General features: G+C 50.5%; 1 protein-coding gene across 4 annotated transcripts; it reads right to left on the bottom strand.

Moving 5' to 3' along the window:
- Positions 1 to 51,906: 51,906 nt before the first annotated feature.
- Positions 51,907 to 231,466, bottom strand: ADARB1 (adenosine deaminase RNA specific B1). Of its 4 annotated transcripts, none has more exons than XM_044001601.1 (11): positions 231,337 to 231,466; positions 171,576 to 171,713; positions 109,633 to 109,703; positions 102,509 to 103,443; positions 94,724 to 94,838; positions 92,875 to 93,043; positions 90,924 to 91,072; positions 90,349 to 90,517; positions 75,955 to 76,136; positions 58,760 to 58,938; positions 51,907 to 58,002 (listed from the first exon to the last, which is right to left on the bottom strand). In XM_044001601.1, the coding sequence occupies exons 3-11, from the start codon at positions 109,658 to 109,660 to the stop codon at positions 57,820 to 57,822; spliced, it is 2,109 nt and encodes a 702-aa protein (XP_043857536.1). In that variant the 5' UTR covers positions 109,661 to 109,703; positions 171,576 to 171,713; positions 231,337 to 231,466; the 3' UTR covers positions 51,907 to 57,819. The 4 variants fall into 4 exon arrangements, with proteins under 4 accessions (XP_043857536.1, XP_043857535.1, XP_043857537.1 ...); XM_044001600.1 differs by having other exon boundaries at positions 109,633 to 109,707; XM_044001602.1 differs by lacking the exon at positions 171,576 to 171,713 and having other exon boundaries at positions 109,633 to 109,707; positions 231,337 to 231,411.
- Positions 231,467 to 286,770: the final 55,304 nt, after the last annotated feature.

The following is a 286,770-nucleotide window of genomic DNA, read 5'->3' on the forward strand; positions in this document are numbered from 1 at the left end:
TATGGATATTGGTTTGAAAAAAGGAAGGAAATAATTTTCTAAAAGTTAAGAACTGGCAATCTGGAGATTGCTTTAAAAAAACACAGTGAAAATATGTGCTTAGAGAGAGCTCCTGGATGGTTAGCCAGTAAAGTGAAAGAGACAACTGTGCATGTAGGAGAGGAGATTGGGGAATCCTGAACTGTGGCAGGCCAGGAATGAATCCCAAATTAGGTGAGACAAGAAAGGACATAAGGAATGATTTACAAAGGTCCCTAAAACCGCTAGTAAAGAGAGCTTTGAGTGAAAAGGATCCTAGATTTCGAGCTGGAAGGAAGCTGAGAGGTCACTAGATCGAATGCCTTCATTTTACATGTGAGGACACTGAAGCTCAGAGAGGTTGTGACGTGCCAGATGTCCCACAGGCCGTGAATCCAGCTCCTGACCTCTGATTCCAAATTCAGTTAGTTTGTTTCTCCTGCTACAACCCTGTGCTTTTCATTAAGGTGTCTGATGGCTGGACAATCACCAAGATGAGGAGATGCTCTTCAGAATGAAAAGGAGACAAGGAAACTCAGTGATTTTCATTAATCTTTATGGAGAAGAATTCTCCCTCTGCCATCATTTTTTCAAGCAGAGCAAGTCAGAAGTCTTAGGTCAAATACACCCAGGAACTTTGTGTACATAGTCCCATATCTAAAGGACAGGCAAGGCAGTGGCAAGCTGGGTTTGGAGCCAGGGCACCTGTGGGGAGGAGGGAGTCAGCAATGTCTGAGGATTTATACTGATTACTTTTGGTCCTGGCAAGCAAATGATGAAACATACAGTTCTCCTTCTGGACAAGTGTTGGGCTATGGGTGCAGATTGTTGCATCCTGGCCTCTGACCCCCAACGCCCCATGGAAATTGCTCAGTTGATCAAGTATGCCTTTCTAGTTTACAAGGGGAAGATTTAATGAGGAGAAGGGGAGTTAATCAGAAAATGACTGACGCCAAGATTTAGTCCCTATAAGGTCCTTGAGAGCAGGATCTGATCTAAATATGTAAATCAACTAAAGCATATGCAAATATCCATAAGTGATCAACTTTCCCCCTATTCCTTGGGAATAACAAAGAGTTAAACAAGAAGGAGAGTGCCTGTAATTGTGCACCCTGAGAGGTGGAGCCAAGATGGTGGAGTAGCAGGAACTAGCCGATTAGCAGTGCAGCGTCCAAAGGCAGGTAGCCTCTAGACTTTTATGTGAAGACGTTTCCAGGGGCTGGAAGAGGCCTTTGGGGGGTTCTTTATGGACCATCTAGATCTTAAAGTGGCATCTTCATCTGGGCCCTAAGCCAGCACACCAGTAAGAGGCCACCTTCAACCTTCTGCTTCCGTTTCTCCGGTTACTGCACTCAGGTCAGTCTCCAGCAGGGGCTCCACTGGGCAGCATAAGAGCTGGACAAATTTTGGATGAGGCCATGGGACTCTGTTTCCATTCATTGAACTATGTCTCGGGCCAAGGACAAAGATTGTAGATTCACCATCTCTTGGATGCTAGGAAGTGATCAGTACCTAAGGCCAGAGAGGCAGCCCTGGGGGCTTGTCTCCACTGCAGGGACAGAGATGCTATGCTAGGAAGGCAAAAGAGGGGATGGGGCAAATCCCAACCCAAACTGGAAAGGTGAGAAATAAGGAGTCATCTTTCTGAGCCTCTGACTGAGAGATTGGCTAGATGTGTAGGAGAAAAAGGTCAGCCTCAAATCTTCAGTCAATGACAAAGCATTTTCCCTCCGGGAAATAAGTGACTGACATTTACCTAAGAAAAATGGAAAGAAGTTTCCTGCTGCCTCATTGGCAGAAGGGAGGGCACATAGATGAGGAAACCAGGCCTGAAGCCAGCAGAGGAGAAAGAAAACAAATTCACAGAAAACTGGGCTAAGTATACAAATGAAAATGAGGGTCATAGGTGGACTCACAGAAATTAGCAAGAGGAGCCCACTGGGGAGGGAGGACCCCTCAGAAAGCAAGGTCAGGAGGAAAGCCTCCTGGGGTGTGAAGTGAAGTTCAGTTAATTAACTTCTCTAAGCCTCAGTGGTCTCATTTATAAGATGGGGCTAATGATCGCAAGAGCTAGCATTTATATAGTGCTTGAGGATTTGTCAGATTCTTCACAAATATTTCTTTTGGTGTTTACAATAAGCCTGTGAAGTAGATGCTGCCCTATCCCCATCTTACAGATGAGAAAACTGAGTCTTACAGAGGTTAAGTGACTTGTCTTTAGTCACACAACTAGCAATCAGGATTTGAACTCAGGTCTTCCTGACTCCAGGCCTGACAGCCCCAAGGGAGTACTGGTATTGTTTACCTTACCAGCTCACTATTCAGCTCTAACAGTCAGTATCTGTCAAGTGCTTTGCAAACCTTCTTTGTAAACCAGCGCCAGTACATGTTTTGTCCTTCTTGACTCCCACAATGCACACAGCTAAGTAAATATCAGGTGAATTGAGCAGAAAAGACCATGGGCACCTGGAGGAATCAGGAAGGCTTCATGGCAAGGGTGGTCCATGAGGATTCTGAGGGGCAGATGTGAGAGAAGCTGCATTCTAGGCACAGGGCAGGGCTTGTGCAAACACTGGAAGATGGAGCTTCAAGTTCAGGGGAATCACTAGTTGGCCTGGGATGTAGAATATGTAACAAAAAGTAATATGCAATTAACCTGGGAAAGAAGGTGGGAGCTGAATTGTGAGGAAGATTAAACTCCAGGCTTAGGGATTTGTGTTTGATCCTAGAGGTAATGGGGAGCCATGGAAGGGTGTGTGTGTGAGAGAGAGGTGGGGGAGGGAGGGAAGGAAGGAGAGACAGAGAGATGCTTAGACCTTAGAGGGTGAGCAGGAGAACCCACCTTAGGATGTGGTGGGGGACCCAGAGAATGGAGGGAATGTAGGCAGGTAGAACAATGAGGCTTTTGAAGGAGAAAAACCAATCAGCACAGGAAGAAAGGACAATTTCTCTGCATTTTTACTCCATTGAAGAGTCATTATTGGATGAGGTGGCATGGACCTCACTCAGCTGTGAACAGTCACTCTCACCAATCCTAAGGCATTTCTACATGAGCCTTGAAGTATCCCCAGCCTCTCTTGGAGATTGCTTGTGCCCGTGACTTCACTGAGGGTCAGATAAAGTGGAGAAAAGGACAGTGAGGCCGCCCAGTGCCACATCCCAGGCTTGGCTCAGGAGGTGGTGGGTTGAAGAAAGAAAGGCCAAGCCCCACAAATAGCAGAGACTTCCCCAGACCTCCCTGGTGGCAGGAGCCCTGCTCACCCTCTCCTGAAGGATCCAAGCTCCTTCTCTGGACAATTGTTCTGAGGCTGAGCCAAACTGGGCTGACAATAATGGCTCAGCTGATGGCACCAGAACTGCTGCATGTCATGTCCTGGCAAAGCAGCCAGAGCCAGGCCACTAGCCTGCAGGGCTGCCAGCTTCCTCAAAAAGCCTGGCCCTTCACTCAGTTTCAGTTTCCTCATCATAAAAGAGCATAAAACAGCACCTACCTGACAGGGTTGTCATGGCAATAAAGGTGATGTGCCTTGCATGTTAAAGTACTGTCTAAATGCAAAATATTCTTCTGTCTTAAAAAATTAAGCCAGTGGCCCCCAAATTCCCTAAAACCCATTCCACAGGCCAGGTGTTTGTGGAGAAAAGAGGGCAAAAGGCACCTCTTTTAGGTAGATGTTAGCTTTCACTGTGCAATGCTCCTGGGCTCCCTTCAATCAGCTGGACTGAGAGTTCTGAGAGACCTGGACTCCAATCCAGGTTCCATCTTACTGCTGTGTGGCCTTTGGCAGGTTATGAGTTCTCTGAGATGCTGGACCCTCCTCTTTAAAATGGAAGTGATTTTGCCTGTACTTTTCCTGCTTAGATCAGGGGTCTGTTGAGAGGAAAGGAAGGGCTTTGTAAACCCTAAAGCTTGGGAGGAAGGGGAGTTAGTAGCACTATTACTCCTGCAAATAATGTTCTAGGACTTGGATCAGAAAAGCACTGACACCATTAGTGGATGCCCCTGAAATGCCTGGATGGTTTGTTCATATGCATTCAAGTCATGCAGTTGCTTCTCCCTCATGTGAGCTGAGTACCCGGGGAAGTGCCCCTGAGTTCAGGGGCTATACCCAGGCTGTCCAGGGCCATGGAGTCAGCTCCAAACCAGATTCTGTCAGTGCCACATTTTCTGTGTCCTTTCCCTTAGCACTCAGCACCACGTGGGACCTTGGCTACAATGAGTAATTGTACTAACAAAAATGGTGTTGAGCTCCCGTGGCCCTTTCCTGTATTTTCTCCCTCCTTCCCTTGGGCAGCAATAGCTCCATAGGTAATTTTTCTTTGAATGATGGAAGCCCACCCTGAAGCCCAACCAAGATGAAAGGCAAATACAAAGTCACTTCATTGCTTATGCTGCCCAAGACATAGCCAGGTGGGCCAAGAGGGGGTGGGGAGAATGGGTGAAACTGATGACCAAGGGGCCACTGGCCCAAAACAGAAGCTGCCATTCATTAACTAGATGTGTCCTGGGGCCTGAAACTCCTCATTTAGGGTCTAAAAATATCCCAAACAAAACCTGGCTGTGTCTTTAATTGTCCTTGTCATTTCTCCTTCCTCCTCCTCCTCTGTTTCTCTAGCTTGACTAGAGTCCATCTGGGAAGATGGACATTTTATACATTCTTGACATTTGGCTCATAAACAAACCAGTTATGACCACCCTCTCAGCACCTCCCCATCCACAGATAATTGCCAGGGAGCTGGGCTGTGGACTAGAGGCGCCTTCAGGCCCTCCCAAACAAAGATTATATCAGTTTGAGCTCTGGTTTTCTTCAGATGTGGATTCCGGTGAAGCAGTTGGGTGGGTCTGGTAGTCTGCTGAGCAAGGAATTTGATGGCTCAAAGCCCCCTGAATCAAAGAGATAGGGAAGTCACTATTTTATAATCCCTTTCCTCTCTGAATTAAAACGCAGGAAGCAAAGCACTCATCCGTGGCCATTGTAGATAGAGGATAACTTTCAATTCAATATTTTCTGCATTTTAGAAGTAGCCAGTTGGCAGCGAATGTCAGAGTCCTTGTGGAAAAGGCCAACGCTGGAGGAAGAGAGTGTAGCCACTTGATAACATTCTCTTCTCCTCTGCCATTTAGAAGGACAGCACCTTTCAGATCTGCCAGTTAATGGGAGTGAAGCTGCAACCCAGGAAGGAAAAGCGCAGCCTGGGCACCTAGGGGTGACCTTACACCAGGCTGGAGAAACTGCTGCCCACACAGCCTGATTTCTGAGGTGCTCGGAAGGTCTTCTGGCCACCCCACCCTCACCCCTACCCTCCCCCGACTAAGGCCTAATTCCCCAGTGAGAGGGAGCCAAAGCTCAAATCCTGCCTGTGTCACAACCTCCGTGGGCCTACATTCACCCACCCATCTGTTAATTGAGAGAGTTGAACTCCCCGGACTTTAAGTCTCCTTCCTACATAGAATTTATGATCCTGGGGGGAAAACCCCCCAATATGCTGGGAAATGCGGCAGAGTGACTACTGCAGGAGAAAAGAGATGCTGTCCACGGTGCTGCACTGAAGGAACCCTTCCTGCCAAGGTCTGAGAATTGCCCATGTTTGTAGAGTGGAAACAAAATGAGGTGACTGGTAGTCACTTAGGAGAGCCCCAACCTTGCCCTGTTGGGAACAGTCAGTGTTGCCATACCCACACCTGTGTCCTCATCTACGGGTGTTCTGGCAGGCTGCTTTCAAGAGTCACTAGGGAGGTTTCTGAGAAGGGACAATGGGATGTTGGCAATGATGGAAGTGGATGTGGGTGTCTGGCCCCGCCCACTCTGAGGTTATTTCTGGTCTCCTGTGCTTAGCATGTGGGGCTCGGTTTTCTGCAGGCGTCTACATGCTTCCTGTGTCCCTCATAGAGGGCACTTTCCTCACAAGGGTCTGAGTGGGTCTCGACAGGGTTCTTTGGGAGGCCATGTTACCATGAGAAGGAAGTGGGTGGGGCAAATTGGCTTCATGTAGGGCATCCCTAGCTCCCCTCCTACACCTCATCATTCTGAGATCTTCACTGAATCCATTTCTAAAAGAAGGAATCCAAACCAGGAGAAGTGATCACCCCAAGGGAGACAGTGTGGTTCAGTGGGAAGAGTCCTGCATTTGTAAGAGGTAGAGAATCTAGTTTCAAATTCTAACTCTTCTGCTTATAATTGGTGAGACCCAGGGTAAGTCTGAGCCTCTGTTTCTTCACCCATAAAATGAGAGGGGGTTAGACTAGGTAACTTCAAGGTCTCTTCAGCCCTAGTTCTAGTCCTCTTCAGGACCTGGCTTGGAGTTCTGGTTTTGCCAGAAAGAGCAGTGTGTCTTTGTGCTAGTCCCTTCCCCTCTCTTGGCCTCAGTTTCTTCATCTGTCAAAAGGAGCACATTGTACCAAACAATCTCTTTCAGCTATAATGTCCAAGAATACTAGTTATACCCAAATTTTCAGAGTCAAATATTTTTGTGTCCCAACTATTGCTCATCAGGCCCCCTTGGATCTGCTTTGGCAGAATAATGATGGGATCTGGGGACAGACTACATTTCATTATTTTAAAAATAATTCAGCACAAGGAATCCCCCTGCTCCAGCTCCTCAAAAAACCCACCCCCTGCCTACTGGTCCTCTCACAACCCTTCATCTGTTCCTTTACTTAAGGTGGCACTTTCCTCACTTAGAAGCACATTTCCTTGGTTCTGACAGGGTGAGAGAAGCAGTGGGTACCTGGACTGTCCAGAGGCTGCCCACAGGTAAGCTCCCTGTAGGCAGAGCCTGACGTTGCCATCACTGTAGTCTGCCAGTACTTAGCATGGTGCTTTGCACAAGGAAGCCATTTAATACATCTTTATGGAATTGGATGCATGAACTTACAGATGTTGAAATCACAGAAGGCATATTCAGGCCCAGTGAACAAACAGTTCGGTTTGTGCCAGAGAAGAAAGGTGATAGAGGGAGAGAGCAGGGAATCGTGCTGGGAGGAAAGCTGGGGGTCAGGCTAAGGATATGGGGCTTTGTCCTGTAGGCTGTCAGGGAGTAGCAGAGATTTTGGAGCTGGGGAGAGAGAGCAATGAACATGGGCATGTGGGAAGATGTGTGCTCTTCTCCCCGGGCTCTTCTTCAGCCTGTTTGGGGTACATCGTCTTTGATAACAACAATGATAATAATGACTAACATTTATAGAATGCAAAACACTTTACACCATTATCTCATCTGAGCCTTACATTGTCCTTGTTTTACAGATAAGGAAACCGAGGCAAGGGGAGGCTAGGTGACTTGGCCAGGGTCTTAAAGCTGGTAAGTAACACAAGCAAGGCTCTAATTCAGGTATTTCTGCCTCCATGTCTTGGGTTCTATCCACTACAACCTGGAGCTGCCTTGAAAGGACCTTCTCTTCTCCTCCCCGCTCTGGCTGCCCCTTCCCAAACTGTGTCTCCTCCCTGGGGCTCTTCCTTCCTCTCCCCTCTCCCAGTCCAGGACACAAAGTGGGTTGGAAGTCAGGCCCTGCCCCCTGCCACAGGTGTGGAATCAGAGCACAATGGTGCTCCTCTATGGCAGGGGACAAGCAGGAAATGGGACATGCCCTCCCCTTGTTCAATCTTGAGGTTTCTTTCTTGCCATGACTGAAAGGCAGAGCTGTCTTTTCTCTCTATTGTCCTGGAATTATTAGTCACCTGCACTTCTGTAGAAATATTTTCACTAGCTAGAGCTAATTTGGGGGCTAATTTGGCCGGAGGACTAATCTAGGGACTTTTGACTGACTGGTTATCTGACTGCAATTAATTTCATGTGGGCCATTTATAAAGTTCCACCATACTGCTCCACTCCCAAAATTGATAAGCAAAAGATTAAGAAGCTTCTTAACTAAATAATCAAAGCAGAGTTTATTTATGAGATACTATTTAAAATTATGAATACAGTGAAATAAAATGTACAACCTGACTGCGTTGCGGCTGAGCCTGGAACATTTTGAATACAATAAGGGCCTTAGCCGCCTCTTGCCTCAGGGTATGTTACACTTTCCCTGCTCAGCTACCTTCTAACTCCGAGCCCCTTTCACTTTGTCTGTCCCCCTGCTTCTAGCTTCTCTCTCCTTACTGCCACCGCTGAACCCCTGGGTTTCTCTGAACCAACCTCTCCTGTTCTCCTAGTGCTCCAGGGTCCTTCTGTTCTCTTAACCTAATGGCCGCTCCCTTGCTCTAGTCCTTTAGTCTTCTCCTGCGTCCTTCTCTGTTCCCTTAAAATCTTGTCAGTCCTCCTCTCTGTTCTTCTAATCTTGTCAGTCCTCCTCTATGTTCTTCTAATCTTGTCAGTCCCCCTTTCTGTTCTTCTAATCTTGCCAGTCCTCCTCTCTGTTCTTCTAATCTTGTCAGTCCTCCTCTCTGTTCTTCTAATCTTGTCAGTCCTCCTCTCTGTTCTTCTAATCTTGTCAGTCCTCCTCTCTGTTCTTCTAATCTTGTCAGTCCCCCTCTCTGTTCTTCTAATCTTGTCAGTCCTCCTCTCTGTTCTTCTAATCTTGTCAGTCCTCCTCTCTGTTCCCTTAAAATCTTGTCAGTCCTCCTCTCTCTGTTCTTCTAATCTTGTCAGTCCTCCTCTCTGTTCCCTTAAAATCTTGTCAGTTCTCCTCTCTGTTCTTCTAATCTTGTCAGTCCCCCTCTCTCTGTTCTTCTAATCTTGTCAGTCCTCCTCTCTGTTCTTCTAATCTTGTCAGTCCCCCTCTCTGTCTAACTCCCAGGTCTATATATATCTTTCTTCTCTCCCTTCAAATCTTGGGGCTTTTTTGCCCCCACAGACCAAGCTAATCCGCCAGCCGGGGCTGTGGCTGGGGCTGGGGGGTCGCTCGAGCATCACATGCCTCAGCACAGGTTATGCCAGAGCCCGGCCTAGAGAAGCCCGAGATCTCTCGGATAGATCCGCTCAGGGTGGAGGGAGCTGGGGGCTCTCTCCCCCAGCTGTCTGACCTGGTGTCTCATACAGCCCTCGGGGCTTTTTGGCTCAGCTGAAGCAGAGGGGGGTGGGGCACCAGCACCTCCCACACAGAAGAGACCCTGAGGGCCTAAGGCTTTCTAATCTCAGCCCAAAGGTAGGGTCCCCAAATCAAAATAAATTTCCACACTTCCTGTCTTGAGAGAATGGCTGTTCATGTATGCATGCATGCATATAAGTGTGCACCTAGCTGGGCAGCTGGATGGCACAGTGGATAGAGCACTGGCCCTGGAGTCAGGAGGACATGAGTTCAAATTTGGCCTCAGAAACTTGACACTTACTAGCTGTGTGACCCTGGGCTAGTCACTTATCCCTGATTGCCTCAAACATCTGGGGCCATCTCCAATCATCCTGCTATACATCTTGCCACTGGACCCAGATGGATCTAGAGAGGAAAGTAGGACTGGTGACCTTGCACAGCTCATCCTCACTTAAATACAATCCCCTGCAAGTCATTACACACCCCGATGGTATGGCCCTCTTCAAGAACAAAGGACTACCACCAACAATAACAATGTGTGCATGTGTGTGCACATGGGCATGTACATGCATGCGGAGGGTGTCATATGTCCATGTGGGCTCCCTTGTGCTTGTACCTGGACAAGGAAGTGGGTGGGGAAGGAGACAGTGCAGTGGTGGTAGAGCCTGGGCACCATCCCAAGAAGGTCACCTCACATTCATGCCAATAAGATTCTGATGTTTCCCATTCGAGGACGTGATGAAATGAGGCACAGAGGAGAGTATCAGATGTGGTGCCTCCCTGCTGATGATCCCTGGGTCTTCACTTTCTGGAGGGACAAATGCTTTCTCTACTCTTTTAAGGAGATGAAGTGACAAGCAGCAGCAAAGGAAAACCCTATCTTTTCATTTGCCTTTTCTATCCCCAGATAGAAGCAGGGTTTGGAGATACTGAGGAGACACAATGAAAGCTGTTCTTCCTAACCGATTCCCCAGGAAGCTAAAGTCTGCCAGCCAGATGGGGCAAGAGACATGACTGTCACACAGAGTGGAGATGGATGTCAATGGAAGGGATGAGGGAAGGTGAGGGAATGTGGCCAGAGGCTCAGGAGAAAAGAAGGTTTCTTGAAGCCGCTGGACATTGGGCTTGTGTGATTAATATCTGTGGTGACGGTCCAGGATGTCCGTGATATTAAGTAGTGGCTTGTTAGTAACACCAAGACATCACTGGTATCCAGTGGACCAGACAGAGGACTCTGAATTCGCTCCCCTCTTTGAGGTGGGAGTGGGCTGGTATCAGTAAAGACTTCCGATCCAAGTGGATAAGAGGCAGAGTCTGGGAGCCAGCACCACTCCTTCTCTCTCCTCCCCCTTCTTCTTGCCTTTACAGATTAGGCAGAATTCTTCCCAAAGGGGCCTCAAAGTCTCCTTCCATCTTCTACTTGGGCTTGTCCCTCAACCTCCCAGCTTTGTCAGGGCCATGGACCACATCCCTCTGACCAATGTCCTCTGCATAGCCTTGTGATTGTTGCCCCATCTTCTGAGCACACATCTTCTCTGCCTCTTCAACCTGTGGCAGATTATTTACTTCTGGCTCCCAGAGCGACACCTTGGGAAAATGGTCCTTGCCTGCAGTCAGACATCCCCCGGTACCCTCCAGAATTGCTGTGACTTGAGGAGAGCATAGAGTCAGGAAAGGTCTGGGCCCAAATCTCAGCTGGACAATTGTGAGCTGCTATGGGCAAAGTCTTCACTGGTCCTCATCTGTAAATTTGAGATCATCATATTTACAGTACACACTTCACCTCACAGGATTTTCCAACACATTTATTAAGTCCCTGAAATTTGAAAGTGTAGTCAAGGCATACAAAGACAAAAGAGAAGCATGATACCCTCACTCAAAGATTTTCTATTCTACTTTGGGGATGCCACTTGGACCCAAATGAGTAAACAGACAATAGCTTCAAGATAAGCTTCACCTTAGCTGAGCTGAGCTGAGCTGGGGGGGGGGGGGGGAGAGGGGGAGGGAGAGGGGGAGAGAGGGGGGAGGGAGAGAAGGAGGGAGAGAGAGAGTCTTCAGAACATGGGGAACAGATTGGACATTTGGGAGGATCTGAGATCCTAGCTCCAGGGCTAGAACAAAAACCAGAAAGCTTGGCCACTTAGGGCAACCTACTCATTCTACAGGGGGAGAAACAGAGGCCTCAGGAGGTTGCCTGACTTGTCAGTGAGCACATAGGACCTTGTGCTGTCCCCTGCATGTTCTCTGGTTTCCAATATCTGACCCTTAGACCCGAGCACAGTACTTGAGGCATGGTGTGGGCAGGGCAGAAGGAAGCAGGATGCCAACTCCTTGTCTCTGCCGCTTGGCTTCTTAGTGCAGACCAGGATTCCACCTGATAGGTTTCTTGGCTACAATGACACGGTGCTGACTCATGGCAAGCCTGAAGTCCACTAAAAATCTCTGGGTCCTTTTTCATGCAAAATGCCATTTAGCCAATTCTCCATCTTTGCACTTCTTTGCTTCTCTACCCCCAATCAGTGCCAGCTTGTGCCCATTCAGAGCCTCAGCATGCCGGACATGATCCTGACAGGCCTGGGCTGTGCTTTGGTTTGGGCCTTGCCCACCCTTTCTTGCTCCCACCTTCTGTAACTACTTTTTTTTTTTTTTTTTTTTTAGTGAGGCAATTGGGGTTAAGTGACTTGCCCAGGGTCACACAGCTAGTAAGTGTTAAGTGTCTGAGGCCGGATTTGAACTCAGGTACTCCTGACTCCAGGGCCAGTGCTCTATCCACTGCACCACCTAGCTGCCCTGTAACTATCTTTAAAATCCAACCTAGTGAGCTGTGAACATCCACACTGCTCTCTTCAGATGACTCCCTTTCCCTCCCTCTTACAGTCCTTTCTCGTGGCATCTTATAAATTCCTATCTTGATAGTTTCCCACCTCTCCTGGACTGACACACCCTCTTCTTCCTCAGAACCCTCTGAAATCTACTCTTGTAGAATCTGTCACAGATGATGCTCAGCTGCCATTTCCCCCAAGGTTCCCATCATTTCTATCAGTTCTTTCTGGTAAGGACCCAATTCAGAATAGTTTCCCCTAGTTGGTTCTTCCACCTTCAAAGGGATAAAATCATCACTAAGACAAATCAAAAAATTACCAACTTCTGCTTTTAACAAAAAAAGAGACAGAGGGACAGAGATAGAGACTGACAGAAAGAGAGATAGGGAGAGAGACAGACAAACAGAAACAGACAGATGGAGACAGAGAAACAGAGACTGACAAAAACAGAGAGAGAGAGAGAGACAGAGATATACAGGGGAGAGAGAGAAACAGAAACAGAGAGAGACCGAGACAGAGAGAGAGGAGAGGGAGAGAGACAGAGATGGAGAGAAACAGAGACAGAGAGAGGAGAGACAGAGAGACAGGGGGAGAGGGAGAGAGAGGAACAGAGACAAAGACAGAGAGAGTAAAGAGAGACAGAGAGGAAATACAGAGAGAAAAGGAGGAGACAGAGAGAGACAGACAGAATAAGAAAGAGAAAAACAGAGGGGAAGGGAGGGAGGGAGAGACAGAGAGACAGAAACAAAGGACAGAGACATAGAGATAGCGACAGGGAAAGGGAGAGACAGAGACAGAGGGAGATCTGGCAGACATCCAGAAGATTGAAATCCCTCATATTTACTGTATCATGTTTAAATGTCATTTCCCAAATTAATTTGTTTCCTTCTGTCTAGATGGTTTATAGTTCTCTGATTCTCACTTTGTAATATCTCAGACACACCCCTTTCTCTCTGTCACTGCTCCAACCTGGTGCAGACCCTCATCTCCTCACACCTGGACTATGGCAGTAGCTTGGGGGGAGGGAAGAGGTCTGTCTGCCTCAGTCTCTCCCCACTCTGGTCCACTCTCTATTCAGCCCAGGTGTGGCCATGTGGCCCCCACTCCACAAACACCTCCAGGATCCAAGCTGCATCCCCATGACTTCTCCCCTGTGCACGCTTGGATCCAGCAATATAGGTCTCCTGGCTTTTCCTCACACTGGACACTCCATCTGCTGCTCCCTGGGATAGCTGTCCTCCACTCGGCCTCCTGGCCTCCTGGCCTCCTTGAAGTCTCAGGTAAAATCTCAGCATCTGCATGAAGCTTTTTCTCCTCCTCTTTGATGCTCATCTTCCTTCTGCACTCATCCCCGGTTTATCCTGCCTTCACGTCGCTGCCCATTTACAGATTGTTGCCCCCATTGCCATGTGAGCCCCTTGAGATCAGGGACCATTTCCTCTGTTCTCTCTTTCCATCCCTGGAGGTGCTTTGGAAAGGATTGCTGACTGGACTTGAGGACAGCATTGCTTCTGGTTTTCCCATTATTAATCTCCCCAGTTCTCTCTACCTTACATCCCTTCTATGGTCTTTAGATTTTCTAACATGGACACTTTTTGTTGATATCCAGAGCTCCTCCTTGATCCTTTGCTCTCTCCTGTTCTGCTTGAATAGGGGTTTCAGATGAGTTTGTGGCTGCAATGCTGGCGCAGATGGAAGCCCTGGCCACTCCCCTCCCTCTTCTGAGCCCCCAGTTCCTAGAGAATGGTCTGGAACACAGGTTCCTGGCAGTTCCTTCAGATCTTTCTGAAGAGACTATTGTGATGCTCCCTTTGAAAAAGGACTTTCTCCCATGGGGGCTTCTCCTGGCCAGAGCCAGGGAGCTCTGATGTTCAGAGCATAATGGGCATCATAGCAGTCATCTCTGGGACCTGGAAAGGCATTAATGCTTCTGCTAACAGGCTTCTTCAGGAAGGCTTGTGGGAAGGGCCTTTTCTAATTGCTTTTCAAGAGATGAGGACTTGGCAGAATCACAGAATGTCGGAGATGGAAAGGACATCAGCTGCTACTGAGGCCAACCATTATAGACAAGGCTTCGACAGCATAACCCCAGCTTCTAGTGCAGACGGGGTGGGGAAGCCCCAGACAGCCCATTGCTCTGGGACAGTTTTCAGGCTTAGAAAGTTCTCCCTGACATCAAGCTGAAATTGTCCTCTCTACAAGTCTGATCCCTCTTCTGATATTCAAGGTTCTGTCAACAAGCAGTCACAGTTCTCCTAGTTTCTTTTCAAAGAAAGAGCAAAATTAAACTGGGACTAGATCAGAGTCCACTGAGCAGGCCAGGATGGGGGCGGGGAGGTGAAGATCGTGGAAGGGCAGAGAATCAAAGTGTGAAGATCACAGGCTGAGGGTGGCAAGGTTTTGTTTCTCTACCATCACCAAGCTGCCATGATTCATTTTAAAAAGATCAGCCCTCGATTATCTGCACAGACTATTTACAATGCAGTTAACCAGTTATTCCTCTTTGACTTGCAAATACACCCTGGGTTTTTGTGGGGAGGGGGCTGGGGCCTGGTCTGCCTTCTCAGTTCGGCTGTGCTCAGTTGGGTTGCTGTTCAAATGACTTTCTGTTTCTTTAGCTCTTGCTGATTTGGTGGCTGCAGGAGGTGGAGATGGGACCCTGCTGGGCAATATGCCAGAGAGAAATGCTTGGCTTCTGATTTTGGAACCTGGGGGACTTTCAGATGGGGTGGAGCTGGTGCAAATGGAAGTGGCTGCCACAGGAAGTAGGCACAGAGAACTTGGATGGCTGTCCGCCGATGAGGTTGTGGAAGTGATTTTGTACTGGGTCGGAGGGGACCTGTAACCTCAGAGGAAGAACCTGAGATTCTGTCAGTTCTCAGGTCCTCTGGCTTTCCCAAGGACATACACCTAGGGTGTGGCAGAGCCTTTTGGCTGCCAGTTTAGCGATGTCTCCAGTACGTGGTCTCCCCATCACCGATTCTTTGGAGTGGGTTCATATTCACCTCCATGTAACCATCACTGTTGTTCCTGGTTCCACCCTCCAGAACAATCCAGAAGTAGGATTTCTCTCCCACATGACAATCCTTTGAGTGTGAGAAAAGGGTGACAATTTCTCCCCTCCTCCCCCGCAAAAGTCTCTTCTCCAGAATAAACATCACTTGTTCTTGAATAAACATCAATCATGAGATTGGACTCCCATTTACCTCCCCAGATGCTCATGTGTCTTATATAGAGTGATCTGATGGATGCAGGGGACTCTCTCCTCTTCTGTGGAAGAAGGAAGCTTCAGAGAAAGCAGGGCTAAACTGGGAGATATGGGATCTGAGTCCAAAACCAAGCCTTGTCACTTAGCCCTTTTGTCATCTTAGGCAAGACATCTGACATCCCTAGGCTATAGATTCTACTATAAAAGGAGAGTGAGGGACTCAATGACCTGAGGTTCCTCTCAGCCTGAAATCTGTGACCCTGTGAACTTGGGAGCCTCAGATTTGTTCAGTAGAAGCTTGTTAGCAGTTCTTTGGAATTTTCTACTCCAATGAGTGGAGGCAAAGCCCCGCTTCTTCTTGATCTGGGGACACACCTCAGGATGACCAGTTTGAGAGGCATGGAGGCTCCTCTCACTGTTTGTGAGCTGTCCTGTTCTCTGGAGGGGACCTTCATCATTTCCCCTCTCGTCACTCCCAGATTGGTACCTCTCACCCCCTGGGCTAGGTATACCCCCTTCCTCTACCAGATCCTAAAGACAAAGGTATTTAGTTCCAATGCCAATCATAGCTTGGCATCTAATTTGTGCAAGCCTGATAATGGCAGGCAGTAAAGCAGAGATTCATTAATGATGGGCAGCAAAGAGGGGGAGGGAATTTTGTCACCAGTAACCTTTTCAATCAGAAGGGAACCCAGGTGTAAAAATTCCATTAGAAATTTTAATTATTGTCATTCTGGGATGGAATTGGCAGGACTGGCAATCCCTGCCTGTGGCATGGAGCTCAGTCATCTAAGCTGCTATTGCTGTCTCCTCCCAAGAAAGAATGCTCCCACTAACCGGCTCGTTCAGAGAGGTCCAGAGCCAGGGCTTCCCTCCCTCCTAGTCAAGAGACAAAGACTCTCTCGGAGCTTTTGATCTCAAAGAATAACACCAAGAATTTAAAGGGGGACAGAGAAGGGGCTGGTACATTTAAAAGTGTTTTTAATCACATGAGGAATCAGTCAGAGATGGTGGGACAAGCACTAGATTTGGAGTCAGAGGGCCTGGATTCAAGGCCTGTGCATCATGCTTCCTCCCTGTGTGGCCTCACCCCTCCAGGCCCCAGTTTCCTCCTCTGTAAAATGAGAGCATTGAACTAGATGGCCTCAGAGGTCCCTTTCATCTCTATGGCCATAATCCTACAATCTCTGTATGGCATTGGACAAGTCCATCCCCTCTGCCTCAGTTTCCTCGTTTGTAAAATGAGAGGATTGGGCTAGAGGGTCTCCGAGATCCCCTCTGCTCCAGGTCTGGTATCCCAGGATCCTCTGGTGGGTCTTCTCAAGTGGAAAAGGCTCTACACTTTGGCTCAGTGGTGATGTCTAGGATGTCTGTTATCCAAGAATCAGCTCAGAGCTTCACAGCATGAATTGAGGGGTTTGGCCACAGCTGCTGTAAATGACAGGGGGCTGTTGGGATCTGGTTTAACAGAGGTTGGCTCATCCCACCTATGTGGCCCTGACCAGATCCTGGAAGGGATGGGCTATGGGCAGGTAGTGTCTTAGCCTCAGGGGGACTGACTCACAGTGGGAGTGAACCAGACAAGACTGGGGAAGGACATGATGCCTCCTTCCAGTCAGAAATCAGAGGGTTTCAAACAGTTTGAGGGAGGATAGAGAAGGAAGGCTAGGAATCATCCCCATGTTGATGTGGTAGGGAGGGCTTTGTTCATGATGTGGGGCAGTGAGCTAGTGGTGATCCACCATCTCCCTCATGCCTTGGCCAAAGTGCATCAGTGACCAGAAACTCTGAGGAAGCTGCCTAGGAAGCTCAGTTTCCTGGGTTCCCTCCCTCTTTCCTTTCCAGACAAGGCTGTAGGGCAGATCAAATGAAAAAAAAGTCAGAAAGATGCTTGGCAAACCTTCAAATAACATCAAAATATCAACAGTAATTCTGCTGCCTATCCACCATCCTGGTGCTTTCCCATTGTCCTTTGGGTGACTTGTAATGATGATCCTTCTAAGATCAGGCTGTCCCATGACTTCCAGTTATATGTTATCACTAGGAAAGAGGCAGTCACCAGATCAGGATGAGGTCATGAAAAGAGGATGGGACTTGGTAGTTTAGAGAAATGTGGGTTTGAACCCTGTCCCTGACACCTAGCTGTGTGACCTCGGGACTTAGGAAAGACTCAACCTCTCTGTGCCTCATTTGGCCATTGCTGATGGTTGGGCTGCTCTCTTTGTCACCACTGTGTAATTCATTGGGGGAGGTCAGGGAAATATCCTAAGCTTTCAGTCTGTTCATATAATGTCATCTGCCAAATGCCAAGGGGTCCTTCTGTGGTTTGGTCCTCTTCCATGATACAGATGATGAAGATGAAGACAAGACTCAGTTTCACTCCTTGCTCAGTGTCAATATTGACTCAGCAGGCACATGACCACCATTATCTTTATGACTATGTCATCATAGAGTTTCAACCATTTTATCATCTGTGGTGGACATCTTGTCTGAACAGTGCAATCAGAGACCATATTTTCTTCTCTTGAGGCTTTTTTAATCAATAAAGAGTAGGAACAGTCAGTTCTCACAGTCTCTAAAACCTTGTGAGAAAGAAGCCATGTGATTCACAGAAAAAGCTGACTTCTGCCCTTCATCAAGAATGCCTGCACTGTGCTTGTAGACCATTCTCATACCTAGCTGCCCCCTCCAGCACAGATTTCTACCTTTTGTGTAGAAATGCTCCAAATGCTCCAAATGCTCAAGCCCCTTCACCTTCTTAGGGGACACTTCTACTTTCTCATACCCCTTTTAGTAACTCTTCTATTTCTGTTGAGAAGGCCACTACTCATGGTTAATACTTGTTAAGTTTGCTTTCTTCCATGAAATTCTGTAAATTCATCTCTCTTCCTTTAAAATCAGTCTTCAGTCTCAGTGGTTTGTTTCTTATCCCAGGCTCCTCCCACAAAATCTCCTTCCCTCCCCCTCTCATTTCCCTGCCAAAGGCTAAATTCTTTGTGCTTCATTTAGTATTAATCTCTGTCTGCCTGATCATTGCCCCCTTCTCCCTCTCTCATCTTTCTTTCTCTGTCTGTGTCTCTCTTCTTCCCTCCATTCTTGCCTCTTTATGCCTTCATCCTTTCTTTCTCCTTTCCTCTTCTCCTTCTCTTTTAACCCTTTCCTAGCCTAGCCTAGATAAGAGTTTAGTGCAAAATTCTTCCTGCACATCCTACCCTCACCAAGCAATATCTGTTTGAATAACATTTATTTGTAGCCCCACCCAACAGTGCTAATTTAATTAGTTCTTTTGTAGGATACCCTAGAATTTTGTATCCTGTTCATGGGTTCAGGTTCTTTATTCTCTCTATAAACTCACAAAAAGTGGGGCTCTTGGGAGACAAAAAAATCTCCATCCTCTGTCTATCTGAATGATTAATGTGGTTACAGTTCTCTTCCATGCCTACCTCCCCAGCTCTTGTTGTTTTTTGAAGACCTTCTGAGCAGCTTTTCCCCCCAGAAATATTCATTCATGGCGGAGGCAGGATGAGAAGGGGAGAAGCTAAGCATCTAGAGTCAATAAGACTAGGTCCATCTTTATGCCTTTTCACTCACTACCTGCCCATCCTAAGGTCAGTGCCACATCCTTCTGAATATGTCCCCTCCATCCATTGCCTTTTGATTTAAACATACACGCCCCAGGGACCCAAACTTCCCCAGTTCCCCAAAGCATGACCCCTGACCGAAAAAGAAGGTCTCTTTACATAGTAAGCTACAATTAATTCATAGCTGAGGTCCTACCTTTAAAAAAGAGTATAAAACAAGTAGATTGGGGACCTTTCACAGCTAAGCCTGGGTGGTGGGGTGGAATTCTTAATAAAACATAGGAGGCAGTTGATTCCAAAAGATAAAGAGACTTTATATTATAGAAATTAAAATACTTTTCCACAAATAAAATTAATACAACTAGGATAAGAAGGGAATCACCTGGGGGGAAGGAATCATTGAATCCAATAACCCTGATAAGGGTGTGATACTCAAGATTTATAGACAACTAATAGAAATATAAATTCATTACCTGATAGATAAGTTGTCAGAGAAAATAAATAGTACTTATAAGAATGAAAAACTATTAATAATTATATGAATGAAATGTAAATTAAAATAGCCCTTCAGTTTCACCATACATCTAGAAAACTGGCAAAGATGACAAGAGAGGAAATAGTCATAGCTGATGGCAAAGGGACTGTGGAAAGATGGACACACTTGTGCATTGTTGGTGGATCTGTGAATCATCCCAACTCTTCTAGGGAGCAATTTGGAATTATGTGAAGAGAGTGACTAACATGTGTGCAGAGACTCCATTGCTAGGCATGTAGCCCAAGGAGGTCAGTGACAGAAAGACCCATATACACCAAAATATTTACAATTCCACTCTTTGTGATAGCAAAGTAAATGCTCATCAATTGAGGAATGATTAAACAAGGTGTAGTATATGACTGTAATGAGAAATAATGAATGTGGGGATCTAGAGAAACATGGAAAGAGGTATGGAGAAGAACCAAAGTGACATGGGCAAAGTAAAAAAAAAACTAATAAAGAAAATGGAATAAATAACAACAATAAAACCACTGAAATTGAGTGCTTAGAATTAAAATGACCAAGCCAGTCACCAAAGAAGAAAGGTGAGAAGGTGTCTCTTCTGTTTCTTTGCAGAGGTGAGGGACTAGGAGTATGGAATATACAACATATAATGTCGGGCTCTCTCAATGTGTTATTTAATTTTACTGAACTATATATTTTAATTTTTCATTATTTTTAGCCTATATTATAAGCCATGGCCTCTGGGAGGGGAGAAGGAAGGGATACATTGGGAAATGTCAATAATATCAGATCATCAATGATATCAGTAAAAAGTTCTTTGCCAAAAAAAAGGCTCCTGAAATGTCAACATGCTATTGGAGGCTGGGCTCAAGGGGAAGGGAAGATCGGTTTGGGTTTTCTGGAAGAACCTACCATGTTGCCATCAAGCCTTCACCTGGAGAGGAGGCAAGAACAAGTGGACAAACCTTTAGGAAGTTCCAGTTTCATATGAGGGTCTCTGACCATGAAGAATCCCCAGCTCTCGGAGTCACAAGATTCACCTTCTGCTCCCCTCACATGGACAATCAGGAGCTTTGAATCACTGGGGGAGACAGGATCATGCGATTCAGGGGCTTGTAGGGCCATGAGCCTCTTCTTGGACTCTGGGCTTCTGCCACACTTCCCACAAGTCGGGTGTATTGTTAATTTGGTTCTCCTGAACTAAGCTGAAGGTCACACCTTCCCAATTCAGAGGAGGTGGCTGGAAAACTTGCTTGGGAGGCAGGAAGACCTGGGTTCAGGTTCCATCTCTTGCACATCCTGGCTGTGGGACCCTGGGCCAGTCACCTAACCCTCAGAACTCTAGGCAACTCTCTGAGACCATAACTGAAGAGCAGGTGCTCTTCTCCTTTTGTGGAGGGGATTTCCACATTGGGAACAACCACAGGACTAGAAAAAAGAAGTCCAGTACCATCTCCTTTAGCCTTAAAAATATGGCACAAGACCCTTCTCCTCCCCACCCCCACCCTCGCCCCACAAAAGATGCCAAAATGTATGACCAGAGAAGCTTTGGAGTTCCATTCTTGTGTCAGGGTGGAAGTTATCACCATTCAACAGGGCGATTTAAAGATCCTGCCCTGCAACTTGAAGTGTCTATGATACTCACAGAGGCTTAATATAATACTCGATCATCTTCAACAGTACTGTGCAGGAGGCTGGCTAGTGGCAGGCAGAGAAGTTCAGAACCTCATTATAAAAGGATTTGCTGAAGGATACAGAGGCAGCAGGTGAATCCGAGTGTGCCTCATGAGAGCCCACCTCTGTGTGCAGCCAGCCCAGGGCTTATCTGCTGGGCTTTTTAAAGCTTGTGAAAACTAATGCACCCACCAGCTTTCTATGGTGCTCCAAGTGCCTCCTATTCACTGAAAGGGAAACCTCTTTCATGTTTTCAATTCCATAAGCATTTATTAAGCACCTGCTGACCCTGTGATCAGAACAGGATAGAAAGGGGCAGCTAGGTGGCACAGTGGATAAAGTGCCCACCCTAGATTAAGGAGGACCTGAGTTCAAATGTGGCCTCAGACACTTGACACTTACTAGCTGTGTGACCCTGGACAAGTCACTTAACCCTCATTGCCCCACCAAAAAAAGAACAGGATAAAAAGGCAGTATGATTCCCCTCCTGCCCTCAAGCAGTTTACATTCTACTGGGAGAGAAGGAGGCGGAACTCTCACAGTACCCTCCCCCCAATTGGTGGGATTCCTTCCAAGTGCCGCTAGTGCTAACATGCAGGAACTCACCCCAAACCAACCCTTCTGAGGTCTCCGATCTTCCCCACAAAGGGCCTGCTTTGGCCCCAACAGGTCGTGGTGGTGTCTCTGATCTATCCCTTCTCTCTGAGCCTACATCAGGTCAGATCTGTGTATGCCTTCGAGGGGTGCTTTTGCACTGATGGAGGCATCAGTTCAAACCTACCTTCCAGCGCCTTCAGTATTGACCAGAGTGAAGGAGGGCCCTAACACAGTCCTTTCCACAGGTGAGGCAGGGCTGGCATGGTGGGTGAAGAACAGCTCAGCATCAGAAATTACACCCTTTGAGTCAGGGATTGGAGCAGACCCCCTGTGAGGTTCCATCCAGCCTAGACTCCATGAATGAACCAAATAGCTGAACATGTTGGCGTTAAAAGGACAGGCAGGTTTCAATTTTAGGGTTTTACAGCAGTGAGGGGCTTGGCTGTCTGCTTAGGAGGTAGCAGCTGCTGCCAGGCTGGGCCTCCACTGCTCTAGCTCACTGGTTCTCCTGCCCCACCATAGGGTGGTTGTAGCTTCATCATTCCAAGGCTTACTAAGAGTATACACTGGGGCTTCTCACCTCACTTCTCAGAGTCTCAACCTCTGTGGGTCGGCATTTCAAATTCCTTAGTAATGCCCCAACGTCACAGAAAAGAATTAGAAATTAGGGGAGGTCAGTTTTCCAGATTTTTCCTAGGTATCTCAGGCCCTTGCCATCTACCTCAAAGTGTGTCATGCGGACCTAGGCAGGGCTCTGGAGGGAAGCTGCATCTCCAGGAAAAGGGGGCCTCAGCAGGAAGGGGGGCCAGCAAGAAGGGGTCCAAGGAAGAATAGATTGCAGCTGGGCTGCTCCAGGCTCTGGTGCAGCTTCATCAGCTCCATCAGCCTCAGAAGGAACCCATTGATTGATCTTCCCACTAGGCACCCACAAGGCCTGGCTCCTTTCCCCTTCGTGGGCCCCTCCCCATCTTACCCTCTTCATCAATTTCCGTGGGCCCCTTAGACCTAACTTTCCTCCTTGCCACAGCACACCTTCTAGAAGGTGCCAAATTAAATTTGCTTTTAAATCAACCTTAAAAATAAATTAGCAAGTGGTCTCTGTGATAGCCGTCCAACACATATTCTGCTGCCAAACAATTATCCCATAATTTCTTAAATGGCAGGCTTATCAGGCTCATAGCAAGCAATGCAAATGTGCACCTGTTCTGGCACCTGCACCCAGAGAGGTCCTTAGAAGCCATGTGGTGGTGGGTCATTGATGTGAGTTCAAAGCTTTCTGTGATGTCTTTATCACTCCACTCAGAACCATGAGGGGCGGCAAAGCTCAATGTCATTCTGGGGAATGGACTTCATCGTAGCTTTGAGTCAACCATGAGTGAGGTCCTGTGAACATGGATATCTCACAATGGGATGGACAGGGGAGGGGAGGGGGCTCTCCTGCCTTGCTGGGCAGTCCCATCTAGAAGCTAGTGGACTGGACATGGAGCAATATTTTGCTCCTCTCCCAGACAGATGAGCTAAAACAGATTCACTCAGTGTCATGATGCTCTTGGAGGAAATGATATCAGCAAGAAAAAGCAAATAGCAAACCAGTCCCTACAGAGATACACAAGTGGCCTCTATTCAAAGGTGCAGAGACTCCATGGATGTGATTAGAACCATGAGGTCTCCATCTTATCCAACCTTTACTCCAGTGATGGAGAACTCACCACCTCCCAAGGCAGCCCAGCCCACTTTGGGAGAATTCTAATTGTTAAGAAGGCTTTCCCCTGACATTGAGCCCAAATTGGTCTCTTGGCACTGTTCGCTCACTGCTCTTATTTCTGCCTTCGAAGACCAAGTAGAACAATCTACATCCCTCTTCAGCACACCAGGTAAAACCATCTAGATCCCCCTTCGGCACACCAGTCATCCCCATGTTAGAAGACGAATTTTTGAGTGAAGCCCATTGTGTTCTCCTTCAGTCTTCTCTGACTGAACATCCTTAGTGATTTTCACTGATTCTTTGCAACAGTTCTTAGCCTGTCAATGAACTTGGTTTAAAATATTTATTTTCTGAGAACAGTGTTTCAACATAGTAGCATTTTTGTGACCCTATGTGTTTTATGCACTTAAAAGCCTTCTTCTAACTGGAAATCAAAGGAATGCCAATCAATTGGGGAATGCCTAAACAAGCTGTGGTATATGGTGATGGAACATTATTGTGCTCTAAGAAATGATAAGCAGGGTGATTTCAGAAAGGCCTGGAAAGACTTGTATGAGCCGATGTCTAATGAAGTGAGCAGAATGAAGAGAACGTTATGCACAGAGACTGCCATATTGTTTGATGAAGAACTGTGAATGACTTAACTATTCTCAGCAATACAATCATTCAAGACAATCCCAAAGGACTATTGATGAAACATAGCATCCACCTCCAAAGAAAGAACTGATATTGCTTGAACACAGACTGAAGTTTGCCATTTTTTACTTTCCTTCATTTTTCCTTTTATTTAAATTTTCTTATACAAAATGACTAATCTGGTAATGTTTTACATAATTGCACATGGATGACCTATAGGTAATTGCTTACTAGGACATAGGAGAGGGAGGGAAGGAGGGATAAAATTTGTAAATCAAAACTTGAAATAAAGGGGTATTTACTGAGGAAAAAAAAACACAAACCAAAACAAAAACCTTCTTCTGAGATGGGATCCATGGGCTGTAAGAAACCCATGACACAGCTGAGGGGAAGGACCCTGCTGGATGACACGGTCATTAGCCCCTTCTCCATCCTGGTAACCCATCTCCACATGCCTCTAGTCTGATTCTGTCCTTCCGGAAATGTGCTGCCCCCAGTGGAGACCCTGCTGATGTGCTCTGCCCTGGGCAGAGGACAGGACAAGCCCCTCACTTTTCTCAGGTATGAAGATGCCTCTCAATGAGGCAGGCCATGATTCCCTTATGTTTTGGTGGGGTTGGGGTGGTGCTGGGGGCTAGGGATCATGTTGTTGACTCATGTTGAGCCTGAAGTCCACTAAGACCCCAGATCGCCCTCACACGGACTGGCAACACCTCTCCCATTTCAGACTCGTGATGCTGATGTTTGTTGGCTTGCATCCTGATAGCCCTTTGGAGCACCAGCCTCCACCCACTTTGTACAATATCTTATAGAAAAGGTTCCTCCAGCTTTAAGGTGTTTTGTAGGTCTGCATACCTCACAAACCTCCACCAATGAGTTCACTTCTCCTAGTCAGCCAGTGAACACAATTGATTCATAGAAATGGTCTTTAATTAAATAGTGTGGTTAAAAAAGAGTGATATAGCATTCCCCCACAGATGTGGCAGGCACTCCCCACAAATATTTATGCCTTTAATAGGAAGGATGGACTCATGTGGGGAACCTGCATGGAGAGGTACACATGTGGACAGGTGTACACATGGAAGGACACATGTGGCATAGGCACATGCTTGGAGGGGCATCTCATGCCTCTGGATGTCTCTGACACCTTCTGATGGTGACCTCATCCCCCTAGTCTGACCTCTGCAGGTCTCTTTCCAGACATATTTCTTTTGTTGGGTGTGTGGTATCCACCAGGCATTGCTCCCTCTTAGTCTTGGGTGGCTGCTGCTCTGGCTGTAGGGAGCAGCTCCCCTTGGCCACACGATGTGGGGAACTTCTGTCACTACCTGATGGAGACCCAGACAAGAATCAACACAAAGGCAGAACCTTTCAGCAGCACAGCTGGGAGGCGAGGTCCACGCTGCTGAGAGCCACAGAAGGGAAAGGCAGGAAGGACTGGCCTTTTAGCTGAGCTGGCTCGTTTCCAGGATAAAAAAAGTGGCTGTGATTAGTCCTAGTCTGGGAGGATGAGAATGTGCCCCCACCCTCAGGAAGCAAGTGCTTGTGGGCTCCATGGGCACCCTAGGGAGAAGGAAAGGGAACCAGGCCTAGGGAACCAGTCATTGCCCAGTTCTCTGTGCTCACCACACTCAAAGTCACCTTCCCAGGTCTAAAAATACAGGAGGAAGTATTTGTGCCCATCCTGCAGCCCCAGGAGCTTCCTAATGCACACTGCTGTCTGTGGTGCTGCTGCTCAGTTAGTTACCATTATGCCCTGCAGCAGCCCTGCATTTCCAGTCCCTCTCGGTGCTCAGCCTTCACCAGCCGGCTGGCGCCAGGTCGGAAAACTCCAGGCTGCTGGCTCTAAGGCCACAGTGGTAAGAAAGGACAGACCAAGTACACTTCCTTTGGCACTTGCTACACAGTTGTGGGACAGAAAGGCAGGGACCTGGATGCCTTCCAAGAGGCAAAAAATCCCAAGCCAAACCTCCTGAGCATGAAAACAGGAACAACAGCAATAACCAGCATTCTTTCTAGGAGAGAATGCTTTAAAGCCCTCCAAGAGAGGGATTTAATCAGCACAGTCACCCTCCAGAGCAGTATTAGACCCATTTTATAGGTCTAATGAGGAGACTGATACTCAGAACTTCAGAAATGTGACTGAACCCCCCTGCTAGGAAAGGGCATGGAAACAAGCAGTATCCATCGCCTGCTGCTGGTGACAGGCTCGTTCCCCTTTGTCTCCCTTGGTGCCGAAACCTTCCTGTAGGCAGAGTGTGCTTGGGAGAAGACCAGTGGCATGAGCAGCAAAGACACCACCAACAAACAGCATTCCATGATGCCACTGGCAGACCGCACATGATTTCTCCCTGGCAAATTTAGCTTCCTAATTATACTTCAATCATGATAATATTAAGATTCTTTATCATTTCTGAGTGCCCATCCACCCACAAAACAGCTGCGAGTTGGGAGGTGGCTGGGAAGCAGACAAATATTAAATGTCTCATGGAAATTGAAAAGCTTCTGCATGAACAAAATCAATGCAACCAGAATAAGAAGGGAAGCTGTCAAATTGGAAAAAAACCTTTGCAACAAATATCTTTAATGAGGGTCTGATAGTCAAGATATTTAGGGAACTAATGCAAAAAGATAAGATTAAAATCCACTCATTCCATAATGGACAAGTGGTCAGAAGATACGAACAGACTATTTTCAAAAGTAAGTTCCGGGGCGGCTAGGTGGCACAGTGGATGAAACACTGGCCCTGGATTCAGGAGTACCTGAGTTCAAATCTGGCCTCAGACACTTGAAACTTACTAGCTGTGTGACCCTGGGCAAGTCACTTAACCCCCATTGCCCCACAAAAAACCAAAACAAAAAAGTAAGTTCCAGGGGCAGCTAGGTGGCGCAGTGGATAAAGCACTGGCCCTGGATTCAGGAGGACCTGAGTTCAAATGTGGCCTCAGATACATGACACTTACTAGCTGTGTGACCTTGGGAAAGTCACTTAACCCTCATTGCCCCACCAAAAACAAAACAAAACAAAACAAGTAAGTTCCTTCACAGGAAATGGCAGCATAGGGTGGAGGCGAGCAGAAAGGTGGGATGATTTAGCCCAAAGCACAACTGAGAGGTTTTCAGCTTTGTTGTCTTGGAGGGTGTCGTTATCCATAGGAATCAAGAAGCTGGGAAGAAGGGCAGGTTTGGGGCAAACACGATGAGGCCCAATGGACACGAATGAAGGAATGAATGAAAGAAACATTTATTAAGCGCTTGTAGTGTGTCTCGCTTTGTGTCGTGGGCACACAAATCAAAAAGCAAAGACACTTCCTGGCCCTCAGGAGCTTATATTTTAGGGAGATATAACACAGAGAGACAGTGGTGGCCTCTGAGGGAATGGCAAGTGGGGAAGGGAAGGAAATCAGCATTTATATAGTGCCAACTATGTGCCAGGCACTGTGACAAGTGCCTTACAAATACCATCCCATTGGAGTGAGGCCAGAGGGAAGTTGATTGACACACTGACATAGAGTAGCAATGGCAGGACTGATTTGAATATTGTTTCAGAAGTAGAAAGTTGAGCAGGAGAGAGGAAATAGAAAGATGCTCGCTTCATAGCTATGAAGTGGAAAGGCGGCTGGTGAGAAGATGAGTAGGGAAGAAGGGGAAGAAGGGCTAAAGTTGGTGTAGACACAGTGGGTCTCTTGTGGCACTCACCAATGAAAATGGGGAGGATGTTCCGGATATGAAAGGGTCAGTTTCTCCATCAATTTAACATGGATTATACACGTGAAGTCATGCAAAGCAAATGTCCATATTAGCCACGATGCAAAATAAAACGCATGCAAAAAAACCCCAAGAAAAATAAAGAAAGTAAAATAGTCTTTTTCAATCTCCATTGAGACTCCATCGGTTCTTCCTCTGGAGGTGGACAGCATTTTCATCATGAGTCCTTCAGAATTGCATTGGATCATTGTATTGTTCAGAATAGCTAAGTCATTTACAGTTGATCATCGTACAATATTGTTGTTACTGATCCAACCATCCTGGAGAACAATTTGCAACTATGCCCAAAGGCTACAAAACTGTGCCTTTAACTCAGCAATACCACTATTAGGTCTGTATCTCAAAGAGATCAAAGAAAAAGGAAAAGAACCTGTTTGTGCAAAAAAGTTTTATAGCAGTTCTTTTAGTAGTGGCAAAGAATTGGAAATTGAGGGGATGCTCACCAAGTGGAAAATGGCTGAACAAGTTGCGGCATATGATTGTGACAGAATACTATTGGGCTATAAGTAATGATGGGGAGGTGGTTCAGAAAAAAACATGGCAAGACCTATATGAAGTGAGGCAAAGTAAAGTGAGTAGAAATGGGAGATCACTGGACACAGTAACAGCCGTGTTATAATGATGATCACTTGGTTACTCTGATCAATACAATGATCCAAGACAATCACAGAGGTTAAAGGGCAGACCTGAATTGAGGAATTTACAGGAAATTGGTACTCAGGAAGCTGGTACAAACAAGATATTCATTATTATGCAACCCAGCAAGCAGGCAAAAACAAAAGAATATACACACATTATTATGGCAATATAGCCAGACAGAGGTTCATACCTATGGATGAAAGAAATCTATCCATGAGTGGGAGGGGCTCATGTTGAAAAGAGAACACCTTCAAACTGGGGGTCCAAGCAGGGAGGTTTTATACCTTAAGAACAGGTTATCAGTGTCAGATGTGGGAGGGAGCATTCGTTTTTTTTGGCGGGGCAATGAGGGTTAAGTGACTTGCCCAGGGTCACACAGCTAGTGTCAGGTGTTCGAGGATGGATTTGAACTCAGGTCCTCCTGAATCCAGGGCCAGTGCTTTATCCACTGCACCACCTAGCTGCCCCCAAGGGAGGGAGCATTCTTAATGTGGTGGAGATGATCTCAGAGCCACTGCTCAAAGACAGCCCAGAGGCTGGTAAAGCTCAGGATGGAGCAATCTCTTTATCAGGACCAGAAACTGGGAGAGGGTTTGAGTTGGCCATCTGAGGCATCAGGAGAAGAGTGACTGAGACTGAAGTTGAACAGGAGTTTTATCCAGCCCGAAGTGATGAGCATTAACTGCTTGACACAGAGTTGACACAGGTCAGAACAGTGGAGATACAACCTGTCTTTGCTTTACGGCACTAGGACCACTTTACCTGAATGACTCTATCATGGAGTCCTCTCACTATAGCATCACAGCTGGATGACATCTGCCCTCCCCTCATCTCCCTAGAGCCAATGGATAGCAGTCTTGTCAATCCTGCCTCCCTGAGGGCTGTGGTGCCGCTCCCTCTCACTTGCAGCTGAAACCCGCCATGTATGTTGTCTCCTCCAGTTAAACAGGCAGTGCCTTATTCTTCCATTTATTTGTCCAGTGCTTCATGCAGGACTTGACACTATTAGGTGCTTTGTCAACACTTCCTTCCTTCATGGTCAGAATCACTACCATGTGATCTTCTCTCTCCACCCACATGGTTGTGCCCTGGTCTAGGCTCTCATCAACCCTTACCTGGACACTGCAGTACCCTCCTCCCCCCGCAAAAAAGGCACCCCTGCCTCAAGGATCTCTCCATTCAGTCAAGCCCATACCCAGTGGCCAAGGTGATCTTCCCCAAACATATCACCGCTCCATAGCCCCAGCACTTCACACACTCACTCAAACATTCCTAAGGACTTGTCTTGGCCTTTGAGGCCCTTAACAATCTGACTCCAGCCTCTTTTTTCACAGCACTCCCTTCGATTGATTTCCGAATCACACTGGCCTTCCCACTGTTCCCCTGGGTGACACTGCAGTCCTCCGTTAGTGCCTTTGCATGAAATGTCTGCTCTTCTCACCTTGAGGTCTTAGAATTGCTGGTTTCTTTGAAGTTCCAGCTCAACTGCTGACTTGTACATGAGACCTTTTTTGATCTCCCCGATTATTAGCACTCTCACCATCTTGAGATTACTTTGTATTTTGAAGCAAGGTACTTTGTAGCCTGCAACTTGGTCTCTCTGACTGTTTCTCCTTGTATCTGACTCTCCTCTTTTTCTCTCTCCCTCCCTTTATCTCCCCCTCCTTTCTCTGTCTTTGTCTTTCCCTCTCTTCCCTCAGTCTCTCTCCTCTGTCTCTCTGTTTCTGTCTCTTTCTGTCTGTCTCTGTCTGTCTCTCTTCTCTCTCTCTCTCTCTCTCTCTCTCTCTCTCTCCTTTTCTCTCTCTCTCTCTCTCCTCTCTCTCTCTCTCTCTCTCTCTCTCCTCTCTCTCTCTCTCTCTCTCTCTCTCTCTCTCTCTCTCTCTCTCTCTCTCTCTCTCTCTCTCTCTCTCTCTCTCCTCCCACTCTCTCCCACCTCAGTCCATCTTTCCCTCTTTCTCTTTGTGTCTCTGGCTCTGGCTCTGGCTCTTTTTCTGGCTCTCTGGCTCTCTCTCCCTCTTTGTGTCTTTGTCATTCCTCTCATTCACTTTGCTGATTGGCAACAGCAGTGAGAGTTAGCCAGTGGTACCAGGCAGGTTGGGCTCTAGCATCCAAGGGGGCTGCAGCTCCCCCTGCCTTGCCTGCTCTTTGGTGCTTCCTCTTCCCACTGTGCTATAACGAGGGTGTGTGTTCTGGAGGAGGCCTTGAGGAGGCAGGGGCAGGAGCAGGGGCAGGGGAAGGGGCAGGAGCAGGGGCAGGATTGGGGGCAGGGGCGGGGGCAGGAGCAGGGGCAGGATCGGGGGCAGGGGCAGGGGCAGGATTGGGGGCAGGGGCAGGAGAAGGGGCAGGGGCTGCTCAGGGCCTCCTGCTCCCTCTGCCTGCCGCTGCTGGGCTGTTTGGCCTTTTCCCTGAGGGGCCCAACTGCTCTGCTCTGTTAAGTTTTGCTTGCTGTTAGTTGGCAAGTTTTAGATGGAACTTAAAAGCTAATGGGCAGAGCAGATTGCTGTCTTCAATCAGTCTGAGATTCCCTGGCAAGACCCTCCCGGGGTTCATGGCTCTCGGTTTGCTGACAGGAACATTTTTCAAACTTCCCACAAAGTCCACAATTTTGGGAGCATGAGCCCCGGCTTTCACACCCCCACCCCGCATCTACCAGCTGCAGAAATGGCCTGGAGCAGAAGAAGGCGCCTCGGACCTTCCTGGTGGTGTGGACAGCCTCCCTTGGCTCCCACACTCCTTTGAGGGAACAAGCCAAGGGCAGGAAATGTCCGAGGGCAGAGGTCCTGGTACTAGCCTGTTCATGGCCAGTCACCTCCAGTCTCCTGCTTGTTCCCCTCCTTCCTTTCCCAACAACCTTCTCCAATGAGTTAGAAGAGGAGCAAAAGGAAATCCTGAGGAGGGGAACAGCCCCATGGCAAAAAGAACAGCCTGGCTGGTATTGGGCAACAGCATTGTGTAAGGCTTTGAATGTCAGGCTAAGGCAACAGGAAGCTAGGGGCATGTGGAGGGAAGTTGCGTTTGAAAGCAACACTTTACAGGACATTTGTCCCAGGACAGTGTGTGAGCTTCCAGATGTTCAAAGTGGGGGGAGGTTTCACATTCCTTCCAGCCCAACCTGGGCTGGATAGTGAAGGGCATTGAATGCCAAGATGAGGTGCTTGCCCCTAGCAACCTTGAGCTTCTGCATGGACTCGGATAGTGAGGGAAACTCACCATCTTGCAAGGCAGCCAGCCCACTGTGACTCCCAACAGTTGTAATAGGAAGTTTCCCCCTGCTCTAAGTAAAGACCTTTCTTACTGAAGTTGAGTTGGGGCAGGGGTGGGCTGGGGGAGTTGAGGATCTGTCCCCTCTTCAAATACTTAAAGACAGGGATGCCCTCCCCCCTCCTCCCCCACCTCTTCTCTTCCCTGGGTCGAACATCCTGCCTACTTCCCTCAGATGATCCTCATTTGGCATGGCTTCTGCCCCAGATAAACCTTTCTATTTCATATTCCAGTCATAAGTCATTCCATCAAGTCACAGCGTGTCCTCTGACCAGGGCAATGTACGAGTGGGGCTTCCATTTCTCTCATTCTAGATGCTAGCACAGTTCCTGGCATATGGTAGATGCTAAAGAGTGTTTGGTGATTAATTGACCAACTGATGTTAAGAAAAACCTTCTCTTCTCACACTGGCTACAAAACTCGGTAGTCCCCAGTGTCAATGAGCTGATTTCTTCTAGTTGCCACATGACAAAGTATGCCGCTATAGATACAACATCCTCGGAGAGTGTCACCCCTTACAGTGACGTGGCAGACCTTGTTTGCACAATGGTTTGAATGATAACCCTTCCTTACGATCCAATGACAAAGTGCAGGATTGCATCTGAGTTTGCTCTGCCAGGACTGAGTGTTAGCGTGGCTCCGGTGAAGCTCAAACTGTCTTCTTGCCACTTTAGACCATAGACCATGAAACTAACCTGGGGTTGGCCTCAGGGGCCACCAAATCCCACCCCTTTATTTTGCAGATGAAGAAACTGAGGCCCACAGGGGTTCAGTGATTGCTCAGGGTCACACAGTTAGTAGGTTTCAGAGCTGGGATTTGGACGTGGGTGCTGTGATTTGAAATTCAGCACTCTACTACGCCAGGCTGCTCCCAAAACTTTCCCTTTGGAAAACTCTAGAGTTTGGGTCTAGCTGTATGCTAAATGCTTCTCTCAAAGCAGCCCTACCTCTCCCCGCAATCGTTCACCTCCATTTTTGTTGCCAAACTGTGCTGTCCTCACTTTCTCTGTGCCCTGTTCCTGACATTCCATCCTTCCTGAGATTCTCCTCTTCAAAATCTCCCCCCCCTTACTCTTTCCCTCTGATCCAAGTCTGCCTGTTCTTTTAGTGCCCTTAGAAATGGCTCCTCCATATCTGGTTGTATCACCCCCTTCTCCTACAGAACTCCTTAGAGCTCAGTCTACATTACCTCCTATCAGGAATAACTATGGCTGCTGCTGTTATTTTGTGGTGCTCATCTAGTTTCTCTGCTTGTACAAATCTTTTCTCTCCCTCTCAAACGAAAGTTCTTAGAGGATGGGGCTTTCTCATCCATCTTTCTGTACCTTCTAAGAATGTCAGCGATGACATTCTGTATGCACTGAGAGTTTGACAAATACTTCCTTGTTTGATATGTTAGCAAGTACCCTAACATCTTCAGTTTCAAGGGGATCCCCCTTCCCATCTACAGTCTTCCTAATAGCTAAGACTCAATGCTGAGCCATAACCTGAGTTGCCATGCTCCATGCCCACTCCAGGCCAATAGAGCAAAGGAGCTGTTTAGCAATGGACTTTGGCAAACTTTTACCATAGAATAGCAGATGGCATCTATTTCCCAAACCTTCTTGTGATTAAGATCTGGAATCCAGATCTCAACATATACACGGCCTCCATAGAAAAGATACAAGCACAGCTCAAACTGCCTCTGTCCCACCCACCCACCCACCCAAGATGCAGTCTTTGTTCCCTTGGAGCCATTCAATGCTTCTTGAATTTCACTAACAAGGGAACAAGTCATTTAAGGGAGAATGGAAGATTTAAAGATGTGCTTCACATTAGAAGATTTCCTGAGATCTGAAGGGTTAGTTGGGCTGGGATGTTCACTTCTGCCAAAAGAAGCTGGGGACTGGACTTGGTTTTGAGTTTTCTTCTCCCCCCCCCCTGCCCCCCGCCATGGAGGCCTCTGCTTCTGTGGCCCAAGGACTGCCTTTCCTAAGCTTATAAGGAGTTATTCCACAAGGAGGTTGAGTGTACTATCTGAACTGTCCACCAGGTGAAGTAGATAAGGAGGTAATAAGTGGTTATTATGCACCTACCGTATGCCAGTCACCATGCTAAACACTGGAGATCCAAATGGAAACAAAAATATAGTCTCTGCTCTCAAAGAACTGCTGTTCTAATGGGAGAAGGCAATGTATCAGTGGGAACTCGAAGGGATGAGGCACAGTGACAAATTCTCAGAGTCATTGGGCAGTGTGAAGGTGGAATTTCTAGGGTGATAGGTCAGCTGAGTCATGGGGCTAAAGCCTCTACTTGAGCCACAGCCCATGTGGTCATGGTGCTGAAGCTGCTTTTATTAACCCCTCCCTGTCCAGGTCCCAGTTTAACTTAAGGGATGAAATGGGATGTTTCTCAAAATTACAAAACATGCAATCTGCTGTCTAGATCTAGCTTTGAGCCCCACCACAATGGAGGTCACTTTATTGGATCACTTTCTAATGCATTTGTGGATCCTGAGACAGTGTATGGTGGTCACATCATCTACTGTACATGGAATAAAAAGAAAAGGCAAAGCAAACACTCCTGTACAGAGACAGTTGCCCCCCCCAACTATTCCCTCCAACTTCCTCCCATTCCCCTCCCAGAAGGTCACATATGGAGGGAAAGAAAGCCTGCCCCTCCCCCACAGATTGCAGAAGGTACTAATGGAAGGTTATGTGCCCTTAACTCAGACTCAGGAACAAACAAGGAAAGTCAAGAGGCTCCTCCTCTCTACCTCAGGCTCACGGACTCCAGCCAAATGGGATTTATAATCACCAGAAGTCTTAGGAACTCGGGTATCTCCTCCTTGAAGTTCTGCTTCAGGATTGAAATCTCTTCTGACTTGGCTGGTTTTCTCCCTCTCATACATCTCATCATAGCACCTGCAAACAGATGGGAGCCAGTGGGCTCTGGTGTCTGCTCCCTCTCCATGTGGTCCCTGCTCATCCTAGCCACTCCTACCTTCCTCCTCTTCTGGAAGTCCAAATGGTAAGCCCAGAGGAAGGAAGGGAAGAAGCAAAAAGAGGATGCAGCAAAGTGCCCCCAAAGAAGAGGAGGAGGGCAGGGGAAGGGGTGGGGAAGTGAACCCCTTCTCTTTCTGGGATTGTCAAAAATGGCTCTGCCAGTCCCTCTGTAAAACAATTCAGAAGCACAATAGGACAAGCCAGGCACTACACTGTACTGATATGAGGTCATTTTAAATGGAAGAAAGGAAGGAAGGAAGGAAGGAAGGAAGGAAGGAAGGAAAGAAGGAAGGAAAGAAGGAAGGGAGGGAGGGAGGGAGGAAGGGAAAGCAGAGAACACCTGCTCTTTTGGCTCAGTTTAAAGAGTGCTACAGAAGTGCCCCCCCCCCATTCACAGGAATAATGTGTAGTTTCCAGTACTCCTGACTGCAGATCCACAGCATCTCTCTCCCTGAGCAATGCCCTTTCACTTTCTCAGCCGCACAGCCCAGGGAAGGCCTTATTGGAGAGGCAGTGGGCAGTGGAGTAATTTGTTCAAGGGGATTTTAAGGAGCTAAGATCAGCTTGAAGGCATTGTGCATCTGGAGTAGAGGAAAGGGCGGAGCTATAGGGGAGTGACACAAGTGGAGGCGGTCAGCAGACTGGTCCAGACAGCAGCCAGCCCGCACATCTCCTCCCCCACTCATGGAGCCCGATGCCCTCATCAACCATGAGGGCTGTCCAGATTAGGGGCCTGAAGGAGGCTGTGCCTCGCAACCTTTGCCAGGGTATCTAAGTGTGCCCAGTCCAGTCTTTGCAGGGGAGCCCCTCCCTTGATCTTTTGCAGAGAAGCCAAGCCAACAAGCAGTTATACAGATCCTACCATGTGCCGGGCACCATGCTAAGTACCAGGGATCAAAAAAAAGCTAAAGCCTGCCCCTGCTCTCAGGAAGCTCCCAGTCTAATGGGGTGAGATAACAATCAAGCCACAGGCAAGATAAACTTGGCCCAATCACCAGAGTGGAGATGGGCATTAAGAGGGGGCAGCATCGAAGGTGGGTGTGAGCCAGAGGAGCTAAGAGGCAGAGATGAGGAGAGAGCCCTTTCAAAGGGCACAGCTTGAGAACTGCCCAAAGTTGGGAGGTGCAGTGCTGTGCATGAGAAGCAGAAGGGAAGCTAGGGCCTCTGGACTTCAGCACGCATGGAGAAGGCCAGGGAGGCTCCTGCCATGTGGCCCCCTCCAGAGCTCTCCCTCTGCTCAGAGCCCTCCCAGCCTTTCCTCAGCAGCCCTCACACAGGGCCGACTCACCTTCCGGGATGGCCAAAGTGGCTGCATTTCTGACCCGGGCCAACAAGTCATAAGACTCTATTCCCACTGAGAATGAGGCGTATACTGCATGATCAACACAGCATCAGGTGGTGCAGTGGTTAGGCAAGAAGACCCGAGTTCAAATGTCATCCCAGACACTTACTAGCTAAGTGAGGAGGGCAAGTCACTTAACCCATGAATGCTTCAGTTTCCTTATCTGTAAAATGAGGGTCCTGACAGCAACCGCTTCCCAGGGTTGTTGGGAGGATCCCAGGAGATAATAAGGGTGAATTGCTTAGCACAGAGCCTGGGGCATAGGAAGCATTCCATAAACATGAGTTATCACAATTAATGGTTAGTTATCATCGTCTGCAGGTGCCAGTGGAAGGCACGAGTCCTGTTTGCCAGGAGTAAGAATAACACTGATGTTCCCAGAGCCTGTGGGGACCCCAAAGGACTGGTCCTCTCAGCCTCCTTCATGTCCTGAGAGCCAGGTTCCCAGGGCAAGGAAGGCCCCAGGATTCCAGCTGCTCGAGCTCCCACCGAGGGGGCCGGAGAGCTCAGCTTTTCTCTTCATCTGCTGACTCTCTCCATCTTCCCTTCAGATGTGCTCCCTTCCCCCAGCCCTCATCTGTCTTCTGATAAGTGCATCCAATCCAGGCCCAGTCATTGCAACGGCCCATCATAAGCCTGTCTCCTGTTACAGCAAATCCCCAGGCTCATCCTCTCATGCCAGCTGACCCCCCTCCTGTCCCCACCACTTCCATTTTCTAAAGAAATTACACTTTAATCCTCTCAGACCCCTTGAATGACAGCTGTCAAAACCCACTCAGCCCAGGCTAAGAAAACACAATTGTGGGAAAAGCCAGAAGCCCAAAGAGCTTGGCTGAAATAAGCTCCCTTGCTCCTGCCTGAGGTCTGGGGAAGGGGTTAACCCCAGGGCACAGCCTGGCAAAGCTGTGGATGCCGAGCTGCTGCCTGGGACTCTCACCATCAGCAGGGGGAGTTGGCTCAGGCTGTGGCAGGTCAGCCCCTGAGAGGATGCTTACAATGGGTACAGGTGACCCTCCTGGGAAATGGGCATGGGAAGCAATATAATCCCCATTTTCCAGAGGAGGAAACAGAGAAGTGAGTCGATGGTGGCACTGAAACCCGGTCGTCCAAGTCTAGCATTCTTTGGCCTCATTGGATTTGGGAGAGACAGCATCTGGATCCCAAAGGACAGTGAGAAACTCAAAAATTGGGCTGGAGATCAGAGGAAATCAAAGAGGGTGAACACAAAGTCTGCGGGGTTCAGAAACTCAACTTGACAGATAGAGAACAAGACCGAGATATTTGACCATTCATCACAAAGAGATCTGTACTCAGCACAATTCCTGGCACATAGTAGGTGCTTAATAAACACGTGATGATTGCCAGGCTTGCCGTGCAGTGCTGTGGGGGCTGCCGAGGGATAGACAAGAGGAAATCAGGTCTCCGAGCCTCTGGAATGCAGAAGGAAAGCCGTTTGTCAGCAGTGGGGGGAGAAGTGAAATCTCAGGCTAACGTCTTCAAGAAGGGGCTCTGTGTACACAGCACCCCAGCTGCAATCCTCACAGCCGAAGAGGAGAAGATGGCCTGAAAGCCCATTTTCAGGAACGGTGCTCATCCCACATTCCTACCAGGGTGTCCAAGCACCATCTGCTTTAACACAGGCTGCCCCATCACTCCTCGCCGCCACATTAGCAGACTAATGAAGGCTGGGTGCCGAGAGAAACTGCCTGTGACAAATTAAATCTCTTGTTTCTATTAAAGGGCCTCTTTCAGGGTGAACTGATGCGGCTTGATGTTCCCAGAGCTCCCTGGGCTGGGCTTGTGGGCAGCAGCTTGGCAGCTGTCCCCACAATCGACTCCAGTTTACATCCCCTCTCCAGAGAGCACAAGAGGGGGCATCCAGGACACCTCAGGTGGAGATGAGTGTGAGCTGAAGGCTCAGGGAGCCAGAGCCAGCTCATTATTTGGGCGATGGATGGATGGTCAAACGTGTGACAGACAGCCTCATTGTCCTCCAAGACGACCCAGTTAGGGCTTCTAAATGGGGCTTCTTGGAAGTAGGCCACTACAGGAGAAATCCAGATGGAAAGCCATATCAACAACAGAGACCGTAGTACTTCAAGGATCAACCAGTCAATCAACAAACATTTATTAGGCACCTACCACTGTGCTAAGTGCTGAGGATATGGGCCCTGCCCTCGAGAAGCTTGCGATCTTTTGGAGGATGACAACTCATGGAAGCAAGCTAAGAAATGGGGGGGAGGGGAGGAACCCAACCTGGGGATAGAGAAACCAGTCTGAGAAGTCCCAAGGAGAGTCTGAACGGGGCTCCCTTCCTCAATGGAGCTTTGGAGCACATGGCCCCATGGTCCAATCAGAAGGGCTGAGGGAATGATGTGGGCGGGGGCAGCCAAGGCCTTGGTGACTGCTGAGCTTAACCAACAATGAGCCTCCCAGGCTGTGGGGGAGAGGCCAGACAGAATCCTCAGAGCCATGCAGCCAGCTAAGAGGAAGACTGTGTGGCCTCCGTTCTGACACAGGAGTGACTCTTTATAACTTTAGTGAATGGTCTTGGGGAACATCTATGGCCAGACCTCTCCACACCTGACTGCGCTGTTTCTCTATCAAGGGTCATCCAGCTGGTCTCAAGTTCGGGGAGTTGTGATCGACAGCCAGAACTTCAGAGAGCCTAGATTCATATCTGCACCGTGCAAAGGTACCAGACGAGGGTGCTATTGGAGGGAATGAACACAAATGAGGCAAATATGAGTGTTTGCCCCTGGCTCAGTAGATCCCAGTAACTTTGGAAATCCACAGATAGCCAGGTGTCTCATGTTCTGGGTCTTGCTGATATCCTCAGTTAGCAATATGATGCTTACTAAAACTGCCTTCATGAATGGCATTCATTAATGTCCTCTGTCTTTTCCAAAGGAGGAGCCTGATTTCAATTCCTACTAGCTGTGTGACCCTGGGCAAGTGACTTAACCTTCAATGCTTCTCAAGCATTTAGAAAAGAAAGCAGTGACCAGTGAGACCCAGAATAAGCTCCTCTGCAATCAGGGTCCTGTTTTGTGCCCCTATCACTCCCAGGTACACTCAGCATGAATAGTGGCCTGCCCCTCCCAAGCTGGAGTCCTGAAGCCTTCCCCTTCCTGTATATATTTCTAGTTAGAGCTCTGTCTCCATTGCATCCATAGCCTCCCTAAACTGTGGTGACCAGAGCTGGGCCCAGGTCTCCAAACAGAGGTCTGACCATGGCTGAATATGGCCAGACTTTAGCTCCCTGAGGGTTCTTCATGCAGCCTGAGATCGCAGGCACCATCATGTGTCCTTGAGGCAGTGGCTCCTCAGCTCTGGGTCATTGCCTGCAATGGGTGAAGGAGGAAGAGGTCTGTGACTCCACTACCAGGGGGCACCAAGTGGTTTTGTGGGCCTGGCTAAAGGCATAGAGAGCCAGCATGGAGGAGGCCAGCCATCACCCAGGCCATCTCCACCAGCTTCCCAGCCAATAGGGAGGTCACCGCTCCTGCCACTCCAAGTGCACCATGGGGTTTGCTCTGGGCACAGCAGCTGAGAACAAGTGCCAAACATGTCATTACATAGGAAGAACAGGAACAGACATTCAGAGCTGTAAGGGGAGTTAATGACCATCAAATCCAGCCCCTCACTTTATTTTGGGGAGATTTAATACTATTTTATTGTTTCCCCCAGTTACATGTGAAGACAACCCCCCCATTTTACAGATGGGAAGACTGAGGCATGGAGCTGTTGGTGACCTCCCCAAAGGCACACACCTAGCAGGCATCTGAGGTAAGATGTAAGCCTGGGGTTTTTCATTTCCAGGTCTATCCACAACAGGACATTTTCATGATCTTTTTACATTTCAAGTTCCAGCTTTCTGACATCCTGGAGTGTGGTCCAGTGGGTGGAGGCTGGCTTCGAATTCTGCCTCATTTCTATAATCTGTAAAGTGGAAACAATACCCTTTGCACTATTGCCTGAGGGTCATCCTGAGGAAAGTGTTCTGAAAACCTTACTGTGCCCTCGAATGCCAGGGGCTATGCTTTTACTACCTCAGCTGCCAACTTTCTGAGAAAAGAGGGGATCTGAAGCATTCCCCCAGTGGACAGAGGCACAGCCATATTGGAGTGGCCCAAATTGGGTATTCGTGTCCCCACAAAGTGTCTTTCCTTAGTAGGTCCCTTAAAAGTTCTGCATTTGAAAGGAGGGAAACTGAGTCCCATGAACCAAATCTGTACCACAGAGAAGCCCAAGAATACGGGTTTCCCAGTCCCATCGTGCCCATATAGGGTGAAGGCATCATAGCATCAGGAAGCAAGCCAAGCTTGAACTCAGGGCTTTGTACAATGGAACAGTCACTGACTCTGGCTCAAGAGGACAAAGGTTCAGATCTTCCTGCCTGGATGACCCTGAGTGGCCACTTGACTTCCTGTGGCCTCAGTTTCCTCACCTGTAAAATGAAAGAGTCAGACTACATCACCTCTGACATCTCCCAGCGATCTCCTCTGTCTCTACTCTATCATGAGTGTAGTTTTACATTTGCCCTGAGGGGAGGGCTCCTTTGCATTCCCAGAGATGATGGGACCCTTGGTCATTATAGGGAGTGTTTCCTTCTAGTTGAACCCCTAAGGGCACTCCTGGGCACTGGTCAGAACCAGGCACCAGGCAGACCTCACTTGCTCAGGCAATTGTTCTCCAGCCAGGGCTGCTTAGAGGGAACACTCAGCTCTTCGTGGTTCTTAGAAAACGTTTGTGCCTTGGCTCTGCCTCATTATGGATGGTGGCACACACTTTGTCAACCTGAAGTAGATGGGCAGCTTGGCTTAGTGGATAAGATGATGGATATGGAGTCTGGAAGCCCTGGGTTCAAGTTCCACCTCAGATGCTCCCAAGCTGTGTGACATGAGGCAGGTCATTTACTTCATCTCTCTTTGCCTTAGTTTCTCTTCTATACAATGAGGGGATTAGATTCAGGGGCCTCTCGAGTCGTTTACAGCTGTAGGTCAATGATCTTATGATTGTGTGAATTTATGCAATTAACCTCTTGGCTCCAGGCCCCACCTCCCTAGGAGATTCATTGCTTCTCCTTCCTTTCCAATGGACCCTAATCATTTGAGCTCCAGAAAGAAGTTGATCCCTGAAGTATGACTTAATCCTATGGAGTCATTATTTGCCTCATGGAACCAAAGGACAAAAATCAAGATAGCTCATATGCTTGTTCATTTGAAAGTAAGAAAAAGAAGTTAATTTCATTCTTTTTGCTCCCAAATCTCCCTCATTCCTCCACTCAGTCTGCATAGATTACAGTCCTCCCAGCAGCCTCCCCCAACCCGAACTGCACCGATGGATTTCTTTTCATTTATCTTGAGTTCTAAAGTGTGGTCTGGGAGAAGCTGTTTGAGAAATGACAAGTGGGCAAGCGGGAGGACAAACAGCGGATGGGGAGGTCACTGGACCCTGGCTTTAGTCAGTCATATCCCTTCTCTAAACACTCCTCCCAGGCCCAGACCTCTCTGAATGGAGAAGTGTGCGGAGGACCAGAAAGCTCTTCCATTTGCAGTTCAGGACCATGGACAGCTTCCACCCCAGAAGCCTCTGTTTGAGCTGGAGTCAGGAAGTTCAAATCTGACCCTACCTATTAGCTGTGTGACCCTGGGCTAGTCTCTTAACCTCTGTTGGTTTGCCTCAGTTTTCTCACCTGTAAAGTTTAGATAATAATAGCACCTGCTTCCCAGGATCGTTGTGAGGACCAAATGAGATCATACCTATAAATCCTTTAGCACAGTGCCTGGCACACAGTGTTATAGAAATGTTAGTTGTTGCTGTTGGTAGTAGGGTTATCTATGTTAGTGGAGGACTTAGGGCTTGTAGAAAACCAGCCAACTCTCCAGGCACGGGCAGGGAGGAGGCTTCCTAAGGAGAAAGGGTCTATTCATGAAGTGTCAGGGAATGTGGGGAGATGGCATTTTACTGAGGAAAGTTTCCCAAGTCTAAGCATGGCTGGCACAGAGCTGTGGACAGGCTCTCAAGGGATGTGGGAAAGGCTCATTGCTCAGAGCCATTTGGAAAGAAATGGCACAAGCACAGTTGTGACGGCCCTTCAGAGGACAATGCTGCTCAGGCAGGGGACGTGAGATGGGCTGTGGGGCTCATGGGCAAGGCTACAGGACTCAGGTCCCAGCGTGGAGGGACTGGAGAATTGGGCTCAGGGAACCAAAGTCAACATGAGGGAATAACCCACCTCTTGGCCTTCTTACAGATTTTTCATGGGGCTCCAAGGGACTTTCCTTCCATTCTTTCAGCTAACTGTCCCAAGCTTGGGGGGGAAGTGTCAGATCTGGCTGTCTCACGGTATCCCCAAATGGTAGAAATGTGAGGGCCCACTACACAATATAGCCCTCCTCTTCATCAGAATGACTGACATCGATCTCAATATTCTCAATATAAGTCAAGGAGTCAACCCTGGGTCCATGAACTTTTTTTTTCAGGGCAGTGAGGGTGAAGTGACTTGCCCAGGGTCACACAGCTAGTAAGTGTCAAGTATCTAATGCCAGATTTGAACTCAGGTCCTCCTGAATCCAGGGCCAGTGCTTTAACCACTATGCCATCTAGATGCCCCCTCCATGAACTTTAAAAAATATTTTAGAACTCTATTTCAATGAAATTGTTTTCCTTTGTAATGCCATTTATTTTCTTTTATTCATTTAAAAATACTATTCTGAGAAGGGAAGCTTCACTGGACTGCCAAAGGGGTCTGACAACAAAAAGGTCAAAAATTGCTGCCATATATTAACCAATAATCAGGGACCCAAGATCTCGAAGAGGACTCACTTAGTGACCATCAAATTTCTCATTTTACATAGAGACCATCTGAAGCCCAGAGAAGGGAAGTGACTTGCCCACAGTTTCACAGACAGGAAGCATTGAAGGCAGGATATGAACCCAGGTCCTCTTACTCCAGAGCCTCCAACCTAGGAAAAATGAAAAATAGGAGAATGTCTCACTGGTTCTCTTTGGAAAGGCAAAGGGAGATGATGGCAGAGTTAGTTTGGCTATTCATTCAAAGACAACAAGAAATGCCATTTTGTGGGATAGTTGGTTATCTTGTAGTGGGATCTCATGACAGCATTTGAAAAAAATATCACCAAGAAAATGAGAACAGCTGTTGTGGCAACATTTATTGCAGAGGATGAGGGGGGTGAAAATCTATGAAGGATGGGATTAGCATCCAAGTGGAATCAACATTGACTGGGATATGTGATGACTTCACTGCAGCCACAGGAAGTTGTGGGGCAGATGGCCAACCACCCAAGAATAAGAAAAGAGAATGCCACTGGCTTTAGGCCATCACAGAGGCCCCATTTTGGACAAATATGTGAGCTCGCTGCCGTTGGTAACTGTTGTCTCTTCCAGTTTACCTAAGGTGATGGGATGGCTTCATTGGGATCTCTGTATCCCCAGCACTGAGCACTGTGCCTGGCACATAGTAAGGGCTCAGTAATGTCTGTGGGTCACTTGATTCCATTCTCATCTTCTGGGCTCCCATCTCTTATCACCAACCAGCTGGTGGACATTTCAAACAGATCATGTAAGACATCTCCACCTCCATGTCCTATAAGCGTCATCAAGTCAATACGTCTAAAACTGGACTCAGCATGGGTCCCCTTCCAAAAACAGATGCTCCTGTCTTCCTAATGCCCTGTTGCCATTAGGCTACCACTGCCCTTCGAGCCACTCAGGTCCACAACCTTAGAATTATTCGCTCCTTGTTGTTCTGCCTCACACCAGCTGCAGCATCTTATCAGGTGTCAAGTCTCGTCAATCTCCTCCAACCAAAAGGGCCCGTGAGAGTTAAGAGGAAAGGAGTGGCATCAGAGAACAGTCTTGCAAGCACAAGATGGCCTCTGCTCCTTTCCTTCTCTTCATATACTTTCCTACAAACACAGCCAGCTAACCCTAGAGAGATTACTTTCTCCACCTAGTGGCTGCAGGGTTGACAGGATACAATGCCCCTGCATTGTCCATGCCAAGTGCTGAGCTCCCTGTGGACGGAGAAGACAACAGTGTGAACAGGTGAACGGGACCTGGCCCGCAAAGGGCTTGAGAGGTGATTGATTATATGCAACTTTTTGTTGACATTGCAGCTCAGAAATATTGGAGGAGGGGCCGTGAGTGTTCAGGTTTTGTTGTTCTGGTTGTTTACTTTTAGGTTTTAGAATGGATTTCGCAGGCTGCCTTGGAGTCTTCAGAACTGACCGAGAACTGAAGGACTATTTAAAAAATGACCAGATGAGCTCCTTCCCTCCCTCCCTGTCTGTCTGTCTCACTCACCCAACCGTGAGCTAAGCTGATTAGTTTCTGGGAAAGCAGGAAGACAAACAGTGCATGGGGAGGTCACTGGGCCCTAGCTTTAGTCAAACAGTCATATCCCTTCTCTAAACACTCCTCCCAGGCCCAGACCCTCAGCAGCCCAGCTCTGCTGACTTCGTTTGGCTGAAAATGAGATTAAGCTTCATGTAAAGTTGAGGTGGGGGCATCAGCTGGGGCCAATCTTTGACCAGGACTGTCCCTCTGGACACCCTCTGTGTACGCCAGGCCATAGATGGATCACTTGAGAGGCCATGGGTCAGGATATTGGGGGATCAAGGTGGAGGAGGGCAACCATCAATTCTTTTGTCTGCAAGGCCAGACAACATGAGTGGCCCTTAAGAATGAGCTTGGATGTGGGGAACAATTTTTACATCCAGTGTTTCTGATAAAGGCCTCATTTCTAAAATATATAAGGAACTAAATCAAATTTATAAGAATGCAAGTCATTCCCCAATTGAGAAATGGTCAAAGGATATGAACAAGCAGTTTCAGATGAAGAAATCAAAGCTATTGCCATATAAAAAAATGATCTAAATCACTATTGATTAGAGAAATGCAAATTAAAACAACTCTGAGGTACCACCTTACACCTATCAAATTGTCTAATATGACAAAAAAGGAAAATAACAAATGTTGGAGAAGCTGTGGAAAAAATGGAACACTAATGCATTGTTGGTGGAGTTGTGAACTGATCCAGCCATTTTGGAAATCAATTTGGAACTATGCCCCAAACCCAGTAATACCACTACTAGGTCTGTACCCCGAAGATATCATAGAAAAGGGAAAAGGACCCACGTGTACAAAAATATTTACAGTAGCTTTCTATGTGGTGTCAAGGAATAGGAAATCGAGGGGATGCCCATCAACTGGGGAATGGCTGAACAAGCTGTGATATATGAATGTAATGGAATACTATTGTGCTGTAAGAAATGATGAGCAGGCAGATTTCAGAGAAACCTGGAAAGATTTAAGTGCACTGATGCTGAGTGAAGTGAGCAGAACCAGGAGAACATTGTACACAGTAAGAGCAACATTGTGTGATGAGCAACTGTGAGAGACTTAGCTCTTCTCAACAGTGCAATGATCCAAGACAATTCCAAAGGATTCATGATGGGAAATGTTCTCCACATCCAGAAGAAAGAACTGTGGATCCTGAATGTAGATTGAACCAGACTGTTTCTCCTTTTGTTTTTGTTTTTACTTTTTTTTTAGGATTTTCCCTTTTGTTCTGATTCTTCTTTCACAATATGACTAATGCAGAAATATGTTTGATGTGATTGTACATATATAACCTACATCAGATTGCTGTCTGTATTGGGGAGGGAGAAAAATTTGGAACTCAAAATCCTATGAAAACAAATGTTGAAAACTATCTTTACATGTAACTGGAAAATAATAAAATACTTTTATGATTAAAAAAAAGAATGAACTTGGGTGGAGAATCAGTGAATGTCTCTGAACTCCATGCATCCTTCCAGAGCATGTCTTTCCCAATGCTAGGATTTCTTCCAAATGTCAGCTGTTGGTTAAGGGCTTCCCAGGTCAGGTTTGCAACAGGATTTTGAATAAAGCTCTGCTCCTAGAACCCAGGGCCCAGTGCCCGGAGTCTAGAGAACAGACCCTGTCATGGGTTGAAGTCTTTTTTCCCCTTGAAAATCTATGCAGACTGACTAATAGGGAAATGTGTATCAAATTTTATATATACACATATGTGTGTATAACATATCTGATTGCGTGCTATCTTAGGAAGGCAAGGGAGGGGGAAAATTCAGATTTCAAAATCTTTTTTTTTTTTTGTGGGGCAATGGGGGTTAAGGGACTTGCCAAAGGTCACACAGCTAGTAAGTATCAAGTGTCTGAGGTCAGATTTGAACTCAAGTCCTTCTGAATCCAGGGCTGGTGCTTTATCCACTGTGCCACCTAGCTGCCCCCCGGATTTCAAAATCTTACAAAAATGAATGTTGAAAACAATATTTACATGTAATTGGAAAATAAAATAAAATAGACAAAAAAAAAGAGAAAGAAACTCTAGGGACAGCTAGGCGGCGCAATGGATAAAGCACCGGCCCTGGATTCAGGAGGACCTGAGTTCAAATCCGGCCTCAGACACTTAACACTTACTAGCTGTGTGTCCCTGGGCAAGTCACTTAACCCTCATTGCCTCACCAAAAAGAAAGAAAGAAAGAAAGAAAGAAAGAAAGAAAGAAAGAAAGAAAGAAAGAAAGAAAGAAAGAAAGAAAGAAAGAAAGAAAGAAAGAAAGAAAGAAAGAAAGAAAGAAAGAAAGAAACTCTAGGCACGCTCCTACAATGCACACACCTCCTTTATGTAGGCAGAGATTCAGGCAGCAAAGCTTCTGACCAAGGTAAAGAGCCAGGAACTGAAAGCTATCCCCTGTAGATGGTCACTTACCCTGAGCAGCCAAATGTCTTCCTTCTGACTACTGCAGGCAGCCCTGGGTACCAGGTTCTGAGGATGGATGACTTCCCTCTCTCATCAGAGCACAGGAAAACCTTCAGCCATGCTCAGTTGGCATCCTTCATCCATAGCCAGTGTCTAAGCAGTGGGTAAAGAATAAATACACTCACCCTGACCCAACCAGCTACTGGAGCTATTGGCTGATGTGTGTATACAAAGGGTGCTCTCCATGTTTGGGCACACAGACAGAAGTGAGCAGAGCCATAACACAGAGGGAAATCTTGAGCCAACTTCTTATTTAGCACTACCTGATAACCGGACCCAGAGAGGTTGGGCGTGTCTGGCTAAAACAAGGGAGAAGGGGCAGCTAAGTGTCGCAGTGGATAGAGCACCGGCCCTGGAGTCAGGAGGACCTGAGTTCAAATCCAGTCTCAGACACTTGACACTTACTAGCTGTGTGCCCCCGGGCAAGTCACTTAACCCAGTTGCCCCACAAAAAATAAAATAAAATAAAACAAGGGAGAGCCAGAAGCCATTTGGTCTTTCCCCAAACCTAACTCCCTTCCAAAGTCGCCTATCTTTATTTTTGTTTGTTTGTTTGTTTTTTGGTTGGGCAATGAGAGTTAAGTGACTTGCCCAAGGTCACACTGCCTATCTTTGTTGATGGCATCACCAGTCTTCCAGTAGCCTGGAGTTGTAACTCACCATAGGCTGGGGTGTCTCTTGCCAGGACACATTAGCTAAATCTGTGTAGCTGATGAAGTTACCAGAGAAGAGAGAAAAGGATCACAGGTAAAGGACAGGATATAGATAACGACTGAGCTGAGACAGGTAGGAGGAGGATCACATAACGGGAACACTAGAAGGGACCAGCAGCCGTCTGGTCCAGCCCCTACTCAAACAGACAAGATGTCATGCAGTCTCTGCTCCAAGGAAAGGGAGTCAACCATTTCTTGAAGCATGTAGACCATTCTACTAGGGGGCAGTTCTATTGGTTACAGTGTTTCTCCTAATGTCAAGATTAAATTTGCCTCAGCCATGATCACCCATTTCTCCTGGCTCCACCTTCTAGAGCCAACAAGGAACCAATGTAGAGCCTCCTGCACATGACAGTCCTTCAGAATGTTGAATTTAGCCTTCTTGTCCCCCTTGAGTCTTTAAGCAAGCCCAGTTCTTTCTTTTTTTGTTTGTTTGGTTTTTGTTTTTGTTTTTGTTTTTTTAAATCATAAATGTAATTTATCATTTTACAGGTTACATGTAAAAATAGTTTTTGACATTTGTTTTCATAAGATTTTTAGTTCCAAATTTTTCTCCCTCCTCTTCCCTCCCCCGCCCCAAGACAGAAAGCAATCCAATATAGGTTATATATGTACAATCACATCAAATATATTTCTGCATTAGTCATGTTGTGAAAGAAGAATCAGAACAAAAGGGAAAATCCTCAAAAAAGTCAAAACAAAAGTAGTAACAGCATGGTTCAATCTGCATTCAAAATCCACAGTTCTTTTTTATTTTATTTTATTTTATTTTTGACAGGGCAATGAGGGTTACGTGACTTGCCCAGGGTCACACAGCTAGTAAGTGTCAAGTGTCTGAGGCCAGATTTGAACTCAGGTCCTCCTGAATCCAAGGCCGGTGCTTTAGCCACTTGGCCACCTAGCTGCCCCCTCACAGTTCTTTTTTTCTGGACGTGGAGAACCTTTTCCATCACGAGTTCTTTGGAGTTGTCTTGGATCACTGCACTGCTGAGAAGAGCCAAGTCTATCCCAGCTGATCATCACACAATATTGCTGTTACTAGTTCTGCTCACTTTACTCAGCATCAGTCCACTTAAGTCTTTCCTGGATTTTCTGAAATCTGCCTGCTCATCATTTCTTACAGCACAATAGTATTCCATTACATTCATATACCACAACTTGTTCAGCCATTCCCTAATGGATGGGCATTCCCTCAATTTCCAATTCTTTGCCACCACAAAGAGAGCCGCTATAAGTATTTTTGTACATGTGGGTCCTTTTCCCTTTTCTATGATCTCTTTGTGATACAGACCTAGTAGTGGTATTACTGGGTCAAAGGGTATGCACAGTCCCATAGCCCTTTGGGTATAGTTCCAAATTGATCTCCAGAATGGCTGGATCAGTTCACAACTCCACCAACAATGCATTAGTGTTCCAACTTTTCCACAGCTTCTCCAAAATTTATTATTTTCCTTTTTTGTCATATTAGCCAATTTGATAGGTATGAGGTGGTACCTCAGAGTTGTTTTAATTGTCATTTCTCTAATCAAGAGTGATTTAGAGGGGGCAGCTAGATGGCACAGTGGTTAAAGCACCGGCCCTGGATTCAGGAGTACCTGAGTTCAAATCCGGCCTCAGACACTTAACACTTACTAGCTGTGTGACCCTGGGCAAGTCACTTAACCCCCACTGCCCTGCAAAAAAAAATTTAAAAAAAAAAGAGTGATTTAGAGCATTTTTATATGGCAATAGATAGCTTTGATTTCATCTGAAAACTGCCTTTGACCGCAAGCCCAGTTCTTTCAACTGAGCCTCATACGACGACCAGGAGAGAGCAGCATCATGAAATGGGGGGACTATGGATTGGGCAAAATGAGGGTCAGCTAAAGTGATCAGGCCTGGAGCAAGGGCTCTTCTAAAGATCTGGGACTGGTCTTGTTCTATTTAATCTGAGATGGGCAGGCTAAAATCAATGGAAAGAAGCTGCAAAGAGAAATGTTGATATTTACTGTCTGTTAAAACTTCCTGGAAGCTAGAATTGCCCTAAGATAGAATGGGTGACCTTGGCTGGGCTGTGAGACCTCCTTTCAGGTCATTTGCCTGGTGTGCTGTAGAGGAAATCTTTCTTTAGGTTTAATTAGTTGCCTCCAAGGTGTTTTCCAGGTCTGACTGTAATTCTCTGCATTGTAGGTGTTTAAGCTTGGTAAGCCCCATTTTAAAAATGCTATTTTTAAAGATAAAGAAATGGAGGTCTAGCATAGGTAAGTGACTTGCCCAAGGTCATGCAGCTAGTAGTATAAATGGTGGAGTCAGGACTGGATCTTTCTTTGGACTCCTTGTTCTTGTCTCTAAGTTAACAGAGGGCAAAGAAAAGGTTGACGTCCCTAAGTCCTCTTTAGTGGGAAGCATAGATTTAGAATGGGAAGTGACCTCAGAAGCCATTTAGTCTGCTGCTCTCATTTTACAGATGAGGAAAGTGTTCCTCTCCCTATTGCCCATTGTTGTTGTGTCTTTGCCAGCCCAGAGTACACACTTCTTAGCATAAAGCTGCTCTTGTTCCCTCTCCTTTGTGGTTACCATCATCCCTCCCACTCCAAGCCATGGCTCTGCCCCTTCTTTAAGTCCCCACCCAGTAGGACTCTCGCTAGCCTCTCTGCCCTCAGCTCATTCTGAGCCTTAGCCCTCCTGACAGCTTGAGTTCTGAATGCACAGTGAGTCCCTTCCCTCTGCAGGGTATCTACAAGAGTGGAGGAGAACCCCACTATCAAGCTCCATGTTCTCTGGGATCTGAGTGACTTTGACCTAACAAGTGCTTCCTGAATTGAGTCAGATCTGGTTCAACAAGTGTAGCAGATGTCTTGGCTGCTCTTCCAAAGCTTGCACTCGAAGTCAGTTGGTGAATCAAAAGAAGTAGCCGGTATGTGGCTCATGAAAGCACATAGTAGGTGCTTTCCTGATCCCCACTCCCTCCCAGGCAGCTGTGGTGCCCCCTTCCAAAATGTCCTTTAGGGCATGGACTGGTACGCTTTTGGTTTTGTATCCCCAAAATGGGTAACTGCTTGTTGATTGACCAATGGATTGAAATGTGGGGTAACTGCATTTCCAAGGGAGCTCATTCAATGAGCATTCATTTAATGCTGGGCACTGGGCCTGGGGCTACAGAGGCAGAAAGGAGACTGCCTCTGCCTTCAGGAAGCTTACATTCTAATGGGAGAGAAAACACATAAGTAAGGAAATGGGCAAAGGAACCACAGAATAACTTTTGGGCTAGAGGAGGCCACCAATCATTGGGGAAACGGAATAAATCTCATGCGGGATGAGGTGTTTGAGCTGAGCATGGAAGGGATCTTGGGATTTGGGGACATGGGGATAAGGAGAGAGTCACTGGTAGGCACCGGGCCCCAGGTTTGGAGAGAGGGATTGGAATGCTGAGGGAGAAGAAAAATACCAAGGCTACTTTGGGGGGGGGGAGAAGAGAGAGAAGTAAGTAATATGCCAGAACTACGTGGGTAGAGCCAGGCTGGGAAGGGCTTCGAATGCCAAAGCAGTTTGCATTGGATCTTAGAACTGACAGGGACCAGCAAAGTGACATGGTCATTCCTGTACTTTAAGACAATTGCTTCAGTGGCTGTGAGGAGGGTAGATCAGAGAAGGGAGGGACTGGAGGCAGAAAGACCAATGCCAATATTCCAGGCGTGACATGATGGGGGGTTGGCCACATCAGAGGAGAGGAGGGGGCCTATTGGAGAGATGTCATGGGGGTAGAAATGACAAGATTTGAATATGGGCCGAGGAGGGAGGGCGAAGTGGAGGACAACTCTGACCTGTGTAAGCAGCCAGTGGAATCTTCACAAGTTTGAAAGAATTGTTTTGGGACACATTGAGGTTCAGATGTCCAGTGGGCAGTTAATTGGTGACAGAGTCTGAATTAGGGAGAGACTAGGGCTGTCTGGTACATCTGACAGTGGAACCAGTGGGACCAGATGACATGGCTGAGTGCAGAGTGAGGACTCCACTCAAGACCTATTCTGGGAAAACACAACTGCTGTTTCAGTGAGGTTCAAAATATAGGGATAAATGCTAAAAACTAAAGTCATGCATTTATGAGCTCAGTTAGGGAAGAGCCTTGCTGTGGGACCCAAACATCCTCTAACAGCTCCAGTGATGGGGTCTGTTTTCCCTCTCTCTCTCCATCATTGAATTCTCCCATCTGTGCCCACGTGGTGTCTCCAAACCTGTGAGTTGTTGAACATGCATTTCTCTGATTTGGGGGTGGGTGTTGACATCCTGTCTTTTCTCAGTTGTCCCTGTCCTATAACCACTTACTTTACCTTACAGATTTCTATCACTTGCCCATGGACTGATTTCCACCTAGTAGAATGTGAGCTCCTTGAAGATATTTCCCCCACTTTTCTTTGAATCCCCAGCACCCAGCACATAGTAGGTGCTTAATAAAAGCATGTTGATAAATACTTGTATGTTGTGGAAGCCAGATGCCCAAATCTGGAGATTGACTGGCTATGGGAGTTGTAGACGAGGGAAGAGGAAAGGCTGACTCCCGGATTCTAAGCCTGGGAAGAAAGGCAAGACCTGATATGACAGTATGGTGCCCCTGCTCTCTGTGGTTCCAATGCCCTGCATGGTGCAGGGTCAGCAGAAAACACCACCCGAAGAGACCGCACAATGTAGTTCAATGTATTTTATTTAGAACACTTGAAATCCCTTTGTCTACATATGACAGTGTCTCATGCTTGTTTCCGGCTAGGTCTCAGTGTGAGAGAAAGCTCATGCAGGCCATAATATTGTCTATCTGTACAGAGAATACTGCGGGCTTAATCTTAGGGACAAGTTTCTCAGCTGGGTTATATTCGTATAAACTGACCAGTTGCTAAAACCACAATCCAAAGAAAACAACCCAAAGTCTGGAAAAGCGAACGACTGTAAGTTACTTGAGGGCTCCCTCCACTGACACCTCACAAACTGTGCTTTTGAGACTGGGCTATCAGCGCCCGACACAGCCCCAGCGGGGCTGCCATGGCAACCAGAGGTGCTCTTTGGAGGGACACTGAATACTGAAGCAGGAGTCCAGGGATTCCTCTGTCGAGGAAGGAAGCTGTCGGCACAAAATAGAGAACAAGACGTGGCCTGCGCCCCCAGAGGGCTTAGGGAGCCTCTTGCTAATCACATCTGAATCACCACCAAGTCTTTGAGCCCACAGCTGCTCACTAAGGTCCCAAGAGATAGCACATAAACAAATAATTCCACTAAGAGAAACCCCACATTCATTACCTGAGTACCAGGCTTCCGAGCTCGAAGCCCCAGCCCAGCCCAGCCCACATTATGTGTAGTGGGGGGGTCGAGCCCCAGCAAGCTGCTTATGCCTTCATCTACCTGTATGGAGCTTGTTCTGTCCCCCACAGAGGCCTGGCTGATGAACAGGTTGAGGAAGGGATAGATTTGCTCCTCTGCCCTCCCTACCTAGTTTGGGTTTGACCTGAAATACCCTCCCCCAATGAGCACTATCATTTCCCAGAATTTAAAAACAACAAAGGCAGACTGTCTTCATTGGCCTTTCCTGTGCAGTGCCTTCATTTTAATACTTGAAAAGGACCCTGCCATGTTTTAGGTGACTGTGAAATATCCCCTAAACACTTCCCCGAGCATATTATAGCAGCTGAAATGATTTGGTGGGGAGAGTGGACTGGGGAGGAAGCAGAGACTGAATGATGCCTTTTGTTGTCCAGCAACCCACCTGGCATCCTGAAAGCACCATCTCCAATGCCAGGCACATTTTGAAAACCCCCTACCTCTAAAGTGCCATTCTGACCAAACCAATGCATTCGAAGCACTGGGAATACAAAGGCAGAATACTTTTCAAATGTTTGTTGGGGCAGCTGTAAGCTACTTTGAGGGGCATCCCTGAAAAATCTAGGACTTGAGCAACGAGGCAAGATAGACACCATCTGGGTAGGGAGTCACATTGGCTCAACTGGTGAGGATGAGTGTCACCTGGGGATTAGTCCTGTGGGCACCAAACTGGGGGGTGGGGTGGGAGATTGTCCAGCATACAACAAAGCTCCCGCATCAAATGGACACCCACTCTCTACTCCTTTGGCAGGGTCACAGCTGAAACTCCAAGGGGCCAGGAAGGAATGGGACTGAGCCATCCACTCCATTGGTAACTAGACCCCTGGGGCCACAACAGCCGATCTATGGGTGGCCAAAGGGTGATGGGAGGGGAAGCTTCCTCCCAGAGCCCAGGAGGGCGGCCTTGGAGCAAACAGCTCTCCATTCTCTCCCATCTTCCAGGGAGACCTCTTCTGGGGCAAAGCCACTTTCTATACAACCCAGATCATTCAAAGAACAGGAAATCAGGGTAGACTCCCATGTTGTTGGGAGGCATTAATCTCCCTTGCCCCATTTGCCACTTAAAGCCATTGGAGGCTTCTTTTTCTTAAACTATTTGAATCTTTGGGTACAGAACTCAGACTTCCAGTGGCCTGGGCTGCAGCATTCCCTTGATAAAGGGAGGTTTCAAATCATGCCCGGGCAACCTAGGAGGCTACCGGCAAAGACAAGAGGTTGTTCTGGCCTAAGGTAGGGAGTCTCTGTGCCCTCCCACCTCCACAAAGTTGCAAGCTGTTGCCCTATTGACCCTAGCATTCATGGTGACCCTCGAAGGGTCATGGGAATCCCACCCGGTGGTGCCTACCCCTGCAGTGATCGATCGAGGGTCTGGGCCATTCAGGGCACCCCGCATGTAGAAGGGAATCCCTTCCTTAAGAGGGAAACCCTTGATCGCAGACTTCGGGCAGCTCCCAAAGCCGGATTTCCAGACGACAGCACCTGTGAGGTCAGCCTCCTCCATCTTGGAAACAAAGGGCTCCCAGTAAGGGGCTGGCAAACGTTGAAGGGTTCTGTCCCCATTCAGAGGACGAGGCCACAGGGCACAGCAGTGCGGGGAGGAGAAGCGGGGTACTGGAACCCTTATCACACAGCCGGGACATGCTGGACAAAGCAGAACGACTCACTCTCCTATATTTCTAGAGCAGCGCTTCAATAGACAATTTCTTAAAAATAGCATGATTTGAATTACAAGCTCTCCCCACCCCCTTAGAAAAAATACAACGTCTTCTCTATGGACAACAATAAAAATGCAACAACATACAAGGTATTCTTCAGTGCAAGAGGTCGCCTCCATCCAAGGCAGTGACACCATTCAGACGCTTGTTAGCTTCTAGGCAGGAAAACCCCTCGAAGCCCTCCAACCTATTGTAACAAGACAACCCAAAGGGGCTCCGTTCTGTTTGCTTGGCGGGTGTGGAGGAGAGTCTTCAAGAGTTGAATCTTTTGTAAAGAAGAGATCCCTTCCTGGTCGTGCTGAACGCGAGTCAAGCCTCCGTCAATGTGCAAATGCCTCTTCTCCGGGGTGGGCTCTGGTGGGTGTGGCAGGGGCGTGCTCTGCTCTCACCCTCCTTCAGGGCTGGCCTCGCACCCATTAGCAGTCACCTAATACGGACAGTGGGGAGTTTTGACACTAGGTATGAGGATGGGTATTGTGTTCATCCTCGCCATGTTCTGATTCTCCAACTCTGAGAGAGATGAAAAATGTCACCTAGGATTACAGCTGGTGGCCCCACCCTGGCAGTGCCACACAGCTGTCATTCGTGAGCCCTACTTGTAAGTGACCGATGCTTGCAGGAGTGGGGTCTTGTGGAGACCCGATTCCCAGCCAGAAAATGTGTGCTTCAGTGGCAAAGGGCAAGACAACTTCACGTAGAGTCCTTCGCTGATCCTGAGTGTAGCACAAGGCAACTACCGCGAGTCTTCTGAGGCTCAGTGTCCACTCGACCTGACCCACGCCTACATCATATTGTCTCGCAGCCTTCCAGGCTGAACCATTTCAATTTGTCAAACGCGTCTTTGATAAAGCTAGAATAGAATCGAAGAAAACCTCGCTCTATTTTTCAAGTATTTACATCTGCTTAATTCATTTTCTTTCCATTTTGTGATGATCCTGAGGCAAACATTCATACTTACTCATTAGAATGAAAATAAGGAGGGGGGTTAGGGAAGAAAGAACGCAGGAGGCCGTCCTGGGAGCTGCCACCACGGCTCAGGATGTTCTGTCCCAATGGCGGCACAAGTGATCCTCAGAAGGACACCTGACCTGGCGAGATGGGGGCCCTACTCTTGTGGCCATCAATGGGCACGTTTCCATCTTTGATTGTTCAAAGTTAAAGCAATTAAAGACTTTCCATGACTGATGCCATCTTGACCCACAAGGGACAGGAAAGAGATGGCAGCAAAGGGAGGAGGTCCCGAGTTGGGTGAACTTGGCATCTGAGCTCTGGACTTGACAAAGCCCCTCTGGGCAAATGGGGAGAACGCGGAGGAGTGCAGAGAGCCAGTCTTTTGGACCAGACCACAGCAGAGCTCTCCGGTGGTCGAGGGAATCCCAGATGACTCTGGGCAGCCTCCCCCACTCGTCCTCCTCCACATACACAGAAGCTTCCTTGATGACCCAACTTACTGCCCGAAGACTGATCAGACACAAAGACAACAAATAGACCCCCTGAAGACGCCGTCCTTCCCCTGGTCCCCTGCCCTTGAACCATAACTGTTCAAGATTTTTGTGCAAAATCGCTCCCATTCTTTTCACCATTTCAGGGACTTCAAAAGGCCCTTTCCCTAAGAGCTCAGATTCTGAAACAGACCTTTTTAAAAAATAAATTCTTAAAAAATAATTTGAGAAACTAATAGAAGTGACCACTCCTCCCTTCAGGGAAAAAAATCCCTTCTAAACACAATGCAGCTTTCTGCTTTCCTCTCACATAAAACCTGGGTTTCTGGGTTAGCCATTTTCCATCTGTTTGAGTGGATGCAGCCTCTTTCCCCCAGCAATCCTCATCCTCGTAATATCTACCTCCGAAGGGCCCTTTAACAAATACGTCCACAGTTGCCAAAGCTCTTTTTTTCCCATTTGAAAATCGATTTTCCTTTCTTTTGCCAAGACCTGATGTGGAAGGGTCCTTGTCACAACCTCATACAGCATTTCTGTAATCACCGGGCTAGGCTGCTTCCTTGCCTTCTTCTCATCCTTTCTGGCCAGGTGTGGGTTAATCCAAAGGGAGCGGCCCAGGCTGAGGTAGTTGCTGCTCCGGGGAGTTGGCAGCAGCAATGGTGTCACCTTCCTTAGCACAGACGCTGGTTCCACGGCTGCCCGAACCATGGGATGCTGCTGCTACATTAGGCAAATGAGACTTCCATGTAAGAGAGAGGCGCCCCCTACCAATGGCCTGGAAAGCCATCCTTGGCAATGGACCCGAGCCCGGAGACACGCACGGTAGCTCCGACCCTTCTACTCAAGGGTCTGATGGGCAGAAACAGCGACCTCTGATGCCTCTGCCCCGATCTCACTCTCCACCGAGGGGCCAGTAGGTTTGCAGATTCAAGTTCCACAGGACCTCGCCTCCCTCCCCACTCCCCACCCCCAAACCCATGGGACTCAGGGTCAAATTAAGGATGAACATGAATCGATCAGGGAAGAACCCTGGAATGAGGGTTCACAAAGCAGAGCCCCCCAAGGGGCCCTCCCCGTCACTCAGGAAGAAGGGGCATCGGGGACTGGCTGGCGTTCAAACATTGTGCTGGCGTTCCAACAAACTTTCCTAACTAATCACGCTGGTTCTTAAAGGTGCCCTAGTAATGCTAAAGCTGTGATTGTACTCTGAATTCCTGGGTACGTGTATATGTGTGTGTGTTTGTGTGTGTACATATGTGTATATATAACTACAGAGAGAGGGAGGACGGGGAGAAATCAGCTACTAAGAGTCAACTTCTACGTTATATAGACCTAACTGCAGAACTTACAAATGACCTCTACTTGGTTTCCAGTTGATAATGGTTAAAAAACAAAATTAAGACTTTACACTGTGTGGAAATGGGAGGTAAAGGACAAGTACTTGGACCTGGGTCACAGACTAGTAAATCCACACAGCGACGACCATTTCTCGGCAGCTGGTTTTTCGAGGACCAGGAGGTAGGGACAAGCAGGCTTTCCGCAGGCACCCTCTGGCTTCGTCGCCTCGTCGCGCACACCCTCTCTCGTTCCCAAAATGCTTACGACGAAGCAGAGATGGATTCGGGAGCTGAGTTCTAGAACAATTCAAACCGCCCCCTAAAAACGCTGTGAAAACCCCAATGCAAGTCTATGCATTGTAGTGCACCTGCCTGTATTGCCTTAAATGGGGGGAGGGAGCTCCGGGGCCAGGGCAAACCCAGGGCGGGGCGACTCAGATGGAGACGTCAAAGGTAGACCCGGTCTACGCGGTAGCCGCTAGGAGACAGATGGATTTGCTAGAGAATGACACCCGAGTTTCCAATAATAAAACAAAACGAGCTAACGATTAGATTTCCAAAACATGAAAAGAGAATGAGAGCAGTTGCTGGTTAATCCTAAAAGGGTGTGTGCGTGTGTGTGCGTGCGTGTGTGCGTGCGCGTGTAGCTGTCTGAACATGTGTATGTACACTCGTGTGACTGTGTGCCGCGAGGGAGGGCTCGTGGGGACGGAGGCTCCAGGTGCCGTCCCGCGAGTCAGGGCGTGCAGTTGAGAGAGAACTGGTCCTGCTCAATGGGCTTTTCCACCCAGGCTCCGAGCCCCGCTTTGAGGAAGGCCCTGAAGAGCGACTCTTTGGCAGACTGGTATTCCACGGCGCCTTGCTTGCATTCGTGGTATAGGTGGGGCTTGCCGATCTGGGTGCGCATGTTGGAGGAGAGCTGAGAAGGAAGGAACGACAGTCAGTCACCACCAAGGGCTGGGCAGAGGCCCGCCCCCAGAGAGGCGAGGCTCCTGGGGCCCCCTGGTGATCTCACCCCCCCCTTAAAGGGAGTGGCCTTTGTCAGCCAAAGGCCCCTTTGAGGGAGTGTGAACAGGGCCTCGAATCAGGCAAAGCCGCTGTGAGAAACCGGGAGCTTCCTCAGGAAATCTGCCCCGAGGGAAGAAGCCCCTGAGAATGGGGAGGAGGAGGAACTCTCAGCACCTGGGTACTGGAGGTGGGAGCAAGCAGGTCAGAGAGGAGCCTTCACTGGCTCCCCAGGAAGGTCGGCTCTTTCACTGCCTCCCACCTTTCCTCGTTACCAAGTACCGGGGTTTGCCCCCACCACGATGGGACTAGGAATGGATGAGGAATCTTCCTGATTGGGGTCTCAGAGTGACTGAGACTAAACTCAGAACGTTTCGTCTTAAAACTAGAGAAGAGGAAACCAAAGAGAGGCTGGGCATCCCTAGATTACGGCCTAGGCTTGCGATGTGCCAGTCATTGCCGCATCTGGGCTTCTGTTTCTCTTCTCTCCTCGCTTATCTCGGAGGCGACAGTGCTTGTTACACATTCACTAGACAGCTTGTTAGTTGGGGGGGGGGCGGCGGGACAAAGCAGGGCAGAGCCTGGGGCCTCGAAGCATCAGCACAGACCGAGTGCCCCTGGGCCTCTGCCCAGAAGGAGCCCATTCAAGCTGTGAGGAGGGTCGGGAGTACCTTGGCATGGATGCGTAGCCAGCGACTATAAAGCGCTTGTTTGCAGAGGCGCGATGCGCGGCCCATTTCATCCTTCCCAGTGGTGGCGTTAATGATCTCCAGGTTGGGGTCCCCGACCGTCCAGTTGACACTGAAGTTTGGGGCTTTCCCTGGTTGTCGAGCTTCGGCATTGCTGATTCCTGGCAAAGAGGGAGAGAAAGCCCTTGTGAGCTGGGACAGAGACTAGTTAATCTGGGCATTGAGGAGCTCATGGTGGAAAACTCCTCCCGACCACACACGCTGTGCACGCACAGAAAGTTATGCACGCAAGCACTTGGGGACCTCCCTTTTCTTTGAGATGCAGCTGGACCAGCCATGCCCCTCGCGTTCCCCAGCTGCCCTCCTCCTGACATGTCCAGATGCACAGCCCAGGAGCAGAATCAGAGAATCTGAAGAATTGAGCATGCATGTTTCTGAGGACAGGCGGGAAGAACACAGGCAGACAGACCACCTGGCACCAGCACCGAGCAGCAGCCTCCACCGAGAGGCCACCACAGCCTGCTCTAGAGTGGCTTGTATGCACACGCTGCCTGGTTTTGTTCTTTCCAGTCTGTTCTAGGCTCATCCACCTTCATTCACCGGGTGGGCCCAGGCGATGAGCCCCTCTCAGGCTCTCCTTCCATGCCCTGACTGCCCACCCTGATCTCAGAGCTTCGGGGCCCTCCCACTATAACACACTGATGAAAGGCTGCACATCTGAGATGTGGGACATCCAAGAGCGGGAAGCTGAGTCAGCAGTCTGGAACAGGGTTTTCCCCTTGGTCAGGAAGCTAGGGGGCAGCGCCTGCACAGAGTGCTGATCTTGGAATTAGGAAGAGCCGAGTTCTAATCCAGTCTCAGACACTTACCAGCTATGGGGCCCTGGGCAGGTCACTTTACACCCCCCCACCCCGTCTGCCTCAGTTTCCTCAATTATAAAAGGAGGATGGTAATAGCGCACACTTCCCAGAGTTGTTGAGGCTCAAATGAGATCATATCCGTAAAGGGCGGAACACAGTGTGAGGCACAAAGCTTGACTGATCCTTCCTTCCTTCCTTCCTCCCTCCTTCCCTCCTTCCCTTCCTTCCTTCCTTCCTTCCTTCCCTCTTCCCTCCCTTCCTTCCTTCCTCCCTCCATCACTTCCTTCCCTCTTCCTTCCCTTCCTTCCCTCCCTCCTTCCTTCCTTCCTCCCTCCATCCCTTCCTTCCCTCTTCCCTCCCTTCCTTCTCTCCTTCCTCCCTCCCCTTCTTTCCTTCCTTCCTTCCTTCCTTCCTTCCTTCCTTCCTTCCTTCCTTCCTTCCTTCCTTCCTTCCTTCCTTCCTTCCTTCCTTCCTTCCAAAGCCTGAGGTACCAATTTAGCAAACTCAGACAGGGTAGCACACCTGTGCCTGAGGCTAGCAGCAAGACAGTCAAACCACTGAGTAAGGTCCCTGGAGGGCTCCAGGCCCTGGGGGCTGTCAGTGAGGCCCCCACCTGGCTCCAGCCAAAGGTGTTGGAGAGGCGGGAAGAAGCCCCAGGGTGAGATCAGATGAGGAGCCCCAAGTGTCACCTCTGCCCCCAAACAGCCATGTAACTTTCTAGCGACACCCTCCCAGATGAGGCTGCATTGGCTTGGATGATGAGGTGACTTGCAGTTCCAAGATTCTCCACTGACCTTGTAGCTGGCCAGAGGAGTCTCCATATCCCTGAAATTCCATCAGTCTTGAAGTAAACTTCGCTCACTGTGACTGGGCCCTGGCCCAGAGCAGGTGGCTCCTCCACACACTTTCATCATTCATTCATAAGCCACCCAGGAACAGAGGTAGATGGTCACAGGACCCTCATTCTGGAGCTGAGAGCACACTTAGAGGCAATCCAGTCTAAGCCACTCATGTGACTGAAGAGGAGACGGTGTACTAGGGAGACCCAAAGAGCCAGGATGACTTCCCCAAGAATGAGCCATGTTGGAGACATCATTTACCTCCATTTTCTTTTCTTTTTTTTTTTCAGGGCAATAGGGGTTAAGTGACTTGCCCAGGGTCACACAGCTAGTAAGTGTCAAGTGTCTGAGGCTGGATTTGAACTCAGGTACTCCTGAATCCAGGGCCGGTGCTTTATCCACTGTGCCACCTAGCCGCCCCTATTTACCTCCATTTTCACCAAACACCTGACAAGTCTCTCAGGTTCGATTCAATTTGACAAACATTCAGTGCCTAATATGGGCAGAGAACTATGAGAGGCACTGGGTACAGCAAGGGCCAAAATGAAGCCATCTCAGCATTCAGAGCCTGCGGTCTCCTGGGGATCTCACGGAGACAGAAGTAATGAGACAAAGCGAGTAGTGTGAGTGATCCCGAGAATGGGGGAGTAGACAGATTCAGGCTTGAAGGCTTGAAGGACACTGCTGGTCTTCCAGAGGAGGCTGGAGGTAATGGGAGGATTCCTTTAGGGGATGGGCTGGACCAACACTCTAATCTTGTGATTCCATGTCAGGGCAGCATGCTTTGGCCAGGTCATAGAATCAAACTCTCCTGAGTCTAGCAGGACAGTCATCATGCAGTATGGACATCTGCAGAGAGCCCACTTATAATGGGGTTGTTCAGGCATTTCACTTCTGTCCAACTCTTCATAACCCCATTGGGGATTTTCTTGGGAAAGAGACTCAAGTGGTTGGCCATTTCCTTCTCTTGTGGATTTTATAGATGAGGAAACGGAGGCAAAGAGGGTTAAATGACTTGCCCAGGGTCACACAGCTAATAAGTGTCTGAGGCTAGATTTGAACTCAGGAAGATGAGGCTTCCTGACTCCAGGCCCTACACTTTATGTGGTATGGCGCCACCTAGCTGCGCATTTCTAATACAGACACTAAAGAAGGGCCTTCACCTTTTTTTTAATCTTAAAAGTATTTTATTATTTTCTAGTTACATGTAGAGATAGTTTTCCACATTTGTTTTCATAAGACTTCTAGTTTCAAATTTTTCTCCCTCCCTCCCCAAGACAGCAAGCAATCTGATATAGATTATATATGCACAATCACATTAAACATATTTCTGCATTAGCCATGCTGTGAAAGGGCCTTCACCTTTAAACAAGCTGTCCCCCTCCTTCTGAGAGTGTCAGGGCTCTCTGTTATAGTCCAGTTCCACCTCACTGTGGGAATCCAGAAGAATGCTGAACCAGGGCCCGTGCAGGGAAAGGGTGAGGAGAATGACAAGACATCCTCCCTCCCAGCAAGGGGCTTACAATCCAGCCCAGTGAGTAGCTAGCACTGCCTCAGGATCAATGAGAGAACAGCGGCCAACAGCTATGGATGACTCCGGGGCATGGAAGCCCTTTTGGAGAAGCCGAGACTTCAGTGAGTCAGGACACAGTTGTCCCAGGGTGTCATGTGTCCACTAGCCTAGGACAGGGATGAGCCAAGGGGACAAGGAAGGAAGAACTTTCTTCCAGAGATGGACTCTCTTTTCCTATGGGTTGCCCATTCTCCCGCCTGGCTTGGTTTGTCAAAATGTTACAGGACAAAGAAGAGTCATCACGTTTAATTTAATTCCAACAAAATTGGGGTAAAGGGGGGAAAATTAGGTGACAGGAGTGACCCCACAGCAGCCCAGGATGTCACTGACTCACTGCGATGTCAGAGCCTGGGACTCCATCTGAATCTACCATAGCTGGGGGGTGGGGGGTGGCATAGTTCATCTCTCCCCATATTTTTTTTTGCAGGACAATGGGGGTTAAGTGACTTGCCCAGGGTCACACAGCTAGTAAGTGTCAAGTGTCTGAGGCCGGATTTGAACTCAGGAACTCCTGAATCCAGGGCCGGAGCTCTATCCACTGCGCCACCTAGCTGCCCCCAAAAAGGGTTTGTATAAATAAAACCAATGTAGCCAAGATTAGAAGGAAAGCAGAAAATTGTGGGGGGAGTAGATTTTATGGACAGCTTCTTGGATAAAGGCCTCATATCTCATATATAGAGAGAACTGTGTCAAATTGATAAGAATATGAGTCATTCTACAATTCATAAATGGTCAAAGGATATGAACAGGCAGTTTCTGGAATAACATGTCAAAGCTATATAGTCCTAGGAAAAAAAGCTCTAAATCATTTTTTTGATTAGAGGAATACAAATTAAAATAACTCTGAGGTACCATCTCATACCTATCATATTGACTAAAATGATAGAAGGGGAAAATGACAATTTTTGGAGGAGATATGGAACAATTGGGACAATAATACACTGTTGGTGGAACTATGAACCGATCCAACCATTGTGGAGGGCAATTTGCCCAGAGTTATAAAATTGTATATTCTTTGACCCAGCAATGCCAATATTAGTTTTGTTTCCCAAGATGATCAGGGAAAAATGAAAAGAACCTATATGTTCTAAATTACTTATCTCAGCTCTCTTTGTGGTATCAAAGAACTGGAAATTGAGGTATGCCCATCCATTGGGGAATAACTGAACAAGTTGTGGTATATGATTGTGATGGACTATTACTGTGCTGTAAGAAATGATGGACAGGTTGATTTTAGGAAAACATGGAAAGACTTTCATGAAATAATGCAGAGTGAAATGAGCAAAACCAAGAGAAAATTGTCTACAATAACATCAATATTGTTTGAAGAGTAATTGTGAATGACTAAGCTATTCTGAGTAATATGATCCTTCAACTATGAAGGGCTTATGAAGGAAGATGTTATCCACATCCAGAGAAAGAACTGATATATGGAAGTATGTTTTTTATAGTTCCACATATATATTTATAACCAATGTTGGCCTTCTCTAGTGCATGGTTGGGAGAGAGAGAGGGAGGGAGACAGCTCAGAATTCAAAATGGAACCAAAAAATAAATATATTTAAAAAAAAAACTCTACACCTTATTCCACCATGTAGAGTCTACCACCCCTTTGCTGAAAGGTGGGAGGAATGCTTCCCCCTCAGTTGTCTGAAGAAATGATTAACCAGTGCAGTATTTGAACTAGAGCTTATTAGATCCCCCCAATACTCTAGCTTATCCAGACCTTTCCAAATCTTGGTTCTGCCATGCAGAGCAGAAGTAATCCATTCCAGGCTTGTGTCATCAGAAAACTGGAGAGGTTTGCCATTAAGCCATGGCTTGGGTCTGTCACTGGTGAAAATGTTCAGCCAAGGACCTCCTTGGAAGCCGACTTGGAGCCATGCTTGATGACCCTTTGGATGCAGCCATTCCTACCCCCATCTTAGTGGACCCAATGGAAGCACTGTCCAGCCCACAATGCTTCCTTTTGTGCCCCCAAAGAGCCTCAGAGACTTTGTTCCATGTCAGCAGACTTCCCCTGAATGGTGCTAGTCTGGCACAAAAGGAAAAAAAAGAAATAGAGCTCATCTGGTACAACTTATCTTTGAGGGTACCATGCTGGCTCTTGGTGATACTTCTTTTTCCATCCCATCTATTCCTCTGTAAAACTAGGCTCTAGAATTCTTCCAGGAATCAAATTCAAGCTCACCGACCTATAGTTGGGCAAGACATGATTTTCCCTTTATCGAGAGGATTGGGACATTTCCCCTTCTTCATTCTTATGGCACCTCAATCATCCTCTTTGAACCTGCAAAGACCATGGCCAGGAGCTCAGCAATAACATTTGCAGTCTTTCAGGAATCATGGATGTTCTTCATCAGAACCTGTTGACTTGAACTCATCAAGGATGGCTTCTTATTATGATCCTATTACTAATCTGGGTTATCAGCTCTCTATTAGTGTATTGGTTTCATCTTTTCCAGTCCAAGGCTCATTCTTTGACAGAGAAAACAGAAACAAAACTAGAGCTAAGCAGCTCACGCTACTCTCCATCCTATTCTCTCATCATCCCATGGATCTCAAGACCTTCGATTCTTCTCCAGAGCCTTGGAAATAAAGTTCCTACCCCATCCCTGGCCAGGAACCTGTTACACTTCTATTTTAAACCACGATTCAAAACTCCAAATCCAATTTAATGGAGACAATTAAACATGTATCCTATAGAAGACAGTCTTATCTCAGTAATAACTGTCTACACAATGGAAGTTGAGAGTACTACCAAGCACATAGTATTCCAAAGGATATTTCTAACCCTTTACAAACATGCCAACCTATTTTTAAAAGAATGGTGCATATTGAAAATAGAAACTATAACAAGAATCCTAAAACATGAGACACACAATTATTGCTGGAAAAGGAAGGTAATAGGTTACTCATCAAGAGATCTTTGTGATTCTTAGCAGGGAGGAGGAAAGAGTAATTTTTCAGTCATTTTTTTTCACTCTTCATGACCTTATTTGGAGGTTTTTTGACAGAGATACTGGAGTGGATCGCCATTTCCTCCTCCAGCTCACTTTACAGATAAGGAAACTGAGGCAAACAGGGTTAAGTAATTTACCGAGGGTCATACAGCTAGATTTGAACTAAGATAAGTCTTCCTAACTCTAGACCTGGCACTCTACTCACTGCACCACTTAGCTGCTCCTAGGGCAGGGGAAGAGAAGAAATGTAAATATAAGAGCAATGTCTCTCTCTCTCGAGCCATGGTACTTTTCTAAATTCCATCCATTAAAAGAGAACAGAATGGGGCAGCTAGGTGGTACAGTGGATAAAGCACCAGCCCTGGATTCAGGAGTTCCTGAGTTCAAATCCAGCCTCAGACACTTAACACTTACTAGCTGTGTGACCCTGGGCAAGTCACTTAACCCCATTGCCCCGTTAAAAAAAATTAAAAGAGAACAGAATGAGGACAGGACTCCACTTCTCTGCTGAACCCCAGGCAAAAGAACAAGGATGGAGCAGAGCCCAAAAACCCCTGTTCCACAGGCCAAGCAGAAGGTGAGTCAGGTAAAGAGAAATGCTCTAGAAGACATAAGTCATTGCTCCTTTGTGTCAAGGCTACTGCTCAGCTGCCTCATGGTGAAGTAGTAGCTGACCTGCGCTCCAAGCTCTGCTAAGAAGACAAGGAGGAGGTATCCCCTTACCAAAGAATGAGTCAGTTCTACAATTAATTGCCAGAGTCCCACCCTGTTAGCAACAGAAAGCCACCACGTTCCGTTAAAGCCCAGCTCAAATGTATGAATTCAACAAATATTCATTCGGTATCTCACGTGATGGCTCCTAGGGGAACATAAGAGGAGGAGATCAGAGAGCCTCTGTGTTCAGGGCGACAGGAGGGAGAGGATGCGGGCTTCTTCTAGGGAGCCTTCGCATGATGCTCTCCCTTACTCCTCTTGTAGCATCTTGACTCGTACCTCTGCCCCCAGCTCTAGAGAGAGGGTTCTGGGAGCAGTTCCAAATTCACAACTTTATGAGAAGGGCTCCCCTTCCTCCCACTCTGCACAACCTCTGGTGCTCTTGCTGTGTTTTCTATGCACTGACATCACAGTGGCAGTGACAGCCGACATCTATAGAGAGATTCATGATTTGAAAAGCGTTTTGGACATGTTCTCTCATCTGACGACTCATGGGCAAGCAGGTGCCTGTGTGTGCATGTGTCCTGCTCCGTTCGATCTTAGGATCCCCAAAGACATGGTATATGCATTAATTATCCTTGTCCTTCCCTTGTGCCAGTGTCAGTGCATACTGCAGGTACTAAATAAATGGTGCAGGAATGATAGAATGGTGGCTGCCTGCAGCCCTGCCTGTTGGAGGGTGTAGAAAGAGCCTGGGGAGGGGGGTAAAGGTGGGAGGAGACTCGGCCTCCATGGGCAGTCTGCTGCCGAGACCCTGGCACAGTCACAGACAAATATCTCTTGTGGGGCCAGAGGCGGCTGAGCCAATAGAAAGAAAGCATTGCCAAGGGAGTCTTGGGGCTAACTCACTGGCTGCCTCCCTGTTCCCTTTCTGGTGAAGATGGCGCTTTCCTCAGCCTCCCCTGGAGCCTTAGCAGCGCTTTCTTCCACATGACGCCAAGGGAGGGACTCAGCTGCAGTGGTACAAATGTGCTGCCCCAAGAGGCAGGCACCAAAATGGGCAGCGCCACCCGGTTGAGACTGTAAACAGAGAACTGGGGTAAGGAGCTAATTCTAGGACAGCCTGCAGAAAGTAGTGATGACTCAGACTCTCAAGTGTCTAAGCAGTTGGAAGGAACAGGTCACCCCAGAGGTTTCATACCAAAGCTCCTACTTAGGCCCATTGGCACAATACTGGGGAGATGGAAACCCCAAGATAGAGCTGGTGGCTCTCCGGTTGAACCTTTCTTCCTGCCCCAAGCTCTGGGCTCATCTCTCCTCTGCTGACCTCAACCCATTTCGTGGCTTCTTCATACAACAACCACCTGGGTTCCCCCTTCTTAACAAACTTCTGCAACTTAAGATGCCAGCCTATTGAAAGACCAGAGAATGCTGTTTGTGGGTGATCTGAAAGCCACCAGGGAGGGAAGGGGGAGGCAGCAGTATGGCCCTAATGCATCTTTTACACAAAAAATGTTGTAAAAGGAGGCACTCCAGAAATGTGTGGAGAAAGAGGACTTAGGAAGGACTGACAGCTTGGTGTTCCACTGGAACCCAGAGAAGGACATCCAGGTGAGGGGCACGTGCAGCCTCAGCAAAGGTTCATGGGGGTGGGGAGGTGCAGAGTCCTGGGGAAGAACTAATAACAAGACAGGATGTCCTCCCATAGAGGCACCATTAGGCCCAGCTGTGCGACTTGGTATTCTTTCCTCCTTCATTCCCTGGCTCTGGAACATTCTCCCACTCCCTCTGGATGGCCCCTCCCTCTGGAAGCTATCTCTAAGTGTCACATAATACACCCCTCAATCTTCCCACCCTGACACACAGCACTCAGGGCCCCTCGGCCGAGGTTAGCGCATCTCCTCTACACCGGAACTCTTTGTTCGAATGCCTCTGTCCTGAGAGATGGCAAGCTCCCTGAGAGAAAGAGCTAGGCCTTCTTCATCCCTCTGACTTTGCCACTGCCCATCAGGGGCTCTTCCAGAGATGGCCTACTCAGCAATCACTAACTACATCGTTCTTCCTGTGTGTGGAGTTTTCTAGGCCATTTCCTTAAATATAGGGCATTAAAAAGAAAGGTTATTCACGAATACTTTGGGGCCAACCCACCATGCCCATCCTGGAGCCCGTCCCTGGCCGCTTCTAATAAACCAAGACAACATGTGCCTGGGAGGGCCGTTCCTTTTCCCCAATGAATCTCTTTTTCTTTTTTTTTTTTGTTGTTTTGCAGGACAATGGGGGTTAAGTGACTTGCCCAGGGTCACACAGCTAGTAAGTGTCAAGTGTCTGAAGCCGGATTTGAACTCAGGTACTCCTGAATCCAGGGCTGGTGCTTTATCCACTGCGCCACCGAGCTGCCCCTGAATCTCTTTTTCAAGGGAAGAAACGTGGCTCATTCCCCAAGAACAAGAACTGTGGAGACTATGGGAGCTAGGTCTTAGACAGCCCAGGCCCAGTTAATCCAGTACAAGGGAGCCCAGAGAGAGCAAAGGAAGGACATCTTGAACAGCCGAGCTGAAAAATAAGGCCTCAGCAGTGCTCAGAGCCCCACTTCCACAGCGCCTATTCTGAGTTTATCTTATTACCTCCTGCTCCTCAGGGCCATGGAAAAGCAGAGAGGTGTGAAGATAAAAACTGTGAAGCAGCCAAACTAATTAAAACTGAGGGGGAAATAGCACCTTCAACTGGCCTTGTTTTGTTTTTAGTTAGGAAAAAACCCTAACAATTTGTGAGCTGACCAGGGAAACAAGTGAGGTAAGTGAGACCGAGTGACATCATCTGCAGGCCTCTACACTTCAGTGAGATGCGGCATGATGTAAGGAGGACAGCCAGGAAGGCCTGGGTTCATCATATCCTACATCTGACACATCCTGGCTATGTGACCTTGGCCAGTTACCTAACCTCCCCACCCCCGCCCCAGGCTTCTCCCCAAGACTAGATGTTGCAGAAGAGCTGCTGAGGCCAGTGAGTGGGTGGCCAGGTTTCCCCCTGGGAGTACTCCCTGCCTAGGAGATCACAGATCTGGCCAACAACTGGAAAACAACATCCTTCACTCCATCAGTGGATGTAGGCCATCACCAATGGGGGCTCCCCTTCCCAGCCTGTCTGTACTGCATTGTTGCCTTGTCCAAGGAGCTCCATCAGGGCAGCACAGCATGAGGGCTCTGGTTCTCAGCAGGACTGGTCTCCTGCCAGTCATACAACTCTTGAAGGGTAACTTGTCCAACTGTCATGGTCAGAATATATTCCCTCTATTCATAGCATGTTTTCCATCAGAGGAGGTTTTAAGGTTTTATAAATTCCTTTCCCTGGGAATGTCACAAGCCTTCACCCCCAGACCTATTCATGGCCTTCCTGTCTGTATCTTGTTTGTAGACCCCTCCCCCATCAGACTGTGAGCTTCATGAGGGCAGGGGCTCTTTTGTTTTGTCCCCAGCTCTCTCTGTACCCCTAGTTTTTAGCGCAGTACCTGGTACACAGTTAGTGCTTAATAAACGCTAGTCAGATGACTGACAGTGCAAATCCATGCCAAGCCTCACATGGCAAGCCGAGCTCGCCAACAAGGATTGATTGGAGGAGGTCATGGAGGAATTCCTGTGTAACTACAGCCAAGTGAACTGTAGAAAGAGCATGCATCTCTAAGTCTGGTCATGGGAAGAAGGAAGAAAGGAGGTGGGAAGGATGCGGAGGTGCAGCGATGTGAAGCTGCCTCCCTTTGCACCACCTGGGAAAATGCCAGCCTTCTTTCTAAGTCCTTTGGGTTCAGATCTTAATCAGGAGTCTTGTTAAAATAGTGGCCCCCCTCAGCCCTGCAGCCAGCCTCCTTATTTCTCTTCCAGTTCTGAGCACCAACTGATGGATGGATGGATGGATGGATGGATGGATGGATGGATGGATGGATGGATGGATGGATGGGTGGATGGATGGATGGGTGGATGGATGGATGGATGGATGGATGGATGGATGGATAGATGGATGGAAGGAAGGAAGGATGGATGGATGGATGGATGGATGGGTGGATGGATGGATGGATGGATAGATGGATGGATGGAAGGATGGATGGATGGAAGGATGGACGGATAGATGGATGGATGGATGGATGGATGGATGGAAGGATGGATGGTTGGATGAATGGATGGATGGAAGGATGGATGGTTGGATGGTTGGATGGATGGATGGAAGGATGGATGAATGGATGGATGGATGGATGGATGGATGGATGGATGGATGGATGGATGGATGGATGGACGGATGGATGGATGGATGGATGGATGGACGGATGGATGGATGGTTGGAAGGATGGATGGACGGACGGACGGATGAATGGATGGATGGATGGATGGAAGGATGGATGGATGGATGGATGGATGGATGGATGGATGGATGGTTGGAAGGATGGATGGATGGACGGACGGATGAATGGATGGATGGATGGATGGTTGGATGGATGGATGGATGGTTGGATGGATGGATGGATGGATGGATGGATGGATGGATGGATGGATGGATGGATGGATGGAAGGAAGGAAGGATGGATGGATGGATGGATGGATGGATGGATGGATGGATGGATGGATGGAGAAGGATTCGAGTTAGGAATTATTCAGGGAGGAGGAAAGCTGAGCTAAATCAGACTTGGTGCCAGGGTCCTCCCGAAAAGCCAATAAGGATCTTTAGATGGATGATCCCCCCCGAAACAGACCCTGCACTGAGGGGACCTTCCTGCATCCCCTCCTACAGACAGAAGCATGGACTTTGCCTGTTTCTAGGTAGAGGAAGCTCACTCTAGCATGAGGTAGTTGTTAACTCCATTCTTTCTTAACCAGCCATAACCTGCCTCCCTTCTCCTTGAATCTGCTCAATGTACTAAACATTGGGTTGATTCCCCTTTTGTAAGAGAGTTGTCCAAATGGTCAAAGATGGCATCCCTGGCCCCTAAGCTTTCTCTTCGCTGGATGAAACACCCTGAGCTCCTTCAGACATCCTTCAGACAAGATGGTTGCCCAACTCCACACTAGTATGGGCCTACTCTGCTGAATCCACGTCCTCCCCTATGGGGGTATGCCCTCCAGCCTCCTTCCCTTTTCAAAGGCACATGACAGTTTTGCCTCAAATGAATATGACTCCATCCAACAAGCCTTTGATAAGCATTTACTACATACCAGACTCTTTAACAGACTCTTGAGATACAAAGACGAAATGGTCCTTGCCTACGAGGGCCTTCTATTCTCTGGGAATGATGACATTGGGAATCAACTAATCACTTCAGTTTTGTCTGACTTGAAGTGTTCCCAAGGCAAACCTCTATAACCTGCATAATTGCTTTTAAAAATTGTTTAACTTGGGAGTAGCTAGGTAGCACAGTGGATAGAGCATTGTCCCTGGATTCAGCAGGACCTGAGTTCAAATCCGACCTCAGACACTTAACATTTACTTGCTGTGTGACCCTGGACAAGTCACTTAACCCCAATTGCCTCACATAAATACAGAGGTAGATAAGCAAATAAATAAATAAATAAGTGAATGAATGAATAACATTGTTTAACTTTTTTTGTTTTTACTTTACCTAGATTTCCCCCTGCATCCCTCCCAACCTCCCAGAAAACCATCTATTATAGCAAATAATTGTTTAAGAAGAGGAGAAAAAGGGACCATCTAGGTGGCACAGTGGATAAAGCACTGGTCCTGGATTCAGGAGGACCTGAGTTCAAATCTGGCCTCAGACACTTGACACTTACTAGCTGTGTGACCTTGGGCAAGTCACTTAACCCTCATTGCCCCACCAAAAATAAAACAAGAAGAAGAGAAAACCCCAGCAAAACCAACCATCATTGGAAAAATCAGATATTATAGACAATCTTCTATAGTGATAGACCCCAACCTCTGCAAAGGGGAGCTGAGGGGAGGTAAGGCTATCTTCTCATCTGTTCTTTGGTGCCAACCTTGGCCATTCAAATGTCACAACATTCACTTTTGATTCTTGTTCTCTAGGTTCCCATTGTGAGGTGACTGCATGGACTGGTTTTCTGACTTTGCATCCCTTAACATGTCTTTTCACATCTCTTTGTATCCATCGTGCTTATGTTCACGTATTCCAGTTGGTTCCACCATGTTTTCTAATCGACAGGCATCCCCTTTTTTCTACTTCTTTGCTACCACAATAAAGTGCTGCTGAAAGTATTTTGGTCTAATAGCTAACGCTCACAATAACATTTCTATATCAGCTACTATGTGCCAAGTACTACACTGAGCACCTTACAACTGTGATCTCGTCTGATCCTCACAACAACCCTGGGGGAAGGAGGTATTACTATCCCTATTTTATAAATAAGGAAAGTGAGGCAGATAGGGTTAAGTAACTTGCCCAGGGTCACCCAGCCAGTAAGTGTCTAAGGCTGGATTTGAACTCAGGTCTTCCTGACTCCAGGCCTAGTGCTCTATCCACTGCACTACCAGATGCCTGTATTTTGAGCCCCTTTTTGTCACTGACCTCCTTAGGGAACATGGTAGAATCTCCAGGTCAATGAATGATTAATTTTAAAATCAATGCTATCTCATCTCATTGGTTTGACAATCTCTTCTGGAAAATTCATTGGAGAGCAACAAGAATTTTGCTGGTCTATAATTTCTGGAATCTACCTTTTTTATTTTTTGAAAATTCAAGTATTTATCCATTTTAGGTTCCTAAAATCTTTCCCATTTTCTGTTTCTAAAAGACTATGAACAATGGTCTTAACATTATACCCGCAAGTTGGTTCAGCACAATGGGATGCCCTAATCTAAAACCTGGAGAGTCCATTCTAAATGCCTCTTTTGAGCATCTGTTGTGTTCCAGTTCATATGCTGGCTCCAAAGATAACCACAAAACACTTCCTGCCCTCAAGGGGATTACATTTTACTGGAGGGAGGAAATCCCAGATGGGTTGGAACTTCTTGGTAACTGCTGGATGCTCACTTATGCACCTATTTAGGCTTCTGTTTGGATGCAAAGAAAGGCAAAAGACAGTATGCTCTAAAGGAGCTCACAGTCTAATGGACAGGGCTAGCCGTCCCTTCTTAGAGCAATTCCATTTATCTCCTAATTCTTTGCTTGGTCTTTACTAAACCAGTAAGGTTTTCTCTCCTTCTTGACTCACAAAGTTCAACATAAATTTCACTCCTCAGAACTCTAATCTACATTTTTGGTTTTCAAACCCATTTTGTTTTTAAAGCCATTGTTCCCCAAAGTCCACATCATGATACCATAGACATGTCAACACTTCAGAATGTGGAGCCTTTTAAAAAGACAAAAAGTGACTTAAAGGGAGGAAATGGTTTTCATTCTTTCAAAAAAACTACTTTAAATATGAAGATACAGTTTACAAGGCTGATTAGGTGACCTGATCCCTAATGAGTGGGTAACACCCACTGGTTGAGCCAACAGCCCAATTCTGTCCTGTCCAATTAGTCTGAGTGTCGTTAGCTTAAAAAAAACACCCAAGTAGTATGGTGTTGGCATTCCTCCTTTATGAAGGGAACTATTTGCACCTTTCATGCAGATGTATCATTTACATGGACTGGATATATCCGTGTACACAAATAGGCACATAGTCCTATGTGTGTGTGTGTGTGTGTGTGTGTGTGTGTGTGTGTGTGTGTGTGTTTATGTATGTATGCACTGGACAAAGCCCCATTTCTCCACTAACTGTTTCCCTTCTGATCCTCAGAGCTCCCTTGCCAGGCATGTCTGCTCTTGAACTGATAAAGTAATGACTAGTCCTTTTAACTCACAACCCCCCTGAAAAGGGGGCTGAGGTCACATTACTCCTCTGTGGTGTTCCCCTCAAACCACAGAATTCCAAAGCTCCTCAAAGTACATCTCTGGCCAATGCAAACAAACCCAGCCAGTTCTTCAGTCAACAGAGAGCTGGTTCATCCAATCTTCTTCAAACCATACTTACAGTAAAGTAGCTACAAAGACTGTCTCCTGGGCTTCTCCATGTCAAAGGCTGGGGCAGAGCACAGCAGAAAGGAACCAAGGAGGTTTCACATCTCTCAAATTGTAGATGGCACTAAAGGGTAGTAGCCCAACTACAGCAAAGGTCGGCTCTCCTCCAATCAGAAGGCCCCCAGACTTTTCTTCAGCCAACCTAGAACATGACTCCCACATTCCAATCAATAGGCTCTAATAACAGCAGTTGAAGCCCTGACTGTTTCTACCAGCATCTTCTCATTCATCTGCTGCCTTCTTGAAATTCTCAACAGCTCAAGTCAGAGTCTCCTGGTAGCTATTGACTCATCTTTCTCTAGGAGTAAAAACTGAAAAAATCCACTTTCCCATCAGCAATTAAATGAATGAATTCTTACTAAATCTTACACTAATAAATTCTTACTTAATCATCCGAACACTTATCTGCTATATCACATCTTGAATATGAAGCTTTCAATAGCTAAAAAGAGCCACATAAAAATGAGCCAAGGGAGTCCAGGGCTGTCATGCCAGACATTTCTCCGTTCTGAACAAGTTTCCTTATTTCTCAGCAAGTCCCCTATGTTTCTGTATTTCTACATTTCCTAAGCATGAATTTTGAGAAAAAGAAATCTTATGCGCAAGAGCGCATTTCTTGCCCCTTTCAAAAACCAAGGGGCAGCAACTTTATATATATATGTGTGTGTGTGTGTGTGTGTGTGCAATATGCATATACATACACACATAAGGAGAATCTTTTACAAGAATAAAGTAGTTTCATGGATAAGAAGCCTTTAAAAAATTCTGGGAATCTTATTTTACCAAAATTAGCACAATTTTGCAAAAATTCTTGACATGCTGGATGTTAGTTATTTCTCAGCAAAAATAATATATTTGCACAATACTAATCATTCAAATACATAGGGTTAAATGTTTAACCACTAGAATGAAATTATATACCCTTCCTTCAAATATAGAAAGTACAGTACAAATGAAGAAAATTATTTTAATTGGCTTCGTTATTATGCAACCCAATCCTAGAGTGTATGCCTTAGACCCAGAGATGGAAATAAGGAGTGCAATTTCAGGCTACCATATTTGGCCTGTTTAAATCCCCTGTATTTTGTTTTTCCTCGCTCCAGCTTTGTTTGCAAAATGCTTGTAATTCATTAAACATGCTGCCAAATAAAATTCCATCTGGCTTTTTTTTTTCTTTAAAGACATGCCAGTAGCCAAGCACAAGAAAATAAAGCAGGGGATGCCCACAAAAGAGAAAACACATTGGGTTGGTAACCAGGGCTTTAGTATTAAGCTTCAAAAAGGAAATATTACAGACAGTGAGCAATAAAGACTTTTAAAAGGTTAAAAATACCTTAACTGTGTCCTTTTAAATAAGGGTGAGCTTAGAAGTTAGGACCCTTGAATTCAATTGCTCTTGTTCACTTTACCGCTAGCCACTGACATTCTAAAAAACAGTAACAAAGGGCTTTAAAAGCAGCTTTGAGAAAGACAAAGCAACACATCTTAGCTAGAGGCTGATGGGAACTTCTCACCCAAACTTAGCTCCAAGACTTAACTGGAGAAGAGATCGGGGTGGGGATGGGGAGTCTATCAAGCAGCCTGAAGAGGAGAATGCCAACCCTTGGGGCACATGCAAGACAAGATCACATTGCACCCAGGCCAGGTGGCCAGTGGAGGGAGACCCAAAGACATCTGTTTCTGGCCCATGGGTGGGTGCCTCCTCTGTGCCCATGAGCATAGCATTTATTTTGGAAAGTCGCTTTGGGAGAGAAACGTCTGTAATAAAAACCAGACCCCAATTTCAGGATAAATACAAAACCTAATACAGTGAGGAGCCACAGAGAAACTGGAATTTAGTAAATGGGGCAGAACGCCTCTAGAGAAAAACAACAGGCAAGTAAAAACAACAGAGGTCCCTCACAGGGCCCAGGGACATACTCCAGCCTCTCACTCCAAACTTGCTAACTCCCTGCTCCCTTCCCAAAGGGTCACTCTCACAAGCCTCTAATGGAAGGACCAGGATCTGGGAGAGCTGCATTCCCTGCTCCCCCACTAGGGGTCGCTCTCCCGCAGCCTCTAATGGAAGGGTCAGGATCTGGGAGAGCTGCATTCCCTGCTCCCTCCCCCAGGGGTCACTCTCGCAAGCCTCTAATGGAAGGACCAGGATTCGGGAGAGCTGCATTCCCTGCTCCCCCACTAGGGGTCGCTCTCCCAAGCCTCTAATGGAAGGCCCAAAGGAAGTCAGCCAGTCAGAAGCATTGAGGTCTGTTAGATACTTGCCGCTCAGTAAAGGTCGGTTGAGCATGTACAGCGGTGGAAGCTCCTCGATGTCTGAGATCCGCTGGTACACGGCTCTGGAAAGGTGGTCCCCGTGGTACAAGCTCCCCAGGATGATGCTAGAGAAGTAAATGGGCTCCACGAAGAGGCTCAGCAAGGATCCCTGGATGCCCAACACGTTCCACCTACAGGGCGGAAGAGGAGAAACACCTTCCTCTTAACCACCTCCCGGACCCTCCCCCGCCAGCTTCCAAGTTCACATTCTCTCCTGTTCTTCGGGCTGTTTCCTGAGCCGCCCCCCCCCCCGAAAGAGTCCCGCTAGAAGAAGAGACGCAGTTGATTTGTTAGGGAAATTCTGAGAAGAAAACACAAATTGCCCGCCATCACCCCCGGCTGGTGGTCCGGGCTCCTCGGTGGGGACAGAGAACACAGCCATCGGGAGCTCCTGCGGGGACTTGTGTAGCTTCAACGTGAAAAGGGAAGGGGCTTTCAAACTCCCCTCTTCCAAAACGGCCTCCTTAGAAGAGGCTTGGCCAAGCTGCTGAGCCGCGATGCCCAGCTCCCTCCTCCACCCCCTGCCTCCAGGTCCCAGGCTAGACCACTCCGTGGCTCCCAAGTGACCTCCCCCCGAGGACGACTCCTCGGAGAAGCAAGCCGACCAACAAGCATTTTTCCATACTGGGCTATTGAAAGATGAGAGTGGTAGAAAGGCTTACCCAGAAGGACTGAGCCCGTTAGCATGGGCATCTGGGCAAGTTTTTATGGGACCCCAAGTCTAAATGTGTGGAATAAGCAACAACTATTTGATGTTTCTGGGCTGCTCCTTTAAGGGGGCCGGGAGGCTGTATGGCTTCCTTGCTGCCTGAAATAGAAAAGAACCAGCTTTGGGCTTGGTGGTGGAGGTTTTCACAGAGTTCCAACTGCCCTGTGGGCACAGATGTCTGATCTAGCATTACCAACTGCCATGGGAAACAAGAGACAGAGAAGAAAATAAAATTCAAATTATATTTGAATCTAATCAGGAAATTTATCCTTTTTTTTTTTTAAGTGAGGCAATTGGAGTTAAATGACTTGCCCAGGGTCACACAGCTAGTAAGTGTTAAGTGTCTGAGGTCGGATTTGAACTCAGGTACTCCTGACTCCAGGGCTGGTGCTCTATCCACTGCACCACCTAGCTGCCCCGAAATTTATCCTTTTTAATCTTAGGAGAAGTAAAGCTGTATTTTGTGGCACTTTGTGGTTCATGTATGTGCTCTAACCTGGAGCTCAAACGACTGGAGTAGCCTGAATTAGACCTGGCACAGAGTAAGCTGGCATGGTTGACAAGGGTTGGCTGTTGAAGTGGTTGAAGTGGGGGAAGGTTAGTGTAAAAGAAACTGAACATTTGGTGCTTGTGCCCAGGCTGTAGGGGTGTATGGGCAATGGGATAAGACAGAGCTCCCACTAGATGCCCTAGGGCCATTCCAATGGATGCCAAGTAAAAACCTAGCAAAATTCTGGGTCCCTTGGCTCTTTCTGAGATTTAGAAAGTTGGATTAGTCACAAGGAAAATGAAGATAACTGCACTTGTGTATTTGGAAGTGAGAGGCCAAGGGTAATAGGCTTTTGATGTTTGAAGGAAGAGAAGGGGCTCGTGGATCTAGTCACAGGCTGAATGAAAAGGGCCCTGCTAGTCGGGGTGAGGGCTGATGGTCTGCCGGAGGATGTGTGAAGCCCTGCTGAAATCAGGGCTATAGGGGAAGACAACCATAGGCAAAATGAAGACCAGACTGCAGATCGAGACTGGTGGGGAGAGAACATTGACCCTCTCTCATCACCACTCTCAGCCCACTGTGTCCTCCATAAGAGAGTCCGAGCCCACCAGTTTACACCACTGAGGACTCTGGGAGGATACAGGAAAAGCATAGTGAGTCATTAAAATGTTAACGAACATACCCAAAGGGCTATGGGACTGTTCATACCCTTTGACCCAGTGGTACCACTGCTAGGTCTGTATCCCAAAGAGATCATAGAGGAGGGAAAAGGACCCACATGTACACAAATATTTATAGCAGCTCTTTGTGGTGGCAAAGAATTGGAAATCTAGGGAATGCTCATCAATAGGGGAATGGGTAAACAAGTTGTGGCATATGAATGTAATGGAATACTATTGTGCGGTAAGAAACAACGCGCAGGAGGAGTTCAGAGAAACCTGGAAGGACTTACATGAACTGATGCTGACTGAGAGGACCAGAACCAGGAGAACACTGTACACAGTAACAGCAACATTGTGTGATGAACAACTGTGATAGATGTGGCTCTTCTCAGCAGTGCAATGATCCAAAACAGTTTCAAAGAACTCATGATAGAAAATGTTCTCAACATCCAGAAAAAAGAATTGTGAATTATGAATGCAGATTGAACCATATTGTTTCTACTTATGGACTGTTTTTTTCCTTCTTTTTTGAGGTTTTTCCCTTGTGCTCTGATTCTTCTTTCACAAGATGACAAATGTAGAAATATGGTTAATGTGATTGTACATATACAACCTATATCAGACTACTTTCCTTCTTAGGGAGGAGGGAGAGAAGGGAGGGTGGGAGAAAAAAATTTGGAACTAAAAATCCTGTGAAAACAAATGTTGAAAACTATCCTTACATGTAACTGGAAAATAATAAAATACTTTAAAAATGATAACGAATAAAAGTATGGTCTAAGGATGCCAAGCCAAGAGTTCTTCAGAGCTCCACAGAGCACCAGGCTTACAAGGGACATGCTTTTATAAAGGTGACTAAGCAGAAAACCAAACGGGGAGCTCTGTACACTCAGAGCCAGAAAGAACGAATCCCCTTTGGAACTAACCGTCCCACAGTAAAGGGGACAGCAAAGGAGGGCTGGCATTTTTAAAGCCCTGTGTTTGATGCACTGGATTTATGTCCCCTGGTCTCCACCCACCACTTGCCAATGTCAGCCTGATTCAGGGGCAATTAGGTCTTGCCTCTTAGGTGGATGGGCCCCACCTGGATGGTGTGAGGCTTTGATGAGAGGCCTTCACACCAGCCTCTTGTTACCTTTACACCAGCTCTGGGAGCTCAAGCGATGTCAGCTGTTGGGTCACTAAGGGGTCCACACAAACGGGCAGTGGGGGGAGGAGAAGAAGACTCTTTCCCATAAGAAGCATTGGGTGTGGCTTTTGAAATATATACAAGAAGATGATTACTATCACCTGCAGGCTTATGGGGGTGTTAGTAAAATTGCATTAGGACATCTGGTCTAGGTCAGGAAAGGTCCTCCGGCCCTGCCCACATTTAGGGCATTTTGGTAACTGCCTTTGCTGCCTAATTGTTCAAAGCCACCCAAGTCTTTGTATCCATATATGAGAGACTACCAAGAGCAGTTCTGCTTGTGTGCAGGTTGTTGAATATCCCCTAGGGTTCAGGCTGTCCTAACTGTAGGATCACAGTTGTACCAGAAGACATATGCAAGTCACTGTGGCACCAAATATATGAGGGACTGCTAGATACTTGCAAGTGCCAGTTGCTTAGTGGATAGAGCACTGGGCCTGGAGTCAAATCCAGCCTGAGTTCAAATCCAGCCCCAGACACTTACTGGCTGTGCGATCCTAGGCAAGTCACTTTACCTCTGTTTGCCTTGATCCACTTGAAAAAGAAATGCCAAACCATTCCAGCATCTTTGCTAAGAAAATCCCATGGACAGTACTGAATTGCAATGGTCCACAGGGTCACAAAGAGTTGAACAGTACTGTACAACAACTATAAGATACTTGCAGCCCAGTATCCCCGGGAGTTTTGGAAGGAAGGCCACCAAGAGAAGAAATATCCTTCTGTGAGTGGCAGTGGCTAGAAGGCCCCCTCTGTGGGTATCACATGTGGGTGCTCACCAGAGGAGTGTCTCATGGGCACGGGTATCACAAGACCTTGTGAGTATCTATATGGACACTTACCACAGCCACTTACTTTGGGGAGAGCCAAATGGAAGCCACTGTCATGGCCAGAACTATCCCACCCACCCATCCGCTCCTAACACACTCTAAGACCTAGTTCTTGTGAAATGTCTTTTTGCCTAGTTCACTAATGGCTCTGCCTATTATGAGGAACACATGCACGATTGGACTTAAATGGCTATTAAATTCAATAATTTGGAATGCCAAATGTTGGGAGACCTATTAAGTCCTCGTAGGGGGCCAAATGGCATGGCTGGCATGTGAGAATGCCTTGAGAGATGGGGCTGACAAGATTTCTATTTATATTGATTCCTGAGCAGTGGCCATGGAGATTTCATGGTTGAGTAGTTTGGGGACTGGAAATAACAAGACTAGCTAATTAAAGGTTCTCTCTGGGGTAAATTTTATTGGATCCTCCCATCACATGTAGTTGTTTGTAGGGCATTTTAGCACCCACCAGAGACATCATACACCCTCTGCTGAACCCAAACAATCAGGTTGATGTCCTTAATAACAATGGCAGAGATTGGGGACTGGACCCATCATCAATGGGAACATGGGGGCTATGATGCCAAGATGTGGCAAGCATAAGACCATATGACCTCCTTAACTTGGACCAGTGTGGCACCTTCTGACCAACAATGGTCTTTGTGTCAGTTGGAGAACCTGCCTTTGAAGAATAAATATTGCCTGATCCACCAAGTACTTCTCAAGCTCCTCCAGACTGGAAGATTGGTTAGATTGGCCACTTAATGTCCTCCACTGACATTAAGAGCTGCGCACTCGAGTTCAACGCCAGTTAAATTTGCTCCAATGGCACACAGAATAAACACTCTGACAAAACATCCATCTTCCTTATGGGCCTCTGGTACCATTGCTTCTCATCTATGCTCCCATTTTACCACTAAGAAGGTGTAAGATTAGTCCCATCAAAAGCATATTTCCATCATTGTTACTATCCTTGGCAACAGAAAAACTGCCTTCTCTCCCTCCTGCCTCCACTGCTGCCACCCCCTCCAACAACTGAAATAGAAAGAAAAACAAAACCTTTGTTACAGATATTTGTGGTTAAGTAAAACTAGTTCCTGCATTAGCCCCGTCCAAAGAAAATGTGTCTCCATCTGCCTCCCTGTCAGGTGGATCGAGCACTTCATCATGAGTCTTCTGGCATTGGGGTTGGTCATTATGCTGAACAGCTCCTAAGTCTTTCTTTCTTTCTTTTTTTTTTTTGGTGAGGCATTTGGGGTTAAGTGACTTGCCCAGGGTCACACAGCTAGTAAGTGTCAAGTGTCTGAGGCCGGATTTGAACTCAGGTCCTTCCGACTCCAGGGCCGGTGCTCTACCCACTGCGCCACCTAGCTGCCCCTTCCTAAGTATTTTAAAGTAGTTTGTCTTTTAAAATGCTGTTGTTGTGTGAATTGTGCTGGTTCTGATCATTTTCCTCTGCAGCAGTTCATATGAGTTTCCCTAGGCTTCTCTGAAACTGTGCCCTTCATCATTCCTTATGGCATAATAGCATCCCAGCCCATTCATATGCAATGATTTGTTCAGTCGTTCCTCCTCAACCTTCCATCCTTTTCTACTGCAAATATTTGTGTATCCTTAGAAACCGCTTTGCTTAAGGTTTTCACTTTTCTCTTATTATTCCTCTTATCCCTTTTTCTTCCTGTTTCTCTGTTGAGTGAAATGTATTTCTGTATCCAACTGTGTGTGTTTTCTTCCCTCCTCTGCCAACTCTAAAGAGTGAGATTCAAGTGGTGCCCATTCCCCATATTTTTTCTTCCTTGTTTGTATAGATTTCTTGCCCACCTTGATTATGTGAGATAATTTCCCCATTCTTCCTTTCTCTTTCACCATCTTTCTATTCTTCTTTTAAGATCAAATCATGTGACCCTGGGCAAGTCGCTTAACCCCAATTGACTCACCAAACAAACAAACAAACAAAACAAAACAAAGATCAAAGCATAGCAGAACCACTCCCAGGGCCTCTGTCTAATTAGGCTCCCTTTTTGGCATGCTCAGTGATGACAGAGTTCTGAGAAAACACATGTGTTATCTCTCTCTATTAAAATGTAAACAGCTTATCCTTGTTTATTCTCTTATGATTGTTCATCTATGTTCCTTGCTCAACCTCTGTCTTTGCATCCCAAAGTTTCTATACAGTTCTAATCTTTTTTTTTTTTTTTTTTTGGTGAGGCAATAAGGGTTAAGTGACTTGCCCAGGGACACACAGCTAGTGTCAAGTGTCTGAGGCCGGATTTGAACACAGGTCCTCCTGAATCCACTGTACAACCTAGCTGCTCCTCAGTTGTAGTCTTCTTATCAGAAATGTGTGGGAGTCCTGTATTTCGCTAATGACTGTTTTTCCTTGTAGGTTTATACTAATATTTTCTGAGTAAATTATTCTTGGTTCTAAGCCTATATCCTTTGCCTTCTAGAATATTCTAAGATGTCTGCTCCTTTATAGTGGGAGGAGGGGGCTAAATAATGTATAATCCTTACAGTGGCTTATTAAATTGACTTATTAATTTCTGGCTGTTTGTAATATTTTTTCTTTGACCCAGAAACTCTTGATGTGGACTACAATGTTCCTGGAAATTTCCATTTTCAAGTTTCTTTCAGGAAATTACCAATGGATTCTGTCTCCACTTTACTGACTGTTTCCAAAATATCTAGGCAGTTTTCTTTCAGGATTTCTTAAACTACAATATCTTCTCTCTCTCTCTCTCTCTCTCTCTCTCTCTCTCTCTCTCTCTCTCTCTCTCTCTCTCTCTCTCTCTCTCTTTCTTTCTCTCTCCCTCCCTCCCTCCCTCCCTCCCTCCCTCCCTTTTATTCAGAGATTTCAGGCAGTCCAATGATTCTTAAATATCTCTTCTTGATCTGTTTTCCAGATCAGTTGTTTTTGTTATGAGATACCTTACTTTTTTCACTATTTTTTAAAAATCTTGTTGACTTTGCTTTAATATTTCTCACCTCATGGAGTCATTGAATTCTCTTTGGTCCATTCTAATTTTCAGGGAGTTTTTTGATTGGACAGTTTTGTACCTGTTGCACCAAGTTCTTAATTCCTTTTCCAATTCTTTCTTCCATAGTTCTCATTTCTTTTCTAATCATTTCCTCTGATGCTCTCATTTCATTTGTAAAAACATTTAAAACCTTTTTTAAAAACTCTCATTTCATCACTTCTAGGAATTCCGGTTGAACTTGTGCCCAAGCTGTGTCTTTCTTTGAGATTTGCTTATAGCTTTTGTGGAGTCATTGTTTTTTTCTGGGTTTGTGTCTTGAGTGTCCGTACCACCAAAATAGCTTTTTAGTGGCATCTTTTTTTTTGTTTGTTCACTCTTGTAGCTTATTTCCTGACTCCAGACTTTGCATTAGGGACAACCTTGGGAGGTGGGTGCTATTATTGTCCCCATTCTACAGATGAGGAAACTGAGGCAAACAGAGGCTAAGGAACTTGCCCGTGCTCACACAGCTAGGAAGTGTCTAAGGCCAGACTTGAACTTGGGTCTTCCTGACTCCAAGCTTGGTGCTCTATCCGCTGTGCCATTTAGCTGCTCCTCGTTAATTTTATCTTTTAGAGAAGAAGACAAAGAAATATTTATCACAATATAAGTACTAGGTCAGAAGAAGCACTGTGGGTTCATGGAAGAGGGACAGACTTCAGATCTGAGCTGGAATCTGACTTCTGACATGAACTCTCCATCGTGGCACTAGGCCTGGAACCAGGAAGACCAAGCTACCTGAGTTCAAATCTGGCTTCAGACGATTCCTAACTGGGTGATCCTGGGCAAGTCACTTTACCCTGCCTGTCTTAGTTTCCTCATCTGTAAAATGAGCTGGAGAAGGACATGGCAAACCCCTCTAGTATCTCTGCCAAGAAAACCCTAAATGGGGTCATGAGGAGTTGGACACGATTGAAAAACGACTGCACGACATCTCTCTCATGAAGACATTTTAAGAAGCATCCAAATGCCGGGGAGAGGGGGGAGAAGGGAAGGACCTCCTTGGGCCTCAGTTTTTTAATCCAAAAGTGCGCATAGTACTGTGTGTCCTTCCAACCTTAACAAATGCTTTGGAGCTCTTTAAGGACCATGGAAATGTGAGTGGTTATTTCAGAAGTGAAGCAGCTGAAATAATAAATTTAATTCAATTCCTCACTTGTTGGGGATTTACTATTAGCTGCTGGGACATCTTCCCTGTCCCTATACACTGATGTTGTGTCTGCTGGCAAGGTCTGGGGGGTGGCAGGAAGTGCTCACAGCTGCTGCTGCCCAGTGGGCCCACCTGAAGCTGCCAAACCACCAAGAGACAGAGATGGTAGAATAAGGGCTGGTTCTTATGGGAGAGCACCTGGGTTTGGATCCTGGTTAGGACACCAGCACCCTGCATGCTGTGGGACAAGCCCCTGGCCCTCTCTGGCCCTTCCAGCAGCCCTCAGCACACATCTCCAACTCTCCTGAGTCCTTCTGTGATCCTGGGACAACCTGCTCCTGTCTCTGCCGCAGTGGTAGCCACCCCCATTGTCTGTGACGTGGGAAAACCACTGAAAGCTGCCATAAGGGATGCGGGCCACCGGGCATATCCCCTGGGCTTTCAACATGGATCCAGGTAATTTTCCATTTATCATGATTTCATCTGAGTGAAGCCTAATGCATGGCCAGGATTATGTTTGCACCACAATCACTGTTTGATCAGGCACCAGGGCTCCTGACCCTCCGTAATCTCAGAGTGACAACAGACAAGGTGCTAAACCAGAGAAATTCAAAGCTCAAACCCTAAGTTTGATTACAGACTCTAAACCTCCGGAAAAGCCTGTATGGAGCTGTCCCCAGAGACTGTCCTCTGTCTTCTCTTCTCTCAGAGTCCAGCAGACACCACCACAGGTACCCTCAACAGTGTGGTCTGTTCTCTCCTTTGCTTCTGTCTCTGATGAAGATCTACTCCTTGCCAAGGTCAGACCATCTACGCTCCTTATTTTCACACACCCCAGCACCCCTTCCCGCCCCCTTCAGGAGCTTTCTCCTCCAATTATCCCTCTTCTCTCCTAATTTTCAGTCTTTCTAGTTGCTGGTTCCTTCCCTAAAGCCTCTGAAAGCACCCTAATCTCATCCATCCTTGCTGTGGCCCTCCACACCTTCAGGCTCTCAGCCTATGTCTCTCTTCCTTTCCACAGGCAAACTACTAGACAAGGTTGTCTCACCCAGGGCTTCTTAAACATCTCCTACTTGCAAGCCCTCTTCGCCCAGAAAGCTTTTACACGACACCAGGCACACAGATGCACAAAGCAGGGAAACAGAACCTTCCACTGCCACCAAGCTCTCCACGACCCCCACAGTCACTTACGCTGGTGACCCATGGATGAAGGAGCTTTGGCCTACACTCATCGGTTCTGCTTCCTCTTCTCTCACTTTTAATCTCTCTTATACGAACATCTCTCTTCCAGTTTATCAAGATTTCATCTCAACGGCTAACCCGGATGGTCTGATCTCTGGACACATGCTTCTTGGACTCTCTGTAGCGGCTGATGGCTCTTGACTGGCCCCTCTCCTTCTCCTCCTCAGGCTCCTGTTGGGACTGTCTTCCACATCCCAACACATACCTGGTGGACCTCAAGGCTCTGTCCTGGGCCCTATTCTCTCTACATGTTCTCTCTTGGTGATTCCATCTACCCCATGCATTCAAATATTACCTTGATACAAATGGCCCCCAAACAGGCATCTCTTACCCTGAGCTTCCTCCACCCCAGACAGCTCCTCTTGGATGCCTCATTGGTTCCTTGAACTCAGCACATCCAAAAGAAAGCATGTGCTCTTCCCCATAAATACATTTCTCATGGGCACCATCATGGTTTCATTCACCAACGTTGACTATCCACAGTCACCATTGACTCTCCATCCTCCTTTACTCATGTCCAACCAACACCAGATAGGGTGCATTCTCACACCTGTCCCCTTCAATCTACTTGCGTGGCCACTGCCTTAGTGCAGCCCCTCATCACTTAGTCTGTTCTCCCCAGTCTGTTGAAATAGCCCAATCATTGTTCTTCCTGCCCATGTTCCTCCTCTCTCCAACCCATCCCTCCAAAAACTGCCAAACTGGCATTTCCAAAGAACAGATCCACGGCTCCATATTGCCCCCAGGATTAGAGGAAAATGCTTCTGTTTGGCATTTAAAGCCAGGTCCGTCTTTCCAGGCTGGTTTCCCATCACTCGTGCATTCCCACTCACACTTTCTCTATTCCAGCCATTCTGGTCTATTTCTTGCTGCTTCTCTTGCTTCCAGGAAAAGGAAGATGTCATCCCAGAGAGCCAAAAATGGGTCGTACCCGACCACCTGCATTTCCTTTTCTGAAAAGGTCGCTAGTTTGATAGATTAAGACATGTGGGTCTGGATTTAGCATTTGACAAAGCCCCTTGTGCTATTCTCATAGCAAGGATGGAGACACGGGCCAGAAAATCTCGCAGTGTTTGTGCTTTCAGAATCAGCTAAATGGCTTCCTCCTAAGGGCTCCAGCACCACTGGCCAACTATCAGTGACTGAGAGGTGACAGGTCTAAGTTCCAGCTCAGGACCAGCCACTCCACGGCCCCAACAATTCATACCAACATGACGGCAGCGTGAGTCCTGAAGGAGATCCAATCTTCCCATCGGATGCTGAAGCGGAGAAGAAATGAAGCAAACCTAGGCTCCCAGCAATTCCCATCTAAGAACACATAAGTGGGCATTGCCCACAGGGCATGGGAGTGGGCAGCCAGCTGTGGCTGAGGAGCATGAGGACCTTTGGTCTAAGGTCTGCTGTGGATTTCAGTCATCTGCTCCCAGGCCAAAATCTGACTTGGCCTGATTTCCTGGAGCTTTGGTCTCTGGCGCCCAGGGGAAGGAGGGTCCATGTGGCATTTGAGGAGCGGGGCTCAGCCTGTGCTGGCTGGGATCTCTCCTGCCAGCCAGGAAGGACAGGATGAAAGTAGGCTCGGGAAAGGTGACAGCTCCCCTGTTGCTCATCATTACGGATCATCTTTAGTGAAGGAGACTCTGAGTCAGAGATTTCATCGGCCGTCTTCCATGAAGTCTCAGGGAGGGCTCATGGACAGGAGGCTGACAAACATGAGAGCAATCTCAGCAGCCCTCTCATAGCTGCTGAGTCCCACCATTCATTGGCACCATAAGAGAGCTTGCCGAGTCTAGCAGCTGCGATCCTCAAAGGAAAAAACAAATCTTTTGCTTTTTGAAATGAAAATCATCTCAAATGAAAGAGAAAAGAATTTCTCCAATTCTTCCCAAATGTGATTGTCTACCTTTTAAAGGTAGAAATGAATAAACAAGTTTCAAATTTTCAAAGTCAGATGATTTAAAACCATTCTCTATAGATAAGAGATGATACCATATTGAGGCCCCCAATCCCTAGGAATAAATGGGTCAGTCATCCACAGGATGGCTTCCAGCTTCTGATGGGAAAACCAGAGGAAAGACTGCAAATGTGGCACTGGGATAAATCTAAATTCATTGTGAGATGCTGGCTTCCCACCCCAAGGAGGTCCACACTCCTGAACTTCCTGTTACAGGTTTTCTCACAGTAAAATGGCGAAGACAACACCCACCTGTGTCACAGAGGAAGGGGGCAAACTGGCAAGTGCAATCATGGGAGGAGCAAGCCCAATCCTGTACCACGTCCGCACCAATCTGGGGTGGAAGGAGGAGGCGACTCCTTTAACTGATGTGCTATGGCTCCAGCGTGCCTCTCACAGATGCTCACCAAGGCTCAGACAAGGGCATTCTGTATGGGCGGGTTGTCCATCTAGGCACGCCACCCTGGTAGCGTGCAGACAGGCTGCAACCAAGGACCACCCTCTCCTGACCCCCAGGAGCTGCCATATCCCATCCAGCAGATGCCCGGAACAATGAATGGACTTCTGAAAGGCCAAGCCCTTCCCCAGGGAGAGGTGGAAGCACTGAGGAGATCAATGAGCCCACCCCCTTTATTTTATAGGTGAGGAGGCGGGCGAGGCTTGTGCACTGATAAATGAGTGTGGACGACCCTGGGTGAGTCACACCAAGCAGATCCCGAAGCTGCTAACTGCACTTTCTAACCAACCAGCTTCTGCTTTGGGAAACCAAACTCTCTTAATGACACACTTGGAGGGAAGGGCCCTGGCAGCCTGCACAGTTGGAAAGGGATGGCTTTCTAGAAATAAAAATGGCAGTCCCAACCACTTCTGCAAAAACCAGCAGTGTAGACTTCATGGTGTGGGTGAAGACAGTGGTTGCAGACTTCCTGACTCCACAGGATGAGGCTGGGACAGGTGGCCTCATGGGTCCCTCCGCATCTAAGCAGCCACAAAGACCTGCCCTGTTGTCACCCACCTGATGCTGTGAGGCCCCATCTGTGGAGCTGCTGGAGCCTTCAGGCTCCTCGAGAGGCCCAGCCTCTCACCACAATATGGAGAGAAGAATGAACTGTACTCCTCTTCCTCCTCTTGTTGTAGATGAAAGGGCAGGTAGGAACCCAGAGCTGAAGAATTACAAGACGGAGCAAAGTGTGGAGAGAGAAGGGGACGCATGGCAGAGGGCCATGGCGCAGGGTTCACACAGTGGGAGCCCAGAGGAGAGAGGCTGGCAGCAAGGGCAGCCCAGGAAAGAAGGCCTGCTCTGCAGCCAATGGTCATGGCCCTGGCCCTGGGTGCAGACACACAGACCGTGCAGAAAGGCCTCTTGGTGCTTCCTAAGGCTATACTCGGAGCAGCACCGAGAAAAGTGAGGCCAGAGCTTTGGGAAGGAATGAATAAGAACAGCAGATGTGAGGAGGGGAGAAGGTTCGGAAGCCAAATGTTAGACAGTTTCTAAGAAAGGGGAGTGTCCGCTACTCTGGATAAGCCAGCGAAGAGAAGCCCATGAGGTGATTCTCACTGACAGGAAGGAACAGGCTCCTGGCCTGCAAACAGTGGGAGTGACCTTCCCGCTGGGCCCTCCTGAGAAAGGAGGGAAGCCAGCCTGGGTCAGATGGGCACTGAGGCTGGAGAGAGCAGATCTTAACAGGGGTAGAGAGAGCGGGCAGGGTCCAGGGGCTCCGGTTGGCGGGTCAACCTGGGAGAGGCAGGAAGGGCTTAGAAGGAAGATCTGGACCAACGCCCTTATGGGGAGGGCACCAGAAGGGAACCATCTCATGCAAGGGAGAAGTGACCAGGGGGAGCTGAAGAGGGCAGGGAGGACCGAGGGTGTTCTGGCGGCCCTGAGGTGGGCAAACATCCTGGCTCTCAAGAAAGGAAAGACAATGGATTGTGCTAAGGTAGGCCATAAACATGGCTGCCATTTCGGGCAAACTTTGAGGCGACGTTCATTATTCAAAGGGTGGTGAAGGAAGAGATCATCACAAAAAGAGTTAGCCAGTCTTCAGCCACCCCAAGTTCTGACAGACTTGTAAGAGTGAACCTTTAATCACTGCTCACTCGCTCTCTCTCTCTCTCTCCTTGTTCTATCTCTCCCTCTCTTCCTCCTTTCTCTGTCTCTCTCCCTCCCACTTTTATTTCTGTCTCTGTCTCTCTCCCGCTATTTCTGTCTCCTAGGGGAGCACCTGGGAAGCCAGCCCAGTTAAGGAGAGACTCTCCCCACCTCCAGTCTTCCTTGTTGCCAATTCTCCAAAATGTCTTAGTAAGTGAGACATAGTATGTACAAATCCAAGTGATGGCTGCCCATGGTCACCATCCTCTCTCAACAAAGAGAGGCAGGTATGGTAGGATGTGAGAGCCCAAGAAACAGAGACCTTACACCTCAGCAGCAGTGAAAAGCAATCCTTCAATTTAGACACTGAAACCAAAAATGAAAAACAATCCCTGTTTCCCACCTCCATATCTAGAGACATTTCTAGCTCTGATGTAAACAATGATAGACAAGGAACAGAGATGATATGTGAGTTCCATACTTGCACATCAGTAAGACGTGTCCATCACCCGACCCCCAAATGTTCACCAACACCCCCTGCTTGGTAGTTTTTGCCATCTCATTACTCTTGGCATGTAGCCTTCTTTGTCTGAAACTCTCCTTCCATTCAGAGAGACACTCTTCATCATGACTCTCTCCCAATTGTGTCTTCCTCTCTCCTAATAAATCTCTCTATTTTACAAGTTTGTCTGTGAGCCTGCCCCCCACCTCAGCTCCCATATCAGAGGGGATAGATTGAGAGCCAGCTGTGTCCTGGGACAATCGAGGTCTTCCCAGGGCCTCCAGGACAGTCCCTGAATGTTGCTGCTTGTGGCTCAGGCCAGCTGCCCTAAGACCCACAAAGACAACCAGAGAAATATGGCTGCTGTCTTGTGTGGAGGGGGTGGCTGTGGGGACAGGGCCATGTGGAATGCCTCGAGCCCAGTGGGGACCTGGCATCTTCTGGTTCTCCTGGGCCCAGGGGTGAGCCCTCTGGCTCCTGGATTTCCGGCTCTTAGCCAATTAAGCCTGTCTCACCTGGCAATCTTGTCACTGCAGGACATGGTGAGCAGCCGCTCCCCCTGCAGCACTCCATCCCAGGTCTGGATGGTCGTGGTTGACCTCACAGGAATGGTCCCCTCCCCAGACTCGATCTTGGTCCGCAGCTGTCCTCTTGCTTTCCGGTTTGGGTGTCTATCTGCCTGATCTAAAAGAGACAAAAACACAGGTGTCCTGAGAATGTCGGAGGAGCCCCACCCTGCTTCCTGCAGGGACACGCCCTGATCTGGCCAGGGGAGAGAGTCTGAAAGAAAGACCACCAAGTATTTCCATCTGTCCTTCTCCTCATCAAAAGGCGGGGGTACTCCCTCGAGTCAGTGTTTCTTTTGGAAATACCACCTTGTGGTCCACCATCCTGAGACCATCTGCCATCGCTCATTCATTGGTGCGTACAGCAGCCCACCGGAGCAAGCTTCAGAAAGGGTGCCCAACTCCAAGGGGGCGCTTGTTTTGTCCAGCAACTGGTCTCAAATTGATTTAGACCACAACCGGCTGTTGGGGCCTTTACAGCCCGGCTCTGGCCACTGCGGCCATCCCTAAGGGGAGGCGCCTACCATCTTGTGCGGCCTCGTGGGGTGAGAAGATCCTGGCGTCTCCACAAGGAGAGGTGCTGATATAGAGATGGAACTGGACGGTCTCCTTCAGCTTGAAGCCTCCACGCTGGGACTTCATGAAAATTGATCTCTGCTGGTCCTCTCGTGTGCTGAAACAAAGCCGAGCTGAAGTCAAGAGGAAGCCCTGGGCCTTCCAGGGTGGGGGGTGGCTTTGAAAGAGGGGAGAATCCTCTGGGGGAGGGATGTGGGCACATGTCCTCCCAATGGAAGGAACATTTCCTGCTGTTATCTAAGCTTCTTTATTTAAATGAAATTAAAATGCTTTTCATTAACAAGCATTTGTTTTTTCTCTCTCTCCCTGCAGCTCCCTGGGCACCCTCTGGCAGGAGGTGAGGAGTGCACTCTAGCCTGGTTCCTCGGAGTTGTGGTTGGCCCTGGTGCTGAGCCTCTGAGCCCTTAGGTTTTTCAGAGTGCTTTGTCTCTACAATCCTGACTTTATTGTGTAAACCATTCTCCTGGTTCTGCTCAGCTCAGTCCGCATCTGTTCCTGCACATCTTCCTGGGCTTTTCTCAGACCATCCCTTTCATTATCTCATGTGGCGCACCACTATTGCGCTGCGTGATCATATGGTATGATTTATGGAGCTGCGCCCAACTGAGGAGCACTCCCTTGGTTTCTAATTTTTTGCCAGCACAAAGAAGAGCTGCTGTTCATATTCTTGTCCATAAGGCCCCTTTCCCCTTTCTTTCCTCTCTTTGGAGCTACAGGCCTAGTGGCACCACTGGGTCAAAGGTCTGTACAGCTTATTAACCCTACGGCCACGCCTCCAAACGGCTTTCCAGAATGGCCAGAATCCAAAGCTTTGCCAACAGAATGTGTACCTGGTTCCCCACAGCCCCCCAGCACTTGCCATTTCCTTTTTTGCCAACTTTGCTAATCTAAAGGGTATGAGATGGACCCTCAGAGTTGCTTCAACTTGTATTTCTCTAATTATTAGTGATTTGGATAATTCTTTCATATGACCATTGATAGCTTGGGTTTCTTCCCTTGAGAACTACCCATTCATATCCTCCGACCATTAATCCATTGTAAAGCAGCTCTTATTCTCATAAATTTTATTCCATTCTGTATATATCTTGGATATGAAGGCTTTAATCATAGAATCTTGATGCATTTTCTAATTTCTGCATTAGTTTGTGCAAAAAAAATTTAATTTTATAAAATCAAAATTATCCATTTTCTTTTGTGATCTTCTCTCTGCCCTGTTTGGTCATGAATTGTCTACTATCCATAGATCTGAAAAGTAATTTCTTCCTTACTCCTCTAATTGTTTATGTCAACCTTTATGTCTAAGTCAAGTTCCATTTGGAACTTATCTTGCTGTATGGTATGAGATACTGGTCTATGCCTAGTTTCTGCCAGACTGCTTTCCAGTTTTCTCACGCTTTTGGCCACGTGGTGAGTTCTTAACCAAGAACTGGGGTCTTTGGGTTCATCAAACACTGAGTTCATTAGCTTCTGTCTGCCCTGTCGCTAATCTTTTCCACTGACTTCTACAACTAACTCTTCATTTTGTAACCAGTACCAAATTGGATGACAGAAGCTAAATTTAAACAATTGTTATGGAAGTAAAACTGGCTAGAAACGGACATGATGGATTATTTCCGGACACAGTAACTGGGCCGAAGGTGACTATCTTCAATGTGAACGTATGATGTCTCTTAAGACAATCCATTCACGTCAACACTGCAGAAAACAGCAGAGTATGGCCCAGGACAGTGAGCAGGCATTTAGCACCATGGCCCCTTCTTCTGTAGCTGCATTTGGTAGGTCTGGCCCACACCTTGAGTTTGTGTTGCTGCTTCCATTGCTGCTACTCTGGGCTACTCCTGGGGCAGGGGACAGTCTCCCAAAGGTCAAGTGCCTCGAGATCTACTGGCCTGGACTTACCTCAAGAAGAGTTCCAGCTGTGTGTACAGGAACCGAATCAGGGAGCGCCGAGATACGATTTCCGCATGGCAGTCATTTAGCGCTAGGCCACGGTCACTCATGTACTCCCCATTGATGCACTTGGTCCCTGTGGAGACGCTTATCACCTGCGCATCTTTGACATCGGTGCCTGGGGACCAAAGATATTTTCTGTTAGGTTGCACATGTGCAGACTCTGGGCCCATGCTCGGATGCCTGACCACCTCTAGGGGATGACTTGTCATCTTGGAGACTGACTCCACGAGCTGAGCCACAGCTCTCTGGGCTGGATCAGGCTCCAGTGAAAGATAAGTTTTGGTTTTACAGAACCACTGGCCAATGCAGGACGAGGCCCATCAAGTCCCAGAAGGCCCAGTGCCAGAGGCAGTTTTCACAGAAACGAATGGCTCCCGGTACTCAGAGATACTCTCTGGGGAGCATAGGAATGGTTTCTGCCAGGACGAACCAAACACCCTTCTCTACACACAGAGCAAACCATCATAAAGACCAGTCAGTCACATGGTTTGGGGCTTCCGCTGGCTTTGTGACCAGTCTCAGGGTCAAACACTAATATGTTAAATGAGGTCAGCAATGGTGTCAGCCACATGGAAAACAATGGAAGAAACCATTTCAAAGCATCTCACCCGCTGGTCAGGTAGGTCTTTGGTGAATTATGCTGAGTCAAAATACAAGACAACAGAACTCATGTTTAAAGTTAAGTCATGCCTTTGAGTGTTTGACTCAATCCCTCTGGTACTTGACCATATTCTCTCAGCTCTAGCCATTTGAAAAAGCTGAGCATCATTTCTGCTGAAGCCCCATGGATGGCCCGGGGGGTCCTGCAAGGGCAGCTGTCTGTCCGGGGGAACCTGTGAAAAGCTCCCAGCCTGGAAACCCCCCCCCACCACACACACACCCTGGCACAACAGCTCTGCATCAGGACACAGAAAGCCTTGATTCCTAAGGAAATCCAGCCTTCCCCCACCAAAGGAGACAAGACACTGAAGCTTCTCTGAGCTTTAGTGGCCAACACAAGAGCTCTAAGTGCAAGGAAGGATGGGAGTCCTTTAGCCAGTGCCAAGAAAGCCATCCTCAGCATGGGCTATTTCTGCTCCCCAAATCCCAGAAGCTCAGGAAATGATGTTTGTAATATGAAGAGTGTGGGGGTGTCATGGGAACCAGTGGACGCAGGCCCCTGGAACCCAGACGCCTCTACCCTGTGGGCTTTGAGGCCTTGCTCTGGGCCCAAGTTTGGCCACATGGAGACAATCACTGTGAGTGGTTTCAAGCTCACATCCTACTGGGGGGAGTGGGGGAGGGCAGTAGCCATCACTTGTGACCCCTTTGTAGATATGAAGAGCAGCAAATATGGAGAGAGGATGTTCTTAAAACCACCCTGTCTGTTTTCTTTTGGCTGTGCCCCTTTTTCAGTATTGGCCACAAAAACAAAATGGCGGTCCTGGACACTGAGGTGCTGGCCAAGCTGTGTCTGTGGCCTTCTGCCAAATCCACTGGGCCTGTCCAGGAGGCTGCTCTGGCAGAACCACTTAGTGGTTCTGTTGCTACCTAGAATCAGCCCTAATTCTCTCCTCCCTTCTTCCCTCACTCTCTTCCCTCCCTCTTATCAGTCTCTCCTCCCTCTCTCTCTTTCCTCCTTCTCTTGCCTCCCTTGCCCCCATCTGAGAGTCTTTTAGACTTTAGCCCGTCCTTTCCCTCCCTCCCCCCACCCAGCTCCTGCATTCACCAGACAAATCCGGTTCTTTTCCCCTCACTCCTCCCTCCCCAGAAGAGAGCACGCTGATCTCCTCTAGCAGCCCAACGATGGGGTTACCTGTCGTCATGACAACTCCAGAGAGGACTTTCCTCCGAGCATGGGGGGATGTGAAGTTGTCCGTTAAGTCACTGAACTTATCCACGATCAGGCGGGCCACAGAATCGGCTAGAACCTGGAGACCACAGAAGAGCCACTTAGCCACAGCCAGCAAGGCAGCATCTCTGCTCATCCTGTGCTGTGCTCATGGCCAGCCGGGGAGGGCAGAGCAGGCACTCCCCGCAATGGGCTCCTCGTGGTCCTGGGATGACCCTAACCTGTCTGTCAGCAGCGATCCTCACCCCAAGAGCAGGATGGGAGGCCACCATCTGATGAGAATTATCCAGGCACATTCATTTGCCTGAAGAATCCACCAGTTATGTCGGCATCCTCTCTCTGTGAGCCCCCATGGAAGGGGCCCTCCCACCTGCCCACCATGGAGCCCTGCCACTCCTGCTCTGCCCCAGGCTGGGAGAATCCCTGAGGCAGCTGGGTAAAGACCCAATGACGTCAGAGCCTGCACGGTTCTCTTGGCCCCAAAGAGGAGAATCATGATAATGAAAAGGAGCATTTTTAGCTTCAAGAAAGGCTAAATGATATAAAGAACTAATGGAGGGCAGCTAGATGGCACAGTGGAAAGAGCACTGGCCCTGGAGTCAAGAGTACCTGAGTTCAAATCCGACCTCAGACACTTAACACTTACTAGCTGTGTGACCCTGGGCAAGCCACTTAACCCCAATTGCCTCACCCCCCCCAAAAAATAAAGAACTAATGGAGAAGCAGCTATGGGGCACCATGGAGAGAGTCAGCTGGTAGAGTCAAGAAGATCTGAATTCAAATCCAGCCTCAGACACGTACTAGCTGTGTGACCTTGGGCAAGTTACTTCACCTGGGTTTGCCTCAGTTTCCTTACCTGTAAAATGGAGATGATGACAGCCCCCATCTTGCAAGGTTGTATGAGAGTCAAATGAGATCATATTGGCAAAGTGCTTTGCACAATGCCTGGCACATGGTGGGGGCTACGGAAATGAGTGTTTCCTTCCTTCAACCAAGGAGTGTCAAACTGAGAAACGTGACTTTGACCCAATGCACTCTGCAGAAATTTGTCCACCGGGATTGGTCAGATCACAAACACCGTCAGAAATGAATGGGACGGAAAGAAATCCATCAGGCTGCATATTCATTTTCTCTCTATGCAATTACATGTGTGAGAAGAAATCGTTTTTCCTTCTTCATCTAGACCTACAATTTCCATGGAGTGGGGAACTCCTGGCAGGGAAAACCTATCCACCACCGCAGCTCAGAAATGCACCTGACTTGGAGTCTGAATGGGGCCTGGGTCCCTGACAGGCCCGTGGCCTCCATGGCCCAGCCCTTCTCCTGAGCTGGACTCTGAATGGAGCAAAAGAAAATGCCTTGATGGCAACCAGAAGAGGAAACCGTGCCAACTAAGAACAGAGCGAGCTGGGTGGAAAAGCCGTCGAGTGGGAGCCCTTTCTCACTAGGTAACAAACCAGGAGGGCTCTAGACACTTCGCAGCTCACCTTTGTCCGAGGAAGAAGGTCCTGGGGGTCCCAGGTCTGTCTGATGAGGAGGGCAATGGGGATGTGGAGGTTGACTTGTGAGGCTCTGCCCCTGCGGCTGGCAGCGGTGTCTGAGGGGCTCAGCACCAAGCGGGAGCGCCAGCCGTGCCAGCTCTGCAGCTTCCGGACATAAACGCTACTCCAAACTTCAGCGATTTAAAGCCTCGCCTCATCGTGCACATTCCGAGCTGAGGCTGGCCTAGGCCAATGACTGATGAAGGGATCCAGGAGGGAGGACTCACTGTCCTCACCACAGGGCACGAGAGGGCACGGCATCTTCGTTCTAAGTCATCGAGCACATCCTTGATTTCAGAGAGACTACCAGGCCAATCAAATCCTTCCTCTTACTATTACAAAAGATATCTTCGTGCCGCTTTAAGCTACTAACACTTAACACCTTCATTGCTGTGGAGGTTGGACAAGATGAGCTCCAAGCTCTTCCTTCCAGGAGTGACCACCATTTTACAAGTCCCTCCTTGGCCAGGGTCCTCACCAAGGAAGCAATGCACTTTGGGGTAATGGTGAGCTGTAAACCTTAGGCCGACTGCACAATGGGTACTTTAGTCTGTGTGAGTCCCCCAGTTATCCAGGTAACCAGGACAACTGTCTTCATTGCTAACACACTAATAATCCTTTGCATGCCCAAGAGCAAACCTAGCTGGACAGGCAGGAATCAGTAACCCTGAAGCCCGTCAAAGACTTCTCTGACCACGGGATATGGGACTATGGATACGGACCTTATCTTCAGCTATTCCCCAACCATGGAACAATCCTTTTTCTTTTGGAAGAGATCACCTCATGGAGACCTTGAATGAAGCTGCCAATCACCAAGAAAGTGTATCAAAGGGCACGTGCTCCACCTCTGGAATTACACCCCCCTTCCTAAGCCCGCCTTTCCTCCAAAGTCCGTACCTGTCTTTGTTTAAGCCATACATAAACCCTTGTAATCTACTGCACTGGGTCCTGTCAGTAATAAGCTGGATGGTGCCATGACCACGCTAGATTGTCTTCCCTGCTTAATGAAACCCGCCTTTCCTTTTTACAGGCATCGTTTTGCTTTCCTTCCCTTTTAGGAAGAAGGACATTTAAGTCTTGAGAACTGTCCTTTGCGTTCTTTGGTTTTCCATTAAGAGAGTGTTTGCCTCAGTTTACACAACTGTCGCTTCCAGGCCTTGTGTGTTCAGGAGTGTCTTTGCTTGACTTCATCTGGGGTATTCTCTGGCCCCTCAGGGCTGAAGAACTTTTCTCGTGATCAGGTCAGTGTGTGCACTACACACTGAGGACTATAGTCAAGGGCAGAGGCGGGGTGGGCTCAAAGAGTAACAAGGGGAAGGCTATTGCTAAGAGCCACAGGAAGCCCTCAGAGCTCCTAGTGTCCGGTCAACAGCAGGACAGGGGCCTTCTCCACAGCTCTGGTGGAAAGACGCTTTCTGAGGGGGGCGAAGTCATTGCTGCAGCCGTCCCCTCCATTGTAGAAGCCTCAATCCCATAGTGCATCTCCCTCAAGCAGACCCACGATTTCTGTTTCAGTCTCTTTGGCTCCAAATGAGGACCTTTCAAACCCTTGACGGCCGCTAGCATGCGTTCTTCCCCATCGCTACCCTCACCCCCTCCCGAGTTTTCCCTCTCCCGGATGAACGCCCCCATTCCTGCTGCCTGGTTGGGCATGCTCAGCCTCCTTGGAACTCAACACAAACCCACAGACGGGCTCTGAGCAGGGCCCGGGCCAGTGTGATGAAGAGCTCGCTGAGCCCGGATGCTGTCCTTCCCTTAAGGCGGTCTGGGATGCTGCTCTTGGCGGGCACGCAGCTGCAGGTAAATAGCGAGTGCTTGCTACTGGCTTGCCTGGCTGCCGGGGATTCCTAGGGAGGGAGGAAGCTTGCAGCCCACGACCATCTCCAGAGCTCTGTCACTCACACGCTGCCCAGGCACTCACACACCATCTTGTACTCTGGACGTTTTAGCCAAGGGCAGAGGGATGGAGAGGTGCAACTCTTTGTGAAAGAACTGGGGAAAACAAAACCCGCCCAGGGAGTCAATGATAGGGGGAGGAAAGCAGCAAATGGGGAAGGGCTGATGGCAAAAAGCTGAATGGGAAAGTCATTAAAGGACAGTCTTGGGTTTGTGCAGAAGGGAACCAGCTGGCGGGAAGAGAGAGAAGGCAGAGGGAATGAAAACTGGCATCCCACTCTAGGCGGAAGAGAAGCTTCAAACGGAAAGGTGGGCACCCAAGGTGTGCATGGCCCCAGAGCTGCCCTAATGTCTTCTAAGAAAAGGCACTGCATGGCTCTGTTCTTGCTTGGAGATCAGCTTCAGCATCTGACACATCAACGGACAGTCTTTGTAGGGCAGGAATGGGGTCTGTACTGAGTGAGTGCACTAGGAAATGCCCAGGAAACGCCCCTTCCTGAGGCAGACCAGCCCCTGCCCTGCCCCTCCTGGACTTAAGTAAGAATCTAGACTCCATCTCTGGGGGGCCCCTCAGGCCTGGAGCTTCCTTCAAGTCCCACCCCAAATCTCGACTTCCCCAACTCCTCTAGGGGCAGAGAGAGGGTACAGTGGATAGAGCTCTGTATCTGGAATCAGAAAAACTCATTGTTCAAATCCAGTCTCAGACATTAGTTGTGCTACCCTGAGCAAGTCACTTAACTCTGCCTCAGTTCCTCATCTATAAAATCAGCTGCATAAGGAAATGGCAAACTACACCAGGATCTTTGCCAAGAAAACCCTGAAAAGTAGGTGCTCTTATTATTTCCATTTTAGAATTGAGGAAACTGAGGCAGGTGGTGATTAAGTGACTTGCCCAGGGTCACACAGTCAGTAAGTGTGTGAGGATGGATTTGAACTCAGGTCTTCCTGCCTCCAGGCCTAGCACTTTGAGAACTATGGAGCCATCAGCTACCTCTCTGAAGTGACCAAGCTTGGTCCTGAAGAAGACTCCTGTCTCTCTTTGCATGGGAATGGAAGGCTGCTTACAATGTTGGGCTTGGTGTACTATTATCTCTTTTTTACTCAGGACTCTAGCTCTAAAAACAAAAGCTGACCATTAAAAAGAGAGAGGAGGTGGCAGAAAAAAAAGCCCTGAACACGGAGCCCTGGCCTATGGGGCAGGCAGGGACTACAGGGAAGCGGCTGTCACAAAGGTGTCTGCTTGGATGACAGATGGCTGGCTGGCAGTCTGCTCAGGCCCTCCCTCCATGCCCCCCCAGGGTCCTGGGCTGTACAGGGGTGAGCCAGGCTTTCTGCCCGCTAGCTCAGGAGGAAAAGGGGCTTCTTCCTTGAGCAGAGAGCTCAGGAAGGGGTTTCCCAAAGCTCTGGTTTCTGAGTTTTTGCTGTGGAGGAGACAATTAGCATCTCCCAACCCACCCAGGCCTGCAGCTGCAGCTGCAGCAGGGACAGGGGCAGGTGGACACAAGGCCACACCCCACAGTGACAGCTGTCACCTCCTTCCTAGTGGCTGACTCTCCAGAATATGACCTCAGGGAATAATGTACACACTCCATTGGGTGGAGTGATCTCTTTAACCCGGCAGGAAAATAGGAGGGGAAGGGGATAAAGAGAGAGGGGCAAAAGAAGGAAGGGCAGAGTGGGGGAGGGGACAGACAGAAGCAAATCCCTTTTGAAGAGGGATAGGATGAAAGAAGAGGGATAATAGAATAAATATCATGTGGAAGGGAATAGGATGGAAGGGAAACAGTTAACAATAGTAATCATGAAAAAGAGAAAAGGGGGGAAATGTGCAAAAAATATTTATAGCAACTCTTTGTGGAAGCTAAGAATTGAGAATCAAGGGAATGTCCATCAATTGAGGAATGATGGAAAAGGCTATGCTATATGATTGTAGTGGAATGGTTATGTGCTATAGGAAATGACAAACAGGATGATCCCCCCAAAACCTGGAAAGACTAATGAACATCTATGTATAGTGAAGTGAGCAGAGCTGAGAGGACATTGTACATAGTGACAGCAGTATTGTTCAATGAGCAATTGTGAATGACAACTCCTCTCAGCAGTGCAATGATCCAAGACAATCCCAAGGAACTAATGAGGAAGCTTACTGTGCACCCCTATAGAAAGAACTGATAAAAAGAACACTTGTGGATTGTACATATATAACCTGGTTGTGATCTTCTGGAGGGGGGGGAGGAAAGAGAGGGAGAAAAATCTGGAATTCTACATCTTATGAAAATGAATGCTGAAAACTACCCTTACATGTAACTGGAAAATAAAATAAATGCTTGTTGCCGAAAAAAAAAAACCCAAAAACCAGAATGTGACCTCAGCCTTCCTAAAGGAAATCTGAGGCACCTCCTGGGGCTTCTGGATGTGAGACCCAAGACGCTGTTTTCTTCCGCGATAGCAAGGGCTGAGTAGTCCCCAGAACGTTTCCAACTCCATTCACGCTCAAGACTTCACAGTCCCAAAGGTGCTGGCTCTAGAGCTAGACGGAACCTTAAGGGTCATCGGGGCCAGCATGATTGAGGGAAGCTGAGGCCTAGAGATGTGACAGGTCTTGCTCAGGAGTCACACAGGATTCAAACCCAGGCCTTCCTGACTCCCAGCCTCATGTCCCACTCACTACACCACACTGCCTCGGGAAATATTGCATTGACAAAGTGCAGAACTGCCACAGAGCCAGACAGTTTCCCAACTTTATGGCTGGAGAGACCCACCGAGAAAGGAAAGGATCTTTGTTTTATGCCAACATTGCCTCCTTTGGGTGTTATTTGACATTGAAATGACATTTCTTGAGCCACCTTTGGCAAAATGACATCATTTCTGCCCCTTTTACTGGGGACTATTTGACAATTCTGGAAGCAGCCTCACAGAGACTGTCCCTGTGAGTCCAAAGTCGGCTCTCATAGATTTTCATTTTTCCAAGAGTCGTGCATGCTGTCTCACCAGCCAACCTCGAGCTTCACAGAGAAGAAATCTTATCAGGAAATTGGAACAGAGATTTTGACAAGAGGCCCTCCAAAAAGGAAATCATTAGGCAGCTGGCTTCTCTGCCTAAAACATCACGTTCCCCTCAGACCCAAAGGACATGGGCAAGCCTAGAGAAGGGGCACTGAGAACGAAGACTACAGGTGCACAGGTCAGAAGGACAGGGTTCTGCCCCTTGGAAGCCCCTCTCCACGCACCCCCAGCTTCCCCCTCTCCTTCCCTGGGGTACAAGTTCAAAGTCCAGCCGTGCTCCTGACCACCTGTCAGGCCTTGCGCAAGTCACACAACTGCTTGGGCCCCACATTGCTCATCTATAAAAAGAGGGGGTTGGACCAGGTCTCCACTGTCCCTTCTTGGACAGGAAGGGCAGCAAAGTCACTCTTATCTCCAGGGCTAGCAGGGAAGACAAGGAAAAAGAGGAAGGGGTGTCGCAGAGGGGCCTTCAGTGCCTGGGAACCTAAATGAAAGCCAAGTCCTCCAAAGACAGACATGGCGCACCCAGCTCCCCCTGCCCCTCAGCTCTGGGGACCTGCTTCTGAGGGACACTGGCTTTCAGAAGTAGTAATGCTTAAGGAAAAGGGAAAGGAGAGTTGGTAACCCCTCTAAAGCCCAGCTTTTCTGCAGGTGTAAAATGGAAAGGAGACAGACCCTGTGAGGGGCAGAGGAGCAGGGCAGAGCTCAGGGGAGAGGCAGCAGCTATTACTCAAGGGTGGGGGGACTTTCAGCCTGAACAGCCCCCTGAGGGACCCCCTTCGAGAAGGCCCAGCCATCCTGGGTGCTGGAGAATCACTGCTGTGAGGTGTGGCCCGGACAGCCTTTGGGAAACAACGCAATCAGGGAGGACCCAGCAGCCAGGAGGAGGGCTGGGTCCCACCCATGGCAGAGTGACTGTGACCCAAGGAGCCCCCCCCCCAGTCTCCACTCTGCAGTCCCTCTGAAAGAGGCCGAGGACCCAAAGGGACCGCAGCACCTCGAATGGCTCAGGGCTGACTTGTCTAGGCAGGATTCTGGCTCCGGGCAGTAGCCAACCAATGAATGTGAGGGGGCACCGGCCCGACCCCCACTCACCTCTTGTGCCAATGGTTCCAGGCCTCGTCTCTGGCTGCGGCTCACCTAGCAGGGACATGGCCCACTTTTCTAACCAAGTAAATACACCAGGGCAGCTCAGCAGCCAACACTCCTGGTGAAGCCAGGCTAGCAGGCTTAGGCTACGAGGAAGAGGCACCTGGAAGCCCACGGATTCCCTTGCAAGGCCCGCCCCACAAGAGCAGGTCCTCACCTGTGGCAGATGCAACTGGAGACCCTCCTTGGGGATGGGCTGCCGAGAGGGCGTCTGGTCCAGCTGCATGTGGAAGAGGCAGGCGAGAGCGGACTGCGCAGCCCGGGCTTTGGCCAGCTTCTTGTTCCGCCCAGACCCCTCGAAGCTGTGGCCGTCCACAGCCACCGACATGACAAAATTCTTGGCGTGGCTCTCGCCGCTCTCCGAGAGAAACTCATACTTGAGGCCCGGCCGCAGCTCGTTCAGGATCATCACGGGGTTCTTGCCACTCGCTGACGGGTAGGGGATGGGCAGGGGGAGGGGCGACTGTATCAGGGCACTGGGGACAGCAGACACCGACACGCCGTAGTCGGCACTGGGGCTGAAGCCGCCGTCTCCATTGGAACCCAGATAAAAGGGAGCGTCGGACTGAATGGGAGTCTCGAACCCATTGAAAAGGGTGTCGGGGAAGTCGGCTTGATCCGAGGTGAAGTCGGTGTTGACCGAGAGGGTCCTGCCCATGGCCAGGTGGGCCTCCGAAGCATTGGGGAACTGGACAAAGGAACGCAAGGCCTTCTCGGCCGCGTGCAGTTTGGCCTTCTTCTTGGTGGGGCCGGAGCCCTCAAAGGCCTGTCCGTTCACCTCGACGGCCATGACGAAGACAGGCGCGTGCACCGGACCCGTCTGGGAGAGGAGCTTGTACTGCAAGCCAGGCTTAATCTCATTGAGCTGCATCAGAGCGTTCTTGGGCAAAATGGGCCCTGGGATTTTCTTCCTCCTCTTCAGGCGGAACTTGGGGTGGCCGTTGGTGCCATCCTCCAGGGGTCTCTTCCTGCCGGCACCGGCGCCTCCGCCATTGGTGAGCTGAGCTGCCTCCCCCGCACTCTGGGCGCCGCTGTCTTTGGGCGGGACGTTGTCCAGGTTGCGGTTTTCCTTGACGTCGGCACTGCTGGAACCTGCGGTGCCCAAAAGAGTAACTTACAACGCCTTCGTTGTAGGACCTTGTAAATGCAAAATTTATAGATCCCTTCATCTCTCTTTGTAACTGGTTCAGTGATGTGTGCTCCCCAGGCCTCCCCTTCCAGGCCGCCCCAACCCCAACCCACCTTGGCCTCAAGCACCAGCTGGGAATCAGGCTGGGCGCAGCAGGTGCCACTCAGAGTGGTGGTCCTGCTTCTGGGGCTGAAAGGGCCTCAGGCTATGCCACCCCCAGAGAGACCTGGGGCAGGCGGCCCAAGAAAAACCAGGAACACCACTAACTGGTTGGCGATGGGCTCTTGGCACCGGGAAAGGTGCCTTTGCTTTAGGTGCACGCTTTTCTGCTTTCTTTGACCAGAATCTCGTCTGTAGGGTTGAAGTTTGGCACCATTTTGAGGAGCTACAAGGCCTAGAAATAGGTCCTCAGAGGCCAATTGGCTTTGCAGGTATAACTATCCAATTATTGCGCTTCTGCCATTTGGCTCCCATGTTCACTCCCTAAGCATGAAACATCGTTTATGTTGTTGGTGCCTGTTATTGGGGGGAAGCTTTGACTGGGGAAGAGGAGGCTGGAGCCCTGCTGTGCAGCCTCATTCTACCCAATAAGCACCATTGAGCTCTGACTCCCTAGGGTGCTTCATCAGAGAGTTCCATCTGCCAATGGGGAACGTAGGGTCCCAACAGCCAAGCCCCCAAAGGGACCCCCCAAAAGTGTCACTTTGCCTCTTCCTTCCTGGTTTTTAATATAGTCCCAAAGAAAAACCTCAGAGGGGAGCCTGATTGTGGGTCATGATGGAGAGCTGGCATTCAGCCCCCCAACAAATCCCTAAACTCATGGCAAAGGGAGGGTTATCTTGGCTTCAAAAAGGAAACAAAAATCACAAATCCCCCTAAGTTTATTCCAGGTTTATTTTAAAAGACGGGGGAAATGATTCACTTTTCTAGTTCTGATGAAATTTGACAGTCAGGATTTACCATGAAGCATGTGGGTAAATGCTTAGAGAGATTTAAGATAGGTGTGTCTGACTCTTAAGTTCATTTTTCTCCATGTTATGAAAACCTACCATAACATCCTGTAGGTAATCAAAAGAAGCAGCCACTTCAGACCCACTTCTCCTTCCTAAGGGTTAGGGTTAGGGACCAGTTAAAAAGCCAACCCTTCCTCCAACTGCTTGGCCCATCTCAAGAGCTCTCATTTCCAGCGGCAGAGTCCTTCCATTTGCTGGGAGGGTTTCTAAAAACTCCCTGTTAAACCAAGCCAAGCGGAAGGCTGTTTGCCGGTGGGAGAGTCCTAGCAGCCGCCACAAGTGCCCTGAAGGGCCTTCCTTTTGGTGCCCGGGCACACACACACCACTTCTCCCAGTTGACAAAGCTGATGGAATGGTTATTAAATTTTCATTTATAACATCCTCCAGCAAAAGCTGATAGGTTACTCCTTTCGGTGCTCGAAAAACAAAGGAGAGAAACAGAGCCAAAATGGAGATTTAGAGATCGACACAGGACAAAGAACATCACACGCGCAAATAGAAAGGGTGGCTATGGGGGGCGTGGCCTTTGGGGGACCCCTAGTTTCTAGGGCTTCCCTGCAGCCCCAGGCGGCTTCTGGAAACCCTGCGGGAATCACAGCAGTCCTTTCCGTCTGATCCCCCCCCCCCCCGGGGGAAGATGCGCCCATGGGAACCAGCCAACCTGAGTCAGGGATGGTGGAGGACTCCACCCTACTGAGGGTGTCACCACAAGGTGGATCCCGCCCACTTTGGAACTGAGAGGGGAGGGGGGGAGTGGAGAGGGAGGGGGAGGGGCGGGCCAGCCATTCCCACAACACTGTTTCCACTGAGAAGAAACATTTCAATCATTCCTGCGATTTATGACCTGGCCCCCAAGGGGTCAGTTACTCTGATAGGTCCAGCCTTCGGTGCCCTGTGAAAGTGATGCTCCCTGACAGATAAGCCAAGTCAAAGCCTTCCAGGGGCGCGAGTGATTCAGGCACATTCCCAACAGGCGCCATTTGGAGCAAACCTTGTTGTCAAATGGCGTTCTCTCGTCCATTAAGGAGCCATTTTCATCCCTGTAATTCACAGCCAGCCGCCCCCTCCCTCTCTGCGTTCAAGGCTGCGCTCGACTCCTCTGTCCGCAGACCTTGGGCGGGGGCTTCTCTGTTCTTGGGGCCTTAGGGAAAGCCCCTTCCAGGGCAGCTGAGGGGGGAGGGTGATGGCGACGACCCTAGAGCAGGGGAGATTCACTTAAAGCTGCCTCTGTCCCAGGAGCTGGTCAGCCCTCTTCCATCTGCGTCCCAACCAAAGCTTAGAGGGACCAAGGTGGGCACAGACTTCCCTGAGAGCCCAAACCCCATGCCATGCCCAGGGGACCCTAGCCATTCTGACCCTTTGCTGGACTTTGGGCAGTGAATATGGAGCAAAGGGAAGTGTCTGGGTGGGCAAGGTCCTGAGTGGGGCCAGATTAGTGAGAGGCTTCACGGGGACCCTCGCATGAAGATCCAGCTGTCTCGGGGAGCTTCCCCTGATTTCCTCAGGGGGAGAAAATGCTCCGGAAAGAGCATGAGCAATAGAGTCAGGAGTGAGTGCAAGCTGGCCGGTGGGGTTCAGCCAGAGGGAAGCAGCTTTAGCGGTGGAGAAATCATAATGGAAAGGAACAAGAATGGCATCTGCACCAAGAATCTGCCCCAGCTGCTTCTGGGGAGCCCCAGCTAACACCAGCTCTGTATCTAGAGGACTGTCATTCGGTTGGGAATGACTGAGGGCACCTGAACGAAGCTCAAGGCAACAATGGTGTGTGGCCCCTGAGCAGGTAGGGGGCGCCAAGGTGCCCAGAGCGCCTGGCCTGGAGTCACAAAGCCAGCCTCAGCCACTTCCAGGCTGTGTGAGCCTGGGCAGTCACCTGACCTCCGTTTGCTTCAGTTTCCCCAGCTGTAAAACAGGAATCATAGCAGCACCTACCTCGAAGGGCTGTGGTGAGGATAAAGTTAGAACATAACTGTCAAGGGCTTAGCACAGTGCCTAGCACATAGTAGGTGCTTTAAGAATGCTTGTTTCCTTGTCGACTTCCCTGAGGATAAGACGACTCAGGCAGGCCTGCTTCCAGGTGATCAGACTGCTGGGAGAATCCCCCTCCCAGATCAGCCACAGAATTGAAGCACTGTCACATAGAAGTCGGGGGTCCCCAACCTGGTCCTCTGCACGGATGGCCCAAAGAATGCCCACCAGCACCAAGAGCCATGCTCCCTTTGGGAAAGCACCCATCAGCCACCAGGGAATCCCCTGGAACATCTCAGGGAAGATTTCTTGGGGGAGGTAGGAGTGCCGTGGAGCCCAGAGCTATCTCAGAAGACAGCAAAGACCGCCATGTCTTCTATCCCAATCTCTGGCCAACAGGAGTGGAGTGGAGTGTCATTGTTTTGTGCCCTGTCTGCCCCGCTAAACAGCTGGCCCCTTGGGGATGAGTGCTGTGCAACAGGCATCCTTGTATGCCACATGTCTTGCATACCAAAGGTGTTCAATAAATGTTGATTGATTTTCAGGAAGAACTGGGAAGGATATTATGCATAGATGGCTTTTCTGTAAATCATGCCAAGACAAGCAGCTTCCCTGGAAATAGAAATAAAGAAGGATGCCGGATCCCAGCCTTGGAGGTGGGATCCTGTGCCCACAAAAGGGCCAGTCAGTTTTGTCTGATGCTTGACTGGAAATGTGTGACAACCAGCAGTGAACCAAGGCTGAGAGTGGCTTCTTTGGGGCACTAAGCACAGGGACTGGCTCAGGGTGAGCCCTGGGAGAATGGGCTTCCCACAGAGCCTGCGAAGATTAGAAATCCCCTGGAGTCTGAGCGAACCATTCCCCAGCACAGGTATCATCACCCTCGGCCTTTTCCTAGCTCCTCCGGTGTCTCCTCAGGGACTCACTGGACCTGCCTGTGAGCTCCAAACCAAAAAGGAACTACCTGCAGGGGGAAGCCCAGAGAAGTCTGCCTGCCTTTAAAGAGGAGTGTCTAGGATAGAGCACCAGCCCTGGAGTCAGGAGGACCTGAATTCAAATCCGGCCTCAGGCACTTAACACTCACTAGCTGTGTGACCCTGGGCAAGTCATTAACCCCAACTGCCTCCCTAAAAAACTAAACTAAACTAAACTAAAGAGGAGAGTCCAGCTGTGGTGGGCACTCCTGTTCCTTCACCTGGGTCGAAAGGCACCTGCCGTGCTCATTTCCTGGGACATGGGGCCCTTCCAGGGGAAGGACCTTGTTTCGTCTTTGCCCAGGGAAATTCTCAAAGTGGGATCTTTACTTCCCTAGATTCTCAAAGGACAACAGCTAAGCTTAGGCTTCTTTGCTTAAAAAAATGACTGACTCCTCTTCTGTCCCCAGCTCATAGCTCAGTGACATTATTTTACAAGTGGCTTTTCTTGCTGTTTCCCCAGGTAAAGCTGCCCAATGGAGCTCATTAAAGGTTTGTGACATTGGCCTGAGTGAGCTGACTTCCTGCTCCTCTTGGCTCTGGTACTTGATTGAGTGACATGTTAAATATAGAGTCATAGACCCCAGACCTCGGAGGCCAGAAAGGTCACCCTGCCCAGTTCCTACTGACAGTGACAGACAAGCAAAGCTACAGTGGGAGATAGAAGCTCTCCCATGGGCCAGGAGCAGTGTTAGTCCAAAGTGAGACGAGACCAGGGACTGCTCATGCTCACACATTAGCCAGCTAGGCAAGCCTCCGGGTACAGCTTCCTAAAGGGAAGAGTAGCACCCCTGGCCCTGATGGGTGTGACTTTAAACTATTTTAGACCAGGCTAGAAAGCTCAGGGTCTTGGTAGAAACCACCCTGGGATGATGACCCCATCATCAAAGAAAGTCAGAAGGACACTGAAGCCTGTAGCTCCCAGGGGGCCACTCCCGAAGGTACGAGAGGAACGTGCTTCCCAGGTCTGACCAAGACCACAGACAGGATGCACAGCTCCCCCAGCCTAGGGTGGGGCTGGGAGCGAGTCCCCTTTGTCCTGGCAAAGAAAACACAGTGATTACATCAGTTCATAGAAGGCATGTCATCAGTAACAAAAGCTGCTCAAGGATCTCCAGATGGCTTTTCAGGGACTCCCTGAAACCTGCAGTGGGGTGACCCATCTACGGGGGCAGGGCACCTTTGATTCAACAAACAGCAAAACAATCTTTTCTCAGCTCATTTTATTAAGACGTATGTAGTCAGTCTGGGGAAGAAGTATGAGTACATTGATAGCTAAAACAGGTCTCATCCCTGTGACTCAGCTGCTGCTCCCACAAACCTACTTGCACACATGCATGCGCATATGTACGTAAACTCACATGTGTTCACCCACATGCACACACAACATATGCACACATTCACACACAATGCACTCGCACATTCACACTTGACACAAACTCTCAACATATACGCACACGCACATGCACACACACACACACCCCCTGGAGTCTCCTACTGATGGCTGACGCAGAAAGGAGAGTAAAGTAATGGTGGTCAGGAAGTCTGATGTGTTCAGGTAAAGGTCATTTCCAGGCCAGCCCAGCCCCAGGGGTGTTGGTATGAGCTAGGGTTGGCCCTCAGGGCCCATTCCAGAGCCTAAGAGCCTCAGGTGTGTCCAGTCTCTTTGGGTGTGCTGGATGGCCCTCTATTCTATCATTTATTAGCGAGTCAGAATTTAAGCCAAGAGCTACATCATGGACTATGAATCTAATTCCAGCAGGATAGAATGGGCATCTTAAACGTGGATAAAATTAAAAAGAGGACCATAAACACAAGCAATGTTTTTTGTGACTTTGGTTAGGACCCTGCTCCCCAAACAGAAGGGCTGCCCCACCAGGCAAGGCGCCAAAGCATTGCTTGCAACCCCAAAGTAGTAGCTGCGGGTGGGGTGGCAGGGTTGCACATATGTATGTGTCATTCTGTATTGGTTGACATACAATGGCAGCCGGTGAATTCTACCATGCTCAAACTTGGATTGGAAGGCTTTGAGGGAAATTGTTATGATTCTTTCATTAGCAGGAAGCCATCAAAATCAAAGGAAGCGTGCTGTTCCTGGTTAGAAGCTGACTGGCTGAGCCCCTGCTCTATAAGCTTACAAAGACCAAAGGATCCTCTAAGAAAAGGAACTACTCATACAGTATAGAGACCTAGATCTTACTCATGGTTTCTTCATCATCTAGATCCATGGTGAAAGACTTTGGCTGGTTTCTTGACTGGCGGAGATCACTTCTGTCTGAAAGACAGCAAGAAAATTGAGCTTAGGTTATCTGTTGTATGAGCTCTCTTTCCAAGGAAGCACTTTCTGCATCACTATGACCCTGAGAGAAAAGCAATTTGGAAAATAATTGTAGGTGTTGAAATCTACCCCCAGAGCTGCTCTCCCTGTTGCGCGGCTTGCCCCATACCACCTCTTCCTGTCTACTTCCTATTCTCTTCATCCTGTTTCTTACTTCAATCTGGGGCCCTGACCACATGATGGATCTCTTAACCTGGTCCAGGAAGAAAGGGAGAGGGGAGGGGAGGGGATGGAGTGTGGAGGGCAGCGGGGAAACGACCCTTTAATTTTCCCCACCCTTTGGTTTCCTTTTTAATCTTCAGTACCATGTTTTCTGCATTTAAAAACATGGTGCTGAGGGGGGCTCCATGGGCCGACTGAGGGGAGCCAACTAGATCCAGTTGCCCCAGACCTGGCCCCAGGCTTGGCCCCAGATTGGCCCCAAACTTGGCCCCAGACTTGGCCCCAGACCTGGCCCCAGGCTTGGCCCCAGACTTGGCCCCAGACCTGGCCCCAAGCTTGGCCCCAGATCTGACCCCAGGCCTGGTCCCAGACTGGTCCCAGACTTGGCCGGGCTTCCTCAGGGCCACCCTTCCACCCAGGTCCTTCCCAGCTCCAAATGCAGGATCCTCCAGGCCACATCCACAGCAGCAGTTCCTCCATTCCTTTTGCCCTTTGCACATTGCCTGTCCCACCTGCCTCACCCCACTCCTCTTCTCACCTCTGCTTTCTTTCTATGAAGGTGGTGGAAGGCTCAGGCACGGCCCTCTACATGAAGCCTTCCCTGACACCCTGCCCGCCTCATATCTCACTCCTTTGGCTCTGCATCTGTTCACTTTCTATTGATTACAGACAATGTTCATTTCCATAGTTTTCTCCTCATCGAACACCAGCTCCTTGTGAGTAGGGATGGTCTCACTCTTTGTGCCCGTAGCCATGGTCCTTAGCACAGTGCTGGGCACACAGAAAGCACCTCATCCTTGGTGACTGATTGACTGATATTCCCCAAATTCTTACAAGTCTGTGTTCTAGAGTGATGCAGTGAAGAATGAGAATCAGTCCAATGAGCACAGAACTGGATTTGGGAAGCAATTCTTTTGAATGAAGTCATTTTCTTCCAAAGTCTAGAATAAAACCAAGTCTTACCAAAAGTCTGTATCGACCATAACCAAACTAGAGTCACCATCAGAACCAACAGCGTCAAAAAAATGACAGGCAATCATGAAACATATCCCATGATTCTCCATTCTAAAACACCCTTAAGAAAAAAAATGCTCTGAATCACTAGTGATCAGAGAAATGCTAATTAAAACAACTCTCACCTATCACCTCACACCTATCAGAGTGGGAAATACAACAAAAAGGGAAAATAGTGAATGTTGGAGGGGATGTGGGAAAACTGGGACGCTAATCTACTGTTGGTGGAGTTGTGAACTGATCCAGCCATTCTGGAGAGCAATTTGGAACTATGCACAAGGGCCACAGAACTGTGCATACCCTTTGATCCAGCAATACCACTTCTAGGTTTACATCCCAAAGACATCCCCCCAAAAGAGAATAAGAACTATTTGTACAAAAATATTTGTAGCAGCTTTTTCGTGGTGGCTAAGAACTGGACATCAAAGGAATGCCCATCATCGGGGAATGGCTAAACAAGCTGTTGTATATGATGGTGGTGGAATAGTAACCAGCAGGATGGTTTCAGAAAGGCCTGGAAAGACTTGTATGAACTGATGTACAGTGAAGTGAGCAGAACCAGGAGAACCTTGTGCACAGAGACAGCAGTGTTGTTGGATGAAGAACTGGGAATGACTTAACTGTTCTCAGCAACACAATGATCCAAGATGATCCCAAAGGACTAATGAAGCAGACTGTCCATCTCCACAGAAAGAACTGATATTAATGGCACACAGACTGAAGCAGGCTGTTTTTCCCTTTTTTCCATTGTTTTTCTTCTACAAGATTTCCTATACAAAATGACTAATATGGTAATGCTGTACATAATCATACATGTATAGCCTATATCTGATTGCTTACCGCCTCAGGGAGGGGGGAGGGGAGGGAAGGAAGGGGGGATAAAAATTTGAGCCCCAAACTATAAATAAAAATGTTTATCACTTTAAAAAACACCATCCTTAAGTCTCACACATGAGGCTTTCACAGACATTTGGGGCGGGGGGGACAATGAAGGTTAAAAGTAACTTGCCCAAGGTCACACAGCTAGTAAGTGTCAAGTGTCTGACGCTAGATTTGAACTCAGGTCCTCTTGAATCCAGGGCTGGTGCCTTATCCACTGCGCCACCTAGCTGCCCCACCACAGACATTTTCTTAAGACAACAAATGGATGCTATCCAAAGGAACCCTTTATCCCATACAACCAATTACCAAGACTCATGCTGTGGTTACTGAAGAAAAAATGCAATATGACGACGAGGGGAAGATGCCTCAAATGCTATGGGTCCACCATTTCAGAACCAACATTTCACTATTGCCCAGACTATAAGCATTTGCAGGGTTGAATTTCTCCTATTATTTCTATGACAATGACATTCGTGTAAAGGGAAGACAAAACCACGCTGTGTGTGGTCAGGAAGAACCTAATTGCTCTCTGTTTGGCTAAAGATGTTGGGAACAATCCAGACCCAGACTGGTCCCAGATTTGGCCGGGCTTCCTCAGGGCTACCCTGAGTCAGTGTCCTGATGATCTCCGGGACCCCCACCCAATTCCAGAAATAGCCAAATTGGGATGAAGGCACAGTGATCCTAGTCAAGACCCAGCCCAAGCTGGGCCACCTGCAGAAGCCCGCAGGGCTTCATGGTCTCTTCCCACTGTGGTTGGTTCAGCCCTACAAGGAGATGCCTAAGTAAAAGCCCCTTTAAGAACTTGGTGAGTCCCCACCCTTACCCTTCCTTCCCAGGGCCCAACATCTCCATCTCCTTAACCCTATTCTTCTACTCAGGCGCGACCCTGAGGCCGCACACCAAGTGGGCCTCCTTCCCCTGGATGCTCCTAGCTCATCCACATCCTCTCCTGTAATATCCTGGCCCTGGGACCCAATGGAACCCAGTATTCCCAGTCTAGTCTGAACAGGGCAGGGAAGAGTGGCCTCTACCCTCCCAGCAAAAACATTCTCCCTCCTAATCCCCCTACACCAGCATTAGCCTTGTGCTGGACCACCCCATTACATGGACCTACAAACAGATGCCAGATGCCTCTTCTAAGGGGACTTGGGATTAAAAGAACAAATACCCCAAGAACTTCATCTTAGGTTGGCTCAGAGTTCTAGCCCCAATCCTGCCACCCTTTCCCAGCTGTGTCTCATCTGCTCCTGATGATTTAGCCAAGTCACTGGTAAAAAATGGGAAAGAGGACCCAGCCAAGCACAGGGAAGTTAGTCAGCAGACACATGGTGAGCACCTACTGTGTGCCACGCACTGAGGATACCCATGGAGAGAAGAGGGAAGGGCATGAGCATCGATATGGTACCTACTATGTACCTATGTGCCGGGAACATTTTTTTTACAATTCTGTCTCACTGGATCTTCACAACCACCCTGGCAGGGAGGTGCTCTTATTATTATCCCCATTTAACAGATGAGGAAATGGAGGCCAACAGAGCTAAAGTAACTTGGCCAGGGTCACACAGCCAGTAAAAATGCAAGGCTGGATTTGAACTAGTCCTTCCTGCCTCTGGGCCCAGTACTCTGTGCTCTCTGGCGTCCCCTAGCGGCCTCCAGATAATCAAATGACCTGGATACCACAGGGAGGCATATAAACTGCTATGTAAAAAAGAGAATTGATACGAAGTAGCTGGGGGGGGGGCGGGGGGGGGGAGTCAAGAGCAGCCTGAAATATGCTGGTGTGTTTGTCTATGGATGAGCCCTCCTGGCCTCGGGTTCTAGCTCCTTTCTGGCCCAAAGATCTTTTGGGGTAGAAAAGGCAGAATGGAAAGGGGACGCGGGCAGCTCCAACCTTCTCTTTTCCAGATTACCCAATTTTACACCCAAGGCCACCGCGTCATCGCGTCACAGGCTGTTGACAGGATGCCCCCCCCCCCCGCCCCACGCAACACTCCTCTCTGGCCTCTTGTCCAGCTGCTCTTTTGGGCTGCCACTTTCTAATCTAGGCTGGCCACTGGCCAGACCACTCCCCTTTTTCCTCTCGTCAGGATCCTGCTCCCCAGGGCTTCCCAGACCTCTGGGCTACCCGGACTTGGAGACACTTGTAGGCTCCAGGGCCTGACCTCTGACTGAGCATGGGGAGATGGGGGTCCTCCTCTCGGCCTTCCCACAAATCCTGAACCGGACGCCCGTCTGTAGGGATTTCAAGGGTGGCGGCCCCACCCTTGAGATCCCTCCAGCTAAGGAAGTGGAGGAATTCCACCTGGGCCACCCCATCCTGCTGCAGGCCGCCTCTGCGCCAGGACTGGGTCCTGTCCCATTGGTTGTCAATGGGTCTGTGCAGCGGCTCTGGGGTGTGCTTTAGTGACAAAGCTGCTTCTGCTCCTACTTCTGCTCCTCCTCAGGCACACTGCCGGCCATGGCTCCCCACAGCCGGTGAGAGAGAGACAGAGACAGAGGAAGAGGGAGGGAGGGAGGAGAGAGACAGAGACAGAGACACAGAGAGAACAAGAGAGAGGAGACAAAGACAGAGGGAGGGGACAGAGACAGAGACACAGAGAGAACAAGAGAGAGGAGACAAAGACAGAGGGAGGGGACAGAGACAGAGACAGAGAGAACAAGAGAGAGGAGACAAAGACAGAGGGAGGGGACAGAGACTGAGACAGAGACACAAAGAGAACAAGAGAGAGGAGACAAAGACAGAGGGAGGGGACAGAGACAGAGACACAGAGAGAACAAGAGAGAGGAGACAAAGACAGAGGGAGGGGACAGAGACTGAGACAGAGACACAAAGAGAACAAGAGAGAGGAGAGGAAGACAGAGGGAGGGGACAGAGACTGAGACAGAGACACAAAGAGAAAAAGAGAGAGGAGACAGAGACAGAGGGAGGGGACAGAGACTGAGACAGAGACAGAGAGAACAAGAGAGAGGAGACAAAGACAGAGGGAGGGGACAGAGACAGAGACAGAGAGAACAAGAGAGAGGAGACAAAGACAGAGGGAGGGGACAGAGACTGAGACAGAGACAGAGACACAAAGAGAACAAGAGAGAGGAGACAAAGACAGAGGGAGGGACGGAGGAGAGAGACAGAGACGGAGGGAGGGGACAGAGAGAGAGAGAGAGAGAGCGGAAACAAAGAGAGAAGCAGAGGGAGGAGAGACAGAGACAGACACAGAGGAAGAAGGAGGGAGGACAGAAACAAAGAAAAACAGAGAGAGAGAGAGGAAGAGAGGAGAGAGAGAAACAGAGAAAAAGGGAAGAGAAACAGAGAGAGACAGCCAGAGGGAGAGGGAGGGAGGACAGGCTTTCCTGCCTGCTTTCTGTTTGTTCTCAGGACATCCCAGGGCATGAAGAGCGGTGAAATGTCACTGTCCCCATTTTGTAGATGAAGCAAGTGAGGCTTGGAGAAAGAGTTCCTGAGGGGCAAAGCAGGGACACTTGGCAGGCCCCGCTTCTGGCCCTTCTCACTCGCTCCCCTCTCTCTCATTTGTGGATTAACATGTAGATTAAGCCTCGAGCTGCTCGCCATCCTGGACTCTGCATCTGCCTGCGGTGAGGAAGGTGAGGAAGGCAGGCCGACCACTGCCTCACTGTCGCCCTGGCCCACCTGCCCCCACTTTTCTGTGCTGTCTCCCCATTAGAGTGCACGCTTCTGAGGACATGGGCTGTTTCTTCCTGCTTAGATTTGCTTTCCCAGTCTTCGGCACCGAGCCAGGCACACGGCAGGCCCTTCTTCAGAGTTTGATGACTGACTAACCTGGAGAGGGCAGGGCCTGGAATGGCAACTGCTAAGGTGCCTTACAGCTCACATAGTCTAGTTCTGGGTGGGACCAGCTCCCCTCTCAGATGGGAAGTGACTTGCCCAGGGTCCTACAGCTTGTGGGAGCAGACATCCCAGGACTGGATGTTTACCTTGACCCTCCTGCTCACGCTTCCGGTAAGGAATCCCTTGGACAATCTGGGAGTTTAATAGGAGTGGAGCTGCATTCCCAGGACTCCTAGATATCTGTTCCTCCTACAGTCCCATCAGGTTAGCCCGGCCCTGACCTCGAGACCTCCTCAGCTCTGCTCCCTGGGCCCCCTCACCCCTGCCCTGGAGAGGGTTCTCACTTAGGCCACGACTGCTAGTCTCTCTCCCCTCTCTCCACCTAAGCCCTTTCCTGGGAGAGAAATCTTAGAAGGGAGAACCTATTTCTTACCCCCTGAGGCCAATTCAGCCAAGGCTGGCCAGAGAGCCCCAAGCTGCTCCCCAGGCTGTTGAGAGGGCTCCAGCCTCCTCTGAGGGTGTGAGAGCCAGCTGGCCTTGGCCTTCAGGCCCTGAGAAGTTGGTCAAAGATGCTTGGGCATGGGACCAGCTGGGCTATAGGTGGGTGGCCCTCAATGCGATGCCTTGGCTACATTTCATAAAGGGAAGCACCCCCCGCCCCCGACTTCCTCTCCTCTCCCACCACACAAAATGGCCAAATCCATCTGCACTAATGGTGATGTCGCTGCCTGGTGGCATCATCTCTGGATTTCCGATCAATCACCAGGTATCTGTTGTCTTGGGGCCAGCTCCAGCCCTCTCTGGGCTCAGGCTTCCTAGAACGGGCCTGGGGACAGAAGCTCTGGAAGCAGCCCACAATGGGAGGGGGGCCCAAAGGGTAAAATCAGCCTTTGGCCAGCCAAGCAGCAGTGCATCATGTCACAGACTGTCAGAGCTGACCCTGAGCTGGGAGAGATGCAGGGAGAGATGCTGGGAGAGATACTGGGAGAGATGCAGGGAGAGATGCAGGGAGAGATACTGGGAGAGATGCAGGGAGAGATACTGGGAGAGATGCAGGGAGAGATGCTGGGAGAGATGCTGGGAGAGATGCTGGTAGAGATGCAGGGAGAGATGCTGGGAAAGATGCAGGGAGAGATGCAGGCAGCTCCTTCCTTTTCACTGAGAATGGGCAGACAGTGGAGAAGTGCTCAGGAGGTGCCAAGTACCATGTATACAAATAGAAAAGCACTCAGGGGGTCCCTGCCTTCAAAGAACTTACATTCTAGTTGTGGAGATGATGTTCCTTCCCCTCCCCCACAGGGTATATGGTCTGCGATCCTGCCACTGAAGGGTGGAGCTCAGGGAACCTAGAGCCCTTGAGGGCTGCCTCCTACGCACACCCCCAGATCTTGGACCAATGCTCTTTCTAACATTTCCCCCCTTAAGAGGCTGCCCCGAGTACTTGGCCAAATGCTCAAACCCGATAAGAAGACAAAGGCAAAGCTAACAGGACACCAGTAGGAAGAGCTCTAAACAGAGTAAAACAGCAAAAGAAAACTACCCTCTGGTGCAGACAGTGTTCCCATCTGTGGCTGCTTGTACCCTAAAAGGCCATTCCCTTCTTTAGACAGAAGAAGCCTCTACCATAGTCTATATGGCCATGTTTGTAGCATCCCCCTGTGATAAAATAATGGAATTTGGCAGATGTCCAGAGGTCCCACCTGATTGATCTAGTATTGTTTGAGAAGCCAACTAAGTACCTACTTGGGATGGTTAGATATAGGCCACATCTGGCCTGCCCTGAGTGACATATACTGCTGACATCAGCAGGGGGACCACTCTCTCAGCCATCCAGCTTGAAGGACCTCCCTTTTGGGGGAGGGAGGGAAAAGGCAGAAAAGAGAACGCTCAGGCTGGGAGCATCTCTTTCCTGTTGGTGAGCTTCCAAGAGCAGACTGGAGAAGGACTGCACAGCTGACCCCCATAGAAACTACGGACCCCAGGTGGTGAGTTAATGGAAACAAGGCCAGCTCTTTGAATTAGCTGAGCTGGAAGCAAGTTTGGGGATTGAGTCAGTCTTTGCTAGAGCCAGGGAGCTTGTCCACTTTTCTCTTCCCTTGTCCCTGGCTTTATTAACTTCATCTTTGTTATATATTTTATTCCCATTGATAAACCCTGATTTGTTTGTGGAAGAGAGGCTGTTAATCTCCTTTCTTATTGGCCTGCGAGAAATAACTAAAAAAGGCAGTTTGGAAGGAAGGAAACTTTGGACCTAGAGGTCCCTCATTATTTTCTGAACCCCAATATTATGGCGAGCCACCCAATTAACTTTCCCCATATTAAATTTGGCCTCTACACTGCTCAACTCCCTTCCAAAGGAAAGCCAGTGGAGGGTTGTTGGCAGTGAGGGGCACAGGGTCTCTAATTCTTAGGGATCTGTGTGAAGATTGCTAATCTTCAAAGCTTTGACAAGTGTGAGCAGCCTAGAGCCTGCCCTTCCTAACTGAGAAGACAGCAAAGAGTTTAAAAGAAGACCCCCCCCCCCAAACCAGGCACACCCCAAAGGAGCACAAGTTCATGGTCTTACAAGGCAGCTCCTCTTCGTTCCTTGCACATTGAATGACTGATGTTTTGCCAACACTACAGGGTTCACAACATAGAAGAAAAGTTTGGGAAAATTAAGGCAGCTGAGAGAGGCCATCCGGTCATCCCCATCTGTCCAGTTGTGGCTCAGGGACCCTTCTAGGGGGTTCAACCAGGATCAGCACCATTTCCTCTAAAGATGTAGCTGATAGAAGCCAGCTGTCAATATGTGGAGCCAAAGAGGCTCCAAAGCCACCTTTACCAACAGACAAAGGCAGGAGCCAGCAAGCGGAGGCAGCCCAAGTGAGGGCACACTGCCCTGAGCGGCAGGTTCAGGTCCTTGAAGTTACTATGATGGGGTGGGAGCCCAAGAGAGGCTCGAACAGGGCAGCCAAGCTCATACACTTGGGGAAGCCAAGAAGGAAGGAACGTGGCTAGGGAAGTCAGAGGGGCTTCAGGCATCAGACTATGGGGGGACAAGGTCTCAGGCTAACATTGGCACCATGAGGTGGGGGCTGATGAGTCTCAACTGACTCTTTTCTATTTTGGTTCTGCCGAAACAGAGCCAAAGTCAGCCTGTCCATACCAGACAAGTATTTACTAAGCACTTGCTAGGGTGCAGATGCCAGGCCCTACGCTAAGTGGGAGAGGCTCAAGGACCAAAATGAATCAGTCTCTCAGCTGAGAAGGGTACACATACCCAGAGGGATAGAGATATTCTTACAAAATGAGTACCATGCAGTCTGGGAAGGCAGGCCACTTTATTCCTATTTATAGTGGGAACATTTTTAGTGTTTTTCCATTTCAAACAATGCTAGCTCTTGGCCTGACCCTCATGCCTTTTTCAAAGGAACAAAACATTCCTCCTGTTCACTTCTCGGGATGTGCGTCTAAGCGAACATGGGCAGCTTGTGATATGAGACTTAGCAAACTTTCAAGCAAAGCTTTCAGAAAAGCTTTTCCTACTTGTTACATCGAGGCCAATACTCCCCGTGATTGCTATGTTTCCCATATGATCCACAGAGGTAAATGATCTGTCTATTCCCCTGGATCATAATGCTTCAAGATCAAGCCCTCCTCTGGTACTAAGTTCTTTGAAAAGCCATTTATAAAGAGGTCTTTGGCATGTGTTTGGACCACTGTCTGGCCTGTGAATTCTTCCCTACTGGAATCTCTATATTTAGCCAATATTATGAGGCACACAATTGGTTAGCTTGTCACTTGGAGTATAATAAAAAGCATTGTGCAGAATATTTCCATTCTCCCTTGAAAAAGGAAAACTGCTCCATAAAATGCATTTGCCAAGTGTTAGATCTGGTTCTGAAATGACTCTTCCCATTGGAAATCCACTGTCTCTTGCCTTCAGTTGCAGGTGACCCAACTGACTGTTTTTGTTCCAACTGGATTCCCTTTTATCCTCGGCAGCTGCAAGGATGGCTCTGCCGCTACTCCGGCCTTTCCTTCACATCCAGCAGCGCCAAATGAGCCAAGATGCAGGGGACGAAGGAGAAAAAAGCAGCAGATCATAGACAGCCTGCTATCTGCTTGCAGTCCTTGAAGCGCTTCCTGCCAGTCTGGTCTCCAGGGGCACACGGCTCTCTGCAGACCGTTCACTGCCGTCCCCACCTAGCCACAGAGCTGAGGCGACTTGGCCCAGTACTTCCAGGATGACATCAGTGCTGACATATGGCAGCTATCACCGCGCTAGAGCTGCACATTCTGCTCACCCACTGACAACATTGTCCCCATGGCACCTTGGGTAGGGCCTCTCCTAGGCCAGGCTTGCTGCCTGCTTCCCAAATCCCCTGGTGCATAAGGGGAATCTCCATTGTGTTCTCTTCTCTGCCGGGCCTCAAGCCAGCCATAATCCTGGAGGCCTAGCATCATGGTGGTCACTGAGACCAAACCACCCAGCTAGAGGAGAGAAGACCAGACTGGGCCACTTTAAAGGCCTTGAACACCAGCGTCTTCTGCCCACATTGGCTTTCTAATTCTCCTTGGATGACAGTTCTCAAAGCAACTGCTCCAATCAGGACGTTGGCCCTCCCTGTTTCCTATCTGATTTCCTGATTTTGCCCAAAGTTGGAAGAAGATATTAAACAGTCACTACCACAAAACCCCCTCACAAGCAACAGGCAGGCCACAGCTGCCACAGGACCCCGGATTCATCTGTACCATCGCTAGGCCAAAACTCTGTGAATAGTGAGGGTCATGCATCAAGGAACGCCAAGGGTAGGAAACATCACTGAGGTACCATGGTGCTTGGAAGAAGGCAGATTCCAAAGGCCGGGTGGTCAGAACTGCCACATCAAAGAGGACTTAGAAACAACACGTACACATCAGCCCCCGGAATAAGGAGAAATGAAGGCAAGACAGAAATCACTTCTTCCACTGGGTCTGTATTTTGAGTCTCAAATCTGAATGAACGAATGTCTAAATGTGGTCTGATTAGCCTAGTTCATCTCAGTGTTCTAAGCACCAGGAAATATCTGGAAGCAGATCCTTAGCCATGGGTTTTATTGTGGTGCCTGTTGGAGAAATAGCAGCCAAAAGAGAGAGAAAAAAAAGAGTATTTGCCTAATTTATTCCACATTCACGATGAGCAAAGAGAAAGAAAATGCCTGTGGATGATGCTGTCTTTCCTGGAAGAGGGGACCAGGAAATAGAGGAAATATCAGAGGAGCTGACAGATCACCCGCCACAGGAGTACCCAGCCCCACCTTCACTCCAAGGGACCAGCAGGGGCTGATCTTTGAGCTGTGCCCAAACCAACAAGGACTTGAACATGAGGATTCCTCCTTTGAAAACCCCTTCAGATGTAAAGGGATGCAGAGCTGGGCCACGGTCCTAGGAGCAAAGGTGCCAAGTATGGAGCTGCTGAATACTCCAGCACATACATCCTTTGGAATGATCTGAGTATTACGAAGAACACAACAGACTTGAGGAAAGAGCATTATTGTCTTCCCAACAAGCAGCCTTTGAGGAGAGACCTCCCCTTACACTAGGCTTGAGAGCCGCCTTTTGGACAAAGGCCTTTATAGTTCCTGGTGCCAGCGCGAGCACGCGCACGCACACATACACACACACACACACACACACACACACACACACACACACACACACCCTCGGGCAGCCTCAGGAAGCCCAAGGGATCCTTCCCAAAATAATGGGGTTTTGCCTACCTTCATATTTGAAGGCAATGCTGAATTTCAGTTAGAGGTGAGTGCAAAAAGTCACTTTTCCCCATCTAAGTTGATGGACCTCTTGAAATCTGGCCCAGGGGCACAGATGAAGACCCTTAGCCCAAAGCACACAACTTCCAGCTGCCCTTCCCTCATTTTAGCCAAGCTGCTGGCCCCAGGACGGTCTCCAATGTTATTCCCCAGAGTTGGCTCTGAACGACTTTTCTGTTTCCAAGAATTGAGTCCTCTCTCCCACAGCAGAAAGATCTATCACGACCAGAAGCCTCCAAAGAATGGGCAGCAAACAACACTGGGCATTCCAAAGGCTTCTGGATCCTTCACTGGCCCTGGAATGACTGGATAACTAAGCCAGCACTTTGGGCCAGAAGCTTGGGTGCCCTGCTGTATGCTCTGGGCTTTTGTTTGCTTTTTAAAAGTCCTATTACTCTACACTTTGAGCCAGAATGATAAAAATGCTCCTAAAGTCATCTGGGAAGCTTGAGTTCCTCATGAGCCAAGTGGGTGAGGGGCTCCCAGCTTCCCCTGCACAGCTCTCAGGGGCCTTCCTCAGCCCTCATCCTCCTCCACCTCTCCGCAGGTCAATGGGCCTCCTTTTCTCTCTAGATGCCATGACACCGCTGCGTCATCTTCTGACTCTCCAACCGCTCCTTCTCAGTCTCTCTGCCGAGTCTCTGGCCAGGTCACACCCATCAGGCCCAGCCTCCTCTGAGCCTGTGTCCCAGCCCTCGATCTTCTCCTTCTGGACTCTGGTGTGCCTTACCAGCCCCTACTTCTCATCTCCAGGCAGATGATTCTCAGATGTGAGTGTCCAGCCCTAACATCCCTGCTGAGGGCTAGTCTTTTGGCTCCAACTGCCTACTGGGCACCTCAGAGCACATGTTCTATGCACATCTTAAACTCAACACGTCTAAAACAGAACTCATCATTGCCTCTCCCCTTTTTTGCTTCCCTAACATCCTCAAGGGCACAGTAATTCTCCCAGCTACCAGGATGTACACCCTGGGTGTTACCTTGACCCCTCACTCTCTCTCACCTGTTACCTTCATGACCAAATATAAAACCCTTGGTTTGGCTTTTAATGCCCTGAACAATCTGATTTCCTCCTACCTTTCTGGTCTCCTTACGCCTTCATCCCACCCCATTCCTCTCCCTGTCCTCCCCAACTCTTCACTTCAGGAACAATGGCTTCCTGGCTTATTCCTCCCACAAGACCCTCCATCTCCTCATTGAAGGTATTTTCACTGGCTGTATGCCCTGCCTGGAACTCTCTCCCTCCCATCTCCCCTCAGCCCCTGCTAAAATCTTCCCTGCTCCAGGAAACCTTTGCCCACCCCCCTTCACTGATAACTTCCAATTTCCCCTGTATGCTGATTGTACATCCTTGTTGGCATACTAAATCCCCCATTAGATTGTGAGGTCCTTGAGAACAGGGACTGTCTTTTGCCTTCTTTGTATGCCTAGCTCTTATCATTTCTTGGCACACAGTAGGTATTTAATCAATACTCGTTAATGACTTGACTTGAGTTTCCATATAAAAATCACTTTTCTGGTCAATGGATCCCAGCACATCTCAAACTATGTATATCTGACTTAGAAAACTCCCATCCTCCAAGACTTCCTCACTAATTTTTAGCATCTTCTGGATGCTTCCCAAAGCATCTAAATAATAGAATTTAATCCATAGTCTTCTTTTTATTTAAAATTTTTATTTTTATTATTTTAAAAATCTTTTCTTTTCTAATTGCATTTAAAAACAACTTTTAATATTCATTTAATTTTTTGGAGTTCCAAATCATCTCCCTCCCCCTTTCCTCTGTTCTCTCCCCCTTCCCTGAAACAGGAAGCAATTTGATAGAGGGCATAGACGTGCCATCACGCAAAGCATTTCCGAACTGGTCCTTAGCCAAGGGTGGCTGGGAGGGGCGGACCATAAGGAAAGCTGAGAGGTGCAGAATCCATGCTTTGGAATCACGGTGCTGGGGAAGGCTTCTAAGAGTCCCTCGGACAGCTAGATCACATGGATCAGCCGATACTTAAAGAAATGAATTCAGCCCATTCACCGGAAGGTCAGACCCAGAAGATGAGGCTTAAATGCTTTGGTCACGTAATGAGACGATGGGGCTCACAGGAAAAGCCCCAGATGTGGAGACCGATAGAAGGCAAAAGGGGAGAGGGATGGTGGGACGTCAGAGTCGGGACAGCTCCTGTCCAGGCCCACAAGGACCCCACCGAACAGCTCCCGAGCCGTCCCGCCAAGGAACCTCCCTTCCCGAAGGATAGGCTGGGGGCGGGGGGGGGGGGGGCCGCTAACGGCCTCCTCCGTGGCCTTGGCCACTGCTCCCCTGGTCCTGGGCCGAGCTCATTATGGGAGGCGCATTTACCATCACCAACACTGCAGAACTCGAGAGCGCCCTCCTAGTGCCCGCGATCCAGTGACGGTTTAGCAAACCCATGCTTCCCTTCAACAGGAAAAGAAGCGCCCCCTTGTCTCCCCCAAGACTTTCTTTGCACGTTATTAAAGTCTGAAATCCACATCAACGAGTCAGAATGGTCTCGTTTGCACCTGAGGCAGCTGCCGAGGCAGGACCCGGACCCACACACAGTCTCAGGTCCCTAAATAGTCTGAACAATTCTTCAGAGGGATTGTGAAGTGAGTTCTGGCTTCTAGAAAGACAAGCACGCATTCTGGAAACCTAGAGGGAAGGGGAGGAGAAGGGGAAAAGGAGGGGAGGAGAGAGGAGAGGGGAAGGGGAAGAGGAGGGGAGGGGAAGGAGAGGGAGGGAGAGGGGAAGGAGAGGAGGGGGAGGGGAAGCATAAGAGAGGAGGAGGGGAAAGAGTAGAAAGGGAAAGGGGAAGGGAGGGGAAGGAGAGGAGAGGGGGAGGGGAAAGAAGAGAAAGGGAGAGGGGGAAGAGGAGGCACAGGGGAGGAGAAGGGAAAGAGGAAAGGGAAGGGAAGAGGAGGAGGGGGAAGGGAGGGGACAGGGAAGAGAAAGGGAAGAAAAAAGATGGAAAGGCCAAAGGGTAAGGGAAAGTGAGACGCTTCTATGTAGGTCATTGTTCAGGGAGCTGCTCCAATAATCCGACTCCTTTCTTCCAATACTCAAGGACACTGAGTGTCTGTTCCTCCGGCTTACTTTCTGTAGCCCTTAGAAACTGCCTGGGACAGCCCCCATCTGGTCTCTCCAGGGGCGAGCACAGGCCTTCTGGGCTCCATACAGAAGGGAGTGCTCAGTTGGGCACCCTCTCTTCAGGCACACCTAAGACATTGCTTCACTGACCATAAAAAAGCAGCCTGGCCTGTAAAACCTAGGGCAGAATACATCCCCTGGAGTTCAGGGGACCAAGCATTCCCTCTCAACCCTCAGAGAAATCTGAGACTAGCAAGATCTTTGGACTGAAAGGGAGATGCAGAAGGCGCCTGGGAGTTTGTAAAGAGACACACACACGTCCTCCTAATTCTGTAGCAGACATAGGTGGGCCTTGAGGTGCCAAGGTGGGAGGAGCCTGAGGCACAGGGGCAGCAAGTAAAAGGCAGGAGGAGTTCAAGGTGGGCCACGACTCCCTGCGAGCCAGCGGGGCTCAGGACTCTCTGAGCTGAGGGAAGACCCCCCCCCAATAGTCTGTTCCTTCCCAGCCATCACCAGGGCTGATTTTTGTCACTGAACTTCAGTGCCTCTGAGAGACGGAGAGAGGCCAACGACCGAAATCCACTTCATGTTCAAATCAAGACGTGTGATGTCACTGGCCCTCTTCAACAATGAAGGGTGAACAACCGCCGTGTGCCCATGAAAGAGGCCTTACAGGGTTATCGGAATAGTGATTGGAACAGTATAATTGCTAAAATGGGTTGCTAGCGAGTGGCCACCCCTTATCAGAGAACCAAATGCTGAACAAAAGCAGCCGTGGACACCCCCTGGCTTCCCACTTTACCAACTCGAAGTCGTCTTCCCACAGGAGGATCCTTTAGTGACAGCAAAGACCTTCTCCCCTATTTTGTACCACGTTGGAAATTGAGTCCTACTAAAGAAACAAACAAAAATCCCGTGTGCTCTTTTCTGTGGGGCGAATAAGCTTGCAGCCTCCAAAAATCTTGGGAGAGACAGAAAATGGGATTAAGTGTGGCCCCCACAATGCCAATCAAAGGCATGCTTATGAATCCAGCCAAGTTCTTTCCAAAACAAACCTGACAAATGATCTAAATAAAAAGCCTTGGCCACCAGCCCAAGGAGCAGTAGAGTGAATCCTGGAGAAATGCTTTTTTCCTAGTGATAAGTGCTTATTCCACACTGGCCAACATTCAAGGCACAAACCTGGGGTGAGTGGTGGCCATGACCACAGTCTGAGCACCTCAGGAACCAGGAGAATGAATATGACCAGCAAGGCTTGACTTGCAGACACTAACAATAGAGAAGACAGAGAGGGCAGAGGACCAAGCACAGCTCCTCCTGGTGGATTATTTCCATAACCAAATGACTCAGCTCTAAATAAAAAGCTCTGTCCTGTAGAGTGAAAACCTAGTGCGTTAGAGACCTATTTATAGCTTCCTCCAGATGAGGTAAGCTCTAAAAAACAGTTGCAATCCCATAGAGCAAATGGGCTTTTATCTATGCCTGGGAAGAAGCAAAGCCTTCAACATTAAACACCCAAACATTCAGCTCTTATTCAAGTCACTTCTTTTCTCCTTAATTAACCACATTTGACGACCAGCAAATCAAGGGGAATGAAACTAATGAGGATAAAAAGCGCCTGGCCAGGAGGAGCAAAAGTGGAGAGCCTGACCTTGTACCTGGTCCTCTGTCAAAAGAAAACGCCACCACGCTGGCCACTTCTTAGGCTTAATGAAATTCCTGCTCGTCACTGTTCTTTCATAGACAGCCTGGAGTGGTGCCATTTCTCCCAAACTTGCTGCAGTAAGCTCCTCCCTGTGCCCATGTCCGGTCCTGCGCCCAAAGCTCTGTCTGCCCGTGCAGACAGGCGTGGATTCTGCAGCTGGGTCTTGGTGTCCCCTGGACCCATACAGGCTAACTGGCTTGGCCCGAGTGCCTGGAAACCTGCTGACTCTGAAGCGGTGCAAAGGGGCCTCTCCTAGCTTGCCCCAACCTTGGGGCAAATGGGTAAGAATAATGGCTAATATTCCTACAATGCACTAAGGTTTGCACAACACTTGTCATGCACTGTTTCATGTCATCCTCACAACTGCCCTTCGAGGTAGGTGCTGCCACCATCCCCATTTTGCAGTCAAAGAGACTGAGGCACAGAGAAGGGACTTGCCTAAGCTCGGAAGTGCCAGAAGCAGGATCTGACCTCATGTCTCCCTGACTCCAAGCTCAGCATTCTATCTACAAGGACACTGAGCTACCCATTTTTTCTTGTGAATTTAAGGAGTTTATTAGCTAGGTGGCACCGCAGTGCAGAGAGTGCCAGGCCTGGAGTCAGAAAGGCCTAAGTTCAAATCTGGCCTTGGCAAGTCACTTTATCTCTATCTGCCTCAGTTTCCTCAACTGCAAAATGAGGGTCATAATAGAACCTACCTTAGAGGGTTTTTGTGAGGGTCAAATAGCAAGCACTCTATAAGTGCGATCATTCTCATCTTACAGGCTAAACATTCTAGCTCCTTCAAACGCACCCTTATAAGGCATGAACACAGGTCCATGAACACATGCTGGGGTGCTGTTTAGCTCATCCATCACCTTCTGCGACCCTGGTCTTCAGAACTAAGTCCAGTCATGGGGATGGGGGAAGCCGATGGGCCTGGACTCTGTGCCTGTCCTAATGCCCAAGGTCTCAGAAGCTGGTTTGGCCGCCCCATCCCACTGCTGACTTATCCTGAGCCTGCAGTACCCAGAAGTGTTCAGATGCCTATCTCCTGTTTTCTAACCTTGGCTCTCATCCCGTGCTTAAGAAATTACTTCCCTGACCCCAAGTGTCAGGCTTCCATCCCTCCTGTTCAGACCCGACCCTGTGGTCCAGAGTGTTTGTGTGGTCTTTGAGTCTGCTGAGCTTGCCCCCTCTGCCTTTAGCCATGCCAGTGCTAGGAATGGAGAAGGGAGACAGGCGTAGGTGCTTTGAGCCGATTCTGAATCCATTGTGTTGTACCGTGACCTCGGCCGCCTCTTTCCATCTTCTCGATGAGAAGAGCAGCAGGTGCTTCCTTCACTGCAGTTCCACCCAACTGTGCCAACAGAACCTCCCAACCATTCAAAAAGGAGATGAGGTCAGCCTGGCATGACCGGCTGCTGGCTCTTTGTGCCTGTTTCTTTCTCTACAAGTTTATTCCCCCAAGAACCCTGAACTTAGAGAGGTGGGACCCAAACCCAAGCCCTGGCTTGGCTACCTACTCCCTGGGTGACCCTGGGCAGGTCACTTCACTCTGGGCCTCAGTTTCTTCATCTGCAAAGTGAAGAGATGACCTCTAGCTCCATGATTCCTACAACTCCAGATTCTTTCATGATCTGTCTGGAGTTTTCAAGAACTAAAGTTCACCTGAGCACCATGTCTGTCTGTCTGTCTGTCTGTCTGTCTGTCTGTCTGTCTGTCTGTCTGTCTGTCTGTCTATCTGTCTGTCTGTCTCACACACACACACACACACACCATTCTCTACAACAACTCCTTATTGGCTCTAGGAGCCAATGTTCCTTCATCTTATCTCAGCCCTTTCAAACTCTATGTATGGGTGTGTTTGCTGAGGTCCACAGTCACAAGGACAGCCATCTATGCCTGTCGCATCCATATTGGGAGCGTGTGCTCCAATCACTGAGCTCCTCAGGGCGCTGAGTCACCAAAGCACCCATCTACGAGTGGCCCCAGACCCCCATCCTTCACCCATCTGTCATCCCTCAGGTTCATGGTGCCACATCTTCTAGATATGCCATGCCATGTCCCCAGGGTGTGCTCCCCATCCTCGGGACTCCCCAGAACAGAGCTGTTCCTCTCTGAGCTGTCCTCTTCTCACAGATGACACGAGGGGGGCGTTCCCTCCAGATCCTACCTGCTGGGGTTGTCAGGAGACTACAGATGGACAAGAGGCTGGGCCCAGAGCAGAAACAGTCTGGAAATGACCAGCTTTCAGTGACCCCCATTTTCTCATGACAGCAAAAGCTCATCTTTTCAATACTAACATCTTATCAACAGCAGTGAAGCCTAGGAGGCCTCAACCAACAGACCATCAAAGACAAGCTAGCATCATAAGGGGAGAACGGTGGGGAGGTAGGCACGTGGTGACTGTGGGAGGAAAAGAATCAGCCCCCAAATGACAAGGAACACTAAGAGAACAGAGAACATCGAGCCACTTGTCTGGGAGCCCAGGCACAGGCCTAACCTCTGAAGCCTGGTGTGTTTGGGGGGGGCATCAGGAGGGATTCCCTGGGCCACAAGCCAGTCTGCACCCTGTCCTTGTCACTCCCCTATGACCAGCTTAGCTTAACTACCAAGGCATCAGTTGGAATCTGTGATGCTAATAGACTTTCAGAAGATGGGAATTTTCAAATTAATGTGTCAACAGGCAGCTAAGATTACACTCATAACCAAATTAGCTACAAATCAGATCCCATTAACTCTGAACTTGGCTAAACCATTTAAAAAATGAAGTCACTCTAAGAAGTGAAGGGTTATCACAGGTAGAATGACCATCCAATCCAACCTACCCCTATCTGAGGGGGAGGGGAAGGGATGCTGGTGAAAGCTGGACAGTAGGGAGCCCAGCTGGGAGGGCCGAGTGGGGAGCTAGTTGAAGGACGCTGGACTCCCACAGGTGACAAAGATCCCACTGAGGTTCCTGCATTTCTACTATAAAAAACAAAAGCCACTGTTTTTAGAAGCCCCCCTGCAACATGCCTCATGCCTCAGTCAGAATTGAACAAGATGCCTTGAACGATGTGATAAGATGAATGAAAGACCCTCTCGTTCATATTAGAGGCCGCACAGGGGAGGGAGAGGTGCTGGCATGCCTCTGGAAGCCTCTGAGTCCTCCCCTGGGAAGCGGAGCCACCCAGAACTGCAGCTCATGGGTGTTTGATGGGCAGGCTGGGCGTGTGTCAGGGATCTGTCTGACTGAAGACTGGCTCAGGTGTTGCCATCTTCAGGGGATGCCCTCCACTGGGCCCAGATGGGGTAAGGACACTGAGGGGGCAGTGAGGCCCTCCCTTATGAGACCAAAACCCCACAGGGCACAGGGGGAAGGAGAAGGAAAGACCCTCTGCCAATACAGGCTGGCATCCTCATCTATGCCACTTTCTTACAGTCTGAAAAAGCTGCCGAGAGCATTGAGAAGTGATGTGATTTGTGTGTGTCAAAGACAGGACTCAAACCCGGGGCCAGTGCTCTTTAGCACCATCTCCCCCTGCCAGGGGCTTCAGTGAGGCTGAGCACTCACCCAGAGGTCACAGGAGAGCTGGTGGGCCACATCAGGGTGGAGGCACCATCAGAGATGCACAACCAGAAAAAGGACCAGAAGAGCCGGGCATCCCCAACCACAGGTCCTCCTGCACCCTCTCTGAGCCTCACCACTATCTCCGCTACCCACCTCAAGCCTCCAGTCAGCTACCAAGGTTCTCTTCCTACAGCCAGGGTCTCAGCATATCATGCCCCTCGAAATCACCTCCAGGATCAAGAAGAAAGCCTTCTTACCTTGGCTCCCCACCTTTGCCCAGTGCTGCTTACTTCTCTCTGTATCAGTTCATACAAATCTTCCTGAGTCTCTGAAACCAGCCCTTCTTCATGTCTTGTAGCATGACTAGGATGGCATTCCATGACACTCATAAACCATCCCCCACCTGTGGGCTCTCCTGCAGGGGCCAGGTCTTTGGCACCATCAAAAAGAGCTGCTCTCGATGCACTGTGCACACGGACTCACATCCTTGTGAGGATGACCCTGGGTCCACATACAAAACACGACATTTCACCTGTCATGCGGTTTTCCAGTTGTAAAAGAATTTCCATCAGGTTAGAATTTAAATCTTCCCATGGCATGGAAGTTAAAGTGGAAGAGGGGGCAGCGATGCTGGAAACCAGGCCAGCCGTCCCATTTTAAAGAGGAGTGAGTCGAGGCACCACGGGATTAGCTTACGGGAGCACAGGGTTCAGAGAAGTCATCAGATCCAAACTTCCCATGGGACAATTGAGTAAATGGACCATGAAAGAACAGACGGCGTGTCCATCTTCCTGGACTTCCTGCATGTGAGGGCAGGGGCCCAAGTCTGGTGTCTGCTCCCAGGCCCGGGGCCTAGATCAATGCACCTCCGAGCCAATGTCTGTTCTGCAAACAGAGAAGCCTGTTCAAGGTCAGAGACCCTCCCCATGCTTGGGGCAAGCCCCTCCCAGCCTCTGACCTCACCTCCACACACAGGAAGCAGTTAAACGTGCACTGCATTGAACGTTCAGGTGGTGGCTTCCCTGAAAGTGGTGACCAGTAAGCACATAGCAGTGGCTGTGATTACATCAGACTTCATGACTCAGGAGGCTCTTCCAATAGGGATGTGGATGGAAGCATCTCTCCAGCACAGAGGGCCTGTCCAGGTCTCACAGACCCCTGATTCTCCAATGGCCTGGAAGGCTGAGCTATAGATATTTTTGACATTCCACAAATGAGGAAACAGGCTTAGGAGGGAGCCAGGCTAAAGGCTGGTCTGGTATGCAGGAGTTTGCTGCTGTCTCCTTCACAACATGGCTAAGATTTCATCCAAATGGGCATCCCCACAGCCCACCTCTAGCTTCATGTGGCCAGGTCCCAGGGAGGGTATCATCGGAGGCTCAGAGAGGTCGCACGCAGTGGCTCAGATCTCCAGCACTGGGATAGGGGCTGGGTCTCCCTGTCTCTGAGGGGCCATGGCCAACCTGAGCACCCATCCTTTCACTACTTGCATCAGCTGCCTCACAGTCAATGCAAATGGAAACTTCATTAGTGGAGGTTGATAGGAGAACAGCAAGGGGACACTGGGATAATTATGGGGGCTGAGAAGCCAGGTGCTGAAGGAGGAGCTGCCATGGCTTATTGATAGGGCAGCCAGCCAGTCCCTGGGGTGCTTCCACTGCCCCCAAGTCCGAGCTGGAAAGCACAGACTTCTGGACCTACAGGGGTGGAGAGAAGCCATTGGCTCTGATCCCCGAATTCTACAGAGGAGGCCTTGGGCAAGGGGGGTGCTATGACTTTTCTAAGACCCCTTGGATGGGGCAGGACGAGTTCAGAAAGCCAGGTCAGTGGGCAATGGAAGTGGCTTCTACACCCACACTGGCCTCCAAACCCAGTGCAAAGTCCAACTTAAGGTATCATGCCAGGGAGTGTGGCAAGTGGAGAGCTAGCCTCGGTCCATGGCCAGGAGACCTCTGGCACATACTGGCTGTGTGACCCTGGGAGAGTCACCTGAACTCTCACTCAGATGTAAGTTACAGGGTGTGGAATATTGCATATAGTGTTAGATGGAGTTGGGTCCGTTAATTTTCCTTTTATTTTTCATTTTTAAACTTTGTTAAAAGGGATGTCTTGATGTGTAAGGGAAGGGGATAAGTAGATAGATGATAGATTAGATAGATAGATAGATAGATAGATAGATAGATAGATAGATGGATAGATGGATAGATATGGAAAGGAATGTTATGCAAAAACAAAAAAGTATCAATAAAAGTAAGATACAATATATTAATGTCTTTAAATTATTTAAAACATTCTAATTATAGAGGCGGTTAGGTGGCACAGTGGATAGAGCACTGGCAGGAGGACCAGAGTTCAAATCTGACCTCAGACACTTAACACTTACTAGCTGTGTGACCCTGGGCAAGTCACTTAACCCCAATTGCCTCACCAAAAAAAAAAACCCTTTATAAAACATTCTAATTGAATTTTAAAGGAAAATGATCTATTTATTCTTGACTTTCCTCTTTTTTCAGTTCACAAAGGCTGTCAGTGTTTTTGTGCCCAGAAATAAACTTTTCTCTGTTTTTTATAGAATGATAATATCATAGATTTGCAGCTGGGGGCCATCAAGACCAATCCTCTCATTTTATATATGAGGAAACTGAGGCATAGAGAGGTTAAGTCGCTTGCCAAGGTCCCTTAGCTAGTAAGTATCTAAGGGAAGATTTGAACCGAGGTCTCCTGTCTCCAAGTCCTCTCTACCACCGAAGGGCTGCTATCTCTGAATAAGCAGAGAAGTGGGTCTACGTGCAAATGAGCCAGTTTCCACATTTGCATCCACAGATGGTCATTCCACTGAAAACTAAAGACAGCTGACATCCCCAAGTGAACCATCGGCAGAGGCAGGCCTGATACTGGACAGGTAGCCAGCATAGCTGTGCTCTTCTTTATGGACTTAGAGAAAGGACATTTCTAATACATCTGCTTCAGAAGCCGTGGGAAATGGTCATCACTGAAGGGAGACAGATCTGTCTGCAGACACATGCATGCGGCCATTGGCTATTCGAAGTGCACAATGCCCAGCTTAGTATCTGAGCACTCTTCATAGAACCACAGGCTCTCAGCCTTGGAAGGGTCTGTTGACGCATCCAGCCCAACACGAACTGAGCTGGAACCCCCTCCAGCCTCTGCCTGAACATCTATAATGAGGGTGTCACCACTCCTGGGGTAGCCCACCCTGCATGTATACAGTTGCCTAAATGGGCCCGTTTTTCCCTTCTTCTCCCGGGCTGCCCCCTGGGGTGCTCCCCAGCTTATCGCCCTCCTTCCTAAGATGTGGTGTTGGGTGCTGATGTGACAGAGCCAGAAGGGAGCAGGGGGCCGTGGGGCTGCCACCTCCCCATGCTGGACATCTGCCTGTCCTCCAGCCTCCTCGGGCTCCGTCCCCAGGCAGGTGGCCCACTTTTCTGTAAGCAGAGATGGGTTCCTCCCTGCTTTGGATCAAAAGGGCCCCTCACAGGAGTGAGCAATAACTGACCTCTATAAGAGCCAGGATTAGCAGCACTTGGAATTTTTATAAGAAGGACACAAGAGAAAATATATGAAGACTTCATCTGGAAATTATGACCAGTCTGCCAAGGCAGTTAATTTTGTCCCCCCAATTAAAGTGTTAATTAGACAAACTCCTAGTGCAAATAACATGATGGAGGAGGAGGAAGAAGAAGAGAAGGAAGAGGAGGAGAGGAAAGAGGGGGAGGAGGAAAAGGAAGAATAAGAGGAGAGGAAGAAGGAGGAGGAGGAGGAGGAGGAAGAGGGATACTGCACCAACAAACAGGTTTTTCTCTCACTGAGATATAGCCATATTTTGTATAGATAAGATACTGATTAAAACCATCTGACCATGTTATCCCCGTGCTGTGAATGAGCAGCATGTGAAAATGGGACCATGTCTTTGAAATTACTCTACACCTTGGACTTGTCCCTCAACATGTCACCCCTTTCCTCTGGCATACTTTGTTTCCACCTGCCGACCTCGAGATTCTCATCCCACCCGTGCATGCACCCAGGTCATTTTGCCCTTTGCTGCAGGTGTCTGTCTTGCCACTCCTCCGGAATCTTTCCTCTTTAACTTGCCCCATCCCTTTGTTCCAGGGGAGTTAATCCACTAAATTGGGAAGCTCTCTCCCTGGGGCAAACAGCCTTCCTAGGTGACTGACAGCTTACGGATCCCACTCTGCCTGGTCAGCCACAGACCAGACCAGATCACGCTTCGCATCCCATGCACCTGACTCCCCAGGCCACCTTAGGGTCTACTTCACCTCCACCTTCATCTGTGGCTCTGGGAACGCTAACCCTACCAATGAACCCACTACTTCTGGAAGAGGGTCAGACAACTGGCTTGGGTCATTTTTCCCTTCATTCTGTGACTTAGCAGACCTAAGCATCCTTTTCTGGGAGGGCACCACTGGCCTATGAGAGTTGTCCCCCCATCAGACTGTCACTTTTTGTATTCGCATCCCTAATGCTTAGCTCAGGGCCCAGCATACAGTAAGTGATTAACAAATGCTTGTTTATTCATTCATCCATCTATCCATTATCCATTTGTTGGCTTGTTCATGCAAGTGTCCACCTTGAAGCTAATACAAGCTGTAAGGGAGGAGGGCCCAGCCAGGGGCTTTTCCCCTTGTTAAGAACCAGGAAAACAATGTAAATGATGACAACAACTTAGTGGTGTGAGATTTAAGCACTCTGACCTATGCAAAGGCCCCCCTGATTGCAGATGCCCCCGTAATTCCCGAGGGCCTGATGGAGCCAGCTCCCAACTCCTTGGAGAGGGGAGAGGGCGCAGACTCAGGGGCCAGACCAAGGTGTGCATTTTCTGAGAGAGGCAGCCAGGGCTCCAATGAATTTGCTTGACTACTCATATTTGTTACAGCTGCTTTTTTTTTCTTTCTTTCTTTAAGGCGGAAGGAGGTGGGAGGGAAAGAAAACCAATCCCTGCTTACTGAAAGATCATTTAGATTGGAAGAAAGAAGCCCAGTCTGTGCTGGGGGGCTCTCTGGCCCTCATGGGCTGCCCCCGCCCCCCGGTGGCTTGCTGACCTGGACTTGGAGCCAGACAAGAAGCTCTCTCAGCCGAAGGTCTAGAGCCGGCTGGTGCTCACAGCCACACTTTACAATCCTGGCAGACCTGAGCTGGGGGGCCCTGCACCACGACATCTAGTGATGTGTTCACTCGGCATCAACAGGGCTAGCTGGGGCTCCATGAGCAGCACACACACTTGTGCGCACATGCACACAAACATGCGCAAGCCCTGATGTCTCCTCGGGTGTGTTGGCAGTGAGCAGTGGCAGACACAGTCCTGTTCCCCTGGGCTCTCCTTTGTGATTCCTAGCACACCTTTACAGACCCCACAGACACCAGTCTGCTCCAGATGCCCAGTGAGGAATACCCGGGGGCCTGCCTCCCCTGCCCTCCTGTCCCGTCCAACCCCAAAGAGCTCCTGGGCCTGAGCTAAGTCTCTCCAGGCCAGTGGACAGGCCACCAGGGCAGGGCAGTTCCATCAGCACTGGGAAGGCTTCAGGCCAGAGCTCAGCACCCTAAGCGCACTTGTTTATTTGGTGAGGAGAAGGAAAGAGAGAGCCTGTTTTTATAATGTAAGGGCCTCCCTTTCCCCCCACCCTTTCTGCACCTGGTCCCATAGGAACAGTCACAAAGCACCTCTTTACCCCTCCCCCAACCCCTCCGGCTCCTCAGGGATGCCCTTCAACCACCTATGGTTCCGGGCACCTGGAATTCCAGCAGGAATGGCTAAGGAGCCAAAGGGATCTTCCAGGAGCCTGAGAGGAGCCAAGAGGAAGGTCTCAGCTGAGCCAGCATCCTCCCCTGGCTCAGAAGCCCCAGGCGGCAGCCCATGTTCCATCAGGCTTGGGACGAGGGGCTCTTCCTTTTCCTTATGGGAAGCTGGGGAAATGGCCTTAGAGTCAAGACACGTCACCTGTGGTTTCCAAGAAGTCCTTAGAAAACTAGAAATAACTATGAGAAAAGGCTCAGTCACGGAAAAGGTAAAAGAGTCTAAAGTTTAAAAAAACCAGCAATCGGAAATAATGGAAGGAGAGCCTGTTTTAACAGTATTTACATAATTACGGATTCTAGAGGTGTGATTTTATTCATTTCAAATACAACTGATATTAGAAACTAACTTACTCATGGATCAAGATAAGCTGAGGCAAACACTGCTTGCTCCCAGAGTTGCCTGCCACCAACCTGTCCCAGAAGACTAGAAATCCTTTACACAGAGAGATAAGGGACTAGCCAGGTGGGGGAATTAAGAGTAAGGGCAAGGAAGCCTTCCTTTCTTCAGCTTTTAGTGTGAGAAAATGGATGGCCCAGGTCTCTAATCCTTCAGGAAGAAGAAAGAAGCTGCTCAGATCTACGAGTACAAGAAGGTTCCTTTCTGTACTTGCTGAGACTCAGATTTCTAATTGTCAGACCCACGATGCCAAGAATTCAGGAAGCCTGAAACCAGCTTCTCACACATTGTCTCCTACTTATGTGGTGTGGAGGAAAGGGGAGGGGGCACCTAAGGTTCTTTCTTTCAACTAGTTCACTGATTAGAAACGAATTCTCCATAGCTTGTCTGGATCTACTGGCTGATAGGTTTGGTTTAGCTATGATTAAGCATCCTGCCTTCAATAATCTTCAGAAATACTGATGATTCTTTCTGGTTCTCAGGAAGACAGACTGTGAGAGAAAAAAATAAAGGTGCTTCCCCCTGAGGAATTTGTAAATGCAATATAAATGCCAAAGTTAGTGAAGTAAAAATGACTTGAACACAAATAAAAGCAAACCTCTCATCCTAACAACCCACACAATGAAGTACTCTCTTCTCTGCATCTTTTCCTATTTGCTTAAGATTACATTTAGTCCATATCGCTTAGGTTATTTTTATTAAAGACTAATTAGATGACATGGGACTCTACAATCCGATTCTAATTCACAAATGATCGTTTCTGTTCGCCTTTGATTCAGTCTTTGCATCACACACACCCCCATCTGACCTAAAAACATCTCAACATTTATTAGTGGTGTGAAAGAAGGACCTAAAAACATCCTTATTTTCCAACCTAAGACCAAGGACAAAGGAGATGTGCCACCTTCACGGAGGTTCGGAATGAGCCCAAGAAGCAGCCTTCCTCTCTGGGGATCTGACTGTGAGGCTGCCTGGATGCCTGCCTGCTTCTCTCTGGGGAAAGGCTTTGGGGCACAACTTTTTTCTCAGTCACTCTTGGTAGCCCAAAGCACAAGAGATTCCATATCAGTGAACCATCTAGTGTTTGGGAGCATGTGACTTCAAGGATTTTAATGTCCTCCTAACGTTTGCTATACTGAGTGAGATGTTTCCATGACCCCTAGGACAGTTGAAGGCAGAAGGACCTTCAGGAAGGATAGCTGCTGGACAGCGACTCGCGGGCCTTTTGTCAGTTACAATCCCCTGGGCCTGAGTTCTCTTGGATGGTCCCTACAACCCAGCAAAGGAAGCACCAGCCCCGGGACAGTAAAACTGGAGGAAAAAAAGGGGGTAGGCAGCAAGAGTGCCAGCCTCAAGGGGCCACAGACAGTATGAGAAAATGGGGACACCTTTCTATGGGGCCCAAGTCCTTTCTGCACAGCTGTGCTGTCGCTGGCAGAACCACCTCGCTGGGCAAAGGCATGCCCGTGAATGAGCACACATTGCAAGGAGACAGTCGACAATCGGCAGCATAGGGAGCCGTTAGGTCTCGATAAGGGGTCCCGGCACGGGCTTGAAGAGTCCGTGAAAATCCACTAAAGGCCTGCCCGGCTAGATAAGCTCAGAAGAGAAGCAGGGGGTGAAGACTTGTCTCACAACTCTGCAAAAATCGGATGGGGGGGGGGGAGGGTCTGACTGTGGCCACTGTTCCATACAGAAGACACTGGACAAGTTAGAAACCTGGCTTATGAGCAAGAAAGAGCAGATGCAGCCAGGGCCGCTGGCCAGGCCAGTATGGGGGTCACAATACACCCCCAAAATACACATCCATTCAAACACACATGCACACAAACTCACCCACGCTCACACTCACATATTCACACACACACACCTTCTTCTAAACAGTTACAAAGCCACTAACTTCTAGAGCTCGGAAACGGATTTCCTAGACATAAACGCCAACGCTTCGAGGCTGGGGGGGGGGGGGGGTAGGAGACGATCCAGGCAGTCATGGTGGCCCCCAGAGGCTGTCTGGCCCCTTTTCTGAGATGCTAATAGGAAAGTAGGGCTCGGCAAAGAGCAAGCCGCCAGGTGCCCGATAACCTCAGGCTACTCTTGGGGATACCACACACACAGCTCAGCGGGTAAGCTGGGGGAGTTGGGGAGGAGCGGGCACCCCTAGCACTCTGGACAGGCAGGCATGCACCCCCGCAGGCACCCTCACTACCTCTCCTCTCTGAACGTTTCCTGCGCCTCCGCTTGCAACGCCGCTTGGCAATGCTGGACAGGGTCCTCATGGTCAAAGTCCCAGACAGTAGGGAGGCCATGGCCACGAGAGGCTGCCAGGAGCAGCTGGGCATCCCTCCCGCTAGGCTCCGGAGCTCCGGGCAGTGTCCGGCTGCATGCTAGGCTGACAAGCAGAGTGAAGCCGCGCCGGCCTCCCGGGCTCCCCACAGTGGCTGCGGTTGCTCGGCTCTGCTCAAGGTTCATTCATCAAACCGCAGGACTGAAGACAAACCCAGCAGCCCCCGAGAGGCAGCCTGCGCCCCTGCAGCCTGCGCCCCGGCCCCAGAGGCGGGCGGGCGGGCGGGCGGGAGGGCGACCGGCGCATGTGATCGTTAACCCTTCCCCACACTCGCTGCCTGGGACAGGCACTTCAAACTGCAGGATGCCAAAGCGTTCTCTGGCAGTCCCGCCCAGCGCCTCTGGCCATCAGAGCCCCCCTGAAAAGTGCCCTTGAGAAAGGGAAGGGTTAAAGTAAAGAGACAGAGGGGGCAGCTAGGTGGCGTAGTGGATAAAGCACCGGCCCTGGATTCAGGAGGACCTGAGTTCAAATCCGACCTCAAACACTTGACACGAACTGGCTGTGTGACCCTGGGCAAGTCACTTAACCCTCATTGCCCCGCAAAAAAAAAAAAAAGTAAAGCGACAGAAAGAAATCCCAGGCACAGGATGGTGAGCCTGGCGGGGGCGGGGAGGAAGAGTAAAAGTCACACTGTTTACCGTAGGAAGGAAAGGAGCGAGCTGGCTTATTTCCCACTTAGGACGAGGCAGATGGGTCCATGGACACACCGCAAGGAGGGTTGGCAGGCCAGCTCCCCAGGGCAGGAAGGTCTGCTCTTGTCTTAGCACCCAACCACACCCACCATAGCACCTGCCAAACAGCTGGTGCTCAATAAATGCCTACCACTGGATGGCAATGGGAAATGTGTATGCTTCACACAATTTCTTGTCATGTTCACCAGGACTTCTTGTGGGGTGTGTGGCTTTAAAAAGGTGATTCCTATTCCAAGAGGCTCCAGCTCTCCTGGCTCCAACCCCAGCCCATCCAGGTGGGAGGGGCCGGGGGCTCTGGCTGGAGTCAATGGTGATCACCACTGGGTGAAGTCTCCTCCTCACTGATCAGCTTCAGGGGCTACCCCTTCCTTCTAATAGGACAGCTTACAGGCTGGGATGGAAAACGGCCAAGAGAGCATGTGGCCAGCTTCAGAGACAGGAGGACCTGAGTTCAAGTCTCACCCCCAACACCTAGTGGCCATGAGACTAGGCAAGTCCAGGCAGAAGCTGCAGAGCAGGTGCAGGCCACCTGCAGCCTGGGAAGAAGCTTCCACACTCCACAGACTCACACATGGGTCCAGCCTCTCTCGACCTCCTGCCTGCTACCCCAGAGCAGCTGATTTGCAGCTCCTCCCTCCTGCAGAGCAAGTCCAAACTTCTTTGCATAGCATAAGAATTGTCTTGTGTCCTGAGTGTCCAAACTAACTGTGAAAACTCCCTGGCACTCCTGGCATCACTGAGTCTCCTCTTGGAGGTTATGGGAGTACTGACCCACACACTGTCCCAGCACCTCCCCTTCTCCTCCCATCACTGTACCTGAGAGGGCAGAGGGCCCCTCAGCCTATGCCCTCCCCAAACCAGACCAGCCTCCATTTTAACCCAAGTATTGCCACCTACTAAAAACAGCAGGAGTTTTACTAGAAATCCAATAAAAAAGAGACTCTTACTGTCATTTAGCAGACCATTCTTTCTTGGTCTGAGGTAACAGGACTGCTTGGGTGCTGTGGAGTGGCTGCTGGCACAGCTTAGAAGACCACAGGAGGTAGTGATAATAACGGACACCCACCTGCACTCTGGGGTGGGGCGGTCTGAGGTAACAGGACCCCTCTGGTGGTGTGGGAATGGAGAGACCACAATCTGCACCCCTGTGTGGGCCAAGGGCCATGCTGCAGCTCAGGAGATGTTCTTAGCCCCTTTCCACCACGGGCAGTCTGGTTCCAAATAGGCTCCAATTCCCCCACATCTCCTTGGTAGCTCATTGGCCTTGGCTGCCATGTGCCTCCTAACCTACCAGTCAGCCTCCATCTCAGCTAGAGTCTCCAAGTGGCCTTGACCAGGTGCAGGAGGGGCCCCCTGCCCATCTGGGCTGGGCACTGAACCTCCTCTGGTATAGCAGGTTCTTCTGTGTAGACCAAACTCAAACAGAAAGTCCTCTGGGTCCCTAGGGCGGTAGCCATAGGGAATCTGTGGCTCTTGTTGCCCCAGATCATGCTCTTCCCAGACTTTTGGACACATTACCCAGACCTCCTGCTTCCATACCCTTTTCCTCCCCTCCTTCCAGGGTCACTAGGCCAGCCTATTATCCACTATAACAATGTTCCCCAGCATATCCTTGCTCTCCACCATACTGAGCTGGCCAGCTGATGGTTTGGGCCACCTCTTTTACTTGACAAAGCTCTGGTTTTTCTGGGGTGGAGTCTTCTCCCAAGAAAAGCCTCTGCCCCTGGGCCCCATCGCTGACCCAAGGTCAAGTACAAGAACATTAAGGTGGGCAGGCAATGGGAGGACCTCCAGGTCAGAGATCTCTGGCACCATCCAAAGCATTGGCCAATCCCAAGGTCTTTGAAGTAAGAGAGGAGCAGAGGATGGGCAGGAGAAATCGGAGACTTAGTCTTCAGCCTCCTCCCAATCTCCAGATTCACCAACTGTCCTCCTAGTGCCAGATCAGAACACAGACCCTGGGCACGCTTTATTCCCTCACAGTCATGACCTGACCATCAACCAGGTCAACTCGAAAAGCCATGCATGCCCTGCCCCTGCATCCTGCCTTCCCTCTCCGATCACCCAGACCAAAGCCTAGAGGATCCTAACAGCCAGCTCCTCTGAACACCCCTTCCCCATTCCAACACAGGCCGGGCAATCCGCTCTCAGCTGGACTCACCATTGCCTTTTCCCTTCTCTATCCCACACCGCTCTTACTCCCAGGTCCTGTCCTCTGAAGTCAGGCACACCACCTCTGTCACCTCCTCCTCGCCTAATACTTGGCCAAGAACACTTAGAATACAAACAAGCTAATAATGGCAAAAGGTACAGAAGAAGATTGTGAAAATTAAAAAGACAAACTAAACTGATGAATAGATCATTTGATAATAGGAATGAAGTGTACATCCAAGTACAAAATCAAACTGGAAAAATCCAAAGTGAAAAGGGAATTCATAACAAATAGGAGGAAAGAAAGAAAAATGATCAGGAACTCTTGCCCTAAATTACATGGCAAAATATGCCCAAACCAAAATGAATGGGCAGATATGTACAAAGGATAGAATACTAAGGGGCAGCTGAGCACTACAGAGAAAAGAGTGACAGGTCTAGAGTCAGGAAGACCCTTCTTCATGAGTGAAAATCTGGCCTCAGGCACTTACTAGCTGTGGGACCCTGGGCAAGTCACTTCACCCTTTTTGCCTGAGTTTTCTCATCTGCAAAATGAGCTAGAGAAGGAAATGGCGAACCACCCTAGTTATTTTGCTGAGAAAACCCCAAATGGGGCCACAAGGAGTTGGAAACAACTCGACAACAACAACATGTAAAACCAAAATCTACAAACAGGAACTAGATAACTTAAACAAAAGCAAGTCAGAAAGAGAAACTTGGCCAACCACAAATGAACTACCATAAAAACAAACCCAGGCACAGATAAATTTACAAATGGTTTCCATCAAGCATCAGAAAAAAAGAACTTGTTTCCAGGAAGAGAAAAGGAAGATAAACCACCAAACTCTTTCACAGACCAATGGCCCTGATTTTCAAATCAGGGAGGAACAAAGCAGAAAAAGACAATTGATACTCCTCATAAACGTTGATAGAAAATACAAATGAAAATATTGACAAAGAGTGCAGCAATGTAAGGTATTCGTTACAATCATATTGGATTAAAAGTAGTAATGCAATGGTATTTCAACGTTAGGAAAACAATGAGCATAATAAGCTATGTTAATGATGAAATAAAAATATGGTTAGAATAATAGATGTACCAAAAATATTTGACAAAAATAAAGCACTAATTTCTATTAAAACACTGTAATGGTATATGAATGAAAGGGCCTTTCCTTCATATGATTTGTAAAAAAAAAAAAAGCGATATCAATAAAGCCAAGAGTTAGCATAATTTGTAATAGAGAAAAGTTTCTCCACTAAATTCAGGAGGGAAGCAAAGGACACCAACTGTCGTGATTATTTAACTCCTACCAGAAATGTTAGCCATATCAACAAAAAAAAAGAAATTAGGATAATCAGTAAAAAGAAAAAGGCAACATTCCCTCTACTGATCCACCAACAAGCATGAAGCCAGCTCCAGCTCTGTGCCAAGACCGTGCTAGGTACTGGAAGCGCTGTGTGATTTAACATTCGATAATCAGCTTGGGGAATTCGTCGGAATAATGGCTCCAGCAAAATTGCACGCACCACCCAAAGTGGCCTTTCCTTCGCACCCCCTCCCGCCAGAGCTCCGCCTGCCCCGACACGCTGAGCTGGGCTCAGCTCTCTCCTTACTTTGCCCCTCCCAGCTCTCTTTACGAGGGGGTCTTCCGCCACTAGGGTACAATCTCCTTGAGGACAAGGCCCATCTTGCATTTGGATGCTCAGCATCCAGCACAGTGCCTGGCACAGAGGCCAACACCCTAGTACACCTAGGCTGAACTGAGCTGAATTTCCTGTCAGTGATGGAGTCTGTGCCACTACCGTCCCATGGGCATAGATCTGCCCACAGAAGGAGTCCTCCACCTGGAAATGCTTGAGAATCCCCAGCCTAACCCCAAAGGGCTCAGGAACAACCCATCCATTGGTCAATTGACTATCCCTCATCCTCCCCTTGGTCCTCTCTTAGCAGGTCCCTTATCTGGACAGCTGGCGCTCCAAAAGCGGCTCCTCCAACCCCTCCTCACTCTCTGGAGTTCTACTGCATTTCTAAGGTCATCAGCCAGACCTGCACACAGGCCCAGGTGGGGTCTGCTGTCCCTTCATTGACAGTGTCTGATGCCCTGTTGGCCTCTGAGCTGCAGCATCACCAGGGAGGGACCAATGGCTAGACCCAGAGAGCTGTGGCCCCAGGCCAACCACCACGGATGGATCACCTGCCATGGGACAGGGAAGGGGACAAGAAATGAAAAAGAGACCCTTCCTCTGGGCTCCATGAGCTCCTGCCCTAAGAGGAGGCATGAGACTCATTTGCTGAACAAGATTCTTTTGCTCAGAAAGTCTGGGTGGGATCAGGTGTAGCCTGGCCAGAGGAGTCAGGACCTAAGGACACGCACAGGTCCCTCCCAAAGAAGGGCAGATAATCCAAAAGTTCCTCAAGAGAAACACAGAAAAACCTCACTTCCCCGGGTGGGGCCTCCCCGCCCCCCCCCCGAAAATGGGACGAAGGAGGAAGAGGACGAATGTCCATGCTGGAGGGGACAGGCCCGCAGAGATGAGAGCGTCCGTGGCCACACCTGGGAATTGGTCCAATCATGCTGGAAAGTAAGAGACCGGCCGATCTGCCTGCATCCTTGGGCCCGGAGAGCCTGCTGCCGAGCAAACCTGCCCCAAGAGGCCACAGACCGAAATATTCATGGCAGGACTTTTTGTAGAACTGAAGAGCAGGGAAGAAAGTAGACGTCACCACATGCGGACTTTGACTAAACGGGCTCTGGCTTCGGGGTCTGGCGGCTCTGAGAAGGGTCAAATATGAAGAATCTGGAGAGGGCCAAGGAGGACCGAGGGAAGCAGAGCTGGGAAAACACTGTATACAGTCAAGGACCACGGATGGAACAAACACTGTGTCAATGAATGGCCTCTTGACCCTAGGGAAGAGCTGAGAAAGGGTCCCTCTTTGGGGTGCAGAATACTGCCCCCTCTGCCACATGCCAGACCCGGACCTCCTTGCCCGAGAGTTTAGAGTTAAGTGAGGGGAGGCTGCACAGCATGTCCACACGCACGCACACAGACACAAGGTCACTGAGGGATGGGCCCTGTGATCTGAGGCAATTGGGAAAGTGGGACCTGAGCGGAGCCTGAGGGAAACAAGGGGTTCTATGGGGCAGAGATGAGGAGGGAGGAGCATGCAGGCACCCGGAGGAGCTCAAAGATCTGGAGACAGGAGATGGACGACATGTGTAAGGAAGGTCCAAAGGCCAATTCAGCGGGTCCTCAGTGTGATGGGCTCCAAGTGGGAAAGGCCAAAAAGATGAGTCTACATTCACTCCTCAGTGTAATGGGGAATCACAGCAATTCATTGTAGGAGGGAAGAGGACAGAGGGCGGTTATGATTGGATGGAGACCCCCCCCGCTCCAATCATCAGCTGACTCACAGCCTTGTCGGCATGCACAAGTCGTCTAAAAGGCACCAAAATGCTGTATTTTATCCAGTTACCAAAAAAATGCAAAACTGGTTGTTCCCATAATTCTGGACATGATTCATTTGACATGGATGTATTGGGGACTGTACTTGGGAGAAGCCAACCTAGGGGAATAAGAGGTTTTTCTGCCTTCTACTGTAGGACAGAGATAACTCTGGTCCATCATCCATCGGGCAGGAGGCAGATAGCTGACAGCTGACCAGCAAGCAGCACCAGGCAGATCCTCCATGGGGAGGCTGGAGGGGGCAGAAATGGGAAAATACAGATAAGTCACAGAGAATAAGAAGGAACAGAGAGAGGGGGCTCCCCCTCCCCACCAAGAAATCTCCCCAGCCAAAATCTAAGTAGCCCTGCTCTTCTCCAGTTCAACAATGCAGGGTCAATTCTAAAATACTGAACCAAATAAATGTGTGTATCTATGTGTGTGTATCTATATATGTATATGTACATATATACATGTAGGTAGGTAGATAGATAAACAGACAGATCCAAACAAGAGATAGAAATAGGGCAAAGGTATGAGCTTGGGGGCATATCACTTAATTCTGTTTTCACATCGAAAAATGCTTTTAAAGGGGACAAAAGAAGCCAACCCTCAGAGGAATAGAGAAAGGTGGGTGATCCTGTCAAGAAGACCCAATGGGGGCGCCGGGCAGCACTGTCCACTTCCTCTTGCATTCCCAGCTCCACTCGATCTATTCTGAAGTCTGTGGTGTTGTCTTTACCTCACAGAAACAAACACTAATCTGGTCTTTAAGCCACAAGCTAAAAAGTTGTTTTTCCATATGAAATGATTCCATCCAAAGCCCAGTAAATCTTCCTAATATATATATTCTTTTTCTTTTCTTTTTCTTCCTTCCTTCCTTCCTTCCTTCCTTCCTTCCTTCCTTCCTTCCTTCCTTCCTTCCTTCCTTCCTTCCTTCCTTCCTTCCTTCCTTCCTTCCTTTCTTTCTTTCTTCTTTTTTTTTTGCGGGGCTCAGTGATCTTCAGTGACTCTTTGGTCTCTCTAGCCCAGGGTCACACAGCTAGTGTCAAGCGTCTGATTCTGGATTTGAACTCAGGTCCTCCTGAATTGAGGGCCAGTGCTCTATCCACTGCGCCACCTAGCTGCCCCCAATATTTTTTTCTTTATTGAAAGTCAGAGTCATTTAAGAATCTTTCAGGGGCAGCTAGGTGGCGCAGTGGATAGAGCACTGGCCCTGGATTCAGGAGGACCTGAGTTCAAATCTGGCCTCAGACACTTTACACACTTACTAGCTGTGTGACCCTGGGGAAGTCACTCAACCCCAATTGCCTCACCAAAAAAAAAAAAAAAAGAATCTTTCAGCATGATGAGGTTAAGGTTCCCTAATTATGGTAGATGTGTGCACTGTGAACTAGAGATCACACCGATGGGGTGCCAGCTCTTTTCACTGCATGTTAATATACTGGAGTCTCATCCCTGGGAGGGCAGCCGGGGGGCAGCCTCCTCCCCTCAGCCCATCCAGATCATGTAAGGACAGAACAGCCTCAGGGGAGCCCCTCCCAAAGAGCAAGCCAAGTGCTGCTGGGTTTAGTCTGAAGAAACCTTTTCCCCTTCTCTGCTCTGACCTGACCAGTATGTACATCAAGGCTCTGCCTCCAGTTGCCATTGATTTGCAAGTTAATAAATGTATAATTCTGAGAGAAGGTCATAAATAATCATATGTCATTCAGCCTCTGACATTCCTAGTATTCAATTAATGTTATTTTTGCCTGTGCCCTTAAAGTCACCAATTTTTAATTAGAAGGTTCTCAGAATGTTCTTTTGAAAAAAGATCCTAGCAAAGCACTCCTTCATAACAAAAAGAAAGAAAACCTGCCCCCTTCAGAGTTTTTAACTTCTTCAAGTGAGTCCTTTATATATACGTTCTCTACCACATCCTGGGGCAAACTTTTTCTGCATCGAAGGTGACCTAGAACTGTGTTTTAAAGGTCTTTACACTCAAAACATTATGTTCAGAAATTGTCCTGAAAGACACCAGCTGGAGACCGCTCCCCCTTCCCCCAGCCCTCTCCTCCTCTGAGCTCCTTCCCAGCCCTCTCAGTCCATGTCTCAGCCTCAGCATGTCAGCCTGATGCCTCTCATCCCACATGCCTGCTTCACTGCCAGAGCACCCCAGGCCAGGCCTTTCGGCCCCTCTTGCCCTCATTATTGCCTTTGAATTGGTCTCCCTGACTCAGACTGCTGAAGTGACCTTCCTAAAAACACCCCAGGGCTCAGTGATCTTCAGTGGCTCTCTGGTCTCTCTAGCATCAGATAGAAACCTCTCTGGGCCCTTCCGAGCCCCCCAGTCTTCTGACACTGGAATGTCCCACCCATTCTCTCTCTCTCTCTCACACATACACACACACACACACACACACACACACACATACACTCTATGACCAGCCATGTTGGCCTCTCAGCAGTTCCACACTCAGGAAGGACCCTCCATCCCCCTCTCCAGGTCCTCTCCCAGGCCTGACATGCTCCAGCACCCCCAGCCTTTCAGCTCTTTGGGCTTCCTTCCAGCCTGAGCTCTGCAGCCATGTGGCCTCTGCAGAGGGTCCGAGTAGTTCGGGGAGCCAATTCCGGCTCCCAGCAGCACATTCCCAGGAATCACCTAGATCTGGCACAGCCACATGGGCTTCCTCCAATGTTTCTACGGAGGCCAACACCTTGTCCCAGTCATCCGCCTGGGTCACACTCGCTTGGCTCCCATTCACCCTGGGGCTTCCCACCTCCCACAGTGTGCTCCTCCCCTCTCCATCACCCATCGCCACCCCCCATGGTCCAAAGTACTGGCATCTTTCTGAGTGCCCACAAGCTGCTAGTGTTCCTCCTCTCTCCCCATCTCTCTCTCCCCTCCCCATCTATCCTTCATCCTCCTCCTGTCTGTGCTCTGTCCTGGGTTCCCACTGCTCCCAGCACAGTCCTGTCACCATGAATGAGCAGCTCCACCCCACTGTCAGTCACACCAGGGTTCAGCTTCCTGCTCTCCTGCATGGAGCTCCCACAAACCTAGCCCCCCCCCCACTAGGCTCCCACTCTGGTTCGGCCAAAGAATCCTTTCATTCTTCCCTGACTGCTATTCCCGGCACAGCACGCACCCCTCCTTTACTCCCCTCCCCTCCACGCCTCCCACTTTCCTGAGGAAAGATAGGCTTTCTTCCTGCCAGGAGGCCCCCACTTCGGGCCCCTCCCCCTCAGAACCTCCGCTCACCACCTCTCATTCCTCCAAGAGACAGCCCTTCAGTGGTCACGGCTAACTCCTCTCAGGAGGACCTTCCCCTTCAGAATGTCCTTACTTCCTCTCAAGCTTAATCTCTTCTTGCCCCTGGGTCCTCCCTCACCCGAAACTACAAACACCCTCAGCCTTTAAAACATCTGCATTGGACCCTGCCCTTCATTTTCTCAAGCCTCCATCGCAGACACCTTCTGCCTGCAGCCTTCCCTGCCCGCCTGCAGCCTTCCCTGCCCGCCAGCGACCTTCCCTGCCACTCACCTTCGAGGCCCTGACAGCCGGCTCCCATCACACCATTCTAGGGAAATGATCTCTCTATGTCTGTCAACCATCGACCTCTTCCTGGTCTTCATCCTCCTTGACCTCTCTGACCTCGGACACTGGCAACCTCTCCCCTCCCTGGACATGAAAGACACCGTCCTCTCAGGCTCCTGTGGCTCTGACTGGCTGGGGGGCTCGGGCTGGGCCCTGGCTTCTCTCCCTACCCTCTGTCTCAGTAATCTTGCTGGCATCTGTGGCTTCAGTGATCAGGTCTGGGTTCCCTGACTAACCCTCACCTAACTCTGCCAACTGTCTGCCTGGCATAGTGTTTGGCACATAGTAGGCATTTAATAAATGCCAGTGGAAAGAATGAACACTAGACATTTCTACCTGCGCATCCCAGGGTTGACCCCAAATCCCCACCTCTGAATGTCCTTGTTTCTGCAGAGGGCACATCACCCTTCCTACCACCCAGGCTGGCAAACTCAGAAGTGCCCTGGATCCTCCCCTCTTCTTCACACACCCTGCCCCAAGCTGTCAGGGGCCAAGTCTGGCCAAATTCGTCTCTGCATCTCTCACTCGGGTCTCCTCTCCATTCCTATAGCCGGCTCCCTGATCCAGGCCCTGGCTCCCAACCTGCACTGTCCTGGCAGGGTCTTCGTTGCAGCCTCCCTGGCCCGGTCGTCCTCTACCCGGTTGCCAGGCTGACTTGCTGCCCACTCAGAGAACTTCAAGAGCTCCTCTCCAGGCCAAAAATGTCCTTCCATGAGGCGGCCTTAGTGGGCTCATGCCCCGTCATTCCTCCTCACCTGCCGGGCGTGCCTGCCAGACGAGCCTTCTCGCTGGTCCCCAAACAGAGCATCTCCTGCCTCATGCCTGAAGCCTCCCCTCTCCTCGTCACCTCTGGGAATCCCCCACTGCCCTCCAGGCTGAGGTCAAGGACCTCTGGCTGACCCCCAGGAAAGAGCCAACAGGGCCACCCATGGCTTTCCAGGCTCAGGAACCGTGACCCTGAAGCCACTGCCTGGGACAATCCAGGGCCTTGGGCCTGCCAAGCATACCTAGACAGGCCATGGCAAGCAGCACAATGAGGGGGAGCAAAGTCTTTGCCCTTTTGCGAATGAGGTTGTTCTGGTCAAGAATGTGCCACATCCGGCCTCAGACACTTACTAGTTGTGTGACCCTGGGCAAGTCACTTAACCCCAATTGCCTCACTAAAAAAAAAGAAAAAGAAAAAAGAATGTGCCACATCCGGTAGCCCAGAAAGCAAGCCTCCCTCAGGCCCCAAGGTTTGATGCTCTCAGCACAGGACGTAGGGTGGGCAGAAGTACCCTGAGTGAAGAGACAGCTCTTCAGGAATGGCAGGGGCCTTGGACTGGGAATCTCGGGGTCTGGGTTCAAATTCTGCCTCCTACACTTCATAGTTGTGTGACCACTGGTGACTGACTTAACCTTGATGAGCCTCAGTATCTTCACTTGTAAAGTGGGAACAAAGATCTTCACAGAGCCGTTGTTTGGGGGGAAGGAGTGCTAGATCAGCCCCACCTCCTGTTCTATTGCTCACAGGGATGCAGCAGGAAGAAACGAGTGAAGACACATGTACGTGAATCTGTAAGTGGACGTTGGTAGAAAGTGATGTGGGGGACCGGGGGAGCATGCATTCCCCCCCTCTGGAGGATGTGGGCACAAAGAAAGAAGCCTTCTCAGGGCAGCCCCTGCTGGGCATGTGGGCCTGAAGCTCACATCACCTCCCTCCCAGAGCTGGGCAGGGTACGTAAAACGCTTCCACGATGCTGCTCTGAAAGGGGCTTCCTTGATTACAGCTTAAAATGCAGCTCAGCGCTCAGGCAGGCAGGCAGCCACCCATCTGCCCTGGAAACAGCTCTGCTTCTTTGAAGCACATGGATTGGAGGCCCACCTTTCTGGGGAGCCAAGGTTCTGTGTAAATTTCAAAACCATCGCCACCACCGCTTCATTTAAAACACAGGGGTTTGAGTCTGTCCCCTCAGTGTGACCTCTGCCCTTGGTTTGGCCATTGACCGTCAGTCAGTCAGTCAGTCAGTCAGTCAGTCAGTCAGTCAGTCAATAAACATTCAGAAGGCACCTACTATCCGCCAAGCACTGCGCTGAGCACTTGGACTCCAGGTAAGCAAATGCCTTTCTCTGGGCCTCCATTTCCTCCCCAGCTCTTAGCATCCATAAGCTACAAGAAGCCACAGCTGAGGCCGACCCAGTACCACCAATTCTGGGAGGGACTGCTGTCCTATCCTGCCTCAGGCGTCTCTTGGGGATGGAAGGGTGTCACCAGGGTCCCCCACAGAGCCTCTCCTGTTCCGCAGTGAAGCTTCCAAAGCAAGGTGTTGGGGCAGGCCGGTCCATGCAGCTGTGAATCCCAGGAAGCACCAGCCTAACAGGGGGCAGTGGTGCCCGCTGGTGCCCTAGGCCCGGTGCCTTCCAAACTGTTAGTGCCTTAAGTCTCCAATCAACAGTTTTTTTGGGGGGGGGCTGTGGAACAGCCCAAGGCAGTTGTGGCCCAGTGGGGATCTGGGTTCTAATCTTGACTCTGTCACTCCCTGTGTGACCTTGGGAAATCACAATCACTCTGGGCCCAATCTCCTCCTCTGTAAAATGAGAAAGGGCCAGGTGGATGGCCTCTGAGAGACCACATAGTACAGAGATCACATAGAGGATCTTTGGAGACCTGAGTTCAAATCCCACCCTTGATGCTCACTCCCCATGTGACCTTGGGAAATCACAACCTCTCTGGGCCCAGTGCAGTCCTCTGTAGAATGAGAGATTGGATTGTACGACCTTTGAGGTCAGGATCCTGTGGTCAGCATGAAGGCTGCACAGCACAGCGAGCAGAACGCTGGATCTGGAGTTAGGAACACGGCTTGTGCGGCCACCCAGGCCTCGCTCTCCTAGCCTCTGAAAAGAGGCTGCAGACTAAGTATTCTGTCCCTTCCCAGTCTGGAACCCTCCGGGCCCAACCTGGTGGCATCCCTGGGCCTGCCCAGAGGTCAGCCAGCCGCAGCCTGAGGGTCAAACCCTTTGGGATGTTCGCAAACTAGGAATAGTCTTCACAGCTTAGAATAAACTCGGCGCTTTGAATTGTACAGGCTTTTCTCAGCTGGGAGGCCAGGCCGTACCAAAACACGGCTGCAGCTTGATTCACGAAGTTCACTGAACCCCAGCTGACCATGGGAGGGGCTGTCAAGCCCAGAGGGAGAGAAGGAGGGAGGCCAGAGGAGAGACGGTGAAAGTGCCTGAGGACCCCAAGAGGCTGCAGAGATGTCAGCAGCGCCAACCTCAATGGCCTTTGCCTACTCGGAGCACCGACCTCATCACTGGACCCCGTGACGGCAGGCGGAGAGTCTCCCGTGGTGTCCCCACTCTTCCTCTGCCACTAAGCACTGCACTGATCCTGTGCAGGGTGCCCAGTGCACCCAGGACGTTCACCTGAAAAATCACTGGCTCCATCAGTACAAAGGAGGGTGGTCAGGGGAATGGGTCCGGAGCAGACACAGGCCTTCTGGGCCTGTGGAAGCAGAGAAGGGACCCTCCCTCCTCAAGATTCTGCTCGGCTCCATCAAAGAGAAGAAGGCGTGTGAGCCTCGGCATCCAGCCCCGCCCCAAGGTCTCGACCTGGGAGAGGGGGGCACCATCGCCTGACCCGAGGCTGTTCTTATAGACATACTGACAGCACAGACACACAGAGCCCGGGGCTCCTCCAATGCCGTCCAACAGCACCATCTGCTGGCCAGCCACCAAGATCTGGCATCAGAAAGAGGACTTCAGCCAACAAACAGCCAAATGTTTACAAGACCTCAACCTATTCAGGCCAAAGGAAGGGACTGTGTAAAGTGCTTAATTGGCACATCCATCAGGCAGGCGGCACTGAACAGCTGAAGGCCAGTGACCAGGAGCCGAGAGCAGCTAACAGAGACAGAGTCTAGCAGAGAGAGAGCAGCGCAGCATCCTGGGCTGGCCGGTCCCTCGGCCTCATGGGGGCAGCTTCCCAGGCTTCATCTGTCCTGGCAGGTGAGGGCTCCAAGCAGCGTCCACCCTCTGGTCCTGCATGGGGCCCTGCATGGGGCCCTGCATGGGGCCCTGCATGGGGCCCTGCATGGGGCCCTGCATGGGGCCCTGCAGGCCAATGGTGGTGGACCTTGCTAGAGTCCTTGCAAGTCTGAAAAACAGACTGCACATGTGGCCTCTGGCCATTATCATGTATGTAAAGACAGGATTCTGTTACCATATGTGCTGTTTTATAGTATCAGCACATGTGTATATATAACTCGGTTTATTGGCTAGCACCAGAGGTAATAAAGTTTTATATATTACACATATGTGAATGGCAGGTAACACACACGTGTGTCTGGAGTGATATATGCATGTGTGTATGTGTGGGACAATATGTATGTGTATTGTGCATGGGGGGGCAATACTCATGCATACATATGTGTGTAGATGAGTAATACATATCCGTATATCCACATGTAGGTGGGTAACACGTGTGTAGGTGAGTAATAAATATCTGTGCATACGTGTGTGGGTGGGTAATAAATGAGTGCGCACACATGAGTAATACATATGTATACATGTGTGTATGTGGGTAATGTATGTATTGTGGGTTTGGTGATGCATATATGTATGTGCATGTGTAGATGGGTAATACATATGTGTATATACATGTGGGGTAATGCATGTGTGTGTTGCATGTGTAGGTGGGTAATGCATGTATATACATGCATGCAGGATAATGCATATGTATACTGCATGTGTAGGTGGGTAATACATATATGTATATACGTCTGTAGGTGGGTAACACAGGTCAGTATATGTGTGCATAGGTGAGTAATACATATGTGTGTGTATGTGTGTGTGTGCGTGTGTAGCTGGGGTGATACATATACCTATATCATGCTGTGTATACATAGGGTAATGCCTATAGGTGTGTGTGAACATGTTGCCTCTGCTGCTAGTTCACAAGTCGAGTCAACAAGTATTTGTTAGGCACCTACTGTATGCCGGACCATGTGCTGAGAGGGTGCCTGGGTACAAGGGAGGGTCAAACAAACAATCCCGGAGGAGCTCAGGTGTGATGGGGAGACATCGGGCAGCCGCCTATGTGCAAACAACACATGCACGCCATATGCTGGAGCCCACCCCAGAGGAGGCGTCCTGTACAGGGGCTGTTAACAGGTACTGGGAGGCACAAGGAAGCTGGCAGGCCGCTCTGCCGCTGATCCCCTGCCCCATGTCCTCTTGGGGAGCTCTCAGAGGCAGCTGCGGTGTTGTGGGAGCAGTGCTGGATGTGGAGAGTGGACCTGGGTTCGAATCCCAAATGGGTCATTTCTTTCCCCAGGACCTTAGGCACAACCCATCAGCCCTCCCTTCCAGCCCCCTCTCTGGGACCCCCGACTCTCCCTCCCAGGGCTGCAGTAGCCCCGGGGCAGCACGTTTGGGGAAGCATGTGCATATGAAGGGGATTCTCCATGCCCCCCTTCTTGGCTCCACATTGTTCTGTTCTTCTGGGTTGAGCAGGCCCCTCTCTGCTGGGTGAAAGTAGGGACCCCGGGCCAGGGAGAAAGCTCTGGTCTGAGTGGATAGTGACCCAGGGACCGGGGGCCCCATGGGCCTGCCAGCATGCACGCCTGCTTTCCAGAGGCACCATCGGGCATGGTGTCTCAGGTCCACAGGACAGCCGCTGGGCAGGCTGGGGTGGGAGCCAAAAGGAGGTGCCCAGGGTGGCCCAGGGAGCTTGTGTGTGCCCTGTGCTTCCGTTACAGTATTGGAAAGTGTTTCTAAAGGAGATCTCAAGAATGATGACCACAGAAATACTTTGATGGGAAACCAGAGGCATTCTAAGCAAGGAGAATGGCCAAAGGCCCTGAGGCAGGAACTGGCAAAATGCACCATGCTGTAGAAGGCGCAGACTAGAGACACAGAAGACACCACCCAGTAAACGTACGGTGTACAGGGAAAGGCACCTCCTCTTCCAGCATGTCAGGGACTCAAGCCAGATCTCCAAGCCCGGCTCAGCTTCCAGGGCAGCGCCCAGGCTGGCCCTTGCCTTCCTGGGTCTCACCACACCATCAAGCCCTTCACCTGACTCAGAGCGATGACGGGTACTCACTGTCTTTGGGCTTTAAATGCTCCCTGACCCCACCCCCTTCCCCCCAGCCAGCCTGCCACACCTGTCATGCTCTTTGGCCAACAGAAGAGCCAGTGGTTGTGCTTAGGACGGGGCTCTTCCACAAAGCGACTGCGCGTGAGACAAGGCCTACAAACCGCTGGGGGGCCTTGCCGAGGCCTGCCAAGCTCCCCCCACCACCACTTTACACAGCAGCCTGGCTGCTTCCAGGCCAGCATGGAGCGAGCACTGGGTGCTCCCTGCACGGGGGCTCTTCTGACCTTCCTCCATGGGCTCAGCCTGTCTCAGGGCACCAAACGTGCTGTGATAAAGGTTGGGCTGCACTTCCCAAAGTCGGGGAGGTCTAAACCAGCCCTGGTGAGGGCCTGGCCAAGGCTGGCTATGGGAAGACTTTGTTCATTTGGAGGGAATATGCCCACATACTTAAGGGTCCTTCAAAGTCCATGTATTTCAGTGGCATTCAAGGGATGGTGGCTAAACAAATGTCCATATTTCTAAAATGATTTGGGTATGAGGCCCTTGATAAAAGTTTTTCAGTCACATGGAGAAGGCTTGCCACCTGAGTTTCTTCGTGTTTTGCTCAATGGGTGTTAAAGGCGTCATTCTCAGATATTTTTTAAATGAGCACATGACACCCCCAGTTTCTTGAAGCGGGACACCTCCAGGGCCTGCATTAGCCTCAACCAGGCAGGCACTAGGAGCTCAGAGCCAGGATGCCAAGAAAGTCATGCCAACGTGTGTGAATGAATAGCCGTAGGCCACTGCTGTCCTGGACATCTCTCTAGGAGGGCCAGAGGAAAAGGGCCTGGGGCTAGCAAACCTTTCCTTTTACCTCTGCAGGAAATATGAGCAGAAGGTGTGGTTTCCATGGAAACAGGGAACTGGCAAGATCCTGCCACATCTGCTGCCAGCTGAGCAGCCTGGGCCCGGGCCAGCCTGGTGGGGCCATAGCGCTGTCCATCATATTACTAGGTCTGCCACCCCATGGGCTCCCCAGATGTGGAACTGCCAGCTGTCCAGAGGCCCTGAGACAAGAGGGTTCACTCTCAGAGCATCCAAGAGATGACCTACAAGTGAGCTCTTTCCTGAGGGGGCATCAATGGGCAAAGCGCCAGGTACCATCTGACCCTAGCAGACCTGGCTGCACAGCCAGACTCTGGGCCAGCCCTCCTCAATCAGCTCCCTGATGCTCTTCAGGGGACAGCTGGAAATCATACTGGGGCTTTAAAAATGTCTTCATACCATAATGCAGCACATGAACATTCTGGTCTTACCTGACAAGCAATTTTAGAAGGAAAGTCTTGAGCCCCACAACACAGAAACAAACAGAGACAGAATTGGCAGTGCTCATCCCCGTGGTTAGGGCAGACCACAGAGTAAAGTGACGAGACTTCCCAAAGTCAAGGAGAGACTGGGCAATGCGAGCAGTAAACTTCTGCGGGTTACACGAGAGGGCATGAAAAATGCCCCCAAAATTTCATCAGGAAGAACAGGTTAAGACTCTCAAGAGAAATGATGGAGGGAAAATGGAAAAGGAGGAGGCCCAAAGTCAAGCGGCTCTTGTTCTGGCCCATGAAACAAATTGTTAGCTGACCTTTGATCCTGAGCTCTTCACCATATCTTATCATATTGTACAATTTTGTCTCTTGTCCCAGAATACGATAACTCTGATTCTAACATGGAGAGGGGAAAGAGAGGAGAGAGAGGGGAGAGGGAAGAAGGGAGAGAGAAGGAAAGGAAGAAGGGGAGGGGAGGGAGAGGGAGACAGGCCATTTGGTCCACCACCACCACCACTACATGGGGTGTTTCCCTCTCACCAGAATAATCACCAGTTCTAGTAAGGAGTGCCAACACCGGGGCAGCCAGGAGCGTGATGTGCACAGTGTCCCTGGGATATCATCTGGTGGGGGGAAGGGGGAGGCATTAGCACTGAGGGGCTGGGAAAAGCTTCTTGCAGAAGGGGATTTGGTTTGAGTCTTGAGGAGAGGGAAGGAGACTCCGAGGGGGCAGGGAAGTGTCAGAGCACTCCAGGCAGGGGGCGCAACCAGTGCAAAGGCTCTCAGATGGGGACCCAGAGCTGTGTCTGTGGGAATACAAGGAGAACAGCACAGGCAGACTGTAGAGCCCGGAGGAGAGTGGGATGTAAGGAGGCAGGAGAGAGCCGGCTTGTGAAGAACACCCAAACCACCCTGACTTCAGCTCGCACCCATCAGCTTGGCAAAGACAACCATGAAGTTGAGAATAGTTTCTGTGAGAAGCCAGGCACACTAATGCAGTGTGGGTTAGTGCCAGTCGGCCTGAAGTTTGGGAAAGTCACTCCAACGGACAGCCCAGACGTCTCTGCTCAGACCCGATGCTACCTCTGCAAGGTGTCTTTCCCAAGGTAGTCAGGCAAGGAAAGGTCCCTTAAAGTGCACATACACACACACACACACACACACACACACACACTGCTTATCACAGCCCCTTCTGTGATAGTGAAGCACTGGATGGGAAGTGGGTGCCCAGCCACAGGGCAGTGATCAAACAAACCACAGCTTGGGAACGGGACAGGACAGCAATACATCCTGAGACTCTGACTGAGGAGTGGCCCACCCATCTTCCCTCCCTCGGGCTGTGGGAGGTGACAGTCACACTGCACTGAGGCCTCCAAGTGCGAGGATAGAAGTTTGGGTCAGGAGGAAGGAAGTATATAAGCAGATGGGTACCTTCCCCAGAGGCTGGCAAACCACTGTGCCCAGGCCCTCCAGAGGGTAATGGAGATGGAAAGAGGGAGCCTCAGAAGTAGCTAGGGGTGGCAGTGGGTGCTTCTCCCCACTCTGCTTCAAGACTACTTTCTCTCTCTCTCTCTCTCTCTCTCTCTCTCTCTCTCTCTCTCTCTCTCTCTCTCTCTCTCTCTCTCTCTCTTTTGGTGAGGCAATCAGGGTTAAGTGACTTGCCCAGGGTCACACAGCTACTAAGTGTCCAATCCCAGGTCTGGCCCCAGGACCACTTTCTCTCCAGAAGAATGAGTATCCTGGAGTGGAGAACTGGGTTTCTATGGAAAGAATGGAAGATCGAGAGGTCTAAACTGAAGAGAATATTCTTGCCCCTTTACTAGGGGACCCAGGGAACAGTGGGGAAGGGTAACTGGACAGGGTGGGGCTAGGGAAGGTCACGGTGGGTGAGGAGGAATGTGCAGAAGCGAGAAAATCCTCTTTCCTGACGTGTTCCCGAAGACGCTTCCTGAACGCAGATGATCCAGAAATAGTGAATGTGTGTTTCCACCACATCTGCACCCCCAAGAGCCCAGGGGCATGTTCTCTGAGACGCTGTAGGGAACAGAGAAGGCCAAAGCTCCATTTGGCTGCACTTCCTCGATCTTGCCCCCACCAGCAGCCACCTTCCTAAATGCTGAAACAGCAGGAACAGTGCCAGGTCCTAGGGTGGGTGACAAGAGACAGCCAATCTGCAGTAAGGCCTTTGCTGGTGCTAGCCCTGCCGTGGCCCAGAGCCAACTCACCTCCTGCCTAAAGTCAAACCTGTAGAAGCTTTGTCCTCTCAGTTCCGGGAGTGCCCACCCCCAGGGGGCTTTCTTGTGGACTCAGTAAACCCTTCTGGGTTCCCCAATTTATGGTAAAGGTTGGTTTGGAGATTTGGGTCCTGCTTCTGGTGTGTGGCAGCACTGGCTGGGCGGACGTGGGCAGCTGTAGCCATTCCCACAGGCTCCACGGCTGGAGCAGGGAGTGTGGTTTGCTCACTGCTAGAATCACTTGTCCCTGGAGCATCAGTTAATGTGTCCACAGGGTGGGGCCAGGTGTGATGGGAGAAATGACCAAAATAGAGATGGGGATGACACTGAACACAGGAAGGCTCTGTCTGTAGGGGCAAGGAGCGCCTGGTGGGAGGGCCTAAAGCTTAGTGGGGTTAACAGCTTGCCCAGGGTCACACAGCAATTAAGGATCATAGAGGGCTGAACCCAGGTCTTCCTCATAGCAAGCACAGCCTTCTCTCCACCACAAAACTGCCTCTACCCAGAGAGCCAGGGACTGAATGCATGAGAAGTTCTAAGGGAGGGAACTCCCTCCACCCATGCTGGTGGGCAACTTAGGGAGATGGCTGGGGCTCGGAGGGGCTGAGCTCCAGGGCCAGGAGCGTCCCAGATCAGGGGTCAGCTCTCTGTGCCCCCCAATATTGCCTCCCCCTTCTGTAGGGCACTTCAGGTCAGCAAACTCACTTGTCTTTGTCATTTGTGATCCCAGAGAGCACCAGAGCGTGCAGAGTGTTGGCCTCAGGAAGAATACCCCCCACATGCACACACACATACACACATGTACACACAGTACACACATGCACGTACACACATGCGCACATGCACACAGGTGCACACACATGTGCACACGGGTATTCTGGAGGAACGACCACGTTCAGCTGAATCACTTGAGTGAGTTCATCCATCACACCAGTGCCCGGCTTTGGGGAGGGGAGGCCTAAGGGGCCCTTCAGGAACCTCTGGGCAGATCTCGAGTGACCTTGAGGAAAGCAGATTCCCCGTAGGCTGTGCCCATGTGTATGTATATGTATGGGGGCGGGGCTTGTGAATCACTGTCTGCGTTACTGCGCCTGATGACGAGAAGTGACCAGAGCCAGCCAGAGCGCCCACTTCCAGGTCAGCTTGGAGCCTCAGCCCTGGATAACTCGGGATCTAACCCAAAGGGACCGATTTCTACTTGGCCACTGGGTGTCACACTCTCCTAATAACACTCAGGCGTCCCTTGGGATGTTACAAGGCAGTCCGCTGTGCCCTCTAAGACCTTTGTCACTGCCCCCCCTCCTGAACTGGGGACTTCTGCCCCCACCCTCCAAGGCGCTCCTCCCACCTCCAGCCCCACCCCCACCCCCACTGCTTCAGAGCTCTACCCTAAGTCCTGGAGAGCCGCACCAGGAAGCATGTGGAGAGGAGGCACTCTCCATGGTGCTGCCGTCCCTGTCAGCGTCATCATGCAGGGGAAGATGCGGTTCAAGCCTCCTCTTCTGCAGGAAGTCTTTCCCAATCCTGCCACATTCCAGGCAGTGCCCACCCTCCCGAATGCCCTTGGATTTAGCTGCCTCATATGCATAAACATGTGCATGCACACGTGTGTGTCCGTATGCACACGTGTATACATTTGTATCGATCATGTATGGTCACTTTATACTGCAGACATTTTTATAGGTGCTTCTTGCCCTCCCCCATTAGAGTGTAAGCCCCTTGTGAGCAGGCGCTGTTTCATTCTCTGTCCTCTATCTCCAGAGTCAAGCCCCCGACTGGCCCAGGGCAGGCTCTTAATCAATGTTATTTGGTTAATTCACGGCAGGGTTATTGATCATTGTGAACAAAGCAAAGCTGGTGGCCCCTGACAGCCCATCACCGGAATGTGCTTAGTGGGACTGGGGTCTATCAATGGCATGGGATCCAATCAACAAGAAAAACCAAGAAATCAGGCAGACCACAGTGAGAACAGTGAGAGGCTGAGTCTGCCCACTGGTGAGTGAAGAAGTACCAATGGGATCTTTACATGTAACGGAAAAAATAAAATACCTTATATGTTAAAAAATAAAATAAAATAAAATAACAAAAAAAAGAAGTACCAATGGGGACTTGGAGGCAGTGACTGAGACCTACTATGTGCTAAAGTGAATTAAATCTTAGTTAGCAAGGGCAGTGCAGGGGAAGATGAGCTCTTCTATAGCACCTACTGTGGGTCAGGCACGCACTGAGTGCTTTACAAATATTGTCTCATGGATCCTCACAAGCCTGAGAAGTAGGTGCTATCATTATAGCATTTTACAAAGGAGGAAAACAGGTTGAATGATGTGCCCAGGGTCACAAAGCTGGTAGATGTGTGAGGCTTCATGTGAATTCAGGTCTTCCCGATTCTAGGCCCAGAACTCTGCGCATGGTGGCACCACCAGCTGCCTTGGTTGGTCTATTAATGCTCACTGGTTTACTCTCTAGTCAAAGATGCCTTTGTTTATCTAGTTGGCTTTTAAAAAGTTGGGATGCTCAGCAGCCCAGGGAACACTAAAAGGCCTGGAGGAAAGACTCAGAAGTCATGGGAGGGAATGAGGCCCTCAGAGTATCCCAGAGGACCTCAGGAAGTGCTCCCCCCTCTCCTCAAGCTCCCTGGTATGGAGAACTGCTTTGTCTTCATTCACTGTGTTGTCTGACTCAAAGCCCGTCTCCATGCTGTTGGCCTTTCTCTGGACACCCTTCAGTTAGAAAACATCCTTCCTAAATGTGGTGCCCCACAATGAACTACAGGCCTCCAGAACCCAGGTCTGACGAGGGCAGAGTACACATCCCTTCCAAAGCCTTACAAGAGATGACGTCCTCAGTGGAGTCCAACATGGTAGTGACTGGTCTGGCTCCCACCTCCAACAGCCGACACACAAGCGTGGAGCTTTAAAGTCTAATGAGAACCCCAGATCTTTCTCAGACAAGCTGCCGTCTAACCAGCCTCTATCATCTTGGAGCCGTGAAGTTGATCTTTTGACTTGACGTGCACCCCAACACAATCGAATCTTATTTGGTTTAGCCCAGTGCTCTGTCCTATCAAGACCTGATGCTTGACTGTGTCATCCAGAAGGGCAGGGATCCCTCCAAGCATCGGGCCATCTATACACTTGATAATCAGGCCTTCGAAGCCTTTATAGAAGACATCCATAAGAATGTTAAACCACACAGGACCAAACAGAGATCCTCGCGGTCCTGCCCTGGAGACCCCATTTCGAACGGATACCAAACCATTAGTGACTCCTCTTTGGGTCCAGCCACTCACCTAGTTCTAAGTCCATTTGCCTGTGGCATTACTTGGTCCACATGTGTTCATCCTTTCCATAAGAATATCATGAGATACATGATTAAAGGCTCTGATAATGCCTAGGGGAAGTGTATTTGGGACATGCCCCTCGCCTGCCCATCTAATAGCCCTGTCAGATCAGATGGGCGTGGCCCGACCTGCTCTTGACCAAGCCTGGCTGACTGTACTCACTGCTTCCTCTTCTGGGTGTCACTGAACCCTCCCTTGACTGATGCCAGGAATCAAGTCAAGATCACTGACCTGTAGTTTCCCGGTGCTATTCTCCTTCCTTTCAGGAGCCCTTCCCCAGCCCCCTCATCATCTGAGACCTTTCAGTCACTGACTGTTGTCCCAGATTTCTCTGTCTTTCTCTCTGTTTCTTGAAGCACCAAAGTATTCCATTCCATCCATGCACCACAGCACCACTCCAGAGGATCCGTGAGGAGGAGGCCGCCCCACACACGCACCACAGAGACACACTTTGGATGTGGCCAACGCGGGAGCTGGCCGTGCCCAACCATGCTCATAGGATGCTGAGCTGTTCTCTCTTTCCCTTTCTCCATCTCACACTCTCTCTTTTCTTTCCAGTGGGTGGAGGGAGGTGGGAGGGAGGGAAAAAAAGAAACAGATCCTTGACTGTTGCTTAGCACTGGTAGCTGCTAGTTCTCTCAGGCCCAGAGGGTGCAGCACACCTGGGCCAGGGAAGGGCAGTGACTCAGGGCGGGCAGGCAGCATTCTCAATCATCTGTCTCCTCACTGATTTTGCCAATTGAGTCCCTGCTGGTTATCGTTAAGCAGCACAAACGTCATCCCCCTTGGTCAAGAAGATGGAAGGTAAGGGGTGAGTGGCATAGCCTCCTCTCTGCAGCCCTCCATGTGCTGTGAGGGGAGACCATCTCTGATCCTCAATTCTCCCACTATGCCTATGATACAAAATGTTTAGTCCTCTTACACGTTCTGACAGCCCAAGCTTGTCCTGGGCATTACCAAGATTGGCACTGCTGTTATATTCAAGTCCTGCCACTCCTGTTCTCTGCCAGCCCCAGCCCCCTCTTCTCAGCTCAGCCAGCTCCTCTGTCTCTAGGGATGGCCCCCAGACTCTGCTGAGCTCCCAGGATTCTGTCTTCTTCCTTCTCCTCCTCTCCCATGGGAGACTTGTCCATTCTCCAACATCCTGAGCCACACACATGGCATATTTAACCTTTAGCTTTTGCATGAATAGCTAGATCCTCCATGCTACCAGAATGGCTTCTTATTGTCCTCCAACAATCTAACAAGCATTTATTAAGCACCCACTATATGCAAGTTACTCAGCTAGGTACTGGGAATGTAAAAATTAACCTTTAAAGAGCCCTGCCTTCAAGGAGAAGGGCTCCTTTCTATCTCCCAAAGATGCATGGACAGTAACCAGCCCACTTGTGGTCTTCTCTGTCCTGGCCACACATGGCCTTCTCTCTGTGGCTCCCTTGTAGTCTTCCCTGTCTGGCCACACATGGCCTCCTCTCTGTGGCTCCCTTGTGGCCTTCCCTCTTCTGGCCATGTGGCTCATTCATGGCCCCCTCTCTGTGCCTTCCTCATAGCATTTCTTCTTCAGTTCCCATACCCCCATCCCTACAATGCAGGGTCCCTTGCTCTCTCCAAGATGTGGCCCAGGCACCACCTTGGGTATGGAGCCTTCCTCGATTCTCTCCCAAGGACCCTGTATCTAACTACATTGTGTATGTCTGCATTTATTCATTCTCTCTGCATTTTACATAGACTTGCCATCTCCCTCTCATTGGGAGAAAGGATACTTTCATTCTTTGTTCTTCTATTCCCACTCTCTGGCACAGGGCCTGACACATGATAGGCCCTTGTTGAACTTTGCACTGACCACACAGGACTCCAGGGGACCGTGATGAAAGCTGCTCCCCACCTCTTAACAGAAGCGAAGGACTCAGGGTACAGACCGATACATTTTTGGATATGGCCAATGAATGGATCTGCTTTGCTTGATTCTGCATATTTGTTACAAAAATTCTGGTTTTCTTTCCTTTTTTCAATAGAGGAGATAAGAAGGAGAAAAATAGGTTTCTATTTGTTCAAAGAAAACAAAACTTACATTTTGAGCTGATACTATTTCATCCCTTGAATAGAAGGTCTGGAGTCTAGAGTTGTGATTTCCCTTGTACAAGGAACTCCAAGGGAGGAAACTGCCTCCACCAGTGCAGGCTGGCACTCTCCCTGCACCTGGGAGTCTTGGCATTGCCTAGAGAAGTAGCAGCTGAAATGATTTACCCAGAATCACCCAGCCAGGACAGTCAGAGTCAGGCACATTCCTAGCCCCAAGGCCTCTCTCTAGCAATGAATACATCCACCCAGAAGGCCTTCCCAAGGACACCTGCTCACAAGAAGTTAAATCAATAAGAGGGAAAGTCGTGTTGTTAACCAGAGTGAGAGTAGATGCATCTCCTAGTTCATCAGTGACCAAATCAAGGGAGAAGGTGGCCCTCCACAACACCATCGACCCAACAGAAAGTGGAAACTCCCTTAGGTTTTTTGGGCAAATGGATCTTTGCCAAGGTTGTGTGCCAACACAAATATTGATCTCTGTGTTTGGGAATTCTGAAAACCCTAACAGAAGGGAAGTGTTTGCATTCCAGTAGGACTGCAAACTATAAAAAGGGAATTGGAGACGGCTTGAAGAGGAAAGACTTGCTCGGTTTACCAGGAGGAATTCTGTGGGTAAGATCTCTCTGTCTCTGTTTCCCTCCCTTTACATCTCCCTCTTCTTCCCCTGTCTCTGTCTCTCTCTGTCTGCCTTTCTCTCTCTCTCTCTCTCTCTTCCCCTCTCTCCATCTCCCCCCCTTTATCTCTCTCTCCCTCCCTCCCTCCTTCCCTCTCTCCCTCTTCTCTCTCTCCCTCCCTCCCTCTCTCCATGTATCTCTCTCCCTCCCTCTCTCTCTCTGTCTCTCTCTCTCCCTCCCTCCCTCTCTCTCTATGTCTCTCTCTCTCTCTCTCTCTCTCTCTCTCTCTCTCTCTCTCTCTCCCTCCCTCCCTCCCTCCCTCTTCTCTCTCTCTCCCTCCCCCTTCTCTCTCTCTCCCTCCCCCTCCCTCCTTCCCTTCCTCTCTCCCTCTCCCTCTCCCTGCCCCCACCCCAAAGAGGAATGTTAGTCTATCAGTAGAAAGGCCTCTCGGATAGGTCTGGCTAACAAGCAGGGCAGAGAGAATGGGACAAGATGCCTTGGATGTTCCTTCCAGCTCTGAAATTCTGGGGCAGAGTCCCTCGGGGGAAGCCCCTCATAGGCAGGGATAGCCTTTACCTCACCTTTCCCAGGGCTCAGTCCAGGGGCTGGCAAAAAGCAGGCACTTCAGGAATGCTTGTGGTTGGCTGTGGCCATGGTCATCCCACTGGATCACTAACTGGGCAGAGCCCACTGTCCATCTCCCCGGGGCAGCTGGCGGGCAAAAGCAAGAGCAGCCCGGCAGGGCATGACCAGAGCATCTCTGGGTGTAGGCACAGGAAGATGGCAAAGAGGAGTCCCTCGACCTAACACATCCCAACTCCCAGGGATTCAAATGGATGTATGAGAGGAGGGAACCTTGTCCTAGATGAGCTCCCAATGTCCTGGGAAATGTCTCCGACGCGATGGCATCTGTGTTATTCATTCATGGTCCAAAGTGTGTGGCCCACGTGGGCAGAAGGCACCACTGAGCACAGGATCCCAGGATTCAAGCACGACTGGGAGCCACAACACAGAGCCGCGATGGCTCCGGCCCCGGCTCCAGAAGGCACCCGTCCTCTTCATGAAGTCTGGTGACAGACTTGTAGCCCAGTGCCAGGCCCCATCCGGCCAACAGAACAGCAGCAGCCAAGGAAAACATCCCTCACTCAGACCAAGACTCAGGGAGGTCTTAGCCTCCCAGCCCCAGGTATTAAGTACTGATGGTTCATTCCCAGGGCTCAGCAGGGAGACAAAGGGAACAGCCCCCACCCTCAGCAAACTTCTATTCTCCTGAGGGGATACGGCCTGTAAGAAAAGAGGAGGAGAGAAAGACTAACCAGGGTCAGGCTTCCCGGGGCACTTGGGCCCTGAGAGGGGCCCTGAAAGGGGAGATAAGGAAGAAGTGTGTCCAGAACCAGGGAGGCCAGAGATGAAGAAGCACATCTGGGGAATGGCTCAAACACATAGCTCATGAAGAGTGAGAAAGGTAGGGGAGAACCAGAGGCCCAGAGGTGCCAAGCTTAAGTGTGTGCATGTTATCAGAGGCCCAGGTGCCAAGCTAAAGCATGTGCATGTTACCAGAGGCCCAGAGGTGCCAAGCTAAAGCGCGTGTGTGTTACCAGAGGCCCACAAGTACCAAGCTAAGGTGCATGTGTGTTCTCTCGAGGCAATGGGAAAACACAGATGGCTTGGAGCCCCAGATACAGGAGGATAACTTTGTCAGCCATAACGAGGAGGGGCTGGAGAGGGCAGAAAATCAGAGGCAGAGAGACCAATTGAAGGCTGTTGCAGCAGTCCAGGTAAGAGGCTCAGGTGGGCCTGAGCTAGGCTGTAGGCTGGGGAAGGAAACAGAAGGGGATGGACACAAGAGATGGCATGATGTAGCATCAACAGGGCTCAGTGAGTGTTGGCTGCGAGTGCAAAGGCCTCAAGGATGAGCCTGAAGTTATAAATGTTGGTAACCAGAAGGGCATGAGGAAATCTGGAAGAGAGACAAGGCTAGCCCAATGATAAGCAGGTCTGCTATTTCGGACACGTGCGAGGCATGGAGGGGCACAGAGGGTGAGTCCTGGACACAGAGTCAAGAGCACTTGGCCACTTGTGGCCCTGGGCACACCACCTCACCTCTCTGTGCCTCAGTTTCCTTATATGTAAAATGAGATAATAATTGCACGCACTTCTCAGGGTTACCGTGAGGACCAAATGAGAGAGCTGGCTCTGCCCATGCCCCAGGTTCCCTGGCCAGCCCCTTCCCCACTGGCTGCACTTTCATTCACCCTTCTGGGCCACTGGTCAGGGTTGGGCAGTTGGAAAACTCCTTGCTCCCCATGGCCTTCCTGCATCCCTCAGTAACTGCTTTATCTGGCCTCTCACAGCTCAGGTGAAAGCAAAAGCCAGGGTGGGATTTCTAGAAAATTGGTACTGGGTGAATGACACAATCACCAGCTTGATTGTTACCTGAAGCAGCAAGCTGGCAAACCAAGCATCTGCATCCACTGCTGCAATATGACAAGTCAGAGGGGGAGGGAGCCAGGAGGCTCAGTTCAGAAGGAGTCCTCAGTGCCAGATATAGGAGGGGGCAGATATAGGAGGCCCTAATCAGACCCAGATGTGGTGGGAAAAGTCTCGGGTCCCTTCTCGGAACCTGATGAAGCAAAGCTCAGGGAGGGGTTCCTTGGGACCAAGGCATCACAAGGAGAGTGGCCCAAGGTCCCTCCCGCCGGTGCAGAGCCCATTCCCTCCAAAGAAGCTGGCTTCCTGTGCCCATCACGGAGCTAAGGGTGGGAAAGAACAAATGTCTGTTGGGCTGACAGCTCCTCTGGGCATTAAGCCCACTTGGCCGAAGGGACGCCATATTGGAGTCCTTGCCTCCTCCCAGGACATCGAGCTGTAACCACACAATATGCAGTGGGTTGTCATCCTAGAAAGCTCTTCTTCTTGGAGGTTCATACCCTGGGAGCTATGGCAGAGAGGCCCAGGAGTCTCTTCCTCCAGGAGCTCCATCCTCTCCCCAACTCCATACTGACTCACCACTCAGCTCCTCAACGTACTATCCTCCCATGACCTGCTCCTCCACCCCACCCTTGATCACCCACCAATGAACCACCTCCATGTTCAAGAATTTTGAAACCCCCTGACCTGCCTCTCATCGGCTGAATCTTCCCCTCTCCCTCTCCCTTTTCTGACATCACCCTACTCAGCAGCCTCACTGCAACCTTCAGCCACTCGACCCCTCAGTTCTCTCCAGGCCATCTCTCCCACCCTAGTAGCTCTCTCCTGTTTTCCCATCTTGGCCCCTTGAAGAACCAATTCAACTCTACTCTGTCTTCTTTCCACTGGGCTAAGGGGTTTGCAGGAAGCGGGTGAGTCTGGCAGTGGGAGCTTCTGCCTGCAGGAGCCTGGCGATGGGAGCTTCTGCCTGCAGGCGCCCGGCGGTGGGAGCTTCAGCCTACCATGGCCATGAGGGGGAGGGATAAGGAGGAAGGGTGTTCTGGGAGTGGCAGCCTTGATCACCTGGTGCTGCAGAGGCTCTGTGTTAGCTGGTGTTAGCCTGTGTTCTGAGAATGTCTGGTTCAAATGAGTAATACAGATGTTCCAACAGAGGACACTTGTTCTGTTGTGGCTGGGCCGTTTTTCAGGCATGTCCGACTCTCAGGGACCCCATTTGGGGTTTCCTTGGCAGAGATGCTGGCCTGGTTTGCCATTTCCTTCTTCAGCTCATTTTACAGATGAAGACATGGAGGCCAACAGGGTGAAATGACTTGTCCAGGGTTGTATAGCTAGTGAGTGTCTGAAGAAGATTTGAACTCAGGTCTTCCTGCCTCCAGGCCTGGCACCACCTAGCTATCCCCATCAAAGCAGAACAATGCCCAAATGTACCACAGAACACTTCCATGACAAAGGTGACTTTGCCAGCCTTGTCAACCAGCAGATGAGCAGCATGAACTCCCCAAGTTGACCACAAGGTGGGAGTGTTTGGCCACAAAAGGGGGCATTGGGCTGACTAAAACGAAGCACGGGGTGGGGGGGTATGGGGGGGGGTGTTCTGTCTTTTTTAAATGTCCCCATCACAGACAACTGTGAACAATGAGAAGGCTTTCAGGGAGGAAGCCCTGCATGGGTAAGCCCAGGTCAGAGCGCCCTTCCCTCTCAAGGTGAGTGTCCACCCTGTGAATCTTTAAACATTCCTGCCCTCCCCCAAGTGTGAATCTGCCCAAAACAAAGAGCTGATGCTGGGAAAGCGCTTAGCACAAGGTGGCACACAGTAGGGCCTTAATCAACTCTCGCTCCCCTTCCCTTTTCCCTAGTGACCAGATACCCAACCAGTGCAGGAAACAGAGACACAAATAGTGCGGGAGGCCCACAGGCTCCAGGTGTCCTCTGGGACAGCCCACAATCCCTGGGAAGGGGGGCATCTCCAAAGCCTGGTGAGGCCTCACCCAAAGAAACACATTCACACATTCACATCTTCATAGGCTGCCTCAGGTGTTCCAAGACCACTGGGAGCGGGGAGGAAAAAGCCCCTTGGTGGGGACCCCAATGACCAATCAATCAGACAAGAAAGAGCCAGAGGACACTGAGCCACAGATCCAAGAGGCAGCGTATGGAGGGGCCTGGGAGACCTAGACCAGCGAGAGGCAAAGGTAAGGAGGGGACGCTCAGACATGGGGAGAGAAGGGGCACCGCAGGGCAAAAGCTTAGCCCGGAGAGCAATGAAGAGGCACTGCCCAAAAGGCAGGCTGGGCCAGGCCCTCAAGCGCTACAGAAAAGCCGAGCCCTGACGCTTCTGGGGAGGGGGGGCAATCAGGCTTGTGTCTGGGGAGATAGCTGGGAGCTCCTGGAGAATGGCAGGGAGGCTGAGCTCAGTAAGAGGCCTCAGGAAGAATGCAGACCGAGCCAGCCACCATCTGAGAGCCGCCATGCTCAGAGCCCGTGGCTTCCAGTGTGGCAGAGCTGGTGGAAGTGGGGCAAGGCAGGAGCAGGGAGGTGTAAATGGAGCTAGGGATGATGAGGAGAAAAAGCCCAGCCGAGCACTGAGGGGCATGCAGGCCAATGCCAATGCCCGCGGGGCAGGTTTGAGGACCTCCCTGCCCCCCCCCCCCCCGCTCACCACTGGACACCTTCATGCAGGTGCCCCTGAGCATTCTGGGTAGGAAGGGCCCCTCTCTTCTGGCCCCTTTTGAGAAGTCCCCCAGAAAGGTGGAAATTTTGAGGTTTGTTCCCCCACATCAGCCTCAGGAAAAAGGGGAACGGGGTCTGACACAAGTGTTCTGGCCCTTTAAAAGTTCAAGAGGCCTTGTTTCTGGGTAATTTCATGATTTTGCTGAGCTGGCTGGCATGTTGGGGCACTCCCGAATGCCAAAGACCCCTCACAGCAGGAGGCTCACAGCCTCTATGCCCTTAGAAGAGCAGGCGTTCCTGAGGGCAGCAACCAATTGAGTGGCTGACGATGGCCGAGAGAATGAGTGTCTTGATGAGGGTCCCCCCAAGTCCTGCTCAGAGACTTCTCCATATGCACAGCACACTCCCAAAGTCAATGAGCAGGAAGGTGTACAGCCAGCCTGGCTGGGGAGGAGAAGTAGAAAAGGGGAAACACCTTAGTCCCAATCCCATGATTAGTTACTTCAGCACGACCTGAACTGTCACTGTGAGAACGAGCTGATGAGGCAGACAGATGAGATGGAGCCTTTAGAGCCTCTGCGAGGCTCCCTCTGGTCTCCCTCCACCAAGAGATCATACACAGACTGATGAGGGGATGCCCAAGGGCTCTCAGAGAGCATCCACTCTAATGGGAGGGCAGAAAATACACACCCAGGATCCAGCCGGACCATCTCGGACAGGAATAGTGCTGGCAACTGAGGGATGAGGCTGAAGAACGGCTTCTGGGGAGGGGGCTCCCTGCCTGGGGCTAAAGGAAGCAGCCAGGGTCAAGCCAGAATGGGAAGGTGGAGGAAGTGGAAGCCGACCAGACTGGCTGGACTGGGATGGAGGCCGGAGCCGGACTGGGGAAGGCTTTCTTACCCAGCCGAGGACTCTGTCTTTGACCTTAGAGGCAGCAGGGAGGCACCAGTCAGACTTAACGCTGCATAAAGGATGGCTACAACACCCATCCTCTCCAGTGGAAGCCAACAACACACAACTACAGAAGGACAAACAACAACAAGAACAGGCTGAAGCACCAATGCAGAGAACTGTAATACGGCGCAGAATCTGGGAGGGATGGTTTTACCTAACCTGGTGCCTGGCACACTACGTGGCCTTCAGAACTGCTCACTGATGGAAGAGAAACATGTCTTGATTCAAGAGGCACCAAACAGAGGGACACCAATGCCTGGAAGGGCAAAGTTCAAGTTGCTGGAGCTGCAGGAGGAAGAAGAGGGCATGCTCATCAGAGGGCACAGTTTGAGCAAAGGTCTGGAGGTGTGAGAGCATAGGGTGTGCAGTGGGGATCCCAGTCACCTGTTCAGGTAGCATGCCGAGTTCCCGAAGGAAACCAGTACCAGGTTAAGGGCCCTTTCAAAGGCTGAAATTCTGGAATATCACAAAGGCCTGAAAGTAGGGTCTTGCAGGCAAGCCAGTAAGCAAGGTTATCTTGGTCATGGGATCAGTGATGGATGGGTCAGGCCAGAAGACCTGGAAAAGGCAGGAGGCAGTTAATGAGGGGATGCACAAGGAATGAGATGGAAGAGGAGCCTCAGACATCGGGAGATGACCTTGGCCCAGGCCAGACGACCAGCAGCTCCTTCCTGCTGGCTTAGGGTAGGACAAACAGGCCCCATGGTATGCAAACCTTGGTTCTGAATTGCTTCACTCTACTCTGCTCCCTCCAGCCCCAGGACACACACAGACTATCAGGATGAAGTGCTGGAGGACCACGTAAGGGGATGGGTCAGGACCACTGGGAGCTTGGCTCAGTCTCCTGTCTAAGGGCCCAGGAAGCCACTGAACCTGAGAAGGGAGGTACCATTTTCCTCTGACCGTTCTGCTGACCTGTTCTGTGACCTCCAAGTGTCCAGCGGGGTAAACTTGCTAGCATGCCTGTTCCAATGATAACCATCTGCCCCTCCCCAGTAAAGTCAAGTTCTAACAGGGTGAGAAAGTGATTGGTTTTCAGGAGAGACTCCGGTGACAAAGAAGCAGAGCCAAGGAAGGCTCTCATCATGTGACTACACTTCCAAAATGAGGCCCGCGCTGCCTCTAGAAACTCTCGGCTCCGCACACGATAAAATCTGGGAAACACGAATTCTCCAAACTGCTCCCTAAGGTTCCAAACAATAAGCTTCCATGGGCTTTAAAGCCATCCAGCATTTCCTGACTGGCTGACATCGGGGAATATGGATGCCGAAGTTCAGGCAAGTGGGATAGAAAAGGGATCGTAGTGATTGCATCATCCCAGCCCCAAACGCACGGCTTCTATTGGATGCTGCAGGCTTTGGGGGCCCCTCAAAACCAAGTGAGCTCTGGACTTCCTGCCGTAGTGGACAGATATCATTTGTGAATGAGCATACGATTATAGACACACACATATTTGTGTGTGCTCAAAAATGGATGACTGACGATTTGGCCCACGACCAAATACATCTGGGCACAGAGTAGTTGGGGACTTGCATGGTGGCCCCCCAGGTGGGAGGGTCAAGACTGTGAGAACTGTCCCTGCTCACTCTTCTCTTGATTTAAGCTTCTTACCCCAAACAAAAGCGATTTCACAGTTTGTTTTAAATTAAGTTCCCTTACCTGAAAGATTGCTTGGACCTCCAGTTCCAAGGAGGTGGCCCCCTGCGCTAGGAGGGGACTCAGAAGGAGAGATGGGCCACTCCTTTGGGCCGCTCCCCTCAGTCAGTCACCTCAGAACCAAACGTGGAAAGCTTTACTCTGTGGAACCAAAGAAAGAGATGACCTTTAATAACTTAATAATATCCATTTAACGTTGAGACCATTTTCACACCTGTTGATGTCAAGTTCATTTCCTAAGAATTGGCTATGGCCAGAGAGGCCTCAGAGAAGACACTCTCCCCTTGGAAGTGGTTCCTGACAAAAGGTAGGTACACACCCATAACCAGCATCCCAAGGTCTCCAAGTTTTAGGTGTTTGCTTCCAAACCTGGGACCATAAATAAACAGTGACACACCCAACAGAGAAGGGCATCTGCCCAGAGGGAGCGGGGTGCTGGTCACCACTGCTGCCCTTACAGTATTCTGACAGCAGCTGCCACAGGTCCTGTGCCAACCCCACGCTTCTATTGGCACGGCTGCATCTCTGCTCCTGAGGATGCCAGAGACACCCCCAGATCCAACACATCCAACAAGGAGGACCGATGCCTGGCCACCTCCCAACAGCCCTGTTCCTGGCCAGGGCACCGCCATCATTCCAGGCACCCGGGGTTCACAGCCTCTGTTCCTCCTCGCCTGTGCCCTCTCTGGACAGCCCCCCTCCCAACAACTGGCGGCCTGCTCTGGCCGACCTGCTTAAAGGCCCTTCCTGTCTTTCCGTATCGATCTCACATTCCTCCCACTCTCTCACAACCAGGCCTCCTTCAAGGCCTAGGTCAAGTGCCCTGCCCAATGTCAGAGGGCTCTTGAGTCGGTGGCCAGATCACCCTCTCTTTACACTGACTGTATCTTGTCTTGGCTTCTCTGGGGACAGGGTTGCCCTGCCCTGCCCCTAAGGCTAGAATTCCTCAAGGACATCCACCCTGTGCCACGGGCTGGCAGAGGAGGCACTGGGGGGGGGGGCAGGGTGCTCAGACTCTGCCGCAGGACGTGCCTTCCACAAACTTTCTTCACTGCAGCAACATACCAACTCTAGTCACCCAACACCAAGATCCTGAGCCTGGTGACCAACTATCTAAGAATGGGGAAAATGCTGGATGGGCCTCGCAGGAGGCAAAGAAGGAGGCAGCGAAGGGGAGGACACATAAGCACCCACCAGAGACTACAAGGGGTGAAGGCAAAGGAAGCTCCCCATGGGCCTAAATAAGGGCCACTGGACAGTGGCCCTGGACAAACACCCCCCGCCAATTGACAGAGCCCAGGGAAATGAGCACTCGGAGGCTCCTGGTGCAGTGAAGGAGGCTAGCCTCAAGGCCCAATGGAAGCTGTGCGGATCTCTACCATATATTTCACATGAATGGAGTCACAACTGGCATAAATTGTGAAGAAGGCAAACTTCATGGTCTAAGGTGGTGCAGTTCATAGAGTGCTCGGCCCGGAATCAGGAAGACTCTTTTCCTGAGTTCCAATCTGACCTCAGACATATCCTAGTTGTGTGACCCTGGGCAAGTCTCTTCACCCTTTTGGCCTCCATTTCTTCATCTGTAAAACAAGCCGAAGAAGGAAATGGCAAACCAGGCCAGCATCTCTGCCAAGAAAACCCCAAATGGGGTCCCCGAGAGTCAGACGCGACTGAAAAAGGACTCGACACCCCTTGACTCAGCCCTCCTCCTCATCATGGTCTCGCAATGCTCCCTTCCCCTCATGGCCATGGGAGGCAGAAGCTTCTGCTGCCAGGCTCCTGCAGGCAGAAGCTCCCATCACCAGGCTTACCTGCTTCCTGCAAACACCTCAGCCCAGCAGAAAGGAGCAATGTCAACATTCTCTTGAATGGTTCAGACCCCTGGGATTAGGGGTCTCATGGGAGTAAGACCAGTGGCGTCCCACCTCCTTTCAAAGTGGTAAGAGGAGCAGCCAGTGTGAGGGTCCAGCTGGCATAGCCCCCTCTGACACTGAGGGAGGGGAGTTCTGGGGGTCCCTTCTCAGAATTCTGCTCTGAAATGCATAAGATGAAATTCACCGAGGCAGAAAGGAAGCCAACTCTATTGACACAGAGCTACCCAAATGGAACTTTTCAAAGGCCACGAGCCGCAAGGAAGACGCCCGGAGGATCATCTCCATGCTCCAACCTGGACACACTTCCTCTGTCCCTTCTACTGGAGTCATCTCCAGCTGTGACTCCAGCTGTGAAAGGCGGCCTGGCACAGAGGCAAGAGGACGTGGGCAACCGCTCAGACAGGAGCTGGGCAGTGGGAAGGAGAGAGGGGGCCGGTCTGAGGGGCCACAGAGGCAGCATCCATTGGCACCAGACAGAGCAAAGAGCTGGGAAAATGGGAGTGTTTTCCTGGAAATCAGCTGGAAAGGTTAGTCAAGCTTGGCGGGGGTGGGAGGGACCACAGCAGAAAGATTCCATAATCTTTAAAAAGCCTGCCCAGCCACCAGCCTCTGACTGCACAAAAGAAGCAGTCACTTCCATTTCACAATGTAGAAGTCAATGGCGCAGACAAATGGATAACTGCAGATGAAAGGGCTGAGCAGCGAGCGGAGGCCTTGCCTCTTTTCTGGGCACTCACTTCTAGTCCTCCCATGCCTACAGGGCACATGGGAGAAGACAAGACAAAAGAGGAACTAGGAAGGGTCATTGACTGCCTGCATGTGTCCCAGGGCCTAAAGACGTCCTGCCCTGGCTGCCTTTCAAGGGCGCAGTGGTCAGCACACAAGGAGCGACCTTTTTAAAACCACTGCTGTCTTGACAAAATGTAAAATCGATGTCTACTGGACTAATGCCATCTATTTTCTAAATAGAGGGGATCTTTAGATCCCTGTCTAATTAGCATGGGCAAGCCTTGATGATCCGACAAATTCTGCTTCCCGGGCCCGTACTCCAAATGTCCTTGAGCCTCCGGCTAGTCTGGCTGTGGCTGGCCAGATTACCTCACTGACTGCTTCCTGAAACCTGCCCAAAATGGTCTAAAATGTGTTGGAAAACTTGGCAATAAACGAGACAGAGAATTGTATATGTGGAAAACTCTGTTCCCCACAAGAGCTAGAAAACAAGAGCATGCTTCCCTGCCACACACCCGCAGCCACAGATGAGTAACCACCAGAGGACCTGCAGGAACCACTATCAAAGGAAAAATCACAAACTGCTTAAAAGAAATGCAAGACAAAACAACGCTACAGTCCCCAAGGACTCTTGGGCCTCTCCAGCTGCCCTGCTGCAACCTCCTGAAGCCCAGTGGGCCTTTCCATTGGCCCTGCTGCAGACCCACTTCTGTGTGTTACCAGAGAGAGAGAGAGAGAGAGCCCCCTGAAAGCAGGGACTCCCCTGCCTTTGTATGTATACCCACGATACTTTGAACAGTGTTTGGTTCAAAATGAGGACTTGATACATGCCTTTTGATTTCATTTACACCCAACGATTTGTCAAAGATGATAAAAAGGCTGGAAAGGCTGGACAGGCTGTAGAAAGGACACACTGATGCACACTGTTGGTCCAACCTGTGAAGAGGTCCAACCATTTGATAAAGCAGCTTGGGATGATGCTAAGAAAATGACAAAAATATCAGTAGATGACCAAAGAGGTCAGAGACAGAAAGACAGGCCCTAGTTATACCCAAGTAGTTATAGCAGCATTTTGGAAAGAGAGGAGATGCCCGTAGCTAGCAGAGTTATGAAACTCTCTGTGAGGGAATATCAAGTATGCTATAACATATGAAGAATATTTGCTTCAGTAAATGTATTTAATATATACATATATGTGTGTTGATATAAATATGTATGCATATATACATACGCATATATACATATATACATACGCATATATACATATATACATACATACATACATACATACATACATACATACATACATATATATATATATACAACTTGCCCAGGGTTATGTTAATTATATCTATACATATAACATTTTATGTTGTTGTTCAATCATTTCAGTTATGTCTGATTCTTTGCTACCCCATTTGGGTTGGTTTGTTTTGTTTTGTTTTGTTTTACAAAGATAACTAGAGTGGTTGGCCATTTCCTTCTCCAGCCCATTTTATAAATGAGGAGACTAAGGCAAATAGGACTAAGTGACTTACTCAGGGTTACACAGCTGGTAAGTGTCTGAGGCCAGATTTGAATTCAGAAAGATAGGTCTTTGAGTCAGCCAGTGGCTCAATAGATATAGTACTGGGCCTGGAGTCAAGCAGACCTAACAACACAAAGGGGTAAAAGTAGCTACAGCCACAACAAGTACCACCGTGTCTTCTCTGCTTTCCAGAGAAGCTGCTAAGCATCCCCCTATTTCAAGGGTACAGGGCAATGAGAAATGTCCCCCCACTCTCTAGCTGCTTCCTGGGCAGCCCATGTGCAAACTTCTATCAGTGTCACAAGACTGTGAGCTCCCAGAGAGCAAGCCAAGGTGGTTCTATTTGGTTTTGTCTTCTTGCTTTTCTTGGGATCCCTAGTACTTAACATAGTGCCTGGCACAAACTAGATTCTCATAAATGCTTAGTGACTTGAGTTGACTTGAGAAGAGCAACCACCCATCAAGCACATGCTGTCACCTCAAACCCTGAAAGATACAGGAAGAGGGAGGGGGGAGAGAGGGAAGAGGGGAGAAGAGAGAGACAGAGATAGAGACTGACTTTCTCCTGGTTCTCCTCCTCCCTCTCTGACTACTCCTTCTCTGTCTCCTTTGCTAGATCCTCCTCCAAACCCTCTGACCCTAGTGTCCCCCAGGGCTCTGTCCTGGGCTCTCTTTTCCCTCTATCCTGCTGCACTTGGGGATCTCCTCAGCTCCTGTGTTGTTTAAAATCTAAATGTGGATTCTAATCTGTCCCCCCAGTTTTGGGGGGAAACTGGCTAAAATCACTGATAAATTCAGCAAGAGTTTAGGCTTTTAAGGGTTTATTAAAAGATATGATAGTGAAGAGAGAAAAAGATTGAGAACAGATTCCTTATAGCATGGAAATCCTAGACTTCCTAACAGGCCATGCGAAGCCCTGCCACCAGCCGATGTCTCTAACCAAAAAGAGCCAGATCCTGTCCGTCAGCCTCCACTTCCTACTTCCTGTCCTCCCCAAAATGAGAGGTTCTTCAAGTTGATTGGTCGAGAGCAGTCTCCTGTTGATGTCGCAGTCCACAGCCTCTGAGAACACACCCCACTCAGGGTTGGCCACATGTGGTCTCAATTTAATCAACTTTAACTAGGTTCAACTTCTGAGAACAATGCCCTACTTAGGGCCGGCCAGGTGTGGACCTGATTTAATCATCCTTAAGTAGGTTCTCAGTCTCTCAGTCTCACCCAATTCAATCAATTCCAAATCAAACTTCAGGTGGGGGCTCCTGGGCGTCTGCCAAGTCCCATTATTTTCTCACACTCCCATGGAGTTAATGACCATCTCTACTCAGATGATTCCCAGATCTACCTTTCCTGCCCCAAACTCTCTGCTGACCTCCAATCTCACCTCTCCCACTGCCTTGAAATGGATATCCAGTAGACACCTTAAATTCAATATGTTCAAAACAGAAGTCATTATCTTTCCACCAAACCCCTCCCCCGCCTACCTTCCCTTTTCTATGGCAGAGGGGAGCACCCTCCTCCCAGTCCCTGAGGCTCCCAACCTAGAAGTCACCCTGGACTCCTCACTCTCTCTCACACTGGTCCCTATCCAGTAGGGTGCCAAGGCCTGTCAGTTTCACCTCTGACCCTGCCCCTCCCCTGGAGCAGGCCCTTATCTCCTCTCACTTGGACTATGGCGAAAGCTGCTGGGCCATCAGCTGGTCTTGAATTTCTCCCCAATTCATCCCATCCTCCATTGAGCCACCAAAGAGATTTTCCTAAAGTCCAGATACAACCATGTCAACACCACACCACGCCATACCACTCCACCATTCAGTAAGCTCCAGTGGCTCCCTATTGCTTCCAGGATCAAGTACAAAAGACTCTGTGTGGCATTCAAAGCCCTTCATCACCCAACCCCCGCCTGCCTTTGCAGTCTCCTCCTGCCTTGGTCCCCAACATGTACTCTTGGATCCAGCGACCTTGGCCTCCTGGTCGTCCCCTGAACAAAACCCTGCATCTCTCAGTTCTGGCCATTCTCTCTGACTATCCCCCAGGTCTGGAATGTTCTTCAGCTGTTGTTCTAACTACTGATCTCCTGACTTCCTTTAAGTCTCAGCTACACTCCTACCTCCTGCAGGAAGCCTTCTCCAACTTCTCTTCACTCCAGTGCCTTCCCTCTGTTAATCATTTCCCATTTATTCGGTATGGAGCCTGCTTTGTATGGATTTATTGGCTTGCTGAATCCCCCACTGGCTTGTGAGCTCCAGGAGAGCAGGGACTATCTTTTGCCTCTCATTTGTATCCCCAGTGATTAGCATAGGGCCCAGCACACAGTAGGTATTTGATAAATGCTCCTACTGACTGAGATCCCCATCCAATCAGAGTCTATGAAAACAGCCCAGGCCAACAATTGGCCGTCAGATGGATGATGACTGCCACAGATTGCGTCAGTATGAGGTGAAGAGAGATGGTTGGGGAAAATGCTGTAGAAATAACGAAAGTGTTGCCTTCCTCTTCATGGGTGATGGGGTTTTCTCCAGGAAAACAAGCAGAGTCCTCCAGGATGCTCCAGTTCACTCAGGCTTTGTCTGCCGTTGTCCTGGGGCTCCCCCATGACCATCGATCATCCTGACTCCCTGCAGGCAGCTCCTTCCAACATGGGGATGGGGCTGAATTAGTGCTGATCCAGGAACCTGGAACTGGTGCCAACAAAGTGCCTGTGAGCTGAGGACAGAACAAAGCCTGGAGCTTGGGGGGTTTTCTTTCCTTCGTGTCTTTCTTTGGAAAACGGAGCTAGGGGGTGGGAAACATCTCAAGCTCTCTGAGGGTCCCAGTGGGCCCACTTCTGCTTAAGGATCTCGGCCTAGGGCAATCGTTGGCAAACTAACTTGGGGACTCAAAGGATGATGGAAGAACCCAACAGATGCTGGGGTGGGGAGGAGGACTGAGCCCTGAAGGCCCACAGGTCAAAGGCAAAGCCCTGAAGACCACTGAGACCCCTTTCAGGAATGGTTGAGACCAGGTCACTGAACGTCCTTCCAACTTTGTGATTCAGAAATTTCAGTGACTTGGAAGAAATGACGCCAATTCCCAGGCTGAAAAATTGCCAGACGCTGAGTATTTCTGATACGTCTGACACGGTTTCATACTTGATATTTTAGAGGGGAAACAGCCCCACATCAGAAGTTCTCCCAGAAGCCCTGCGCCCGCCGAGAAGGGCCGAATGCAAACACCCGGAGCTGGGGATGGGAGCCAGTGATTGTCAGTCAAAAAACGCAAGCACGTTGGCAGTCAAATGACCACTCAGACCATTCACAATGAAATCTTCACAGTTCCCACACGGCTGAGGTTTTGCTTCAGGAAAACTGACGGGGGGGGGGGCTATAACCCACCTGTCCTGGTAGGGGTTGTAACCCCTCCTTGTCTACTGTCCCTGGTCACTATCCCTGGGCCGAGGTGCCATAACCCCTCCTTGTTTACCGTCCCTGGTCGCTATCCCTGGGCCGCGGTGCCATGGGGTTCTGATGTTTTCAGTTCAGAGTCGTCTTGCTCATTGGGGTGCTTCGTTTCTTCCCTGTACTTCCTCCCTAAATGAGTTTATTCTGAGGCCCAGGTAAGAATCAGTTACTGAGTAACTCAGTGATTCAAAAGAGCCAGAATTTTATCTGTGTGGGTAATTGTGGCTATTTGGGAAGAAAAAGGTCTGGAAAGTGGTAAGGAAAGGTGGCTATTCATATAAACATATATGCATGTGTATATTAGGAATCTGTATATATGTACATATGCGTACATAAATATAAATATATATTCTTGGTTATTTTTGCTGATGGCTACCGAATTTAGAAGGAAAGGAGGAAGGGGAAGGGAAAAGGCAACTCACTATTTTCCACTCTGCTCATCCTCTGCTTCCCGTCTGCCTCAATAAAACACAGATTCAGAAAGACCTGAATCTGAATCCTGCCTTTACACGTCTGTGTGGCATGGCCTCAGTGTCCTCATCTGTAGAATGGGGCTCAAATCAGACAAGCCTTAAAGCGCCAAAGAAGCCGAAGCACATTTCATCAAGGTCTCTGTTCTGTGCCGGGTGTCAGATAGGAATGGGTATTAATTGCCGTTTAAGTGAAAGACAAAAGGGCAGAGGAGAGCTCAGGAACAGGGCCAGGTGACACCTGGGGGCGGGGGGGGGGGGAGGGGGGAGTGGAGGGAGGGGGGAGGGGGCAGTCAGGCTCTGCGTGAAGACCTCGGGGTGGGGGGCGTGGAGCCCATCCTCCTTCATCCTCCCTCGAGGATGACCATCCCACGCTGGAATGACTCTCCTCATGAGGAAGGCCTTCCTGACCTCGGGCCTAAGGCAGCTGTTTTGTAACTTCCCCTCATTTCTGAGGTTCTGCCCGGAGCCATCAAAGCCAGTCTATGTGGCAACCCTCCCGATACCTAAAGAAAGTTCCACTGGCTCTGCCTTCCCCAGACATTCCCGCTTCCTCCGAGCAGCCTTCCGGGCATGGACTCCAAACCCTTCCCACCTTTTGCTTGCCCCCCTCTACACTCTGCAGCTCATCACGGCCCCTTCCAAAGGGTGCCCAGGGCTGAATGGAACACTACAGACGGGGCCTAAGCAGGGTGGAGGACAGGGGCCAATCACTTCCTCCTTCTTGACAGCCCTGTCTCTTCCAAGGACTCCAGACTGGTCTTCCATGACTGAGGACCCCGTCGGACTTCTGACTCAGACTGGCCCTGCAGTCCCTGGACACTCCCCAGATTCCCATCCAAAGTCTGTCTTTCCTTCTTACGCCCCCTTGGCTCAGATGGAGAGCAGAGAGAGCAGGCACTGCTCTGCCCAGGGCCTCCTTGGGGGCCCCCAGATTCTGGAATGATGCCTGAAGCAAGGAGCGGCCGCTGGCAGCTGCTCTCAAGCCATTTCTCTTCTGGGCACATGTGGCTGATGGTTTCCATCCATCTTCTGGAAGAGCGAGAATCACAGAGAACCAGCCCTGGAGGTTAGGAGGTGTGGCCCATCCCTGAGCAAGAGTCCTCTCTGGGACTTGTCCTGGCTTCTAGGGAGCCCACTTGCTCCCACCCTCAATAGTCCATCCGCTTGTATGTAGGCGGTCTGATCTCAACTTGCCTGCAATGTCCGCCCCCAGACCCCATAAAACCAAGCCTCACTGTGTCCATCCACATCCGTCTCAATCATCTAGAGCTAGGAAAGAGCCCTGCGACCTTGAGACAATTCCTTCTCCTCTCTGGGCCTGTTGGCTTCCCAGCCAGGGGACTTGGGAAGCATCTATGAGCCCTTGGCTGCTTGGAATGGAGATTCCAAGGGACCCGTGATCTCACAACTGTATTGAAGAGCAGATGGCGCAGAGAAGTGGTTGCTATGGAAACGACTGAAGGTAAATGGGATCTTCCTGCATCCCAGCTAAGCAACTACAGCTCAAACAGAGCCGTCGCTGGCTCTGGGAAGGGCTTTGCACGGAAGAAGCGGAGCCCATCGGGGGGCCTCCACGAGCTTCCATGGGGATAGTGAGGAGAAGGCCACAGGCCAGCGGGAGGAGGGGGACAACAGGCTGCCACCCATCTCCCCAATCACATCTGCATGGAAGGAGTGGCAAAGGCCCCCAGAGCCCTGTAGGTTGTGTCTCGTTTAGTCTACCACGTAATTCACATAAGTTAAATGTGTGTACAACCAAATTCATCTGCAAGTCCCTTGCCAGAGCAGTCCATAGACCCCTCCTGTGCCCCCAAGGCACAACTGTGTCTGCATACCTTTGCTGTATGCTATGTATGGGGCACAGTGGACAGAGCGCCAGGCCTGGAGGCAGGAAGACTCTTCTTCCTGAGTTCAAATCTAGCTGTGGGATCCTGGGCAAGGCCCTTCATCCTGTTTGCCTCAGTTGCTTCATCATTAAAATTAACTGGAGAAGGAAATGGCAAAGCACTCCAATATCTTTGCCAAGAAAACCACATATGGGGTCGAGAAGAGTCAGACGCAATTGAACAACAACTGAATAAGAACAAGCACCACATTATTTATAACACAGAATTTGATTCAGTGTTTTCATAGATGAGACCCATATACCCTCTTACTAAAAAATCTCAAAATACTCAGCTAAAGGTGGAACAAACAAACAAGCCCCAAGAGGCCAAATAAAAGGGCCACGTGGCTTTATAAATTAATGGGAGCATCATCGATTAATGTTGCCTACAATACAATTAAACATACAAAACAACTGCCTTTGTAATCAGTGACCCCTGTCATGAACTTGAAACCTGAAGGGGCTCATGAAATGAAAGGACAAAGTCATTCAAAGACAGAGAAAGTATAAAGCTTCTGAAAGCTTGAAGCGGCAGTCATGAGGACTAAAGCCCAAAGCAGGTTCCTCCTCCTGACCCTGAGCGCCCACTCTCCCTGGCGGGGGACCCCGTGCATCTCAGGAGCACCTCCTATGTGAGAGGCAAGAAGCCAACGAGGGCAAGACGTGGGTTGTTCCGATTCCAAGGTTGGCCCCTGCCTCTGTCACCGCACGCGCTCGTGACACACAGCTACAAAGAGCTGAGCCAGCAGGAGAGGCGACATCCCTCAAGGCGCCACAGCAGCCCCTGCCCACACGGAAGAACTCCCCCCGGGGAGCCTCCCCCTGGACTAACAGCTCCTGGGCAGAAGAGTCGGCAGGTTCCATTGTGGGAAGCAGGGCTCTTGGCACTGTGGGGCCTTTCAGGGACAATAACAAGGCCATTTATAACTCGCAAGCCACTGCACTTCCCGGTTGATGTGACAGTCCCACTGTCATTTAATTATCCCCAAATCAGAATTCTGCTATACTAAAAATGTCATCACCTCCTCTCTTAAGGAAATGAAGAGCCCCCTGACATTCTGACAGACCATTTAGAAGCACCAAGAAGCAAAACCAGAGACCACATGGATCCGTCCCGGCCTTGGAGGGTCAGCCCTGGTGGCCATGCCTGGAGGCCTGCAAAGCCCCAGGCCTTGTCTCATTTGATCCACATGATGAGGGAGATGCTGGATGGCTCCATGGGGCTGCCGCCGCCACCACTACCATCCCACATTTGTCGTCAAGCCAAGAAGGAAGGGGAGTCGGCCCAGCACCCGGACCATCCCCCTAGCGAGAGGAAGGCCTTGCCACCTCGCTGATCTCCTCATGCCCTGTGGCACCAGAAGGGCAGCTTCAAGATCTCTGCCCTGGAGCAGTTCTGGGGGCCTCCAGCAGATGATTCCGCAGTCCCCTGGGGGACCTTGGCTTCCTCTTCCATGAGCTCAACTAATGAAAACTCTGGTTCAGCAACACACATACACGCTCAGTTATGTAGGTCGCCACGTCCCATGCAGCCACACCTCAGATGTAACCCTGGTTGTTCTAAAGCGGGGAGGGCTGGCCCCGAGTCACAGACCATCAGCAAACATTGATTAAGTGCCTAATGTGTGTGCTAGACTGGGTGCTAAGCCCCGGGGCTACAAGAAGAAGCAAAGGACAAGATGCAAACAAATGTCTACAAAGCAAGCTCTAGACAGATGAACAGGAGGGAAATTGAGGGAAAGACCCCAAATTAACAGCTTCTGGGAAAGGCTTCCTGTGGAAGGTGGGACTTAAAGGAGTCAGAGCAGAGGAGGGAGAACAGGCCAGGCCTGGGGGCAGCCAGAGAAGAGGCCAGGAGCCCAGAGATGGACGCCCCCAGGGTCAGGGTTGCTGGATCCAAGAGGGCAGGTCGGGGAGTGTGCTGTGCTGTGAGAAGACTGGAAAGGGAGGTGAGAGCTGGCTCGGGAAGGGCTTTGAATGCCAAGCAGGGCATTTTGTATTGGCTCCCAGAGGTGACAGGAACCCTGGGGTTTCTTGGGTGGGCAGTGACAAGGTCAGACCTGGGCTTTAGGAAAATCACATCAGCTGCTGATGGAAGATGGATGACAGTGAGGAGAGCACTTGGCACAGTGCTGGGCACAAAGTCAGTGCTTCATAAATGTTTATCAATTGACTGGTTGCAGGACCCGAGGCAGGGAGACAAATCAACGGCTTGTGCCCTAGAACAAGTCCCTAATCTTCTCTGGCCTGTGTCCTCATCCCCAACAAGGCCTATAAAAGGGGGCTGCACTGATGCCCCCACAGTGCCTTGCAGCACAAGGTCCGATGCTAAGTTTCTTGTTGTAAAAGTTCAGATCTAATTAATGGTGAAAGGAAAAGTGTCGTAGCTGGATGCTCAGATACTAGAGGGAAAGTCGCTTCACGTGTGTCAGCCTCAGTGTCTTCCTCACTTGCAATGGGGATAAGAACAGCACCGACCTCAAGGGCTGCAGCTGGGAGGATCAAGGAGAGGACGTGCACAAAGGAAGCATCTTCACACTTCACCACTACTAGTGTAAGCTCAGCAGAAGGCAGGGAGCACACTCTCTTGGAGCAGAGTATAATGTAGGAAGCCTCTGGACCCCTGAAGGACAACTCAGTGAGGGAGGAGGACTCAAGCCAGAGAGCTCACTCTACAGCATCCCAGCCGGAGGACGACTGGCACCAGGGGAAATGTGTTTACATCGAGTAGAGGTGAGTCATCCCCAGCCAGGACCACTTGGCTTAACTCCTGGCTTAGAAAGACGCTACACATTCATTTTTGCTCTCAGGAAAGCAGCTTCCGTCTTGCCGGATCCCACTCTCCCTGCACTGTGTGCTCAGGAGCAGCAACTTCTTTGGGGCCTCCCAGATGAATGTTCTGCCTCTACGGTCATCACTGGAGGGTCCAGCTGGAAGACAGAGGGCATGGTAACCCTGGAGAGCCAGCCCAAGGCATGGGCAATGAGCCCTGCAGGACATCTGAGGAGGAATCAGCACTGGCAGAAGTGATGGCAAGAAAGGCGGGCTGGATGGAGGCTGGCTCTTAAAGGAATGGAGTGAAGAGGGCATGTCTGGCAGAGAGATGCTGCAGGCCCAGATGTAAAGGGCTATGCATGCCAGCTTGAGAGTGATGAGCAGCCTCGAGGCTGGGAAAACGAAATGGGGCTGCACTAAGTAAAACAAGGCCATGGGAGGGGAATGAGCCTTAAATGTTTGAGAAATTGGGGCAGAATAGCTCTAGGCCCTTCCAGTAGGTGGGTCCTAATTCAGAACTGTGCTAAAGCAGGGCCTCTGGAGTGGAGGACAGACTGGGGGAGTCCACAAACTCGGGTGGGAAAAAGGGCCCCCTTATCATGACAAACTTCTAAGCAAAATGCAGCATTTCCTGCAATTATCTGGAAGCCCGGTTCTAAGCAGGGGCTCCGAGGCCTCTGAAGCCTGCTGCAGAGCTCTTGGGCTCAAACGAGGTGAAGAGCTCCCGTTCTGAAGGAAGATAAGGACATGAGGTTGGCCACAACCATCTGCTCCTGAGGAGAGGCCACGGGCACTGACACCCCGGCTCAGCCCTTGCCAGCTTTGTGATCCCAGCGCGACCGTGTTCCCTTCTGTTGGTCCATTCCCTCATCTCAAGATGGCCACGATGATGTTGACCCTTCTCCCCCTTGCCAACCCTGAAGTGGGTGTGATTATGGGCCATTCTTATCCCTTGAATCAGCAGAAGGAAAGCACATGGTGGTGAGAGGAGAGAGAAGCGTGGAGGACAAGAAGGAACCATTCAGGGAACGGAAATAGGAGAGAACGGGGGATTCCAACCAAAATGGCGGCTTAGCCATCTTTATTCAACTAGAAATCAGGTCCAAGGTAGCGAAACGTTCGCTCTAAAAGCCTCATCAATGCGAGCGAGAACAAGAGGGCGGCTGGAGCGCGCAGGAGGGAGAAACAGAAGGAAAGGTTCTGGGGTACCCGACACCCCCCCAACATTCACAGTGCCAACAATGGGCAGACTTGGACCCTGTAATGCTTCTCAATCACAGTCTACAGAACGAACGGGGACGACTGCTTTGAGACCCTAGATCTCCCCGAATGGGAGAAAGGCCTTGTGACAGAGCGTCAGCCCAACCATCCTGCACCTCGCGGAGGAGAGGGAGTGCCACAAAGAATGGCCTTTCACGGGAGAGTGCCACAATTCCCTGCCTCTCCAACAGAGAGATAGTGCCACCTCACCTACAGTTGCTGAGGGAGGGGCCCTCCACATACCCCTCAAGGGAGGTCATGGCCACAGAATTGATGAAATTCTCCCTGGCTGATGGGCTCCAGCACAGGTCACAGCCCAAGATGGAAAACATGACCTCAGGCCTGGGAACATCCTTTCTGGAGGATACCTCGAGGCCACAGATTTGGGGTTGAGCTAGGAGAACACTGGGGGTCACTAGATGGTGCCATAGATAGGGAGCTGAGGCTAGAGTCAGGCACTTCCTGGCTGTGTGACCCTCAGCAAGTCACTTTACCCTGTTTACTTCTGTTTCCTCATCCATTTAATGAGATGGAGAAGGAAATGGCAAACCCCTCCGCCTATGACAGACTGGAATAAGACATTCCCTTACCAAAACAACACCCCAGCCTCCAGCCTAGTAGCAGCTTCCCCTCCCATCCATACCTGCCACAGTTGGGGCACCTGTACAATACACAAGGACCTGGCTGAGAAGGAGATGGAAGGCAGCCGTCGCGCCCTCTGTGAGGTCTCTTCTGAGCCAGATGACCCCAAACAGTGATGCTCATCCCCTCCTGAAAATGCCCCACACTGTTTTGGGGTGTCCCTTGTCTTTCTTTGTTTGGACCCATGTGGTACCCTGTAAGGCCCTGGTTTTTGTCTCTGTAAACCCAGGCTTAGCCCAGGGCCTGGCACACAAAGTCGACAAAAAAGAGATTCAATAATGAGGTATGCTAACCTCTCCTGACAGAGAGGTGACGGACACAAGTTGCAAAATGAGACATAGATTTTGATCATAGCCAATTTAGGGTGTTTGTTTTTGGTTTTGTTTGGTTGGGGTTTTTTTTTGCTTGACTATGCACAGCTGTTACAAGGATTTTCTTTTTCATTTTCAGTTTGCAATGGGAATAAAGTAGGAGGGAGAATGGGGCTAGGGATAGTATCCCCCCGCAAGAAGAAAAACAATAAAAAACAATAAAAAAGGAAGGCCAGAAGGGATTTCAGACAAGCAGGACAGCCCTGAAAGTTACATGAGGAATGTATTACCTACTTCAAAAGGAAGGCATGCACAAGTCGCTTATTCTATTCTTCATTGGACATGGAAATGTTCATTTTATTTGGTGTTTTTTAGGTTAAAAAGAAAAACAAAATGAAAAAAAGACTCTGAAATGTTCAACATGTGGGCCTGGTGCCTCTGAGGCCTCTCTAATAGACTAGGGCTCTACAGTCTGGTGCAGAGGGTCCAGCATCCCCAGAGTGGGCCCCACAGAGAAGAGACACAAATCTGAGCAGTACAGTGGGGTCACACGTGCTTGAACTCTCACTGCTCACAGTTACAACTCTGTGAAATACGCCATTGGAAATATGCAGAGAATTTGAGTGATGCCCCGACTTTCCTGGGCAATTCCTAATTAGCACTAATCAGGAGCTGGCTGCCTTTGCTTGTTTTCTTGTATGGGTATGGTGTCGGGGTATGCAGAGCTCCATCACAGAGGCCAGGTCAAGAAACATATATTAAGCACCAACGCTTTGCAAAGGACAAAATTAAACTGTCCCTATCTTTGGGGACCTCAGTTTCTACAAGGAGCCCAGTCCTAGGTTGGCAAATCCAAGGTAAGTGGTAAGATAAGTCACAGTTGGGGTGGTAATCAGGGCAGGCTGCCTGGAGGAGAGGGCTCCTGGGCAGAGTCTTGGAGGAAGGAAACAGACTCCAAGATGGAAAGATGAGGAGGGAGCTCAGGCCGGAATGAACAGGCCAGGCTGTGTCCCAGGGCAGTCAGAGGAGTCAATTGGCACCAGACTGTGGAGGGTAACTGCACGCTGAGGCCCCCAGAGCTCTGTGAGCAGGGCCTGGGCCTGGGATGACGGGCTTGGCAGCAGGCTGGGGGATGGCTTAGCGAGAGCACATGACAACAAGGAAACCAACTAAGAAGCTGCAGCAATGATTCAGGCTGAGGGGGGCCTGAGCTGCCATGGAGAAGGCCTGGGGAGGACTCTGGGGGCCTGCCTGGAAGGTGGCAGAGGAGAGACAAGAGAAACGGTGGACTCCAGGAAGATGAGAACAGCCTCCGCTGTGCATCTGCAGGGGACAGAGCCCAGAGCACTGGGCCCGGAGTCAGCAAGCCCTCAGCTCAGCCCCGTGCTAGCTGTGTGACCTTAGGTTAGTCACTGGACAAGTCTAACTCCCTCATCTGGAAAATGGGGATGATAACTACACCTCCTTCACCAGACACTTGTGAAGATCGATAGAGACGAGCACAGCGCATGTGCTCACAAAAAGGCCAGCTCTTGTTCTGTTGTATCGCGATGACTCCTCTTCTCTTGTCATGATCTGGGGGTGCCATTTGACCCTCCCCAGAGAAATGCCCTTTCGGCTGCTGACAATATAGGGAGTTGCCACCGCATTGTTTTCATCCCCCCAAGACTGAAATAAAGGAAGGAGACAGGGGCAGGACAGAGATTTGGGAGCAGGCTGGCTAATCCAAGGCAGAGAATAGGAAGAACAGAGAAGAAGCCCCAGGGCCAGCCGGGAGCCTCCTGCTTCGAGGGAGGGTGATCTGGGAAGGTCGGCCAACAAGATGGCGGCGAAAGAGCCGAGGGGAGACTTCCCGACGATGAGGGCCTGGTCAGCAGGCTGAAGGCTGAAGAGGGTCCGGGAGGGCACAGACGGGCAAAAGCTCCAGGGTTTCCCGATCAGGGCTGTTAGGAGCCAGGAGGCAGAAAGCATGGAGCCGGCCATTTCATCTACCTAACGCTTGGCACCTCCTCATCTCAGAGAGCAGCCCAGGGCCTGAGAACTCACACCGCTAGACTTCCCGACCCCCAAGTCAGCTCACAGACTGTAGAGGCGGGGACAGACACTTGCTTCCCTGTGACTCAGTGGCCCCAGAGGGTCTCTTCCTGCTGAGACCAACAACAGTACCCAGACTTGCCAGGAAAGACAGGTAGCACAGAGAAGGCCTCAGGACTGGTGTGGATCTCAAGGAGAGAAGAAGGGCAGAAATTGCCATCAGACCAACTGGCTGATTTAACTGTAAGCACATTCGATCCTTAACCCCAACAGACACATCATAAGATCTTAGACGTGGATCTGGAAGAGACTTTGGAGATCACTGGATCCAAACCCCTCCTTTTACTGGGAGGAAACTGAGGCAGGAAGAGGGCAGGTGACTTGGCCAGGGTCACATGGATAGTAAGCGTCAGAAGTAGGACTGGACCCAGGCTCCGGATTCCCTCTGGTCGAGTTCAGCACATGTTCACCTATCATTTTTCTCACTGTACAACATGACCATATTAGTCATTTTGTACAAGAAAACTCGAATAAAAGAAAAAATGAAAGAAAGTGACAAACAGCCTGCTTCAGTCTGAGTTCCGTCCATGTCAGTTCTTTCTTTGGCGGTGGATAGTCTGCTTCATCATCAGTCCTTTGGGATTGTCTTGGATCATTGTACATATTGTTGAGAATAGTTAAGTCATTCACAGTTCTTCATCCAGCAATATGGCTGTCTCTGTGCACAAGGTTCTCCTGGTTCTGCTCACTTCACACTACATCAGTTCATACAAGTCTTTCCAGGCCTTTCTGAAACCATCCTCCTTGTCATTTTTTTTGTTTGTTTTTTGGGGGGGTTGCGGGGCAATGGGGGTTAAGTGACTTGCCCAGAGTCACACAGCTGGTAAGTGTCAAGTGTTTGAGGTTGGATTTGAACTCAGGTCCTCCTGAATCCAGAGCCGGTGCTTTATCCACTGTGCCACCTAGCTACCCCCCACCTCGTCATTTCTTATAGCACAATAATTGTCCATAACCATCATATACTACAGCTTGTTTAGCCATTCTCCAATGGATGGGTAATCCTTTCATTTCCCATTTTTAGCCACCACGAAAAGAGCTGCTATCAATATTGTTGTACAAATAGGTTTTTTTCTCTTTTGGGGGATGTCTTTGGGCTATAAACCTAGGAGTGGTATTGCTGGATCAAAGGGTATGCACAGTTCTACAGCTTTTGGGGCATAGTTTCAGATTGTTCTCCAGAATGGCTGGATCAGTTCACAACTCCACCAACAGTGGATTAGTGTTCCAAGCTTTCCCACATCCCCTCCAACATCCACCATTTTCCATTTTTGCTACATTTACCACTCTCATGGGCGTGAGGTGATACCTTAGAACAACTATCATTTCAAGACCTACTCTGATGCCTAATCGGGGCCTGGGAGCAACCCTTGGATGTCGAAAGCTAGTCCCATGTGACCTAAGCCTGGGCAAGTCTGCCCTGGGCGGTCCCCAACCCTCATTTGGATCCCACAACAAGATGATCATGTCACTACACAGCATTTTAAAGACCATTTACTGAGCGGCTAATTAGTAAGCAGCTGCCCCGCAGATCCTAACAGTCCTGAAATAAAGACTGAACCAAGAATACCTAAGCCGGGGGAGGTGAAGGCAGCTTTCACCTCAGACCTGTCATCACCAGCATAAGAGAATTCCAGAGCGGGCAGCTAGATGGCGCAGTGGATAGAGCACTGGCCCTGGAGTCAGGAGGACCTGAGTTCAAATCCGGCCTCAGACACTTAACACTTACTAGCTGTGTGACCCTGGGCAAGTCACTTAACCTCAATTGCCTCACTTAAAAAAAAAAAAAAGAATTCCAGAAAGACAGAAACTCGAGGTTACACCTGACCTCCTGAGGTCAGGAGTCCTCACTACCCCCAGCAAGTGGGCACTGAGCCTCTGCTCACAAATGTCCAGGAAAAGAAATGCCAGACAAGGGGGAGAAAGTCCTCAGGGCCACTGGGGAGTGAGGGAAGGGCCAGAAAGGACACAAGGTGCAGGATGCTATCAGAAAAACCTGGAAAGATCTACATGAGCTGATGCAAAGTGAAATGTACTGTATACAAAATAACAGCAATAGTGTAGGATGATCTGCTGTGAATGATTTGGTTATTTTCAGCAATGCAATGATCCAGGACAGAGGTCTTATGAAAAATGCAATCCACCTACAGAGAGAGAACTGATGGTATCTGAATACAGATTGAAGCATAATTTTTTGTTAGTTGCTGTGTCTGAAGTTTTGTTTTTGTCTGTTTTCTTTCACAACCTGGCTAACGTGGAAATGTTTTGCACGACTGTATATGTATAGCTTATATTGAATTGCTTGAGTTCTTGTTGGGGGGAAAGAAAAAATTGATGTCAAAATTTGTATTTTACATGTAATTTGGGGAAAAATTCTAAATGTTGAAAAAAAAAAAAGAAAGGGCCCAAGGCCAGAGCTGGGGCCAGCTGGTCACCTTTCTTTAGAAAGCAGTGACCCAGTGCCAGGCTGCCTGGGCAAGTACCCCTCCCCACCCCTTCCTCCTCACCCATCTCAGGCCGACCTAGTCATTCACAGTGCCAGTGCTTGGAGGAGCAGCAGAACCAGTGGTGAGAGTGCGGACTACGGTGCTTGGGAGAAGTGGGCTCTAACTCCAACCCTGGCAGCTCTTCAGTGTGGGACCTGGGAGGACAAGGGCCTTCCCCCTCTGACCGCCAGCCCGAAGCTCAATGCGGTGCCTTCCTCAGAGGGCCACTAGGAGATTCTGAAGCAGGCGGGCACAGAGATTCCTTTGCAAAGAGAAGGCCCTCAATCAATGGTATTGTTCTCCTCTGTTCTCCTCTCGCTTTGTCCCAACAGGACGTCCAGCCCAGAATGGGACTCTTGGCGGCTTCTGTCCTCTGCTGGTGGTCCACTGAGCCAAACCACACCAGCCTCCTCCCCAGGTACCTGAATCCAGCTAGCTTGTGCCGCCCCCCCCCCCCAGTCTTCTCCTCTCTATAATGAACATGCCCAGCTCCTTCAACGAATGCAGAGATACCCTTCGCCACCCTGGGTTCCTTCTTAAGGGTCACCACGTGACTCCGTGGAGAGACCTGGGTTTGATCCTGACCCAGACACTTATGAGCTGCGTGGCCCTGGGGAAATCCAACCTCTCCTACCTCTGATAGCTCATCAGTAAAGTGGGGGTGATAGCAGCACCTCCTGCCCAGGGTCGTGAGGATCCAAGTGCTATGAAGACCTTCAGATGCTTGGGAGGGTGCTCCTGCTCCAGCCACAGCACCAGGACTGACCAGAAGCCTCCAGGGTCCCCCCTCACTCCCTCTGGCTTCTCGCAAGGCTGGTGTCACACCATCCTGAGTCCTGGCGATGATGCCCCAACATTCAAGTTCCCTCTGGCAGGTGCAGAGTAACAGCCACATCGGTGCAGACCACAAACTCGACAAAATTTGGGAAAAAAACTTTCCACAGCTTCTCTGGCCCCTCACATACAAGGAGGAGGTCTCTGAAGCCACGTTTTAAGCCCACTTTGTGAGCAGCTCTGAGGCTGATGTCAATGAGGAGAACAGCAGAAGTTTCAAACTATTTCCCCCCAAGCCACGGATGCAGGTGAGCTCTCAGGAACCTTGAGTATTCCTTGAATGTGTGCACAATCCAAGTCTGAGGATAATCCTTGGAAAGCCACCAGATCTTAGATACATGATACGTGGAATAAAGAAAACTATGGGGTTGGAAGGATCTAAAAATTACTTGCGCTGCCTCACTTCATGGTGAATCAGAATCAGGATGCATGTGAGTGTGCATGTATGTATGTATTATGGGGGGGTGAGTGGGTATGTGTCATATGCAGTTTGTGTATGTGTGTGTGTGTGTGGAATGTGTATTGTGTATTTGTGTGGTATATGCCAGTTCACTATGTATGTATGCTGTGTGTGGTATGTAAGGGGATGTGTATGTCGGTGTGTGGTACGTGTGTGGTATGTGTCCATGTGTGGTATGTAGGTGTACATGCATGTGAATTGTGGTGTTTTCATGTGTTCATGTGTGTTGTGTGGGTGAGCATGTGTGGGGGTTGTGCCATTTGCCTGTGTTCATGTGTGGTATATGTGTGTGCATGTGTGTGGGTATGTGGCATGTGTGTTGTGTGGCATGTGGGGGGGGCGGTATAGAATGCCTTGGCTGCTGAAGCAAACCACAAGGGATGGTCATTTCAGTGCATCCTGAGGCCCAGCTCACCAGAGGGAGTGGCCCATGGCCCATGATGGGGGCCAACATGACCCCTCTAAGGTCCAGAACCCTATGGAGTGACAAGGCTACAGAGAACAGGCCAAAGAAGTGTCCAGGGATAAGTAAAAGGCCCAGTGCCCCCCTTCCTCTGCCTTTCTCCCTCTGACACCCTACAAGGGAAAGGGCAAATCCAAAAATGGGCAGGCAGGAGCTGGTGTGCCCATGGACCCACCCTAACCCCTGGGGGCACCTTTAAGGCCTCTGCCTAAATTGCAACACCCTGAACAGGAAAGGCCTCCAGGTATCCAAGGGGATGTCCAAACACGCCTGTGTTTGATGCTGAACAACTGGCAGCCGGGCTTAGGGAGAGAGGCCTGTGCTCAGGCCTATTTTAGGCGCCACAGAGCTGCTGTCTGATTTCTGATTCATACTTAAGCATAAATTACAGCGGTCCTAAATGCAGCCATACTTAGAAAAACCTACTAAAAATAAAGCTTAAGCCCCCACCTGACAGTAGCAGTTGCTAGAAAGGAAGACCAGCCCACAGTTGGAGGGCTTTGCTGACAAACCCTCCGGCAGTCAGTTGTGAGGGATTGCCTCCCAGAGTGGTTTTTTTTTCCTACTACACCCTCAGAAGCCAAGACAGCCCTCATTGTGGCTCGGACCCTGTCCCTTCTGGGCTTTGAGGGCCTGCCCATGACTGCAACAACATGGATGTTCAAGACCACCCAGTCCACCCCTCATTTTACAGAGGAGAGAAGCGAGACCCGGAGAAGAGATCTGCCCAAGGTCACACACAAGTCACAAAGGGAAACTTCAAACACCTCCTCTGGCTGCAGACGTGCAGGCCGAGATTCTGGCCTCAGGAACTGACTAGACGTGGACAATGCCCAACCTCCTGCTTCTGTGCCCTTATTTCAATCGTCTTTTTACAAAATTAAACAACCACAGACAAAGAAACACACAGAGAGAGATTGCTACAGACTCTCTGTGCTCTACCTTCAATGACTAAGAAAGAAATCATTCCACTAAACTTTATGAGAAAAACATGGGCCTAGTACGGCTACCACAAAGACCCAGTGACACACCAATAGCACTAAGGACTCTTGAGGACAAAATGTTCAATATAATCACAGCAAAAAGACCACAGAACATTGTTCCCGATGGCCTACTTGGACTTGGAGCAGAAATGCAAGGATGATTCAATATTAGGAAAGAAATTAATCAAAATAAACACGTTAAAAGCAGAAATGCCCCACAAAACCCCATGAGCATAGCAACAGATAGGCTAAGAGCCTCCCACAAGATAGAAGGTTCATTAATGCTTTTTTAAAAGCTGTCACTAGAATAGCTGGATAGGGGAAAATTTTAATATGATGAAACGCTTCTGTGAAACCAAAAGATGGCATGATACACGGAGACACAAAGGGTAAAAGCAAAGATGACGCCCTTGACCACTGTTATTTGGCCCCTTTCTAGAGATGCTGGAGACAACAGGGAGACAAGAGAAACGAATACAACAAACAAACGACAGCAAAGCGAAGGCCCAAGTGTCTAAAATCCCAAAGAATCAGCCAAGAAACTCAATGAGAGAACCAGACCCTCACGAGCCTTCCAGAAAAGTCCATGGCTTTTCTTTAGAACAATAACCAAAACCTGCAGGAAGGGCCAGAGAGGGAAATCCACTCACGATAATGCCCAAATCTGTCCATTCACTAGAAGGCTCCTTTGGACAGAACTATGGCTGACATGCATGCATCTCTCAAAGGTTTGCAAGGTGCTCTACAGAGAGTACCTCACACTGATTTTACAGATAAGGAAACTGAGGCTGAGAGGGGTTCAATTGAGAGAGAGCTGGTGGAATGGATAGAATGCTGGACCAGAATTTAAATCCAACCCAAAACATTTACTAGTTGTGTGACCCTGGGCAAGTCATTTAACCTGTCTGCCTCAGTTTCTTCAACTGTTGTTTATCCTTCATTTGCAAAAGAGGACCGACGACATCATGGGGTGATATCTTGACTTGTGGCTGAATTGGATTTAAGTGAGGCAGAGCTGCACAAAGTCGTCAGCCTCACTCTCTCCTCCAGAGTCATCAAAGTCCTGTGACTGGACAAAAGTCAGGACAACTGGCAGGGGCCCAGGATGCAGCAGATGACCGTGGCACCTTCGATGTCTGCCTGCTTCATCCAGGCTGCTGGAACAAACTGTTCTCATCTACCCATTCTGCTGGGGAAACTCTGAGGCCCCTTGGTCACCCTCGACCTGGTTTTGCCCTATTGGTGGAGCTGTGAATTGGAGCAGCCATTCTAGAAAGCAATTTGGAATTCTATCTAAAAAGGTCCAGGCCCATACCCCTAAGAGATCAAAGCACGAGGAAGAGGACCCACTCATTTTTATGGAAGCTGTTTTGTAGTAGTAAAGAACGGGCCACAAAGGGGTTTCGCATCAATCAGAATGGCTGAGCAAACTATGACATATGAATAGAATAACATGCTATTGTGCCCTAAGAAATGATGAAAGGGATGGCTTCAGAGAAATGGGAAGATGTGTATGAACTGATGCAGAGTGAAGTCAGCAGAACCACAAGAGCATGTGATGCCATGACAACCACACTGCAAAAAGAAATGGCTTTGAAAGGCACGAGAATGCCAACCAGCACAGTGACTGATCATGACTCCAGAGCTCCAGTGTGGGAACATCGCACCCTCCCCCCGAATGAGAGGGGGTGGGCTTGAGCTGCACATGAAGACACACATGCTCTTTGCACGTGGCCGGCATAGGAGTTTGGTTTCTTCGCTTGACTATTGGTTACATATTGAGGGTTTGAGTTGCTGTGTATTTGTTATAAGGGCTTTGTTTTACCTTTTTTCCCCCAGGGGAGATAGTGGTGGGAAGGAGAAAAAATAGGCTTTTACTCATTGAAAGCCCAGAGAACTTGGATGGTTTCCCCATAGCCAATGGTCACAAAGGGGGTAAGTGGCCAAGGTGTAAGTTGGACACAAAATCACCAGATGTTCATACAGACACCACATTCTACTTTCGGAATCCCAGGAGGAATCGATTTCCTGCATAATTAAGGGACCAAATGTAAAATCTCCAAGAGCAGCAAACCCTTATCTCATAGTATTGTGTAAGTGTAGTCTATAGTTAACTTTGCCCTCCCAGGTATCTGCGAAGGCGCTGGGGTGCCTGCCCCTCCAGGATGCTCCTGAGAAGAGGCCATCTGCTCTCCGCCAGAGCATCTCAAGTGCAGCTTTGCCCACTCTCTCTTCTCTCCACACACTCTCAATCGGTGACCTCTCCAGCTCCCAGGACCCCAGAGATGCTCTCTCAGAGTGATTTCCTGACCCAGGCCTTTACCACCCCTCATCGTCATCACATCTGGAGTGAGATACACACATTCTAAACTGAGCTCATCATTTTTGTCCCCCTCCCAAACAGCCTGTTCCTCCCTGTCCAGCCCAGATCACAAGCGAGCATCGCCTTCAATCCCCCACTGGCACTGACCCCACCTACCCCACCCATCGTCGGGTCTCCCATTGATTCCCCTTCCTCTCCCATGGCACGGCCACCACCCCAGCCTAGGCCTCCAACACCTCCTAGCCAGACCCTCCCTTTTGGATTCTCTCTCTCCATGGCGGTCAGAGGTGTGCTAGTCAATGTTTAACAACTGTACTTTAGGGAAAAAATGGTATGGGGGGCAGCTAGGTGGCGCAGTGGATAAAACACTGTCCCTGGATTCAGGAGGACCTGAGTTCAAATCCAACCTCAGACACTTGACACTTACTAGCTATGTGACCCTGGGCAAGTCACTTAACTCCCACTGCCCTGCCAAAAAAAAAAGAAAAAGAAAAAAAGGCACATAAGCCCTGCATGATCTCTATCCTTTTCACGATTCCAGACAGCCCATGAACATGAGACTGATCTGTAGCATTTACAGGTTTCTCATTCTGAAAATGTTTCCGTTAGAAGGCTCCTAAGAGCTGGTCGGGCCCAGCTGCAGACCCATCGTGCCACTCTCATCTGAACACGTCACTGGTGAATCCCAGAGGCTGGCTCTCTCCTCCAAGTTCAAACACAAACCCCTCAGTTTAACATTTAAAGCCCTTCCTAACCTGGTCCCTTCCTCTGCCCCTCCCCCATAATCACTGGGACGGAGCAGTACTGTCCCTGCCGTTTCTAACGCCATCTTCCATCTCTCAGTTTGGGCTCTTCGCACAGCCTCTCCCCCATAGCGGGCGCGTCTTCCCTGCTCAACTCTGCCTCCTGGATTCCCTGGCTTTCTTCAAGACTTGGCTCGAGGGAATTGAGGGGACCAGGACAGCAAGAGGTTAATTGGGGGAATTGAGTGAACCGCACTGATTTCATCTTCTGACTCAATTCTGGAGCTAGCTCAGTTTCCTTTATATTCAATTATGGGTCTAGTCTAAATTGTCCTGTAAGAAAACTGCACTCAATTGTGCGAGTTGGCAGAAAACCTCACTGCATTGTCTGAAGCTAGCCCTGCGTGGCTGGGGAGCTCTACAACATCTTCTTAGAGACCCTAACCGAGGACCCCGGCTGTGCAGACCGGAAACCAGGCCAGGTCCCGAGACTGATGCAAGGAGCCTTCCCGCCACTGTACATCTCAAGAAACCGCTGGGTCTTCTCAGAAAACCGCTGGATCCATCAGTTACTGCTTCCTGTTCGGTGACAGTTCACAGGCACCCTCAGGAAGGGGACACCTCCGCTTCTGATTTCAGGAAACTGGACCTATTCCTCCCCCCGCCCCTGAATTCGGAAAGTCCTCATCTTTCCTCCAGTCAGAAAGCAGACTACCTAATGTAGCATTGTTTCCTCTTAATTATTCAGTCTCATTTGACTTTTCGATGTATAAAAGTCTGTTTCCCCTGTAGTTGAGGTCCAGGCCTCATCAATCAGAAGAAGGGGCCCGGTCCTAGCTCGTAGGGCAATTGGCAGCATTGCTTAATAAATCGATATGCTCACAAGACAGAACCTCTGTGCCCTCAGTCATTTCCTTTCATCTTTCACCCACCACAAGCTCAGATCCCACCTTCTCCTCTCCAGGCCCCTACTAAGTCTGCATTCATCTTCGTGTCACAACCTTGGCCCATGCTGAGCTTGAAGTCCACTGAGGCCCCCAAATCTTCCTTAGATGAGATGGTGAAGTGGACTTTGGACCTCAAGTGTAAGCCTTCAAATTGATGCCCATCGACTTCATTTTGTTAGCTTCAGCACAGCCTTCTGGCCTGGCAGGATCTTTCTGGGTCTGCTTTGGTCATCCCAGGGTTTTAGCTTTTCCTCCCAGCTGGACCTCAAGCTGGACACTCGTGCCACCCATGCTTTTATCCAAGTCAGTTACAAAAATGAGAGACATCGTAGATCCCTGGAGCACTAAAGACATCAAGCCACAACTGGCTGACCATTCAGCTGGGTCCAGAGTCCCCTGGTCACATTGTTGTCTATCTTCCCTCTGGTCATGGTTTCTCCCACAAGAAGAGCATATGAGGGATTGTCCACAACTTTGTTAAAATTTAGGTAAATGGGGGCAGCTAGGTGGCAAAGTGGATAAAGCACCTGCCTTGGATTCAGGAGGACCTGAGTTCAAATCCAGCCTCAGACACTTGACACTTACTAGCTGTGTGACCCTGGGCAAGTCACTTAACCCTCACTGCCCTGCAAAAAAAAATTAGGTAAATGCATCCACCTCCTTTCTCTCCTCTCTCAGGACACTAACCTTATAAAAAAGGCTGTCTCTCTCTATGATTGTTGCCTCCTTTTCTAGATGTTCAATATTCATTCCTTTAATCTACATGCATTTGAGAATTTCGCCAAGAATCGAAATGACGCTGGTGGCTCTATCACGGAAGGACTCACTCAATTGTTCTCCCTCCCTCAGAGAGCAGAGCATCTTCCCTCCCCTGCCCCTGCAGCATCCTTCAATAGTCACTGGCAGAAGCTCAGCAGAAGCGCCCAGCAGCATTGCTTTAGTACTTGAGAAAACACTTCCTCTGGGTCAGGAGGCTTGAACTCACCAAGAGCACAGTGGGCATCCTTGGCTGTCTCCCCACCTAGTTTGGGTGGTAGCTCCCAGTTAGAGAAAGAGAAGCAAAAGAATTCAAGGTCGGCTGCTGGCTCTCCCAGTCCCAAATGGCCCAAGGGCAGTTCTTGACCTCTGACCCTCGTTTTTTGTTGGTCTGAACCCTCCTCAAGGGTGTCAGCGTGCTCAGGGCTCCAGCTCCCCTGTCTTTTATTCCTAAAGGACTTCTGCCATGCCTCTTGTCTCCAACTTTGGGCTCCATGTCTTTTCCCCCTAATCTAGGCTGATCGGAGTTTTTTCTGTATCCACATTAGAGGCTGAGGCAACTACCCACTTCTTTCCTCCTGGTTTTTTTCCTTGCATCTTCAGATTTTGCTCTTGAAACATAAGATTCCCTTCCTGGGCTGACTTCACAAGCAGAATGTTAATCCATGGGATCTTAGCTATACTTTCTCTGAGCTCCCCAGAATCTGTTCTTCCCAACCTCCGGGGCCCATCAGTCTCTGGATGGCTTTCCTCTCCTCCATCCCAAATTCCCTATTAAAGATGGAGCCAGTCAATCATCTCCACTTGAGCAAGAAGTTCCTGCTAATTGGTAAGAACCAAAGCCAGACTAAAAGCTCCCTCATTTAGCATCCTCTACCTTTTAAAAGGCCAAACTATCATTTTTTTCAAGTAAGGAAGTGATTGGTCACTGGACCAGAAGGATTTCTAGCACTTTAATTTTCCAAAGTACTTCCTTCACAACTACCCTATTTTCCTCATCTTTACCAGTAAAGACACTAAGGCTCTAAAACAGTTACTTCACCTAAGGACCCCTCCTTCTCCGAACCAGGGCTTTAAATGCATAAAATGAGACACAAGGGATCATCAAGGAAACCAGTTACACTGAATCCCAGTGATTCCAATACTTTTAAAAATTTTTTTTAAAGCTACATTGCCTCTTATTGTGATTATGATTATTTTTGTGGGGCAATGAGGGATAAGTGACTTGCCCAGGGTCACACAGCTGGCAAGCGTCAAGTGTCTGAGGCCAGATTTGAACTCAGGTCCTCCCGAATCCAAGGCTGGTGCTTTATCCACTGCACCACCTAGCAGCCCTACACCAATACTTCTTTTTTAAAAGGCAAGGCCCCAGGTCCCAGGTGAGGAGCACCCACTCTAAGATGCTCACCAGCTCACTGCTGACTTCACTGGTACAACTCACTTATCCATGACTTCTCGTTCTGGATAAAGTCTGTCCACTCCCTTTCACAAATCTGCTGGAGGGCCTTGACTTTGTTTTTTCATACAGTTTTCCAAAGTGCCACTGCAGCACCTGCCTGATGCCCCTCCTTTGCCATTCAGAAGTATCCCTGATGTTTTGTGCCCCTTCCCATTGGGTCACCTATAATTCTGATTCTTCTGAGATTGTTCAGAATATCGGTGTGAAAAGGGGGTATTTTAGAGCAAGGCCCAGAGCCTGGGGTCAGTCAAAGCACTGCTCAGCTTGTCCAGTAGAGACTCAGGCTCAAATGTCCATCTGAAGAACTTGCCCAGGATATATGTATTACTGACTCGCTCACTGGGGCTAACCACAATGGCTAACAGTAATAAGTGGCATTTACAAAGAGCTCAATGAGTGCTGGATACTGTTCTGAGCACTTGGCAAATATGATCTCATTGGATTCTCACAACAACCCTGAAAGGTATCAGGAAACTAAGGCAAACAGAGGTTAGTTAAGTGACTTGCCCAGGGTCACACGACTTGTAAGTGGCTGAGATCCACTCTGTCCACTCTGCCAAGTAGCTGTTAGCCGTCCAAAGGCACTGCTTGATCTGGGCGTTATGTACTCTTCACCCACTTGGTTTTTCCCAGCATAGGTTGCTAGAATGATCTCAAGTAGACACGATCCTTCATAAGTTCAGGGCTCATTGAAATGACTACATCTTGCAAACCCATCTATTCTTAAAGCCCCAGGCAGAGCAGCCTGCGTGACAGTGCCAAGCCCCTTTGGTGGCCCATGCCTCCCAGTTTCCCTTGATACTGACCATCAAAGGAACGTCAGCCACCACTGGGTGTGTCTAACAAGGAATCGGATATGATCTTTGCTGACGACTGGGAAACACCTGGTTGGCAGTGAGCCTTTACACTGAATTTTGTTCTGCTGAGCAACAGGTCTCTCATGTGTTTGTTTTGGTAACCGACAGACAGACACCCATCGTACCATCCTATGTTCCTTTGACCTTTCAGTTAATTGAATGAAAACCAAAATTGTCCTTTCTGGAAAATAGCTTTGAAAAGCCTGCCTGTTCCTTTTCCTATTCTTCATGGAAACCCTTGTCATGTGCATAAACCACTCTTAAAGTTTCAAAGAGACAGGAAGAAGGAATAAGGGTGAGGAAGATGATGCAGAGAAAAGTATACGTGTGTTTTTCCTCTTCCAGACTTGGAGTGCAGAAAGTGAGAGGAAAGAATTCAAGCAAAAACAAGCAAGAGAATTGACTAGTGTGATTCACCTTCTTGCCCCCGACTTCTTTTGGGGGGGGGGAGTGGCAGGGCAATGTCAAGTGTCTGAGGCTGGATTTGAACTCGGGTCCTCCTGAATCCAGGCCGGTGCTCCATCCACTGAGTCACCTAGCTGCCCCCTGCCTTCTTTTCAAAGAAAATCAGTGAAAAGGGAAATAATTAACCCCACGAAAAGAATAACCCACAAATAACTGTAACTGTGTTCTACCTTCAGTGTTTATTTCTGACTAGACAAGGAACTAGAGAAGTGGAAGGAGGAGATGCTGAGCTAAAATGGCAAGAGAGCCTCTGGCCTCTACATGGCCCCTGGCAGCTTTTCCTTCTTTTTGAAAAAAGGTGCCTAGGCTTCTGGGATGCAGTTTGCGAGATGGGGGCGGGGGAGGGGGGTGTAAATTCTGGAGGTGGGGAAGACAGAAAATTAAGCCATTCAAATGATGGCTGTCCAGACCCAACCCCTGTAGAATCCTTCCAAGCCAAAGGGTCAGTTGGGAACTGTGGTCAGAGACTGAAGATGACACTGTTCTGTGAGTCCAGGGGCAGGGGGCACTTAGCTGCCAATTATCCCCAAGGCAAATTGAGGTAAGAAAGAGCCTTAGAACTGGGGCAGGAGATCAGAAATGGGCTGGGGTTGTGAGAGAAGAAAAAGCATGCTGACCAAGTGTGCCACCATCAGAGGCGCGGAGCTCAAGGACATGGCCAAGTTGGGTAGGAATAAACTGGATAAGACAAGCTGCATATGGTCAGCAGACATGGGTTGATTTTGCCATCTGGCCTCAACCACTTTTCACCTCTTGCTCCAACCAGTATCAGCATCCTCACTGGAAAGGGCCAAGCCTCTATTCAAAATCTCCTGGGACTAACCCTAAATTCACTTCCCCAGCCATGTCCCCGTATCCCTTCAGAACAGTACACCTCGAACTTTGTAATCTCAGGACCCCTTCATATTCTTCAGAGTTATTGAGGACTCCCAAGAACTTGTATTTATATACGTTATATCTGTTGATAGTTACCATATTAGAAATGAAAACTAATGAATTTTAAAATATTAATTCATTTCAGACTAATTATTACATATTAACATAAATAACATTTTATGGAAAGTTTATTTTCCTTTAAAATTAATGAAAAGAGAGCATTTCTAACATATTTTTGCAAATCTTTTTAATGTCTGACTTAATTGAAAACAGCTGGATTCTCTTATCGGCTTCTGAATTCAATCTGTTGTGATATATTGTTTTTGTAAAATTATATAAGAGAAGTCCGGGGACTTCTCTCTTGGTTTCCTTTCCCGGGCACCCAAATAAAATAAAATACAGTTATGTACTTGGACAAGGGAGAAGTAATAGACAAGTAAGATCTCAGTTTTACTTTGAAAACAGTTTTGACCTCAAAGCCCCCCAGAGGTGCTCTGGCCACACTCTGAGAACCACTAAATGAGGAGAGAGTGGGTTCCTTGGGAGGAAAGCCTGTCCCATCATCCCCAGTGGGGCGGGGTAGGCGCTGCAGCACCTTTTGTTGGTTAATTTCATCCATGGCAGGAACACCATCCAGAGGGATGGGATGGCTGATGCATTGAAGTATCTGGTTTAAATATGTGTCATCTACAGGGGAAGGAGGCTAGGCTGGACGAGGTCCCTAAGGAGGAAGGCCTAAGGAAACTTTATGAAAGTATACATTGGGATGGATTCTCCCAATTGGTGAGTCCCCCGGCTCGACTAACTACGACACTGTCGGGAGCTGCTCATGTCACACAGGACATTTTCCCAACATTGCCGTCCCTTCCTGGGGCTCCCCAGCAGTTAACAGGGACAAATCTTTACAATGTCCTCCCTCCTCCTCCTCCTTCTCCCACCCCACCCCCATCTCCTGCCAATTCTTAGAGGCACAAGAAAAGGCCAGTTCTGTTTTTCCATTGTTGAAGGGCTGGGGTTAACACAGGCATCTCAATATTTATTAATAATATAGCCTATTAAAAGTCAGGCATGATGTGGCTCCTTCGTACAAACCGCCTCCTCTGCCAGCTGCCCCATCAATCATCCCAGCTAGCTAATTTCCCATCTCTCTCTCTCTGCTGGCTCCGGCCCTACTGCCTGCAAACATGCCTTTAAAAAACAAAAAGCCAAGCCCTCCAGCTACCCCCATTCATTTCTCAGGCAAACTAGAATAATCTGTCTGCACTCCCTGCCTCCTCTTCCTCTCCTTCCACTCACTTGTCAGACCCTCGCAATTAAGTTTAAAGCCTTACTTTTTTTTTTTTTTTAGGGAGGCAATTGGGGTTAAGTGATTTGCCCAGGGTCACACAGCTAGTAATTGTTAAGTGTCTGAGGCCGAATTTGAACTCAGGTCCTCCTGACTCCAGGGCCAATGCTCTATCCACTTTGCCACCTAGCTGCCCCAAAAGCCTTATTCTTAATGATTTCTTAACTGCTAATCACAGGAATATATCCTGAGGGCCAAGGGGGCCCTTTCAGGCCCTCATCCCCCAAATCCTTCATTTTTAAATTTTTTTTGCTAATCCTTCATTTTACAAATTAGGAAACTGAGGCCCAGCAAGCCATGACTTGCCCCCTCCAGTGGCTCTTTCTCCATTTTTCTCCTCCCATCGTGACTCCTCCAGACTCTCTCCTGGGCTGGGCCATCATCCTCTCCTGGTCCCCCAACCCACCCCGCCCGTGTAACTGCTTCTCCTCTGTCTCCTCATCCATAACAGAGCTGCCAACCGTGGGTACCCCTGCCCAGGCTCTGCTCTTCTTCCTCTCAGTGACTTAGAGAGGTCTAATGCTGGGGGCACCCTTGAGCTGACCTCTGAGGAAACCAGGAATTTTGAGAGGCAAAGAGGGCTGAATGTCATGGGTGAGGTGCAGGGAGCAAAGGCCAGGGCACATAAGTGCGAGAAGGGTGCCCCAAAAGGGAGGTGGTGAAAGGTAGGACGGTCACGCGGTTACTTTGTGCTCCAGAGGCCGTGAGGAGCGGGGGTCGGGCAAGGCCGGAGCCCAGATGGGAGGCTCTCGCAGGCAAGAAGAGGCAGCCATGGAGGTCCTGGCTGGGGGCCACGGACCTCTGGATTCCTCACTGTAGAGGCAGCTAAGTCCAGACTCAGAGACAGTGCACAACAGGCAATGGCCGGGCAGACTTAGGTCTGATGCAAGATGTTTTCCCATTTAAAAAATGCTAACTTAACAAATAGCACCTAAAATGAGTGTGCCCATTTTCACGGTAGAAGAAAACAGGGCTGCATGTGAAACCATTCATCCCTCTTGTGCACAATCTGCTTTTCTTCCTTGTAGAAAATAAATTCAGCCCGTCCTGCTTGTCCGTGATTCCTTCCAGCCTCCCTTGTGTACAGAGCACAGGTCTGACCGTGTCACTGCCACTCTTCAACATGGCCTCCACAGTTCAGCCCCTTCCTCCCTGGAGAAAGAATTGTTAATAACCAATATCTCAGGGAGATTCAGAGCCTCCCCTTCTTCCTAAGCCTTGGCTTTGAGGATTGCGTGGAATCTCTTCATCTCGGTCAGATCCACCCCAAGCTCACAAGGAATCTGGGTGGGTGGGGGGTGCTTTGGGGCTTCTATTCAAGCTTGGGTGGAGACAGGTCCATTTATCTAGAAGAAGGCTTCTCCATCCAGCAAAGAGGGGGCATCATTGATAAAGGGACATTCTTTGAGTTGATAGCCCAAGGCTGGAGATAATCTCTCTGTGCAGGGCTCAGTTATTGGCCCCTTGACCACTTACTATTTCAAGGATGTTTAAGCCCTGGGCCCCACCCCCACAGGGTCTTTGGTATGAGAGCCTGCCAATGACCATGCTTCTAATAATAACCTTCGGCCTTATTAATAAAATGATTAAATTACCCAGAAACCACATCTCTCCAATTGTTCATCATCACATCCCTTTCCAGTCTTCTGACACTTTTCTCCCAGACCCATACTCTTCTATCCAGTGACAATAGCCCCCAGCTGTTTCAATGAATAAGACCCTCTCCCCCCTCCTCTCCCTCTCTCCCCCTCCCCCTCTCCCCTTTCCCCCCCTCCCTTCCTCTCCCCCCCCTCAGCCCCAGGCATTCTCAGTGGCCTCCCCCAGGTCGAGAAGGCTCTCCCTCTGCTCTAACTGCTGGCCTCCCTGGCTTCCTTCAAGTCCCAGATAAAACCCTGCCCCCCACAGGAAGGCTACCCCAACCCCGCTTAATTCCAGCACCTTCCCCTGTTCCATTTTCCCCAGTGTGGAGCTTCTGGGTAAATATGTTTGCACATTGTGTATCTTGCCTCTCCCCATTAGCTTCTGAGCTCCTTGGGAGCCAACTATAGTAGGCACTTAATAAATGCTTATTGATGGACTGACTCTTCTGGGCATTTCAAAAACATTGGGTCCTTCCTTTTTTCTTTTGCAACCCTTTGGACCCCTCTCTGTGAGCAGAGAGAGAGAGAGAGAGAGAGAGAGAGAGAGAGAGAGAGAGAGAGAGAGAGAGAGAGAGAGAGAGGAAGAGGGGAGGGGAGGGGAGGGGAGGGGAGGGGAGGGGAGGGGAGGGGAGGGGAGGGGAGGGGAGGGGAGAAGAAAGGAGAGGAGAGGAGGAGGAGGAGGAGGAGGGGAGGGAGAAGCATAGTCAAGCCAAACTAACTCCTGCACTGAAAATGAATGTCTCATTCTGCAATGTCATTGTCCATCAGGATGAAGGTGAGACCCTCACCATCATTCCTCTGAAACAGTGATTAGTCATTGCTTTAATCAGTTCTCAAGTCTTTACAATGTGGTTGTTATAGAAGTTGTTCTCTATTCTCATTTCATTCTCCATCAGTTCATACAAGTCTTCTAAGGTTTCTTGGAAATCTTCCCTTCTACAATTTCCCATAGTGATGTGATTCCAGGATATTTGATGCACACCGTTAGAGTATCCAATTCTTTGCCACTAGAAATAGAGCTGTCAAACATTTTTGTACAAATGGGTGCTTTCTTCCTTCTTTGATATGTTTGGAGCAGAAGGTCCAAGTAGAAGCACAGCTAGGTCAAAGGGTCTATTCAGTTTCCAGACTAGTCAGGCCAATCCACAGCTCCACTAATACTGTATTCGGTGTGCCTATTTTCCCACAACTTTTCCAACATTTATCATTTTCCCTTTTTTGTTAACTTTGCCAAGCTGATGTGATATGGAACCCCAGAGTTTCTTTCATTTGTATTTCTCTAATTACTAGTGATTTAGAGCATTTTTTCCATATATTTGTTGCTAGCTTAGATGTTTCTTTGAAATCAATTTGTGTGGTTCATCCTTTGACGATTTATCTACTGGGGGAATGGTTCTTAAATTTTATGTCTGAATTAGTTTCTTATATATCTTGGAAATGAACTTTTTTCAATTTTTTAAAAGATTTTTCCCTCCTTGGTAGTGATTTTCCTTCTAATTTTAGTGGCTTTGGTTTTGTTTATTCAAAAACTTTTAAAATTTTATATAATCAGAACTGTCCATTTTATCTTTTGTGATGCTCCCTAGATTTTGTTTGGTCAGGAACTCTTTTTCTATTCATAGATATGAAAAGTAATTTCTTCCTTCTTTATTTATGATGTTACATTTTATGTCTAGATAATGTATCTACTTGGAACTTATAATATGGTATGAGATGTTGATCAAAATCCAAATTCTCCCACACTGCTTTCCAGTTTTCCCAGGATTTTTGGTCAAATAATGAGTTTTCACAGCAGTAGAAACATGGTAGAGAAAAGAGGGCTCGGTGTGCTGGTCCTTGGGGTCACAAAGAAGCAGACAGAATATCACCAGTACTGGGCAATCTTTGGGTTTGTTAGACTGCACTGGTGTGATCATTTCTTTCTATGTGTTGTGTGTCTGAGTTGTTCCACTGGTAGACCTCTTTATTTCTTAACTAGTGTCAAATGATTTGGTTGGTTTTTAGAAAAGTTTAAGGTCTGGAACCACTAAGTACCCTTTTCATTCTTACTTTTTCCCCCCATAATTTATCTCCTGATTCTTGATCCTTTGTTCCTCCAGATGAGTTTCATTACTATTTTTTCTAGGTCTGTAAAATAAACTTGATAGTTTGGTAAAGGCATTGAATGAGTAATTTTGATAGTATTATTGTTTTAAATATATTAGCACATATAGAAATGTTTTGCATGACTTAACACATAATTGTTATTGTATTGTTTGTCTTCTCAGTAGGTGAGAGAGGAACTGGAGGGAGGGAATTTAGAACTGAAAATATTTTTTTTAATTATTAGCATAGGGGCAGCTAGGTGGTGCAGTGGATAGAGCACCAATCCTGGATTGAGAAGGACCTGAGTTCAAATCAGAGGCTGTGTCATCCTGGGCAAGTCACTTAACCCCAATTGCCTCACTTTTTAAAAAAATCATTAGCATAGCCTACCCATGAGCAATTAATATTTCTTCTATTAGTTAGGTTTGTATTTCTGTAAAAAGTATTTTGTGATGCATTCATATAGTTTCTGTGAGTTTGAGGAGATAGAATCCTGAGTATTTTATATGTTCTATAGTAATTTTGAATGGAATTGTTCTTTCTATCTCTTCCCACTGAGTTTTGTTGGCAAGAAATAAAAATGTTGATGGTATGTGTGAATTAGCTTTGTGTCTCACAACTTTTCTGAAATTGCTGTTTCAATTAATTTTTTGTTGATTCTTTATAGTTCACTGCTAAAATATCTATCATCTGCAACAAATATTGATGTTATTTCCTGTTTTTTCTTCACCTGTGCTTATTCTCAATATCTTTTACTTGTCTTGTTGCCATAGCTAGCAACTCTAGAAGCATAACAAATAATAGTGGTGATAAAACCCCCTTGCTCTACTCTTTGTCTTTTTGGAAAGACTGGTAGCTTTTTTACTCACATATAATGTTGACTCTTGGTTTTAGATATTATTTATCATATTACATAAAGGTGCATCTATCCCTATTTTTTCTAATTTTTTAAAACAAAAACGTGTTGAATTTTGTCAAAAACTTTGCCAGCATCTACTGATATTTTCATATAGTTTTTATTCTTTTTGTTATTAACGTGGCCCTTTATATTTTTCTTTATGTTGAATCACACCTACATTCCTGGTATAAAAACTGGATCATGGTGTCTTAACTTTAATGTGCTGTTGGGAGTTTCTTAGATATTTAATATTTCTGCATCACTTTGTCAGCAATATTAGTCTACATTTTCTTTGCTCTCTCCTTGGTTTGGGTTAACCATATTTGTGTGGTAGAATTTGGAAATATCCCTTCTTTTTTCCACTTTTTGCAGTTCATATTTTATTGTAATTGTTATGTGAATGTTTGATGGAATTCACTGGTAGATCCATGGGGTTTTTTTTAATTTAGGAGTTCATTTATAGCTTAATTCCTTTATCTCAGATTGGGTTCTTTAAATGACAGAGTTTTTCTCTGTTAATCTGGGTATTTTATAGTTTTATAAATATTCATTTCATATAAGTGTTCAGCATTATTGCCATATACTTAAGCAAAATAAGTGACTCCTTTATTTCAGCTTCAATTATTGTGAATTATTTTTCTTTTTTATTACAAATATATTGGTTTTCTTTTTTCCATTTTTTGTCAGAGAAGCTAAATGCTTATCTATTTTATTCATTTGTTTTTAAACAGCCTTGAATTTTATTTATCAAGTCAATAGGGCTTGGTTTTTTTGTTTTGGATTTTGTTTTTGTTTTTTGCTTTCTACTTTGTTCATCTCTTCTCAGATTTGTAGGATTTCTATTTTGGTGTTCAGTTGGGGGGGGGGGGTTGTTGCTTCTCTAGTTTTGTTGTTGTGGTAATTGTAGTACCAACTCACTGACCTCTCATTAATGAATGCTTTTAGAGATATAAATTTTTCCCCTAAAGATTGCTTTAGCTGCATCCCAAAAGTTTTGGCATGTATCACTGTTGTCATTTTCTTTAATGAACTTTTCTATTGTTTTTATGAATGTTTTTTTTTTGATTCACCAATTCTTTAGGATTAGGTTAGTCTCCCATTAATTTTTAATTCTTTCCTTATAAGCCCTTTATTGAATACAACTTTTATTACATTGTTATCAGTAAGGATTTTAAAAGAACATTTGCTTTTCTGCATGTCTTTGTGGGGATTTTATGCCCTAATGAATGGTCAGTATTTGTAAAAGTGTGATAACAGCTGAGAAATATGCAAACTCTTTTATGTTCCCATTTAATAATTACTAGAGGTCTATCATATCTAGCTTTCCTAAAGTTTTGTTCAGGTACTTAATTTCTTTCTTGTGCATATTTTCCTTTGATTTGTCTAGATCTGGAAGGGATATATTAAGGTCCCCTACTATTATAGATTTACTATTTCTTCCTGAATTTTGTTTGACTTTTCAGTATTTAGATGTCATGCCATCAGGTATATAATTTATATATAAAGTACTAATATTGGTTCACAATCTATGGTACCTTTAATCCTATTACAGTTTTCCTGCTTGTCTCTTTCTGTCACGTCTATTTTTACTTTTTGTCTTGTTTACAATCATAATTGCTAACCAATAATGTTCACCTGAAGCATAATAGGGTTTCCTGTTTGGAACTCAAACATGAAGAGTTAGTATTTCCATGTGAGAATTCTTTCCTGATATTTCTTGGGAAATGTCTATGCCTTTCCAAATCCCAAATCTTAAGGAAAAATTAGTCAGGAAGTCAGAAAAAAATGACTATAATTCTATCAGGTTTAAAGGTTAGAAATAACTATAGAGATATTACTGGTTTGAAGGAATCCATTGATACCAAGTTGAAAGCAAGAGCAAGAAAAGCTGATGGATACATAATAAAAGTTTAAGTTCAACATTTCTGAGACTCAGAAAGGGAACATGGGAGAGAGGAGATGGTATGATCTAATTGGTCAATCTTGCTTGTAACTGTTGACATATTAATATGTTCGTGGTGTGCTAATAACAGTCATTCTTCAAATATAATAAGTATTCATAAGTTTACATGCATAGTATATTTATACTAGTCTCATGAGCAGTATTCCAGGAAATAATGAGTTTTCAAACTGTCTTTAAATTGACAATTTCAACGGGTGATTCTATGTAGTGGTGTTAATCTTGCTAAGAACTCTGAATGTTACGTTATTTGAATACTACCCAATAATGTTTGCTGACATTTTCCAATATTTGAATATTCACTGTAGACTATAATTCTCTGTAAATACTACTAAACACATTTATTAAATAAAAATTTTACATATGTATAACAATGAGCAAAGAAGACTGTTGGAAGTAATTTAAGAAAGATAAAAGGCATCAGTTGACTTGTTAGCAGATGTGTTACAAATCACCCACAATATATTGGTTCATAATAATAACATACCATGCATTTATCATTATATTTGTATAGAAAATCTCTGAAATGTTTAGTGTAACATCACAGAAAATAGTATTCATTGTTTATTATTATGGTCACTTGTTGTTTTAAACATTTAAATAAAATGTTAAGAAAATACAGAATTGCATGCTTTGGAAAATTCTATTTCTCATTCTTAATTCTCAAAAATTGACATCTGTCAGGAATTTGGAAACACTGGTGAGGGGATTTAAATGTTGATCTGAGGAGATCACGGTTTATCCTGGAGACAAAAGGAAGCCATGGGCATTTCTTGTGTATAGTAGTGTCGCAGTCAGACCTCTGCATTAGGAAGATTATTTCGGCATCTGTGAGGAAGCTGGATTAGAAATTGGATGTGGAGGATGCGAGAGGGGGAAATGTCCAGGATGGCTCAGGGGTCCCAAATCTGGGAGACTGGAAGGAAGAACTGGAGGTAGGGAAAACAATGAGAATCAGACCCGGGGAGAGTGAAGTCATCTGGAGAGGGATCCTTCAGTCAGCAAGCACTTACCCTGTGCCAAATACAGGCAGAGAATAAAACAGCCTGCTCGCAAGGAGCTGACATTCCACCAGAGAGATAACAGAGGAGCACAAACAGAAAGACAACATACACAAAGGAAGGGAAGCATTGGGAAGGGCTTCGTGCCTGAGCCAGCTGCTGTAAGGAAGAGAGGAAGAGGTAAGGAAGGAGGGAGTTCCAGGCAGGAAACAGCCAGTGCAAAGGCATGGAGGTGGGAGATGGGGGTCCTGAGTGAGGAGCAGAGAGAAGGTTCGTTTGGCAGGAAGGGAGGAGGGCCAATGAGGCTGGAAAAATTGGGCTCTGGAGCGTATCTGTTATCATAGAGGTAACAAGAGACGCTGGTGCTCGCCAAGCTAGTAACTGAAGCAGCAGAGGCTGATAGGGTCACCAAAAGTTTAGAGAACGAGTTAAAGAGGCCCTGGCCAGAGGCCACACAAGCAGATGGGAAGGTGGGAGAAGAGCCTGGAGAGCCGTCCCAGGGGCAAAGAATGGCAAAGGGACCCCCCGGCAGTCAGAAAGCACCTACTATGTGCTAGGCACCCAGATACACTAAGAAAGTCAAAAGCCAGGCCCTGCCCTCAAGGAGCTCCCAGACCTATAGAAACGAACAGCTTGCCAAATAAACTGGAACTGAGGGGGAGTGGGAAGGCTTCCTGGAGGAGGTATGATTCTCATTGGGACTTAAAGGAAGCCAGGGAGGTCAGCAGTTGGAGTGGCGGAGGGAAGGCGGTCCAGGCCTGGCGGATGGGGGCCCAAGACAACACCCAGAGCCTGGAGATGGAGGAGATTGTCCGGGGAACAGGCGGGAGGTCCGAGTCACTGAGTCACAGCGGATGTGACTGGAGGTAAAGGCGACTGGAAAGGTGGGGGACGGTCTCTGCACCCCAAGTGGAGGCTTTATGTCAGAGTCTGGCAGAGGCAGGGCCCTGGGGGGGGGGCGGTGTCAGGGGAGAGAAGGGGCACGTTGGAGAGATGGGCAAGGTCATGGTAACGGGCTTTGACAACGACGGCAGGAGGGGCGGGACGCGGTGAGGAGCCGAGGATCACGTACAGGAGCGTGGGGGCGATCACAACAAGACTAAGGAGGGTTGTCAGAGGGGAGGACTTCGGGGGAAGATGTTGGATAGTTTGGGACGTGTTGAGTTTAAGGAGTCCGCCTGCAAGATGCCCGCAAGGCGGCTGGACATGGGAGGGTGGAGCTCAGCGGAGAGAGGAGCCATGGGAGCTGATGCCCCCCCACCCCGTGAAGTGGAGGGGGCAGAGGGCCTCGGACAGGGGCCTGGGGGACCCCTCTGATTCAAGAGTGTGGCCTGGAGGTGGATCCAGCCCATGAGACAGAGGAGGAGCCATCAGAGAGGGGGAGAAGCCCCGTCCTGGAGGCCCAGAGAGAAGAGGGTAAGAGGAGGACGAGGAGGGAGCCAAAGCCTTCGATGGGGCCCTGGGAGGAAGGGCCCGAGGGGCGATGGCCTCAGGCAGGGGCTGAGCTGCCCGAGGAAGGGGAGATGGGGGACAGGGCAGGCACAGGGAGGGGGCGTCTTTGTGGGCAGTGGGATTGAGGCGGGGCTCCCTGGGGGCGGGGCCGGACAGAGGGCTGACCCCCAAGGGAGAGAAGGGGATGAGGGAGGGGGCGATCTGCCTCAGGAGGGGGTGAATGGCCAAGAAACCCTCCCTGCTGGGAGGACTCCGAACAGACCCCTGCGGCTCCTCCTCCCTCTCAGACGGCTCCTCCTCTGTCTCCTTGGTAACTTCAGGGAGCCCCCGCCTTTGGGAAGCGGGGTGCGGACGGCAAGCACAGGGGGCTTTCTCTAGGAGCAGAGACAGGCAGCTTGAGGGGTGTAGGCGCTCAGGGAGCAAGCTTGTAAGTGTGGGGAGATCTGCGCATGTTCATTCGGCAAGCAAGAAGCCAGCTGATAAAGAAGAGAGGGAGGGATTATGAAGAAAGCCGCCTCCTCCAGGGAGCCTGTCCGGATTGCCTCCACCCCAGCTGCTCCCAGCAAGTACTTTGCGCCTCGAGGGTGGGAGCTGTTCTTCTGTCTCTCCCCCAGCACCTCTGCCAAGGGCTGGCCCCCCCAGAGGTGGCAGAGATGCAGACTGGAGGACTGAAGGGAAGCGACCCAGGGCAAACAGAGGAGAAAGGTGAGCAGGCACTCACTGGCCTCACACAGCAGCAGAATCTCAGACTCTGGGGCTCCTCCCCCACACTGCCGTGGCGCCAAGAGAAAGCTCCCCTGGTCCCCCCAGTGCCAGCGCCCCAACCCTGCCACCCGGCAGCCATTCCTTGGTGTATGTGCTGGTGGCTATCCCCCTGCCATTGCTTTTCCCTGTACAGGGCAGGGACGGACGGATACATCCCCACACACGTCCGCGTATCCTACGTCCTGCTTGTCGCCCATTAGTCCGTCAGCTCCTCATGAGCAGGGACGGTGCCACTCTTGGTACACAGATCCCCAGCACAAGCATAATGCCTGGCACAAAGCGGGTCCTTAAAAATGCTTGTTGACTGACCAACTGATTGATTGATTGATCCACCAACTGACTGACCAACAGACTGACTGACAGACCTACGGGCTGCTGACTGACTGACTGAAGGGGCGCTATTGCCTCCCCAGACAACCTGTCCCTTGGGGAGTGCTAGGCAATGTCCCCTACATTAACCCCAAGCCATCCTCTCTCACTACTACTAATTCTGCCTTCAAGGACCCAGCAAAACAAAATCAGCTTGGTTTTTTAAAGGCAGCCATGCCGTCCTGGCTTGGAGATCCCCCTCCTCTTTACACTGAAAAGGCAGAAGGCTACCCTGCACAGCCAGTGCCCCAAAGATCCCTGACATCTCAGCTGTCTGGTGCCCCAGCACAGTCAGGTGGGTCCTGAAAGCGAATTCAGCACTCACAGAGGTGGACTGGCGGAATCTGTGACTCTGAGGGCCTTCCATCTTTTGAAATCATGACACACTTCTTTATGCTCTCTCTAAGCCCAAGCCACCAGGCGAAGCAGAAGTGAGTCTTGCTCAGACGTCATCTGCCTTCCCCATCTTCCCCTTCTATTAAGAAAGGGATCCAAGGGCACATGGGACAGACCTTCCCGCCCCGGACAAAGGCTGTCCTGGAGATGGAGGCAAGGCAGAGCCTAAAGGAGCCCCAGACCCTGCCCCCAAATAACCCAAAGGACAAAATGGTGCGTTTGGTCTTGGAGAGGCCAGGTAGGTGCAGGGCAGAGTGCCAGCCTTGGCATCCCCAAGACCTGGGCTTAAGGACACCTCTGCCCCAAGACGGCCACTCGCTTCCACCCCTCGGGGCTCTTGGCAACCATGTTGAGACTTCACGTGACAGAGGTGCTGCCAACCACCCTGGTAGAGGGAATGATCTCTCCCTGAAGTTCCCTAGCCCAGGCCTGTCCTTGCTCCTTAGGCCTCAGGGTGTCACAGACACAAAGGGCTGCTCCACAAGACCCGAGGAGGTCAGGCTCACAGCACCCAATGAACGCCAATAGTCATCTCTCCAACCCCTTCGGTTTGAGCATTGAGCAAACCAAAGACCAGAGAAGTGAAACCCCAGTCACACAGCCGGTAAGTGGGGAGGCAGGTCTTGAATCCAGGACTTTCTGCTGCCAAGACCAGTGCCCGCTGACATATTTAAAGGACAGGTTACTTAACAGAAGCTTTTCTTGCTCCCTCTCTTGAGGTGAGCCCCATTCCACAAAGAGCCAGGCCGGGAGAAAGTCCAACGTAAGAACAACATAAATCAGGCTGCGGTTTTACTTCATGTGGGACAATCCCTTCACTTGAAAACTCCCCAAGTCCTGTCCGGGGCTCGGGCACCAGGAGCCTCGGCCAGGCTATTCTCTGACATCTGATACTTCATTACCAGCATCCAAGCAGCCCAGGGGATGGAGAACTCAAGGTGGAGTCAGGAAGACCCGAGTTCAAATCTTGCCCCAGACACTTCCTAGCTGTGTGACCTTGAGCAAGTCACTTCACTTCTGTAACTCAGCTTCCTCAACTGTAAAATGGAGAGAACAACCACCCATACTTCCCATGGTGATGTTTATCAAGTGTCTTCAAACCTTAAAGCGCCATACGATTATTCACCACCACCATCACCCCCAATGCAGGGCATTAGGGGCAGCGACATGCAGCAATACTTGTAGCCAGGAAGGACGGAAGGTGAGGGAGAGAAGCAGACTGCTTCCCAGACAAAAGGGGCCGCTGTTGTGAGCACTGTCTCTGCCATCTTCCTGCCACATCAAGGGGACTGAACCCAAAGCCCCAGGGGAATCCTCCATCATAGCCCCATTCCCTGGGAGCAGTGACAAAGGGAAGGGATGGCATCTGAATGTAGGTTGGAGCAGACCACTGCTCCCTCTCCTTATCTGGTGTGTGTGCTCTTTCACAACATGACTAGGACGGCTGCATATGTGTGACCTGTATAAGGAAGGTGAGAGGGGAAGGAAGGAGGAAGAGAATTTTGAACTCCAAATTTTAAAAAATAGGAATATTAGGGATTGCTTTTACATAACAATTATCATCCCCCCCAAAAAAGACTAACTCAAAACAAAAGCCAGAGACCAAGTGGCAGCAAGAAGGCCCCCGATCCCCCACATCTGGGCATATGTGCCATGCACACAGCTCCATCTGGAGTGACTGGCACAACTGACCTGCATTCTTGAGTTGAACAAGCAGGAGGCCAAAATGACTACTCCCAAAGACTATATTCTAGAGCAGCCCTAGCCCCCTTGCCTGTGTCTTGGAGGAGGAGGGGTGCCCCCCACCCCTGCCCCCAATCTCCTGCCATTGGGCCCAGGAGTGGATCTTCCACATGGGAAATTGTTCATTTAGGAATCGCTGGAGAACTCAAGATCGCCTGACTTGGAACTCTCTCTGGCACCTGGTAAGAACAGGAGCCTGCAGTGGCCCCAGAGGATGATCCACCAAGTGGTCTTTGGGGAGTGCATGTGCTCCTGCACCCTCTCTATTAACGATACCCCACAGTTGGGATGAAAAGCAGAGAGGCCCCTGCTCTAAGGGCTCCAGAGACGGGAAGCGAGCCCAGAGGAGAGCAGAGATCGGCTCCAGGGAGATTGCCCTGGAATGCAATCACATGGTGATTGGTGGGAACCGTTGTAGTCACGGTGCAGACCCCACTGATAAGACTTCAGGGTCCAACAACAAGCACACACTGACCTCAAACACAAATCGACAGGCGGGCAGCTCCAACGGGACACGGCAGGGACAGCCCTAGTGCAGCTGGGCACCTCAACCCAGGGGATGCTCGGGAGCTCATCCACCTCCCCCACTTGGGCAGGATTGGAGATGGTGCCTCTCCCAGAAGCTGAACTCTCAGAGTAAGAGTCATCTTTACTGAGTGTAAAAATACAGATTTCCAACAGACTGAGGCCCCTCACATGCACAGGTGGTCCTTGGGCCTTGTTGGGGTCTCTTCCAGAAAGGAGAGAAGGGTGGGAAAACTACAGTGACCCCCACACAAGAACAGTGAGAAGGCCAGAGGAAAAGCACAGCCAATGGCTCCCCCCAAAAGGTGAGGGAAATGAAAGAAAGCGGCTGAGAATAATGGGTAGGCTCCCTGAGGAGGCATCAAAAGAACGCTCTGTGACACTCTCTGCCTGAGGACAGTGGTGCCATGGCCTGGGGGGCTCCTCCCCTGGGGAGCAATGTGGACGATCTCTCTGGGATGTTGGGTGGCAGATTTCCTAAATTAAATCTTGCCAACTGATTATCATTCCAGTGATCTCCTGGGGCAGACAGACTTCAGGAGCCATCCCTCTGGGAGGGGGAGGGGGCCACAATTCCTCTAGCATGAGGGGATTGGGCAGGGGGGAGAACCTCCCTGGTTAGTCATCAGGCCCAGTCGGGTCCTGGCCCCCAGCTGTGCTAAACCTGAAAGCCCCTTCCCACCACATCCCAGCTCCTTGGTGATTATTTCCAGCCAACCAACCACTCCTCCCCCTCCCCCTCCCCTTCACCCCGCCGCTCCTCCTCCTCCTCTTCCAAAGCTCCTCCCCAGCCTCAAGCTATGGGGGGGGGGGATCTGAAAAGCTCACTTCCATCCAGAAACACCCACGGTACCTTTCCCTGGGCTCCATGGCCTTCTCTGAGGAGCCTCCAGCCCCCTCCTGCTGCCCAACCTCGTGATAACCATTCCTGGTACACCGCATCACTCAGAGCAGGGGATTCCTGGGCACTCTGCTTTATCCCACCAGGTTGGCACGAGACTGTGTGGCAGCTTCGGACTGCTCCAGCCCCTACCACTAGCTTTGGAAAAGCCCTAGGGCTGGGGCTCTCAAGCCAGGGTACCCAGACTCCCATGAGAAGTATGGGCAGATGTCAGGGAGTTTGGATGGGAATAAAATGACACCTTTATCTTCACTAGCCTCTCATTGAAATTCAGCATTTCCTTCAATTATGGATGTGGGCAGCAAGATATGAGCATGAGAAGGGATGAGGAAACTGAGACAAACAGGGTTCAGTGACTTGCCTAGGCTCACACAGCTAGTGAGTGTCTGAGGTGAGCCTAGCCCGGAGCTCAGGCGTTCTACACACTGTGGCATGCCCTACAGGTCTCCTATCTACTTTAACCAACTGATTAATTGATTTCTGACAACTGCGGGATTGGCCAAAGGGCATCTTTCCACTCTCTGCCCACCTGAAGATAAATTGGAAATTCTAGGGCTCCTCTCAGAGCCCCTGCCACACCCCAAACCCAAGGCAAAGGGACAATATGAGAAGCTGGCTCTTCGTGGGAGGGAAATGAGGCAGGTCCCCAAGTGAGTAGGGGGTCAATAACGCATGTCCATCTTTAGCTGCAGAGCAACAAGGAGGAAGGGGCAGTTTGGTCACAGAGGGAGCTGAGGGGAAAGGACCGTGGGATGACTCCACAGGGCACATGCACAGCCTGAGTATTATCTATAAGGACAGCAGGGATCATGGCCAGAAGATTCTCAGAAACCGTCGTGTGTGTAACAGATGCCAGAGACCCAGGGCGAAGCCTCGGTCTGGACCTCTAAGGCAGTTACCAGGAGCACAGACGCTACTGCTCAGAGGCTAATGAGGAAGCCTATGGAAAAGACCCAAAAAGGGACGTAGAAGAATGGAACGGCCCCTACTAGGAGCAGACAGAAGGACGCCCACCAGGCATGGAGAAAAGGCTGAGCTGCCCGCCTTCTCTCCTTCTTGGGCCAGATGTGCAATTTCACACATCTAGGGCTCTCCCAATGTGAACAAACACTTCTCCACACAAGCAGACTAGCAAATGCTCAGAAACTTCAAGTCAACAGGGTTCCACAGTGCACTAGAGTCAGGAAGACCTGAGTTCAGATCTAGCCTCATACACCCAATAGCTAAGTGACTCCAGGAAGACACCTACCCTCTCTAAGCCTCAGTTTCCTCATCTGTAAAATGGAGGTGACAATCAATAAGCATCAGGCACCTGATGGGTGGCAAGGCACAGAGCCGCCAAACAGCTCCAGGGCTGACTTTGACACGAAGCTGCTACCGTTCCTGACCCCCCAAGGGATGGTGCCAACCCCACCACACACAGAAAAAGCCATCTTGTCTTTAACTCCCCTGTATTTACTGACGTTATTAACCTCCCAGGGAAGCATGCCAATGCCCTCCATGGAAAGCAGAGACGTTCCTGTTTCCCCTGCACCATCTCTCTGCCAGGCTTCACCTCTCTGAGGTTTACTGACATCGGATTCGTTTCCCAATTTTAGAAGCAAGACCGGCGTGTAGGGATCACCTAGTGAAACCACCCCAAACTCTCCTCTGAGTACTTCTCAAGAAACGCTTCCCAGGGGGTCCAAGAGGGGCTGATGATGCCTGGGGTATCACTAGTGCCCATCCCAAATGCTCATCTGCTGCCTACTCTACTAAGTCCATTGGTCCATACAGGGCTCCAAATTCCATGTTAGACACTATTTTAAACACCGCTGCTCATGAAGCAGGAAGAATGATTTTAGATGTTTGTGCACATAATTCGATACATGCTTTTCTATACCTCTCTAAGCACCGAAAATTCAAGTGAGCCATCTAAGTCACAGAACACTGTTTTAGCATTGAATAAAAACAATAGGGAATAATAGCACTAGAAAGATTCACATCACTATGTACAAAGAATCAGAACAGCCTGTCTTTGCCAATGAAGACAGCACAAGGAGACAGTCACAAGAACAATTCACCAGAATAAGAATCTACCAAGGGCCCTGGGAAGTCATGTGATCTCTCTTCTCCATAATTCACTTGTGTGTAAGAAGAAATTGGACCAGACAACATCCAAAGTCCTTTCCATGGCTAAATTCAGAGGTCTTCACTCTAAGGATCTTTTAATAAATGCATCCTCCAAGAAGAGTTTTTCAGTTTTTCAAAAACTTTACTAACAACTCTTCTAGTTTTGAGGGCGAGCGCACTTGTTTGAGCTTTTCAAAAGTTACTTGACAGGGAAAAGTGGTACAGGGAAACAGACGGTGGGTTCTTCTCCCAGCACTTCCATTAAACAGCAATAAGATCTCTGGTAGGTTGCTGAAATTTGCCAGACATGCACCTTAGACATCATCTACCAGGAAAGTGAGCAGCCATAAGGCAAGGTGTGGAATGTGGATGAAGTCACACAAATGAAGCTGGCAAAGATGTTATAAGATGGAAGGAATGCATGCTCATGACATGGGATAGCCTCGGGAGTTGGGAGCAGACTCCTACGCAATCTGGGGCAGACAGGCAGGGAGCTCAGAGTGAGCTAAAGTCAGACAGAAAACAAGCAGGGAAAGCAATGCTTATTCACAGAGGGGAAGATTCAAAGCAGGCAAACACAAGGAGCCAGAGAGAGGGCTTTGGCCCCTGGGTCAGAAAGAATTTCAGTCTGTAGCAGTTCAGAACCCTGGACAGCTCTGAGGAAGCAAAGTTCCTCAGGAAGGAGACAGTTTTCAGCTTTCTTTACCTACTCTCCAGAATTCTCTGTCCTTAGCCTCTTGCTGTACCATCCACCACCAACCTCCCAGAGCCTTGCAAGGCAGAACCACATCCAATGGCCTGGACATCTGGTGGCCTGACTAGAGTCCAGGAAGCAGGGGTGTGTGTGTGTGTGTGTGTGTGTGTGTGTGTGTGTGTGTGTGTGTGTGTTGGGGAGATGGGGAGGTCCCTGGGGTGAAGAGAAGAGGGCAGGGACCTCATTCCTAGGTGCCCTCTCTACATTAACTTGTGCTTCTAGAGCTAAAAACCTGTGAGTTTATGAAAATAGAAACTGCTACTTCTCAAAGTGAATCATTTACTGCTAAATTAAAAGCCCATGATGTTTGCAAGTGATTAAAAAAACAAGCCTATCTGGAGGCCCAATACTGATGCAGAATTTCTTTAAATGCCCATAAAATAGTGCTCAGATCCCCATGAGCACTCCCACATCACAGTAAGAGCTACTAACAATAACTAACATTTACTATGACTATGTGCTACACTGTGCTAAGCACTTTACACAACAACCCTGTGTGGTAGGTGCTGGTATTATCCTCATTTGACAGATGATGAAACTGAGGTAAACAGAGGTTAAGTGACTTTCTCAAAGCCACACTGCTAGTAAGTATTTGAGGTCAGATTTGAACTCGTCTTTCTGGTGCTCTTATCCACTGAATCACCTTGGTACATGCAAGTCACCTTTAGAAAGCCAGGAAGAAACCTCAAAGTCATCTCTGACCCTGACCCCTCTTCTATCTATGACCTCCTTCCCAATACCCCTTGTGATGAGGGTCATGTGATCTAGCAATCCAACCAGCTGCTTCATCTGGGAAGGATCTTTTCTCCTTGAGTAAATTATACTCTCCCCTAGAGAAAGAGCCATGACTGCTCCCCATTCTTTATTTGCCAGAATACCTCCCTGAATGCTGCACACACAAGAAGCCTGCAATCAACACTGGACCAGATAGATTACCTACACTGGTTGTTTGTCTCTTCCCATTCTTACCCGAGCCCCCTTTAGCAATTCTGTGCTTAGCACATTGGTGGACACAACACCCGTAAGCCCTTGATAAAAGATTGTTGACTGCCTCATATCAGCAACCAGCCCCAACAAGACAATGTGCCAAAGAGTCCAGTGCTTGCAAGCTATTTCTCACCTTGCTAAAATACAAACACTCAATTCTGCCGGTTCAGGTTTCGACATTAGAATTGACAATGTGGGTAAGATGATTGATTTGGGGCACAGGTGTTCTTTATAGAAAGGGCTCTCCCAGTAAGAGGCTAAAGAAACCAGAAAGGGAAATCACACACATTAACAACAGCCTGGGGGGCAGCTAGGTGGTGCAGTAGATAAAGCACTGGCCCTGGATTTGGGAGGACCTGAGCTCAAATCCAGTCTCAGATACTTGACACTTACTAGCTGTGTGACCCTGGGCAAGTCACTTAACCCTCATTGCTCCACAAAAAAATAACAAACAAAAAAACCCCAGCCTGTTTCTGACAATCAGTGGGATATCCAGAATAGACAAGAACCATCACAAATGGGTAAGATGGGAGCAGCTAGGTGGCGCAGTGGATAAAGCACTGGCTCTGGATTTAGGAGGACCTAAGTTCAAATCCAGCCTCAGACACTTGACACTTACTAGCTGTGTGACCCTGGGCAAGTCACTTAACCCCAATTGCCTCAGAAAAAAATAAAATAAAATAATGTGTTCCAGGACTCTGCCAGGAATCCAAGGTGAACTCCTTGGCCTATGACTTGTACTCCAGGCATTTACTTCTTTTCAAAGTTAAGCCTCTCCCCAGCCCTGCCGCACCTCTTCTCCTCTACCACCTTACAACACCACTGACCCACCTAGCACACAGAGGAGCGGGTGCCTCATAAGGGCTCTGTCTTGGTACAATCCAAGTGAACTGGATACCTGGGCTTTCTCGAACAACTCCCACATTTCCCTCCTCATCAAAACTGATTCTCACAGTGTCATTATCATTTGAAAGTCTCCCATCCCTACAGAATTCTCCTTTGAGAACATTGTACACAGTAGCATCAACATTATGTGTCGCTCAATTGTGATAGACTTGATTCTTCTCAGCAATACAACGGTCCAAGATAGTTCCAAAGGACTCATCATGGAAAAGACTCTCCAAATCCAGGAAAAAAGGAACTGTGGAATATGGATACAGATTGAACCCTACTATTTCTTTTGCTTTTGGTGCTGTTGTTTTTCCTTTTTGAGGTTTTCCCCTTTTGCTCTGATTCTTCTTTCACAGCATGTCTAATGCAGAAATATGTTTAATGTGATTGTGCATATATAACCTATATCAGATTACTTGGGGAGGGGAGAGGGAAGGGAGGAAGGGAGAAAAATTTGAAACTAGAAATCTTATAAAAACAAATGTTGGAAACTATCTCTCCATGTAACTGGAAAATAATAAAATACTTTTATAATTAAAAAAAAGAATTCTCCTTTGGCCATGAGCTACTATGTCAGACTATCCCTGGCTTTCTTCTGCGTCTCTAGCACATACTCAGAAATAGAGTAGTCATTTCTCACAAAGTTCCCCATCATTCCAGCCCAATAACCAGATCCTTCCAGCTGGTGAGACTCCATTGCAGGAGACAATTACCCTTCATTGACTGAAGGATGAAATCCCCACCGAGACAAGAGAAGAGTTATTAGCTACAAACTGAGCCCCCTCCCAGCCTCTTTGCCATTCCTACGTCAGGTCTCTGGCCCAGGCTTTGGATTTTTCTCCAATTCCCCACCTTATTTCCTCCTTCTGCCCATGGGGTCTGAGTAGAGTCTCATGATGGTATCACTTTTCTGCCACCCACAGTCTCCACCCATCATACCCCTGCCTCCAGGCCCTGGATTTCATTGCATGACCCTCCAAAGAGACCCTTCCCAATCCCTTCTTCCCCAGCCATTTTCCAATCAAGAATCTCATTCCATCAAACTCGGGAAGAACACTGAGGCGAAATCTGTCCACTTACTCAAGGACCTCAAATTCTTATTGCTTGGTGCTTCGGCATGGACCCTGGAGGCTCTGGGCTTCATCTCAACCACCATTCTTCCTAAATGGTAGCTACTTTCTACAACAGCCTCCAGCTTGGTGATGGCTTTTCAAGAAGTGACAGATTCAAAGAGATGGGGAAGACAAATGACATGATGCGGAAGGAGGAACGTAGAAAAACCGATGACTAAAAGAAATCACAGCAGCCACAAATCTGGAAAACACAGGACAAATGAAAAAGGGGGAGAGGAAGCAAAAAGCATATTTGGCTTAAGTTGAACTGAGACCTGCTCAGAATTTATGGTTTCTGTGTAATCACTTTTACTTCTATTTAAAGGTTTTGTTTAGCTCAGACTAAAAATAAAGCCAGTGTTGTGAACACCAGGTAGTCCATCCACTGGTCACATGCCAGCTACCAGTCACCTGACACAATCTGTGATGATGAAGGTATTAGGCCAGCCTGGGGCTCCTCAAAAATCTGACCTAACCCTACATTTCCTGACTACATTTCCCGCCATGGTCACCTGCTCCCTGTGTTGGCCCAGGTCTGGGGCGCCATCTCCAAGGTCGCACTGGGTCTGGGATCTGGCTTGGATCTGGCCAGGCATTGCAGCCTTCTGGGAGACCAACCGTGGGGAGCGCTCTTCACCGATCGCTGTGTCTCTCCAGTGCCTCGCAGAGGGTCTGGGTCTAATACGTGTCTGCAGAATTGAACGGAATTGCTTTAAGAGGCAGCGTGCGGGCGGAACCATCAGCCGACCTGGCTTGAGTTCCTCCCTGGCTGGGTGACATCTTCTCAGTACTTCCATGCGCTCGTATGCAAATGGGGAGGGGGGTTCAGGACTGGATGAGCTCAGGAGCTCAGACCCAAGATGCTGCTCCTCCAGCTCCCCTACAGACTGCCAGTGCCCAGGGGATGGACAGTGTAAGTCTCCCATCAGTGCCAGGGAGGCAGCAGGAAGGACAGCGATGCTATGTGGACAGTAACGAGCTGAGGCATTGGGACAGCCCTCGGGGCGGGCATGAAGGCCATCGTCTGGAGCAGGTTCACCACAGAGACCATTCAAGGAAGAGGAAGTGATCGCTGTGCAGGGGCGACTCCCCCCGCTCCACGCAGGGAGGGGGGCCGGGGAGGGGAGCTGTGGACGTTTTGTTAGGATTTGGGAGCCCGAAGGGAGGAAGGTCTGGCTGCCAGGGCTGCCCTGGAAGAACGGCTGCTCCGCACCTCCATTTTTCTCATCCATAAACAGGCTTTGGGACTAGCTGTTCTCCAGGTGGCGCCACAGTGCAGAGTGCTGGGCCTGGAGTCGGGAAGACCTGAGTTCAAATCCTGCCTGATCCGGCTTACTACCTGTGGTACTCTGGGCTTCTCTAACCCCTGTGTGCCTCAATCTCCTCGCCTGTGAAATGGAGACAATACAGCACCTACACTTTACAATCCTTAAAGCTGCTATTGTCAAATGGCTGTCCTGGTTCAGGTGTTCACTACAGGGTGCATTGGGCAGGGAGCGGCCTCCTAGCCAAACCAAGCCAACCCAAGGCAGTGGGGCTCCCTTAGCCCAGGGCGCCAGCCGTGGGAGAGCCACAGGGCACCAGCTCCAGGACCGCTCACTGGCCAGAGTCATGGGAAGGTCTCTGAGCTCCCTGGAGGAGGGGCCCTGAAGGGAGGGAGGAGGAGTCAGCCACCCCCACCAATGGGAATCAGACTTTGTACACAAGCCTCTCTCTGGCAGCAGCTGAAGGCAAGGCCGGGAGGGCCCTAGAACCGGAGTGCCCGGCAAATGGGGAGCCTCCATCAACGCCTACCAAACATCTGCGATGGCTCCTTGTACGCCTCCTCGTTTATAGGCAGCTCAGGTCTCCCCTCCTCCTGCCCAGGGCTCCCTTTGCTCAGGACTCAACTCCAAATGCATCAGCCTTCCTTCCTTCCTTCCTGCCCCATCCTCTGAGTGACTCTTCTCTGAAGCTTCCAAGTTCTCTAGAAACCTCAGAGTGGAAAACACAATGGAACACACACACAACTCCTCATCCACAGATGTAGGGAGAGGAGAGACATGGAGCAGCTCTGTTAAACAGGAGGACAACAATGCACCTGGAAGCCTCCTAGCAGGTGCTAGCCCATCCCACTGTGGACAGGGCAAGTGACAATCCCCAGAAACCCAGATCAGTCTTTCTTTCTTTCTTTCTTTCTTTTTGGGGGGGGGCAAGGCAATGAGGGTTAAAGTGACTTGCCCAGGGTCACACAGCTTGTAAGTATCAAGTGTTTGAGGTTGGATTTGAACTCAGGTCTTCCTGAATCCAGGGCCGGTGCTTTATCCACTGCACCACCTAGCAGCCCTGACCCAGATCAGTCTTAACAGCCCCCTAGCCTAGGCTAGGAGCCAATGGTGCTGCCAATCCCAGGGCACCCAACTGCACTTAGTTCTGTAAAGGAGTTCTCGATGCAATTCAACAAATAATTATTAAAGAGCTACTACATGCAAAACCCTGTGGTGGGCAAAAAAAATAGGAATATCTACCAAAGTAGTGATATTCTCTTTTGCTTTGATGCTTTTTGATGTTAATTGAAATATTACCAAACCACTATCAGTGCAAGTCAGTATTATTTTGGCTTTCTTAAAACACTATTTTTACCCTGAGGGCCATGACTCCCTTAGCATTTTCTAGAACCAGCCTCTGCCACTCCCTTCAATAAGCCTCAAGATTCCTCAAAATCACACAGGTGTGCTGTACCTGTAGGATCACACCCAAATATGAGATAGCCCTATCCAACTGTCATTAAATAACTGCCCCCTTCCCATTATTTGCCCCATCACATTGCAAAGAAAGCATTCTGCAGCACCCCATAAACATCACATAATCTAGACTGTCACCCTTCCCTTGGGAGTGCTCATCCGGCTCAGTACGAAGCCAAAGGCCCTGTCCGTTCTGTCTTCCGGGGCAGTGCTCACCCGACTTTGGGACCAACTGGAAAATGTTCACTAGCAAAGGAAGGCATTGAGAGGCAGCCCATCCATCCTGACCTGAGAAGCAGAGTATCCACCTCCAGCTTGGCCCAGCTTGGCCACAGTCTCCTGGTGTCTTCTCCCTCAGCTCACCAGCAGCTCTAGACCTCACTCCTACAGTGATTTGAAGGCTATCTCCCCAAGTGGAGGCTGCAAGGGGTGTCATAGGGCCTGGAGCCAGAAAGAGCCAAATTCAGATCCAGAGCTCAGGCACTTACTAGGTGGGTAACCCTAAGGGAGTCCCTTCACTGCTGCCTGTCTCAGTTTCCCCAATTGTAAAATGGGAATAAGAATAGCACCTCACTCACACCCAGATACAATTTGTGGAGCACAGGGCCTGCCATAGGGTGGGCAGTAAATGAACGCTTGGTTCCTTCTTTTAATGAGCTCGTAAGCTCTTCAAGGGCAAGACTATGTTGTTGCTTCTCCGTGTATCCCTGGGGGCTAGTGCCTGGCACATAGGAAGAGGAATGATGCTTGACGACAGGACTTGCCATGTCATGCCTGTGGGACTGGGAAAGTCCCCTAAGCACTCAGAACCATCATCTGTCAAATAAGAGGGTTGGTCCCTTCAAGCCCTAAATCCGCCATTCCCCACATCCTTCTTGAAAAGTGACTGGAGACAGGAGGAGCTCCATTCATGTCCCATCTCTTACACTTCCTCCCCGTGTGACCTTAGGAGACTCACTTAACCTCTCTGAGCTCAGACAACTCTCAAAGGTTGGGGGGAGAACTCCCCAAGTTTTCACACCTAAATCATGATTCCTTAATTCAACAAGAGAAAATTGGGGAATTGTGCTGAGACAACACAGAAGAAAGAGGGCAGGTCAAAACTGAGGTTTTCCTCAAACTCTCAGCTGGGGCTGCTCAGGTAGCCCTCCCTCCTTCAAGATCACCGCAGATGCACAGTTCAGGTGCAGGCCAAGGCCAAGTCCAGATCCTGAAGTCTGACAACAGCAACTTTTATTTGACAATGATTTTGTCTGAGTATGTTTTCCCTTAAAAGGTAAAAAGGAAAAGATCAAAGTAGGAGTTCCTCTGCCAGAACAAGGGTCGAGGAGGTAAATGGCAGATGTCAGCGTCAAACGACTGAAAACAAGGCCCCCTGCACCCCTGAGCCCCCAGGGCCCTCAGCCTTCAGTGGCCCAGGCAGGCTCATGCCCCCAGCCTTCAGGAGGCAGCTTCCCAGAGCAGCTTCATGGAGCCCAGGGCCCTGAAGTCCTGGGGCCCAAACGCACAGACCAGATGGCAAAGCTAAGCTGGAGAAAATCAATGTGGCCCATCTGTGCCAATCAGAGGGGCTCAAACAAGCTGCCAGGTCTCCTCACACAGCCGCAGTCAGCAGCAGCACCAGGAAGCCCAAGAGCGGCTCTCCTGGGTCTGGTCATTCCCTGATGGCACAAATCACCAAGACTTCAGAATCACTGGAAATGCCCAGGTGACGGAGCAGCACGCCGCAGCTCTGGGAGAGTCAGAAGCTGAGGGCTCCACCGTCCTGGTCAATAGCCGAAAAGTGACTTCCACCAAAGAGCTGTTTGAGAACTCATATCAAGGTCACACTGTTCCTATTCTCAGTCACGTCCAGAGGTTGTCACAAGTGATCACTGCATGGATGATTGCCCCCCCCCAGGGATGACAGCTCTCTGTGGGAGCCAACCCCTGCACTGACTGGCTTCAGGCACTGTCTACAGCTGGTTATGTCGGCCCAGCTACCAACAATCCCAGCTCTGCAGCCTTCAGAGATCATCTATTCCAACTGTCCTAGTTTACACCCGAGGAAACTGAGGCACACCGTGAGGAACCGCCTTGCAGCCAGCAGCAGCAGCAGAATTTGAACCCCCGGTCCTCTGCCCACTCCCCAAGCTGCCCCAGGCTCAGTGAAAAGGGTCTCTCCTCCTAGTAACCCAGTGAAGAATCCAGATTCCCCCACCCAAAGCCTGAGTCCCATCTATTCAGAAACACAACATTGGCAAAGAATGGTGGGGCTGAGCAACCCCTGAGCAGAACCCTAACCTTTGGGAGGGGATCTGAGCGGGCAAGCACAGCTGAGGGCAGAAGTCATCAGGAGCAACAGGCTTGGGGAATTTGGCCGCAAGCTTGGAGAGAGCTGGGGGGCTCTGGGGGACAGGGTTGTCCCTAGCCTAAGGCTATATAGATCACGAAGCCCACCTCCTTACAATCAGCCCCCTGGGGACACAGCCAGCCCCGCAGGAAGGAAGAGTAAGCAGCCCCGTCCAAAGAGAGCCCTTGTATTGGTCAGCTCCATCCCTGAGATGTTGCTCAGGCCAGAAAGCAAGTCTCTGCATGGGTGCCTGGGACATGGGGTGGCAGAGACACACAGGGCACAGGGGCTAGGCCTACCAGTGAGACACTGCACAGCTACATGTGCAGAACTGGACCAGGATAAAAGACCATTCAAAGGGGCCCCGGGAGAAGAGCCAAGTTTTTGAATGGAATAAAAACCTAATTTTTGCTATTAAGAGTAAATAGGGAGGGGCAGCTAGGTGGCACAGTGGATAGAGCACCGGCCCTGGAGTCAGGAGTACCTGAGTTCAAATCCGGCCTCAGACACTTAACACTTACTAGCTGTGTGACCCTGGGCAAGTCACTTAACCCCAATTGCCTCACCAAAAAAGAAAGAAAGAAAGGAAGGAAGGAAGGAAGGAAGGAAGGAAGGAAGGAAGGAAGGAAGGAAGGAAGGAAGGAAGGAAGGAAGGAAGGAAGGAAGGAAGGAAGGAAGGAAGGAAGGAAAAAAAAGAGTAAATAGCAAAAAGCACATCAGAGGTAACTTTCCTTATTTTAAAACAATTTTGTCAGTCTCTGAACCATAACTGAGACTGGCCACCACTGACCCATGAATGATCCCATATGAACGCTCCATCTGGAGGGTTCTCTGGCTACTAAGAACAAGCCCAATCCTGTGTCTGCGTGACTTTGGGCAAGTCCACTGACCTCTGGGAACGAAGGAACTGGGGCTCAGCAGCCGGTGGGTCCTGTCAGCTCTCCCTCAGTTTCTTCTTGTATAAAATGAAGTGTTGGCCTGGATGGCCTTTGAGGTCCCTGCTCTAGGGCTGGGGCCCTGGCACACCCTCTCAGATGCTGCTCAGATGAGGCTATTACTCAAAAGACCTTTTTCCAATGTGTTTCTTACATTCCTTGCCAACCTAACCACATTTTTTCCCATCATAAAAACCCAGCCGAACATGACATTGAAAAAGCGCATATAACTCACATCTTAAGCAAACCCAGCTTCAGGCCGAGGGCAGTGGGAGGGGAGGGGCAGAGTTCTCTACTTTTGTGCTGCCCCCTCCCAGGCACCAAGACTCACCTCTGCCGAGCCAAAGGACAACACACACTGCTAGACGTTTCGCTTTTTCCCTGCCCAAACCACACAGAGGAGCAGACAGAGATAGCCATCTAAGACGCTCTAAGGGCCCAGCTAATTAAGTGTTGGGCAAAAGAACCATATTTTCCTCTTTGGCTTGGGTAAACTGCCCGGGGAGGGGGGGGGGAAGGGGAGGGGGGGAGAGACACATCTCAGTTTCCTTGCAATGTGAAGAAGACAGAAGCCATATGAGAAGATAACAGCATCTGTTTGACTCCAAATAGGTCGGCAGCCTCTCGCTAAACCCACAGGCAGTCCCCCTTTCTGTCCCCAAACAGTTAAGTCTCTGGCTGTCCCTGGAATGACTTCATCAGCACCGCTGCTGCCCACCAGGCCCGGGTGTCATCAGTTTCCCAGGGCCAGGCCGCTGTCCTTCTCAGCACTGCCCCCTCGCTGCACAGGCCTCTCTGCTCCCAGGCGCTGGTCCACTTCACCTGGGTCTGACAGCCCGGAGCCAGCAGACCCAGGTAGCTCCCTTCTGACCCCGGCTCTGTGGCTGTGCTGGCCAAGCACACCTTAGCTTCCTGATTCCAGCCTGAGCCCCCTCCTCTGGCTTTCCAAGCTCCCAAACCCAACCTTGGAAAGACTGATACCCAGCCCAGCTCCTTCAAGCAGCAACCCTCTGCTCTCGCCTCCACTCTCTAGCTGGGTGTACACCTGTCTGCTGGCATCCTAAAACAGGTCCTCTTCTGGTGCCTGGGGAGGGAGGAAGGAAGGAAGGAAGGAAGGAAGGAAGGAAGGAAGGAAGGAAGGAAGGAAGGAAGGAAGGAAGGAAGGAAGGAAGGAAGGAAGGAAGGAAGGAAGGAAGGAAGGAAGGAAGGAGAAAAGGAGTAAAGGGAGGAAGGAAGGAGAAAAGAAGAAAAGGAAGGAAGGAAGAAGGGAGAAAAGGAAGGAGGAAAGGAGGAAAGAAGGAGGAAGGGAAGGAGGGAAGGGAGGGAGGAAGGGAGGGGGTAGGTCGGGCGTCCACATCACAGCCTCCCTCCAGGCTCCCGATGCCCAGGCTCCCAGTGCCCAGGCTAGGAGGGGGGATGCGCTCGTCCTCCCGCCCCGAGCTGTCAAAATGCAGCATCGAGGTGGGGGCAGGGAGGGTCTTTGTAAGCCTGGCGATCGAAGAGCCAACGAGACAAGTTGTGGGGACCCCCTCCCGGGGGCGCTGGGGGGAGAACAGTAGGGACAGCCTCGGAGCCCGGCGGGGGGCCTGAGCTCCCTCGCCAGGTGGGTCTGCGGCGAGCTTCCGTGCCCAACCTTGGCGGTGCCCGGGGCACCTTTGCGAGTTGGGGTCCTGCGGGGCCGGGGCCCCCACGGGAGCCTAAGAGAGCCTCCACTGAGGGGCTGGGGCCGGGGCTGGGGGACGCTCCCTGTGCCCGAGCAGGTGGTCGCCCGCTCTGCCCCAGGGCGTCCCCGAGCGCTGCCCGGCCCTGGGGGCGGCCGAGGCCAGGCTCGAACCCGGGTGTCCGCGGATCGCCCCGCTCCCACGCGTGCACACCCCGATGCAGACGTGCACACACATCCCTGTCCAGCAGGCAGCACGCACGCGGGGCCGCCTGGGGCTACGGGCACCGAGCGATGCATGGGGCGGGTGAGGGGGGGGGTGCCTCCAAGGAGCCCACGCGTGGACAGCCCACGGGCCAGACCCTCGGCCCCCTCCAGGAGGCCGGAGTGGGGTGAGGCTGGGCCCCCCGCGGAGGGCGGAAGGGGGGGTGAGGCCGCCCACCTCCCCGGCCCCTCCGCCTCCCCCCAGCCCCCTTCCCCGAGCCCGCGCCCGTGAGCGCGCGTGGGCTCCCGTCACTCACCGTCCCCGGAGGCCGCGCGGCGCGGCCGCCATGAGCGCCGTCCCTCCCTCGCTCCGTCCGCGCGGAACCCCGCGCCCCGAGCAGCAGCCGCCGCCGCCACCACTGCCGCCGCCGCCCGACTGGCCCCGGCCGGCCCCGCGCCCGCGCCCGCGCCCTCCGCCTGGCCGTGCCCGCGCCGCCGCCACCGCCCCCGCCCCGCCCCCGGGGGGCGTGTCCCTGACGTCACGGACGCGAGGACGCACCCCCGGGCTCCGCGCGCGCACGCGTACACACCGCCTTCTCTCCCTCGGACAATTCCAGGCCGCAGCACCCGCCCGCTGCAGCGGCGGTGCGCTAGAGCCAAGAGTCCAGGGGGCCGGGCTTGGGGGCTGGAGGCGGATCCGAGGCGGGGAGCCAGGCTCCTATTGGACCGAGGCTGGCGCGGCCTCTGAGGGAGGGTCTGTGGGCGGGGCTTCCCGAAACCATCAGCCCTGCGGCAGCCCAGGCCACAGCGGCCGGAGGCGGGTCCTAGGGGCCAGGAGGCGGGTCCTGGGCGGAGCAGGGGCGGGATTCTGCGCTCCTATTGGACCAGGACTAGCCACTGAGCCCTTGAGGGATGGGTCTATGGGCGGGGCTTCCCGAAACCCTCAGCCCTGCGGCAGCCCGGGCCACAGCGGCCGGAGGCGGGGCCAGGAGCTGAGGGGTGGTTCAGGAGGAGGCCACTGCGCTCCTATTGGGCCGGAGCTGGCCGCCGAGGCTTCTGAGGGGAGGACTTGTGGGCGGACCTTCCCCGAAGCCATCCACCCTGAGGCAGCCCAGCCCTAGCGGCCTGAGGCGGGGCCGAGCGCCTAGGGGGCGTGGCCAAGTGCCCAAGAGATGTGGGCGGAGCTTCTCCGGAAAGCCGCTAACTGCGGTGACGGACGCGAGCACAGGAGCCCAGCGCGGGGGCGCGCATCAGTGTTTGGGCGGAGAAGGGGGCTGGCCTTTTACAAAGGGGGAAACTGAGGCTCGGGAGGGGATCCCCTTTCCCAGGGGCGCTTAGGGAGTGAGGAAAAGATGTTCTATGGGAACCCAGGCGTCAAAGGATGCAGAGTTGGAAGGGTCTCTAGGTGCCAACTAGCCCCACCCCCTTATTTTAACAGGTGGGGAAACTGAGACTGGGAAATGGGAGATGATCCTGCGATCCTAACCCAAAGCCTGGGTCTCATCCAGCAGCTGGGGATTTGGGGGGGGGGAGTCGGGGGCTGCTCAGCAACACCCTCCCCCCACCCCACACACACACACAATTGGGGAAGCAAAGACTCCCCCCCCCCAGCCACATGATTGAAAAAGGTGGGTTGGACCCTTGGATGGTGGGTGGGTTTAGGAGGAGAGGAGAAGGTGGTCTATGCACGCATGCCTTCATGCATGCATGCATTCATGAATTCATTCACAGAGGCATTCATTCATTCATTCCCCCAGTTCCTATTAAGAGTCTGATAGATGGCTAAGCTGGAGGGATACAAACACACACACACACATTCTCTCCCTTCCTTTTCAGGGAGCTGGCTGACATTGCCTTTTAGGGCAGGCATCAGTGGGACCCCATGAACCTGGAGAAGAGAGCACAGGGTGTCCTGAAAATCCAAAGCCCAGAGAGTGGCTATGGAATGGCTGGCTGGATGGAGTGCACAGAAGGCAGAGACTGAGACCGGCCATTGGGCGGGGTGAAGCTGTGAGTGAGGCCAAGAGCCCAGCTGTGGTGGGGCTGGGCCAGGGCGAGGCCTCTCCACAAGGCGCCCCAGCTGGGGAGTCCATTCAGCCAAGCCAGCCTCCGGTAGAATGAGTGACCAGCACTGACCATACTGAGCTCCCAGAAACCTGTCAACCAACACGGCGGGGGCTGAGCCAGGTCCATCTTGGGTGTAAAGCACCTTCTGAAGATCTAACATCACTCCTGGTGTTGCCAAAGGGTCATCAGCGAAGCAGAGGACACACCCTCCTGGCCAGCTGCCTTTGGCCCCTCTGGTCACATTCTACCCTCCCCCATTAGAATGAGAGCTCCTAAGTGCTGCCCCTGCCCCCACCCTGCCCCTCCCCAGCCTCACCACATGACTGGAGGGGCCGGGCAGAGCCAGCTGGGGGAGTTAGGCCCATTTCCTCTCAAATATCCCCCAGCACCAGCTCTAGGGCAAGGGGAGTGGGAGGAGGGGACAAGACAGAGAGTCATGCCTCCCTTCCAGTGACCAAAATCCCTGAGCTGCTGGTGGATAGAGCACTGAGCCTAATACTAGGCGTGTGACCCTGGGCAAGTCACTTCACCTCTGTTTGTTTCCTCAACTGTAAAAGGGGACAATGATAGGGGCAGCTAGGTGGCGCAGTGGATAGAGCACCAGCCCTGGATTCAGGAGGACCTGAGTTCAAATCTGGCCTCAGACACTTCACACTTACTAGCTGTGTGACCCTGGGCAAGTCACTCAACCCCAATTGCCTCACCAAAAAAAAAAGGGGGGGGGCGGACAATGATAGCTACCTTACAAGATGGTTGTGAGGGTCAGATGAGACACTGGCACACAGTGCCTGGCACATAATAGGGCCGGTCCCCTTGCCTTTCCCCTGGGGACAAGCCCCTCAGAGCCGTTGCAGCCTCTGCCCACAGCACCGTGCCCGGCTCTCCTCTCTTCCTGCCTCTGTCTCCTCCTTCTGGCTCTGGGTCTGTGGCCAAGTTGCCGCTGCTGCCTCTGATTGTCCAGAGCACTAGGGGCCAGATCCCTCAGCCCCTCTGGCCCGAAAGCCTGAACTGCTCTTCCATCCTGGCTGCCCTGGCTTCCTTCTGCTAAAATCCCTCCGCCCCCTCCAGGAAGCTTTTCCTGTTTGCCCTCAGTGCCAGCACCTTCCCCCACGGATCATCTTCACTCTATTTGCCTCCTGGGAGCTCCCTGAGGGCAGGTTGTATGGCCAGTGCTTAGCGTAGTGCCTGGCACGTAGTAGGTGCTCAATAAATGTTTGTGGAGAGAGTTGATAGTTGCTGAGCTCCCCCTGCCTCTGGCTCTGGGATCCCTCCCTTCTGCCCTGAGATGCCCTCCCGCCCTCCAGTCAGCGCAGGGGCACCCAGGAAGCAGGAGAACCCAGGCGGTGGCACCCTGGGTGAGGGGGCGGGTACCCCGTGAGGCAGGCATGGCCTGTCGTTGGGCTGCTTGGGAGAAGCTTGGAAGCCACCCAGCTTGGAAGCCGGGCCTTCCTCTAAGCAGGAGCGTGTCCCACTCTCAGTGCGTTTGTGCTCCACAGAGAGCGTGTAAACACTCCCTAGCACAGCAGAGACTAGAGCCGCCGCCTGAAAGGCAGCAAAAGAATTCCCAGTGCTGTCCGCGAGGACATTGGCCAGGCAGAGCTGCCAGTTTGTCCGTCCTTTACCATCAACTTGACAAGTTTATCTTATAAGCCAAACCCCACTAGGACACAGGGAGGGGAACTGGGGGTAGAACTGAAGGGGCTGAGGCACTGACCCCGGGGCTTCTGCGCTCCACCCTTGCTTGTGCAGGGGGAGTGAGCAAGCGTCCTGTGGGGGGCTCTGAGCACTGCCCCCCCAGCCCAGGTCTCCACGTGCCGGGCTGCAGAGGGTGTGCAGGGATAGAGAGAAAAGCAGGTGGATAAACCGAAGACATGAGGGCTCTAGACAAGCTCCAGACAGACACAGTCTGGACAAGTGGGTGCCCAGAATCTCTTGGAGGGGTGTAAAGGCCCCCAGACCTCTGAGTTGTTCTAGTTTGGGTTATCCAGGGCCCTCCCTTCAACTCTTAGCAAGCTGGTGGCCACCTAGGGCTGAATCACCTCTCCTGGGCCCGGCAGGGCCAGACAGACAGGAAGGGGGGAAGGCCAAAGTCAGCCATTGCCAAGGAGCTCACTGACAAGTCCAACTCCTTGGCACAGCCGTGTGACCTTCCCACTCTCTCTTCTCTGGTCATTAGCACCCTCCCCAGTGTCAGCCAGCATCTAAAGGACATGTCCTTCTGGCAGGGATGCCCACAGATTGTTGGTGTGAGAGGAGACAGCCAGAGACCCTGTTAGCCCCAGGATCACCGAGCTGACCTTCCAGGCTTGCCAAACCCTTCCAGGCAGTGGCTTCTTCCCTTCTTCCTCGGTTTCAAGGCCTGGCTGTGGTGGTGACAAGAGTCACGAAGGACAGTGTCTTCCTTGGCCCTAGACACAATGCAGACCCCATTTCTGTCCCCAGGACCCCCAGGTAAAGGGGGACCAGACTCAGCGTCTGACAGAAGCCCCCACCCCAAGAGCTTCCAGAGAGTGTGCCCCCCACCTGCTGTCAATCAAGGGGCCAGCTAATTAAAGCACCCCTTCCTAGAGCACAGGCCTCTGGACCACGGCCCCCAGGCATCCTTTCTGACACCCCAGTGAGACACTGATGTGCTACTGCCTCCTGTGCAGGGACCCTGATGTTGGCCTCCTTCACCGGGGAAAGGTCCACCTATCCCTCTGGCGCTTCTGCCCGATTTCTGGAACTAAATCAATCTACTCCCATACACTCCATGGAGCAGGCCCCCACCACCTGTACCGAGGGAGGCCTCCCGCGGCACACAAGGCTCCGAGAAAGGTCCGCCTCTCACTCCGTGCAGGTGTTAGGGCTAGGGTTAGGCCTCTGCCGCCCCCTCCAAAGGGCAGGATGTCTGGTGGGGAGGGCTCCATCAGAGAGCAGGCAGCAATTCCCGGGGTTCTGAAGGCCAGTCACTCATTCAGTCTGTGCTGGGCATGGTGCTCAGCTCAGGCAAAGACTAGGTTCCTGCCCTCAAAGGGCTCACACTCTCGGGGCAGCTAGGTGGCACAGTGGAAAGAGCACCGGCCCTGGAGTCAGGAGTACCTGAGTTCAAATCTGGCCTCAGACACTTAACACTTACTAGCTGTGTGACCCCGGGCAAGTCACTTAACCCCAATTGCCTCACAAAACAAAAAAGGGCTCACACTCTCAAGGGGAGCACACCAACAGCCACCTGAGCAAAAGAGCGAGTCTGCTCCTTTTGTTTTTGCTCTAGGTGGCCCCACAGCCTTCCCAGGGACCTGGGGCCTGGGGCCTGGGATCTGGGGCCTGGGGCCAGAGACCAGGGACCAGGGACCAGGGACCTGGGGCCTGGGGCCTGGGGCCAGGGGTCAGAGGCCTGGGGCCAGGGGTCAGGAGTCAGAGGCCTGGGGTCAGGGGCCTGGGGTCAGAGGCCTGGGGCCAGGGGCCAGGGGTCAGGGGCCTGGGGCCAGGGGTCATGGGTCAGGGGCCTGGGGCCTGCCCTATCCAGGTACCCCTCACAGCCCATTGCTCCTGGCATCTGTCTAGCTTTGTTCTTAGAAATGACAAAAAGCCCCTAGGAAACGGAGATGAGGAGAAGGGCCACCCATGGGAGTCTGCTCTCCTGGCTCAGCCACGGCCCACAACAGCAGAGTCTCTCTGGGTACAATTTATGCATGTTTTAAAAATTCCTTGGCACAGAAATGCAAACAGAGTGGAGCCACGTGGCAGCCGATTGTGATGGATCTTGGAACGCTTCGAGTCCTAAAGCCTCCCGGTGGTGGGGAAGCCAAGGGGTGAGAGAGGGACTACCATGTCGCCCCACCCTGGAGATCTTGGTTAGGATGAGCTCAGAAAGCAGGCAGACCAGGCCTGCAGCAAGAAGGGAGGGCAGGTGCCCAAACCCAGGCCGAGGGCCCGCCTGTGTCCCAGACGGAGGAAGGCCCAGGCAGGCAAGGGGCCCCTCCAGAGAGGAGCTGAATGGGGCAAGAAGAGATGGCTGGAGAGATGCTGCAGCTTCCTGGACCACCATAATGGGCAGAACCAAAATGAGAAGTGAGAAAACTAGTGCTCCAAGCTAAGAGTGATGGACCAACAGGCCCCCTGGGACGCTGCTTGTCATCTGTGCCTTGCACACGGTAGGTGCTTGGAGGTGGGGGGGGGGCTCAGGGAGGCCTTCTAATAACTTAGCATTAACAAGACCCTGGGGCTGCATTCAGAGCTGCCAGGGTCATCCCACACCAACAGGCCTGAAGGCCACTGAGCAAGGCCGGCCTGCCCACAGAAGGGACCTGGGCTTCCCCATCACCTCCTCACCCCACGGCTGGAGCTTGAGCCGGGTGTCCGGCCCTCAAGACACCGGCCTGCCAAGTGCTTGACACTAGCACAGTGAAGAGGGCTTGGGAAAAGAATGGGACGGGCCTGTGTCCGGCCAGAGGGCCTAGGGATGAGGAGAGAGGAAGGCCCTCTCCCAGAACCCCACGGTCTGCTCCTGGGCAGTGCCAGGCCCCTCAGCCATGGGACAACAGCGACTGAGCTTCCTGGGTCTGCTCTGCTCAGCCAACCAGCATTTCTGAATCCGGATGCCCTGCCCCCAGTGAGCCTGCAGGCTCCAGGGCCAGACAAGAGCAATAGAGGGCTCATGGAAGGCTTGGTGTTGCTGGTCCTTCATTCTCCAAGAGCACTGGGACATCAAGCTGATGTCAGGACTTGCAGGGCATTGGATTGAAGGGAGGCAGGGCTGGGCAAGGCCACCAGCCTTACTCTCTCCCCCGCAACCATCTGGGGCCAGCAGCAAGATCGACATCAGGATGACTGGGGATGGCCCGGGATGTTTAAGGCAATTAGGGTTAAGTGACTTGCCCAGGGTCACACAGCTAGGAAGTGTCTGAGGTGAGATTTGAACTCAGGTCCTCCTGACTCCAGGGCCCGTGCTCTAACCACTGGGCAACCTAGGCTGCCCCTGAATGTAAGGCTGAGAAGGGAAGCCACTAGTGACGGAGACACAGTGGGAACTCCCCCGCACAGGTCCTCACAACAAGGGCACGTGCTGGAGGCACCCAGATCCCTGTGTCCAGGGGGCCGGCTCACTTTAAAGTGGGCTGGGCTCTCCTGGGAGGTTGTGGGTTCCTCCACACATGGATCAGGCCACCCCTGGAGATTTCAGCAGAGCCCAGAGGACTGGTTGTCGTCCTTGCAGAGGGGCCCCTCCCTCAGGTCTGGGCCAGCTGAGGGGCCTCCCAGAGGCGCTGGGAGGGTAAGGAAACAGCCTCTGGGCCACAGGGCTCCCCAGATCAGCCCCACAGGCTTCGGGCCCCCACAACAGGAGCTTTTCTTTCCAGGCTGCTCAGGGCATCCACAGGGGCCCAGCAGCCGCTTCTGCCAATGCCGAGTGGAACGAAACGGGGAGCATGGGCCCCCTGGCCTGCTGAGCCCTCTGCATATCTGCATCCTCACTCCGGGTCAGTGGACTTCCATCTGCTTGGGCCCAGCTGTGAGGATCCCCAAAGATTCAGTCAGACAAGACCGGAGAGCCCTGTCCTGGGCATGAGGCAGGGAGATCTGCAGGCCTCATGGGCCAGGGCATCCCCGGTCCATGAGTGTGGGGTCCCCTCTTTGCAGTACTTGTCTGCCAAAGGAGGAGGTGTCCTCGAAGGGGCAGCCTTGCCCCCCTCGGAAGGCCGGTCTGCAAGGCCGCCTGGCAGCGTCAATAAGTGATGATGAGACAGAAGGACAGTCACTGCCTAGTTCAGCCTCCTCACATCACTTTTAAAAGAGGGTCTCCTGGGAGGCCAGCTTGAGCTCATTAAAGCAGCAGAGTGTGCCAGGAGACTTCCCCTCGGCTCTGGTGCTCTCACAGGCCGAGTGGAGATGAAGAAAACATGGGTAATGGTCGGGAAAGACGCAGTGGCCTCACGCAGGGGACACAGGGCTGGCTAGAGAAGACCCGGATGCAAGTCCTACTTGAGACGCGCACGGGCGTGTGTCCGTGGCCAGGGTTGTCCTGAGCTGCCACCCTGGCCCTCTCTGCCCCACGCCACCTCCCCGGAGGGAGTCACACACTGGCCCTTCCCCGCATGGATGAAATCACAGATCTGGCCCCAAAATCAAATATGTTGGTGATTCACAGGCTCATACATTTGGAGCTGGGAGGGACTCGGAAGGTATCTCTTCCAGCTTCCTTATTTTATAGAGGAGGCTCAGAGAGAGGCCAAGTGACTTGCCCAAGGCACCACCACCACCTCTGACTTCAAGTCCATTACACTTCCCGACTTAACAACACTTGGTCGATTGAGACCCACAAACCTCCTCTGGACACCCAGGGTGTGCCTGCTCTGTGCTGGGCCCTGGAGACAGACAGACAAGATGGAGACAGACAGGCCTTGCCCTCAGGAAGGAGGAGGAGAGGAGGCTGTCCAAGAGGAGGCTGTGAGGAGCCACTGGACTCCAGGCGGGTGGGAGATGAGGCCTGTCGAGGAGAGAGTGTGTGTGCAGTGGGGGAGGTCGTGGAATAAAGCGGGGAAGGGAAGTGGGAGCAGCCAGGCTGGCAAAGCCCAAAGGCCCCAGGGAGCCACTGAAGACTTGGGAGTCAGGGTGGCATGGGCAGGGCCATAGTTTAGCAGCGTTGCTGAGGTGGCCCTTTGAGGACCCACTAGAGACGGAGGCAAGGAGACCAACATAAGAGCAATTCCCATCCTTGACAGTTCCTTGAGGAGTCGGCCGAGGACCCAGAGGAAGGAGCACATGTCCCCCTTCAGGTTTCCAGGGAGTTCTGTAGACTGTTGCTCACGAGTCCCCCCCAATGCACTGGTTGCCAGCCAGAGCTTTAGAGACAGGTACTTCCTAAGGCGATGCCGTAGGAATTGGAACAAAGCAGGGGCATGCTCTGCCACAGGTGCCCACAGGCTCCCATGGAAAGTGGGCTCGAGCTTTGAGATCACACGTGGCAGCTCATGGTTATTGGGAGCCTTCTCCTGCCTTCCCAGAGTCTTCAGGAAATTCCCTGAGGGTTAGCTCTGAAGTTCAGTGTCTTCTCATTCCAGTGGGGTCAGACTTGCCAAAGCTGCTTGTCTTCCCTCCCACTACGCCTCCTGGGATGCTCTGATAGGAAGTGCAGATCTTCTGACCACTCAGAACTGACAACACCCCCCCCCCACCGGCTTTGGTCAGGAGCAGAGCTAGAGACACCCCCCAGGGTCACACAAGGGCAGTCGCAGGATTCCAGTGCAGGTCTCTCCCATTGCCATGAGCCATGCCCTCTCTGCTATACACTGCACCAAACATGAGTCTATGGTGTAGGAACAACTCACACCCTCTAGGATCCCAGATCTATCTAGAGCTAGAAGGGACCTCAGAAGCCATGGAGCTACAGATGGGGAAACTGAGGCCCAAGGAGTTGAAGTCCCTTCTGTAGAGTCACATGTAACTGAATGGCAGAAATACAGTCTGAAGCAAGGTCCTCGAACACCAAGTCCAGTCTGCTTTTCCCTGCACAAGGAGGCCTCCAAAAAGAGCCTTCCAAAGGGCTTTCCAAGTTGATTGGTCCCACTGAAAACCGACTTTGGCAACAAGAGCCCTCCAGAGTTTTTCCAGGCTTTCTGTGCCACCAGCTTCTCTCCGAGGTGGCTGGTCTTCAGCTTTCATTGGCTCTGCTCCCATATTCCAGGGCCGCTATCTTGGCCTCCAATCCATCTCCACCAACTTTGTTTCCATTAATTGAGGGGAACAGAACCCCAGAACGGTGCCTGCCTCCTGCAGGCAGTTCCCCCAGCACCGCAGTTGCTTGCTGTGCAGATGGCGCACTCCATTGGATCCCAGTACCTGAATCTCATAAGTGTTGCTCGTTCATTTTTAGGGCCTGGGCACAAGGCCAGTTCTTACTTCCACGGCTGAACATTGACCCATACTGTTCCCTTTGGGGCCAGGAGCAGAGGCTAGCCATGGACTGGAGCCAGAGAGCACTGGCTGAGGTCTGGCAGGCCCAATGCCAGCTGGGGGAGGTTGGCTGGGGTGGGAAAGTCGGCCTCAGGAAAGTCTCAGCTTGCAAGGGTCCAAAACAAAAGGCTGGTTGTATGGGGCAACATGGACAGTAGTTACCAGAGGGGCAGGGCAGTGTGGGAAGAGAGAGAGAGAGAGAGAGAGAGAGAGAGAGAGAGAGAGAGAGAGAGAGAGAGAGAGAGAGAGAGAGAGAGAGAGAGAGAGAGACGAGCTGGGCAGGACCACAGACACAGCATATCCAGGACTCAGACAGAAAAATGTGTCTGGAGTCTAGGATGGAGGTGAGAGGGACCATGTGTCCAGCCAGGTCTGAACAGGAGCCAAAGGAAGCTCATTCTGGATTTTAGCCTTTCTCTGATCTGCACCCAGTCTTGGAAGGCCATAGGCAGATGCCTGCTCTGTGGCCAGGGGGAACATCACAAGGCCAGGAGAAGCCCACGGCTAAAGACCACAGAGAGTCTTAGAGAGTAAGAGATGTGGAGAGGAGGGCTAGTTGGCATCAAAGGCCACACGAGTTCAAAAAATCAGCTTCAAAAGCAAAAGGTGGGAGAGGTATGGCTAAAGAGAAGTCTGTCTGAAAAGGATCCTGGGGTGTTAGTGGACCAAAAATTCAGTACGAGTTGACAGTGTGCCATGGTCGACAAATCAAGGTAATGGGACCTTGAGTTCAATTCTAAGGACACTGATAAGCTGGTTAATGGAAGTATAAGGTGTGGATCGAGGCTGGAGAAGAGAAGGCTTTGGGCAGCTTATATACAGACTGAGGTGGGGAAGAGGGGTTAGCCCCATGGTTAGGACTATGAACAATGGACCAAAGCAGTAGAGGATCGGCTCCGGACTTGATGTCAGGGAGAGAGCCCCAGAACAATTTGAGTTAGGCAGGATGAGGATGGGGGCCAAGCGGGGGAAGGCAGAAGTTCTGGCTCTGATCTCCCCGCAGGATGAGGGTACCCGGGTTTATCCTGTGCGGTTGGGTCTCCCTCCAGCAATCAGCATGGTTCGGCTCACCAGCCTTTCCCAGCCCTTGTAGACACGTGTAAGTAAAGGTAGGAATGTGCCAGGGGTTCACAAGATGGTGCCAATGCTTCTCACCCAGCCCCAGCCCAGAGCCAGGCCCACTGGCTGCTGGCTGGGGCAGAGCCTCCTCATGGGTGTGGTCACTTCCCCCCCAAGCTGGAAGATGCCTCATCTTTCCTGGCCCTGCAGCTGTTATCCGAGTCTAGGCTGAGTATGCCAGGAGAACCTGGGCTCAGCAGCTCCAGCTGCTGGGGGCTGGCAGGCCTTCCCCAGGAGTCTGTCCCCAGCCTGCCCCGTCTGGGTGTGAGAAGTGGGCAAGCAGGCCAGCAGGGAGTGAGAAACCCGTGTGTCCAGGAACAAACACTTCAGCACCTCACCTGGCACCAGAAACAAAAGCCAACCCTTGGGGCGGTCATCCCACAAGGTCTTTCCAGTTTAGTTATTTGTCAGGTCCAGACTCCAAGCCAATGCCCATGGTCTCCCACGTCGTCCTCCTTATCCTCCTCCTCCAAGCTGCCTCTCCACTCAGCTTCTGAGACCGTGCCCTCACCCATGTGGAAATTTATTTTGATTTGGGGACCCTACCTTTGGGCTGAGATTAGAAAGCCTTGGGCCCTCAAAGTTTTTTCTGTGTGAGAGGGGCCAGTGCCCCTCTCCCTCTACTTCAGCTGAGCCAAAAAAAAAGCCCCATGGGCTTTATGCCAGGTCAGATGGCTGGGGGGGAAAGCCCCAGCTCCCCCCGCCCTGAGGGGATCTATCCCAGAGATCCTGGGCTCATCCAGGCTGGGCTCTGGCATAGCCCGTGCTGAGGTCCCAGGCATGTAGCGGGTGGGTGGGTGGGGGCATGGGCCCCTGGAGCCCTGGGTGTGGTACACACGGGACAGCCCTAGGGCAGCCGGCGGATTAGTTTGGCGTGTCTGGGGGCGCAGGGAGCCGAGATTTGAGGGGTTAGAAGGAAGATATATACAGGGGAGAAGACAGTAAAGGGAAGAGAAAAAGCTAAGAGGAAGGGGGTACGCTGGAGGACGCAGAGGAGGCCGGGAGGGACACTGGGGCACTAGGAGAATGCTAGAAGAAGGTCCGTTGGTACGCAGGAAGAGGCTAAAAAGTTCCAGGTGCAGCGGGTGGAAAGAGAAGCACCAGAAAGCAGTCAGGTTGTACATTTTATTTCCCTGTATTTTTATGTTTAAATTGTATCTTGTAAATAAAATCTGCTTTGATTATTTAGTTAAGAGGCTTCTTAATCTTTTGCTTATCGATTTGGGAGCAGTGTGGAGAAACTTTTAAATGGCCCTTATTAAGTTAATAGCAGTCAGATAGCCAGTGAGTCAAGAGGCCACAGATTAGGCCCTTAGATTAGTCCCCCCAAATTAGGCCTAAATTAGCTCAAATATTTTATCACCCAGCTGCTCTTCTACCTGGATGCTCCTGCCCCCACACTGAGCTCCCCCAAGCCTCAGTCCTCAGCCTTTGGCTTCTTGCTCTTTTCCATTCATTTCCCCAGTGACAGGAAGCTCACCAGTTGTGAAGCAGCCCGCTCCTTTGTCAGACAGTCATTAGAGCGACCTTCCTCTACCTGTGGGGAATCTGCCTCTCTGTCACCCCGACTCCAACTCCAACCTTCAAGCCACCTCCTCCACAGGGTCTCTGTCTGGCCAGAGATCACCCAGCGTTGACTTGAAAACCTCCACTGAGGAATGGGCTCCTCAGTAAGTCAGTGAGTCAACATGCATTTGGTAAGCGCCTCCAATGCTTGCTACTGTGCTAAACAACAACAGGTGAAAATCTGCCCCCTGGTCTCCAGGAGCTTCCAGTCCAGCTGGGGAGACCAATTCAATGTGAATGACCAGGTGCAGACAAGACATGCACATATGGGGAGAAGGCTCCATCAACAAATGAATGAATGAATGGCTTCATCTGTCCATCCCTTTCCTTGTAGGAGCCGCCTGCCACGGCACCAGCTGGGAGGCAGCTGACAATGCATGGTGGACTATGCGTGTAATGTGGCTGGTCAGGTGGTCAGCAGCCCACTCCTGGGGTGGGCCTGAGTTAGGCCCTCAACACAGCAGCATGTAGCCCAGCTGGTTCCAAATCCTCCATCAGAAGGAAGATGGAATGAAGCAGGTAGGATGGAGTGTCCATGGTCAGACTGGGTCACCATTCCCGGTGACTTTGCAGAAATGTTCCTCTTTGTTCTGAGGAAGGAAGGGCTCAGGTGTGGGAGGGGGAAATAGAGAAGGAGACAGTATTAGGGGGAATCACTGCAGGATGAAGATGAAAGGCGACCATTCAACCAAACAAAAACCCAGGTTTTTGGACTTTTGCACATTTGACAAGACCGACCACCCTGTGACCCTCAAACCTCTCCTGGTTTTTGTGACCCTGCCCCCTCCTGGGTCTCCTCCCACTTCTCAGTCTCCTTTGACAGTGCATCATTCCCATTCACCCCAAAATGTTGCTTTAGACCTCTCTCTCTCTCTCCTCTGTCTCTGTCTCTGTCTCTCCTCTCTCTCTCTCTCTCTCTCTGTCTCTCTCTCCTCTCTCTCTCTCTGTCTCTCTCTCTCTCTCTGTCTCTCTCTCTCTCTGTCTCTCTCTCTCTGTCTCTCCTCTCTCTCTCTCTGTCTCTCTCTCTGTCTCTCTCTCTGTCTGTCTCTCTCTCTCTCTGTCTCTCTCTCTGTCTCTCTCTCTCTGTCTCTCTCTCTGTCTCTCTCTCTGTCTCTCTCTCTGTCTCTCTCTCTCTGTCTCTCTGTCTCTCTCTGTCTCTCTCTGTCTCTCTCTGTCTCTCTCTCTCTCTCTCTCTGTGTGTGTGTGTGTGTGTGTGTGTGTGTCTCTCTCTGTCTCTCTCTCTCTCTCTCTGAGCAACCACAGAGACTCCCATGTAATTTCCCATTTCTAGGTAGACAACTCATAGATCAACAGCCCCAGGCTCTCACCTGAGACTCCATTCATCACGACCAACAACCCAAGGTGCTGAACATGCCAGAGATGTTTCAGACTCAAATTTATCATCTTTCCCTACAAACCCAACCCTTTACCAAACGTCCTTGGCCTGGAGAAGGCGCCACAGCCCTTCTGGCCTCCTGGGTATGTGACCTTGGCATCCTACCTCTCTTTCTGTTTTTTAATTATAAAAGTATTTTACTATGTTCCAGTTACATGGAGAGATAGTTTGCAACATTTGTTTTTATAAAATGTCTTGTTTCAGATTTTTCTCCCTCCCTCCCTTCCCTCCCCCCTCCCCAAGACAGCAAGCAATCTGATATAGGTTATCACATGATATAGGTACAATCACATTACACATATTTCTGCATTAGACGTGCTGTGAAAGAAGAATCAGAGCAAAAAGGAAAAGCCTCAAAAAAGAAAAACAATCAAAAACAAAGGAAATAGTAGGGTTCAATCTGCATCCAGATTCCACGGTTCTTTTTTTCTGGATCTGGAGAGTCTTTTCCATCATGAGTCCTTTGGAACTATCTTGGACCACTGTATTGCTGAGAAGAATCAAGTCCATCACAGTGGATCAACACACAATGTTGTTGATACTGTGTACAATGTTCTCCTGGTTCTGCTCATCTCACTCATCATCAGTTCATGTGAGTCCTTCCAGGTTTCTCTGAAATCTGCCTGCTCATCGTTTCTTACAGCACAATAGAATTCCATCACATTCATATACCACAACTTGTTCAGCCTTTCTCCAATCAATGGGCAGCCCCTCGATTTCCAATTCCTTGCCACCACAAAAAGAGCAGCTATAAATAGTTTTGTACATGTGGGTCCTTTTCCCTTTTTTATGATCTCTTTGGGGAAGAGACCCAATAGTGGTATTTCTGGGTCAAAGGGTATGCACAGCTTTATAGCCCTTTGGACATAATTCCAAATTGCTCTCCAGAATGGTTGGATCAGTTCACAGTTCCACCAACAATGCATTAGGGGGCAGCTAGGTGGCACAGTGGATAGAGCACCGGCCCTGGATTCAGGAGGATCTGAGTTCAAATCAGACCTCAGACACTTAAAACTTACTATCTGTGTGACCCTGGACAAGTCACTTAACCCGCAATTGCTTCACTAATGAAATAAAAAAAAATTTTTTTAAACAATGAATTAGTGTTCCAATTTTTCCACAGCTTCTCCAACATTTGTTATTTTCTTTTTTTGTCATTTTAGCCAATCTGACAGGTGTCAGTCCCACCTCTCTTTCACCCCGCATTCCCACTTCCCAGACCTTGCCATTTCTACCTCCTCTGGTCATGAGCCACTGCCTTCATTCAAGCCCCTGTCACTCACCTCTCTCCTAGATCATATTCCCTCTGCTTGCCTCAAGTCTCTCTCAGCCAATCAATCAATCAACATTGATTAAGCACCTTCTATGTGCCAGGGACTGTGCCAAGTGCTGGCAGAGGCAGTCCCTGCCCCCAGGAGCTTCCGGTCTAATGCCCGAAACAATGGGCAAGTATAAACAAAGTGGGCTACAGGATAAGTAGGAAATAACTAACAGAGAAGGTGCTTGGGGGGGCAGCTAGGTGGCACAGTGGATAGAGCACTGGCCCTGGAGTCAGGAGGACCTACCTGGGTTCAAATCTGGCCTCAGACACTTAACACTCTCTAGCTGTGTGACCCTGGGAAAGTCACTTAAACCCAATTGCCTCACTTAAAAAAAAAGAGGGGTTGGGAAGGCGTGGCCTGCCACTTCAGGGTGTATGCAGGTGTCCTCCTGCCTAGGGACAGGGCTCTGGCCCTGCAGCTGGCCCAGGCCCCCTCCAGCTCTGCAGAAATACCTTTTCATGGTCCCTGCCTCCTTTTTTGCTGCCACTGTCCAATGGAGCATGAGAAAATGGAGTCTGTGCCCATCTGCAGTCCCTAAAGGGTGCCCTAAGCAAGGAGGCTCCTCAGGCAGGCCCCAGGAAGGCAGGGCCTGCTAATGGGGCCCCTGAGTGGCCGGCTGCCATGGCAACCAACCTGGGAGTTGGGCAGGTGCTGGGCTTTAGAGGGAGAGCAGTCTGGGAGCATTTCTGGCCTGCTCTTTGGCCCAGAAGTCTCTGCTAAAAGAGTTCTCATGGGGCTACAGGGCGGGGGTGGGGGGGTCGGAGGAAAGTCGGGAGGTGGGAACAAAGGGCTCCAGCGGCCCCTTCTATAGTGGTCTCCCCTCCCCCCACCCCAGCCATCTCGCCAAACTGTCTTCAGCACCTACTATGCGCCGGGCCCTGTCCTAGGTGTTGGGGATACAAAGAAAAGCAAAACAAAACCCCCCAACTCTCAAGGAGCTCACAGTCTAAGGGGAGACCCCTGCAAACCCCGGCACAGAACAAGCTGCAGATGGGGTGAATCAGGGGCAACCTGCAGAGGGAAGGCACCAGCACAAAAGGGGGTTGGGAAGAGCTTCCAGGAGAGGGGGGTTGGAGGGGAGGAGGAGGAGGAGGAGGGAGGTAGACCCACCCAGGTGGCCATGGAGGGGCGGGAGGAGGGGGCCTGGGCTTTTGAAAACAAAGGGAGGGTCTGCTCGAGGTTGGTAGCACCCCGGGCGCACCCGAGAGCTGCTGATAGTGCTGGGTGGCCAGGCCCGCCTGCCAGCCTCTGCAGTCAGGCGAAAGAAGGGAGGGGGTTGCCCGGGCCCTTTGACCCCATAATCCCCGACAACAGAAACAAAGGTCAGAGAAAAGCTGGGACGTTGAAAGCCGTTCTGTCTCTGGTGGCCATGAGCTGGAAAGGAGGGAGAGCAGGGGAAAAAGGTGGCGTGAGAATTTACTGGAATGTGCAGCAAGAAGAGAGGGGTTCAGAGAGATATGGGAAGACAGATGTCACAGACAGCAGCCCACGGGCCACAAAGATGGCGGCAGCATGAGGAAGAGATGGCAAAGAGGGCGGTGAGCCCTAAGCAAGTAAAACCTCAGGGAGAGGGAGAGCGGAACAGACATCCTTCCTCACTTCAGAGAGGCGGAGGACTGCTGGGATGGAGGAGGGCATGCCTTCTCAAGCAGCTTTCCCTATCAATTCTTTTTAAAAGAATGTAGGCGAGAGGCTCGCGGGACTTGGTCAGGTTCCAGGAGAGCTGCAGAGACGACCATCATGGTGGGAGACCGGGAGGTACCCCAGGAGAACACTGAGGTCATAGATTTAGGATGGGAAGAGACCTCACATATCAACTTGTCTCATCCCCTGTTTTGGAGCCCATTGAATGACCTGGCCAAGGTTACACAGCAGGTCATTGAAGAGTTAGGGTTTGACCCCCACTTCTGGGACTGCAGGGGCCCCACCGTCTGCCCTCAATACCTCCTTAGCCTCAGCCTCAGCAACTGCAAAGCGGGTGATGCTGGGGACCGTAGGTCATGGGACCCAGAGCGGGGCTGGAGAGGTAGAAAGCCTTGTCTGTGACCCTCCGCAAGCTCCTCTGCAAAGTGGGAGGTTGGGTTCCTTCCTGCTCTAGAACTAGAACCTGACCAAGGCTAGAAACCTGTCCAAGGCAGAGTACATTAGATCTGGCAGCTGATTGGACAGTGGCGGGAAGGGGAGCCAGGAAGCTTTCTGAGCCCCAGCTCCACTGGGTGCCCTGACCCATGATGGAAGGGGAGAACCTCTACCGGGGGCTGATGGCAGCACCCCCACGGCCCACCATGCCAGGGCGTCCTCAGAACTAGTGGCTCCCTTCGGCAGGGCAAGGCTGGGGGCTAGGTGAAGGGAGGGGACAGAGAGCTCCAAGCCCACCCAGCCCAGGGAGACAGGAGACCAAGGGGTGGGACCTGGCTCCCCTTGGGCCCCTTGGTGCACGTGCATGCATGTGCGCTAGCATGCACACACACTCACACGTGCACACACTCAGTCACACACAGCACACACAACACATGTGTGCACACATACACCACCAACACTCACACAGCACACACTCACGCATGCACACACAACACATGTGTGCACACACACTCACACATGTGTGCACACATACAGCACACATGTGCACATGCCACACACAACGCATGTGTGCACACATATACCACACACTCGCTCACACATGCACACACAACACATGTGCACACATACACCACACACACACACACACACTCTTATAGGGCACATAGTTGGGAAGGACCTGAGAGGTCTAACTCCTTCTTGAGGCTCACTTGCCCAGGCCCTGGTGAGCCCCTGGGCCCTCCCACTCCAGACTCAAGGCTCCTTGATACACTTAACCCAAGGAATTTCCTGGCTCCTCATAATCTCCAGTCCAAGAGCCAGGGAAGCCCTTCCGGGCTGGTTGGAAGCTGGGAATGGCAATCCCCCACCCCCCACGCTTTGATGTGGGAAGGGAGCGAGGGTGGGCTCAGGTCTCCAGGGGACTCTTTGGACTTCGGGGGGTCAGGCCTCTCTGCCTGCCCAAGGCCCGCCAGTGGCCCCAGGGGCTTCAGCACAGCTACTGGTGCAGCCTGCTGGGGGCTCTGCTCAGAGGAGCAGGGTGGGCTGCCCAGGGGCCTCTGTCTGCTCTGGCCGGCTGGCCGGCATTTCCCTTCTTCCTGTTCTATCTTTATTCTTGACTTCCAGCAATAGACAAGTCCAAAAGGGAGGCAGGCTAGACAGCTGTGGCAGGGCAGCCAGCTGGGCAAAGGCTGCCGGGACAGCGAGTGACTGACAGGGTGACATTTCCTGACAGGATGCCTAGCCATCTGTGGGGCAGCCAAGAGAGAGATGGACAGAGTCAGGCGCAGGGGCTCCGGAGTCAGGGGACCTGCATTCAAATCCTCCATTAGACCTCATGACTTTGGGCAAGGCCCAAAGATCCCAGATGGTGAGGGAATTACAGTGGGATCATGTATGCCCGGGGGTACTGAGGCCGCCCCCCTCTCCCCTAACAGGCACCCCCTTGTCCAGCCCACAGTCCCCAGAAGGCCTGGACATGTGCTGTTCACCACTGAGCAGCCAGGCAGTCAGAGGAAAGGGTGGGCAGGGAGCCGGAGGTGCCATGGGACAGCGTGGGCCCAGCTCAGGGGGGAGGGCTGCCTTGGTCTCTCTCCCCCTGCCCTGCTGGGAGACTGGGCCTTTCATGTCCTTCCCAACTCTACAAATACCCTGGGGCGGTGCCCGGAGTCAGCCGGCCTCCACCCGCTGCCAAGGGTTCCTTCCATCCCTTTCTGCCAAGGCCGACCACTCTTGCTGACCGGTCAGCAGGAAGTGGGCGGTGCTGGTTCTCTGTCTCCATGCTCTGGGAGAGTTATCAAGACACCCAGAAATAGGAGCAGAGAAAGCTGGCCTCCCGCTGCCGAGTCAAGGCTGCTTCTGAGGGAAAACCTCTCATTAAAGATCTGAGGACTGTGAGGAGGCTGGGGCAGGCCAGAGGCCCCAGGTCTGGGACCCTGGGAGCCCAGAAGCCCAGAGTTCTCCACTTGTTTTCCCAATGATTGTCTCCCAGGGTCTGAGAACATTCACTTTTGATGCAGATCCCAAATTGTTTCCTTTCCAAAGGGCAGATCCCACTGTCAGGGAATTGCTATTTTAGTTCTGGTTAGACAGCTAGCTAGGGCAGGAAGCCCTGAGTTCAAATCCAGACTCAGATATTTACTGGCTGTGTGACCCTGGACAAGTCCCTTGACCTGTTTCCTCATCCGGAAAATGGGGATCATAACGGGCCTGCCAGGGCTGCTCGTGAGGATCCAGTGGGATCCTATTTGTGAAGCTCTTGATAAAGGTTTGTTCCTTCCCCTGTTCTCCCCCATCCTCCCCAAGGTCACCAGTGACCTTCCGTGGGCAGGCCGATGGCCTCTTCTCAGCCTCAGCCCCTTTCCTTCTGCTCCTTCTGGGCTGACTGTGGGTCGGGCGATGCTGTGACCCTGCCCCCCAGCTGCAGGAGCCCAAAGCACCGGGACAGGCAGGCCCCAGGGAAGGGCCCTGGGGGGGGGGAGGGAGGGGCTCCTGCTCCCTGCTGAACCCTCCCCATTTGCCCTCAGTCCACAGGACCAGACGGTCAGGGCTGGCTCAGTACCTTCTAGTCCAAGAGCTAACCCTCATCTTGTACCTGAGGAGTCAGATGACCAGCCCACAGACACACTGGGAGTCAGCACCAGGCGGTGGACAGAAGCCTGTTTGGCCTCAGAGCTGCAACCTGGGCCTGGCCGCTGTTGGGGAGCCTCCTCCTTTCCTTGCTGGGCAGTGATGCTGGGGGGCTGGGAGGCTGGGGCCTGCCGAGCCCTGCAAGAAGGGAGAGAAGGGAGAGCCGCCTCTTCAAGGCCTTCCACCCAGGGCAGCCTTGGGCCCTCTCCTCCCGACAGACATTCGAACGGGCGTCCTCTTCAATCTTTAGCTGCCGAGAACAAATCCTGTCCTCGTGTCCCCCTCCCTCCCCTGCTCCCCCTTCTCCCCTGCCCCGTCCCTGCTCCACCTTCTCACCCCCTCTGCTCCCCCTACCTCCTCCCTCCCCTCCCCCTCCCCTTCCTCTCCTTCCTCCCCCTCCTCTTCCTCCTCCCCTTCCTCCTCCCCCTCCCCCTCCTTGCTCCCCCCTTCCTCTCCTTCCTCCCCTTCCTCTACCTCCTCCTCCCCCTCCCCCTCCCCTCCCCCCCCCCTCAGCTGGCATGTGGATGGCCACTCCTGTGCTTTTGGTGGCTTCTTGGATCCCGGTGCTTGAGAGGCCACAGTGGGTCCTTCTGGGGCTGGGGCCCTGAGATCGGGCAGAGGCACGAGGAAGGCGCTGAAGAACAACCCCCCCCTCCACCCCCACCCCCACCCCACCGCCCAAAGGCTCTAGAACAAGCCCCGTGTTCCAGATGCCGATCCCTGAAGAAGAACATCGGGGGCTTTTCAAGCTGGGTTCTGGTGCTCTTTTGTAGTCCGGCTTTTCCTTTTAGTCCCTTCACAATTCACTGACTTTCCTCAATTCTTTTGTAACCAAATTCCAAGCAGGCCACGTGGCTTTCAGCTCCCACCAAAGTGACTCCCAGTGATTAGCTCCACTGAGGAGGCCCTGCAGGGTCAGGAAGCTCAGTGTCTGTCTGTCTGACCTGTCCAGAACCACTGCAGAAACACACCCTGGCCCCACAGCACGTCCTGCTGTTGCTTAAAATCAGGTGGGAAAATGGACTCAAGGGAAGGATGAGGGGAAGAAAGACACTGCAGCCCAAGGCCAGGCGTTTCCTGGGCCCCCACAGCACCCAACCTGAGTCCCCCCAGAGGAGGAAGGAAAGGGGCCCCTACTTACCCATGATCCTCTGCTCTCTGCTGCCTCCTGCAAACCTCCCTCCCAGTGACAGGGACTCAGCGCCTGGTGGGGTCTTGTTTAACAGGAGTAACAAGTGGGCTGAATCTCCTGCTTGGGGAGGCTCCCCATCTTGCCATCTGGCAGACCGTTAATCTAGAGGGCTTCTGGTAAGTGCACAGAGCCACGGCATCATCTGCAGAGTTTTCATGGCAAATTTGTTCGCTGCAAATTACTCTGTGGACCACGGATGCCCATCTCATGCAGGTTTCCTTGTCTAGAGACATCACTGGGCTGAGCCTCAGCACGGCCTTCAAAGCCTGGAAGAGCCAATGTTGTGGTCATGATCCCGGAGAGGCCAGTGCTGACATGAGCTCTGCAGAGAAATCCCAAAGTGGACCACAAACTCCACTCTGGCCCAAGGAACACAACTTTGAGAGAAGCGATAAAGGCAATTTGAGGCACTGATTGCAGGGGGCTCCCCCAAAGCTGAGCAGGAGTTTGCTGCAGCTCACTGGGCCACCAGGGCAGTCTTCTCAGCTCGGGGCTTAGAACAAGCAAGATCAGCCTGAAAGGCACAGGCCGGGTCCACAGGATCAGCAGGGCCAAGGCTTGCCCCTCCCGCTCACAGGCCTCCAGCTCACGGGCCACCAGCTCACAGGCCACCAGCTCAAGGACCTCCCGCTCACAGGCCTCCAGCTCACAGACCACCAGCTCACAGGCCTCCCGCTCACAGGCCTCCAGCTCAAAGGCCTCCAGCTCAAGGGCCTCCCGCTCACAGGCCACCAGTTCACGGGCCACCAGCTCAAAGGCCTCCAGCTCACGAGCCACCAGCTCAAAGGCCTCCAGCTCATGGGCCACCAGCTCACGGGCCACCAGCTCACAGGCCACCAGCTCACAGGCCTCCAGCTCACCGGCCACCAGCTCACAGGCCTCCAGCTCACAGGCCTCCAGCTCATGGGCCACCAGCTCACAGGCCACCAGCTCACGGGCCACTAGTTCACGGGCCTCCAGCTCAAAGGCCTCCAGCTCAAAGGCCTCCAGCTCAAAGACCTCCAGCTCATGGGCCTCCAGCTCACCAGCCACCAGCTCACAGGCCTCCAGCTCATGGGCCTCCAGCTCACTGGCAGTGAGCACCGGCTCACTCGTGTCATTCTCAAACCCTGCTGAGATCGATTCCGAGGAAGCTTCTTTTGGATCCCCTGAGTTTTAAAGGCCAAGTCATAGGAAGCTCTGGGTGGGGAGTAAGCCTTCCTCTGGCCAGTGTACCAGACAGGGTCCTCTGCCAGGCCTTCCTTCTCTCCTGTGTTTTAAAATTATTGCTACTACTGTACCTCGTAAATGAATTGACTGCTATTATATATTAATGGCCACTACACCAGTTTTGGCAGTAAGCATTTATTATTAATTAATCTTGGATATCAGTAAAGTATTGACCATGTGTCTCCCTGACTTCTCGTAGTCTCAAACCTTCAGACCTACATTGTCCTAAGAGGAAGGGCTCGCACCAAGAGAAAGCCTTCTGAGCCAAAGGAGCAGGTAAAGAGAGAGCCAAGAGGGCAAAGAGCCGACCTCTTTAGATACAGGTAGGTCCTTATACATTGATCAAAGCTCATTGGTTAGCATCATTCAGTTCCATTGGCTGACTTGACTTGAGGGTGGTCTGAATTAAAATGAATTCTACTGGTGACATAAAGGAAGTGCGTGCAAAAGACCCTCCCTGAAGGACAAAGGCATGTGCTGTGATCCCATCAGCCCTTCAATGAGCTGGACAAAAGAATCAGTTTCCATTCCTTTTGTTCCCTTGAGTTTGTCCCAGACAAGAGCTGAACTTTGGGGGGGCGGGGGGTTGGAAAGGACCGAAACTGATCTCCGAGTCCCCCCAAGAAATTCATTATTAATTATTTTCTCACACTCCCCAGTAGGAGGATGGCCATGGATTCAGAATTATAACAGGACTGTAGGAAGCCAGCCTGAGAGCTGGAGGGGAGACTGAGGCCTTCCGAGAGGGAGCAGCGCCTTCTCCCCCAATGAAGATGAAATTGTATTCAATACCATTGTAGACTGAGCGTGCTTGGCCATCTTTTGGTGGTTTGAAAACCGATGTTACCCTAGAGCTGGGAACGACTGGGGGGATCACCCATCTTGCACGCAGCAGACTGGAGGCCCAGAGCGGAAGGAATGGGTAGAAGCTACAGAGGTGATCCAGGATCAGGCCTCTGGGGCTGGAAGGGACCCCACTTACCCATGATCCTCTGCTCTCTGCTGCCTCCCAATGAGAGGGGGCTGAATGACCCCTTCTCTTGGGTCAAGGTGAATCCTGGTCAGGTAGGGCTGGACTGGGCAGCTCCTGAGGCATCCCCCCACCTCTGAAAGTCTATGACAGATGTTCTCCAATTATTCAAATTGATCAGCAGACCTAGATTAGGCAGCTGCTGTGTGCTGGGGACACAGACCAAAGGGAAGGAGTCTTGGCTCTCAGGGAGGACAGCTGCCTCAGTCCCCAGTTCTTCCATCTTCTCGTGGTCTGACTATGTGCATAGCTTTCCCCTGGCCCCACTTCAGATCTAGAGATATCCTTCCTAAAGTGTGGCAGCCAGAGGTGGAGCTTCACAGGCCCCTCAGTCTCTGCTCATCAGTCTGACCCCTGCCTGAATTCAGGCAGTCAGTGCCGTGTCCCCCACACATCTACTCCCCTCGTTCAGTGCCTCTCCCTCAAAGTCACATCCCACTCAGGGACATCTGGGAAAGGGGAACCCGCCTTCTCTGGCTCTGCCCACAGGCCTCCCTCTCTTCTGAAATCACTCATCAGACGGAGAACAGGTGTCGTTTGATCTGACCAAAAAGCCAACATTGAAAGGGCTCCCCCCTGAGTCCCTGTGCAGATGCCCCTGATCTCCCCATCTGGGCAGAGTTGCCTCAGGACAGGGCCATGCAGTGCTTGCACTCTCCATCAATGTCTCCCTCAGTACTTTGGACCGGTGTCCAGGGCTCTGTCTCTAAGAGGGTTCTCTGCCTGGGGTGAGCTCTCCTTGGTCCCCTGTGGCTCACCACCATTCTTTCTTGAGGCCCATGTGCTGGGGTCAGCTCTCTTCCTGCCAGGCTGCCCAGGAATCTCCTACATACACAAAAAGTGGGTCTTGGGTGTACCCCTAGACTCCATAAGATCAGAAGCTGCCATTAGCCACCACCATCTCAGAGACCATCAGAGAGGTGTGACTCTTGCCTAGCCCTACTGCTCCCATTCTCTCCCAGAGCCCTTGATTCTTTGGAGCACCAGGGTAGGACTTTACATTGATTTGTTATGGGCCTAGCATAGCCCAGAAGTTCTCTGGGGGTAAATCAAAGAACCTTCTCCTTAGAAACTAAACCAAAAGACAGACACACCTAACCAGTCTCCCCCACCCCTCGGGGAGATGAGATTACGTATGGCTGCTGCCTCTGTGGCAAGAGAGGGAAAGAAATGGCTTGAGAGATCCGGAGCCGCCCTTCACCCAACTTCCCTCAGCCACCACCAGTGGGGGATGGTCTACCCCCAATAAGGGAACTTTCCACAGTCAGACGATCACCTCATCAGACCACCATCGATCCTCTATAAAGTATCTGCCTGTCTCCTGCTGGAGGACATAGATATCTCAGAGCCGCACCTCCGTGCCATGCCTTCTCCCCATGAGAAGTCCAAGGATTTCTCTCTTGGTTTCCTTTCCCTAGCCCCTAAATAAACTATTATTTTATTCTAATTGGATTTGTGTGCAAGAGGGTGGAATTCTTTAAAGAGGAATTCTAAGAACCCCAAACCCCCACCTATTTCCCCATAACATAATCATGGGAAATTTCATGTCCATGATTCTGGCTATTTGAGATCTTTGGGGAGGAGCTTTGCGAGACCTCCCAGCTGGGGCGTCACCTGCACAGTCAGTCATGTGGTTCATTGAGGGAGGCCCCAAAGCCCCTCCTTTAGGCAACCAAGTGAAGGCTCAGCAGGTCCCTGAACCTGGAGGGGAGAAAGCCGCTGCCCCCAAATAAAATGTGGTTTGTTGGGACCCTTGTAGACTAACTGGTCCCTGCTGGCCTGACGTGTTCATCTTCCTGGGAAAAGGGGAGCTCACTCCCTGGCGGGATCCAGCCATCTGTTGGTGGGGCGGCAGCAGTGGAGTCACGGTTTCAGTCCTGATGGAGCCTTTTGGAAGTCAAGCCACTGCAGAGGCACCTGACCAGGGGTCACCGGTTCCACATTTACTCCTGGGCTCACTGCAGGGACAGTTTTCTCTCTGTGTGTCTCTCTGTCTGTGTTTCTGTGTCTCTGTCTCTCTCTTCTCCCTCCCTTCCTTTCTCTTCCTTTCTCTCCCCTCCTCCCTCCCTTCCTTTCTCTTTCTTTTTCCTTTCTCTTCTCCTTCCTTCTTCTCCTTAACAGGCACGGACAGAGAGAGGGATCATGGCTTGTGAGGGTGAGGGAAGACCAACCATCGCTCCCCAGTTGGGCTTAAGATCACCTCCACCATTGCTTGCTCCGATGTCGCAGCTCCCAGAACCAGAGCCACCACAGGGAGACGTTCTGAGCTCTCCACGCTTAAGCGCTTTTTCAATTACCTATAATTTTGTTCTTTTTCCTTTTCTTCCCAGAATGACCCAAGGGACGCTGCATGAGGATGAGACATATGGAAAGTTTCAGCTTTGAAAGGTTCAGATGCTTTCAATTTCTTTTGCATAATATCACCAAACTTCTCGAGTTGCTTTAAGCTTGTCCTTCCTCACCTCACACAGACTGAAGAATGAACCAAAGGTGTTTATTCAATGAACGTGGTCCTGAGAAGCCCTCAACTTGGTAGGTTTCTGCATGGCATCTCTTTCCACCTGAATCATTTCATTCTTGCCTCCAAACTTGCCCAGTGGCCATCACCACCACTATCACTGCCACTGCCACCGCCACTGCCACCACTGATGTGGGATGCAATTTAGGGTCAAATTGATCATGAGTCATCCCAAAAGAATTACAAAATTCAGTGACTCAGTTTCCCAAGTTTATTGCAGTACTGTAAGTGAACACAGAGAGAGAACCAGAAAAGTGGAAAGGTATCTCTCAAATAGGAAAAGACGGTTATATTTATAGTATGGATAAATTGATTATCAGTCTCATTAAAATAATCTCCACCTTAGGGAGATACAGGGGAGGGCCTGTCCTAATTTGGAGTTCCTGGGGGCTTGAGCCAACCCCTGAGGTGGGTGTCTTTTTCCATGGAGGTGTGTTTGGGGGGTTTACATGTCATAAGGTGAATCTGGAGACAAACTTGGTCTTTTCTGAGCATGTCACTTTTTCATTCCCATGTCTAGTTTCAAAATATTTTCATTTATCAGTTTGAATTTCTATGCCCTGTCAGTGTATCTATGACCTGCCTCTTTATGTTCTCATTATGAGTACTGATTAATGTGGGTAAGAAGAACCCAGTCCCTGACTTGTATTAGTGAAGACTCAAGTCTTAAGTGATCCATTAACTGGGTCTGAATCCCGCTTAGAGCTCAGGTCTAAATTCGAGCTCGGGTCTTGGGTTTTTCTGTTAACCCCTTTTTTGCCTCCTACATCACCACCACCATGGCCATCATCCTGGGGCAGGAGCATTAAAGCCATGGGGGCTGCTCCTGCTGGCTCCTCTCTTTGCTGGGGATCTCGAGGCCTCCCAGGCCAGTGTCCCCATTCTCTCTGATCTATCAGAACAGACCATAGCTGCTAGTCCTCAGCTCTCCTCTCTAGCACACCAGAGAGATACACGAAGCCCTGTTTTGCTTCCCTGCCAGCCCCTTTCTCAGAGCCTCCCCCACTCCCAGCCCCTGCACTGCCTCCAGCTCCCTTCGAGGTCCTGGGGGCCCTTCCAAAGGGCCTTTCTCTCCTAGCTAGTGACAAAAGCTAAAGGGTCACCTTTCCCCAGAGCACTCGCATTTTAATGACAATGCTTGAAAACCAAAAACCTTCTCCACTCAAAGGAATCAATCCCTAATGGTGGAATTTGAGACTTTGGGGCCAGATGAATGGAAGCTGCGGGGAAGGGGATAATACTGGGGCTTTAAGTGCTTTTGGTCCTCACAACAACCCTGTGTTATTTTGATGTCCACTTTACAGACAGGGAAACTGAGGCATTCAGCAGTTTTTAAGTGGCTTGCCCTGCTCACATAGATAGTAAATGTCTGAGGGAGGGTTTGAACTCGGGTCCTTCTCTCCAGTCCAGGTCCAGCATCGTCTATCCACTGGGCTACCCAGCTTCCTCAAAGTGAGAGAGCCCTGCCCAGTGCCCCTGACTCAGCACACTGCTGGGCCTATTGACAAAGTGATCTTGCCCTTTGGTAACACCTCGGTCCCAAGGATCTTCCAGTTACCTACCGACCACCAGGTGCAGTCAGTACTAACCAAGCCCACTCTCAGGTGTGAAGCTGGGACGGGTTCCTTTCTGACCAGGTGATATTGAGCTGCAGGCCCCAGTGCTTCCTCCCCAAAGGGCTAGGCTGCAGAATGAGGCAGCACCTCTCTTTGCACTGAGTCCCAGGATAACTACGTGGGACACCTCAGGCAGGACTTTGGCCAACATTCTCCATGACCTTAAGGCTCATGGAAGGGGTTAAGGACCCCCCCACACACACACACACACAGGGTGGACGACCACCAATGTGGCACAAATGGGGCAGTATAAAGAGCACTGGGCCTGGAGTCAGGAAAACTCATCTTCCTGAGCTCAAATGTGGCCTCAGACACTTTCTAGCCGTGTCACCCTGGACAGGTCTCCCTTTTTGCCTCTGTTTCTCATCTGTCAAATGAGCTGGAGAAGCCGCAGCAGCAAACCAGTGTCTCTGCCAAGAAGCCTTCCATAGGTCCCGAAGAGCAGAACGTGACTGAACAACCGCAGTGTGCCAGGTCCCTGCCTTCTGGAAGCTTACATTCCATCTGCACAGAAATCCCCCAGACCCTGGTTCAGCCAACCCAGCAAACACTTATGAGGCACCTACTGGGCACCAGACACTTCCTCGGGCACTGAAAACACAAGCAAAGCCCTCCCTGCTCATATGGAAACACAGACCGAACTGATGCAACAATGAATCCACAGTAGCTCCAGGTGAGAGTGTTCTGGGACTCAGAAGGTGCCCCCACAGAAGCAGCAGGAGGCATTCTGGCTGCCATCTGAGGGAACCCCCAAGGCAGAGGGACCTGCCAGGGCACGCTCCCGACAATGGCAGAGGGTGTGCCCAAGGTGCAGCCAGGAGATCCGTGTGTGGCGACCACTGTGGATGCCCATGAAGCTTTGGGTGCCAAGAATATTTTCATGGGCAGCAACTAACTCAGGAGAATGATGAGGGGAGGGGCCAGCAGGTTGGGTTGATGCCTTACCCACACAGCCACCTGTAGCCCACAAGGCTGGCAGGGCCATAGGCCTTTTCTCTGCTCCTCCTGGGTTACTGGTCCACGCCCAAACCCTTTGTTGTTTAGGAGGGGCCATGGGACCATCATCACCAGAGCCATTGGGGGTTTCTGCTCAGCCCCCTCCCTTTCCTGCTGTAGAGTCAGGGCTGGGGGTTGGCCCACACAAGGCTGAGAGACACTCACGAGTGCACCTGAGGCAAAGACATCCCCAAAATAAAAGTGTTTTCACAGGATAACCCCCACACACACACAAGAGCTGCTCACCAACACTATAATTACACTTTCAGATTTATTCCAACACAAAAAAACAAGAGGGGAAAGCATGGGGACTTGGGGGGCTTCTCCCCATTTACCTCACCCCCAAGACTTCTGGTAAGTTAGGCCTCCCAGGCAGGTGGCACAGAGATGCCCAAGATAGAGGGCAGCCACCAGGGTAATGGGGTGGGATCCACCTGGTGGAGACAGGAGAGCCTCCAGGAGGCATGGTGGGTGGCCTGGGCACCTAGTTCTAGATGGTCACTGTGGCAAAAAGCCCAGAGCTTTGGGGGATAGGGCCAGACTAGACAAAATACAGGCTCCCTGGGCCTCTGCACCTCTGGCTTTGCGAGCTCCCATCTAACCAACAAACAGGCCCCAGCTCAAGGGTGATTAGGCACTTTGCCTGCTTGGCCACCCTGGGAACAAAGTGCTCTGAGAATCCCCATTTTACAGATGAGAAAACTGAGGCTGACAGTGGTCACAGGACTGTCCAGCGCTGCCCCAAGTGTCTGAGGCAGGATTCAAATGCTGGCAAGTCCCAACATCCTCCCCTTGTTCCATCAGTGCCAAGGAATCAGCCCCAGGACAGAGCCCAGAGGCCCGGGTTCTCATCCAGGCCCTGTCATCATCTCGGTCCAGGAGACCTCAGGAAGGACTTGCCTCTTCTCTGGCCTCAGTTTCTTCTTCTGTCCAATGGAGGGGCTGGAGTGGGTGATCCCCTCCTCCTCTCCTCGTTATGGATTTCCTCTATTGCATCTGTTGCATAATGGCCTTGAAAAGATTTAGCCCAATGGAGGAACCTCAGTAGATGCAAGGAGCTTGTGTTATTTCTAGAAGGGTGCAGGAGGAAGAGGAAGAAGAGGAGGAGGAGTGGGAGGAAGGGGGGAGGAGGAAGAGGAAGAAGAAGAGGGGGAGGAGATGGGGAAGGAGGAAGAAGGGGAGGAGGAGGGGGAAGAAGAGGAAGAGGAGGGGGAGGAGGGGGAAGAGGAAAAAGGAAGGGAGGAGGGGGAGGAGAAGAAAAGGAGGAGGAGGAGGAGCTCAGGGCTTTGCCCCACAGCTGGCTAAGTAATCGGCACCTGCCTTGCCTTGCAGAGCTTGGAGACTAAATGTGGGAACCAGCTGAGCAGGTGAAAGACTTCCCTGTTCAATTCACTTCCCCCTCTCCAAGGTCTCCCTGCCCACAGCTGTGAGAGCGAGAAGCTGGGCCATGGGCAAGAACAATCACCATTCCATTGGAACAGGTACCCTTGGGAACCTCTGCCCACAGGTTACTACACTGCCCTAGGAGGCAGTGGGTACCCAGTAGGCAAAGGGCCTCCGAGGCTGGAGGGGCATGAAAGGTGCCCACCGGCTCTGTTTCCATACAGAAGGAGATAACAGAGCTATATCACCTGGGGCTAACCTGCATCCTCAGTCAAGGCCCCAGAAGAACAGTGACCCAAGTGTGGGGCCTGCTAGTGAGAGTCACAGTGGGGGTGGCGGGGCTGGCCATCCCCACCCTCTCTCAGCCTGAGTCTCAGGGGCTACATTCCCAGACAGGACAGTGATGGAGGGCCCCAAAGATGTCATCCTGCCGGTCAGTCACATGGACAACCTGGAGTGGGGGTGGCAGATGGGTCCTTTCTCGGCAGTCACTGGGCCTGAAACACTCTTTCCCTCATTCACTGCCTAGTGCATTCCGAAGGCCGAAACCTTGGGACAGCTGAAGCGATCTCCTCAGGGCAGTGAGCAGGACTCCAGGGGACCCATGAGGTGAGGCGTGCTACCCACTTCCTGACAGAGGGAAGGCTCGAGATTGGAACAAGAAGCACATGTGGGGTATGGCCAGAGGAGGAACCTGTGTTTACTTGACTCTGCATATTTCTTTTTTCTTTCAAATTGGTGAGTGGGGAAGAGAAAAGAGAAAAAAAGAGAAAATAAATAACAAAAGAAAAAAATAAAATAAATAACAACAAGCCTGTCACACAGAAATTCATTCTCATGAACCATTTTATAGGGACAGAAATTGAAACCAAGAGAGTTCAGGTGAGCAACTTGTCCAGGGTGGCAGCTCGTTAAGTATCTGAGACAAGACTTAAAGCCCAAGCCTTCCTGACTGCAAGGCCAACACTCGACTCACTGAGCCACCCAGAAGCCTCTTTGGGAAACTGCCCCAGGGATACACCCTGACTTTTCTCTTTGAGCGCCATTGGGAGTCCTATCTCCCCACCCCTGCCGCGGCCTGAGAGCAGAGTGAATCCTTTTTGATGTCACGGAGCACGGGGTCCAGCCCACCACTCACTGCATTGTTCCTGGAAGGCACGCAGGACAAACTCCACCTGGGGAACATTAAACATGGCACCAAGGTGCGTGCACTTAATTCAATTCAATAAACACTTATTAAGCACCTCCTGTATGCCCAGCACTGTGCTAAGTGCTGGAGATGCCCACAAGAAAAAGAAAGCCAGACCCTGCCTGCAAGACGCTTCTGATCTAAGGAGGAGGGAGGATGCTCCGGGTGGAGCCACTGCTGAGAAATGAAGAGTGGCCTGCACAGTTGGGGAAGGGCAGCCTCAGGGCTTCCTGCAGAGGGAGAAGGGGCTGAGTACCCTGGCTTATCCTGGAGGGGCGGAGCCTGAGCCCAGCAGAGCACCTGCCCATTGGGCTCCAACTGGGCCAACCTCAGCCCAGCCATCTCTACCAAGACAGAAGAAGATGTTCTCAAGCCAGTGCCAGGGGCTTCAAGACCATGCCCAGTGGCCTGATATGCCCATGCCTGTTTCCAGAGCTGAAAGACCACTCCCCATCAAGGAAGGTCACCACTACAAACAGCATCCACTTGGTACAGGCATGGGCATATCCTGTGAAAGGCAGAAAGGGTGCTTGACTTTGGAACTCTGCCCAAAGGCTATGGGACTGTGCATGCCCTTGGATCCAGCAATACCACTGCGAGGTCTGTATCCCAAAGACATCCCCAGAAAGAGAAAAAACCCATTTGTACCAAAATGTTTCTAGCAGCTTTTTGTGGTGGCTAAGAACTGGAAATCAAAGGAATGCCCATTCATTGGGGAATGGCTAAAGAGGCCGTGGTATATGATGGTGATGGAATAGTCTTGTGCTATAAGAAATGACAAGCAGGATGACTTCATAAAGGCCTGGAGAGATTTGTATGAGCTGACATATAGTGAAGTGAGCAGAACCAAGAGAACGTTGTGCACAGAAACAGCCATATTGTTTGGTGAAAGACTTAACTATTCTCAACAATACAATGATCCAAGACAACCGCAATGTACTAATGCTGAAACATACAACCCTCCTCCAAAGAAAGAACTGATCTTGATGATATTGACTGAAGCAGGCTTTTTGTCACTTTCTTTCTTATACAAAATGACTAACATGGTCATGTTTTACATAATTGTACATGTATAACTTCTATCTGATTGCTTACCACCTTGGGGAGGGGGGAGGGAAGGGAAGAAAGGAAGGACAGAATTTGGAACCCAAAATTATAAATAAAAATGCTTATTACCTTAAAAATGAATGAATGAATGACTAAACAGATGGACAGACAGACAGATAGATGAAAGGGGGCTTGATTGGGAGTTGAAAGCTCTGGGTTCAGATCTCACCTCAGACAGTAGCTGACCCTAAGTAAGTCATTTCACCTCTACGAATCTTAGTTTGCTCATCTATAAAATGCTCCATCTTCCTCACAGAGCCATGGTGAAGTATGTGTTTTGCAAACCTTGAAAGTGTTCTAGAAACAGGAGTTAAGATAGTTTCATCTAGTAAGATTATGGTTGAAATGTGGGCAACATCTTTCATTAGAGTGGCCAGCAAATAATCTGCAAATTTCAATCCTTATTTGAAAAAATAACAGTGACAGAAGACGGTTTTAGGTGTGGCTATCGACCACAGATGCTGTGAAATGGCCATTTGGATGTGGTGCCAAGAATGGCTTCTCTCACAGCACAGGAACATTCCGTCACGTGCACGGACCACGACTTGTTTAACCTTTCCCAGATGGGTGGGCATCCCCTTTGCTTCCAGAGCTTTGCCATTACAGAAAAAAGAAAAAAATGCTGCTCCGAATCTTCTGGAGCATATGGGGCTCCTTTTCTCTCTCTCATGGGGCATGTGACTAGCAGCAGGATCTTGGGGTCAAAACACAGGAATATTTCTTAGCATTGTTCCAAATGACTCTTCCAGAATGGTTGGACCAACTCTCACTTGCACTGATGGTGCCAGCCTTTCCACAGCCCCTCCAGCATTGCCTATGCCCCTCTCTTGTCATATTTGCCATTTTTCTGGGTGAAGCCAAGATGGGCATCTCTAAGGTCCCCTGAGATGGGGGTCTCTTGCTTAGTTTTCAGTCTCTTCTCCGGTAAGTACAGGGGTTTGGCATTCCCAGATTCCCCTGTGATAGTCGATCATCCAGGCTCTCCGCCAACATTGTTGGAAAGTGTTGTCAGTTCTTGAGATTCTTGGGAGGACTGAAGCCAAATTCCAACCAATTGTTTTTCACCCTGATTGTGGTCTATTTTTTTTACTAGGCTTGTATATTGAAAGCTGCTTTAAGGTTGGTTCCTCTCTCTTCGAGTTCTTGAGATTCCTGCGGACGATCCCTTGTCTTCAAAGACAGAATGCTTAGACTTGCAGCAAAACAGAAGTCCTCTGTTTCTTAGTTTGGGTATAGCACATTTTGTCTCCTACCTGGGGCCTCCCTCCTCCTTCTCAGCTCCCAGTGGCACAGGCAGCCTCTGTCCCGAGGGGAGGGAGCTGAATAATTCTTGCTTTAGGGCTCTAAGGGTAACTCTGAGGGTGCACACGAGCCCCCGTCTGACGTGCTCTTCATGTCAATTAGCCAGCCAGTTAATTAGCTTTTTGAAAGGGATTATTTATTGAGATGGTATACTAAGAATAGTCAATATTAAATCATCCTCCCCAAAATCTGGGACATATTCCCACAAAAGTACATATAAAGTCCATGAAAAAGTTAGCTCAAATTTATGGCAAAAAGCAAAGTCTTTTTCTCCCTTCTTGGAGACCTCACATTCCATTGATGTGTGTGTATATGTATATGTGTGCATGTGCATGTGTGTATGTATTTGTGCATGCATGTGTATGTGTGCGTGAATGTGTTTGTGTGTATATGTGCACATGTGTGTGCATTGCATGTGCATGTGTGTGCATGTGCATGTGTGCATGTATGTGTGTGTACACATATGTGTATGTGTGTATATGTATATGTGATTGATTCCCTGCTGGGGAATCAAAGGTCAGGGCCCGTAGAGAGCTTCAAAGACATGTTTCTGTCCACCCTGAGGAGGGCACATGTCTTAAAAGCCCCCTTTCCTCAGCAGACCTTGTTTGTTACTGGTCCGGCCTCTCTGGGAGGCCCCCTCACGGGAGGGGGAAGAAGATGACTGTGACATTCCTTCCTTCTTGGTCAGTTCCCCCCTATTTTGCTGACCGCTGGCTACAAGAGAAAAGGCTTGGCTCATCCAGCTGCTTTCAGAGTTTCACAACTTTCCTGTGCCAAACCTCTCTGCTCTCCCTCAGCTCAGGGATCCTTCAAATTCTTTCCACTAGCCCCAGTACATTGGATCATCTGACTTCTCCCCCAAGGGATCAAGCTCTTTACTCTTCCAATGCTGGTCATTCCTCTAAGTGATTGATTCTCTTCCTCAACAGGTATTTGCACCTGTTCAAAAGATCAGAGCATGGCGCCTTCCTTCTTTGTGTCTTTTCTCACTCTTGTGGAAAAGCTCACTTAATCTGAACTGAGACTTTCTCTGTATGTTGCTTTTCTCTTGGTGCTCAGAAAAATCACCTCCATGTCATTGTGGTTTGAAGCTTGGCAATGAGTTGTCTAGGGGAGTAGGATTGGAGGTTCCTCCTTGTTGGCATCCCAGGAATTCTATCAAATAGGCAGAATGGGGACAGTCTGTCCTTATTACTCAATAGTGCTGGAAAAGAGTCTGGATGCTTTCATGAAACTCAGCAGTCTTTTCTTTCCTGAAGTTTTGGGGAACTCTGCTCCTTCTCCAACCACCACTCCCATCACTTTCATCTGTGTAGTGTGATGTTTAAAATCTAAATATAATGTCTAAAAAAATCTAATGTGTGGTCACCTTAAATTAGAAGCTTTAGCACCAATCTTTGGGAATTAAGCATTTATTAAAGCATATTAGGTATTAGAAAGAAGAGAACATGTAGAATTAAGAAAAAGCCTATCTAGCCTAGAGTTCCAGCCTGGTCTGGTTTGGGTTCACTTTTTCTACTTTTTTTTCTCCCTCCCCCAAAAGGGCAGGTCCTTCAAGTTGTGTGGCTGAGACTGGACCTCTGTTGATGATGCAGTCCACAGCCTCAGAGGACACTCCTTCTCAGGGTTGGCCAAGTTAGACTAGGTTTCACAGGAGAGGCCAGGTGAGGTTCAAGATCTAATCATTGTAAGTGGGTACTTAGTAGTTTCTCATTCACACCCAATTGAAACACTACTAGATCAATCAAGTCGGACCCCTGGGTGTCTGCCAAGTTCCATTATTTTACCACCTTCCCCCCTTTGTTTCTTCAAGGAGGACCGGGAGTGTTTCCTTGATGAAACAGTAGATCCAAGTTATTTAGCTGGGAAAATGGCTTCATGGTTTGTTTTTGTTTTCTGTGCTGGTTCCGCAGTGGAAAAAGATAGTCTTCCACTGAGTCTGTTGCTTCGTTTACATTTCCAGCTGATATTTCCAAACTCTTGAGCTTCATCACGCTCTCATCAGAAGGCTCCTTTGTGACCCTAGATCCCTTTCTTCTCCCATCTTGTGATAGCTTTGTGAGTTTCATTTCTCTCCTCAGTTTCTTTCATGGTCCCCTCACCCATGTGGCCACAGCCTGAGGAAATCTGAGTTTCATTTCTGGGGCCCCTGTCATTTTGTCCGAGGATGTCCCTCATCCTTCTGCCTTGGCTGCTTCAATCCGTAGTGTTCAATGCATCTTGGTCCAGATCTCTGGACACTTTTTCTAAAACCTTTCCACTTTTGAGGGTTTAGGTTTTGCTGCTTTGAGGGACTAATGGAGGCCTGATTTTATCCTTGATTTGCTTGTTTGTTTGAAGGGGGGACCCCTGTTAGCATGATCCTTTGTCCAAACAGCTCCAGGAGTTAGGATGCCGGAGGTTGCTCCTGTACAGCACAATGGAGAGGAAAAGACTAGCCTGGACATTGGCCACCTGGCCTCTAGTTTAGGCTTGAGCACAGACTTGCTGTGTGGCCTCAGCACATGTTAAAAGTGAGAAGCCCGGCCTCAGATCCAAGTGCCCTCAAAGGTCCAGATCTCAGGCTTCATCCCTGGGGCTGAGAGGACTCCTCTGGCCCATAATTCAGCTCCTTTCCCTCTCTCTTACTACACCCACACAATAAGGGGACTCCCTTCATCCAAGCAGAGGGACAATGGACAGTCAGGAGTGGCGCAAGTGTCCAGGCCAGGCCAGAGGGGCAGCCGCACCTCCTTACCCAGAAGCCAGTTCTGTTCTGTCAGGCCCCACTGCCTCAGAACCCATGAAATAGGAATAGGTTTGGTATTCTCTGACCAGAGCCTCACCATGGCCCCCAGAAATTCTACACATATCCTTATCCCCACTTTATAGATGGGGCCTCCGAGGCTCAGAGGGCCCCCACAGCCGGTAAAAGGTCAGGGGCAGGCCCTGAGCCACCTCCCTCCTGCCCTCAGGGCCAACCTCTCTCCACTCTAGCCTGGCTCTCTGGGAGCCCAGAAGAAGCACTCCTTTGCCCTCTTTGTCAGGAGACAGAGAGGAAGGTCCCCATGTTCTAGTAGGACCCCTGGTCCATGACCCCCTTCAGGACCTCAGAAGTGAGGACAACTGCTGGCTAAGAGTTGGGGGGAGGGGACTGTGCCTGACCATGGGGAGGGTCTGTGGCTCCCTCCAGCAGCCCCAAGCCTACTGGCAGCACAGGAAAAGTCAGGGCCCATGGCAACAGCTCAGACTGGGCCCTTTCCTAAAGTGAGTGGGGAGCAGGGTCTACACCTCAGGGCAGTAGCTCTTTGGTCCCTGCTTGTTGAATGGGGCAGAAGGGCTCTTCTGGATGTGGCCTACCTATGCCTCATACCCAAGCCAGCTCCAACCTTCTTCTTTTGGGGGGGGGGCGGCAATGAGGGTTAAGTGACTTGCCCAGGGTCACACAACTAGTAAGCATCAAGTGTCTGAGGCTGGATTTGAACTCAGGTCCTCCTGAATCCAGGGCTGGTGCTCTATCCACTGAACAACCTAGTTTCCCTCTCTGACCTTCTTGCAAAGCCTGGCCTGCTGGGAAGTTTCCTGAGGAAAGCGGCCCTGTCTGGGCCTCAGGTCACTGCCCATCAATGTGCTGGGGTGCTGGTCACCCCCCAGGTGAGAAGAAGGGAGCAGGAGGCCAGGGGCCCCAACGGGGATGCTGCCTGCAAGGAGTGGCCCTGAAACACACCCTCTTCTAGAGAACCTCTTGTCCTTTCTGTGGCTTCCATCTGTCATCCTGAGAGGCATCAGGTCTCCTCAGGCCTCACTGACAGGTCTTCTCCAGAGCCTGAGATCCAGCCCCAGGGAAAAAACAGCCCCTGGAAACACCTTGGTCTAGCCAGGCAACAGGGAGTCCTGCCATGTGCCTCCATGGGTCCCACTGAGACCTAAAAAGGCCCCAGAGGCCCCCCAACCAATGGATCAACAAGCACTGATTAGGCACCTACTGTGCACGAGGTTTCCTGCTTCCGGGGGAGCCAACCTGTGCACAGAGAAAGCCAAACCCTGGGAAGGGAAGGGACTTACCCAAGGTCATACAGAGAGTGATCAGGGATTGGAACCCAGGGCCAGCCCTCCCCCATTTCACCAGCTCCGACTTCTCTGCCTCTATCTGGGTAGTATTGGGGCCTGGAGGAGAGCACAGACCACCTCAGTAGGGGAAGGAAAGGGGGCAGGGCTAAAGGAATTGGAGCTATTTAAATTCCAAGGAGGCAAAGCTCCAGAGAGGCCCAGGAGGGCTTTGTCCAGAGTTATCTCAGAGAATGAGGATGGAGGATTAGCTCCCAGGGAGCCCAGAAAAGGAGTTTGAGTTGCAACCTGGGGATTTAGGATGGACTTATGGGGGAGGGGGTGTTGCCGGGCTGAACCAGAATACCTGGGTCCTAGGACCGGGGTCTTACTCCCTGTTTAGCTACTGATTGCTCTCCTTGGGCTCCTCTGTAAACTGAGGGGCTTGGTCTGGAGGACCCCTGGGGGTTCCACGTCTCTCTGTGGGAGTAATAAGGGGAACATATGCACAAGACATCTGTGCCAGATCCAATGGGCGCTGGGCTGTTGGGCGCTGCCTTCACCTCTGCCCCATTCTGCCCATTGGCACCCCTCCTTCCCACCCTCCCCCCTGCAAGGGTATTTGGAATGTCTCCATCCTGGGCAGACCTGTTTCTCTGCCCACATAAAGTATGAAATGACTTAGTTTGTTACTTTGTTGGAAAAACTCCACAGGGAAAATGGCTGCCCATCCAAAATCAACATTTCAGCCCAGGAAGGCAGCTCTGATGCCAGGCACTTCTTCTTGAGGGCCAATGGCCATGGATGCTATGCTGCTGCTGGGCTGGGTGATGAGAAGCGAGTCCTTGGTTCATTCCTGAAGCCCCTGGTACCCCTGCCAGCCTTGGGTTGGCACTCAGAGGTTAGCCTAATGAAAACAAGGCTGGAGGAGCCTTCCTGAGATCCTGCCCCAGGGCAAGGGCACAGCCCAAGATAGATGCCATTGATGTGCACCCTTGCATCTGCAGTCCCAGAAAGCAAGTCATCCAAGGCCCTTCCTTCACTGCCTCCACAGCCTCTGGTCACTGCCCTGACTGGCCACGGCTCCAGAGGCACCTGGGGCTCTAAGGACCCCAGGAGTGGACAAGAGCATACCAGCTGGAGGGAGGGGGCAAGGGGACTGATCTCTAGAGTGAACAAGCCTTGTTCCTAGTGATGGTACAATGGGGGACATACTGAAGGAAAACCTGCTTTGGCCCCAGCTCTTCCCCATCCTGGTGTCTTCCCATGTTATTAGCTTGTCAATGTCTTCCCAAAAACTCAGCCCCAGAACTGTGTGGAGTGCTCGAAATGTCCCTGGACACTGTGACTCTGAGGACCCGGGGGCCCCAACAGGCTCCCTGGGAATGCCATGGGGGTGTATACCAAGGGAGCCTCTAGGTTTTTCTGAGGGCTCAATGAGCCCAAATGAAATCTTAAGATTTAGAGTTGATAGGGACCATAGAGCTCCTCAACCCTCCCCCCAGATGAGGTGGCTATGGCTTCCCCAAGGTTACACAGGAAATAAGTGGGAGATGTGGGAGATGTGGGATTGAACCCAGGTCTCAAGATTCCGAATCCAGCACTCCAAGAGGGAACTGTCGGGTTGTCTTCCTGAGGCGGTGATTATCTCCCATGCACTTGGATTCTGGGCTCTCTCTCTATCTGTGCAAGTGCCCCCAGCCAAGGCTGCACCCTTTCTTAGAGCTCTAGGACAAGACACCACCATCTGTGAAAAGCAGATGTTGCTCCTGCTTTTGCAAAAGGTCGTCCTGAAAACCTGGGCAATGACAAGAGAACTGGTCTGTCGTACCTCCTCAGGAGGCCCAGGAGAGCCTCTAATCCCAAGTACAAAGTCCTCGCTCGTCCCCTTCCGCGTTGCCCTAAGAGACAGGCTTGGTCGTCCTCCTTTGTGCAGAGGGGCCTCGTTGACCCCATCTCTTTGGAGCAGCCCAGCTCTCGTTCATCATCCTTCCTGCACAGTCATGGTCTCCCATAAGTCTTCTCCCCACGGTCCTTGGGAAGCTTCACTTCTCCTGCCGCCCTGAAGTTTGGATGCTGTATCCATTCCATGGGAAGCACAAGTTCAGGAGAGGTTATGAATGGGAGGCTTACCATGGACAGTGACGGGAACCCCAGGAGGGGAGAGAGAGGCTGGGCCAGAGAACAGGGTCCAGGAGTCATCTGCATAGGGCTGGTGAGGGGGAGAGCTGGGATGATAAGGATTCCAAGAGAAGGGGGCACCCAAGATGACTCCAGTGGCCTTGACTGGGAGGATGAAGGGACCACTGCTTGGGGAGGGGCCAGAAGGGTCCAAGCCCAGCGTCCTCTCTGTGAGATTTAAAATTGGATATTAGATCATAAATCTCCCCTCTTTAACCTTTCCCTTAATTTATCTCCCAGACTAGTAAATGGAAGAAGCTTCTGGTATCTAGTTAGAGCTTTTATTGTGTGGTAGTTACCAGGTGATGTTGATTAGAGGGATAGGAAAGTAGAAATACAAAACAAATAGTCTCAAGTCTAAGCTTAGTCTATGTTCCATATAAAACTCACCAAAAGCCCAAGGCCACCTTTGGGGGGGAGAGCCGAGTCAGGCACGTGCTGCTAACGGCGAGCCGGGCCACGTCCAACTCCAGTCAGCGTCTGTCTCAGCAGTGCAGCCATCGGACCAGGAGAGCAGGCGAGAGACCCCACTTCCATTCTCTCCTTGCCCTTTAAGCTCGCACCCCGGAAGTAGAGTGTGCATAGCCCGTGCATGGCGTCGGTCTCCTCCCCAAAAGGGTGGTCCTTCAAAAGCTGGCATCTCTCCATTATTGCTAACCGACTGTTAAAAACTTTTTACCACATCTCTGTCGCACCACACTGCCTCTGAAAACAACCAATTTCTACACGGTGTTTCCCAGGTGCTGGCGATATAAAGAAGCAGCGCACCCTCACCCTCGTCTGTGTACAAAAAGATCATGAGTGGGTGGGGAGGGAAGAGGCTGTGGGAGCTGGGCAAGGTCCAAAACCCTAGCAGGTGCCCATGGGCACAGACCAGGCCATCCAAGGGCCTATAACCCAGAGCTCAGACCACCTTGTGTTTGGAGAGGCCAGGATGACACTGTCACAGCCAAGGAAAGAAGGCACATTTTAAGAACTGACTGGGGGCAGCTAGATGGCGCAGTGGATAGAGCACCGGCCCTGGAGTCAGGAGTACCTGAGTTCCAATCCGGCCTCAGACACTTAACACTTACTAGCTGTATGACCCTGGGCAAGTCACTTAACCCCAATTGCCTCACTTAAAAAAAAAAAAATGAACTGACTGGTTCCTGGACGCTCTCCAATGGCATTCAGCCAGCAAACAGACCTTTCCGTCCCATTCGAGATGAAGCCGGTTGGCCACGTGCATGGCTCTCACCCAGGTAGCCCCTCTCCTTGGGCTCTCCTTGGCACCTGACCAGTCCAAGGTGCATCTGCTTGGCCCTTGGGGCCTGGCTCCCTTCCCTTCAGAGGACACTCAGGCCCCCTTCACCAGAGCAGTGAGGTGCATCTTCACAGTGAATGTGGTGTGTACATGCCTGCCCTATGTCCTGTGTCCTGTATAGGCCCTTTGATTGGGCACAGGGTGGCTTCATTCTAAGTGGCCAATCTGCTTCCTTTCCCCAGGAAAGGGGATTCCAAGAATGTGCCTGAACTAAAACGGCAGCATTTATGCCCCTGATGCCCAGTGTTCTGTCCAAGCCACTGGCTAGGGATCTGGGCACCAAACTGCTGTCCTCCCTCGAGGGCTCCAGGCTCACCCATCCCCCTTGAGACCATCTCTCAGATTTCCATGGAATCGGCGGCCCACATCTGCAGTGGGCACCCAGCGCTCCAGCCCCTGTGCAGCTCCTCATGCTCCTCCTGTCTCCTGAAGTCTCTGTGTCTGGGAGGCAGCCCGTTGGAGGCCACAGACAGCCTCAGCTTTATCTTCCCACAGGTGAAGATGGGAACACGGCTCTGGACAAGGAGTGAAACAAAGGGGGAACTGGGGAAGCCTGTCTTTGCGCACCAGGTGTGGGATGGTCTCAGTGAGGAGTCCAAGCTCCTCGGTGGACAGGACAGGAAGCAGAGGCCCAGGCAGGGCCTCTGACTATAGGGGTCCCAGAAACTAGAGAGTGCCTGCCCTCGGGGAGCATGAGAGCTGCCCTTTGTGACAGGTTGCTGTGGAGAGGTGAGATCTAGGTAATGAGGGATTCAGGAAGGCTGGGAGCATGCAGACACCCTACAGACATGCCCAGAGCACTGGATCACACACCTCGTATGGGTCCGAAGCAGAACTTGAACCCCGGTTTCCCACCTCCCAGAGCATCCTCAGGGTCTGACTCTACTGACCTCATCCTTTTCAGGGGTTATCTGTCCCTCCAACTGTCTGGAACAAGCACTTCCAACCAACCCCCAGCTGCTCTTTTCTACCAGGGTGATCTCAGGCACGTGACTTCCTCTCTCTAAACCTCAGTTTTCTCATGTGTGAAATGGGAGAAGTATTCCAGGAGGACCAACTCCTCTGAGGCTGTCCTTCGCAATCTCCAGGGGGCTGAAGCCACATGGGGTGGCTCCCAGACCACATCCTTCCCAGCTGTGGGCCCGTAAAGCTGAGAGGCCTCACATTCCTCCGGTCTGATTGGTCGGCTCGGATGGCCAATGGCCTCGCCCTGAGCCGGCCCCTCCCCTGTGCCGGCTGCCCAGCCCCAAAGAATGCCGCTCTCTTGCCATGAGTGTTGGGGACTGTGACCTCGGCCTCCTTCTAATCTCGGATCAGAGCAGGAAGCCGGATTTCTCACTTGATGGAACATCGCGTCCTCACCAAACCATGAGGCCGGGATTCAACATCTCAGGCCTTTCCCCTGCTGGAGCGTCCGCTCTGCCTTAGACCCCAGCAGGCTGGGCTCTGGCTCAGGACCCAGGAGCCCAGCTTTTGCTCCATAAAAGCCCAAATAATGTCAAGTGCCAAATTCCTGAGGCTAAAAATAAAACTGTAAGCCAGCATTCCCTTAGGCACAAAGACCACAGCACAGAGCCACCATTGGGATTGTGGCAGCCACACCTGGAGCAGCACTAGCAGCGGCAAGTCTGTCCTGGCACCCCCAGAGCAGGGGAAGATGCAGCACGGAATCCTCTGCTTCTGCCCACTTCTAAACCCTGGCTTTTCCTCTCACCATCTTCCAAGCGCACGTGGATGTCTTTGCAGAGTAAGGCAAAGGCATCCTCCCTGACCTACCTCAGGGTAATGGGGGAAAGTTCTCCCTATGAGAGCAAAGGAGGGTGAAAAGAGACAGGATGCTTTAAAAGTGAGCCTTGGGTCAGCTAGGTGGTGCAGTGGATAGAGTACTGGCCCTGGATTCAGGAAGACCTGAGTTCAAATCCAGCCTCAGACACTTGATACTTACTAGCTGTGTGACCCTGGGCAAGTCACTTAACCCCAATTGCCTCAGGAAAAAAAAAAAAGAAATCAAAAGTGAGCCTTGGGTGAGCATAAGAAAACACAGTCAGGGCCAGAAGGAGGAGCGCAGTGGAGAGTGTTTGGGTGGAGATCCACGGAGGCAGAGAAAGGAGGAGCTTGGACAGCATACCAGAGGCCAGGCACAGAGCTCCCGACACCAGACATGGGGAACTTCAATCCCACAGATATCTGCAGGATTGCCCTTTCTGACTCTCTGGCTCTGTCTCTCTTTGTCACTTACTGTGTCTCTGCCTCTCTGTCTCTGTCTCTCTGTGTCTCTGTCTCTGTATCTGTCTGTGTCTGTGTCTCTGTGTCTCTGTGTCTCTGTCTCTGTCTCTGCCTCTCTGTCTTTCTGGCTCTGGTTCTGGCTCTCTCTCGTCTCTGTCTTTCTGTCTCTCTGTCTCTCTGTCTCTGTGTCTCTGTGTCTCTCTGTCTCTCTGTCTCTCTCTGACTCTCTCTCCCTCTCTTTCTGTCTCCCTGTCTCTCTGTATCTCTCTCTCACCTGGCTCTAGCACTTCTTTCCCATCTCACAACAAGCTTCTCCCAGCTCTGAGGACTCTTTTCTCTAGGGGGAGGGTGTCTCCAGTGATGTATGTGAGGTGGCTCTCCAGCCCTATTGAGCACCCTCTGAGCACAGGACGGGTTGCCCAGCACGAAGTCAGCCACATCCCCAGCCCGGGGGTGAGGTCACCCAAGAAAGCCCAATCACCTGGAGCCAGGCCTCCAAGGAAAGGAGGCTCGCTGGCAGAGATACAACACAAAGTAGCAAGACAGTCCCTGCCCTTCTAGTGAGAAAGACAAGACATAAAAGGAAGGTAGAGATTAAGGGGAGGGGAGGGTGTGAGACAACTGGCAAAGGGGAGGAAGAGAAGTGCACAGTGTGCAGCGACCAGCATTGCCCCATCCTCCACCTCCTGGAGGGGGGGCTCAGCACTGCCCCACCCCCACCCCCGCCCCCTGGGGGGGGACTCAGCACTGTCCCGACCATGACCAGGGTGGGGCCCTCCGGAAGGGCAGCATTACCCCATGCAGCAACCACCCCCAACACAAGGGCCTGGGCAGAGTCCGGACCTGAGGCCATTGTCTCTGCACCCCCTCCCATATCCCCTAGCGCAGCATCTTCCTGGAGTGGGGCCTGGCTCCGGCTGCGGCTGAGTGCTCACTCGAATCCTCCCGTGAAGCAGTGGCAAGACTGGTCATTCACTGAAGATGGGACAGAACCAGCCCAGTGAGCTCTTGTTCACTCGGCCCCACCCAGGCCAAGCCTCTAACTGCTGGCAGAAGGATGCACTTGGTCCTCTACCTGCCCCCAGGCTCTGGTCAGAATCCCATGCTGGACACTTAACCCTGTGTGCCCCTGGGCAAGTCTCTTCCCTTCACTGTGCCTCGGTTTACTTTTCTGCCAAAGGAGAGTCCCCGGAATCTCTAGAGTTGGGATCTGATACCCCAACAAATAAGGAGGAAGGGGGCAGAGCTCACCTGGAGGACCAGTATAGAGTCTTGGGCTCCAGTGGCTTCTGGGAAACCTTTTTTGGGGAGCCCTGCGTGTATAAAAACCATCTGCAGAAGGCAAGGGTGGCTGGGGACCTTCTCCTGTCTCACGCCATCTGTGTCCCTTTGTCCGAAGAGCCCTCCCCGAGGGGCCTTCTTGACCTCTCCAAGGTCAGGCCTGAGCATAGACTCCAACCAGCCCTTGAGCTGGGAATGCAGTGAGCCCGAGCCGGACAACGGAGGGACTGCCAGGCCGGCAGGCAACTCCTCGCCCAGCACAAGGGGATAAAGATTGGGCCACAGCAGCTAAGGGAGGCCGGCCACAGGGGCACATCGAGGGTGCATCGACCATGATTGGTCTCAGCTGGCCACCCCTCCCTTGGGCTGGGATTCTGAGAATCGGCCTCAGGAGCCCTGCCAGGCCTTGAGCAGCCGAGCCAGCCTGCCTGAGCTCAAAGTCCAGTGAGTCACTCGGCCGGAGCCACCTCCTGAAGCTGTAGCCACAGGAACAGTGGGGAATGTTGTTCCCAAGGACTTTTTGGTTTTGAATGAAACCATTTATTAAGTGCTTACTGTATGCCAAGTCCTGAACAAAGAAAAAAACAAGGTCAGAGCCTGCCCTCACAGAGCTTCTGTCCTCACAGGGTAGACGGCCCTCAGAGGGCAGGGAGGGCACTTACCCAGATGGTGAGTGGGGCTTAGAGGGGAGGAGATCGGCAAGCCCCATCCAGGAACAGTGGCAGAGTTCATTTGATTACGGTCCTAGAGCTGGGGAGGAGAGGGCAAGGGATACCCACTTGATGGCAAATTGTCCGGTAAGGCTGAGATGGGGATGGCAGGGGAACAGGCCTGGGTCTGCCCGAACCTCAGGGCTGGGGGAGGCCACAGCCAATCAGGACTTGGGCCCATCTGTAAAAACTGGGTTGTGTCAAGCCCAACACTCTGTAAAAGATGGAAGAGTCTCAAAAAAGGCTAGACTAAAAGGCGTCCGAGGCCATACTGGGAAAAGATCTGGCCGGCAGGCTGGGACAGGGCACACGCTGGGCAGAATCTGGGCTCTTCAGCACTGGACGAGCCTTTTGCTGCCCTGAGTCCTAAGACTCCCAGGCCAGGGGATCTGGCCCAATGCAAGGTCTCAGGTGGAGTTCTTGGATCTCTGGCCAAGAGCTTCACAGCAGCACAAATTGGCCGCCAACAACAAAGAAGTTCTGTTTCTAAATAAAGGCCACTGCAGCGCTTTGGTCTCTGCTCACACACCGAGGGATACCCTCGTGTTCTTTCTCTGGCTTCTGGATCTGTGTGAGGCTGGTCCTGGAAGTCTCCTGGGATGAGCCGGAATTTTGAGGCTCTGGAACAGTGCCGGGGAGGGGGGTCACTTTAAAAACCATGTCCTCATTGCAGAGTTTCAGGAACACTGGGGGACTCATAGCCCTAGCTGTGTCAACACAGAGAAACCCCAAATTTATACATTTAACCATTCTAAAAAGAATTCCACATTCTCCGCTTTTGCCATCTTCCAGATTTTTAGGGGGGAAAACCTCCTTCCCAAAGTCCTCCCTAACCTTAACCCTAACCTCAGACTCTATGATCCCAGGTCCTCCCACATTCATAAGCACAAAAGGGGGGGAAGCTCAGAGAGCTCTCTCACCAACTGAGCCAGCCTTCCGGTCTCTGTCAGGTGCCTCATCCCAGCAGGCAAAGGACCCCAAACATCAAGCCCCCAGCAGCTGGATCACTATGGGGACCCCAGGATTTCAGGCCAGATGGGTTCATCTAACCCAACCCCAGTATTTCCTAGAGAAGGCAGAGGCTCAGAAAGGGAAGGCCTTTGTCCAAGGTCACCCAGACTCATCCTGGCGATGATGGTGTGATGAGAAGGGCATCGAAGGCTAGAAAAGCATGTTCCTCAGGGAGTGCATGGGCAGTGCAGGAATTATCACCAACCATCACCAAACTCTTCTTGTCCCCATTTCATAGAGGAAGAAACTGAGGCACATCTGGTCTTGCATTCCAATTCTTCCTGTCTGTGGTGCTTCTCTCCCACCAGATTGTGGGCATCAAATGGGCAGAGGCCAAACGCTGTGGATCTCATGTCCCCATATTGTGCTTGGCTCATAACAGCTGCTCAGAAGCCAGCCATAGAGAGAGAGGGAGGGAGGGAGGGAAGAAGGGAGAGAGGGAGGGAAGAGAAAAGCAGAGAATTTTGACTCAGTGAGCTGGTGCCTGGTGCTCCCAACTGCTCTGAAGTGATCACTGCCCCGCAGACTGGGTAGCCCCCAAGGTGTCCAGGCCACATGTTGATGCCCCGCTGGAGTAGGTCCAAGGGAGGACCAGCTGCTATGGCTGCCGGGTAAGCACAGTCTCCCACCCTGCCCACCCCAGGTCTGCACTGCGGGGGGGGGGGGGCTCTCTTCTCTCTCAAACTTCCCAAAGGGAGGAGAAGCCAAAGACGCGTCTGCTCTGAGTGGGGCCATTGACACGTGTGTCTAGCCCTGACCGTCCTCTGACCCATGCCAGGCTCGTGGCCGAGGTCACAGACTTCACAGCGACCTCCATCCTGCACCTCCTCCAGGCCCAGCAGCAGGTGAGGACCAAAGGTGACTCCAGGCCAGCCATGGGGGAGGGGGTGGGGCACCCGCTATCAGCGGGGCCCAGCTTGGCCTGTCACAGCTCATTCCTCAGAACTGAGCAAAGCCCAGGGGGAGGCCATGTCCTCCGTCATTAGACCCGCTTCATTGAGTGGGGCCATCTCCAGGCCACGAATTTCCCACTGGATTCTCAGGCCCTGAAAAAGGACAAGTCTGAGCGGATGGGAGCAGGCATCTCCTCTCCTGTTAGGAGATCTCTGGGAAAGGACACCGGATAGGGGTGGGGGGCATGGAGCCCCAGGCTGGAGGCCCTGTTCTCTCACGAACTCACTTTTCACCTTCTTCAGTTTCCTCCTGGGTTCAGTGAGGGGTTGGACATGACTGCATTCATTTTAGTCCATGGGGTCCAGACCTGGAGCTCAGCCCTGGTCTTGAGACACTTCCTGGGCTAGACCCTGAGTCCTGGGGACTAACCTGGGACACAGGGCACAGTGGAAGGTGCCCAGGGCTTCTTGACTTGGGGCCTCTAACCCAACCTCCCAGACACAGCCTCCAAGGGCCAGGACACAGTAGGGTAAGAGCTGTCCTCCCCCTCCCCTCCCCCATCCCCCCAAGCCTATTGGTGGATGGGTTGATGGACAGATCTCCTCTCCTTCCCCTGGGCCCCTCCTCTTCCTCAGAGTCATCCTGCACCCCTGCCCTTTCCAGCAGAGAAGCTGCTTCACTTCCTCTTTCCTCCTTTTCTGGGGCATCCTTCCCTGTGCCCTCCCACCCCCATCTTCCCTCCCTTGGCTCTTCTCCCCATCACTTGGTTCTCAGACTTCTGCCATCCTGGGCACCCTGCTCTGGACATTTTTGAATGGATCAGCCCCCCTCCTCACCCCACAACATGGTGTTGACAACTGGATAGCCCAGCTGCAAAGGGGAAGAACATTTCAGAGCCTGCCTGCTTTCTGGGACTCTTCCTGCAAGGCAGCCCTGAGCCCACCTGAGCAGCCCCCACCTAAGTGACCCAAAGCCCACCCTAGTAACTCCAGAGCCCATCCAAGCAACCCTGCTAATCTGGAGGTGTATCCTTGGCTTGGGGTCAACTCCTACCCCCAGCTCTTTTTCACAGACTCCAATAATTCTGTCCCTGCCTCAATGACAATAGGAATCAGCCTTTAAATATGAGTCAGAGTCAAATCATCAAATGTTTATTTCCACAAACTCCCCTTCTAGCTCCTCTGGAATCCATCCCCTGCCAGGACCTCTGGGTCTCAGGGACAACAGCTCCCAAGGCTCAGGAAAGGAGGTTCCATGTTCTCCAACATAGTGAGCACTCAGGAACAAGGGACAGCTGGGAGAGAATCAGAAGTGGGGAAAGATGGTAGAGGGTGGAGCATTAGGAAAGTGTTAAGCCTTTGTGTCCATTGGGAGGCAGAGTAGCCCAGTGGTCAGGGAGACCAGCTGGGTAGCTTGGGCAAACCACACAGTTTTTCAGGCAGGCAGGCAGGCAACAAGCATTTATTAAGCACTTGTTGTATGCCAGCCATTGCTGTCCAACAGGGGAGACAACGTGAAAACAAAAATGGACAAACAAGACAACAGACAGGGTACACTGGACATGGTCTCAGAGGGAAGAGCTGGGAAGGGCTCCTGGTAGAAGCTGGGGTTTTAGTTGAACCTTGAAGAAGGTGGAGATTAGGAGGGGGAGAAGACTTCCAGGCAGGGAGCCAGTCAGAAGAATGCCTGAGGTGGGGAGATGGGGAAGGGGGGGGGGTCCTTGGACTACAGGGGGGTGGGGGTGGGGGCGGGGAGGGAAGGAGGGGCAGTTAAGATGAAAAATGCCTGGGGAGGGAGCAGGAGGCAGGCAATGAAAGGCTTTGGATGCCAAATTGAGCAAATTGTATTTGCTCTAAGAAGCAATAAGGAGCTGCTAGAATTTACTGAGTAGGGCGTGACACTGTCAGACCAGTGCTTTAGGAAAATCTCTTTGGTGGCTGAGTCAGGGAGGGGCTGGAGGGGCTGGAGGCAGGCAGCCTCCCCACCCCCAGCAGCTGTTGAAATAATCCAGGTGTGAGGTGATGGGAGCCTGCACCAGCGTGGGGGCAACATCAGGGGAGAGGAGGGGGCAGAGTTGAGGGATGTTGCAAAATAGAAACAACAGGACTTGGCAACAGATTGGATACAGGGAGTTAAAGTGAGTAAGGAATTGAAGGTGACACCTGGGCTGTGAGCCTAGGGACCCGAGAAGATGGGGGTGCCCTGGACAGGGACTGGGGCCTCCTTCCCTCTCTCTTTCCTGCCTGCCTTCCTTCCTCCCTTCCCTCCTTTTCTCCTTCCCCCTTACTTCCTCCCTCCCTCCTTCTTCCCCCTCTCTGGAGCCCCTCATGCACATGCAGCCTAGCCCAACTGCCCCCCACTCCCAACCCCTTCCTCTCTGAGCTCCAACCTGTTCTTGTCATTTACTAAATAGAAGCTCGCTCGCTCTCTCCCTGCTTGCTGCTGGCCTAGTGCCTGACTGCTGGGCTCATCCATACCCCCTCCTCATGACATGCCGGTCATCATGCCAGGGCATGACACATCCTTCCATGGGCAGAAGTCTCCAAGCTGGTCCTAGGAAGGTCCTGGAGCTGGGTTCCAGACAGTACAATCCGGGCCCTGGTCTGCACTGCTGGTCCAGGCCAGGCCATTGCCTGAAGCCTCGCAGCTGGGCAGACTTTCTGGGCAGCAGAGCTCTGAGTCCCAGGGGAAGATTGCCCAGACTAGAGCACATACCTGGCTGGCAGGGTCACCTCTGCCCCTGAATGAGACAGCAGGCAAGGCTGTTGGGGAGGGCTTGACGTAAGTCATAGAAAAATGTGCTTATTCCAGAGCAGAAAAGTCCCTTGCTCAGCTAACTAAGGCCCAGAGACAAGAATAGAAATGACAGCAGGCTGGCTTCTTCCTCCTTAGCAGCATCAGACTTTCCTGACCCAGCTCCCTGCTTTGGCATGAATGCCCGCTCTGTTCTGCTTTGGGAATGCCCGCAGGGGGCCTGCCCCTGAGGAAGATGGGCTTCTGGGCCAGGATGCATCCACATACGAAGGGCCAGCCAGCAAGGGGGCAGGGAGCCAAGAAATGCTCAGACTGCAGGAGGGGGTGGGAGTGGTCATCGGACCTGAGCCAGGCTGGCCCAGGCTGAGAGGGCCAGGGAGGACACAGAGAGCTCTGAGCTCCCCTGGTGGGCGGCATCTGGAGGGCAGATGCCCTCAGGCCTCTTCAGCCTCCACACTTCCCATGTGGCTCATCCTATCTCATGCCCAGTGAGGGGGGAGCATTATCTTCATTTGACAGAGGGGAGGGAAATGGCCACATGGGCAGGGAGGGGAGCAGTCCAGAGTTCTCCTCAGTGTGAAGCTTCCAAGAAGTAGGTGGTGTCCCTAGGCCCCAGGCAGGGTCGGTATTGCTGCTGGATCTCTGGGTGCTTCTAGTCCCTCCAAAGAGCAGACGCACATCGGTGCCTGTGTGCACATACACTCACATGCGCACACACAGGCACAGGCTACCCCAAGTCCAAAGTCAGCTAATAAACAAATTCAGAGAAGAATCCTACAAGGAAGGTGCCCAAGCTTCAAGATGGTCTTGCCTCTGTCATTCCAGAATCTCCAAGGGGCAGCTAGGTGGTATAGTGGATGGAGCCCTGGGCCTGAAGTTAAGAGGACCTGAGTTCATATCTGCCTCAGACACTTACTAGCTGTGTGACCCTGGGTAAGTCACTTAACCCCCATTGCTTCAAGCATCTGGGGTCATCCCCAGTCATCTTGATGTAGATCTTGCCACTGGGCCCAGAGGGCTCTGGGGGAGACAGTGAGGTTGGTGACCTTGCACAGCCCGCACTCAACTCCAATTCAGTGCAAGCCATGACATCACCCCGATGTCACACTCCAAGCAAGGTGCTCCAAGCACTACAGGGATGTTGGGAGGAAAGGGCTGCAGCTGGCTCTTACTGCTGGCTACTCTGGTCATCCCTACCCGACCTCTGGGGGCACCATGACCCGAGGTCATGTAGGGGGCCTGCCTCCTCCAGGCTGGACAGCCCAGACAGCTGAGTGGACGGCTCCAGGGAGGAGGAGCCGCGGAGCCCAGGCCCACTCCAGGAGGCTGAACTGGGCTAAGCTCGGTGGACACACCCTGCAGGAGCAATGCACCCGTGAGCAGAGGTCCTCAAAGGCTCCCAGGACTGCAATTGTTCATGAGCTTGCTGCTGCCATGGCTAACTTCTGGAGGAAAAGCTGACCACCAGGGAAGGCGGGCCAAGCCCAGTTGAGGGGGCTGGGAGAGCTGACTCTCCAGGCAGTGCCGGGTCCCCCTGGTCACTCCCCTTGGGATTGGCCTCTGCAGCCAGACCCACAGCTTCCCTTCCAGGATCAGCTTATGATGCCACGGGTGAATGGATGAAGATGGAAGGACAGAGAGTCTAACTGGGAGAGACGACACAGAGAGGAAGGAGCAGCAGCCAGACGGATGGAAAGGCCCCAGCATCTTCTTTAGCTTCATTTCTATGGATAGAATTGTGGAATTTCTGATCCCAAGCAACTCTCCCCATTTGAGAAGAGCTGCCCATTTGTCAAGAAAGAGAATGCCTCAGCCTCTTGCTTCTGGGCACACCCCAAGTCAGCAGTGTGGATGCTGTCACAGGCTGGTTTCTGCTTTATTAGCTGCAGCCATGGCTTGCTCGTACTGCTCCCATGAAACACTTGGATGCATGCACACACACGCTCTACCTCTTCTCCCTCTATCTCCGTCTCTTTGTAGCTACAGAAGTCTCTGCCCATTCATACCGTTACCCATGTAGTCCTAATGCCCATGCCCAAACCTGCCCTGAGATACCACTTGACAGAGAAAGCGGTTGGAGAATAAGTTCCGTGGGTACCATTCGGACAGGTCCCAGGACCTGGATCTGACACCACTTCATTAGAAGCTCTGGAGCAGCCAGAGCCTTGACCCAGACCAAGAGAGATCCCTGGGAACATCACCTCCATATTAATGAACCAGGAGGAGAAAGACCAAGGCCTAAAGCCTACCCAACACTAGATGTATACCACAGCAAGCACAGACAACATGAAGACTCCTCCTCAGCACAGTGGTCACCCAAGAGGAGTACAAAGGCCTCAGCCCTGAGGCTACCCCCAGGCCACCTTTCTTCCCAATCTTGAGCTGCCTCCCCACCCCATGCCCACTCCCTCCCCAATACCATCTGACCTCAGACCGCAGGGGTCAAGGCACCCCCTCACCATTTGGATCAACTCTGTGCACAGCCTCTTGATTGCCTGATGGTTTTCCTCTGGAGCCGTTGGCATAAATCACCCAGGGTCCTCTTGTCCTGAGGCCACTGTCTGGAAAGCATGAAGAGGGCCTGGAAGCCCAGGGATGCCTGAACCTCACATCTTTTTTTTTTTTTTAATTTTTTTAATGACGGTTAAGTGACTTGCTCAGGGTCACACAGCCAGTAAGTGTCAAGTGTCTGAGGCCGGATTTGAACTCAGGTCCTCCTGAATCCAGGGCCAGTGCTCTATCCACTGTGCCACCTAGCTGCCCCTCTGAGCCTCACATCTTAAAGGCTGGGAGTACCCCCTTCATCTCCCCTCCACACCACTGTGTCCATGGCCATCCTTGGATGGGAGGTGGCTACTGGGCAAATCTACTGCACAGGCCCCTCCGGCTCCAGCTTGCCTGCTTCCCTCTCTTTAGAACAAGGTGGAGGTGGTCCAGGTCCTCTCCCAAGGCCCAATCAGGGGTCACTGGACAGGCAGAGGCTTCCCTCTACCGCCTTCTGCTCAGCCCTGGCCCCGTCCAAGGGGCAACAGGAACGAAGTCGGGGCAGAGGAGATTCCAAAATGGAGCTCTCCTTCCTGTGTGTGGCATTGACAACACGTGTGACGGCTCTGTTCCACGCTGCTGCCTTGGTCCTGGACTCCTGGGGCCACCAGGTCACCGGGGGGAGGGGAGCTGAGGACACAGAGCCTAGGGATGTGGGAAGGAGCCGGGCTGTGCTTTGTGGCCAGGTGTCTCCCAGACTCCCCCACTAGCATCTGCTGCCTCCTACCTCCCTGCGAGCTAGATGAGAGCTCAGAAGCCACTGGTGTGATCAGGAACCCCCTCTGCAAGGTCCCCACAAAGGAATCAGCCTCCCAGCCTCCCCTGGAAGCCCTCCCATGATGAGAAACTCACTCCCTGATGAAGCAGTGCACGCCAGGCTCAGGCAACCCTAATGACCAAAAGTCTCTCTTGATCCTGAGCAGATCCTTGGTGCTCACCTCTGCCAATCTTGCTCCCCCACCCTTGTTCTGACCTTCAGGGCTGAGCAGAGAAAACCTGCTCTCTCTCTGTCTGAGCTCAGAGATTCCACAGGGTTTTTACAGCTGCCCACTGAGACCCACAGAAATGGGCTCCCTAAGAGACATCCCAGGTAGGCTCGTAGGAGAACCGGGATCTGCCCCTGCGATCCAGGTGCTGAACCCCAGCCTTCCTGAGGCCACATCAGCTGAGGCACAGGCAGCTCCACACTCCCAAATGTAGCCCTTAAAGGGCCAGTAAAAGCCAGGGCCTATTGAACAGGACAAAAATAGCAGCTGCTGTGTGTCCCATGGGGCCTCCTGAGTGGGGGCTGAGCCTCACTCATATGTCATTGCAGTCTGCCAGATGTGCTGGTGTTTTAACAAAAAAGGAAGGCGTGGACAGGCAGCCCCCCAGGGGTCCCTGGGCACCGTCTGGCCTGCCCGCTTCTATCTAAGGCGAGGTGGTCACCCAGGTTGTCGCTGTGTTTGAAGCTTCGTGGACCTCCTTACTACATTAGGTGCTGAGGGCATGAGCAGCGTCGGGCCACCGGGCCCAAGTCAGGCCCCTCTGCCTGCTGCATCTCCAGCATCCCCAGGCCCCGCGAGGAGCGGACCGCCCAGAGAGCAAATACACGGGTGGCTGCCATCCCTGATGGCCCCGGCCACCCTTCCCACACTTCCTAGAGGGCTTTGTTTGCCCTCGACTTCAGCGCCACGAGGATCTCCCAGGGGCCCCAGCTCCTCCAGGGCAGAGCTTGGCCCCTTCCTGTCCCTGCACCCCAGGGCCCTTAACAAGAGCAGGTGCCATTGGCCCGTCCAGACTCTGTCCTTTGCCAGAGGTTTTCTCTTGGTTTTCACTGGCCAGCTCCTTCGAGAGCCCAACTTCCCACCCTTCCCAGAACCTAGCACAAGGTAAGCCCATAAGGTGCCTTTGCATTACCTACTAAATGCCTTCTGTCCCTCCCCCCCTCCTCCCCTCCTCCTTCCCTCCTTCTTCCCCCTCCTCCTTCCCACTTCCCTCCTCCTCCTCCTCCTCCCCTCCCCCTCTCCCTTCCCCTACATCCCTCCTCCTTCTCCTTCTTTCTCTGTCTGCCTGTCTCTGTCTCTCCCCCTACCTCCTTCTTCCTCCTCCTGCTCTTCCTCTTTCTGCTGTCTCTATGTCTTTGTCTCTCTTTTTCTATCTGTCTTTCTCTTTGTCTATCTCTGTTTTTGTCTGCCTCTGTCTCTGTCTCTGTTTCTGTCTCTGTGTTTGTTTCTGTCTGTCTTTCAATCTCTGTCTCTGTTTTTCTCTCTTAACTCTCTTTTTCTTTGTCTGTCTCTGTCTCTTTCTGTCTCCCTGTATCTCTCTGTTTCTGTTTCTCTGTCTCTGTCTCTCTGTCTGTCTCTCTGTTTCTCTTTCTACATACCTGTCTCTGTCTCTCTGTCTCTGTCTGTCTCTCTCAATCTCTCTTTCTGTCTCCCTGTCTTTTTCTGTTTCTGTCTCTCTGTCTCTGTGTCTGTTTCTGTTTGTCTGTCACTCAATCTCTCTCTTTGTCTGTCTCTGTCTCTCTGTCTCCCTGTCTCTCTCTATCTCTCTGTTTCTGTCTCTCTGTCTCTGTTTTTCATTCTCTCTTTCTGTCTCTCTGTCTCTGTTTCTGAGTCTCTATCTCTGAATTTCTTTTTCTCTGTCTCTGTCTCTTTCTGTCTCCCTGTCTGTCTCTCTCAATTTCTGTCTCTGTCTCTCTCTGTCTGTCTCTCTTTCTCTGTCTCTGTCTCTCTCTGTCTCTCTGTCTCTGTCTCTGTCTCTTTCTGTCTCCCTGTCTGTCTCTCTCAATTTCTGTCTCTGTCTGTCTCTGTCTTTCTCTCTCTCTGTCTCTCTCTTTCTCTGTCTCTTTGTCTGTCTGCCTTCCCTCCCTCCCACCACCACCATAAAGTGATTGGGCCCAAAACCAGGTGTAACTCTCACACACAATCAGTGGCTAACAGAGGTGAGAGGGAAAGGGAGGTAGGCATCCTTGAGCATTGGGGTGATCCAGAAAGCCTTCCCAGAAAACGGGGCTACCAAAGCTACAGAGGGGTTCCAAATTTTGAAAGACACAGAGGAGTAGCAGCTATCTTGGAGGGATGGAGGCACAAACCCAGGGCTTTGGGAGGATGGGGGTGGTGGCGTAGGAGCCAGAGAGAGGCGGGGGAGAAACAGGTCGTGAGCCCGGCTGCCCAGTGGCTCCT

Source organism: Dromiciops gliroides, chromosome 4, assembly GCF_019393635.1.
Source record: "Dromiciops gliroides isolate mDroGli1 chromosome 4, mDroGli1.pri, whole genome shotgun sequence".
NCBI classification, from domain to species: domain Eukaryota; kingdom Metazoa; phylum Chordata; class Mammalia; order Microbiotheria; family Microbiotheriidae; genus Dromiciops; species Dromiciops gliroides.

Coding starts and splice junctions, on each gene's coding strand:
- ADARB1 (XM_044001599.1), bottom strand. CDS start 138,340: ATGCCCAGCTGCTCCTGGCAGCCTCTCGTGGCCATGGCCTCCCTACTG. Junction 109,708..138,207: donor GAAACGTTCAGAGAGGAGAG/GTAGTGAGGGTG, acceptor GCTGTCTTTCAG/ACAGAAGTGATCTCCGCCAG. Junction 58,939..75,954: donor CAACCGACCTTTACTGAGCG/GCAAGTATCTAA, acceptor CCTCTTTGCCAG/GAATCAGCAATGCCGAAGCT.